Source organism: Eubalaena glacialis, chromosome 6, assembly GCF_028564815.1.
Source record: "Eubalaena glacialis isolate mEubGla1 chromosome 6, mEubGla1.1.hap2.+ XY, whole genome shotgun sequence".
Classification (NCBI taxonomy): Eukaryota; Metazoa; Chordata; class Mammalia; order Artiodactyla; family Balaenidae; genus Eubalaena; species Eubalaena glacialis.
The window spans coordinates 149,871,698-150,132,465 of record NC_083721.1 but is presented as its reverse complement, the minus strand read 5'-3'; the positions used below and the strand labels follow the sequence as shown (position 1 = coordinate 150,132,465).

General features: G+C 42.8%; 4 protein-coding genes and 1 pseudogene across 9 annotated transcripts; 2 read left to right on the top strand and 3 right to left on the bottom strand.

Moving 5' to 3' along the window:
• The first annotated feature begins 26,518 nt into the window (after window positions 1–26,518).
• Window positions 26,519–27,006, top strand: LOC133093742 (S-phase kinase-associated protein 1-like; annotated as a pseudogene).
• A 53,608-nt stretch (window positions 27,007–80,614) lies between these two features.
• On the bottom strand, window positions 80,615–107,679 carry NR1D2 (nuclear receptor subfamily 1 group D member 2). 3 transcript variants are annotated; one of them, XM_061194733.1, is made up of 8 exons: window positions 107,576–107,679; window positions 100,425–100,691; window positions 99,420–99,508; window positions 97,387–97,531; window positions 94,943–95,565; window positions 93,022–93,207; window positions 90,416–90,626; window positions 80,615–83,981 (listed from the first exon to the last, which is right to left on the bottom strand). In XM_061194733.1, exons 2-8 carry the CDS (start codon window positions 100,480–100,482, stop codon window positions 83,785–83,787), a joined length of 1,509 nt encoding a protein of 502 aa, XP_061050716.1. In that variant the 5' UTR covers window positions 100,483–100,691; window positions 107,576–107,679; the 3' UTR covers window positions 80,615–83,784. The 3 variants fall into 3 exon arrangements, with proteins under 3 accessions (XP_061050716.1, XP_061050714.1, XP_061050715.1); XM_061194731.1 differs by lacking the exon at window positions 107,576–107,679 and adding an exon at window positions 106,990–107,284; XM_061194732.1 differs by lacking the exon at window positions 107,576–107,679 and having other exon boundaries at window positions 100,402–100,473.
• Window positions 107,680–144,513: 36,834 nt separating this feature from the next.
• Window positions 144,514–146,974, bottom strand: RPL15 (ribosomal protein L15). The gene is made up of 4 exons (XM_061194725.1): window positions 146,880–146,974; window positions 146,069–146,250; window positions 145,734–145,870; window positions 144,514–144,870 (listed from the first exon to the last, which is right to left on the bottom strand). The coding sequence occupies exons 2-4, from the start codon at window positions 146,238–146,240 to the stop codon at window positions 144,565–144,567; spliced, it is 615 nt and encodes a 204-aa protein (XP_061050708.1). The 5' UTR covers window positions 146,241–146,250; window positions 146,880–146,974; the 3' UTR covers window positions 144,514–144,564.
• Window positions 146,975–147,033: 59 nt separating this feature from the next.
• Window positions 147,034–170,708, top strand: NKIRAS1 (NFKB inhibitor interacting Ras like 1). 4 transcript variants are annotated; one of them, XM_061194727.1, is made up of 5 exons: window positions 147,273–147,407; window positions 154,796–154,846; window positions 155,677–155,787; window positions 163,432–163,673; window positions 170,149–170,708. In XM_061194727.1, exons 3-5 carry the CDS (start codon window positions 155,694–155,696, stop codon window positions 170,389–170,391), a joined length of 579 nt encoding a protein of 192 aa, XP_061050710.1. In that variant the 5' UTR covers window positions 147,273–147,407; window positions 154,796–154,846; window positions 155,677–155,693; the 3' UTR covers window positions 170,392–170,708. The 4 variants fall into 4 exon arrangements, with proteins under 4 accessions (XP_061050709.1, XP_061050713.1, XP_061050710.1 ...); XM_061194726.1 differs by lacking the exons at window positions 147,273–147,407; window positions 154,796–154,846 and adding an exon at window positions 147,034–147,182; XM_061194728.1 differs by lacking the exon at window positions 154,796–154,846 and having other exon boundaries at window positions 147,273–147,393.
• A 2,366-nt stretch (window positions 170,709–173,074) lies between these two features.
• On the bottom strand, window positions 173,075–247,502 carry UBE2E1 (ubiquitin conjugating enzyme E2 E1). Its single transcript, XM_061193718.1, has 6 exons — window positions 247,345–247,502; window positions 246,145–246,329; window positions 241,909–241,959; window positions 175,955–176,087; window positions 174,278–174,425; window positions 173,075–173,243 (listed from the first exon to the last, which is right to left on the bottom strand). Exons 2-6 carry the CDS (start codon window positions 246,294–246,296, stop codon window positions 173,146–173,148), a joined length of 582 nt encoding a protein of 193 aa, XP_061049701.1. The 5' UTR covers window positions 246,297–246,329; window positions 247,345–247,502; the 3' UTR covers window positions 173,075–173,145.
• Window positions 247,503–260,768: the final 13,266 nt, after the last annotated feature.

The following is a 260,768-nucleotide window of genomic DNA, read 5'->3' as shown; positions in this document are numbered from 1 at the left end:
CAGCAGTGCAAGGAGTGAGAAAGTGACCAAATTTTGGATAGATCCTATTTTATTATGAAAATTTTCAAACATTGTAAAAGCAGGGAGAGTGATACAGAAAACCCCCATAAATCCATCACTCAGATTCAGTCATTTTCAAGATTTTGCCACATTTGCTTAATCAGCTTTTTTTTTTTTTTTTGGCTTAAGTATTTTAAAGTAAATTGCATACATTGTTATCAGTTCACTGCTACATATTCTATGCAATACACATATCTTTAAAAATATGAATGTTTCAGGGGTGTGGCGAAGATGGAAGAGTAGAAAGACCCTGAGCTCACCTCTTCCCATGGGCACACCACAATTATAACTACTGACAGTGCAGCTATTGATGAGAAAGCACAGAATACTAGCAGAAAAGATCTTCTAACTAAGGATATAAAGAAGGAACCATAACAAGATGGGAGGAGGGACAGCGTCGTGGTATAGTCAAGACCCATATCCCGGGTGGGTGATTCACAAACAGGAGAATAATTGCGGAGGTTCCTCCCAAGGAGTGAGGGGTCCAGCCCCCACACTGGGCTCCCCAGCTGGGGGTCCTGTTCCAGGAAGACAAGTTCCCAAAACACTTTCCTTTGAAGGCCACTGGGGCTTACTTCTGGGAGAGCCAGAGGGCTGTGGGAAACAGAGACTCCACTCTTAAAGGGCACACACAAAATCTCACACGCTCCAAGACCCAGGGCAGAAGCAGTCATTTGAAAGGAGCCTGGGTCAGACTCACATGCTGATCCTGGAGAGTCTCCTGGAGAGGCAGGAGGTAACTGGAGCTCCCCCTGGGGACACAGACACTGGTGGCAGCCATTCTGGGGAGCTGGTTCTACCACGTGGACACTGATGCTGACTTACCAGGTGAATTCTATCAAACACTGGGAGAAGAGTTAATCCCTATCCTTCTCAAACTATTCCCAAAAAAATGCAGAGGAAGGAATGCTTCCTAACTCATTCTATGAGGCCAGCATCACCCAGATACCAAAACCAGACAAAGATACCACACAAAAAAGAAAATTACAGTCCAATATCACTGATAAACCCAGATGCAAAAATCCTCAACCAAATACTAGCAAACCGAATCCAACAATACATGAAAAGGTTCATACACCATGATCAAGTGGGATTTATCCCAGGGGTTCAAGGATGGCTCAATATCTGCAAATCAATCAAGGTGGTAACACCCATATTAAGAAATTGAAAAATAAATATCATATGATCATCTTAATAGACACAGAAAAAGCTTTTTACAAAATCCAACATCCATTTATGATAAAAAAAAAAAACTCTCCGGAAGGTGGGCATAGAGGAACATACCTCAACATAATAAAGGCCATACATGAAAAGCCCACAGCTTACATCATCAACAGTGAAAAGCTGAAAGCAAGATCAGGAAAAAGACAAGGATGCCCACTCTCACCACTTTATTCAGCAACCCACTCTCACCACTTTTATTCAACATAGTATTGATGTCCGAGCCACAGCAATCAGACAAGAAAAGGAAGTAAAAGGAATCCAAATTGGAAAAGAACTGTTACTGTTTGCAGATGACATAATAGTATATAAAGAAAGTCCAAAATATGTCACCAAAAAAAAACTATTAGGACTCATCAATAAATTCGGTAAGGCTGCAAGATACAAAATTAATATACAGAAATCTGTTGTGTTTTTACACACTAACAATGAACTATCAGAAAGAGAGATAAAGAAAATAATCCTATTCACAATCATATCAAAAAGAACGAAATATCTAGGAATAAATCTAACCAAGAAGTTAAACGATTTGCTCCTCGAAAACTACAAGACACTGATGAAAGAAATTGAAGATGACATGCACCCCAATGTTTATTGCAGCACTATTTACAACTGCCAGGACATGGAAGCAACCTAAATGTCATCAACAGAGGAATGGATAAAGAAGATGTGGTACATATACACAGTGGAATATTAGCCATTAAAAGGAACAAAACTGTGCCATTTGCAGAGACGTGGATAGACCTAGAGACTGTCATACAGAGTGAAGTAAGTCAGAAAGAGAAAAATATTGTATATAAATGCATATATGTGGAATCTAAAAAAATGGTACAGATGAACTTATTCACAAAGCAGAAATAGAGACACAGACATGGAGAACAAACATATGGATAACAAGGGGGGAAGGGGGGAGTAGGATGGATTGGGAGATTGAGAATGACATATATACACTACTATGTATAAAATAGATAACGAATGAGAACATACTATATAGCACAGAAAACTCTGCTCAATGCTCTCTGGTGACCTAAATGGGACGGATATCTAAAAAAGAGTGGATATATGTATGTATAACTGATTCACTTTGTATAACTGATTCAGTTTGTACAGCAGAAAATAACACAACATTGTAAACTAGCTATACTCCAATAAAAAAAAAGAAATTGAAGATGACATAAACAGACGGCAAGATATACTGTCTTCGTGGACTGGAGGAATTAATATTGTTAAAATTACCATACTATCCAAGGCCATCTGCAGATTCAATGCAACCCCTATCAAAATACCAATGGCATTCTTCACAGAATTAGAACAAATAATTCTAAAAATTTGTGTGGAAAACTAAAAGACCCTAAATAGTCAAAACAATTTTGAGAAAGAACAAAGCTGGAGGTATCATGCTCCCTGATTTCAGGCTATATTACAAAGCTAAAGTAATCAAAACAGTACAGTACTGGCACAAAAAGAGACACATAGATCAATGAATAGAGAGCCCAGAAATAAACTCATGTACTTATGGGCAATTAATCTATGACAAAGGAGGAAGAATATACAATGGGAAAAGACAGCCTCTTCAATAAATGGTGTTGGGCAAACTGGACAGCTACATGCAAAAGAACAAAACTGGACTACTCTCTCACACCATACACAAGAATAAATTCAAATGGATTAAAGACTTAAATGTAAGCCCTGAAACTATAAAACTTCTAGAAGAAAACAGGCAGTAAAGCTCTTTGATATCAGTCTCAGTAGTAGTTTTTTGGATCTGTGTCCTCAGCCAAAGAAAACAAAAGCAAAAATAAACAAAGGGGACTACTTCAAGCTTAAAAGCTCTTGCACAGTGAAGGAAACTATCAAAAAACAAAAAGGCCGCCTAATGAATGGGAGAAGATATTTGCAAACAATATATCCAATAAGGGGTTCATATCCAAAATATATAAGAACTCATACAATTCAATATCAAAAAAACAAACAACCCAATTAAAAAATGGGCAGATGATCTGAATGGACATTTTTCCAAAGAAGACATACAAATGGCCAACAAGCACATGAAAAGATGCTCAACATCACTAATCATCAGGGAAATACAAACCAAAACCACAATGGGATATCACCTCACATTTGTCATCAAAAAGAATGGCTGTCATCAAAAAGACAACAAATAACAAGTGTTGGCAAGGATGTGGAGAAAAGGGATCCCTCATGTACTATTGGTAGAAATGTAAACTGGTGCAACCACTATGGAAAACAGTATGGAGATTCCTCAAGAAATTAAAAATAGAACTAATGTATGACCCAGCAATTCCACTTCTGGGTACTTACCCAAAGAAAACAAAAATACTAATTAGAAAAAAAAATTTGCACCCCCTAGATTCATTGCAGCATTATTTACCATAGCCATAACATGGAAGCAACCCAAGTGCCAATCAATAGATTAATATATGAAGAAAATGTGGTATACACATATACAATGGAATATTTATCTATTTATTTATTTTTGGCTGTGTTGGGCCTTCGTTGCCATGCACAGGCTTTCTCTAGTTGCGGCGAGCAGGGACTACTCTTCGTTGTGGTGCGCAGGCTTCTCATTGCGGTGGCTTGTCTTTGCTACGGAGCATGGACTCAAGGCACGTGGCCTTCAGTAATTGTGGCTCACAGGCTCTAGAGCACAGTCTCAGTAGTTGTTGTGCATGGGCTTAGTTGCTCCGTGGCATGTGGGATCTTCCCAGACCAGGGCTCAAACCTGTGTCCCCTGCATTGGCAGGCGGATTCTTAACCACTGTGCCACCAGGGAAGTCCCTACACAATGGAATATTAGCCATGAAAAAGAATGAAATCTTGCCATTTGCAACTATATGGATGGACCTAGAGGGTATTATGCTAAGTGAAATAAGTCACACAGAAAGACAAATAATGTGTGATTTTGCTTATATGTGTAATTTAAAAAATAACTGGACAGCTACATGCAAAAGAACAAAACTGGACTAAAACAAATGAACAACCAAAACAAAACAGAAACAGAGTTATAGACACAGAGAACAAACAAGTGGTTTACAGAGGAGAGGGAGTGGAAGGAAGAAAGAAAGAAATAGGTGGTGAGGGAGATTAAGAGGTCCAAACTTTCAGTTACAAAATAAATGAGTCACAGGTATGAAATGTACAGAGTGGGGAATATAGCCAATAACTAGGTAATATCTTTGTATGGTGACATATTGTAACTACACTTATCATGGTGATCATTTTGAAATCTATAGAAATATCAAATCACTATGTTGCATGACAGGAACTAACCTAGTGTTGTGGTTCAATTATACTTCGAAAACAAACAAACAAACATACAACCAAACTCATAGAAAAAGATATCAGATTTGTGGTTACCAAAGGCAGGGTTTGGGGGAGGGGGAATTGGATGAAGGTGGTCAAAATGTACAAACTGCCAGTTATAAGATAAATAAGTACTAGGATGTAATGTATAATATGATAGATACAACTAACACTGCTACATGTTATATACTAAAGTTGTTAAGAGAGCAAATCCTGAGTTCTCAACACAAAAGGAAAAAATTTTTTTTACTTCATTCATTTTGTATTTATATGGGATGATGGATGTTCACTAAACGTATTGTGGTCATCATTTCATGATGTATATAAGTTGAATCATTACTCTATACACCTTAAACTTATACAGTGCCTTATGTCAAATATGTCTCAATAAAAGTGGAATAAAAATGAACATTTTTGAAATATAATTATCATATCTAATAATATTATCAATAACCCAATAACTCTCAGACCAAAATCCAATTTCCAATTTCTCCCCTTTATTCTGAGCCATGCAGACGACAGGATCTTGGTGCTCCAGCCAGGTGTCAGGGCTGTGCCCCTGAGGTGGGAGAGCCAAGTTCGGGACATTGGTCCACCAGAGACCTCCCAGCTCCACGTAATATCAAATGGCAAAAATCTCCCAGAGATCTCCATCTCAACGCCAAGACCCAGCTCCACTCAACGACCAGCAAGCTCCAGTGCTGGACACCCTATGCCAAACAACTAGCAAGACAGGAACACAGCCCCAGCCATTAGCAGAGAGGCTGCCTAAAATCATAATAAGTTCACAGACACCCCAAAACACACCACCAGATGTGGACCTGCGCACCAGAAAGACAAGATCCAGCCTCATCCACCAGAACACAGGCACTAGTCCCCTCCATCAGGAAGCCTACACAACCCACTGAACCAACCTTACCCACTGGGGGCAGACACCAAAAATAATGGGAACTATGAGCCTGCAGCCTGCGGAAAGGAGACCCCAAACACAGTAAGTTAAACAAAATGAGAAGACACAGAAATATGCAGCAGATGAAGGAGAAAGGTAAAAACCCACCAGAGCAAACAAATGAAGAGGAAATAGGCAGTCTACCTGAAAAAGAATTCAGAGTAATGATAGTAAAGATGATCCAAAATCTTGGAATTAGATGGAGAAAATACAAGAAATGTTTAACAAGGACCTAGAAGAACTAAAGAACAAACAAACAGTGATGAACAACACAACAAATGAAATTAAAAATTCTCTAGAAGGAATCAATAGCAGAATAACTGAGGCAGAAGAACGGATAAGTGACCTGGAAGATAAAATAGTGGAAATAACTACCGCAGAGCAGAATAAAGAAAAAAGGATGAAAAGAATTGAGGACAGTCTCAGAGACCTCTGGGACAACATTAAACACACCAACATTTGAATTACAGGGGTCCCAGAAGAAGAAGAGAAAAAGAAAGGGAGTGAGAAAGTATTTGAAGAGATTATAGTTGAAAACTTCCGTAATATGGGAAAGGAAATAGTTAAACAAGTGCAGGAAGCGCAGAGAGTCCCATACAGGATAAAATCCAAGGAGAAACATGCCAAGACACATATTAATCAAACCATCAAAACTTAAATACAAAGAAAAAATATTAAAAGCAGCAAAGGAAAAACAACAAATAACATACAAGGGAATTCCCATAAGGTTAACAGCTGATCTTTCAGCAGAAACTCTGCAAGCCAGAAGGGAGTGGCAAGACATATTTAAAGTGATGAAAGGGAAAACCTACAACCAAGATTACTCTACCCAGCAAGGATCTCATTCAGATTCGACAGAGAAAGAAAACCTTTACAGAGAAGCAAAAGCTAAGAGAATACAGCATCACCAAACCAGCTTTACAACAAATGCTAAAGGAACTTCTCTAGGCAAGAAACACAAGAGAAGGAAAAGACCTACAATAACAAACCCCAAACAATTAAGAAAATGGTAATAGGAACATACATATTGATAATTACCTTAAATGTAAATGGATTAAATGCTCCAACCAAAAGACATAGACTGGCTGAATGGATACAAAACAAGACCCATACATATGCTGTCTACAAGTGACCCACTTCAGACCTAGGGACACATACAGACTGAAAGTGAGGGGAAGGAAAGAAGATATTCCATGCAAATGGAAATTGAAAGAAAGCTGGAGTAGCAATTCTCATATTACACAAAATAGACTTTAAAATAAAGACTATTACAAGAGACAAAGAAGGACACTACATAATGATCAAGGGATCAATCCAAGAAGAAGATATAACAATTGTAAATATTTTTGCACCCAACATAGGAGCACCTCAATACATAAGGCAAATGCTAACAGCCATAAAAGGAGAAATCGACAGTAACACACTCATAGTAGGGGACTTTAACACCCCACTTTCACCAATGGACAGATCATCCAAAATGAAAATAAATAAGGAAACACGAGCTTTAAATGATACATTAAACAAGATGGACTTAATTGATATTTATAGGATATTCCACCCAAAAACAACAAAATACACTTTCTTCTCAAGTGCTCATGGAACATTCTCCAGGATAGATCATATCTTGGGTCACAAATCAAGCCTTGGTAAATTTAAGAAAATTGAAATCATATCAAGTATCTTTTTGACCACAATGCTACGAGACTAGATATCAATTACAGGAAAAAATCTGTAAAAAAAAACAGACACATGGAGGCTAAACAATACATTACTTAATAACCAAGAGATCACTGAAGAAATCAAAGAGGAAATCAAGAAATACCTAGAAACAAATGACAATGAAAACACGACGACCCAAAACCTATGGGATGCAGCAAAAGCAGTTCTAAGAGGGAAGTTTATAGCAATACAATCCTGCCTTAAAAAACAAGAAACATCTCAAATAAACAACCTAACCTTACATCTAAAGCAATTAGAGAAAGAAGAACAAAAACACCCCAAAGTTAGCAGAAGGAAAGAAATCATAAAGATCAGATCAGAAATAAATGAAAAAGAAATGAAGGAAACAATAGCAAAGATCAATAAACCTAAAAGCTGGTTCTTTGAGAAGATAAACAAAATTGGTAAACCATTAGCCAGACTCATCAAGAAAAAAAGGGAGAAGACTCAAATCAATAGAATTAGAAATGAAAAACAAGAAGTAACACCTGACACTGCAGAAATACAAAGGATCATGAGAGATTACTACAAGCAACCATATGCCAATAAAATGGACAACCAGGAAGAAATGGACAAATTCTTAGAAAAGCACAACCAACGGAGACTGAACCAGGAAGAAATAGAAAATATAAACAGACCAATTACAAGCACTGAAATTGAAACTGTGATTAAAAATCTTCCAAAAAACAAAAGCCCAGGACCAGATGGCTTCACAGGCGAATTCTATCAAACATTTAGAGAAGAGCTAACACCTATCCTTGTCAAACTCTTCCAAAATATAGCAGAGAGAGGAACACTCCCAAACTCATTCTACGAGGCCACCATCATGCTGATACCAACACCAGACAAAGATGTCACAAAAAAAGAAAACTACAGGCCAATATCACTGATGAACATAGAGGCAAAAATCCTCAACAAAATACTAGCAAACAAAATCCAGCAACACATTAAAAGGATCATACACCATGATCAAGTGGGGTTTATCTCAGGAATGCAAGGATTCTTCAATATACGCAAATCAATCAATGTGATACACCATATTAACAAATTGAAAAATAAAAACCATATGATCATCTCAATAGATGCAGAAAAAGCTTTCGACAAAATTCAACACCCATTTATGTTAAAAACCCTCCAGAAAGTAGGCATAGAGGGAACTTTTCTCAACATAATAAAGGCCATATATGACAAACCCACAGCCAACGTCATCCTCAATGGTGAAAAACTGAAACCATTTCCACTAAGATCAGGAACAAGACAAGGTTGTCCACTCTCACCACTATTATTCAACATTGTTTTGGAAGTTTTAGCCACAGCAATCAGAGAAGAAAAAGAAATAAAAGGAATCCAAATCAGAAAAGAAGTAAAGCTGTCACTGTTTACAGATGACATGATAACTATACATAGAGAATCATAAAGATGCTACCAGAAAACTACTAGAGCTAATCAATGAATTTGGTAAAGTAGCAGGATACAAAATTAATGCACAGAAATCTCTTGCATTCCTATACATTGATGAAAAATCTGAAAGAGAAATTAAGGAAGCACTCACATTTACCATTGCAACAAAAAGAATAAAATACCTAGGAATAAACCTACCTAAGGAGACAAAAGACCTGTATGCAGAAAATTATAAGACACTGATGAAAGAAATTAAAGAGGCTACAAACAGATGGAGAGATATACCATGTTCTTGGATTGGAAGAATCAACAATGTGAAAATGACTATACTACCCAAAGCCATCTACAGATTCAATGCAATCCCTATCAAACTATCACTTGCATTTTTCACAGAACTAGAACAAAAAATTTCACAATTTTTATGGAAACACAAAAGACACCAAATAGCCAAAGCAATCTTGAGAAAGAAAAACGGAGCTGGAGGAATCAGGCTCCCTGACTTCAGACTATACTACAAAGCTACAGTAATCAAGACAGTATGGTACTGGCACAAAAACAGAAATATAGATCAATGGAACAGGAGAGAAAGCCCAGAGATAAACCCACCACATACGGTCACCTTATTTTTGATAAAGGAGGCAAGAATATACAATGGAGAAAAGACAGCCTCTTCAATAAGTGGTGCTGGGAAAACTGGACAGCTACATGTAAAAGAATGAAATTATAACACACCCTAATACCATACACAAAAATAAACTCAAAATGGATTAAAGACCTAATGTAAGGCCAGACACTATAAAACTCTTAGAGGAAAACATAGGCAGAACACTCTATGACATAAATCACAGCAAGGTCCTTTTTGACCCACCTCCTAGAGAAATGGAAATAAAAACAAAAATAAACAAATGGGACCTAATGAAACTTAAAAGCTTTTGCACAGCAAAGGAAACCATAAACCAGATGGAAAGACAACCCTCAGAATGGGAGAAAATATTTGCAAATGAAGCAACTGACAAAGGATTAATCTCCAAAATTTACAAGCAGTTCATGCAGCTCAATATCAAAAGAACAAACAACCCAATCCAAAAATGGGCAGAAGACCTAAATAGACATTTCTCCAAAGAAGATATACAGATTGCCAACAGACACATGAAAGGATGCTCAACATCACTAATCGTTAGAGAAATGCAAATCCAAACTACAATGAGGTATCACCTCACACCAGTCAGAGTGGCCATCATCAAAAAACCTACAAGCAATAAATGTTGGAGAGGGTGTGGAGAAAAGGGAACCCTCTTGCACTGTTGGTGGGAATGTAAATTGATACAGCCACTATGGAGAACAGTATGGAGAGGTTCCTTTAAAAACTAAAAATACAACTACCATACGACCCAGCAATCCCACTACTGGGCATATACCCTGAGAAAACCATAATTCAAAAAGAGTCACGTACCACAATGTTCACTGCAGCTCTATTTACAATAGCCAGGACATGGAAGCAAACTAAGTGTCCATCGACAGATGAATGGATAAAGAAGATGTGGCACATTTATACAATGGAATATTACTCAGCCATAAAAAGAAACGAAATTGAGTTATTTGTAGTGAGGTGGATGGATCTAGAGTCTGTCATACAGAGTGAAGTGAGAAAGAGAAAAACAAATACCATATGCTAACACATATATATGGAATCTAAAAAAAAAAAAGAAAAAAAAAGGTTCTTCAGAACCTAGGGGCAGGACAGGAATAAAGACGCAGATGTAGAGAATGGACTTGAGGACACGGGGAGGGGGAAGGGTAAGCTGGGACGAACTGAGAGAGTGGCATGGACATATATACACTACCAAATGTCAAATAGATAGCTAGTGGGAAGCAGCCACATGGCACAGGGAGATCAGCTTGGTGCTTTGTGACCACCTAGATGGTGGGATAGGGAGGGTGAGAGGGAGGAGATATGGGGATATATGTATATGTACAGCTGATTCACTTCGTTATAAAGCAGAAACTAACACACCATTGTAAAGCAATTATACTCCAAAAAAGATGTTAAAAAAAAAAAAAGAAGTTCAAATATCTTGGAGTCAGTATCTTTAGAAAAACACTTAGATGGAAGGCCTGAACTGTGGCTTCTCATAACAGAGTTAAGCTGAGCCAAACAAAAACCCAAGTATCTGACAGTGGATCTAAGTCTACATGTCTTCCTTTATTTCTTTCCCAATTTCTGCCTTATTCAGAAATAAATGAGCAGCTCTAAAATAAATCATAAAAGGAAAATAAAATAAAGGTTTATTTTTCATGGTCCTCAGGATGGAACACAGAAATACGTGGGCTGGTTTTGGCCCGAGTGTAATGGAGAGATGGGTTTACTTATCCCTAAGTCTTACTTTTGTCTGCCCATCTAATTGTTCTTTATTAATAGATGTTGTCCTAGCTTGCATTATCCCAGAGGTAGAATCCAAGCCAAGAATTTAGGTGCAAGTTATTTATTCAGAAAATTCTCCCAGGAGAAACCTGTAAGACAGTGGGGAAAACAAGCTGCCTACAATCTCACAAAACTGGGGGATAAAACCTGGAATTCACAGCTGTTGCGTAAACGTCCCCAGATTTAATTAGTACCACTAAAGGATTACACCCTGAAAGTAAAATAGAGCTTAAATAGACAAGGCCTTTACAAACACCGTAATCCAACCTCAAATCAACTAATGACTGAAAGCAATGTATGACTATATTAACTGCCTGACAAAAACTGGAAAAAAAACAAAGAACAAAACAGAACACCTTTTGACAAAGATAACACCACTCAAGCAGCTATTACTTTTCGTATATAATGTCTGGCAATTAATTGAAAATTTTCATGTATGCCAACACACAGGCCCACGAGAAAAATATAGACAATACAATCAGACCAACAGATGATCCAGATATCAGAGTTATCAGACACAGACTCTCAAATAAAAATAAAAATACATCTGAGTATTACATCAGAGACATCTGTTTCACTCCATCCACCCTTGAATCCTGCATTCCAAAGAAATACTTCACACACTTTCAACTCCTCTAATATTTGCTTCCACTTTCACAAATGACAAGCTCATGTTGCTATCTCTGAATTCACACGTTTCAGTTATTATCTATCGACTTCCTATTGCGGTTGATAAGATTTTAGCTCTCTTGCCACTTTGCTGCCTTGCAAATCTCCCTTATATACCTCATTCCTTCCCCTCCTCTCACAGAACACAGTTACAATGAATATATGGTGAAATCAACATTCAGGGTTTATTTTATTAGGGTTATATGAATACTGATTTCTACTGAGCCATTTATTGTTCAGTAGTTCCTTTCACGTACAACTTATAGTTTTCCAGCAGTTAATAATTGACTCATTTTTCATTTTTACATTCTCTATATTCCTACCATTAATTCTCCCTTAAGCTCCCCAATAAATTTATAAAACGCAGCAACAAAGACCCAACGCAGCCAAAAATAAATAAATAAATAAATAAATAAATAAAATAATTTTCTTTTTTTAAAGGGATCTTGCCCTAGAGGGTGGCTTTCCAGGCCAAAGGGGCCCAGAAATCCGAGGCTGGAGAATGCAGCACAGAGGCAGAAGTCAAGATGGAATCAGCAGCTCCCGATGGAGAAGCACCATTCACATCACAGGCTAACAGAGGGGCCCAGAATGGGTTTTGCAAGAGCCCACAGAGCGCCCACAAGAAAAAGAGCCAAATGTAAACATCTGTCCACCCAGGAAGCGTGAAGCCATCTCACACCAGCGCATGTTCCTTTACTTCTCCGTTCCACCCCCCTCCATTCTGGTGAAGTCAGGAACAGCAGCTGGCAAGTCCAGGAGGAGGGAAGTGAGAAAAGGAGAAGCTGGTCATAACCCCGACTGAACGGCATACGGCCCGCCTAGAGCCGGCCCTCCCGTGCTAATAACTAGATGTTCTCACTTCTGTTATCAAAACTGTGCTTTGTAGCTTAGGGCTTTCTATTACCTAAGAATGAGTAGAAGAGTTATGGACCTCCCTTACCCCGTGGCAGGGGATGGATACCCCTTCAGAAGGGGTTAAAAGAAACGGTAAGTGATAAAAAATAAGTCTTGGGTTTATACGCTACATGTGTGGCCCATTCAACATATGAGTTAACAAAAATTGGGAAGTAAAGACAAGTGGCTGACTTCAGGAGTTTATGGAAGTGAGTTTGCATCTTAGAAGAGAGACTGAGACCAATGCGCAGGGTCATCTGCTCAGAGGCGGAAGCTGGTGCTCAGGAGTCATAGGTCTCGGAGGGAGAAGAGAGAGAGAAGAGGGTCAGGACGAAGTTTCGATTGATAATTACAGAAAATAGAAAAGGCCTGGGAAAGCCACTGGGCGTGATGCACCATGACATCAAGAAGATGCGGATGGTTCAGGCGGCGGGAAGTCAGGACATTGAACAACTCTGGTTCAGTGATTCAGGGCTGAGCTGCAGAGAGGGGTCCTCAGTGCCAGCCTGGGGTTGGACGGACTGGCCTTTGTTTCTGACCTAGTATGGGGGCAGTCACTTCCCTACTTGGCACTCGACTGTGTTAAAGGAGGGTCACGGATGGCAGGCAGGATGCAGCGTGAGCTGAGGAGGTGCATCGTTGGGTGAAAGGCTTTAACTATCCCACGAGGAAGGCAGAGCCCAGCTGCTGCCGCTTCTACTTGGAACGAGGAAGACAGCACACAAGAGACATGGACACCGCCAGCTCAGGAGCCGAGAGCTCCGGCCCACACTTCCCTCACTCTGGCTGTGGTTGGCAACTCTGGACGAGTCAGAGGACTCTCTGCTCTACCCCTGCTTCTCCACCTAGGCAAGTGTGTGTAGCTTTCTCTAAAATAAGTGCTGTACACCCTTGCTGCTCTGAGTGGGCTCCACAGACAATAGCATCAGCCTCGTTGGGAGTCTGTGGGAAATGTAGACTCTCACCCGCCCCCCGACCCCAGACCTCCAGCCCTGGACTCTGCATTTTAACCAGGTGACTGCTGAGCACGCTGGGGTCTGAGATGCTGCTCTATTCTCCCAAGCCTCTGTGACTGCATTAGGCATCTTGAGAAGGATACCCCAAAACACGCCTGAAAAGACCATCTCTAAATGGTCAGAACTTGGGGAGCAGATCAGGATGGGATGTGGGAGAAGACCCTTAAGATATTTCATTTGTTCAGATGTAATAAGTCACTTTAAGGAAAAAAAAAGAAGAAGAGGTTGATGGAAGACTGCTGGACCAGCAGTTTCCCCTGAGCATGGGAATAGTCATTTGTGGGACCACCAACCCATGTGGTCTCATGTCTCTTTCCAGCAAAGCAGTAACAGAGGCAGCCAGGCCTAAGCACTGTGACATCAGTGAAACAGCCGACGTGGTACAGTGGTAGGAAAGGTCATGGGCTAGTAAAGCAGGAAAGAATCAAAGAATTAAAGGTGAAGGAGTCACAGTGAGGATGCAAAGGAAAACCAGCAGAAGTGAGGGTGTGAGAGAAGTGAAAAATAGGCAACTTAAGTTTTAAATCCTGGCGGTAAATCCATTTCAAGTGATGATGAGATTGGCCTGGCGAGTATAGGGACACGGAATATAAAACTGAAGCTTCGTGGGTGAAAAAGAGCCACCAAAACGAATGCCAAAATCGCCAATGTTATGTCAGGAGGTGGGGCAAGGAGAAAGATCATGTTTGGTTCGTAAACTGGCCTCTTGTACACGGAGGGCAGGGGGAGACCGAAGAAAGAGGCAGACACTCCAGATGGGCAGGTGGCAGGTGTAATAAGCAAGGGAACTTACAAAGGGGCTTGTCTTGGGCACCACAAGATGAGTAGATCTCTGCACTCCCCCACCAGAAACTTAAAAGTATATATAGCAACCTATATATATATATGAATGCATATTAACAACCCTGCATTTTTACTCCCCTCCCCCGCGTTTACCGTTTTGACATATTTCACATCTTTTTGTTTTGTGTATCCCTTAACTACTTATTGCGGCTATAGATGATTTTACTTTTATCTTTTAACCTTCTTACTAGCTTTAAACATAGCTGATTTACTACCTTTCCTGTATATTTGCCTTTACCAATGAGATTTTTCCTTTCACAATTTTCACGTTTCTAGTTGTGGCCTTTTCTTTTTCACTTAGAGAAGTCCCTTGAACATTTCTTGTAAAGCTGGTTTGGTGGTGCTGAACTCTTTTGACTTTTGCTTGTCTATAAAACTTTTGATCTCTCCCTCAAATCTGAATGAAAGCCTTGCTGGGTGCAGTACTCTTGGTTGCAGGTTTTTCCCTTTTATCACATTAAACATCTCATGCCATTCCCTTCTGGCTTGCAGAGTTTCTGCTGAAAAGTCAGCTGATTGCCTTTTGGGAGTTCCTTTGCACGTAACTTGCTTTTCCTTTGCTCCCCTTTAATATTCTCTCTTTAATTTTTGCCATTTTAACTACAATGAGTCTTGGTGAGATCCTGTTTGGGACTCTCTGTGCTTCTTGGACCTGGATGTCTGTTTCCTTTCCCAGGTTTACAGCTATTATGTCTCCAAATATGTTCTCTGTCCCTCTCTCACTCTTCTCCTTCTGGGAATGTTATATTGGGAATGTTAACATAATGAGAATGTTAGCGCACTTGATGTGGTCTCTAAAACTGCTCTCGTTTCTTTTTCTTCTGTCCTGCTTCAGTGATCTCTGCTACTCTGTCTTCCGGTTCACTGATCTATTCCTCTGTATCATCTAATCTACTGTTGATTTCTTCTAGTATATTTTTTCTTTCGGTTATTGTATTCTTCATCTCTGTTTGGTTCTTCTATTTTCTAACTCTTTGTTAAAAGCTTTTAACTTTTCACTCTGCTCATCCAGTTGTCACCAGAGTTCTTTGAACATCTTTATGATCATTACCTTGCACTCTTTATTGGGTAGACCGCCTATCTCCACGTCACTTAGTTCTTGTGGGGTTTTATTTTCTTCCTTCATTTGAAACATATTTTTCTGTTGCTTTGCTTTGCCTGATTTGCTGGTTTTATTTCCAGGTATTTAGTAGGTGGGTTACATTGCCCAACCTTGGAGAAGTGGCGTTCTGTAGGAGACATCGCAGCAGCATGCCCCTCTGGTCACAAGAGCTATAAGCTCCAGGGCTGCCCCTGTGTGGACTGCGTGGGTCCTTCTGTTGTGGCAGGCTGACTTCTGTGGGCAGTCCAGTAGGCGTGGCTGGTGCCCGGTCGGGTTGTTTGCCAGGCCCTGCCTTGTGCAGAAGCTGCCAGGTGCTGGTGGGCAGGGCCAGGTCATGAGGCAGCTGGCTGCAGAACCCCGGGCAGTCCCGAGGCTAACACTGACCCACTGGGGGGCAGAGCTGGGTTCTCAGGTGGGTGGCTGTAGCATCTGGGGGGTCCCAAAACTGGTGCTGGCCTGCTGGTGAGTGGAGCTGGATCCTGGGGTGGCTGGCGGAGGGGTCCAAGGTGTCTCAGAGCTAGTGTAGGCCTGCTGGTGGACAAGGTCAGGGCCCAGTGGGTCACAGGGATAGTACAGGCTCACTGGTGGGTGGGGCTGGGGGCTGGGGTCTCTGGCTGCAGGGCCTTGGGCGTTGGCACACTGATGGGTGGGGGCATATCCCAGGGCCGTGGTTAAGGGGCCCAAGGTGTCTTGCAGCTGGTGCTGGCCTGCTGGTGGGCAGGGCCAGGACCCATGGGGTTCTGGGGCTGGTGCCCGCTGGATGGTGGGTGGGCTGGGTCCTGACACAGCAGGCTACAGGGCTGTGGTGGTCCTCGGAGGTCCTGGGACTGATGCTTGCCCACTGGTGGGTGAAGCCAGGTCCTGGGGCTAGCACTGGCCCATTGGTGGGCAGAGCCTGGTCTTGGGTTCTCTGGCTGCAGGGCCCAGCAGTCCCAGAGCTGGTGTCAGCCCACTGGTGGCCAGGGCCAAGGCTCAGCGGGTCCCAGGGCTAGTGCTGGTGCACTGGTGGACAGGGCCAGGTCCTGGGGCAGCTGTGGGCTCAGTGGATCTTAAGGCAGCAGGCCTGCTGGTGGGTGGGTCTGTGTCCCTACCCACCCATGAGGTGTCCCAGTACCAGTGCCAGCAGTTTGGTGATCAGGGCCGGGCCGCAGTGTTAATGAGCTGGAGGGAGGATTCCACAGTGGCAACTGCCAGCACCAGTGTCCACATGGTAGAACAAGCTCCCCCAAATGGCTGCCTCCAGTGTCTGTGTCCCCAGGGGGAGTCCCAGATGCCTCCTGACCCTCCAAGAGGCTCTCCAAGATCAGCATGTGGGTCTGACCCAGGCGCCTTTCAAATTATTGCTTCTGCCCTGGGTCCCGGAGTGTGTGAGATTTTGTGTGTGCCCTTTAAGAGTGGAGTCTCTGTTTCCCACTGTCCTCTGGCTCTCCCAGAAGTAAACCCCACTGGCCTTAAAGCCAAACGTTCTGGGGGCTCATCTTCCTGGTGCAGGACCCTCGGGCTGTGGAGCCCAATGTGGGGCTCAGATCCCTCACTCCTTGGGGAGAACCTCCGCAATTATAATTATCCTCCCGTTTGTGGGTCACCTGCCCGAGGGTGTGGGTCTTGACTCTACCATGTCTCCAGCCCTCCTACCTGTCTTGTTGTGGTTCCTTCTTTGTATCTTTAGTTGGAGAGGATCTTTTCGGCTGCTCTTCCAGTCTTTCTCATCAATAGTTGCTTTGTTGGGCTTCCCTGGTGGCGCAGTGGTTGGGAGTCTGCCTGCCAACGCAGGGGACACGGGTTCGAGCCCTGGTCTGGGAGGATCCCACATGCCACGGAGCAACTAGGCCCCGTGTGCCACAACTACTGAGCCTGCGCGTCTGGAGCCTGTGCTCTGCAACAAGAGAGGCCGCGACAGTGAGAGGCCCGCGCACCGCGATGAAGAGTGGCCCCCGCTCGCCGCAACTGGAGAAAGCCCTCGCACAGAAACGAAGACCCAACACAGCCAAAAGTAGATAAATAAATAAATAAATTTATGAAAAAAAAAAAAGTTGCTTTGTCAATAGTTGTGCGCCCACAGGAGGAAGTGAGCTGCTGTGCTGTCTTGGCCACTCCTCTTAATCCATTTTTCAAAGATCATCTAAACGGACAGATAATCTCAGACAATGTGTGGACAAACCAAAACTCTAAGCATTTTTGGTCATGGCAAATTAAGACCATTGAAAGAATGCACAGTTTTGACCCCCTATGGGTTTCACATTTCAGACAATTCTTAGTGATTTATCACTGTTCATCTCAGAGGCTAAAATGATCATTTATTGGGTTCCTACCATGTGCCAGGCATTGTGGATATAAAGACAAATAAACCTTAAGAAGAAAGGATTGAGCTCCTTGAGTCCGACAGGGACTTGAGTCCAGGCTGAAGTTGTCAGACTCGGCCAATAAAAATAACACGAGGCCCAGTTAAATTTGAACTCAGGTAAACAAAAGAAAAATATTTAGTATAAGTATGTCCCAAATATTGCATGGAACATTTATACTTAAAAGTATTCACTGTCTGTCTGAAATTCAAATTTAACTGGGCCCCCTGTGGGGTTTTTTGTTTTTTTTGGGTTTTTTTGGAAAGCAACCCTAATCCAGGTTTTTCTTCGGTCTGCAAGAAAAGGGCGTTAGCCCAGAGACCATCTTCAAAGCAAGCAGTAAAAGGAACAACCACAAACTGTTATTTTGTCATTCTGCTTATTTTGTCAACTCTTTATTTGTTTCAGTCAGAAAACAGAAACTGCTTATCCTAACTAACCCTTAATCAGGTAGCCTCACGAGCCATTTGGCCATATAGCACACTGCACTTTTTTTTTTAGAGCAGTTTTAGGTTCACAGCAAAACTGAGAAGGTACAGATTTCCCATATAATACCTTCTGCCCCTTCCCACCAAATCACCTCCCTATTATCAACAACCCTCACCAAAGTGACACATTTGTTACAAGTGATGAACGTACACAAACACACCATTATCACCCAAGGTCCAAGTTTACGTTACAGGTCACTCTTGGTGGTGTACGTTCTATGGATTTGGACAGGTGTATAATGACACACATCCATCATTATAGCGTCATACAGAACAGTTCTGCCACCCTGAAAATCCCCTGCGCGCCACCTGTTCATCTCTCCCCACCCCTTCAACCTCTGGCAACCACTGATCCTTTTACTCTCCATAGTTCTGCCTTTTCCAGAGTGTCATATAGTGGGAATCATGTAGCACGTAGCCTTTTCCTATTGACTTCTCTCCCTTAGTAACATGCATTTAAGTTTCTTCCGTGTCTTTTCCTGGCCTGATAACTTGTTTCTTTTCAGCAATGAATAATACTCCATTGTCTAGATGAACCACAGTTCACGTATCCATTCACCCCTGGAAGGGTATCTTGGTTGCTTCCAAGTTTTGGCAACTATAAATAAAGCTGCTATAAACATTCATGTGCAGGTTTATGCGTGGACATTAAGTTTTCAACTCCTTTGTATAAACGCCAAGGAGTGTCATAAGTTTTCAACTCCTTTGTCTAAATGCCAAGGAGTGTGATTGTTGGATCATACGGTAAGAGTATGCTTGATTTTGTTAGAAACCACCAGACTGTCTCCCAAAGTGGCTGCACCATGTTGCATTCCCACCAGCAGTGATGACGGTTCCCGTTGCTTCACATCCTTGCCAGCATTTGGTGGTGTCAGTGTTCTGGATTTTGGCCATTCTAATAGGCGTGTAGCGGTATCTCATTGTTGTTTCACACTATACTTTTTCATACAACTACTGTGGTATTCGTTTAGGGTAAAAGCTAATCTGTCATTATAACAATAGGGGAAAAAAACTGGCAAGACCATCTTCCATGGAAAACTTCCATCTCTAGGTCCAAGGTATCTGCTCAAATTGCTACTATTTACCTGCTAGTGGGAAGGAGCCGGGGAAAGATATAGGGCAACTAGTCTTCATTTTAAGGACAGGACATGGAAGTGACACCCATCACTTTTATTAGCCTGAACCGACTCACATGACCACTCGTAGCTGCATGGGAGGCTGGGAAATTTATCAATAGTTTATAGCCACGTACCCTGCTACTATTCTAGGCGACTCCACTGCTAAAAAGAGGACAGTGGATGGGGAGGGGACAGTTAGAAGTCTCTGTCAGAACGTATCACTTGGTCATCAGGTATTACGTGTGTAATTATTAATCTAATGGCTCTGCTCCTCCACCTAGATTGTAAGCTCCATGAGGGCAAAGATGTCTAACTTGCTCATCACTCTATTTCCAGGGGCCCAGGATGCTATCCACAAATATTTATTAAATATTAGAAGCGAGGAAAAGATTGAGGAAGAAAAGGAGAATTACCGCCCAAGGTCTTTGCCCTCCAGCGAAGACCCACACCCTGGGGCAGGCGACCCACAAACGGGAGGCTAATTATACCTGTGTGCTTCCTGCAGCAGGCGCTCTGTAGGGCCCTCCCCTGGGGTCTTCTCACTGCCCTCCTCTGACTGTCAAGCTCTGTTCTCGTCCCCTCTCAGCCTGGACCTGCCTGTCTCTGGGCCCTTCAGGACAGCCTCTGCTCTCAGCCAGCAGGCCCCCGAACACGCTCTGTGGTTCTATCTGTCCGTCTGTCCACACGGGCACTTGGCATGGCTCACACTGGACAGGCCAATGACCAGCTGACACCCCTGCTGCAGAGTCCTCCCCTATAATTACCACATCTGCTTCACATGCACCCACCCACCTCAGGGAAGCCACTGTAACCTCCCCTCCCCTCCCCCAGTATCACACAAGATCCTACTTTTGTCTTGGGCTACTTGAGTGATACAGGCCAGATTCCATCTCTGGATAAGGGACTGAGCAGCTCTCTACCTCAGGGCAAAGGACCACATCCTCAAATGAATGCTCCTTGCTTCAAACGGACTGACAAGATACCCAAACTGGCACTTCATGTGTTGGCATTCTAGACTGGGTGGAATTATCCAGTTGCCTAGAATAGTTGCAATGATTGAGATCTGAGACAACGTTTGAGCCTTTAACACACTGTGCAACTCAACACAGACAGTAAACGTTTGGAGACAGACAGTTGCAGGTTCATGTACCACTCAACCTCTTACTAGCTGTGCAACCTAGGGCAAATGACTTAACCTCTCTGAACCTCGATTTCCTATCTGTAAAACATGAACAATAATAGCACCTACCTCATAGGGTTTTGTGAGGATTAAGTAAGCTATATATTGGGCTGGCTAAGAAGTTCGTTCGTCTTTTTCCCACAATTTTACAGAAAAACCCAAACGAACTTTTTGGCCAACCCAATATTTTATGTAAGTCTGGTTTTTATGTGAGTGTGGATTTTTTTAAGGGCTACAGATTCCTTCCCACTCCTCCTGTGAAGAGGTGAAGGACATGTCTTCTCCCATTGAGTCTGGGCGTACTTGTGGCCACTTCGGCCAATGGAGTGCCATGGAAGTGCTCTCCGTGGCTAGGTCAGGGGAGGCCATCCAGGCTCTGCCTCCCCTCGTGGGATGCCTGCTCTGGGAGAGGTCGGCTCCCACGCAGGGAGTCTGACTAACCCAGCTCAGCGTGATGGAGAGTCCACACGTAGATGTGCCAGGGAACAACCCGGCGAAGCTCTCAGTGCTCCCAGCGGACAGCCAGCAGTCAGCCACGTAACGGAGCCTGCGTGGACACCTAGCCCAGTAAATCCTGCAGACGACAAGCATCTGACTGCAACCTCCGCAAGAGCCACCCAGCTGAGCCCTTTCCAGATTCCTCACCCACAAAATCATGAGCGAAGTGAAACAGTTTATACCAGTTTATACCAGTTTATGAAGTGTTAGGGCAGGTTATTATATAGCAACAGCACCCAGAACAACGAGTAACAGGAAGTGGCAGCAAATAGTAATACTGACGCAGCTTCTACATCACATAAGCCCTAGAATCGAGCCTCCTGCTTTCCATGGTGTGAATACCCCAGGGTGTCACAGTTCAACCCTTCTGGCTACACCTAGAGCTCCCCCTCTTCAGAGCCTGGTTTCTTTCAGTTCGCTGCTAGGTTTCCTGTCTAACTTCTAGATCAAGACAGTCTGAATAAACTTTAGATAAACACTTAAAATTATTTCCTGGAAGCTCACCAAACCAAACATGTGAATCCTCCCCCGCCTGCACAACTGAAAACAAGTTATATAATTTCTGTTTCCCAGGGTGGAAAGGGCTATGCAAGACAGAACACTGGGACTGCTGCCTGTGGTCTGGAATTGCATTTTAAATAAATAGACGAAGCAAACTGCACAGAAATGATGAATAATGAAATAGTAGGAGTAGAAATTAAAGAGCAATGGGAACTACAGGAGCTATTTCTGTCTCTCACTGAGAATTCCTAAGGGCTTAGGCTAGGTGTTTATTTCTCAGGGAGCGGGTTATTTTTAACGGCTTTGAATATGACGCCTCCACGACACCCATTACTCCCAAACGCCTGCAACGTACTTCTCAGATCTAACCACCACTGCAGGGTCGAGGCTCACATTGAATGCGCGTGTTTTTCCTTCAGCTATTTTAAATGTTCCATCAGCTTTCTCAGTTATTTATGGAATTCCTTCTCTGATGAGGAAGTTATTTTCTGTAGAAACTGGAATTATTTTACATTCCCCCTTTTTCCTCCTTTCTGCTTTCTTCACTGCCAACACTTTCCACTCCATCCATTTAGCAAGGTGTCATCTGGGATGGCATTAGAATCTTCCTGAAGATGGATAATAAACAGAGGTCAAATTTGAACCGTGTGAACATCATATCCGTGGCCATGACTTCTCCTCCTACTCCATGCCCTCAGGATATCTCGTGGCATGTTTAAGAAACATTTTGCAGATGTGTAAGTCTTTTTAAAACATGCAGGATTCTGAGATCGTTGTGGCAATCACTATTCTTTTAAAATGCACACGAATATTTGGAAAATTAAAATTAGACAGTTGGTGCTGTGGTGTCCTGGTGCCCACACTTGACTGATTACCAGAACCACAGAGTGATTTTGTAAAAGTGCAGACTCCTGGATTTTGCCTCAGAAAAATGGAAAAAGAGACTCTGGGAAAGGGGTTCAAGAATTCATGTGTACCCTAAAATCTTCCCAGTGATTTGATGGCCAGCCAGCTTCGAAAGCCTCACCCACTTGCATCCACACCCTCCATAAAACATCAAGAGGAAGGAGCTGTAAGCAAGCAGACAACATGTGAGTCACAGGACTGAGGTTCACCCAGAAAGCTCCCAGGCCTGGATAGGACCAAATAGAGCCTCCTCCTTCCACTTGTGCAACTAAGAAACAAACATCTTTCAAGGATCTAGAATGAATGAATTATAAGACAGCAGGGAACAGAGGAACATGACTTATTCTCTGCCATCAAGAAACTCAGAATCTACTTATTCACTCATTCATTCACCAAGCATTTACTGAGCACCTGCTCTGTGCTGGGTACTGTTCCAGACACTGGTGAAACAATACCTAACAGACATGGTTCCCGTCCTCCCGGGATATGGTACTTAGCACAGGCTACTTTCCTTCTGTAGGAAGGTGAACAGGTAACACATGAGTTCGACTTTGACAATTGCATTAGGCAGCTCATTCGGCAGAAGCAAGACAGCACCTGTACGAGCCTGACAGCGAGTGTCTCCTTAAATTCTGCAGCCCACACACTCACTTGCCTCGCCCTGGTCCCAGTCGTGAGGTTCAGAGGTGTCCCAGGTGGGATCCCAGCATGTGCAAAGGCAAGAAGATGCTGAAGATTATTCAGAAAATGATGAAGAATCTAGCGCGGCTTTAGCACAGAACGCACAGGGTAGCGGAGTGGATGGAGAGTCTGCTGTGGCTGAGGGGAGGGTCCAACTGCGGCCTACGGACAGTTGTGAAATTCTTTTCACGTCGGATGTTTCTTCTCTGTCTGTATGACAATCAGATTATCCATTTGATTTTTTAGAAAGATCACTCTGACAGCAGTTTAAAAATGAGAGAGAGGGGGAAATCCTTGGACCATGAAACAAAGCAGCTACTACAGCAGTGCCAGAAAAAGGTAATAAATGTTTGAATTGAAGCAACGGCCTAAATGGAAAGAAAGCCTTGGTGCTCAAAGCTATAGGGATGCAGACAAGAGAGGAAAATTCTAGGGCCACCCAAGTAAAGAGTCTAACTATACCCTTCAGTGGAAACACACAAAGAGAATAACATAAACTTGCCTGTTTCATCCTTAGCACTGCCTAAAATTTTTTAGTTTTTTAAAAAAAATTCACTACCACAAACCAGCTCTCACATAGGTTTGTGGTCCAAATACACACTAATTATGTGATAAACACACACACACTCACACACACACCTCAAGTACAGAATTTAATTTAAAGTTAGCCCTGGCGGGACTTCTCTGGTGGCGCAGTGGTTAAGAATCTGCCTGCCAATGCAGGGGACACAGGTTCGAGCCCTGGTCCAGGAAGATCCCACACGCCGGGGAGCAACTAAGCCCGTGCACCACAACTACTGAGCCTGTGCTCTAGAGCCCGCGAGCCACAACTACTGAGCCCACGTGCTGCAACTACTGAAGCCTGCACGCCTAGAGCCCATGCTCCACAACAAGAGAATCCACCGCAATGAGAAGCCTGTGCACCACAACAAAGAGTAGCCCCCGCTCACTGCAACTAGAGAAAGCCCGCGCGCAGCAACGAAGACCCAATGCAGCCAAAATAAATAAATAAAAATTAATTAATTAAAAAGTAAATAAATAAAAAAATAAAGTCAGCCCTGGGGTAGCAATACGCCAAGGTAAATGGCAGAAGCAAACACAAACCCTCACTGGAGTAACACCATCATCCCAGGCCTCAAAAAATTCTCATAGATTAAGTTCCAAGGAGAACAAACAGCTCACAGTATAAAAGTACTAAACACGGAGAAACAACACACCACAAGTGAGAGCCAGGAAAAACAACAAACCATATAGTCAATCCCACAAAGACTTCAGATACTGGAACCCTACAATACAAAATGAAAAATAACAATGTTTTACATGTTTAAGGAAAAATGACGACTTTGAAAATGTGCACCAGGATGCACCTCACAGAGACAAAGAGAGAGAAATATAAAATAGAGGTCTGAAGGTATAGAGAACACAAAAGGGTCCAACTTATGTCCACTTGGAGTTTCAGGTGGAAATAATAGAGGCATTGAGTGGAAGCACTATTCAAGGAAACCATGAAGGGAATTTACAGAATTGGTGAAAGACAGCAATCGTCACATAAAGGGGTTTTTTAGAAATTCTCACTGAGACAAAGCAGTGAAGCTTCCGAACACCAAAGAAAAAGAGAAGATCATAAAAAGGGAGGAAAAAATATCATCAACTTAGGAATGGCAATTATAGTTGAACTCAGAGAAGCAAAAATGAAAGCTGAAAGACAGTGAAACAATATTTAATGTGCATAAAGAAAATAAATGTCAGCCTAGATTTTTATATCCAAAGAAACTTCTTTCAAGAACAAGGAAGAATTAAAGTCAGTTTCTTGAAAGAATTTAGGTCAAAAACTGAAGGAGTTTACCACCAACAGTCCTTTGGTAAAGAAAATTCTAAAGGATGTACTTCAGGCCTAAGGAAACATATCCCTGATCAAAGATCTGAGACTCAAGAAAGACAGTGGTCAAAGATGTTAGTAGGGGCTTCCCTGGTGGCGCAGTGGTTGAGAATCTGCCTGCTAATGCAGGGGACATGGGTTCAAGCCCTCGTCTGGGAAGATCCCACATGCCGCGGAGCAACTAGGCCCGTAAGCCACAACTACTGAGCCTGCGCGTCTGGAGCCTGTGCTCCGCAACAAGAGAGGCCGCGATAGTGAGAGGAGGCCCGCGCACCGCGATGAAGAGTGGCCCCCGCTTGCCGCAACTAGAGAAAGCCCTCGCACAGAAACGAAGACCCAACACAGCCAAAAATAAATAAATAAATAAATAAAGTATACCCAGATTTTAAAAAAAAGAAAAAGATGTTAGTAAACATGTGAGGAAATCTAAACAAATATGAACTGTTTAAAACAATAATAATAATGGATAATGAGAGAGAAGGCAGGACAGAACTAGAATGCTGAAAAAGAATAACATATAAACTGAGAGAGGATGATGAGAATTATAATATTCTATGATCAATGTATTGTCAGGAAGAAGGCAAAAATATATACAAACTTTAGACTTTGTTAAATAGGCATGTTAAAATATAAACGGTTACCACCAAAATAATATACATAAAACATAAAACTTCTAAACAGAGGGGAAAAATGGAATGAGATAAAAGGGAACATATATCTTATACATATGTATACATAATATAAAGGTAATGATATATGATTTTTCCACTTTGTTCTATATCCATATAGATCTCTCTATATAAACTGGGAGATTGGGATTGACATATACACACTACTATCTATAAAATAGATAAATAGGTAGATAATAATAAGGACCTACTGTATAGCACAGAGAACTCTACTCAATACTCTGTAATGACCTATATGGGAAAAGAATCTAAAAAAGAGTGGATATATGTATATGTATAACTGATTCACTTTGCTGTACACCTGAAACTAACACAACACTGTAAATCAACTATGCTCTAAAAAATAATAATAAAATAAAATAAGGATATATAAAGAGACAGAATCAACAAAGCAAAAAATCAGTTCTTTGGAAAGATACTAAAATAGACAAATGTCTGTCAACCCTAGCCAAGAAAAAAGCAGGCACAGATAAAAAAGCACCACAGATAAATCATGCCAAGAATAAAACAGAACAGGTGTTGGCCTTGTTCTCCGCCTTTCTGTTTTTCTGTTTGCAGACGCCACCCTGCTCTCATCAGCCTCCAGCCCACAGTCTCCTTGAGACCTAACACCATGCCTTCAATTAAGTTGCAGAGTTCTAATGGAGAGATATTCGCAAGCTGATGTGGAAATTGCCAAACAGTCTGTGACTATCAAGACCATGTTGGAAGATTTGGGAATGGATGATGAAGGAGATGATGACCCAGTCCCTTTGCCAAAGTTAATGCAGCAATATTAAAAAGGTCATTCAGTGGTGCACCCACTACAAGGATGATCCTCCTCCTCCTGAGGATGGTGAGGACAAAGAAAAGTGAACAGATGATATCCCTGCTTGGGATCAAGAATTCCTGAAAGTTGACCAAGGAACACTTTTTGAGCTGATCCTGGCTGCAAACTACTTAGACATCAAAGGTTTGCTTGATGTTATCTGCAAGACAGTTGCCATTATGATCAAGAGGAAAACTCCTGAGGAGATTCGAAAGACATTCAATATCAAAAATGATTTTATGGAAGAAGAGGAAGCCCAGGTACCCAAAGAGAACCAGTGGTGTGAGAAGTGAAATTTTGTGCCTGACGCTGTAACACTGTGAGAATTGTTCCAAATACTAGTTGCAATGCTCTGTTTATAATTGTTAATATTAGGAAAACAGTCGACAAATGCAGCAGCAAATCAATTTTATTAGTGGAATACTGTCCTCACTGCATGTGTAGTTTCAGTACAGATTCCAAACCTATGGCTGAGTTTCTTCTAGTATGATCAAAAGTTTCTTTTTTCTTTGCTCTGAATAAAACTGAACTGTTGAGTCTCTATAGAAAGTGGCATTTTGGGCTTTCCCTCTTTTTGTAAAGCAATTTCTGCCTAGTTTATTGTCCAGTTAACTTTAGTGACTTTTGAAAGTTGACACTGTAAATAAGACAACTTGCAAAAAAAATTAAAAACAAAGGTTATGCCAGTCTCTAAAAATGAGTTGCGGAGAATTCCCTCTTTTTCTTCTTTCTGGAAGATTTTGTGTAAAATTTCAAGGATCTATTCCTTGAAATGTAAAAGAATTTGTCAAAAAAGTTTTGGGGCCTGATATTTCTTCACAAGAAGTTCTTTAAAAAAAAAAAAAAAAGGTTTATAGGGGTTTTAGTTCTTGTTGGATTAGTTTTGGTAAGTTTTATTTTAGTAATGTAATCATTTCAAATTACAAATTTATTGGCATAAAATTATTTATAATACATATGAAGATCCTGAGCACACCTCCTCCCGTGGACACACCAAAACCACAGCTACATGTAGAACAAGTCTCCCCGAGAACGACCTGAAGACTAGCAGGACAGCCCCTATAGGGATATTAAGAATAAACCATATTGAGACAGGAAGGAGGGGCAGAGATATAATCTAGTCAGGACCCACACCCCCAGAGCAGCAACCCACAAACAGGAGGGGATATCACAAACTCAGAGGTTCCCCCTAAGGATGAGGGGTTTGGGCTCCACACTGGGCACCCCAGGCCCAGGGTCCAGCACAGGGAAGACGAACCCCCATAACTGGCTTTGAAAACCAGCAGGGTTTACATCCAGGAGAGCCTGAGGGCTGTAGGAAACCGAGACTCCACTCTTAAAGGGGTTAAAAGGGTCACACACAAGCTCATCGGCACAAAGCAGCAGATTAAAAAGAGCCTGGAGCTTTAGCCATCCTGCCAAGACTGCCTCAGAAGCCCCCAACCCATGCCCAGATCAAGCTCCAGCCCTCCTGACAAGGCAGCAGCCCCCCGCCTGCCTTGGGAAAAACCCCAGCACACACCCAGCTCCAGATCCAGCCCTCCCACCAAAGCTGCAGGCGCACACAGTCTGCATAGGGACATGCCTACTCAAGGCCATGCCTTCAAGACCAGGAGAGGTAACTGTTTCACCTACCTTATAGAAACAAACAGAGAAAACCAGGCAAAATGAGAGGACAAAGTAATTTGTTCCAGAAGTAGAGTCACAGATGTAGACAACAAACATGGTTACCAAGGGATGGGGGGGTGGGAGGGATAAACTGCAAGACTGGGATTGACATATACACACTACTATATATAAAATAGATAACTAATAAGGACCTACTGTATAGCACAGAGAACTCTACTCAACACTCTGTAATGGCCTATATGGGAAAAGAATCTAAAAAAAGTGGACATATGTATAACTGATTCACTTTGGTGTACACCTGAAACTAACACAACGTTGCAAATCAACTATACTCTAATAAAAATTTTAAAAAAAAAGTAATTTGTTCCAAATGAAAGAACAAAATAAAACCCCAGGAGAAAATCCTAATGAAATGGTTGTAAATAATTTACCTGATAAAGAGTTCAAAGCAACAGTAATAAAAATGCTCACCAAACCCAGCAGAAGAATACAGCAACACAGTGAAAACTTCAACAATGTGTCAGAAAATATTAAAAAGAACCAATCAGAGCTGAAAAATACAACAAGTGAAATGAAAAATACACTCTGAATAGCCAAGGCAATCTTGAGAAAGGAGAGAGCTGGAGGTATCATGCCCCCTGACTTCAGACTATACTACAAAGCTACAGTAATCAAAACAGTATGGTACTGGCACAAACACAGACACATAGATCAATGGAATGGAACAGAGAGCCCAGAAATAAACCCACGTTTATTTGGTCAATGAATCTACGACAAAGGAGGCAAGAATATACAATGGGGGAAAGACAGCCTCTTCAATAAATGGTGTTGGGAAAACTGGACAGCTACATGCAAAAGAATGAAACTGGACTACCTGCCAACACCACATACAAAAATAAACTCAAAAGCAATTAAAGACTTAAATGTAAGACCTGAAACAATAAAACTTTTAGATGAAAACATAGGCAGCATGCTCTTTGATTCAGCTTAAGCAATATTTTTTTGGATCTGTCTCCTCAGGCAAGGGAAACAAAAACAAAAATAAACAAATGGGACTACATCAAACTAAAAAGCTTTTGTATAGCAAAGGAAACTATCAACAAAATGAAAAGGCAACCTACTGAATGGGTGAAAATATTTGCAAAATATATATTCAATAAGGGGTTAATATCCAAAATATACAAGAACCCAGACAACTCAACAACAAAAAAACAACAACTCGGGGCTTCCCTGGTGGCGCAGTGGTTAAGAATCCACCTGTCAATGCAGGGGACATGAGTTAGAGCCCTGGTCCAGGAAGATCCCATATGCCACAGAGCAACTAAGCCCGTGCGCCACAACTACTGAGCCTGCGCTCTAGAGCCCGTGAGCCTCAACTACTGTGCCCACGTGCCAAGAGCCTGTGCTCCACAACAAGAGAAGCCACCGCAATGAGAAGCCCACGCACCACGATGAAGAGTAGCCCCTGCTCTCTGCAACTAGAGAAATCCCATGCACAGCAACAAAGACCCAATGCAGCCAAAAATAAATTAAGTAAATAAATTTTTTTAAAAACTCAGTTAAAAAATGGGCAGAGGATCTGAATAGCCATTTTTCCAAAGAAGACATATGAATAGCCAACAGGCACATGAAAGATGCTCAACATCACTAATCATCAGAGAGATGCAAATCAAAACCATAATGAGATATCACCTCACACCTGTTAGAATGGCCATCATCAAAAAGACTGCAAATATAGCACAGGGAGATTAGCTCAGTGCTCTGTGACCACCTAGAGGGGTGGGATAGGGAGAATGGGAGGGAGACGCAAGAGGGAGGAGATATGGGAATATATGTATACGTATAGCTGATTCACTCTGTTATAAAGCAGAAACTAACACACCATTGTAAAGCAATTATACTCCAATAAAGATGTTAAAATAAATAAAACACACACACACACACACACACACACACACAAAGACTGCAAATAACAAGTGCTGGTGAGGATATGGAGTAAAGGGAGCCCTCGTACACTGTTGGTGGGAATGTAAATTGAATGCAGCCACTATGGAAAACAGTATGGAGATTCCTCAAAAAATTAAAAATAGAACCACCATACAATCCAGCATTTCCACTTTTGGGTATTTATAAAGAAAATGAAAACACTAATTTGAAAAGATATATGCACCTTAATGTTTATTGCAGCATTATTTACAATAGTCAAGATATGGAAGTAACCTAAGCGTCCATCAATAGATAAATGGATAAAGAAGATATGATATATACATATATATGAAATCTTGCCATTTGTGACAACATGGATGAACCTAGAGGGTATTATGCTAAGTGAAATAAGTCAGACAGAGAAAGACAAATACTGTATGTTTTCACTTATATGTAGAACCTAAAAAACAAAACAAATATAACAAAACAGAGACATATTCATAGATACAGTGAACTAATAGTTGCCGGGGGAAGGGGTTGGGGGGATGGGTGAAATAGTTGAGGGGATTAAGAGGCACAAACTGCCAGTTATAAAATAAATAAGTCACGAGGATATAACGTACAGCACAGAGAAAATACTCAATAATGTTGTAATAACTTTGTATGGGGCATAATACATAAAAATATCAAATCACTCTGCTGAAACTAATATAATATTGTAAGTCAACTATACTTCAATTAAAAAAAAAAAAAAAAGAACAAATCCTCCCCCTTTATGAAACACATTTTCTGTTCAGAGGCAGAAGTGCCTTCGAGATACCTTCCAGGACCTCTCCCAGCAGCCTCCTCAGGTCCTGCTCAGAGGGACAGTGTCAGAGGCACAGAGAGGAGTGCCCAGGGTGAGCCACTCACCCGAAAGACAACCTCACCCTGTCCACGCTGCCCACCTCCTCTCCCCTAGACACTTGCAGGCAGATCTTTACTCATAAACGTGGCTGCACACACAACACTCCCCCTCCCAGCAGTGACACCACTTGTCCATAAGGGTCGTTCACAGACTCGTAGAAACTGACACTAAAATGAACCTATCTACAAAACAGAAATAGAGTCACAGACATAGGAAACAAACTTATGGTTACCAGGGGCTAAGGGGGGGAGGGATAAATTGGGAGACTGAAATTGACACATACACACTACTATATATAAAATAGATAACTAATAAGGACCTACTGTGTAACACAGGGAACTCTACTCAGTATCCTGTAATGATCTATACGGGAAACGAATCTGAAAAAGAGTGGATAGATGTATATGTATAACTGATTCACTTTGCTGTACACCTGAAACTAACACAACATTGTAAATCAACTATACTTCAATAAAAATTTTTTAAAAAGAAATTGATATTAGATGGGATGTTAGCGATCACCTGAAAATGGAAGGAGCTCGTCCAATTAATTCAACAATTATTCATTCTGTGCTAGCTGTGCACCTAGATTCTGGTCCTTACAGTGTTTGTGCCTTTTAGAGACACTACATTTAAACATTTAAAAAAATTGTAGAGAAATAAGAGATGAAGATAATCCTAACAACTTCTACCATATATTTAGCGCTGACTCTGTGCCTGGCATCATAAGAAAAGCTTGATTTTCACTAATTCTAATCTTTAAAACAAGGCTTCAAGGTTGCCATTATTATCCCTTTATTGCAAATGAGTAAACCAAGCCTCAGAGAGGTTAAGTAAGCCTCTAAGATCACACAGCTAGCAAGTGGCAGAACCAGCATCTGAACCCAAGTGTGTTAATTCCAAAGTCCACACATGGGCCACTGTACTTTGGAGCTCAAAGTACGGCACGAAAGATGTCATCGCAGGCTGGAAACTCTTTGAATGGGTGTACTCAGGGCTGCCCAGATTCCAAAGAGCCAAGACGTACAGCCTGATCTCTGAATGCTGCCTGGCTTGTTCGAAGTTCATTAAGCTCAATATACCTAATGTAAAAGCTACTGGAGATTCTAGCATGGTGGATTCTGAGGTCAATATTAAGATAACAGGTCCAAACTAAAATCTTACACAAAGGAATATTAATGCTAATCCCTCCACCAGTAAAAGGCTTTGCTCTAAGGACAAAACACTTTGCAAATATTCTTCCACCAATCCCCACAGGTATCTTACTCGGTTGTAAAATTGTGCCTCAGACAAAGTTTAAAACAACAAAAACCAGCTTCTTAAGTATCAACTGTCCAAACAATACCCAGTTTACAATTTCTTGATTCATAATACATCATTCAATCCACCCTTCAACTTCTGGGAAATAAAACTTAAGAAAATAATTACTATAAAAACAACATTAAATATTCTAAGCAAACTTACTCCAGGTTCAAAATATGTTTTTTCTATCCCTTGTCTAACTCAAATTGAAATCAGTTTCCTCTCCTCTCCTTTGTCTCCTTTTATTAATTTGTCATAATCACCCCTAAACCAGCAATTAATTCTCTTCCAAGTATATTTCATCAACCTTTTAGAATATCATTCTGGCTTTAAGTAAGAAGCCAGAAATACAATGCATTCCATGGCAGCTTAACCCAGTTGGATGAAATGGTTCAATAATTAAACCCAGATCAGGTGTTTCATCTCATATTAAGCACAGGGCCTAGGACAAAGCAGGCACCAACCAATGACAGCAAAATTAACTTGCAAACCCATTACTATCGGCAGGCGTCTTACTAATTTGGTTTGTGGCAGATGTGCACTTGAGTCTGGGAAGGCGGGGCAGGAGTGGAGGCTGGGGATGGGGAAAGGAGAGGAAAGTATCACCCCACTCCTGGAAACAGAGGAACTCCCTAGCTAGCGTAAATCAGTGGGGGTGGGGAAGGAGGTTGGGAAAAATGGAGAAAGAGAAGGATCTTTCTCCCCATTTTCTGACAGTTGAAGCGGATTATTGCTTTGAATAAGATGGAGAACCTAAGGTATTTATGATTCTTATGATACTAGATAACAGCACAGTACCTGCCACGGTGAGCAAGTAGAAACCGAGTGCTTTCCATTTATCATCTCATTGAACCACCCTGCAAAGTGCGTATCAACATGCCCGTGTCATATCCCCAGAAAGAGGTGTTTCTCACCAGGTGGGGATGCTGCCTGCTAGATAGCAGGTGACATTTTTTGGTGCCATGGCCCCTTTTGGCAGTCTTGTGAAGTCTACCAACACCATCTTAGAATTATGTTTTTAAACGTATAGAACAAAGGAAACCACTGTACTGCATCACAGTTCTAACCACGGACTCCATGGAACACGTAGAGAATTTCTGGGAGAGACTGGACTTGTTCCACACAAAGCATGTGTGAGAACTAGAAAGGCCACGTACTACAGAGCCACGCTGCCCTGCAGGCTTGCGCTGGGGGAGACAGCTGGATGTGTGAGAGAGAGAACTCCATGAGCTGAGTAGCTGGGCGAGGTCAGGCCTGCGGTGCTGATGTGCACTGGATGCCCGAGGGCCAAAGACCAAGGCAGGTAGAATGGCTACTGCTGGTCTTGTCCCGAGGCGGCATTTCTGTTCTCCCTCCCGTGGCTGCTCCACAGGCATGGGCTGGGATCACACCAGGCTCGACGATCAGGCACCAGAAATGGATTGATGGGGTTCACTCCAGATCATCAGGGAGGAACACAGAAGGCAGGCACGAGGCCCATTTCAGCAGCAACACCTGATGGCAGCAACAACCCAAACTGGCCCACTGAGCAATACGATGCAGGACTCCCACCCTGAATTGAGAAAGCATGCCCTGTCGTCCTTAAGGAACTGCAGGGAGAGAGCCTTCTTCAGTTCAGGCTCCCAGCAGGAAACTGACAGCCCTTCAAATGGGATACCTGAGCAGAGTTTAACAGAGGCACTGTTTTCAAAGATGGAGGTGGGCTTAAGGGAAACCAAGAGAGATGAAGTAGCCTAGATTAGCTAGGGATATTTACCTTTACCACACGTAGAGAGGCGAGGGAAAAGCAGCTATCGGAATCCAGAGAGGACAGAAAAAAATATCCTGAGCTCACTTCCCTCCACCCTGCAAATCTCCCTGACACTTCCCATCAGCTGATCCCAACCAAAGCCCGGACTCCTTAAAGTTCATAATGATCAGCCTTGCAGGGCAGAGCAGGGAGAAGAAGAATTTAGAGTTTTTCTAGAAAGGCCAACAGGATACTTTTCACAGGGGTGGGGAGAAGGTGCTCAAAGCCATTTAATTTGTAAAATAATTTTTACCCCATGGTAAAACATGGATCAAGGAGATCAATAGGAGGTACCACTTGTATTCTTTTTTCAGACAGTTGAACTATGTATCTGGGAGGAAAAGTAACTTGGTAAAGATTAATAAAAAAATAATCAACAAAAATAAGATTCAGACCCAAGTCTGCTTGACAACAGGGCCCACACTTTTAGCCACTCTGATTACTGCCTGTAACAGTTATATTTTAAAAGTGGGATTCTCAGACTGCACAAGGACTTGGCTATAACCCATTCTCATCTCACTGCTCAAAATATTTTTTTCTAAAACTACAGCATATGGACATTTTCATGTAAAACCCTCTATGAGAGAATTATAAACCCTTGTATGAGGACAAGCAGTACAGAAAGTGGTCTATGTTTGGAAACAGTCACCCAAAATAAGAAATAAATTAACGTTTGAAAGGGGAGAATCGCTTGTCTCAGCCTGGGCAAAGCTTCCCTTTTCAGAAATCTATGAAGATTAAAATGAGGCCTCAGGAGAAGCCAACATCACTGATTGTGTGAAAGCTTAGAGAGCAAGGCTGATTAGGCAAAATTCCATCCTGCAGACTTTACATCAGTGGGCAAGGGAAGGGTTCTTGTCTTTCCTTAGCAACTTTTTCGAAAAGGAATGCATTTGGTAGCTACTTGACACCAAGGAGAAAGCCTAGTTCAGAAAGCATAACACTCTGTGTGTTTCACTAGATTAACAACAGTTTATTCTGTTCTCAAGTGTTTTCCTGTTCTCATAAACCAGTGAAGGCTAAGTTATGCCTGATTCCTTTTCACACTCATAGCAAGTATCTCCAAGGATTTCTATATTTCTATAGGCGTATATTTCAAGGCAAGCTCGGAGCTTTTTAAATTCTGCCACAGAGAAGATCCTAAGCAGAAAGGTATTTAGCAGGCCACGAGGGCAGGCACTGCAGGCTGACAAAGAAGCATCTCAGCTCAACTGAGTCAAACCTGAAGAATGGGATAACCCCTTTGCTGCCACCTCCGCGTAGACAGATGAGAAGCCAAGCGCAGGTAACCATGCCAGAAATAAGAAAAGGTGGGACAATGTGAGCCCAAAAAGTAAGACCAGAAAACCAAAGTCCCTTGTCACTTATTTGCCTGTTTCTAAGCTCCTGTCTCAAAAAAAAGCAAAGCTTTGCACCATCTAAGAGACACTGTGGTATCATCATAGAACATGTCTTCAAAGCCTGTAGAAACAGGACAGGTTCTAACCAGGCCTTGCCACTTAGCCCTGGCTGTGTGTGACTGAGCAAATTCATCTCTCTGGAGCCTCAGTTTATCCAACTATATTGTGGGGGTCACAATGCCCAGATAACAGGGTGATTGTGAGAGTTACATGAGATTTCCTGCCTTTTTTTTTTTTTTTAACCAACCCAAAAGCTTTACAAATAAGCTCAATTTCCTCTAAGCTCAACTTTGCCTAAGTCAGGTTCTGTAAACACCACTGAAAATGTACTTGAGGGGGTCAAAGAACACCTCCAGAAAAAATTAAGATGGCACCAAAACACAGAACTTCCACTGCATTATGAAGGTTCATTTATAATTGAAGATGGAAACAAAGGTAGTCTCTTTGTTCTACAGGCTTCCAGAATCCCTCTCACCACTTACTCTATCATATCTGTCTGTCTAGTTGCCCCTTAGGCTGTACGTTCTGGAGGGTAAAGATGTTATCTTTTACTTCCATAATCCCAACACAGAGCATGGGAGTTGGGACATCCATAGTGTTCAATAAGTATTTATTGAGAAGATAAACAGATTGCCAACTAAAAATTGGCACTTGCCATCTACCCCTACAAGGATTAAATCATGAGCCACCACAGTCGCTGACCTTCAACACCCGCTGAAAGTAGTTCAGAGTGGAGATCAGGAAGGAGGCCCTCCGTGCTCTGGGAAAACTGGCAGAACAGGCCTTCAGATAGTTAGATATTTTCAGGAGAAGATTTGATGAGCCCAAATTCTTACATCTTCTCATATCTCTGCTCCTCATGACTAGCAGCCAGCCTCTGCCAACGTGTGTGTTCCACTACACATATACCCCCTTCACCAAAATCATATACATACTGACCTCACCCGCTACCTCTTTGGAGCAGTTCCCCAGAGATATGTGAAACACTGTCTCCTGGGCTACAGTCCTCAATTTGCCCCAAACAAAACTTAACTCACAGCTCTCATGTTGTGCTTTTTTTTTTTTTTTTTTTTCAGTTAACAAGATGGATGAACACATGAATTACTGCCTTCCTGCCTCTGTCGTAGGGCTGTTCTGAGGGTCAGAGATAACATGTGAACATGCTTGGGAAATTATATAGTGTTTCAAAAGAGCTCAATGAACTGTCTTAGTTTTCTCAGTCTACAGGAAGAGGATGGCAAGTGCTTTTCAAGGCAGGAAAAGAGACGGCTGATAGCCTGACCTTAAAGGAAAGATGTAAAATTTTAAATGTAACTACAGAACTTACTACTGCCTCAAAGTGTACATTCCTGGCCACAGGTCTTAAGTAACTAACAAAAATAAAGTTACACATTTGTCAGTAATGACTTCATTCAGGAAAACGGAAATCACTCTAGGTATTTTGAACAGGAAGGGATTTAATACTAGAGATTACAAGCTTACAAAAACATTGGAGGGGCTGAGGAAATGAACATAAGAGAAAGTTGCCTTTAGAATTCAGGAAATTAGCAAGTGCAGACATTGCAAAAAAGTACTGTCAATGATCTCAACTACAGGAAAAAAAAAAGTAAGGTTCACAAGCTTCTGCTTCAGAGAGCAAGCCAGAGTGTGTGTGTGTGTATGCGTGCGTGTGTGTGTGTGTATATCCCCCCTTGTACATTTTATCAATTTGTTGCCTCTCTGAGCGTAATTCACTCTTTCCTTCCTGCTCTGTGAAAATGAATCTGGGCCCTTTAAATATTTCCCTTTGGCTGCTGGCTGGAAATTAAGTTTTGTCTGTGGAGGGCACTGGAGAGATGGTAGGAGGAAGGAGTTTTGCTTCCTGGTTCTAGTGAGACTCCTGCTGCAGGGGCAGCGTTTCCCACCTCCAGCTCCTGCAGTACAAATGATTCCCCCAGCACCCAACTCCTACAGTGAATGACAACCTGCAGTACCCAGCAGCCAGATACCCCTGGCACCCCCTAAGTGGTTCTGGAGCTGTGTGTCTTCTGTGAAGCTCCCCTGAGCAACTTCCCCTGGCACCTGGAGGGCGGATTTCCAGCAGGTTCCACCAGGGAGGCCCCACAGCAACCTCTCAACCGGTCAGTGAAACTCAGCCACACCCTTCCCAAAAGGTCTGGAGCTCAGACCTGGGGGAGGGGAAGGGTGGAGCTCTTCCTAGGACCTCAGCCCAACGGGTGGTGGCTGCTCCTTATATCTGCTAATCCTGTATTGTTTAGAGATCTCTTTACTTCTTACTACCCAATCCCTCATTCCACAAGCCTCTGCTGTACTGGTAAGTCTTTATACTACGGTTTCCCTGTTCAAATTGCTGTCCGGTTTCTCTCTCTTGATTGGACGCAGACCAATTCATCCCTCAGTAAGTTTTAGTATATCACTGTGTAAAATAATTCATTATATGGGATTACTGACTTCCCTTAGTCATGTTGCTATATTCATTCATGCATTCATTTATCCACTCATTCAACAAATATTCACTGAACACTTACTATGTAGTAGGTACTGGGCCTACAAGGTCTTGCCCTCCAGGAGCTTACAAACCAAAGCAAGATAGACACAAGTATGAGACCAAGTAGAGTACAGAGATGAATAAAACGGTTTTCTTTTTTCCAAATTCTCTCCCCCACTGCGTTGTGCTACATTACTCTTTTCCATCGCAACGTCTAGGCAGATCGTATAGCTTTCTGGTCATTTCAGCTATTAAAATTCCATTTTAAAACTCCAACATGAACAGTGTCTCTCCTCTCCCTGGCTGGCGGAGTAGAGGGTGGTAAGGTCAGCTTCTGGAGCACCTGCTCTCCCTCCTGCCTACGTGCCAGGACAGGGAGAACAAAGGAAGAAAAGCATCTCCTATTACTGACGCTCCATGTCTCAGGGAGCACACCCTCTTGGATGCGAGGGCCTCTGCTCTGCGGGGCTCCCGATGGGGGTCAGGCCCCGTGTCGCCCTCTCTCAGACCCTCTCTTGGCCCTCCCCCTGAAGGGACCCCCAGAGCCGCTTCCTGGTGGAGTCCCACTGCCCAGCAGGCACTCCTCCTGCCCGGGACACCAGCAAGTGGCTTCAAGCCACACAATCGTCTCTCTCCAGGGCTCCTTTCCCCTGCTTGGGGAGCCCCGGCCTGGACCCAATCCTAACCCGCTGCCTTAGCGGCGTTCCGTCTGGGGAATGGGTGCCAGGCTCCTGTTCCTGCAGATGCCTCCACTCTCTGGGCTGGGATTCCCGGGAGCGGCATCTCTACGAGGGCGGGGAGGGAAGAGAGCGACCACGGGGAAAGATGCGCAGAGCCACAGCACTCCTCACCGGCTCACAACCTGTGAGTCTACAAGTGAGTGTCCGCTGCCCTTGCAGGCCATTCAGTGCCCCAAACACCTGGCTGGTGGTAGCATTTCCAGTCACCAGTCCCTCAGCAAGCCCTGCAGTGGCTATTAGGCGCAGCTGTTGGCAGCTCTCCCAGTGCTGTGAAAGAATGAGCGTCACTTTCAAGCCCAGGTTGGCCCCTGTTGATAGCTCTAGACAGGAAGTCCCTCTGAGTTCCCCTGTTACACAGGGAAACACTAATAGCTCCACAATAGGCCTGTTCTGTGGGGACCTAACCCAGGCACGAGAGGGCTTCCCCAGAGCAGGTGAGATCTGAGTTGAGTCCTAAAGGACACGCAGGTTTACCTAAGCACAGGGTGTAAGGAGAAGGTGCCAAAGACAGAGAAAAAGGTCATGTGGAAGTCTGGAGGATAGAGCGGTTTTTTCCAGGAACTGCAAGTTTTTCCTACAACAAATATTCACCGGCACCTACGATGTGCCAGGCATGGTTCTAAGTCTGGAGGGACAGCAGAAGGCAAGACACCACAAAAACCCTGACCCTCACGACGCTTACTATGTTGGTGGAAGCAGGGAGGCAAGGCAGGGTGCAGAGGAACCTGAAGCTTCAGAGAAAAGGGAGCCAGGGAGGAAGGGCCTTAAGCACAGCCAGGAAAGTACAGCTTATCTTGAGAACATGGGAATTTCACTGAAAGATTTTAAGCAGAGGAGAGGCATGAGACATCTACATCTATCACTCTGTTCCAGAGCATATTTTCTTTTGCTTTTTCCATAAAAATCCTCCCCATTCATTTTTTCAAGGCTCGCACAATCCTCTTAGTATATCTGACAAAGGAGCATACAAACAGGAAGTACCAAAGAACCTCAATAGGAATACAGGCACAAAAACCCTAATGACATTGGAGCAGTTGGTCACCCACTCAGAAAATAATACATATGGAACCTTACATCACACATCAGTGAAAATAAAGTTCATATTGAATATAAGATTTCAATATAGGGCTTCCCTGGTGGCACAGTGGTTGAGAATCTGCCTGCTAATGCAAGGGACACGGGTTCGAGCCCTGGTCTGGGAAGATCCCACATGCCACGGAGCAACTGGGCCCGTGAGCCACAACTACTGAGCCTGCACGTCTGGAGCCTGTGCTCCGCAGCAAGAGAGGCCGCGATAGTGAGAGGCCCGCACACCGCGATTAAGAGTGGCCCCCACTTGCCGCAACTAGAGGAAGCCCTCGCGCAGAAACGAAGACCCAACACAGCCATAAATAAATAAATAAATAAATAAATAAATAAATAAATAAAATTTAAAAAAAAAAACACTGGAAGAAAATATATTTTTTATAATCCTGGAGGGGGAAGATATTTTAAAACATGACACAAAATATTCACATATTTGACTTCTGGTCAAAATTTTAAGCATCCAAGAGGTCAAAGTGACCATACACAATATTTCAGATCACAAAAAGGAAAGCGTATACAATACACGTGACAATAAAGGGGCAATGCGTACAAAATTCTCACAAATCAACATGAAAAAGATTAATGGCGCAATAAAATAAAGGCAAAGGATATGAACAAACGTTTCTCAGTAAAAAACACACAAATCAATGTTATTAAACCTAAAAAAAGATGTTTCATCTTTAAAAATGGAACCTAAAATTGCATCAGCATTTTTATTCATTCTCTTTCTTTCCAGCTTTATTGAGATATACTTAACATATAACACTGTATAAGTTTAAGGTTTACAATGTGATGATTTGATACACATATATATCGCAAATGTTTACCACAATAAGGTTAGTTAGCACATCCTTGACTTCACATAATGACCATTCGTTGTGGTTATTGTTGTTATGGTGAGAAGATTAAAGTTCTACTCTCACAGCACCTTTCAAGTATGCGATATAGTATTGCTAACTACAGTCACCATGCTGTACATTAGATTCCTGGAACTTACCCTATAAGTAAAAGCTTATCCCTCTCACCAACATCCTCCCACTTTCTCCACCCTCAGCCCTTAGCAACCACCACTCTACTCTTTGTTTCTGTGAGTTCAATGTTTTTAGCTTCCACATATAAGTGAGATCATATGGTACTTGTCTTTCTCTGACTTATTTCACTTAGCATAATGCCCTCAAGATAGGATTTCACTCTTTTTTATGGCTGAATAATATTCCTTTTCTTTTTTATATTATATACATATACATCAATCACATTTTTTTATCCATTCATCCACTGGTAGACACTCAGGCTATTTCCATGGCTTGGCTGTTGTGAATAATGCTGCACCATGGGGATGCATGTATTTCTTTGAGGCAGCAATTTCACTTCCTTTGGTTATATACTTACAAGTGGGACTGCTGGATCATATGGTAGTTCTATTTTCAGTTTTTTGAGGAACCTCCATACTGTTTTCCACAGTGGCTGCACCAACTTACATTCCCACCAACAGAGCACTAGGGTTCCCTTTTCTACCCATCCTACCCACCATTTCTCATCTCTGTCTTTTTTTTTTTTTGGCCATGTTGGGTCTTCATTGCTGTGCATGGCCTTTCTCTAGTTGCAGCGAGCAGGGGCTACTCTTTGTTGTGGTGTGCGGGCTTCTCACTGCGGTGGCTTCTCTTGTTGCAGAGCATGGGCTCCAAGCACGCAGGCTTCAGTAGTTGTGGCGCGCGGGCTCAGTAGTTGTGGCATGTGGGCTCAGTAGTTGTGGCTCGCGGTCTCTAGCGCGCAGGCTCAGTAGTTGTGGCGCAGGGGCTTAGTTGCGCCACAGCATGTGGGATCCTCCCAGATCAGGGATTGAACCCGTGTCCCCTGCATTGGCAGGAGGATTCTTAACCACTGCACCACCAGGGAAGACCCTGATCTCTGTCTTTTTGATAACAGCCATGCTAACAGCCATTTCCGTGGCTGCAGGATCACACTATGGGCACACACATGGCACGGAGGCTGGTGACGGGAGTCAGGCTAGCAGGTGCAGGTGCACAGCTAAAGGGGCTAGCCCCACGTGTGCACGCAGCAGTGAGGGTCAGCTGCAGGGTTTAGGCTGGCACCTTGCACTTGTGCCACCACAGAGGCCTGGGGAGGCTGTCAGTGCAGACGCCAGGCTCCAATGGCAGTGGGGAGGTGAAGAAGGGGCAGTGGAAGACATCAGGCGGCTGATGGCAGAAAACTGGTGAAATCTTCAGGGCCCATGGTGGCCGTGCTGGCCACTGGTTTCCTCGGCGTCAAAGTTTCTGGTGTCCTCTGTAGAGGAGGGCACTGGGAACCTCAGTGGCTCCCAAGGTGTGGCTGATTCTGGTGGCCCCTGTTCTTCTTCCTTGTTCCCAGCCATCCGACATGTCTCAGCTTTGCCAGTCTCTGAACAGGATGAAACTAAAGTGCGTCCTTCACATGGTGCCCCAAAAGGCTGGGAAGCTAGTGGCTCACCCCACCTCCCTCTCCAGACAAGGGCAACTCTTTCTGGGTGGGAAGTTATCTCTCAGCACTGAGCAGAGGGGAATGGGATGATGCAGGCAGAATGAGTTGCTCTTCTTTCCCTTTTGGTGCAGTTTTTCTCACGGTTTTTGATCCACTGCATTGCTTAAGTTTCTTCAGTGGACTCCGGATCTCTCCTAGAGCTATTTCTGTGGTGGGGGGTAGCTGTCTAACCTTTGCTGTGGGACACAGCCTGGGGTCCCCACTTCACCATCTTGATGATGCCCTGCACTGCCTCTTTCAGTAATCACAACTTGCAACACTTGCAAGAAACTAAATGCTCTACAATTTTTTTTCATGATTTACTACCAATCTTGGTTTTCTTCATTCTATGCTGGTGTAAATCTCTTGCATTCCTATACATTAACAATGAAAAGTCTGAAAGAGAAATTAAGGAAACACTCCCATGTACCACAGCAACAAAAAAAATAAAATACCTAGGAATAAATCTACCTAAAGAGACAAAAGACCTGTATGCAGAAAATTATAAGACCCTGATGAAAGAAATTAAAGAGGCTACAAACAGATGGAGAGATACACCATGTTCTTGGATTGGAAGAATCAACATTGTGAAAATGACTATACTATCCAAAGCAATCTACAGATTCAATGAAATCCCTATCAAACTACCAATGGCATTTTTCACAGAAATAGAACAAAAAATTTTACAATTTGCATGGAAACACAGAAGACCCCGAATAGCCAAAGCAATCTTGAGAACGAAAAATGGAGCTGGAGGAATCAGGCTCCCTGACTTCAGACTATACTACAAAGCTACAGTAATCAAGACAGTATGGTACTGGCACAAAAACAGAAATACAGATCAGTGGAACAGGATAGAAAGCCCAGATATAAACCCACGCACCTATGGTCAACTTATCTATGACAAAGGAGGCACAAATATACAATGGAAAAAAGACAGTCTCTTCAACAAGTGGTGCTGGGAAAACTGGACAGCTACAATGTAAAAGAATGAAATTATAACACTCCCTCACACCATACACAAAAATAAACTCAAAATGGATTAAAGGCCTAAATGTAAGGCCAGATGCTATAAAACTCTTGGAGGAAAACATAGGCAGAACACTCTATGACATAAATCACAGCAAGATCCTTTTTGACCCAGCTCCTAGAGAAATGGAAATAAAAACAAAAATAAACAAATGGGACCTAATGAAACTTAAAAGCTTTTGCACAGCAAAGGAAATCATAAACAAGAAGAAAAGGCAACCCTCAGAATGGGAGAAAATATTTTCAAACGAAGCAACTGACAAAGGATTAATCTCCAAAATATACAAGGAGCTCATGAAGCTCAATATCAAAAAAACAAACAACCCAATCCAAAAATGGGCAGAAGACCTAAAGACATTTCTCCAAAGAAGATATACAGATTGCCAACAAACACATGAAAGGATGCTCAACATCACTAATTATTAGAGAAATGCAAATCAAAACTACAATGAGGTATCACCTCACACTGGTTAGAATGGGCATCATCAGAAAATCTACAAACAACAAATGCTGGAGAGAGTGTGGAGAAAAGGGAACCCTCTTGCACTGTTGGTGGGAATGTAAATTGATACAGCCACTATGGAGAACAGTATGGAGGTTCCTTAAAAACTAAAATTAGAACTACCATACGACCCAGCAATCCCACTCCTGGGCATATACCCTGAGAAAACCATAATTCAAAAAGAGTCATGTACCACAATGTTCACTGCAGCTCTATTTACAATAGCCAGGAAGCAACCGAAGTGTCCATCGACAGATGAATAGATAAAGAAGATGTGGCACATATATACAATGGAATATTACTCAGCCATAAAAAGAAACGAAATTGAGTTATTTGTAGTGAGGTGGACAGACCTAGAGTCTGTCATACAGAGTGAAGTAAGTCAGAAAGAGAAAAACAAATACCATATGCTAACACATATATATGGAATCTAAAAAAAAAAAAATGGTTCTGAAGAACCTAGGGGCAGGACAGGAATAAAGACACAGACGTAGAGAATGGACTTGAGGACACGGGGAGGGGGAAGGGTAAGCTGGGACGAAGTGAGAGAGTGGCATGGACATATATACACTACCAAATGTAAAATAGATAGCTGGTGGGAAGCAGCCACATAGCACAGGGAGATCAGCTCGGTGCTTTGTGACCACCTAGAGGGGTGGGATAGAGAGGATGGGAGGGAGACGCAAGAGGGAGGGGATATGGGGATATTGTATGCACATAGCTGATTCACTTTGTTATAAAGCAGAAACTAACACAACATTGTAAAGCAATTATACTCCAATAAAGATGTTTAAAAATAAATAAATAAAATAAAATAAAATGGTTGTGAATAGAAAAAAAAAAGAAGCTAAATTCCAGGGCCTACATTTATTTCTATTACACTCAAATTTCAAAATGATCTTAACAGGTCTGAATTCTGGGCTGAAAATAACAATCAAAATTTCCTATCTGTCATGCCAGCTCTCGATTCCACATTATATTTTTATCCCAAGTCATTTTTCTTAATGATGAACATCTCAGGAACAAAGACAGAAAGCAAATACAGTCAGATCAAAGATGGAAACTCCAGCACAATTCATGCATGGGAGAGGGCTTCTGTCAAGGTGGGAGCTGCCACAGGAGAGGCCCAAGCTTGGAGGTGACCAAAAAAAAGGTGAGCAAAGTTGGGGTTTGGAGGGGGCAAATGACCACATGCCTAGTGAGGTTAACAGATAAGGCAGCCAGGTGGTTCATCACACACCACCTGTGCCAAAAGAGTGAAACAGGGATGGACGCTTGGATGAAAGAGACCACATAGTGCCTGGGGTACCTGGAGAGACCCAGAAGTAACACAAACTCTCACCACCAGATAACTGTGTACCAGCATCATATCTTACCTCTCCTTAAAGACAATATGACATAAGACAGGAAATCTCAAATATCTAGATGAGTACAGAAGCAATAATTTTCTAATATTTGAAGGAAGTGAACAACAGGAAAAAGAGGTACTAAATTCAACAGACAGAAGTAATACCTAAGGAAACAGAGTTAATGAAACAAACAGAAACATTGAAAGAAGTACTGGGAAAAGAACCAACTAGAGATCTTGGAAAAACATAAATAGCACAATGGATACAGCTGAGGAGCAATTAATAAATCAAGGAATTCTCTCAGAATGCAGCCCAAATTTTCAAAGAGATCAAAAATATGAAATGAAAGTTACAGTGTTATTTATGCTGCATTCTACTGGTAAGAAATGAATCACAGGTTAGTTACTGAGCCCAGAGTAAAGGGGAGGGGACCACACAAGACTGGGAGGGATGACCCATGGGGGGCATCCTTGTGACATCCACCCTTCCACACTCCCCCATTACTCCGTGTGTACCTCTATTATCACCTCCCATGTGATGTTATCATCTGTTTACTTGTCAGCCTCCCGCCTAGACTCTAAACCTCATGGGGGCAAGAACTATCTCACTCATCGTCCATATCCACAAGGGTTGGCTCAGGGTCCAGCATATAGCAGGTGCTTGCTAAATGTTTATAGAATTAAATTATTCCTGTTGCAATCATCCAGAGTACACGGAATCAGGGAACTTGGCTCTAAAGATAGTTCTGGACTATCTGGGTTGTATCTCTAAAAAAAAATTAAAATTAAATTAATTGTTTTCAATGTAAAGGTAACCTCTAGAAGAACTGAAGTAGTACATATAAGTTCCAAGATGTTAGGAGAAAAGGAGACAAGGAAAACATAATCCAACAGAAACCTTTTACACACTCCACTCAGAAATCTACAAATAAAGTAAACAAAACATAATAACATGGCAGATTTAAACCACATAGCCATCAGACTTGAACTAAAGATGCAAAAAAAGAATTTTGTAGCCAACAATTTGTGTGCAAACACACATGGCACATTTATAAAAACTATGTATCAAGCCACAAAGAAAACCTCAAACACTCCAAAAAGCAAAAATCAGGCAGATCATTATCATAACACAATTTAAAATTCACAAAACAAAAAAAGTGGACAGTGCCTCCCCCCTCCTCCAGCCAAAGAATGGGGATAGCCACAAAAATGCAAACTCTTAAAAAATGCCTAGGTGAAAGAAAAAGTAAAATAGAAATTATAAATCTAAATAGAACACTGGACTTCCCTGGTGGCGCAGTGGTTGAGAGTCTGCCTGCCAGTGCAGGGGACATGGGTTCGATCCCTGGTCTGGGAGGATCCCACATGCCGCGGAGCAACTAAGCCCGTGCGCCACAACTACTGAGCCTGCGCTCTAGAGCCCGCAGCCACAACTACTGAGCCTGTGCTCTAGAGCCCGCAAGCCACAACTACTGAAGCCTGCACGCCTGGAGCCCATGGTCCGCAACAAGAGAAGCCACCGCAATGAGAAGCCCACTCACTGCAACAAAGACCCAACACAGACAAAAATAAATTAATTAATTAAAATAAATAAATAAATAAATAAATAAATAAATAAATAAATAAATAAATAGAACACTAACCACAAAAGATAATCAAATGTCTCCTCCCTGAAACTGCATCAGGTCCATATGATAGGTGGGTTCTGTCAAACCTTGAAGTTTAGCATTTCCATGTTATACAAACAAGTCCAAATCACAGATAAGGGTGAAAGATTTTTCACTGATATTATGAAGTTAGCATAATAGTGACATCAAAACCAGATAAAGAATATACAAGGAAAAAACCACAGGCCAATCTCATGTATGAACCTACATGCAGAATGTATACATACTAGAATATTTAAATAATGAGAAAAATATGACTGATTCCAGGAATGCAGTGTTAGATCACATTTTAAAAATTTATTATACATTGAATTATATTAACAAATCAGAGAAGAAAACGTGTATAAACATTTCAATAGATGACAGGAAAGTACAAGATAAAAGTTAATGCCTATTTCTTAAAAAAAAAAACAAAAACAAAACTCAACAATCTAGAGTGGAAAAAAACATCAAAAACCAAAACAAAGATTGTACTTAATGGTGAAAATTAGAACCTTTCCCACTTAGATCAGGTCCAACTCAAGGATGCCTTCTATCACTGCTACTATTAAAAATCATACTGGAAGACCTAGCCAATTCAATAAATAAAGTAAAAGAAAAAAGCTCTGTAGGTAATATAATTGTGTAGCATGAAGAAACCATGAGAACTAACTGACAGAAAGTCACAACAAGGTAGCTAGTTACAAAATACAAAAATTCATAGCTCTACTATAAACTAATAATTACCAATTGTGGGGGGGAAAAAGAAATATCCCATTTACACTAGCAATTAAAACTATTACCACTATTGGGCTTCCCTGGTGGCGCAGTGGTTAAGAATCCACCTGCCAATGCAGGGGACACGGGTTCAAGCCCTGGTCCAGGAAGATCCCACATGCTGCAGAGCAGCTAAGCCCGTGCACCACAACTACTGAGCCTGCGCTCTAGAGCCTGCAAGCCACAAGTACTGAACCCGCATGCCACAACTGCTGAAGCCCATGCACCTAGAGCCTGTGCTCTGCAACAAGAGAAGCCACTGCAATGAGAAGCCCATGCACCACAATGAAGAGTAGCCCCCGCTCGCCACAACTAGAGAAAGCCCGCACGCAGCAACAAAGAACCAACACAGCCAAAAAAAAAAAAAAAAAACTACTACCACTATAAATAAACAAGAAATATATAATACCTACATAAAGAAATCTAAAAAATTTACTGAATTTATTGTATAAAAGCAGTCCTCAATATATCTCCCCAAAATAATTTACAAATTCAAAGAAATCTCAATTAAAATCCCCAAAAGATTTTCACAGAGAAGGCCATGCTGATTTTAAAATTTATAAGAAAATGTCCAAGAATAGATAATTTTGAAAAACAGCATTGGAAGGGGATTTGCCATACTAATTGTCAAATATATACTTTAAAGATTTCGGTAAATTTTTTTAAATGGGGCATTGGAGCAGAAATAGAAAAAAAGAGAAACCCTAAACATACCTCCATGTGTGACAGGAATTTAGTATATGATTTTTTTAAATGTTGTACATAAAATCATTGGCAAAAAGATGAATTATGCAATAAATAATTCTGAGAACAACTATCAATTTGGAAAAAAATAATTAGGTTTCCTGCCACCCACAAAAATAAATTCCATGTGAATTGAAGATTTAAAGTTTAAAAAAAATGAAAGAGAAAAAATCTAGAATCTGTTTATAACCTTGAGTTCAAAGAGTCTCTTTGGAACATGATTTTTAGATAAATACTAAATCGGAATGCTAAGTAAAATAAGTCAGACAGAGAAAGTCAAATACCATACGAGGTCACTTACATGTGGCATTTTAAAAACAAAACAAACAAAGCAAGAGGAAAACAAAAAACAAAAAAAACAAGCTCACAGATAGAGTGAACAGACTGGTGGTTTCCAGAGCAGAGGCAGAGGGTGAGGGGGTGGGTGAAATGGGTGAAGGGGGTGAAAAGGTACAAACTTCCAGTTATAAAATAAGAAGTCATAGGGATGTAATGTACAGTCAATAATACCGTACTGTGTGTCTGAATGTTGCTAAAAGAGTAGATCTTAAAAGTCTTTATCACGAGAAAAAAAATTTTGAAACTATGTATGGTGACAGATGTTAACTAGACTTATTGTGTTGATCATTTCACAATATATACAAATATCAATTCATTATGTTGTACACATAAAACTATTGATATTATAATGGTATGTGTCAATTATACCTCAATAATAATAATAATCTGGAAAGTAAAATATTAATAAATCTGACAACAAAAATTTTTAATTTCTATACCACAAAGGCACCATAATTGAGTTTAAAAGGAGACAGACTACAGAAACTATAATGTTTATAACAAAAGAGCAATATCCAGAATATACCAAGGACTTCTACAGATAAATAACACAAACAACCTAAATGGAAAATGAAAACGCATCAATGATTCATAGAAGCAGAAAAACAAATGAGCAATAAACACATGAAAAGGCACTGAATTTCACTAGTAATCAGTAAAATACAAATTAAATAACAATGGAAAACCATTTGAGGCCCATCTGATTAGTGAAATTTGAAGTTTTATAACATCAAGTGTCAGAGAAGGCGGGGCAAAACTCACCACTCCCGTGAAATTACGGAATCTTGGTGAGATCACTTTGCAAAATGTGTTCACATTTGAGATGTGCTTATCTTTTGGTCCAGCAATTCCATTACTCAGTATCTACACCAGAGGAGCACTGGCCTGTGTCCACGAGACAACAGGGATGAGGAGAATCCTCAGAGCACTATTGGTGATGCAGGAAACACTGGGCGTTACCCACTCCATTGCCTCCCCTGCTGGGGAAATAGTTCAGTAGTGAAAGAAGGAAGGAAGGAAGGAAGGGAAGGAGGAAGGGAGGGAGGGAGGAGATTCTTTTTTTTTAATATGAGGCTGAGTTAAGAGCAAAAAACAATTTTCAGAACATATAAAGTGTGATACCATGTTTGTAAAAGCAAAAACTATACATTTCTATATGTCCATCTATTATGTAAATGCATCTTTAAAAGAGCTGTAAAAAACACACCATATATAATGGAATATTATTCAGCCATGAGAAAGAAAGAAATCCTGCCATTTTTAACAACATGGATGGACCTTGAGGGCATTAAGCCAGACAGAGAAAGACAAATACTGCATGGTATTGCCAGTATGTGGAATCTAAAAAAAGGTTGCCAGGGGCTAGAGAACGGAGTAAATAGGGAGAGGTTAGTAAAAGGGTACAAACTTTCAGCTATAAGATGAATAAGGGCTGAGAATCTAATGTGGAAAACGGTGGCAATAATTGTTAACTGTATTGAATAATTGAAGTTTACTAAGAACTCAAATGTTCTCACCAAAAAAAAAAAAAAAAAAAAGATTTTTAAAAAAGAGAATAACTATCTCACCCTGATTCAAAGTTATTTTATGTTGGGTTGATGTACCACCTAAAATTATGTCCCACACCACCAGTGGAACATGTCCTTAACTAAAGAAGTTTTAGGTAAAATAGATGATGATAGATGATAGATACATAGATAGATAATAGACAGTAGATAGATAGGTAGCTAGATAGATAGATAATAGACAGATAGACAGATGATAGATAATAGATAGATAGATAGATAAATGAGACTCGAAACCAGTAACAGCCATCACCTCCAAGGAGATTGTCAAGAGTAATTGTAGCTTTATCTGATGGAATACATTATATTGAGAATATATTCTTCTATAGCTTGTGTAATTAAGAAAACAAACTTTTTAAAAAGAAAATTAACAAATAAAAAATGTCCTAAGGGGCTTCCCTGGTGGCGCAGTGGTTGAGAATCTGCCTGCCAATGCAGGGGACACGGGTTCGAGCCCTGGTCTGGGAAGATCCCATATGCCGCGGAGCACCTGGGCCAGTGAGCCACGATTACTGAGCCTGCGCGTCTGGAGCCTGTGCTCTGCAACAAGAGAGGCCGCGACAGTGAGAGGCCCGCGCACCGCGATGAAGAGTGGCCCCCGCTTGCCACAACTAGAGAAAGCCCTCGCACAGAAACGAAGACCCAACACAGCCATAAATAAATTTAAAAAATAAATTAATTAATTAAAAAAAAAAAGTCTCTTTAAAAAAAAGAAAAAGAAAAAAATGTCCTAAGGACAAGGATAGACTCTATGACACACTGTCAGAAACGTTCCTATAAATTGGTCCATAAACACCTTTCATATGATGAGACCTGCTTTGAGCCTGATATGTCACCATGCTTCTAGTCCTCCTACTTTCTCAGGAAGATTCTAGAATCACTGACTGGTAGACGCCCCTCCAGGAGGAAAGAGAGCCTTTTATTATGTGCCAGGCACCGTTCTAGGAACTTTTCATAAGTTATTGACTCTAAGGGCACAACAGGACTGAGAGATGGGCATTATTTTTTACATTTCACACGTGAGAAAGATGAAACCCAGAAAGGTGAAGTAACTTGGTTAAAATCACAGTTTTTAAGTGGCCCATCAGCGTTATTCAGATTTGGCTCTTTGATTTCCAAAGCCTGTTCCACTCCCCCTGTAATAGGCTACTTCCTGCTCTACCACTGAGAACAAAGATCCCGGTTAAACTGCCCCCAGGCCGATGGATGTCATCTGGGTAGGAAGAACCGAATGCAGCTGCATGGACGGGAGGACGTGCCTCCAGGTGCCTCTCAAGGAAGGACTTGCTGCCTGGCCGCCAGGGGGGCCTCGAGCTGCAGCCCTTGAGGGACAGCCGGAGCTGCAGCAGAGGGTCACCAAGCAGGAAGCGCAGGAGCCTGGTTTGCGCCCACAGGAAGCAGAGTCCAAGGTGGAGTCAGAGGGCAGGATGTACACTAGGAGCACCTATGGGATCGACAGCAGTGGAAGGGATGGGCAGAGGGGGATGTCAAGTCCGAGATGCAGGCCTGTCCACCCCAGTGAACTCTGGAGCCAGGATGGCCCACCAGAGCTGCCCCAGGAGGAGCTAAGACGGCCCACGAGAGCCGCCCCAGGGGGAGCCAGCCTCATGTCTCACCTCCATCCTCCATCCATCCCTGGATGTGGGCCACCAGGGAAGGGCATGACCTTGAGCTGAGGCAAGCCGTAAAGGGGATGGAGGCTGAAGGCTGCCTGCTGACAGCAGCTGGGGCAACAAGCCCTCCCTGAAGGGGATCTGGATGGTACATCACCAGGTCCATACAGACTGAAAGAAAGGTTTTGACTGAAAGGCTACACAGGTGACACTAAGATCTCAGGGTCCTACCCTTCCATGACCTGGGCGGGGAGAATGTTCTACCCTCTGGAGAAATGCCCCAGGGAGGCTCAGACGCAGGAAGACCAGAAACAGTGGATGAGCTGGGTGAGGCGCTGGGTTTGCAGTGGAAGATGCAGTGAAATTCTGTGTCCTGAATGATGAGAGCTCCCCCCCAGCTCCCCTTCCCAGACCAGCGCCCAGAACTCTCACAGCCAAGGAGGGGAGCGTCCAAAGCCAGGTTAGAAAGAGCCTTCTCAGGAGAAGCTGAACACCTCTAGAGAAAAGCCATACCGATAGGACAATCTCAGCATCTCCTCGTAGGAAAGCCAGCTCACCCCCATCACCCTACAAAGGAGGCCACCAAGGAACAAGCTTCCCCCGGCACACAGGTCTCCCTACCAGTTTTCAGTGCCTTGCTCTTCCTTCTAACAGATCCCTGGCTCCACAGTGCCTAACATTTAAAGGAAGCCCCGAACATACAATGCAGAGAGCAAAGCAAAGATACAGGAAAAGAAACTGGAAGAAACTGAGCTACGCAGGACATTAGAAAAGCAACTTGTAAAAAAGAAAACGTAAAATGATATACACAGAGTCAGAAGAGACACTGTCACATCCATAAACCAAAGGCAGGCTGCGATTTTTAAAGAGCAACAAAGAACAGGAAAGAGAAAGGGTCCTTGGAAACTGAAACTACAATAGTCAAAACTGAAAATTTGATAGGAGGGTTAGAAAAGTCCACCAGGGAGATTGCCTAGATGATAAACAAAAGGAAAGGAAATAAAATGAGCAAAAAGGAAAGAAAGGAGTAAAAGAATTACAGGCTTAATCTGTGAGGCTCACCACCCAAATATACAGAGTTCCAGAGATGAAGACAAGGGGAAAAATGGGAGAAAGAAATTAAAAAACAAGAAAAAGAAAACTTCCAGAACTGGAACATGTGAATCTTTTGATAGAAAACTGCTATTTATAACCCAGCCCAATAAATGAAAAAAGATACACCCCACAATACATCACTGTGGAATTTGAGAACACCAGGAATAATGAAGAGATTATAAAAGCTTCTAGAGAGAAATGGAAGAAAACAGTCCAGGCAGAGGAAGGCACAGAATCTGGAAAACAGAGGACCTAAGAGAGAAGAGAAGGGGGAAACTTCCAGAACAAAAAGAAGTCCCAGGAGGACAGAGTCCAGGCTCGAGCAGAAAGGTGGAGGGCTCCAGGAGGGAGGGCTGGGATTAGTGGGTTATCTGCTGCAGGGTGTGGGGCAGATTAGCAACAGGTACGGAGAAAACTGAGCAAAATAAACTGATGCAATTAACGACTCTGGAAAAAGTAAAACGAAAGGAAGTGTAATCTTAGTGCAGTACTTGTTGTAGCGGTAAACAATATGTACATGTGAACAGTACTTGCACAGGCATGTAAACACTGATGTTACTATCACCAGAAATGCTGCCTAGACTGTGTCTGGAGAACAGGAAAGCAGAGTAGCTGGACGACAGGATGGGATGGGAGTAATTAGCTCCCCAAGCTAAATGCTCATCTACCCTAAGAGGGAATCAGTAAATCAATAAGTGAATGACCACAACTGACTAATCAAGAGACAAATGAATCAAGAGAGTACTTAGGAACATGAATATCTAGGAATCCCAGAAGCAACCACAGAAAGCGGCTCCCTCCCGGGAACAGGAGCAGGGGGTTGGATAAGACAGGGAATTGTTATTTAAGACTTTGTGTCCTATTTGACTTTCTTAACTTTGGTAATGAAATAAATTTAATTTTTAATAATGAATGGAACAAAGAAAGAGTTCTTTATTTAAAAAAATTAAAAAAAATTTTTTTCAACGCAACAGAGCCTGGAGGGTAGCATCAAGGCAACCCAACTATGAACTGCTCTTCTTCTGGGCCAGCTGGAACATCATTACCTTCCCTTTAAAACAAGCCCAGGCTCCGATCAATGGCTATGCTGGCACACACCTGCATTCACGTCATTCCTCCAGGTTCAATCTCAAGTTAATTAATGACACTGTCACTTGAATTTCACACGTCTCATCTTTCACAATGATTTAGTTTGCCCTCTCTGGACAAAAATTTACTCTTTGCCTCTCAATATACTTGTACACATTTACTTGCATCCTGCAAAGAAGAGGAAAGGAAGCAATGCATCAGCCTACGAGAAGCCTCAAGGTGAGGACCTCGTCCATCTAAATCACACTTTGATTAACGGGAAGCCGCCAGGCTGGAGTGGGCAAGTCAGACGACTATTTTTCTGTGCTCCACTTTCAGAGGACATCTTGGGGCCCATCTCTCACACACAGGACACACCCCGAGGTTAGTGCACGTACAGGCACCTCCAGCGCCCCAGCTCACGCCGCTCAGCCCCCCTTTCATTTCAGACCTTTGTGCGCTTCTCCCCACCTCACACAGACAGTGTCTGCCCTCAAGCAAGCTCTGGGACCCCAACATTCCAAACCCCAGAGGCTTCATCAAGCACTCCCATGGGGCCGTTACCAACCCCCAGGCAAGCCTCAACTAATGGGGACAGGAGCTGACGGAGAAACACTCTTCCAGCCACTCCTCAGGCAGACCCTTCGCAGGGGCATTTGAAACGCTAGTCAGAATGCTCCAGGTAGGACCACGTCCCAGCTGCTCTCACCCCTGACCTCATTAATGCACCTCTTCCCTTCTTCCCTTGCTCACCCCGGCCCGTCACCTCTGCCTCTTGGCAGTATCTCCCAAATAAACTACCTGCATCAAGTCTTTGTCTCAGGCTAAGGTTTAGAAATGACATGAGCTAAGAGCTAGGAAGATCAAACGTTTGCCTGGGACTGAGGGGTTTCCCAGATCATGGAACCTTTAGTGCTAAAACTGGGGAAATCCCTGGCAAACCAGGAAAAACTCACACTGCTAAGACAACAAAAAGGAAGAGATATCAGAGAAGTTGAAAAAAAGAAAGAGGTGAAAAGGGGACAGTATCTCTCCATTGTCTATACTTTAAGCTTCACTACATCAAGAAATACCTGCCATGCTGTAGCTGGCTTCCCTTACCCCCACTATTTTTAAACATTCTGTGGATGGAGGTGGTAGCCAATTTAACAAGACAAGAAATAACACAAAATGTACAAACAATGGAAAGAAAGAGGCAATGACAGAAAATCTAGAAGAAAATACTCCAGAAAGCAACCGAGAAAACATAAACACAGCAACTAAAAAACTATGAAAAAAGAATTCAGTAATTTAGCCAGTTAAATAAAAAACATATAAAAAAAAACAAACATGTTCTTGGAGAAAAGGGAACCCTCCTACACTGTTGGTGGGAATGTAAATTGGTGCAGCCACTATGGAAAACAGTAAGACGGTTCTTCAAAAAACTAAAAATAGAATTGCCATATGATCCAGCAATCCCACTCCTGGGCATATATCTGGACAAAACTTAATTCTAAAAGATACACGCACCCCCGTGTTCACAGCAGCACTATTTACAATAGCCAAGACATGGAAACAACCTAAATGACCAATGACAGATGAATGGATAAAGAAGACGTGGTACATATATACAATGAAATACTACTCAGCCATAAAAAAGAATGAAATAATGCCATTTGCAGCAACATGGTTGGACTTGGAGATTATCAGACTAAGTGAAGTAAGTCAGAAAGAGAAAAACAAATACCATATGATGGCACTTACATGTGGAATCTAAAATATGACACAAATGAACTTATCTACGAAACAGAAACAGACTCAAAGACATAGAGAACAGACTTGTGGTTGCCACAGGGGAGGGCTGGGTAGGGGAGGGATGGATTGGGAGTTCGGTATTAGCAGATGCAAACTAGTACATATAGAATGGATAAACAACAAGGTCCTACTCTATAGCACAGGGAACTATGTTCAATATCCTGTTATAAGCCATGATGGAAAAGAATATGAAAAAGAATATATATATATGTATAACTGAATCATTTTGCTGTACACCAGAAACTAACACAAATTGTAAATCAATTATACTTCAATAAAAAATAAATTTAAACAACACGTTCTTATATACCAGCAATAAGCAATTAGAAACTGTAATTTTTAAAAATTCCATTCACTGTAGAAATTACTAAATGTCTAAGAGTTTACTTGAAAAGAAATATACAAGACTTATATGAATAAAACTATACAAATGTAGTCCAGAATTTAAAAAGTAGCCTGAATAAAGAGAAATACATTCCATGTCCCTGGATGTGAACGCTCATTCTTGTAAAGATGTCATTTCCTTTCCAAATTCATCCAAAAATTCTCAATGCAAATTCACTCAAAGTCCCAATATGATTTTTTTAATGAAATTTGACAAACTGATTATAAATATCCTCTGGATGAGGGAAAAAAGTATTTAAAGTCAATAGAGAAAAGGATTATTCAAGAAATATTTCAGGGACAACTAGGTACTCATTCAGGAAACATTTAAGTTGGACACAAATACTTATTGAAGATCTAGTGATAAGCATCAAAAAAAAAAGAGACATTTCCTGTTCTCATAGAGCTAACAGGTGAGAAAACAGAAATTAAATCAAAGAATCACAGAGATAGAAGTCAAACAGAAAGACAAAAATCATAGGATATCACTTATACGTGGACTATTAAAAAATGGTAAAAATGAACTTATTTACAAAACAGAAATAGAGTCACAGATGTAGAAAACAAACTTATGGTTACCAGGGGGGAAGGGATAAATTGGGAGACTGGGATTGACACACACACATTACTATACATAAAACAGATAACTAATAAGGACCTACTGTATAACACAGGGAACTCAATACTCTGTAATGACCTATATGGGAAAACAATCTAAAAAAAAGAGTGGATAGATGTATATGTATAACTGAATTCACTTTGCTGTACACCTGAAACTAACACAATATTGTAAATCAACTATACCCCAATAAAAATTTTTTTAAAAAAGAATCACACAGATAAATAAAAATTACTACTATGGCAAAAGCTACTAAAAAGTGCTACTCTCTGTTATGAGAACTCAAAGAGTGGGCATTGGTTTAGGAGGAGATGTTGGCTTTGGATAGATCAAGTGTGGCTGCAAGGCAGAAAAATGGATTGGTTAAAAAGCAGTCTTGGGGACTTCCCTGGTGGCACAGTAGTTAAGAATCCGCCTGCCAATGCAGGGGACACGGGTTTGATCCCTGGTCTGGGAAGATCCCACATGCCGCGGAGCAACTAAGCCCGTGCGCCACAACTACTGAGCCTGCACTCTAGAGCCCGCGAGCCACAACTACTGAAGCCCAGGCGCCTAGAGCCCGTGCTCTGCAACAAGAGAAGCCACCGCAATGAGAAGCCCGCGCACCACAACGAAGAGTAGCCCATGCTCACCACAACTAGAGAAAGCCCGCGCGCAGCAACAGAGACCCAATGCAGCCAAAAATAAATTAATTAATTAATTTTTTTTTTAAAAAGCAGTCTTGGGTCAGGGGATAAACAGAATGTGGGCAGTGGCAGTGCAGTCCTCACAAAAGCTGTGAATAGCTTGGTCTAGAGTGGTCGCAATGAAAATAAAGAGGAGGCTGATAAAAGGTGTATGTGGAAGGTAAGATGGACATGAGTTGATAGCGGACTGGATGCTGAGGGTGACAGAAAGGAAGGTGTCAAGAATGGATGGATGTAAATCAACTATGGTCCAATACAAAATAAAAATTGAAGAAAAAAAAAAAAGAATGGATGGATGGTGGATGGTTCTCCCCTTTGCAGAGATGAGGAGCACAGGCCCAGGTCTGTGCTGGGGAAACCACGAGTTCATGCTCGGACAGGTAGGGTCTGGGGCATCCCGAGATGCCCACTGTGGGTATCAAGTGGGCAGTACGGAAGCTGAGGGGAAATACTCACGCCTCACTTCTCCAGTAGACATGAGATGGCGCAATACTAGCTGCTCGCACAAGCGCGCCCCTCGGCTGTGCTGACTTACACCCCCGAAGTGGGTCTGGTCCTCGTGGAGCCTCGAAGGCGGCGGCCGCGAGCAGCTCGGGTCCACGTGCATCCGGGGCCCTCCCGTCCAGGCAGAAGCGGAAGGAGAGGGTGAGGAACACACCCCCGGACGCCGTCGCCGGAAGTGACGCATCACGCTCTGCAGGTCACCAAGTTACACAGGGGCGGAGAGCCCGGGACTGCGGCTGCGCAACCGCCTCCGCCTAGTGTTGCTGTGGATACAGTGCAGGGGGAAGAGGGGAGGTTTGCAGTAAGTTGTTCCTGAGTTTGAGAGACTAGGGAGCCGGAGACTTAGAAATAGAGGATGAGCACGGAGCGCTCTTGGCAAACCTTAAAGTCAGAAAACACAATTCTGTGCAGTTTACCCATTTCGTGAGTATTTATTGAGCACCTGCTGTGTCCTCAGTGCCGTGCCAGACGCGGAAGACCCTGGGGTATTGCGGTCCTCGCCCTAAGAACGTCGCAGTCCAGGGTAGGGATGCGGGTGGGGTAAAAGGAGCATAAATGAGCGTAAATGAGCAGATGCCAGTGTAGCCCAGAACTCAAACTGGTGGAACCCCGAAAGGTTTGACAGGGGAGATGCTGGCTGAGGCTGAGCCTTCGAAGTGGGGCAAGCAGGAATCCACCAAGAGAAGATGCGCAGACTGTTACATCCACCCATGGGTGTAAGCAAGTAGTAAGTGGTCCGCGACGTACCTTCCCACTGTAAGCAACGAGAACACTGGACAAAATATATGAAGCCGTTGACAGCTGGCAGGTCAGGTCTGTAATCTCTGAAAGAAAGTAAATAAACAAGGTGAGGCTTCCCTACAATTGCCCTGGTTTTCTGCCTGGAGGCAATTTCTGGACTTTGGCGCAGGGAAATGAGCCCAGACAGAACCTGGGAGACTCTCGAGAGGAGGAGACAAAGATACACTTGGGGAGCCTGAGGCAGCTGGAATTTATGGGGCAGAGCTGGCATCAGAGGGGAGGGAGCTATGCAGAGAAAGTTTTCCAGAAATCTGTATAGGAGTCTTCTCAAGTCTTTGACTGAATATTTATCTGTAAACACTTAGGTAAAGCTCCACGAAGCCAGAGACAGGATAACTGCCAGGTAGCTAAAAGTTGAACAATTCCCAGAGCCAGTTTAGGGCTGGGGGATATTCTGAGTTCCCCCAGCCGGAGTTGAGAGGGCTCATTGACTACAAGGGCCTTCAGTGCGACCCCGAAATTGTCATGCCTTCGTAGGAGAGTGGACCAGACCTAACAAAGCTTAAAAACAAGCCTAGAAAGCATCAAGGTGATCTTCAGAGTAAGTTTACTGCCTACCAAAACAAATGTCAACATTCTGCTTAGACAACAAAATCCAAGCACACAACAAAATATCATTTATAAGGTCAACATCTAAAAAAATCACTGGACATGCAAAGAAGCAGGAAGATGTGACGCACATCTAGGAGAAAGATCAGTCCAAAAAACCCCAAAAAACTGACTCAGAAATAACAGAGATGATGGAATTACCAAGTGAAGGTGTGTAGGAAGGAGGTGGAATACACAGGGCTTCTGGACAGCTCGCCTGGAGAGTGTCCAGTTTCTTTTGGTTGCTCTGGTGAGAACTGTTCGGGACAGACACCCACTGTCATCAGAGGGGCTGGGTGACATGAGGCACATCTAGTGGGCAACTCCATTAAAAAAATGTCAAAGGCTCGTGTAGGTCTTGTCGACTGACAGAATGGCTGCCTTCCTTCCCGCTAAGGTACCAAGTTCCCTGGGACTCAGCCAGAATCTGAGTGTCTCTCTTCTTGTTACAGCTTCTCACTTATGTCTAAGATGAACTTGGATTAAATACTTGCATTTCTAAGGGAAGAAAAGGGAGTTAAGCTTTAAGGAGCACCTACTATGTGCCAGGCACTATACAGGCACTCTGACATACATTGTTTCACGTAATTCTTCTACTAGCCTGAGAGACAGCTACTTATCTCCTTAGAAATGGAAACACTTACATCCAGAAATTAAGGAGTGTGCTTGTGGTCATACACGTAAGGTCAGTTTGAACTGAAATCTGCGAAAATTCGATAAACTGTGTCGAGTGTTTTGAAGTCCTCTTGTGGTGGGTAGCCTTTGCAGTCAGGCACACCTGGGTCCAAATCCTGTTCAGTCACTTGCCAGCCTTGCCTTTGGAAAGTTCCCCAGCTCTTGAAAACTCAGGTTCTACACACGTTCAGTGGGAAGAGTAGATCATAGGGAAGATTAAGTGAGAAGATGAAGAATGTGAAGAGCCCAGAATAGAGCCAGGCACACAGTAGGTGTTCAATAAATATCTGTTCAGTAAATATCCTCCGCCTCTGGTAGATCTTATGTCATTGGTAGGAGGGTGAATGGCAAAGCCACAGCTAAATCATAGAGAAGGTTTTTCAGCAAACGTATATGTCAGTGGTTCTCAGAGGGAGGTCCCTGGACCAGGAGCATGAGGGTCACCTGGAATTTGTTAGAAATGCACATTTTCTGACCCCACCCGACAGCTCCTGAATCAGAAACTCTGGGAATGAGCCGAGCAATCTATTTTCAGGAGCCCTCGGGTGAGTCTGATGCACGCTACATTTTCAGAACCACGTGTACAATAGTTTTACCTTTGCATTAGTTTAATTAAAGTACTGCATAGACTGTGTTTAGATCCTAATAACCAATCTAACAGTTGTTCATCCTTTTATCTTTTATGGATTGTTTTCAGATTAATGTATTCTGCTGATTGAATCTCTCTATAGGAAAGAGTAAACCAAGTGAAATGATGTTACATGAAAAACCTTATAAAAAGAGATTCGCAAAACTATTGATTTGATGCAAAAAGATAAACGTAGAGAAGTTGTCCTTGAGAAAAGTCATTTTAATGGCCCGGGGGAGGAAGTGACTAAATTGGGAGCATCTTCCCTAACTCCCATAAGAGGTTAGCACACGTGACACTTCAAAACCCCAGCCATTTTCACAGTGAATATGCTTTTCCTTTAATTTAGCTATTCCTGCCCCAATCCTTTTAACTAAAACTTAGTTCCTAATTCAGCTGTTTTGTTTTCCTAACTTGAAAATTTGGAAACCGGTGAAGCAGTTTTGATCCAGAAATCAGGCACTTGTCATTAGGTGCAAAAGTTTATGTGCTGAAGACCTCAAAATATTGAAAGCTGCAAAACAAAACCTGGATGTGGGCTGGGCCGCTGAAACCAATTACGCAGGAAATTTGGCATCTGAAGTAAATGGTACATCTGAATACTTAGAATGATTCTCAATTATATTTCAGTAGTTTTCATTTTTTCAGTTGTAGAATCTTCCTCCGCACCCCCCTCCCAAGGCTGTACTCATACATCCTTGCTTGCAGATGATTTCAGTTGTTTTCTATTTTCTTATTCTTCTCTTTTATCTCTGCTGTTTTTCTTTCCTTCCTCATATCATGATTTTTTTTCCTTACAAGGCACTCACACAGCATCTGATGCCTCTATAAATAAGGGGATTTTTCTTCCTATGTTTTCTTCCTATGAAGTGACAGCTTGTCTTTCTCCTCAAGTGCCTTTGTCGCAATGACTGATAAACTGTTTATTTTTCCTAACAGCTTTCCTTTTTTGTCTGAAAAACAAACATTAACCAAGAAGTCCTTGTTTTGCCAGTGGTACTTTCTATGCCATCCCTGGTGCTAGAGCGCCCCCTGCTGGGTAAATGAGAATTAGCAGGTCTTCCGCCTCTGGTCCAGTGGAGGATGAAATACTTGAACTTGAGTGGCCATGTTCTCATCCTGGGTACAAATTCTTCAGAAACGACCGGTGTACTATTCTTGATATGGTCCCTCCTCTAACTGTCCTGCAGAAGTCACGCGCTCTCCAATAAAATCACACTACTGTATGATAAAACTACATTTTTTTACCACCGTCTACTAGATACTCAGCAATATGCCCCCCATAGAATAGAATGGCCAACAAGGGGGGTGAGGCCCTTCTCTGAACCAGCTAATGATATGGAACGTGTGAGCTCGTATAACAGGGAGCCCAGATGATTCCGAAGTTCTTTCTTATAATAAATTGAACTCAGCTTAATATAGTTTTCATAGCTTTTATCTGTAATTTCCCATTCCTCTTCTGAGATACTACAAGGTTTACTTACTTTTCCACAGGTGAGCCCTTTAAATATTTGAAATGTGCTACCACATCCCCCTAGACATTCAAAATACTGCTCACTCCCCAGTAAATATAAACCTGTGTCTGCAAGCCAGGAAGAGGGCCCTCACCAGAACCCAGCCACGCAGGCACCCTGATCGCAGACCTCCCAGCCTCCGGACGGCGAGAAATAAATGTCTGTTGTTTAAGCCAGTCTGTGGTATTTTGTCATACAGTGATCCTACTCTGCACAGCACTATTATTTCTTGTAATCGTCCATATCATATTCTGTACCCTACAGGTTTTATTTCCTGGTAGTTACATTTTTTTTATTATTAGATGCTCTTAAATTTATTGGAGAACCGGAGTTCAAGTACTGGATACAATCTATGGATCGTCTCCCAAGAAAAAAAAGGCACGTAAGTTGATTCATGCAATGTTGGATACGATGTTTCGTGCATTTCCTGGAGCTCATTTATGGATCATCTAAATTTAGTAGATCTCAGGTTAAGAATCTGTTTTAGATCATAAAGAGTAAACACTAAAGCTCATCTCATTTAATCCTCTTGTTTAACAGATGACAAATGGAGGCATGGAACTTATCAAGGTAGTTACTTTTTCAAGTGAGCTAACTATATGTCCCTATTCTATAGCTGAGATAATGAAGATGGTATCTTTAAGGCAAATGCTCTATTTATTTATAATCTCACCAAGGCACATGCCACAGCAAGTTTTTGCCATAATGGTTTTTGAAAAAGCTCTTCACCAACTGCTGACTTGCCATCTCAACTGAACTCAAAATCCTCATTTTCAGGGCTTCTCTGTTACTCTGACACATTGATATACCTGCTTTCTCAGGAACTTACATTTTCAACAGTAGCCTTGGACATTTTCCTGCTGGTGCCCATACGCAAGTTGGGAAAAACATGCACTGACCAAAATTACAAACCCAGTGTGGTAGACTGAAAAAGTGGCCACACATTCTTTCCTTCCTTATACCTACACCCTAGCAAGGTGACACAGTAGCTCCTTAAATCAGGAAGTAGATTCTTTTTCTCCACCCTGGACTGGTCTTGAGACTTTCTGTGACAGAGTGATATTGTACTAGTTCAGAACCTGAGGCCTCGTGTGCTTTCACTCTCGCTCTTGGAACCTTGGCTGCCAGGTGAGTGAGCCCAAACCAGCATCACATGGATCGCAGGTACCCGAGCCCCCAAGCTGAACCCATCAATAAGCCAGGTAACCCATCCGAACCACCAGCTGACCAGAGATACATGAGTGAACCCAGCCAAGATTAACCAAGCCCAGCCAAGACCAGATCTTCCCAGCGGAGCTCAGCCCAAACTGAAGACTGATTCAGAATCATGGGCTAAATAACTAGCTACGACACTATGTGAAGCTGCAATGTCACCTACAGTGTATTGTAGACATAAATAATTAACTTACATCTAATCAAGTCTTGAGATCTAATTTCCAATTTACAGGAAATATACAGGATAAAGGAACAAGCTAACTTCTGTTTGAGGATGAGGCAGGTATACATACACACACACATATGCATACTCTATACACATCATTTTACACTCTTGCTATAGTGTTTTATGTTAGAGAACTCCCTGAGAACTTTTGGGGGACATTTTCCCAGCACTTCTCCTTTCTTGTGCCTAAAACCTAAATTAGTCTTAAGAAAAAAAAAAAAAAAAAAATCATACCAGTGTCCCAGCAGCACTGTTTACAGGGTTCTGTAGACCGAAGATGTGCAGTTGCATTTCAGGGACCCTGAAGAAAGTTGAAGTCTAGCCACTTTAGAAGCTGTGACAAAAGTTCATCTATATACAGTCTCTGAATTGACCACTTCTCAGTTAAATCTTTTTTAGGACCATTTTAACACCCAGCTTCTGAAGCCCAGCTGTACCGTGTCTGTGACTCACAGAGTGAGGGAAAACCATCAGACTGGCCATTTTTCATCTCAAAATTTTTATTCTCATTGACACAAGGAAGGATTTATTATCAGCTTCTGCAAGATGCAGGTAATAAATCAGCCTTAGGATTTTGAACTAGAAATGGATAAGTATGACCAGAATGTGGGTCCATCTGGTATCAGGAGTGGTTGGGAGTTCTGAAATTTTTTTTAACTAATATTATACATTTTTTTAAAACCCATAACATATTTTCTTAAGGATTTTCTCCTTCATTTCTAAGCCCACATGTCTTACCAAGGAAAATGGAACCCACGTACTGTTGAACATATTTACACCCCGTTCATTATAGGCGTTACATTGTACGACACTGACATTCTCTTCTGTAGGAGTTATTTCAGGGCTCAAATGATTCTGAGGCTAAAATTTTAGAGAACTCTCTTCTCCCAGCCCCTCAAAGAGCCCCAGAATTTGTAGACCATACTCTTGACTCCTCACTGGAACATCACATCCTTTTTTTTTTTTAATTGAAGTACAGTTGATTTACAACGTGTTAGTTACTGCTGCACAGCACAGTGATTCCATTACACACATATATAGACATTCTTTTTTTAATATTCTTTCCCATTATGGTTTATTACAGGATATTGAATATAGTTCCCTGTGCTATACAGTAGGTCCTTGTTGTTTATCCATTGTATATATATATAGTTTGCATCTACTAATCCCAGACTCCCAGGCCACCACTCCCCCATCCACCCTCCCCCTTGGCAACCACAAGGAACATCCGATTCTTAAAAAGGTTTGTCCAAGTTTAATATTCATCTGATGGAAAGATCTCCAGATTAGGGAAACCAATCCTTCCCCCTCTCTCTTTTGTCCTTGATTCTAGCTGCTTTGGATAAAGCGAATGAAACTGTTTCTCTGTGAAGCAGCGGTTGGTACAATCTTGCAACCCTCTCAGCAACCGAATGAAACAGGATGCCATTGGGGAATTCCATAGTAAGGAAAGAAAAGGCACCATATGAGTGCAAGGTGCTACCAGACTCTTCACAAAGCCCAGTTCAAAATATTACCTCCCCGGAAGGCAGATGAGGAACTGCTAACGGTACAGCTGGAAACACCTGCCAGTGTGCACTCAGGGGAGTGTCTCCACCGCCCTTGGCTTCCACGGCCTCTCTGAGAAATGACGGCTGCCCTTGCCCCCAAAGGTGCTATGTGCGCATTACTCCAGTTACTATTATTGTATGACAATGTACTTCAAATGTCAACATGTAAAACAACTATCATTTTATTTTGCTCCCAGATTCCGTGGGTCAGGAATTCAGGCAGAGCTTGACTGGGACAGACGGTCCCACTGGGGGTCATGCAAGAGGCTGCAGTCAGATACTGGCTGAAACCGCAGGTATCTGCAAGTTCAACTGGGCTACACGTGCGAGATGGTTCACTCACACAGCCGGCAGCTGATGCTAGCCGTTGGACGGGAGCTCAGCGGGGGGCTATTGACCAAAGAGCTTCCCCATGGCCCCTCCACTGTGGCAGTCCCAGGGTAGCTGGACTCCTTATACAGATCAAAGCTCCAAATGCAGGCATCCCAGCAGCCAAGGTGGAAGTTGCATGGCTTTCGATGACCTAACCTTGGAAGTGACGGAGATAATAACCGAGCAGGACCCTAGGAGGCCTTCCCAGAATAGACCCTCCCCACCCATGTCCTCCGCCTGCCTTTTTTTTTTTTTTTTAAATTTGCTGTTTATGTTTTTTATTTATTTATTTATTTTTTAATATTTATTTTTGGCTGTGTTGGGTCTTCGCCTCTGTGCGAGGGCTTTCTCTAGTTGCGGCAAGCGGGGGCCACTCTTCATCGCAGTGCGCGGGCCTCTCACTATCGCGGCCTCTCCCGTTGCGGAGCACAGGCTCCAGACGCGCAGGCTCAGCAGTTGTGGCTCACGGGCCTAGCCGCTCCGCGGCATGTGGGATCTTCCCAGACCAGGGCTCAAACCCGTGTCCCCTGCGTTGGCAGGCAGATTCTCAACCACTGCGCCACCAGGGAAGCCCCTCCGCCTGCCTTTTGTCTGTAGAAAAACTTTAGTCAAAGAATAAATTTAATCCGAGAAGTGAGCAAATGCAGACAGAAAGGAAAAACAGTCAAGCAAGACAAAATAATAATAGTTTAGCCATTAAACAAAGTCAAGGACCTTTCGTTCTTCCTCCAGGACTATAGAGAATATTCTGAGCCACATCCTTTGAGCTGTTTTGCAGATACTGAAAACCCCACCAGGTGGAGGAAGTTAACTGTCTGCTGCCCACAGGCATGTAGACCTCAGACCGGTTGGAACCAGAAGGTTGACGATGCCGACTCCCCATTACCTCACCACCAGCCAATCAGAAGAATGTCCTCTGGCTGACCACGCCCTGCTCCTTGAACACGGTAAGACTCCTCACTACCCCCTCCAGGGCGGGGCACACAGTCTTGAGGGCATGAGCCCGCTGTGTTCTCCTTTGCCTGGCAAAGCAATCAAGCTCTTTCTACTTCACCCAAAACTCTGTCTCCGTGTTTCTATTCGGCACCAGTGAACAGAGGCCAAGTTCCGGCAACAGGATCACTTTTCTCCTATTCTATTGGTGAAAGCAGTCACAAGCCTGCCTAGATTCTAGGGAAAGAATCCATAGATCCCCACGTCTCAATGGGAGGTGTGTCAAAAATTTGCAAATGAGACTTTAAAACCACCCCAATAACTACGGATACTCCCACGGAAATCTGTTATGTAACCAAAAGTTACCCCTGAGGCCAGCACTGCTGCTGCCCTGGTCCACGTCTGGGTCCACCTCCAAGTGCAGACAGAGGGCAGTTCTGGGGTTGCTGACCGTGACCCACTGCAGGAGCTCAGGCCGCTCTGTCTCACAGCGTGAGGGCTTTCTCTGGGGTGTGGGAAGGAGCTCAGCCCTAAGGTAACCCCCAACCAAGAAGAGACAGAGTCGGCGGGTAAATACCCAACTTCCTGTCCTTCTGGGGAGACAGTTCCCAGGCACTTTCAGGTGGTCCCCAACACAACGGTGTGGCGGCCAGCTCATGAGCACACCCTGTACGGGCTCCCCTCCTGTCCCTCTCCGGCTCTTCCTGGTCGCTTCTGCTTCCTCGCATCCCTTCCCACTACCCAACTTCCCGTCCTCAGCTTTTAGGAGGATGCAAACTAAAACACTCATTACGTGTGTCCTGGCGAGAGAAAACCCTGAGCATCCTTGCAACAGATGGTCTGAAAGTCCTTCCCCAGCCCAAATTCCTGCTATTGTCATCATCCATTTCATGAACGGGGTCAACTGAGAAGGTCTGAGACTGCCCTGCATTCTCAAAGAAGTCACAGGGTAAAGCCAAAATCACCCCCATGCCGGGGGGGACAACCAAGTTTCCCTTAGCGGATCCCACTTTCCCAATGAAAGAAAGCACTTGTTGCACCAAAAAGCCGGTCCTCCCTGAAAGCAGCCGTAGAAGTCAGCACTGAACAATGGTCTAAAGCCTGAAAAGAAATTAAGCAGGATTGAAAATAAATAGATCCCAGTAAAATCTAACCTTTCATAGCCAGCAAACTGCAGGCAATTACAATTTCTGCCTTGAAGGGTGGGTTTTATGGATGGATTTTATTTTATTCTTTCGCTCCTCATCCTTGCCTCCTGGAAAGCTATGCTCTGGAATTAGCTTATCAGATGAATCAGCCTTCCCTGGTCTCTCAGGATCTCTTATAACTAGCTTTGTAACGTAATGCAGAAGTGGCTGTGTGCAAAGCTCAGAAGAGTGAGAAAATCCATCTAGAGCAGTTGCCAGAAATTCCAGCGTTTTCTCAAGCTTAGTTGGCTAATTCAATTTCTTGGCATAATCAAGAATGGGTCCCCAGATCCGCCAGGCCTTTCTGGCTCCCCTTAGGTTGGAAATGTCTCGAGAATATTCCGTTTCTCTGGAGCCTTCTCTTATGTCCTACCTGAGTGAAAGAAGTGTGGTCACAGAAGTGACAGAAGTTTCTCACATGTCCAGCCTTGGATTGGAGCGGGAGTTTAATACATCCATGCCAGCCACCCCCAAAACTTCTTAACTCCCACAGACTGTTACCAACAGAAGTAACAAAACTGCCTGGGAGACAGCAACCTGGTTGTTTTCCTGAAAGAACTCCAGAGACCAAATTATACAATTTCTAACACTGGGCTATTCAGAGGCCTGGTAAACACAGAAACCACAAGAGGGAAGGGAAGGAAAGAGAGACCAGAGCAGGATGTCTGCCCTAATTCCGCATTCGCTTTGCTCTGCTCTGTTTTATAACAATGTCAGCTCTATGGAATAAAACCAAATGTGGTGTCTGTGTCTTTAAAGCCCAGGCAGTTTGGGCAATAGATAGGTTGCCATGGCAACCTGTAATTCTACTGTCAACTAAATTGAAAAGCAATAATAGAAAATCCCTAGCAAACAAAGTGTGCTACCTCTCAATGACAATTATCTGTTTATTACAGTCTGGCTTTGAGTGCTGAAAAATACAAACACCTAGAATCCTTTGCCATGTGTGAATGAAGCAGACTATTTTTTTTTCTTTTTTCTTTCAAAAGCTCTCAGACAGAAAAGAAGAAAACAAACAAACAAGTTTCTGAGAGAGTTTAGATGTCAAGCCTCTGCTGTGGCCCCAGAAGAATGTTCCCAGTGTACACACACACTGCACAAAAGAAGCAAGCCAGATTAGGCAATTCAGAAATCTATGTCAACAGGAAGGGGTAAGACCTCAGCCAGTAAGTGTGCTACATCAGACTTGCTTGAAAAAAGGCCTAAGACCCTATTAAGCTTCAACATGTGTGCTTTGCACACCAAAAAGAGGTTTTAAGATTATAACCCCAGGGGACTTCCCTGGTGGTGCAGTGGTTAAGAATCCGCCTGCCAATGCAGGGGACACGGGTTCAATCCCTGGTCCAGGAAGATCCCACATGCCGCGGAGCAACTAAGCCCATGTGCCACAGCTATTGAGCCTGTGCTCTAGAGCCGGTGAGCCACAACTACTGAGCCCGCATGCCACAGCTACTGAAGCCTGCGTGCCTAGAGCCTGTGCTCCGCAACAAGACAAGCCACTGCAATGAGAAGCCCGCGCACTGCAACGAAGAGTAGCCCCCACTCGCCGCAACTAGAGAAAGCCCGCGCACAGCAACGAAGACCCAACGCAGCCAAAAATAAATAAATTTATTTATTTAAAAAAAAAATTATAACCCCAATAAAACATCAAGAAGCTCCTCCACCAATAGTCAATCAATTTAAACAACCTTTATTGAAAGCCTACTGGGGTATTTTGTAAGACACTCGAGCTACAAGAACAGGGAAGGACTTCCCTGGTGGTCCAGTGGTTAAGACTCCGCGCTTCCACTGCAGGGGACACGGGTTCAATCCCTGATCAGGGAACTAAGATCCCACATGCCGCATGGTGCGGCCAAAAAATAAAAACCGGGGAAGACCCAATCTCTGACCTCTATAAGTTCACGATCGGGGAATGGGGGGTGGGGGAAACAGATACATAAATTATATGACCGGGTTTCCCAAGTGTTACGGGCTGAATCATGTCCCCCCAAAACTCCATATGTTAAGTCCTAAGCCACAGTACCTCAGAATGTAACCATATTTGAAGATAATGGTCCTTAAAGGAGTAATCATATTAAAACAAGGTAATTAGGGGAGACCCTAACCCAATCTGACTGGCATGTTTATATGAAGAAGAAATGTTGGACACAGACAAGTACGGGAGGAAGATGTTGTGAAGACACAGGGAGGAGACGGCCATCTAGAAGCCCAGGGGCAAGGCCTGGACAGATCCTTCCCTCACGGTCCTCAGAAGGAACCAACCCTGCTGACACTTTGATCTTGGACTTGCAGCTTCCAGAACCGTGAGAAATAAATTTCTGCTGTCACCACCCAGTCTGTGGTACTTTGTTACAACAGCCCTAGCAAACTAATACTCCAGGCTATATTCTAGAGTAGCGGTCCGCAACCGTTTTGGCACCAGGGACCGGTTTCGTGGAAGACAATTTTTCCACAGACGGGACGGGGAGGGGGAATGGTTCAGGCGGTAATGAGAGCGATGCGGAGTGATGGGGCAACGGCAGATGAAGCTTCGCTCACTCACCCGCCACTCACCTCCTGCTGTGCGGCCCAGTGCCTAACAGGCTGTGGACCACTAACGGTCCACGGCCTGGGGGTTAGGGACCCCTGTTCTAGAGTAGTGGTGCGCAATTGTTTTGCTGAATCAGAGTCGCCTGGAGGATTTATTAAAAGAGACTGTTAGGCTCCAGCTACAGAGTTTCTGATCCAGGAGTTCTGGGGGGACTCTAGAACCTGCATTTTTTTTTTTTTTTTTTTTTTGCCACACCACACGGCTTGTGGGATTTTAGTTCCCCAACCAGGGATCGAACCCAGGCTTTCAGCAGTGAGAGGGAGGAGTCCTAACCACTGGACCGCCAGGGAATTCCCTAGAACCTGCATTTCTAACATGTTCTCAGGTGATGCCGGTGCTGCCGGTTTGAGCACTACTCCCTAAGAACCACTGTTTTAGGGGTACAAATTCAAGATAAAGGCTATATCTAATCTGGCAGAATCAAGACAGGAGACCTCTTGCTCCCTCCCCCGCTGAGACTAAAACGGGAAGTTTTCAAACCTGAGCCTCACACCAAGGTGCAGTAACAGGAGGTGAGCTGCCCAGGTATGCTCACCCCACTGGAGGACACAGTCAAAAAGCTGCACCTTGTAGCAATCCCAAACCTTAGGACACAGTAACCCTGTCCACTACTAAAACACGGCCGTGAATGAGTCCTGGGTTCTGATCAATAAGACCGGCAATCCTCCCTGCATTGAGAAGGTCGTCAGGAGGGTAGATGGGGGATGCAGTTCAATCCTCCCTGTGTTACCAAACCCAAGTTCATGTGCCCAACACAGAATGAGGCCAAACAAACTGAAACGTCAGAGTCTGGAGCAGAGAAAGGTTTATCGTAGGGCCAAGCAAGGAGAACGGGTGGCTTGTGCCCAAAAAACCCCAAACTCCCCGAAGGGTTTCAGCAAAGCATTTTTAAAGGCCAAGTGAGGAAGGGGTGTGGTTGGTTGTTGCAGACTTCTTAGCGTCAGAATCCTTTGTTCTTGCAGCTGTCCATGTAGGTCAGGTCACGATGTTCCTGTAAACCTCCAAGACAAATGTTATTCTCTATTCTGCTTTTTATCTCTATATGAATGGAAAAGCATTATACCCTTAAAGGTCAGAGTCTTGAGAATGGGCTCTATATTTCAGGCTCTAGGCAACATTCTTTCATTCTTTCTTTTTTTTTTTTTTTTTTTTTTTGGCTGCGCTGCACGGCATGCGGGATTTTAGTTCCCCGACCAGGGATCGAACCCGTGCTCCCTGCAGTGGAAGCGTGGAGCTCTAACCACTGGACAGCCAGGGAAGTCCCTAGGCAACATTCTTAACTCAAAGTAGAAGCAATAGAATACAACAGTTAAAGTAAAAGAAACAGATCTGATACGGAGTCAGATTTCTTCTTCGCTATTACACCTGCCTTGAGAAGGTCGTCAGGAGAGTAGATGTGGGACAGAAGTGTTCTCTCCCATCCAGCCAGAGGCTGAAGACTGGAGGGAGGGGACAAAAGAATTCCTCTCTTGCCCTCCCTACAACCCAAGCTACTTACTGGGTCCCTGCCCCCGAGTCACACTTTAAAGTCTCAAGCCTATCCCTCCTCTGGCTGTGCCCCTCTCCTCGGCCAAGTATGCCCAGAACCCATCCTAGCTTCTAGATCAGCCCCAGATCTGAACCCCCTGCCCGAATGGCCCTGGTCTGCTTCCCAGGCCTGCACAAGCCTCTTTCCTTGGATGTCACAGCCGAACTACACTGGCAGTATCCAAAGCTCTGGGCCCCAGGGATGGTGAAGGGGGATGAACAGAGCTTGGACCTAGGAGCCAGCGTGTGTGAGAGGCTGAGCAGTGCATTGGTACCTGGGGTGGAAGGAGCCCTAAACTGTAGCATTTACTGATTTCCACAGTATCAACACTCCCACTGGGGACAATTTCAAGATACCAATGTGAAGTCAACAGGCTCACAAAATTCCTAAAAAAATAGCTCTTCTTGCTATGGGACAAAGGCAGGAGTGGGAAAAGGACAGGGACAGGCTAGTGGCCTTCGTTTGTTATTTTTGCCACAGCCCTGCGTATATTAGAGGTAAGCCAAGAGCATCATTTCTGCATCAAGGATGCTGCTCTGGGCATGACTGATTGTAGCTATCAGTGATGAGCTCACAAAGGAGGACCCTTCCTTCCTAACAGGATTCCATGCAGAAGACAATATTGTTGGTTGCCTACCCGACAGCCATTCTCCAACCCCTTGTTCTTTCTGGGAGAGACTGCTGCTCTCTACAGAGGGTGAAAGACACTACATACGAGCTTTCCAGGCTCCTTTGCCACATGAGACCCAACTGGCCAGCGGCAGCTGAGACGTGAAGTCTGCTGGGGCCTCCTAAGAAAGGTTCCCCCCTAATAATCAAGAGGAAGGTCTCTTCTTCTCTGGACACAGTGCTTCTGCTGTGATGCCTGATGGTGGTGCCCTCTTGCAATGTTACAAACATGCACAAGATGACAAAGAAGGATCAGAAGTTCCTGGGTTTTGTTTTGTTTTTATTAATTGTGATAAAACACACATATCATAAAATTAACCATTTTTAAGTGTATAGTTCAGTAGTGTTAAGTACAATCAGTGTTGTGCAACCAATCTCCAGAACTTTTTTCTTATCAATATTTTTTGAAGTATAGTTGATTTACAATGTTGTGTTAATTACTGCTGTACAGCAAAGTAATTCAGTTATATATATATATATACATTATTTTTTAATATTCCTTTCCATCATGGTTTATTACAGGATATTGAATATAGCTCCCTGTGCTATCGAGTAGGGCCTTGTTGTTTATCCATCCTATATATAATAGTTTGCATCTGCTAATCCCAAACTCCCACTCCATCCCTCTCCCACCCCCCACCCCCTTGGCAACCACTAGTCTGTTCTCTATGTCCTTGATTCTGTTTCTTTTTCATAGATAGGTTCATTTGTGTCATATTTTAGATGCCACATATAAGTGATATCATATGATATTTGTCTTTCTCTTTCTGACTTACTTCACTTATCATGATAATCTCTAGGTGCATCCATGTTGCTGCAAATGGCATTCGTTCTTTTTTATGGCTGAGTAATATTCCATTGTATATATGTGCCAAATCTTCTTTATCCATTCCTCTGTCGATGGACATTTAGGTTGCTTCCATGTCTTGCCTATTGTGAATAGTGCTGCTATGAACATAGGGGTACATGTATCTTTTTGAATTATAGTTTTGTCTCCAGAACTTTTTTCATCTTGCAAAACTGAAACTCTGAAATGCCTCTCCATCCTGCCCCTCCTTCATCTCCAGGCAACCACCATTCTACTTTCTATCGCTATGAATGTGGCCACTCTAAAGTACTTCATATAAGTAGAATTATACAGTATTTGTCGTTTTGTGACTGGCTTATTTCACTCAGCGTAAGGTTCATCCTAGTTGTGGCATGTGTCAGAATTTTTCTTTTTTAAGACTGAATAATATTCCCATGGCATGTACATGTGCCACATGTTGTGTATCCATTCAGACGTCAGTGAACACTTGGGTTGCTTCCACCATATTTGGCTACCATGAATAATGCTGCTATAATGTGGATGTACAAATACCTTTTCAAGACGCTGCTTTCAATTCTTTGGGGTATAATCCCAGAAGTGGCATTGTTGGAGCATATGGCAATTCTATTTTTAGTACTGCCATACTGTTTTCACAGCAACTGCACCATTTTACATTCCCACCATCAGTGCACAATGGTTCCAATGCTTCCACATCCTCACCAACACTTATTTTCTTTTTTTGTTTTCCTGTTTGTTTGATGATAGCCAATCTAATGGGTGTGAGGGGTACTCTTGAGTTCTTGATGGCACTTGGAGCCACTGAACCAGCCTGGAATCGCCCTGCCTCCAGAGGTCTTTAGCAGGAAATAAGTAATAAATATCCTTATTGTTTTACTCCCTTTTCGATAGGTCTTAAGCATCTTCTAATTGATGCACTGCTCTTTCTATGAGACCTCAAACAAAAAGGATTAATTCATGATTTAATTCTGTTTCTCATGCTTTCCATTATGTGCTGCTTTCCGCACTCTTGGAACCTAACACTAATTCTACCCCAGGGTCAAGTTGTGCTATAGAGCTACTACAAATACAAAGGAGTGCTCATAAAACCTTTATCCATAATAACCCAAAACTGGAAACAGCCCAGATATTCATCAATAGGAAAAATAAACTGTGGTACATCCATACAAAGGAATACAATTCAGCAATAAAAAGGAACATATCGTTTTAGAACAGGTTAATCTAATCTGTAGTATAAGAAATCAGAGCTTAGTTACTGTCTCCGTAGAGGTGAGGGTTGCCTGGAAAGGGGTATGAAGGGACTTTTTGGGGTGACAGTAATGTTCTATATCTCAGTTGGGTTTGGGGTTGCACAGGGAGACTGCATTTGTCAAACAGAGTGATGAATATACCTAAAGATGTGTGCATTTCATTGTCTATAAGTTTTACATCAAAAGAACAAACTGTAAATTAATATTCAACTCTAGCAAACTACATGCAAGCTGAAAATTTTAGGGGGCAGTTTCCTGATGACTGCAATTTACTTTATTAAAGTATTTTTTAAAAACCCGAGATGGACTGATGGATGGAAGGATGGATAGATATGTAATAAACAAGTACAAAATAGTGGTAAAATACAGGTGGTAGGTGTCTGGGTGTTCCCTGTAAAATTCTTTTGAGTTCACCAGTTAAGGGTGTTGGAAAGTGACAGTAGGTGAAATTTTGGTTTCACATGGTAAAGATTTCCCTGATTTCCTTGAGGTCTGGAGTAAAATTAAAAGGATTTAGGGGAACCCTCATAGACTGTTGGTGGGAATGTGAATGGATACAGCCACTATGGAGAACAGTATGGAGGTTCCTTAAAAAGCTAAAAATAGAGCTACCATATGACCCAGCAATCCCACTACTGGGCATATACCCTGAGAAAACCATAATTCAAAAAGAGTCATGTACCACAATGTTCATTGCAGCTCTATTTACAATAGCCAGAACATGGAAGCAACCTAAGTGGCCATCGACAGATGAATGGATAAAGAAGATGTGGCACATATATACAATGGAATATTACTCAGCCATAAAAAGAAATGAAATTGAGTTATTTGTAGTGAGGTGGATGGACCTAGAGTCTGTCATACAGAGTGAAGTAAGTCAGAAAGAGAAATACAAATACCGTATGCTAACACATATATATGGAATCTTAAAAAAAAAAAAAAGGTCATGAAGAACCTAGGGGCAGGACGGGAATAAAGACGCAGACCTACTAGAGAATAGACTTGAGGACACGGGGAGGGGGAAGGGTAAGCTGGGACGAAGTGAGAGAGTGGCATGGACATATATACACTACCAAATGTAAAATAGCTAGCGGGAAGCAGTCACATAGCACAGGGAGATCAGCTCGGTGCTTTGTGACCAGCTAGAAGGGTGGGATAGGGAGGGTGGGAGGGAGGGAGATGCAAGAGGGAAGAGATATGGGGATATATGTATATGTATAACTGATTCACTTTGTTATAAAGCACAAACTAACACACCATTGTAAAGCAATTATACTCCAGTAAAGATGTTAAAAAAATAAAATAAAAAATAATAAATAAATAAAATAAAATGGAATACCACATTAAAAATAAAGTAGTTTCTAATAATTTTAACTACAGTTATGATTGCCACAAATAATATAAATAAATTACAATGATATAGTATAAATTTTAATGTGTTATTGACTATACTAGATGACACAATGAAAAGCTTATTTGCTTGAAGCCATATGTAGACTCCTAGCAGTTACATCATTGAACTGACACAGGTGTCTTGTACTGTAATTCAAATACCACAGATGTCATTGCCATAATGAATGGTATTCCAAAATGAGGAAATAAATCTTGGTCTGGTTTTGCCATGAAACAAAAAAAAAGGATTTAGGAGAATAGATAAGAGAATCAACTACAAAAAACTTCACACTCTTTTACACTTTTACTACAAAAACCTACATTTCTGTTAGGATCGAAAACTGGAAAGCGCTGCTGTGCAGGAAAGGTCTGGTCTTGAGCATCCCGCGTTCCCCTGGCACTTGACGACCGCCTGGAGCAGACAGGTCAGCCCGGCGCCCCCTGCCGGGCGCTCCTGACATTGCTTCTGCTCTGGGCCCCCCTCCAGCTTCGCAGGAACCCTGGGGGAAGGGAAACTCCTCGACACAACCCCCTCCCCGGCACACTTCTGCCCCTGAGCCTTGAGAGGTGACTCGGAGCTAATGGCGGGCGAGGGAGGACCACGGACAGACGGCCGGCCGGCAGGGCGCAAGCTCACCCCGGGTTAAGGCAGGTGAGGTGTCACCCTTTAGCGGCAGGGTCTCTGCCCACCCCAATCCCCAACACATTCTCCACTCTGGCCCTTCTTTCTCTTTTAACTGTGTTGTTCGCGTACCATCACATCACAGAAGTCGGCCCTGGAAGGGATGCTGGAGGGCGTAGTTCAATCCCCTCACTTCGCAGAGGAGCACTGAACCCAGGACAGGAAAGGGAACCTCTAGAGACCACTGAGGATACGGAAGTTATTTTTACTGTCAAGAAGCATTAAGCCAATGATTCCTGCCCTCTGAGGTGGGAGTTCACCTTGGACGATGCCGGCACCAGTTAGAACACTAAGGATCCTCCCTGTATGTTCTCGTCTGGGGGACTGGTGATGAGACACGGTCTCGGTCATCTTCTGTCCCTTGTTGTAGATTCTCCTGAGGAAGCAGTGTCTGAAAGGCTGAGGTCATCACCGAGTCAGTCTTTACTGACAGGGCAGTTTCTAGCTGAGAAGGCGTAAATCAAGGACCACCCCCTCAGTGACTTCAGCCCAGGGGGCTTGTGAGAGTCCCACCACCCAGGCTGAGCGGGGAGAGGACCCTCCAGGGCGCCTCACTGCCCCGGGGACGACTCCTGCTTTCTCCTCTTTCTACTTAATGGCAGGGACCTAGGGTCTGTATAGGCTTCACTGTCTGCGAGTTTTCAATACACCTCATTTAGTCTTGCAGCCACTTGAGTTTACCCTTTCTACAGATGAGAGAAAATTTTACTTAGGGGTTGGGGGGATAACATTAGACTATGATGTATTGAATCCTTGCCTGAGAGCTTCCCCTTTACCCCTTCCCAAACAACCCACATCTGCAGAGATCAAAGTAGACCTACTAAAAACCACTCTGCCAAGGAGACCCCAAGCCCAGTGCCTCTCTGTTACACATAACAGCTGAGAACAGATTCTAAGGCCCAAATATCTGGGTTTTGCAATCCGACTCTCTACGCAGTAGCTGTGCGACCTTCAATAAGTTACTGAAACTCTGAACGCTGGTTTCAGAATTACCTCTTGGGGTTAAGCCATAGTGGTCTGCTGCTAATGTTTAACAACCAGCTCCCTGGGAAGGAAAAACATATGTATGACTGTGTATGTATGTATTATTCTTACTGAAAGGCTATGCAGCACACAATATATAAACCATACAATACTCTTTACTGTAAATTCCATATAAACAATTAATTCTCACAGAATGCATTCCTTTATTTTTGCCAGAGTTGCAACTGACAAAGAAGTATAGTTCTGGCATGAATGTTGATTGATATTTTAAGTATATTAATACAACAAAACAAACAATAAGAACTATGTTAGAACTTGACTTGTTTATCAGTGATATGAGAAACTTCTTTGCTGAATCAGATAGTAGTTTTCAAGTACTGGACAATTTCTTCACTTCTCTGTGCCATTTGCAATGGTTAACGGCAACAGACTTTTAACCTGTATTATTAACATTTTCTCCATCACTTTCTTAAGTCTAGAAAATCAACAAAACAATATATCAAGCCCTGATTCAGAGCATGTGCAGCTTTTCACGGTATAAATAATCCCTCGGCAGGGAGCTGGGAAGAGATGTGCAGGAACACACCGTCATGAAGTATTCCCACCATACACATAACCCACCATACACATACACATAAAGTATTAACAATAAACTTAAAAGAATTAGGAAGAGGCGAGCTTTGAGTATTCTCTTTCAAATATAACTCAACTGTAAGCTTATATGATTTAACTTTTAATAATGGTTGTGTTTCTACCAACCAGGTCCCTAAATTCCTGAACATGTCACACCAGACCTCAGGAGCCCCCAGAAGCCGGCCCCGGCACAGCACGGCTAGAACAGGAGCTGCTGGCAGCCACCAGTGCAAGTGCTGTGACGGGCAGCCACCTGCTCCAATGGCATACAACTTCACAACAGTGTCCGGATTAGCACCCTGGATTTTCATGGAACCTCACTTTACATTTGGATTAAAAAAAAAAAAAAATCCTGAGACACAGATGTTCAATAAACGTAAGTAATGAAGAACTAAACCATCAGTCTATTCCTCAAAAAATCCTGTCAGATAAAACAGTTTAGAAAAAGAGCAGCAATTGCAGGGGCAGGGGAGGGGCAAAAAGATGATCGAGAGAATGGAAGTGTAGGTGCTTTCCACTTTGGGAAACTACCCTACTTGTGTTTAACTGCAGAATCTCTCAGGAAATGAAATGCCTCTTGTAGGAGGGAAAATTTACAAGCAAAGCAACAAAGTAATGGGGTGGGGGGGGGGGGAAACTGCTGAGGTTAAGGATAAGGAGGGTTCAGAGAAAAATGAAAGGACAGAAGAGAAAACCACTTACCTTAGAGACCTCAGAAGATCATACTCAATTCTATGTACACCAGTAGGAAAATGGAGAAAAAAAATTTAGGAATGCCATATTCACCCCAGGTATTTTGTATTGAGTTTTTTGAAAAACACTGATCTCACCCTCTTCAGTAATTTATGTTAAAATGTAGGGGAAGTGCTGATTTTGAGAGCATGATTACCTTCTGGGGAATGTGCCCCATATAAAGCGTTCTGGAGAGGTTCTGAGCTTCCTCCAAGACTGCCCTTATGGATCCTACACCCGTTCGACGCACTGTTGCTCTAAGTGGATCTACTACTCTGGTGTCTGAAAATCACCCCAAAGCCACCAACTTTCACACTGTGAAGAGCAACTCTGACAAGGTTCCTAGAACACAGGCCATTGTTGTTCCTACACTTTCAGACAGAGTAAGAGTTAAGAAAAGCAAATGTGACAAATTTTAACAGGCCGGAAATGCGTGTAAAAACTAAAACCAGATCCGTGAACTGGCTGTCTTCACTCATTTACTCAGCTGTAGCATTCCCCAAATTTGGAAGGACTTTAATCTCTTTTGTTTTCCATCAACCACACATTTATTTAGAGCTCAATGTTTCTTACCCTGTGCAAAAAAGGGGCAAAATACAATGCAAATTTGTACAATAATCGACAGAATGTGATCAACATCCTGATGAAAACCCGAAATGGGTTAACAGGGATTTTTTCTCCAGAGAGCACACTTTCCAAGGAGCCCTCAGAAGAGCTCAGCACAGAAAAAAAAAAGGGGGGGGGGATGGGTTATTTGGTGGAGAAAGTTTGGGAAAAACTACATCCCACTAAACCCTTCCTTAGGATCCACGATGCACATCTGCTCATTAGAGAACAGGAATGCCACAAAGACATCTCAGTAACCTTGGTTAACCCAGAATTGCCACATTTGTTTAATCAAGAAGCCCGTTTCTCCCACCTAACATCGATTAATATTCACAGAGAAGTTGTGGATACTACTGGTCTTGGAAACAACTGCAGGGAATGCTGATTTCAGTAACTACCTTAACTCTGCCCGCCTGGCTGCAACCACTGGGAAAAGGAAAAGGAGGTCGTGGTCCTGCTCAGGCTCCTTACCCCATCCACAGCCAAGGCTGAGTCTCAGCTACACCAGGTACCCTACCCCTTCCTCTCTCACCATCTCCTTCCCAGAAAGACCACCTTACCAAATACGGCAAACCACTATTCAGCTGGCATTACAGAAGACAGTAACGATCCTTGCTGGAATCTCTAAACAAACTCTACAACAGTCTTCTTTTTAAAACAGCCCTGCATACAGACATGCCCCCTCCCCCCCACTGAATCAGAGATCTGTTCAATGCATAGGAGACCCTGCTCTGCTCCAGGGAAAGTAGTAAGTTAAATTATAGATGATCTTACCAAAAAGTCAGGAGACAAAGAAACCAAAAACCACAGCTGGTTAGAAATAATATTTATTATTCCCTCCCCCCATGTACAGATTACTTTTCAGAAACAGGAAGATATTATCCATGTCTTCATCAATAACAGTTTGTAGAAAATAAATGTAATTCCTATCTTGTCAACAATATAGTTCTATCATTTTTTTTAAAACAATAGCCATTTTATTTTTCCATGTTAGTTCAAGAATAGCTTCAAGTTTTATGTTTCAGATCAAATCAAGACAATCTTTGTTTCTAGGTAATTTCCTGACAGAGCCCCTCCCCCCAGCCCCTAAAAAATTCTATATCCTAAGTGATAAACTCCTCTTGTACATTCAGCAAACTTTATATTGGAAAAGAATAACTGAGATAGGTACTTACTCTCGTGCACAGTAATAAATCTAGCTGAGCTTCTACACCTTGCTTTGCAATGATGTTTACATAAGATAAATCATATCTTATCAAGTTACAATGGTAATTTCTTGAAATGTAGTTACGAAAGCTATACACTTAATCCACTGAAATTTCCTTCTAATTTCTGAATCTGTAATTAAACCATCGCCATAAGGAAAAGCTTCATCCCAAGAAGATGTTCCCCCTTTTCCTCAGCTATTTCTCTCTAAAGGCTTGAACCCTCTCTCAGATCATGTAAAGAGATACATTAAAAGCACAGGAAAAAAATGTTTTAGCTCGCTGACATAATGCCCTTAAGTTTGCTGACATAATGCCCATATTTTAACTTTAAAATGTAAAATCAGAGTTAAAGCATCACTTAATTCATACAGTACATTGTTCATTAATCAACAGTGTCCCACCAACTCAGAAGTTCCCAAACTGGTTGTCTTCTCCGCATTTAGTAGGTTTAGGACCAATGACTCAATCAAAGAATGTGCTTGTAATAGGCTGCTGGTTTAATTCTAGAATTAGAAGTTTCAATCTTGGGCTATTTTCAAATACAGAAATGCTACGAGTGGCATATGAACTATTAATTTTGTTTCCCATTACCTACAGGCAGAATTTGTTCAAATAAAATTTTACACGACAAAATGCAAATCTCTATACCTATATATAGATGTATACATGTATATATTGAACCTAACTAAAGTTTTATAAACAATACTAACATAGTTCTGGTTACACACTCCTAAAGACTCAGTAACTGTTTTAAAGATATATGTTATAAAGAGGTTTATGCAAAAGGCAAAAATTAAGAAACAACATGATCTTTGAAGTTTTCAGTATTACTTCAAAAAAGCTGTTTCTATTCCCCATAGAAGAAAACTGTGCATTTATCTTAGAAAAAAAAATTATAAAAAGATAATGCTATCATGTAAAGAGTTCACAAAAACTATACTGTATATCCCATAAAAGTCATACCTATTTAAGGTAAATCACGATTATGGTTTACATTGTATTACAGACATCACCATCACCTTCCCTCTTTAATAATGAGAGGGTTTAACTCTGTTTTAACTTAACTAGTGCTACAGAAATTCAAGTCCCAGTAGCAACAAGTTAAACAAGGTTACAAAATAAGGCATTCTGCTCACATGTCATTAAAGTAACAGGCTGAGTATAGTAAAATGGGATCTTTTCATTTTTGTAATTTTATACAATCCAAAAATTATATAGAAGGCAATTTTACCCAAAAATCCAATTAATTGCTATCTTCCAGGGCAACAGAAAAACATAACATAAAATCCTCAAGTTTTTGGCAATTTTCTCCAACTGCCATAAAGAGGCTGACCTTATCTATTTAATAAAGCCCAGTATCAGAAATATGGATGAAATGTCTCTGACTATGCCATTTCTAAGCCTGTAGGTCACACACTAAATGATTTTTCAAATCACAGATTAAATCTAATTTGACAAAATCCCTGTAGTGTTATTTAGGGGGAAAAAAACAAGTGGATTCAGAACACATTTGCACACCCACACTCACACACACAGGCACACATCAACATATTGAACAGTTTTCTTAAACATTGGTTGGTTCTCCAGAAAGACTCCAAATATTTATCATCAAGCTACAGCATGTGCATAAGGGGCAGCAATGCAACTTTCTTAGCACAAAGTAAGAATCTGATGAACTTTTAAACAACTAGTACCTGAACCAAAGATTTTGCCAAAGATGAACTCTGAAATACATGTTTTTTGAAATCTGGACTCAACTGCCTGTTGCACTTGTACATTAATTCAGTGTTGCTTAGATAAACAAAAATAGAGCATAAATTCATTACTCTACGATCTAAAGATTTAAAGCAATGGTTATGTCATCAACAGGTAAAATGCACCTAATTTGGGTCTTTTGACACCTCTTGTTTTAAGTTTATTGTATGATAAAGTTCTTCACAGTTTAAAATATTGTGAAGAAATATATTTATATATAACTATATTCACATAGATAATATGTACACATACTATGTATTTAATGTACCCATAAACTTTGAATATGTGTGTGCCAGAAGGATAACCCACACATACGCAGGAACCCTGAATAATAGATTGGTGTGGACTGTGAAATGATTTCTCAGAAATGCATAGAAATAAAGAGTATTATTGTGAATAATTATAATAACAAAACTTTTACCGTATTTACATAGTGCCTATCTCCCAGGAGGTAAATATGCTTTCTAGACATTCGTCAGCATCTCTGTGAGGTGGGGCATTGGGAACACGATCAAGTCTCATTTTCCACAACCAGCGAGCCTGTCCAGGACCACGCACTTTCACGGTGGCAGAGTGGAGCACAGACAAGGAGGTTTCCTAACTTGCAGAGGCTCCAATCACCAGATCAAACAGTCTTGGGGTGAAATCAAGTTTCCATCTTACAAGAGAACTTCCACCACAAAGGATTAATTTTTAAGTCCTCATATACTTGTGATTGTGCATTATATTTGTACCACAGGGAGATCAAAATGGTTTTTGGTTTTGGTAGATGAAAAAGTCTAACATTCAGTGTGACTGTAATTCAGTGTAACTTCTCCAGTTTAAGTGCAACACCGCTGACTGGTCTACCGGGGGATTGCGGTCAATGTCTAAGCATGGCTGAAGAAATCTCAAACAAACAGCTGCTGCCTGGTCACAGAGGCGGCCTGCAGTCTCATGTTGTCTTAGAGGTCTCTCCTACCTCCACGTATGGTACACACGTAAATAAGCATTTCAGCACAAAATATACAGTCAGCATGAATCAGTTCATGTTAAATAAACAAAGGCCTTAGGGGTGAACTTTAAAGGCCAAGAGCTCCTCGGAGTGCATGTTGTTTAAAGATCGAAGATCTGGCAACTTTAGAAGAAGTTTTGTAAAAATAGAGGCCTCGTTTGGATGGTTTTTCATTATTAAGGTCCTTAGGGCGCGGATGAGCGTTTCCTGCAAAGCCTCCACAGAGTTGACGTTTTCTATCCCAGATCGATCTGAGGGAGAGTGAGGAAGAGAGCGAGATGGAGGAGAGGACGTGTTATTAACATTAAATACAAATATAACCTGTGCTCGTCGGTCTCATTAATGAATTCAAAACAAGGTTTTACACATTGGAACAGAGGCAAAAGATAACTGACATAATTTTTTAAATCCCAATGGCAAATTTTTATAGCTATTTATTATAAAAATATATATCACATAGTTCATTTGATAAATCAAAATTCTTTATAGTGATTAGGTATCTGCTCACAAAAATCTAGAGGTTCTGATTTTTAAAATTAGATGCTATCTAATTTCAACTGCTTCTGATTGGCGAAACGAAATGAATCGTGTGGTTTAGCAGTGTATTTTCATCTCATGTGGAACATACCTCACCTGCACGTCACCATAGATGGCAGGCACCTGGGACCCACGAGTGGATCCCTCTTCCCTTGGGCGGGCCAGACTCACTCACTACTAATGAATAAAACATTGTAGAAAAAGCGGTGGCTTCCACCTTAGGCAAGCTCTCACTCGCTTGCCCTGAGGAAAGCCGGATGCCACGTGAGATGCCCTATGAAGTGGCCTGAGCGCGAGGGAATTGAGGGTGGTCCCCAGCCGCCAGCCAACCAGGAACTGAGGTGCTCAGTCTAACGACTGCAGGGAACGACTCCTGCCAACCACCACGTGAATAAGCCTGGAAGCGGATCCTGCCCTAGTGGAGCCTTCATGTGAGACCACAGCCTGCCCACAGCTCGACTGCAACCTCCAAAGAAACCCTGAGCCAGAGGCACCCATATCCTAACCCTCAGAGATAATAAATGTATGCATTTTTAAGCCACTGAGTTTTCGGGTAATTTGTTATGCAATAGTAGATAACTAACATAGTATGCAACTTTATTACCTAGTTATATTAACTTGCATTCACTTTCACTTAGCAAACTGTGTTTATTAAACTCATCATACAAAAATGTTAATAAATTAGTGATTTAGCATAAACCAGCAATAAAGGAAAGTATCCTTAAATGAGCCAAACTTATGTTGTTTGCCATGGACTTCCTTCATCAGCATGGGCTATTTCTTCCCTTTACAATAGGAGACCGTAGTGCACAAGAAATATTCAATGGCTCCAAGTATAGGGGGTTGTAATTAACAAGAAAAGGACTTCTCCAAGGAAGCAAAATTCTCTGGCCATTTACACACTTTTTTCATTTTTTTTACAAGGAAGTCAAGGAGGTCTTACATTATAACTGATAGCTGAAAAACGTTACTTGCAATGCAAACACTCAGAACAAGGACTAAAATTTAATAGTAAAGGGGGGGAAAGTTTCACTAACTTAAATGCAGGAAAAAATGATGAAAATAGTTTTATATTACATTTAATAAAATTTGGATTATGACTACAACTGTGTGCTAATTCTTATAGGAAAAGAAACAAACTGAATGTTGACTACTGGCTGGGGGGCGGAGGGAGTCATGATTTATCACACAAAATTGTGAGATGGACAAAAGATCTCTTTTGACACTTGACTCTGGCCATACAATCATAAGGGTCATCTCTGCAAAACTACTTAAAGCTTTCAATCATGCTTCCAAGACTCTCCTTGCCTTTAATGTTCAAGTAATTGTTTTCTTTAACAGCCTTGCAATTTACTAATTCATTCACCAAACACTTATTCTGTGATGGGTGCTAGGGAATTAGCAGTGAACATAACAAACAAACCTCTCCTTCCTTTAGAGAGCTCATATTTGGACAGAAGAAAGTAATAGGTTTACATTGTATCATCAGTAATTTACAATAACAACTGGGAAAGAATGACCATGTGATCCCCACAAACAAAATAATCTAGATGGCAAAGAAAGAAACAGACAGGAAGTGGGAAAGGACATTTGAGTTGGTATTACACGTGGTTGGTCCTCCAGTGAATATCTTGTGTTTCGGTGACCTATGCTTATGTAGTCAACCCCCTTCGGGGAAACAGATGCCTAAAAATGTTAATCATATTAAATTTTTCTAAAACCATGCTTTCATGAATTTGAAGGCCAGAGGACCTAACTACAAATCTAGCTGGATCATAAAACAACGATCCTCTAGAAACTGCAACACTAGAATGCACAGACTGAAATGGAAATTCACCTTCCAAATGATGCCCTAAGTGCTATACTACTACCTGAATAATTTAATTCATGATACGGCTTTCTACCTCCTTAATTATCTCCCAAGCTTGTCCTCCTCACCAACTGTGCTCCTGATGCATATTCACTTCCTACACGATGCGAGTTAAATCCCTTCAATGAAGACTCCATGTGGACAACTGAAACCCACATCCAGGTGAGCCCTGGTCTCACACCCACAGGCCAGTCTCTAATCTTCAACTGGAAGTGACTGCGGCCATTACACACAACCTGAAAAAGAATTTACCTTCCAGGTATAATTCCTCTTCTCTCCATGGTATCAAGAGGGGTGGGATAGGGAGGGTGGGAGGGAGGGAGACGCAAGAGGGAAGAGATATGGGAACATATGTATATGTATAACTGATTCACTTTGTTATAAAGCAGAAACTAACACACCATTGTAAAGCAATTATACTGCAATAAAGATGTTTTTAAAAAAAAAAAAAGAGTCTTCCAATCTCACAGGCAAATAAATACCATGTTTGAGACTGCTCTCTCCCTTAGCAGCTAGAGCTATTCTGTTAACAAGCGGTAGAGTGGGAAGGCTTCTGAAGCTAGACTAACAGGAGTTCAAATGCCTGATCAGCCCATTATGAAAAATGTGACCTTGGGCAAATTATTCAAGCCCCCTGTTCCTCAAATTCCTTGCCTGTTGTAACTGAGGATAACATGTCCTAGCTCACATCCAAGGTCTGTTGTGAAGACAAAATTATATAATGAGATCATTAACTAGCATTTCTTCGGACAACCACCACCAGAACAGAACAAGAACCAGAAGGCAAGCATAGATTCCAAGAAAAACAAAAGCTATTTTGAATATAAAGCAAACTATAATGTTGCTTAATTCTAAACAGTTAACAGAGAATATAAATAAATAACCCATTTGTTATCTGACCCTGGAACACGCCCTTCAGGAAGGGCAGGTTTAGGGGAGAGTCTGTGTTGCCTTGTTACCCTTTCAGCCCCACCGTGTGAACGCTATGAGCACTATTCACGTGATCATGCTACGACAAATGCTGACGTTTTACTGTTCAATTTTTAAATCAACTGATAAATAAAGCATGGAAAATTGTCACATTTATAGAACAGAACGTAAATATTTTCATTCTTGACAACGTAGAAGACATGTTAGCGCAGAAGAAGCCGGGATGTGGAGAAAGGAGGGCCCTGTGTCCCTGGATGGTGAGAATATTCTATCTAAACTATCTGAGAGGTTATGTAAGAGTGAGTGAGCAAAGACTGCGAGCATGTTAAATTTATAAATAAAACCAATAAAGTAGCAGAAAAAATAAAACATAAAAATTGAGGGGGAAAAGTGAGAGGGACCTTTTTTTTTTTTTTAATTTATTTTTGGCTGCATTGGGTCTTTGTTGCTGCACGCGGGCTTTCTCTAGTTAACGGCGAGCGGGGGCTACTCTGCGTTGCGGTGCACGGGCTTCCCATTGCGGTGGCTTCTCTTGTTGCAGAGCACGGGCTCTAGGCGCACAGGCTTCAATAGTTGCGGCACAGGGGCTCTAGAGCGCAGGCTCAGTAGCTGTGGCACGTGGGCTCAGTAGTTGTGGCTCGTGGGCTCTAGAGCGCAGGCTCCGTAGTTGTGGCGCATGGGCTTAGCTGCTCTGCGTCATGTGAGATCTTCCTGGTCCAGGGCTCGAACCCGTGTCCCCTGCATTGGCAGGCGGATTCTTAACCACTGCGCCACCAGGGAAGCCCCGAGAGGGAACTTTTATTTATCAATTACATCTACTAAATAAAAAGAGGTACAAGCATAGTATTTAGAGTTGGGTCAGCAACCATCAGAACAATTAAAAAGAAAGATGGTTAGAAATCTAGTTCTCTGAAGAACAGGCTAGGAATAGAAGAAGGAAGGCTTTCCATTTTATACTCTTCTATAGTTATGGAATTTTATTTTCCTGCTTGAAAAACAACAATAGTTCTTTTTAAGTGACAAAGCTTTAAATTCGACATGAACACTATCATATATTTAAGTGAAACAACAAATTTTAAAATGCATGCATGCTGTGTTGCCTGTGTATCTTCATATATAAACACAACACAAACAAGAATGCCTTACCATCTTTTACAGTCAGTCTCTCCCCTTTGGTACCACCTATCAATAAGCAGGCAAATGGACAAACGGATGGACGGGTGAATGGAGAGAGGCAGACCCCCTAATGCTAACAGTGGTCTTTCTTGGCAGTGATATTATCATCTTTACTTTCATCTTAATGTTTTCTAATTTCTCAAAGAACCCATATTATTCTTATGATAACAAAAGAAGGCTTTTTCAAAATTAAAATTTGAAACATAAAAATCACGTTCCTGGTGGAAAATACAACTGAAGTAGCACGGTTCCAGCAGAGCGCTCCCCTTTACCCCTTGGCCTTCTTTTCTTCCCCTGAACTACCTCGGGTACATAGTCCCTCCATCCCCCCTCCTCTGCCACAACCTATTTCAGGAGAGTTCACTCCACTGCCTCATACCTGGAGTTATTTCAACGGCCTCTCAACCTGACTCTCCAGCTCTGATGACTCACCTGTCTAATCCACCCAGGACAAAAATGCAGAACTAAGGTTAAAGCATCGCTTTGTTCATGCCAGATCATTCCCCTACTTACGACGTTACACTGACTTATTTCAGTTACAGCTCTTCTGTTTAGCTCGCACAGCTGTCACTCTGTAACCCCCTGCTCCCCTCACCCCAAACCTTCTGCCCCTCCTCCCTGACGTGCACCCCAGGCTTTGGCCCCGCTCCGTGCCCTCCCTCACCTCTGGCTGGGAAAACCTAATACCCCATCCTCCCCACAAAGCCTTCTCAGATGACTTCATCTTCCTTCCTAAACTCCTACCTACCTCAGTCAGAACCAAGCAGTTTAGTAACACAAAGCTTTCTGTGTTGGTTCTGTCTCTCCAAATGGAACACAAAGCTTGTGTCTTAATGCTTGTTCTGTCTCCCCTGAGCACCTAGCGCTTAAGGCATATTCATCAGATAAAGAAGTTAACAAGTATGGATTACCTTTATTTCACAATTACAGATTTAGTAATCAGATGACAACTCAAACCATTACTAATTACTCATGAAGAGACTGCGAAATGGTAGGTAAGTGCAAGAGGCATTACAAGGTTACTGAGAAAACAGGCATCCCTCACTTACACAGTCCATCCAAACTATTCCCATAAGTGCGCATTTTTAGCTACCCAGGTAGAGCTGATCAGAAAAGGTAGCCAAATAATGCTTGCAAATGGCATAAGTTTTTTATACCACTGACGTGCAACAGGCCCTTTAAGATATACAAAGAGCTTCCTCTCCTTAAGGATCGCTGATGTATGAGTTACTTACAGCCACATAACCAGGCGCCACAATTTATACTTTACAACCCTCACAGTGCTCAGGTACAAGGTCTTTTATGCAGTAGGAAGCAAATGGGAAACTTAAAGCAAGTTATATCAAAGTACTGTCTAATTCTCAACAAATGGTTTAAAATAAAGTCAGCGATACCTAAAAATGGCTGGCACTTTCTTACATGTCCCCAAGAAAGTCACTGTCTCAATTTCCAATTTGCTATCGGGAATAATCTCTGCCTTACTAACTACTGTCTGAGTTGAAACACTTTGGTCAGAAATAACTGCAATATAATGCAAGGTGGCAGGGAAATTGGGAAACACCATCAATGACTCATATAAATAAACATTAAATGATAGGACTCAACAATCTTGGAGGCTCCCATGGTACAATCCCTTCCTTTCACAGGATAAGGAAACTGAGACCCAAAGAGAGAAAATTACTTACCAAATCACACAGAAAATTCAGTAGCAAAGGTGGTGAAAGCCTACAACTCATAATTCTCTGATTTTTGTAACAAAACACAGTAATACATCTTGATACTTGTAACATTTTCAAGTAACCCACATAATATTTTAACTAAAACTTAGATTCATATTATAACCACCTACCTAGAAATACCCAATGTTCCAAAAAATAAATCCATGAAATAACGCTTTAGACTCATAGAAAATTATGAACAAAAGCTAAAGACTAAGAGTGGTATATGTGAGGTCCAGATCTAAACATCCTTTTATCCCTATACAGCACTTTTGACTTTTACTGTCATGATAAAAAAAAAATTAATTATGCAAAAATACCAGATTCCTAGTTCAGCATCTTTCCGGAGGCCTTCTCCCCTCTACACAGCTTGCCGGAACCTGGCCACCTGCCACCCTCTCCCCACTGGGTCACCGCACTCCAGGTGCCGCACAGTGGTCAGCAGCTCCCTTACCTGCAGAGACCAGGACGACTGCTGTAAACAGGCTCATCTCTTCCCCACGGAGTCGGAGGGCATTCAGCTTCTCACTAAATTCAAACATAGAGTTCAGCAGATCCCCTGCTCCCATTGAGCGTAAGTCATCCACACTATACTTCTTTCCACTTAAAAAGGTGACAGTACGTTCCTTTGCGTCAAATAATGATGCAAACCGTACCATTAAAACCTGGAAAAAGAAAAAGACTTCAATGTATCTGGGGAAGTTCAATCGTAATACTAAAAAATAACTCAGTATTCAAGTCAGTTAAGAGACATCCTACACATAAAAAAAAGAGTTGTAGAAGAAAAACTGAGTTTAGTTTTACCCAGAACCATTTGCTTAAGACAAAAATCTCCACCAAAGCGATAAATACTCTAGGAAGAGCATCAAAAAAATTCCAGCCACCGGTGGCAAAATACTCAAGTCCTGTCATCCTCTGAAACTATTAGTAAAGATTCTGAAATGTAAATTCAAAATTAAAGCAGGCAAAAAAAAAAAAGCCCAAAAACCGAAATTAAAGCAGGCAATAATGCCAAGAAATTTGAAACTGGGCCTTGGCCAAAGGCATTTAACAAACCCTTTAAGCTACCAAGTGTATCATATGGTCTCTAAGCCCTAAGTAAAAAGAGCAGTATTTCAATGCAACAACACTTGGAAACACCCAAACACCAAATGCAACCAAGGCAAATGCAGCAGACGAACTCTAATTAGTCTATTTTAAGAAAGCATAACCCAAAGAGACAATACACAAAGAAAACTATGATAGTAGGTGCTCCAGACATCAAGTTATAATGGAAATCCAGACCAAACCAGTCAACAACTGCTAACCTGCAGCACTCCCTCCACTATAGTAAACGGTAACATCTAGGTCACATATTTCTCTCATAACCAGAGGAACACTGAACAAACACCTGCCCTTTGCAATGCTCCCAAGCAAAGACTTGTTTTACCCAAGACAACCCAAAAGAGAGTGAGCCTTCTAAGAAGATGGTGCTAGCTCTGCAACACAGCAATCCTCAGACAAATCACAAGGTGAAAAGAACACAAGTCCTGGAGCATGAGATTTGTGTTCTAGTCCTGACTGTGTTATGAATTTACTGGTAACCCAGGAAAGAAGTCTCTTCACCTCTCTGGGCTGTAGTTATCTAACCTCAAAACTGGGTGAATTGAACTCGATCTCTGACATCCCTTCTGACTTTAAACCTTAAGTCTAATGTTTTCCTTTGAACTGAAAACCCTAACCTATAGGTGTTTCTTTGGAATTCTATCACAGCTATTTTATTTACAAAAACATCTTCTCTGTTCTAGCTCAGGTGCCCCAGAGAACAGAACCGAAGGCAAGGGTTTATGTGGGATGTGCACTGGCACATGTGAAAACAACAGGAGTTAAGAAAAAGGAAATGAGATGGAAAGGAAAGAGAGTCAGTATCAGAGGACATACTGCTAAGCTGGACACCACCTGACATCAAGAACAACTGAGAGCCGGATCCTGTGGGACCATCTGGGGAAGAGAAGATCTTCCCCCAGCTCCCTTCCCCTGCTGATCAAAGACTGGGCCCACCCGGCATCAACGTCCCACCCGCCCCCTGCATTTCAGGATAATGCCTACGTGAGCGCTGAGCAAGTGCTGAGGCTGCTCCCACCTCAGCAGCAGCAGGGAAGCCCCGGGGCAGACAGGGGAGAGGTACCTAAGCAAGCACAGCGAGAGGCTCTGTCTGTATCCTACGCAAATTGGCAACAGGGGCTGCCCCAGGCCCAGGCAGAAGGCAGCACAGCAAGAGAAGGTGGAGTAGCAAAAGTAGCCAAGGATCCTGGAGTGAGGCGAGGCCATGAGGATCCACAGTGGTACACAAGAGATGTCTGAAACACCTCCCAAATATCCTACCATCTCCTAGGAGACAAAAACCACGATCTATTTACCCTTCGTGTCCAGTACTGAACATAGTAAACGCTGGGTTAGGCTTTCAGGAGGTGTCTAACTTGGAGAATCCACCAAGTCCACACCTGAAATCGATTCTAGAACTTGGAGTTCATGTGCTGCAAATACAGTCCGTTTGTATCTCAAGTCCTAAGTAACTCGGCGTTTACCTTGTCTTTTCCCACGATCTTGAGATGGTCATTCTTTTGTTGATATTTTCAGCCTCTGGACTATAAATACTGGTTGAGAAAAGAATCAAAGCAAAATACTACCTTTGACTTCCCTGGTGGCACAGTGGTTAAGAACCCGCCTGCCAATGCAGGGGACACGGGTTCGATCCCTGGTCCGGGAAGACCCCATATGCCGCGGGGCAACTAAGCCCGTGCACCACAACTACTGAGCCTGCGCTCTAGAGCCCGCGAGCCACAACTACTGAGCCCGTGTGCCACAACTACTGAAGCCCGCGCACCTAGAGCCTGTGCTCCACAAGAGAAGCCACCACAATGAGAAGCCTGCGCGCCACAACTAGAGAAAGCCCGCATGCAGCAATGAAGACCCAATGCAGCCAAAATAAATAAATAAATTTATTTAAAAATAATAATAATAAAATAAAATAAAATACTACCTTGCCCTGTATCAATATTCAGGATAAATAAAACCTACCTCGAAAGTCCCAGCCTTTAAAAGGTTGACCTGGTCATGTTGAGAGAGATCTCTGAACCCAGGAATACGCTTTGCAAACTCCACCACTTCTTTCACTGCTGGGGTGAAGCTCATCGAAAATTCTTCCCAGATTTCATGCCCTGATTTATGAGGATCCACATACGGAGACTTATTCATTGGACAAACCTAATACACACAAAACAGAAGAACTACTGAATTGTGACAGGTGGTAAAGAAATTTCAAAGGTAGCATGTCAATCAATGGAAACCCCATGAATATACCCTCCGACACGAGTAAAATCTACTAATATTAGCACTTTCTCCATTTGCTACTTGCCTTGTGACAGAGAGCCTCAGAGCAACCTAACTTAAACAGCAGTTAACTTATCATAAAAGAGGTAGCCTAAGAAAAAGTACATCTATCACAAGCTAGTTCAAAAACCTGTTGCACAGGTCTGAGAGTTTATTTTGTAATACTGCTACCATCTTGCACTGGGTTTTATGGTTTTCAAACAAATTCATACATATTCATTCACTTGATTCTCAACCTTACTACTTAGTCATGGCAGACATTATAATTACCATTTCTTAGATAAGGAAATGGGACTTTAAGAGGTTTAGTGATTTATCCAAATACAGCTAGAAGTCACAGGCCTAGAGTCCAACCCCACACTTAGTATTTCAAAACTCACTTTTTTCTAAATAGGCACAATTACACTGTTGTAATTTCAAACAGGAAAAGACAGTGAGATGCCTCACTTTTTAAAAAAAGGTCACTGACCACTTATTTCATATACAATGGTGTGACCACTGGCCTCCACTTGTTCAATGAGGACACAATGACTGGACATACAAGATGGACCTTCTAAACGAGGATTGGGGAGGAAAAAAATAGGAAGCCAAAGAAGGTATTAGGACACTACAAAGACTATGAAACATACACTGTATACTCTATTGGTAAAATCGGCCTTTAAATTTTCATTAAATCCATAGGAGATCGAGGAATGGGATGATTCTATAACCATGGAGAATATCACAGATCAGAACGTAAATGCTTACACGTTTTTTCCCTCCTTAACAGAGCCACTAAGCCTAAAAAATATGAGGCCACCTTCCAGATCCATGGAATCAAATACTTGTAAGTGACCCCCAAAAATCTAACATTAGGATTGGGGTAGAGTCAACTATCTTGAAAATGAAAAAAGAAGATTTTAATTACCTGGCTGTAGGAAATACCAAGCACTATCAAAGGATCTCATTGTGTAAACTGGAAGTGCCGTGGTACTGCTGTTTTGGATGAAATTTGGGCTGAATATAAACAATGTACTTTCATGTAGACTATTGTATTTGATGAAAACACTTAAATGATATGAGTAACATTAACTCATTCCATAGGATGAAGTCTGAGAAAATCCTTAGAAACCAGCGAATTATATTAAAGTATGCCTAAATTTTCAAACAACCAAACATCCATGTTCTATACCCAAAGACCTTTTTGCATTATAATGGTTAAAGAAAACACTTTCCTTCTAAATCAAGGAATTACTGACCATGGCAAGCTAAAAGATCAGCCCTCTGAGAAAATCCCAAAGCTAGTAAGGCAATGATTAACCTGAACGCTTCAAGTTTGAAAAGGATTTCTAAGAACCAAAGGACCAATTCTTCATGATCCATATTTTACATAAAATCCTAATCCCAATCATAGTACCAATCAAATAGCATGCCTGTACCTAGCTCTGTATGAAATCAGCTCATTCAGCAAATGATGTTTATTAAAAATATTTGACCTAAAGTACTGCGCAAAATTGATTCTGTAAATCTCTTAGGTTTTCTGACACCCCCGCCCCTGTCCTCTGAATAGAAGAAAGCCTTCAAAGCTTTCCTTGATACAAAGTGAGCAAAAAAAGTGATTTCACTATACCAGATGCATTCTCCCTCCAGCGTTGCACAGGTAACTATTCTTGTTCTCATTCTGAGAACATCCATCTATGGAAACTCTATCACATGCTCTCTGAGTATAAGCATTGGAGAAGTTCACACAGTGTCCATTTGTAATGCAAATGGCATGCCCGTTGGCGTAATGCATCACGCTCCTCCCTTTGTACTGTCCACCGAGATGCTGCTGGCTCTCACTACGAGGAAAGTGGCTGCTAAGCCCACCGCCACACCGGTCATGATTCAAATTATACTGCTCCATGTTCTTAGGAATCCGTTCTCTCTGCGGCTGCGCGGTCTCTGCCGAGTTTTCTCGCTGCTCCTGGTTATACATAAAGGTATCCTTGTGCGCTCTGGTTACCATGCCGATCACTTCTTCCTTGGCAAAATCCGAAGAGGGAGCAGAGCTTTTGATGTTCTCTTGCTCCAGCTGGGGCTTGGGTCGCAGCTGTTCCTGGGCTGGTAAAGCTGTCTGCTCATGATGTTCTACTAATGGGTCATTCTGCAGATGACCACTGAACTGGCTGTTCATCATGGTCTTCATCGCACTCTGCATCTCAATTAGCATCCTCTGTTTTTCACGCTTAGGAATACGACCAAACCGAACAGCTAATGAAGAAAAAGATATTTAACATCTGCATTCTAAATAAGACCCGTTTATACAAAATAACACAAAACTGGCTCTGATAGCTATGGCTTCTAGTCATCTGAGTAAAGAACATCCATTTGTGTCTGGCCCAAATTATCCTTAACTTGCTGGTTATGTTTTTCTGGTACCACAGGAAGTGGGAGCAGGAAGAGAATGTCTCGTTTTTCTCTCAAAATAAAGCTAAGAAGATCTCTAGGGTATTTTACAAGCAAAGCCTAAGAAAGAAATGTGAAATTAACTAATGAAAATCAGTTTGCAGCAGACGAGCATTACTATACAGCACCTTACTGAGAAAGCTGAAGGCTCTGTTCTCAGAAGGCACATGTGATTCAGCTACCCACATCCACCAATGCTGATGGCACCCATAGGTACAATCACTCCCTGAATGACCTCTGTCCATTCATTTTCGTAACCTTATTCTCAAGACCCAACTATGAAGGGATCTCTGTTTCCAACTTCTTAAAAAAGAATATCTTTAAAAAAAAAAAAAAGAAAAGAAAAATCACAGTCAATAGAAATGTAGTTATTGGAAAATAAACTTGCTGGATTTTAATTAAAATCAATGAAACAAAAATAAAATCATTCATCCTGCACTACCTTAGAGACTAGTCTTAGAATGAGTCCTGTTTCCAACGTTCATATCCCTGAGGGGAAAAAGCTTCTTTCCACCTAACATTTATACAGAGATAATAAAAATTCAATATCCACCCAGCAAGAAGGCCTCACTAATCTAACTGCAGCCTCTGGCGTCGTCACGACCACAGACAGACAACGTTATCATGGTGCACACTCTACCTCTGCTTCCTCCTGTACAACTGATGGCCATTTTTACTCTTTTTGGGGAAATCACAATATCCATCAACTTTGGATTAGTATTTCTAGTGCTATAAAAAAATTTTTCAAGCAACTGGAAATACAAAACATCAATTGCTGAAACCTGTCATTCAAGAACCTCATTACAACACTATATTTCTGCGTCGGTACGATACTAGAGTAATCTAAAGGACTGCTTAAATGACCCTTCCCTAGATAAATACAAGGTTCATTCTTAGCAATTCTTAATTAACACTACGAAGCCAATCCCTATGAAAACCTCACACTCCTCTATTATGTTACTTAGAACACAATGAGACTATCCAAAAATGATTTCCCAAGAACAACGGACAGAAGAGTCACATCTTCCAGGGACATCATCCATAAATAATACTAAAGGTCCTGCAAATTCCCACAACCTTTATTTTCCACGGGAGTGGGTCATGCCAGAAATAAGCAACCACCTCCACTCCAGACCCTGACGTCTCTTTCAATTTTGCATCTCCTTTCAAAGTATTCAGAAACAGTGCCCTAAAAGCACTGTGTCGTATCAGGACTGAGAAGTGATAGAGCTGATTCACGTAGGGAGGAATGGGTTCCTCAGGACTGCTAAGAGATCACGGAAAAAAGCCAAGGACTCCTATATCAAGAAAAAGTAAATCTTTTTTTTTTTTTTTTTTAGGAAAAAGAAAAAGTATTCAAATTGCATAGGGAAAAAATGGGTCTTTTCACAGGCAAGCAACAAAAAAAGAAGAGAGCCAAAAGCTGTTTCTGGGGTGATGATGCTAAAATTTTGACTTGAATGAATTTGGCATCCTACAAGGCATCAAAATGTGTTTTCTAAAATCTGTTTCACCCTGAGCACAAGGGGGCCATTGGTAATCGGCTTACAGCTCCGGTTTATGCTGAGAAATAAGGACCAAGCTCCACGCGCTTTAAGGAGAGCACTCTTTAAACTGGGGACGTACCATCTCTTGACATTCCAACAGACAGACACTTTTTGAAACGACACTGCTGACATCTGTTTCTATTCATTCTCATTATAGAGCAGTTTTCATTCTTCAGGCACTTCTTGTACTGAATGTTTTGCTGAATGCTTCTCCGGAAAAAACCCTAAGAACAAAGGAAGATGTAGCCATCCATTTAAAAACATCCAGATGAACTCCTTGTAAGCGTCCTCCCGCACCTCACCAGCCAGGACACTACTAGCCACCAGGAAGTAACTCTGGCTTAGAGCTGAGGGAAGCAGAATACTGATACACAGAGTTTAACTGGGTTCTTACCGACATCAGCAAGCACCTGTGCCTACTAGCCAAGCAAAGCCCTTCTTCCATGCTTCCCGCTGCAGAATCTCAGTACCGCCGAAGACCCCTGCCCACCCAACCCCCGTCCTACACTTTACCCTGTTACCAGCCCTGCCTACCGCCACGCTCTCCGGCTCATGCTTTAATCACATACAAATTCCAAAACCCTTGAAACATGAATGACATTTTCAACAAGTTGACAGAGAAATGTGTTCCATACCATAACTTCCTCACTAGAACTAAGCATTACGTTGGTAGAACTCGGTCTTTCCTGGATTATTACCTGCTGACACCAGCAAGGCCTACTTATATGTGCCAGATGTTCCTGGCTACTTGTCCGCAACAAGTAAGTGTCACACCACACGCCACAGACCAACTAAGGATCCAGGAAAGACAGTTCCCAGCTAGATGGCTACACAGAACTGCCTTCACTACACAATTTAAGTTGATGCTCTGTGAGTGGTCTTCAAAGATCTCCAGCTTAATGGTTCCCTTGACTTTTTCAGGAAAATCAAAATTACCAAAATTATTTTAAACTGTACTTCCCTTGACTATCATAACTAACCACGTTTTTGATAAATCTATATTAGTAATTATGGGATACAACATTTTTATACTTTGTTACTGCAATACTATACTTGGACACTATAATATATGAGCTAGACACATCTTTAAGAGCAATTATGTGTGGTATTTATCAGGAATACACAACTAGGCTCAGGTGCTTGTGGCTTTTGTTTCCCTAGCTATAAAGTGAGACTAATGCCTGTCCCACATTATTTCATATTTTTGTTAAAAAAAAAAAAAAAAAACTATTAATAGAATTTTAAAACAGTGGAAAAGTGCTACATCTGTACAAAATACTGAGTAGCCCTGTGAAGTGATCGAGCCATTAAGAGCTACAAAATTCACAATTCATTCAGAGCCACCCTAGAAAATATTTTCTCTTTCATCATGTACATTCACTGTTTTGCTCACCCAACACATCCTGCCAAACTGGATTCCTGCTTCAGTCAGAGAAAAGCAAGAGCACATGTCTTGGCCATGTTAATTTTAGATATTCAGGAGAAAGGACTGTGCCAGATTAGAAAAGAGAGAGATTCCCTAGATATAAGGAGGAGGTGCAGACTTCTCACTCGGAATTATCTGACTCAGGAATATTCAACTAAACTCATAAATGAGCTTTCCCAAGGGCTCAACTTATACTCGAGATTCTTTTACTTACTTGGCATCACTTCTGAAGATAGCACATTTTTACAAACATCTAGGAATTATTCCCAACTCCTAGCACCCGACACTGTCAGAATGTCAAAGTATCTGATGAGACCTACTCGACGTCTGGTTTAAACTAAGCCCCAGAAAGGCAGTAGCGCCTCGTCTGCTCTGCTCCCTGCTGTCCGCCACCACCTAGAACAGTGCCTGACACATTAATGAATAAACACTTCACACCATACTTAAGTTTGAGTGAGATAGCAAATTTATTTTGATCAAAATTTTAAAGAAACATTTTCACTGAATTTAAAATATATTTTTCAAAACAAGTTATGTTTATACACTACATAAAATGCTTAAAACTTTAAGAGGAACAGCTGACTTCTCTCCTCCTCCCGGATTATCAATTGTGTAAATTGGCAATCCTAACTGCAATTTCTTTAATCCCAGAATCAGTAGCTTAAAGAAACAAAAGCATGCTTTACCTTACAGCCTTCACAAGCATGAACTCCATAGTGGAATCCTGACGCCACATCCCCACAGACTTTACACAGTAGAACCATGCCACTAAATTCTAAGGCACAAACAGACACAAAAGTGAAATGCTGGAAGAAAGACTAAAATTGTTTTCTTTCCAACTGAATATTTTATTTTGTTCAACTTGTATGTACTTTAAAAATATACAAATCTACTTTTATAACGTAAAAGAAAAATCTTTACACCAAATTGACAAATCAAAAGAAATCATGAATTTCTTTTAAACAGTTTATGGCACTGCCAAAAATATCTGAGAGAGCTGGTTTTTCCTTTCCCGATGATTTTAAACATACACTGAAATTTTATAAATCTAGAGTTACTTTACATCAGACATGCAACCAGAGCTAAGAAAACAATCCTGCTGGATAAGAATTAAGAAGTTAGCCAGAGGTGTCAATCAACAAAAGGTGCAAAGGGGTGTCTCCACAGGCTGCTGTACAAATACTCAATTCAACTCACCTGCAGGTACCAGTCAGGTCCCATCTCTTCCTGATCCTGCCCTGTACCAGCCCATCACCTCCACACTCACTCAGGGATCCAAATTTCTACGACTCATTTGGATATCCCAATCCTCTAAATGTTCCTAGCTCCAACTTCATGAAAGCAAACCCCTTTCCACGAGTAAGTACTCCATTCTAGAAACCAGATTCAGCACTAGGAGTGCAGAAGAGAGATAACTGTGAAATGGGGTAAGAGGCTACCCTCGAAGGAAACATGGTCAGACAGAGTACATAACCACAGATCTTGCTCTGCAGCAAGAACCAATTATGACAGTCCCTAGGCTGCAACTTTTCAGATCATCACTGATTTCTTACCTAACTACTGAACTACGATTACCCAGAAGGGAGTGAAAATTATACCCAAAAATAAAATGGTCCCCCAAATGAACAGCTGATAAAACAAGCCCCACCTGCAATTGGTGGCACCAACCTTTAGAAAACTCAATAACTCACTTGTCACTGCACTGTGACTCTTTGTCATCCCAGGTGCACTCGATTTGCTTGTTTTCATAGAACAATCTATCCGATCATTCTTCAGGATGCCTTCAATATTGGAGAGATCGCCATTTTTGGGATTCCCGTTGTTATCAGAATTAGTGCTAGTTGGAGAAGATGGGACAGAGGAGGAGGAGGACTGGAAACTGTTCTCGGAGCCCTCACTGTGACAAGAGGCAGGGCTAGAGGCTGAGCTGGAAGAACTGATATAGGCAATCACACCTCCTAGAAAAGATGGGGGAAATCAGATAATTAGATACACAATAATACATATTTTCTATTTTTGCAAATCTGAACAGTAAAGTCACTAACTTTAGAAACAGGTTAATGATTAAAATTACCACACAAGGAAAAAGTAACTTATTTTCTTCCTTATTTCCTACTGTTCTTCTTGCTTCCACAAGGTTCAAAGCCAAACAATTCCCACTGATTTAAAAAGTGAGCAGGTTCTCACTGGCTTTGTTATTCTGAGCACATGCAGAGCCAAACCTAAAGCTTTTCATCTTCCAATGTATTCCTAAAAGGAATGAAAAACCTTCCTGAGCTACAACATAGAGTAATCAAGTTGTTTTGGCCGTGCAGAAATCTGGTTCTGGTCCTGTCTGTGCGTCCTTCATTATACCTTTACATGGAACAATCCCAGAACAATGGGTTCATCATTTAGCTCCCCCAGCACTTGGCTAAAACACAGGTCAATCAGGAACAGACGTCACTTGGAACTCTGGATAAAGTAGTTTATCTGGAAATGAAAAACTTTTCATAGCTGTTGCCCCCAGAATCTTTCTGTCGTGATGTTCCCCAAAGATTCTATGACTATCCACTAAACCCCAGTTCCACATACTGCCTTCTCCACCTACTTCTGCCGTTGGACTTGCAGACACCCTTATCGCTAAGCCCAGACTAGAGAAGGCACCCTCAGGAATGAGCATTTTGAACAAGTTCTCCAGGCGATTCTTTGCATATTGAAGTTTAAGAATAGCTACAACTAGTGAACTCAAGCACAAATTGGCCCACAGTTTTCAAGGTTGATTTTTTCACCGACTTAACTGCCTGAATATCTCTAATACACTGTGAATCCAGAGAAAAACTATTTTAACCTGGAAGTCTATCAAATGTCGTGTTACTGGGTAAAACCACTGTGCCCTCTGTTTTCATAAAACTTCAGAGATCTAAAGGTCATATTAGAAATTCCAGGTGGTAGCAAACTGCTACTTTTTTCTCACTTACCTCCACTGGGAATAGGATACGAAGAAAAATATTATCCTTAGTCCTCAATAAATTCCCAAAGGAAGGTCTCACAGCTATTTATCTTTTCTAAAGGACACTTCAGGTAGTAAATTCACTAACATCTCAAGAGGATAAAAGGTGAGGAAGTTAGACCTTCCCAGGGCCAGCATTTGAGTCAGCCATTTACACCCACAAGGTCTTCTAACTATCTCAGCTTAGGAATAAACTTCTAGATATCCGAGCTATCCTGATGGCTTAAGAACTGGATTAAAGCACTGACTGGGCAATAGAAGGTATTAATTACCCAGAACACACCTTCCTTTGCAAAAGCTCCAAAATCAAATCTAAGAAAAATTACTGGGCTATTATCAATCCAGTTAAGATCCAACTCCTGTCTTTAGGGAATCAACAGTCATTTACAGGAAGCGTTTGTGCCAAGAGCCATGGAACCAAAGATGACCCATCAAAAAGCAGCTACATTCTCTTAGCAAGACCTTCAACACTGATTTAGTTGTGTTAGCATCTACCAGACACCAATCTACCCACCTGACAGTTAGCAACCCAAAAACATTAAAATTTAATTTCCTAGAAGGTAAGGAGTACATCTAGCAGTTCCTCAACCCAATGAAGAAGGGGAAGTGAAAAATACAAGACACCAAGAACGCCGAGAATAAAATGACAAAATTTCACACCACATTTCATCCTCACAAGAACCCTATAAAATTAACTTCCATTTTTCCATTCTACAGAAGAGGAACTCAGAGAGGTTAATACAGCTACTAAGTGGCAGGGCCAGGGTTGAAAGTCAAGGCTGTCTAATTCCAGAGTACAGAGTATTACTTCTTACTGAGAAGACCTGGGCAAGCAGGTCACTTTCAATCTCTCTAAACCTGAGTCATCTTCTATAAAATGGCAATATCTGCCAGAGTTATGATAAGATTGAAATGAAATGGTGTTCATAAAAGGGGATTATTAAAATAAGCGATTTTTACAGAGACAGTTTTTAATGGTAACACAAGAAAGGTAAAATCCCTGAACCAGAAAGTCCCAACAGCTCCAGAAACAGGCAGAACCTCAAGCTAAAATTAGCTGAGGCAGTCTTCTCTATTTTTAGTTGAAAAGGACCCTGGAGCTGGGCCAGGTTCCCAGGCTAGGGCTTACCCAGTGGTCAATGTCAGCCAGTATCAAACTCTGTACTGCTGGGAAGCACTTACTGTCCCGGCATATATTGGGGTATTCTTACCCTAATTCTAGGCTTGCCCGTCATCACCCACCCCCACTGCCCATCATCCTGGAAAATATGCTTGAGTTCAACTCATGAGTGTACTTTTCTGCCTAGTGACTTAGAACCAAACATTTTTACCTTTAAGAAGTTTTAGTTTTCTCATTTTAAAAGTAGGTTTTTAATAATTTCTACTCACAAGATGATAGAGTGGACCTAATGAAGCACTAAACTTCCAATTGTGTCCCAGTGTCAGGGCTCCAGAGATCAAGATGGTCCTTTCCCTAAAAGGCTTTAAAGGCCAGCTGGGGAGACAGCCTTGTTAACCAATCATTCCAATGCAACGTGAGCAATGTTTCATACAAACTACTGTGAACTGCTGACAGTACAAGAGCACTATAGAGGGCAGAGATCATGAGCCAAGGTGACAATAAGTGGGGTCTTAAAGAATATGTTAAGTTATTAAATGATGTACTACAGAAGAGATTATCTAAGAAAACAAAAACCACGGTGACAAAAAACAAATAGGTCTTATTTTGTAAAACAGTGTTCTTGTCTCCATGTAAATTGCTGGGAAGGGGTAGGGGGGCAAGTGTAATCTAGTGTCTGGGGAAAAAAAACCCTACTGACTAGCAACAAGATTAAAAAAGAGGAATGATGAAATGGGGAAGCTCTACTGACCCCTGCCTTTTCCACCAGCTATGACCCTGTACCATGGCAAACAACATGGACCCCCAAGGAGACAGGACCACCAAGCTTTGCATATGCCTTCAAATGTTATGTGGGCTTCAACCTAGCACAGCTTGTGCTCCCCAAGTGAATTACGTGCATCTGGCTCTCCCACTTGCCTGGGTAAGTTACTCACTTCAGTTTACTTTGACCCTCATCTTCAAATGGTGACAACAGCACCTTCCTTCATAGAGTTAATGTGAGGCACCAAAGTAGCAACACATGTAAAGGGCCTGGCACATAAATGCTCAACAGATACTGGTGATTATTATTTTACCGTCATTATACTGGAAGAGTTGGATCAGGATAGTTCAAACAAAACTAACCCTCTCTATCCACGCTTCTTTCCTTCAATTCTGAACATGTCGCGTGGACCCAGTGGTTTCCCTGCAGGTTCTTATTTCCAGGCCACCTTCTGACTCCCTCAACTCCAATGACTAGTCAGGCAACTTCCTTCTTCACTTCTGATTCTTCCCATTATCTTACTGTTTCTCTCTCCCAGTGAGAAATAGAGTAAACTACAGATTTGTAAAGATAACGATGGCCTATGTGGGAATGTTTTAATAATTTTTAAAATGTGCATCACAGCCAGTTATGAAGTGTATACAATATGTTATTTACTTTAAAGAACTTGGTATACTCAATCAAAATCTGTGACAAGAATGTATAGAGTCAATTTCTACAGCTTCACTGTTTCCCCTCTGTATTAATCATGGAAAGGGCAGAGACACAGTGAGTCATGATTTACAGCACAGTTACATGAAATGGTCACTGGGTGAATAGGTATTGACTAATAAAATGTTATCAACCCAAAGGAAGGGGTCAGAGGCTGCCACACAGCACTGAATTTGGCCCCACCCCAGCCAACATTTACAACAACGTGAAGGAAGTTCAAGGGAATGCTTATCAACGCTCCTTCAGACAGAGGGATGGCAGAAAGAGTATACTGGATTACAACTTGTGACAGCTTGAACTTGGAGCCAAATGGAAAAAGAGAAAATTTAAGACTGATAATGGCAAGTCCCTACAGTTCAGCTCAAACAATTGTCTGCACAATGGATGAAACCTAGCTTCAAATCAGTTCACATGAAAAGGATCTAGCTGACCGCAAAGCTACTGTGAGTCAGCAAAGCAATATGCTACAAAAGCCAAGCCTGCCAGAGAACTCATTTACAAGCAGCATCCCCAGCTTGGAACTTGGTAACTGACCAACAACTTCCACTTCTGGATGCCACATCCCAAAGGGCAACAAGGATGATGATCAGAAAAAAAACAACATTGACCAAGTACCAAGAGATGTGAATTGGTGATGGGGGGGTGGGTCAGCAATCATCCCAAGGAAATTTTATAATTTGTAGCCACACTTTAAAATCAAAATTAAGGGGCTTCCTTGGTGACACAGTGGTTAAGAATCCGCCTGCCAATGCAGGGGACACGGGTTCGAGCCCTGGTCCGGGAAGATCCCACATGCCGCGGAGCACCTAGCCCCGTGCGCCACAACTACTGAGCCTGCGCCCTACAGCCCACGCTCTGCAACAAGAGAAGCCACTGCAGTGAGAAGCCCGCGCACCGTAGCGAAGAGTAGCCCCCCTCACCGTAACTAGAGAAAACCCGCGCACAGCAACAAAGACCCAGCGCAGACAAAAATAAATTAAATAAATAAATTAAAATCAAAATTAAGTTCACTGATAATGTTCCAGGAAGGCTCAAATCAGACAAAAACTTTATAATCACTTGAGCCGGCCCACCTTATCCGACCACGAAGCTGGAAGAATTCATTCACGCTGGGTTAGACGAGGTTGAACTTTATAATCTCTAAATCCTTACCAAGTAAAAGTTTAATTCCATAATAGAGTTACTTAAATTTTTAAACTATCCTCAAAGCTTAAGTAGGCCCACAGGTAATTAAAACACAGGAAAATGGCTTTTTTTTTTTTTTTAATGTTTGTGGAACGTTCACAACAATTTGTTTTCAAGGCATGGTTTAGAACATATAATAACTTAAAAAATAATCACTGGCTGTTTCTGCAACCTCACTGGCTTTAGGTAAAAGGCCATCCTTCGCTGGGGGAAGGGGGGGCAGCTAAAAGGGCAGAAGCGAGTCTGGTATTGCTCTGTGGCGTTGCAACAGGAACTGTAGCAAGAAAGGGATTGACAGAGTCAAATTCTGTTATCCTGAGACTTCCCTGGCGGTCCAGTGGTTAGGACTGCGGCTTCCACTGCTGGGGGCCCCAGTTCAATCCCTGGTCCCGGAACTAAGATCCCACATGCCACGCAGCACAGACAATTAAAAAAAAAAAAAAAAAAACCTGTTACCAGATTCAGGAAAGACCAGTGACCCATGGGTTTAAAGCAATTAAGCGAATTGACAAGGACCAGCTGTACAGGAGGCCTAGGAGTCACCCGGGGTCACCGCCCACATGAGCCGAGGGCTTCGCTAAGGGTGGAATCCCTCACGGTCCCGACTGGCGCCTCGGGCGTATTCATCACGGAAGGTGTGCAAGGTCGGTCGCGTCCCCGAGCAGATCGTTAAAACTGATTTTCTTTTTCTTTTTTTTTTTTTTTTTGGTAAACACGAGGCAGGGCCACAACCGGGACCTTCCTCCGCCCGTCCGCCGGGCGACCCCAGAGGGCCTCGTGTCGGCGAAGCCCCACGCCGGCCCCGCGGGCCCTCCTCCGGGCCGAGCGCGTCCACGCCCCGCGCTTCTCCCGCCCGCCAGGCCCCGGCTCCGCACGCCGGCGGAGGACACTGCGGCCTCGGCGCCCGCTCGGGGCCGCCGGGCCGCGGGTTCCCGGGGCGCGCACGCGCTGCCCCCTCCGCGGCAAGCAACCCCGCGGGGGAGGAGGGGGATCGCGGCCACGTCACAGCCCGGAGGGCTCCGGGGGCGGGGCCTCCGCGGGCTGCGGCGCTCCCGGCCGGCGCGCGCCCCCGCCCCCACGTGTCCCTGCGGCCCCGGGAATGTGGGTCACGGAGCCGCGCGGCCTCACGTGTCCCCGCCCGCCGCCGCCGCCCCACCGCCCATTATGTAATGCCGCGTCACGCTCCCGCCCAGCCAACCGGCGCCCGCGCGCCGCCGAACGTAAACACAGCGCGCACGTGGCTCGCGCGGCCGGGCCATGTGAGGGGGGGCCGGGCCGGCGCCGTCAGGCCGCGCTGCGGCGTTGCGGTCGGCCAGCAGGGCGGTCGCGGGCCGGGCCGGCGGGCGACGAGCACCGAGCCCGACGCGGGTCCGCGGCGCGCGGCGGCCCTCCCGCCGGCCCCGGGCCCCCGCCGCCGCCCTCGCAGTGCCCGCCGGGCTCCGAGCGCCCCTCGGCCGCGCCCCACCCGCCGCAGTCGGCTCTTACCCGCATTCACCTCCATGGTGCCCTCGGGGAGGGGGCCGGGGCCGCCCGATCCCGCAGAGCGGGCAGCGCCGCCGCCGCCTCAGCGCCGCGCCGCCCCGGGCCGGAGGCAGCGGTGGTCGCGGGGGCCCCTCATGGGCAGGACGGGCGGGGCGCCCGAACCCGGGCCCCGCGGCCGGAGAGCGGGCTGCGGGGAGAGAGGGCGGCGGCGGCGAGCGGCGCTCCTCGCGGGGCCCTGACAACAAAGCGGCGGCGCGGCGGCTTCCTGCAGCCAGCGCACCGCGGCGGCGACGGCGGCTGACGGGGAGGGCAGCCGCGACCATGTGACCCGCGCACACACCCCCTCCCTCCGCCCTCCCCGCGGCCGGCCGCTGCGGCGACTCCGCCCCTCCCGCGCCGGCGCCCCTCCCCCTCCTCCCCCTCCTTCCCGCCGCCGTCGCCCGCTCTCGCTCACCCCGGTTCACTCCTCCTCCCGATTTCCCGCCTCGGGCGGGGAGTCCCCCACCACGCTCCCCTCCCCAACCCTGCTCCCCTCCCCAACCCTGCACCCCCCCATCTAGTGACACCTCGGGGCCCCTCCGATGGTTACCTAGGACCGCCGGGTGGCGCCGAGCAGACCCGCTTTTCAGGCCCCGGGCTGGGCCAGCCCCAGACCGCCCCGCAGGTCCGCTCTCCCCGCGACAGACCTCAGAACGCCGGGCTCCTTGCGGACACTGCCCACATCTCCTCCGTCTACACCTCCTCGGTGACTTCATCCAGTCCAAGAGCTCAGACACACCTGTGTGCTGAATCTGAGCTCCACGCTCCGACATCTAGCAGCCCGTTTGATTACGCCACCTTGACGTCCTTTAGGCAGCTCAAATTTAAGATGCAGACAGGCGTATGCATGTGTCAGAACTCGGCGAATGCACGCTGAAGATTTGCGCATTTCGCCTTGTATGCAAATTTTACATCAAAAGGAAAAAGCTGGAAACAAATGACATGTGTGCTGAGGTATGAAGAGGGAAGTGCGTTGATGTCTGCAATTCAGATGCATTACAAAAGTAAGATGGGCTGAGGGATGGATGGATAGAAGTACAGTAAGATGGTAGTTGAGATGTTGTCTGTGGGTATTCACTGTAAAAGTCTTTCCCAGTTGCTTTTTGAAAAGTTGCGGTATAAAACGTTGAGGGACATGTAATGTGTGAAACTCTTTTACGTGTGCACCATCTCTTCTCCCCCTGCCACCCCTCCCCCCATCACACACGTACACACACTGCCCCAACTCAATCTTTACTTTTTGGTAAATCTGCCAGTTCCTGAAGCCAACAAGTCAGGTTTCTCTACTCTCCTGTCTTTCCCCCTCTGTCTGTCTGTCTGTCTCTCTGCCTTTTATACCCCCGTTCGATCCGTGAACAGATCTGAGCTATTCTCCCTTAAGTCTTTGTGCTTCTCACCATCAGCATTGCTATTACTCTAGATCAAACCATCGTCATCTCTTGCCTGGGCTACTGTAATAGTTCCCTAACAGGGGGATTACTCCTGTATCCACCTATAGGCACTTCTCCCCAGTTAGAGTGTTGTTTTTTACATGTAAATGAGGTCTAATTCCTCTGCTCAAAACCCTCCAATAGCTTCCTATTGCTTTTTTTGAAAAAGCCAGTGCCTTAAGCTGCCCTGCAAAGGCCTGCACAAACTCTGGGCCCTGCTTCTCTCCAGGCCCTCCAGCACCCTCTACACAGCTCTCTGCACAATGTGGTCCTCTTTCCTTCCCTACCTCAGGGCTTTATCACCCTCTGTGATGCTGGAGCGAGGCTTCCCCGGGCTACACTTCGTAGCTTGCTTTTTTATTTTATGTGCCAACCACCGTCTGCTTTTGCATGGGTAAAATGAGGCAAATGTGAACAGTGTAGAAGGCAGAAGTCATAAAGAGGACACCATTCTGAAAAGGCCATGCCGGATGGTTCCCTCAGTGTCCTCGGGGCGTGGGTTCCAGGACGTCTGTGGATACCAAAATCCATGGATGCTCAAGCCCCTCATATAAAATGGTGTAGTATTTGCATATAACCTATGGACATCCTCCCGTATACTTTAAGTCATCTCTAGATTACTTATAATACCTAATACAATGTAAATGCTACGGAAGTAGTTTCCAGCATTCTGGTGGAAACTTTACGGAATTTTCTTTCCGAATACTTTCGATCTGAGGTTGGTTGAATCCGTAGATGTGGAACCTGCGGATCCAGAGGGCCAACCGTATAGCCTTGTGACTTGCTTCCTACAACCTCCTGAGCAAAAGCTCTAACAGCATGCTGTACCGTGCTCTCTTCGCCCTTTGCCATGGGCACCTGGCAGTGTTCCAGGTAGTGGCTATTCCAATAGCCTGGTTTCTGGAGTGAGGACCGTGACCAACCCTCAATGAACATGTAGTACAGAATTTCGATCCGTAGCTGGTTGAATCCACAGATGTGGAACCCATATATACAGAGGGCCAACTATGTATGATATTTTGGAAAAGGCTAAACTATGGTGACAGTAAAGATATCATTGGTTTCCAGAGGTTAGGGTGGAGGGAGGGATGAAAAGGCAGAGCACAGAAGATTTTTAGGGTGGGGAAACTGTTCTGTATGATACTACAATGGGGATACATGTCAAAGGTACAATACCCAGAGCGAACCCTAAGATAAGCTATGGACTTTGGGTGATGACGATGTGTCAATGTAGGTTCGCCAGTGGCAACAAATGTACCGCTGTGGTGAGGGATGTTGATAGTGGGGGGAGGCTCTGTGTGTCTTGGGGGACAGAATGTATATGGGAATTCTGTACTTGCCATTCAGGTTTGCTGTGAACCTAAAACTGCTCTAAAAAGTAAAGTCTATCTTAGAGAGAGAGAGAGAAGATACTGCCATTTAAATTTGAAAAGGAGAAGAGTGGAAGTAAAAATAAGCCATGGCACAGGAAGTAAGCCCCTCTCTTCCACGATAATGCGTATGAAAGAAAATTCGTGTCTGTGGGCCTCACGCCTCTTAAAGGCCGCCTCCGTCCTGTGAGGCTTTGTGGGTAACTATCAGAGACTCCAAAGCTATAGCCCAGGTCAGTCACCAGCCACACCACTGGCCACTGGAAACGCGTGGGTCTCATCCGTGCCAGAGGAGGATGCTGAGCGGCATCCGGGTTGGACGGTCCCCAGAGTGCCCATAGCTGCAGTGGAAATTGCCTTTTGCTGCTGTCATTCTAAGGAGCCTCCATTGTTACCCCTATGGAACCTATGGCTCAGTCCATAGGAAGTCTCAGGCCATCGAGAGCCGGTCTCTACCTACTCCTTCCTCTTTCCTCTGATCAAAATAATAACTCTGTTGAATGAAGTGACCGTGTCCTCAAAAGTCATCTGCTAGAAAATGCAAGTTTCCTGGGAAAGCTACTGACACCAGGGCCCTGGGAAACTGAGCACGGGACATCTCAATCTGGATGCAGATAAAGGAGGGGAGAGCCTAAACATTAGAGTCCTCTAATCCCGAACTCGAGTACAGCAGGCCAAGTGGGGCCCTTCCATATGAGGACCTGGATGAAGGAGAGATATGGGGAGAAAGAGAAAGGAAAAAAGATGGAGTTTCCTTAAAGTTAAGGCCAATTAAAAATGTCTAAGGTTATTCCTCATTCTAAACTGTTCTAATGAACCCTGCTAGTTCCCGGTACCACAGTAACTTTCCACTTCAACTTTGCCTTCTCTGTGCCCTAGACCAGCAGTTCTCAAACATTTCCAACTCAGAACCACTTTACACTCTTAACATTATTGAAGACCACAGAGTGCTTTTTTCATGGACTATATTTATCCATATCCACCTATTAGAAATGAAAATAGAGAAATGTTTAAAACACAAGCACAGGGAATTCCCTAGCGGTCCAGTGGTTAAGACTCTGCACTTTCACTGCCGAGGACCTGGGTTCAATCCCTGGTTGGGGAACTAAGATCCCACAAGCGAAGACGTGCAGTGCGGCCAAATAAATAAATTAATGAAATGAAATGAAAAAAAAAACCACACAAGCACACACATCATATATGTCACAGAGCTGCAACATTATCACATGTCAACAGACAGCTTTGGCGGTTTCCTCTGCCCACAGCAAACAGCAATTGCTGTTCAACCTCATGCTATTTGCGATGTACCGTCTTCCAGGCTCTTTTTTTTCTTTACTGCTCTGGTCATAGTACTAGCTTCTGTATCATCGCCCAATCATGCCTTTATTGTAAGCAAAAATTTTTCTATACTTATTTTTTTAACTAGAAAAATAATTTAATTATATCATACATAAAAAACATTTCAACTTTATCACCAATGATGACTTACGTAGGTATCACTGTGTCAATCACGTCTTCTCATTTAATATCTTCATAAAATATTCAGTTAAACACAGTGAAATATTATATCCGTGCATAGAAAAAAAAAGTCATTCAAACTGAATTAATCCATTGACACCATCAAGATGAGTGATGTGTTTACAAGCAATACTAGAAACGAGGCACACATCTTTTTTTTTTTTGGCTGCTTTGGGTCTTCGTTGCTGTGCGCGATCTTTCTCTAGTTGCGGCGAGCGGGAGCTACTCTTCATTGCAGTGCGCGGGCTTCTCATTGCGGTGGCTTCTCTTGTTGCAGAGCACAGGCTCTAGGCCTGCGGGCTTCAGTAGTTGTGGCACGTGGGCTCAGTAGTTGTGGCTCGCGGGCTCTAGAGCGCAGGCTCAGTAGTTGTGGCACACGGGCTTAGTTGCTCCGCGGCAATGTGGGATCTTCCCGGACCAGGGCTCGAACCCGTGTCCCCTGCATTGGCAGGTGGATTCTTAACCACTGCACCACCAGGGAAGCCCACAAGGCACACATCTTAACACACTCCAAGGCAGTGATAATATCTTATGAGATGCAATAAAGTGAAATATAGTCTACCAAAACAGTCAAATTGTGTTGAACAGAAAAATACTTTATACTGTTCCCGTTCTTAAATTTAAATTAGTTAAAATTAACTAAAATGTAAAATTTAGTCCCTCAATGACACTCACTATGTTTCAGGGGTCAGAGTCACATGTAACTAATGGTAACCATATTCATCATTACAGATTTAGAGACTTTCTTACTCTTCCTGAGTCACTGTGATAAATTATTATTCTAGGAATTTGTCCCTGATGTTTAAGTTTTCAAATTTATTGGAATAAAGTTGTTTAATTCTCTTATCATCTCTTTAATCTCTATCAGTTCTGTAGTTTCTCATTCTTAATTTTGTTTATTTGTGCTTTTTTCCCCCTTAATCAGTCCTACTAGAGGTGTATCTACTTTATGAGCTGTTTCAAAGGCTCGATTTTTGGCTTTATTCATTCACTGTACAGTATATGTCTTCAGTTCTAGTGATTTCTGCTCTTTGTCTCGATTGCCCTCCTTCTGTTCTCTTTTAATCTGATTTTTCTAACTTCTTAACTTGGACTTGTATCTCATTAAGTTTGCTTCGGCTGGCCAGAGCCCATTTTTCCCGTTAGTGACTAAGGACCCCTCACTGATGCTGCTTTAACATCCTCTCCTCTTATAGGGAGTATTCCAGTTACTACTGCAGTGTAACAAAACCCCTGGGAACTCAGTGGCTTTGAATGGAGCAATCATTTTTTTACCTCTGATGGTTTCTGTGGGTCAGGAGTTGCTCCTGTCTGGGCATTTCTAGCTCAGAGTCTCTCATTAATGGCAATCAGATAGTAGGCAGAACCCAAATAGCAGGAGCTGGAGCTCTGAGGGTCAACCCGGCCTTTCTCTCTCTTCAGGTAGTTACAGGGCTTCTGCACACGGTCTACAGGGCAGCACAGGGCTCCAGTGCAAGTGTCCCCGGAAACAAGGCAGAAGCTGCATCACCTTTTCTGACCGAGCCTCCGAAGTCACGCAGCAGCAATTTTGCTGTATTCTTGGTTACAAAGGAAGTCAGATGTGAGGGGAGGGCCCACAGACCCCCCTGTCTTCCTAAGAGGAGCATCAGGGTCCTGTTGTGAATAGCATGTGAGAGGGAAAATATTGTGCAGCTATTGTTGTTGAAACAGGGAACAATTTTAAAGGACACACCTTGACTTGAGGACCACATTACAGCGTCAGTTTTAAGATGTTGTATTTCTCAAAGTGAACATTTTTACCCCCTTGACCTGGCGGCATTTTCTAAGGCTCAGTATAAGGAAAAAGAATGCTCCAGAGAAAGGAATGAATCAGACAAAAAGAGGGCACAGATAGGCTCCCACTCCACATGATGGTTCAGTTTTTGAGGTTCAGCTCTGTGGAGCTGAAGGTCAGTGGGAGGACCTTTCAAATACAGACCAGTCTCTTGCCTATTCTGAGTCCTTTATTGTCCACCATCAATAATGTCTGACGGCACTGGAATGGGACAGCTCCCTCGGAGAAGAATCTAGTAGGGAAAGGGTTATGTCTGCATGTAATGAGTGCAATCTATACAACATTACCGAAAAATCCAAGACCATTCACAACAGAAACCATCTGGCCAAGATGCCTCATTGAATAGAGTGGAAAAATATCTAATGCCGTCAACACCCTAGTTGAATTTTGTTAAGTGCTCCATTGATTTAATAACCTACTAAGCAAATTTGAAAAGAAAATAAGAATGGAAAGAAGAAAAAGTTGCATGGCATTTCAATAAATAAAAAGGCTATTAAGAGGGCTTCCCTGGTGGCACAGTGGTTGAGAATCCGCCTGCCAATGCAGGGGACATGGGTTCGAGCCCTGGTCTGGGAGGATCCCACATGCCGCGGAGCAACTGGGCCCGTGAGCCACAATTGCTGAGCCTGCACGTCTGGAGCCTGTGCTCCACAACAAGAGAGGCCGCGATAGTGAGAGGCCCGTGCACCGCGATGAAGAGTGGCCCCCGCTCGCCACAACTAGAGAAAGCCCACGCACAGAAACGAAGACCCAACACAGCCATAAATAAAAATAAAAATAAAAAAAATTAAAATTAATTCTCTAAAAAAAAAAAAAAAGGCTATAAGAAACGCCTGATCATCTTCAAGGCTCTGTATCATAGTTTGAAAAGAAAAAATCCTACAATAGGGGGGTGGGGGAGGGATGGATTGGGAGTTTGGGATTAGCAGATGCAAACTATTACATATAGAATGGATAAACAACAAGGTCCTACTGTATAGCACAGGGAACTATATTCAATGTCCTGGGATAACGCATAATGGAAAAGAATATAAAAAAGAATGTGTATATGTTTAAAACTGAGTCACTTTGTTGTACAGCAGAAATTAACACAACATTGTAAGTTAACTATACTTCACTAAAAAATAAATTAAAAAATAAAATAACAGAAAAAAACCCTACAATAATTTTTCCTGGGTTTGGGGTGAAGAAAACAAAAACATGAAGTACAAAACCTAGCTCTAACAACAGGGCATGTTATCTCACGAGAGGAACAATACATATTGCTGACCCTCTCACTGATTTTCCCAGCTAATCTTCCTATTTATTCTTTTGAAAACTTCTCTAGCTGAGCATCCCTCCCAGCAGTGGCATCTGCCCTGGTGTGACTCCATTAACTAACCATTCTCCTAAGTTCTCCAACCCAAATTCTCACCAACACTCAGAGGGCCCTTAGAGGCCCAGGTGTCTCCTTTTCCAGCAATCAACTTCTCTCCCCTCAACCTCAGTTTATCAGCAATTCTCCTCAGCTGATGGATTCTTCAGCGCTTCCTTCCCTCCCGAGGAAGTTAATCTGGACCAGTGGTTATCGCAGTGTGGTCCCTGAATCAGTAGCATCAGCATCAATGTTAGATGCTGTTAGAAATGCAACCTCTTGAGTACCACCTCAGACATAGAGAATCAGATACTCTGCAGGTGTTGCCAGCAATTTGTAGTTTAACAAACCCTCCAGGTGATTCTGGTGCATTCGAGTTTGAGAACACTGGCTTGGAAACTGGTAGCATCTACCACCAGAGAATTGATCAGCCCATGTTGATTATAACCCATGTTATAAGTGTATAGGGCTAGAGGCTGCCTCCTTCCAGGTTATCTGCACCATGCCTCCAGTGAGCAGGATCTCTGCCCTGTAATATGTATATGTAATATGACAGGATAAAATTCTAAATGCAAAGAATTCTTCGTATTAATTCATGCAAGAATTCTTTGCATTAATGCAAAGCCCGCAATGACTGGGCTTCTGATTTCAGTTCCTCCTTCAGAGCTGGATGCATTTCTGCCCATAGACTATAGGAGAAACCTGCTATTCTCGTTAATTGGTTATGCTTATCACCAATGAGCCTTTACCAATTATTTATAAATTTATCTACATTCTAAGAAAATGAATTTATCTCTAAGGTTTAGATCCTTCTCCTTTCTGACTGTGTAGGAAAAACAAAATGTTTTAATAGTGGTAAGAATAGTATGATCATTTAAATCTCAGTCAATATCCAGGACCATCTCTTTGCTTCTAAATTCATGTAAAAACTCACTCTTCCTTCTCATGAAACAGTTCTATATTGGAAAGAAAGAAAATTGGAGACGAAATTCCTCACCTCTTAACTCACCGACTGCATACCGGTTCGTTTTGTGTCTGGATTCCATTTTTTTCTATTCTAAATTTTTATTATTTTTTAATTGAAGTATAGTTGATCGAATTCCATTGTTTTAAGGCAATGCAGATAAGTACTGGGAGGTCCAAAGACTTTATAATCTGTGACTAACATATTGGGCTTTTGGACTAGCATTGGTCTTTTATGTATGGGAAGAGAGTCTTAGGAGAGAATTTTAGAAAAGAGGCCAAATGTAATTTCTTCAGGTCGAGCCCGGAGGCACGTTGCTCTTCTGCTACCTCACTATTCGAAGTGTGGGCCTGGATGAGCAGCCCTGGCAACACCTGGGATCCAGTAAGAACTGTAGCATCTCAATCTCCACGGCAGAGTTATTGAATCAGGACCTGCATGCGAACAAGGGCTCCAGGTGACGTACGCACAGTGAAGTTTGAGGAGCCCCGCTCTACTCTGCTGGAAGACAGAGGCTTTGCAGCAGGAGTGCTCTCTGGAGGGACGTGGTAAGCAGCCTTCTGAATGGTCCCCAGCGATCCCCACCTCCTTGTATTTACCCCCTGTGTAATCCCCTCCCCTTGAGTGTGAACTGGATGTAGTAACTTGCTTCTAAAAATAGCATATGGGGGAGGGACAGATTGGGAATTTGGGATTAACATACACACACTACTGTATATAAAATAGATACCCAACAAGGGCCTACTGTATAGCACAGGGAACTCTACTCAATATCTTGTAATAACATATAATGGAAAAGAAAGTAAAAAAAGAATATATATACTTATATATATATATGTATAACTGAATCACTTTGCTGTACACCTGAAACTAATACAACGTTGTAAATCAGCTATAGTCCAATATAAAATAAAAATTAAAAAAATAAAAATAGAATATGGCACAGTGATGGATGCCACTTCTGACTCCCTCTTTCCAGCTCTTCTTACCTGCTCACCCTGATAAAGCAAACAGCGGTGTTAGGAGCTGCCCTGTGGAGAGACTCATGTGGTAACTTGTTGGCCGAAGAACAACAGGCAGCAAGGAACTGCATCCTGCCAACAAGCAGTGCGTGAGGTCAGAGCGGATCTTTCCCGGAGTTGAGCCCTGAGCTAACTTCAGCCACACCCAGCACCTTGATTGCAGCCCGTGGAGATCCTGAAGCAGAGAACCCAGCTAAGCTGCGTGCTGACCCGAGGAAATGCGAGATAATAAAAGTTGATGTCTTAAGCCGGTAAGTTTTAGGGTAATTAGTTACTCAGCAGTTGATGACCATGACTAATAAAGGGGGCAATCAGCAGATCAAGGACACTGAAAATTCAAACATGTCCAGATTCCCCTGAAGTCACAGGGACCTAACAGACCGGTAGATAAAGAAGCACCGCCTACTAGAGCCAACACCTGGGAAGAAGGAGATTTTCTTTGAGTGAGTAGTGAAACTGAAAACAGTGGGATTGGTTGAAAGTCTAAATAAGTGAAGCAGTAGCTCCCGCCTAGGTCCCACCCAACAGTGAAGCTTTATACTATAGTCAGTGCAGCTCCCTAGAGCTGCCCAACACACACACACACACACACACACACACACACACACACACACACAGTGTCCAGTCAGCTTTCTAATGCTTCACTCAAATATAAACAGCAGTGGATCACTAGACTTTTGAGGGAAGATTCTACCATATGGAAAGAAAATAGGAGCTAAGAAACTAATACAAGGAGCAAGAAAAGTACTCTTTATTTTTGGAGAAGTGAGAGAAGATAGAGCATCCATGAAACCAGGATGTTACAAAAAAGGAACACAAAACAAGTAAGAATTCTTGGAAAGTAAAGACAATATACAAAATAAAGATGTATTGGAAAAATTAGAAGGCAAAGAAACCATTAAGCAGAACAGAAAGACAAAAGATGGACATTACAAGCAATTTTTTTTTTTTTTTGGCCGTACCACGTGGCACGCAGGATCTTAGTTCCCTGACCAGGGATCAAACCTGTGCCCCTGCAGTGGAAGCGTGGAATCTAACCACTGGACCACCAGGGAATTCCCACAAGCAATTTTTTAAAAAAAACTTAAAGATTAATCCAAGAGATGTAGTAGGAGTTCTGGAAATAAAATAATCAAAGAAATAATTCAAGAGAATTTTTCCTGAAAGGGTTTCCAGATTAGAATATTCACAGATTATCCGGCACAAGTAATGAAAAAAAAATTATCTTCAAGGCATGTCATGGTGAAATTTTGAAACATCAGGGACCAAGAGAGTATCATAAAAACATCCAGAAAGAAAGATCAGATCACACGCAGTACATAGAAATCAGACTATCATCAGACACCTGATGAATGCCTTCAAATTTTTGAAATAAAAATAATTTACCCTAAATCTCAAAACTCAGCTGAACCATCAGTCAAGTGCAAGGGTAGGATAAAGATATTTTAAGACAGGAAAATTTTCCAAAAATTCCCCTTCTATACACCTTCTCTTAGAAGGTTACTTAGGTGATGTAACGTAGATTAGGAGGATGGAGGGAAGAGAAGTGTATGTGTTGGCGGGCAGGCGGGGGAGGGCGGCAATAGACCCACACATGTCAAGGTATGGGAGGAAGGGATGCTTGTGATAGAGAAATGTTGTTTATTTAAATTCTCATCTTCCATAATAGAAAGTCAATAGATAATGCCTAAAACTTATGAGTAAAAGAAATAGCATTTTAAGGACACCATTTAGAAATACTAAGGAGATACTGAAAGAGTTAAAGCTGGGGACTGAAGGATGGGGAAGGGTAGGTAGGGCAGGGTACCCCTGTTATTCATCATAAGCCTTGTAGTACCATTTGATTTCTTAAAATATGTGAATTCATTGGTTTGATGAAAATAAAAATTGCTTTAAAAACAAAAACTGTTAGTTAGCAGATGTAAGCTATTATATATGGAATGGATAAACAACAAGGTCCTACTGTATATCACAGAGAACTATATTCAGTATCCTGTGATAAACCATAATGGAAAAGGATATAAAAAAAGAATATATACATATATATGTATAACTGAATCACTTCGCTGTACAGCAGAAATTAACACAACATTGTAAATCAACTATACTTAAAACAAACAAAAAACTGTCCAGTTCCCCTTAAACACCACAATCTTCCAAGATAGTAAGTAAAGAATATAGACAGCTGAATTACAGAAGGGCTGTTATTAGGTGTTTGAGTTGCTTTCTCACTGTCCCCATTTCTGGTCAGGGTATCACTGGTGAAAATCAGTCTCTTTCTTCAAAATTAAAAGAATAAAGAATACTTTGAAACTATCATTCCATTTCTGGCACTCAATCCAAGCAAAATAATCCTAATAATAGAAAAATCTTTATGTGAAATGATATATAGCACTGTTTATGTATTACTGTAAAATTGGCAAATCCTTAACTGCCCAAACATAAGAAAACATGAGTAAATTCTCCTCAGCCTTTAAAAAGAATGTTTATGAAGATGAGGTAGTAACGTGAAAATGTCAATAATCTACTGTTAAGTGACAAAATCAGTGTGAACAATTGCATATAAAGTAGTATTACAACTATTTTTAAAATATCTGTGCATAAAGAAAGGTTGGGAGAATATATCAAAAGGTTTACAATGGTTTTGTTTCAACGGTGATTTTATGAATAATTTTTTTCTTTATACTTTGTACATTTTCAAAAACATTTCAAAATTTCTGTTAGTATTATAACAAAAAATACTTGAAAATATGAATTAAAATTAATTTTTATATTTTAAAAACTTTGGAGCTTACCATTTTGATTCTGTCAACTTAACCTTAAAAAAACACATGGGATTTTTTTTTTAATTTTTTATTGGAGTATAGTTGATTTACAATGTTGTGTTAGTTTCAGGTGTACAACAAAGTGAATCAGTTATACATATACATCTATCCATTCTTTTTTAGATTCTTTTCCCATATAGGTCATTACAGAGTATTGAGTAGAGTTTCACTGTGCTATACAGTAGGTCCTTATTAGTTATCTATTTTATATATAGTAATAAAACCCATGGGATTTAAAAAAAATTTTTACTGGAGTATAGTTGATTCACAATACTATGTTAGTTTCATGTGTACAGCAAGGTGAATCAGTTATATATATACATATATACATTCTTTTTTTTTTTTAATATTCTTTTCCCATATAGGCCATAATAGAGTATTGAGTAGAGTTCCCTGTGCTACACAGCAGGTTCCTATTAGTTATCTATTTTATATATAGTAGTGGGTATATGTCAGTCCCAAACTCCCAATTCATCCCTTCCTCCCCACCCCTTCTCCTTTGGTAACCGTAAGTTTGTCTTCCACGTCTGTGAGTCTATCTCTGTTCTGTAAATAAGTTCATCCGTATCATTTAGTTTAGATTCCACATATGAGTGACATCACATGATATTCATCTTTCTCTGTCTGACTCATTTCACCCAACACAATCCCATGGGATTTTTTAATGGCAGTCATTTCAAACCCATAGATAGTTGATTCTTTGACGAGCTTATAAATACAAACATTTTAGTCAAAATCATCCCAACATTGATAAATTTTCAGCAAGAAACTATTAACTAGAGAAATCCATTAGGCCAACTTGAACAATTTATTGCTGAACTAATCAATAATTGATCAATTTTGTGTATGGCAAAGTTAAGCTGTTTCAAGTAGCTCCCATTTTCACTTTGGTTTGCTGGAACTATTTTCATAAAAATCAGCTTTCTCCCTCAAAATCTTATACAAAAGAGTTGATTCATTGATCATTTTATTTTTGACAATCAGAGCTTCAACTATTAAGATTTCTGTCAATGACTTATTTTGTCCAAGTCCTTCTGCCTTATCGAATTTTGCAGATCTTCATTTTGCCAAGATTTAATTCTATTATTTTTGAGTCAACCACAGATCTTACCATATTTAGTTTTAGCCATTGTCAGTTTTATTTTTACCATAATAGTCATCATGAATTTTACTTTTTATGCCTGTTGTTTTCTATTTTTAAAAACTCTAGGGAATTCCTTGGTAGTCCAGTGGTCAGGACGCTGAGCTTCCGCTGCAGGGAGCACAGGTTCAATCCCTGGCCAGGGAACTAAGATCCCACATGCCACGCAGCATGGCCAAAATATTAAAAACAAAAGCAAAAGCAGGTACTTTCCTGGTGGCGCAGTGGATAAGATTCCGTGCTCCCAAAGCAGGGGGCCTGGGTTCGATCCCTGGTCAGGGAACTAGATCCCATGGGCCTGCGAGCCGTAACTAAGGAGGCTACCTGCTGCAACTAAGACCCAGTGCAACCAAATAAATAAATAAATATTAAAAAAACAAAAAACTGTCCTTCTGATCTCCCTGACTTCCTGCTTCACTGGCCTCCTTTCTTACCTCCAACCTCCCAAGCTCATTCCCAACTCAGGGGCTTTACACTTGCTGTTCCTTCTGCCTGGAATACTTTTCCCTGAGATCATCACATGGAGACTCCTTCTATCCTCCACATCTTATCTATGTCCTCTCCTCCTGGGGACCTCCCCAATTCCTATTTAATTCCACCCTTGCTCCACAATTCTTGTCACTATCTGAAATTATTTCATTTATTTACTTGTTTATTGTCTTCACTACTAAAATATGGGATACACGGGAGCAGGAACCTTATCCATCTTGTTCACTGGTATATTTCATTCTCCTGACACATGGTTATTCCTCAATAAATATTTGTGGAAGGGACAAACAAATGAACGATGTGTAGAAAGAGCTGTTACGGAAGAATGAAACAAATGATGTCATGGAAGAGTCAGAAATGCCATCACTAAACAGGCGTCTTGTGATTGAAGGATGAGTAGAAATTCAGATGGTGGGGGACAGGCAGTTGAGAAGGGGGCCAAGCGGAAGAACGGAGATGAAAGAAAGGTACAAGACAATAAAGTCTGTGCAGAGGTGTCTAAACGAGAAAGAAGGAAGAGCTTTACCGAGCATCGAGAGAGCAATGTGGTTGATACTTAAATGGTTTCATTACTGCCTGACAGTCAAAGGCACTGTGACAAGCCGAACAACACCTCCAAAGATGTGCACATTCTGTGACATGATTCCCAGCACCTGAGAGCATCTTACGGTACATGACAGGGGGATTAAGGTTGCAGATGGCATTCAGGTTGTTAATCAGCTGACCTTAAAACAAAGAGATCAGCCTGGATTATCCAGGTGGGCCCAGTGTAATCACAAGGGTTTTTGTTTGTTTGTTTTTTGTTTTTTATTCTCTTTCAAATTCTTTTTCCATTTATTACAGAATGTTGAGGAGAGTCCCCTGTGTGATACAGTAGGTCCTTGCTGGTTACTTATTTTAAATATAGCAGTGTGTACGTGTCAATCCCAAGCTGCCAGTCTATCCCTCCCTCCCCAACCCTTCCCCCCTGGTAACCACAAGTTCATTCTCTAAGTCTGTGAGTCTGTTTCTGTTTTGTAGATAAGTTCATCTGTATTTCTTTTTAGATTCTGCATGTAAGCGTTATCACATGATATTTGTCTTTCTCTGGCTTACTTCACTTAGTATATAATATCCAGGTCCATCCATGTTGTTGCAAATGGCATTATTTCATTCTTTTTAATGGCTGAGTAATATTCCAATGCATATATGTACCCCATCTTCTTTATCCATTCATCTATCAATGGACATTTAGGTTGCTTCCATGTCTTGGCTATTGTAAATAGTGCTGCAATGAACACTGGGGTGCATGTATGCTTTCAAACCAAATTTTTCTCCAGATATATGCCCAGTAGTGGGATTGCAGGGTCATATGGTAGTTCTATTTTTAGCTTTTTAAGGAACCTCCATACTGTTCTCCATAGTGACTGTATCAATTTACATTCCCACCAACAGTGCAAGAGGGTTCCCTTTTCTCCACACCCTCTCCAGCATTTATTGTTTGTAGATTTTTTGATGATGGCTGTTCTGACTGGTGTGAGGTGATATCTCATTGTGGTTTTGATTTGCATTTCTCTAATAATTAACGATGTTGAGCATCTTTTCATGTGCCTCTTGGCCATCTGTATATCTTCTTTGGAGAAATGTCTATTTAGGTCTTCTGCACAAGGGTCCTTTAAATGAGGTATTGGCAGGCTGAGAAAGACCAGACCGGCCACTGCTGGCTTTAAAGATGGAAGGAAGCCACAAACGAGGAATGGGGGCAGCCTCTGGAAGCGGGAAAAGACAAAAAAACAGATCTTCCCCTAGAGCCTCCAGAAAGAAATGCAGTCCTGCCAATACCTGGATTTTGTCCTCGCAAGACCCACTTTGGACTTCTGACCTCCAGAACTGCAAGATCATAAATTTGTGTTGTGTTATGACACTAAATGTGCGGTACCTTGTTACAGAATCAATAGAGAACAAATACAGACACCAAAAAGTCACTGCGGTCAGATGAGGAAAAGGAAAGCAATGTTCATAGAGCGTTTGAGTTTATGTTCTGGTGAATGGAGACGCTTTGGTAGGCATCAGAGAGGCTGAATTCCACTCTCAGACGCTGACTTTACCCAGTTCATCTTTGCTTGCATAACCTGCAAGAACAACCTGAAGGACAAGAAATCTTTAAAATCACCTTCAAGGTACAAAAGAAAACTTGAGCAGATTAGATTGGAGTAGGTCCTTCTGGGCAATCAGCACTGTTTTACTTTAATGTTCTCCCAGGATTTAGAAATCATTTATTACTAAATCCATCCCTTAAGCAATCTTTTATCAATTTTTAGAAAGCCTATTAGATAATAAGTCTTCTGATATTCTGAATTTTTTTTTTTTTTTTTAACAAGAGAGCAAGAATGGATGCTTTCACTGAAAGAAGAGGAATAAAATCTCTGAAGAATGTCCTCTCAGGAAGATGGGCAAGCTGTGAATAATCACCATTTTGGTAAGCACTAATTCTTGCAGAGTTGGCGCTTATAGGTCAACTGGATCCCTTTCTTTTGCTTTGTAAATTGAGCTGAAATCGCTCCTGCTGACCCGAGACTGCTGGCTGCCTGCCCAGAAGTGCCACCCCTGCAGGCACTGTATAATGAGGCAATCCACAGGGCTGATCTCAGCACAAATAAAAGTTCAAGCTGAGACTTAAATTTTTAGCAGTATGAAAGCAAAATAGCCGGAGGAATTGCAACAGAATGACATCATTCTAATAACTGAGTAATCATTTAATCACTCAAAGAACCGATATCGCAAGTGTCATTATGATAGCATGGGCCATAGCTGCCTAAGACACAGGCTTCCTTCTCACTTTATACCTGTGACAAAACATAAGGATAAAATTACACTTGGTGTTTGGTTTTGGTTTGTTGCAGTGGTTTGTTTGGAGGTGAGGAAAGGTAAGAAGATGTTTCCTCTTTCTTTGTGAAAAAAGTTTCTGCACATAAATGATGGAAGGAAGGAAAGAACAAAGGATACACATGTTATTGAGTCCAAGCTCATACTGCCCGCTGCAAAACAGGCCAATAAATTGAGGATGAGTTGTTGGGGGCAAGGAATAGTGACTTTATTTGGAAAGCCAGCAGACCGAGAGGATGGTGGACCATGTCCCAAAGAACCATCTTGCCCGAGTTAGAATTCAGGCTTATTTTCTACTAAAAAAGGAGGGAGTAAAGTCAAACATTTCCTGGTTCCAGTCAGCTTCCAGAGGGGGTGTGTTAATTTCTCCCTTCCTGCCGTCATTCACAGGTGGGCCTGGTCAGGATGTTTCCTGTGAGCTAAACAGAGGTATTTTAGCTTAACGCTCATTATCTGGGGAGCAGGGTTCCCAGAGATGGGCCATTATGTAGAATTTAAGCTTAAAGGCAACATCCCTTTAGTGATTAACTTGTAGCAAAAGCAATAGAATACGAAGGTTAATGTAAAAGAAATGGATCCAATATGGAGTCAGATTTGTTCTCCCCTATTACACACACACAAATACAAACGCTTCGCCGTTTCTTTTGGCCTAATGTAAAGTCCAGGTCATTACTTTGCCTTTTTTTTTTTTTTTGGCCGTGCTGTGCGACATGCGGGATCTTAGTTCCCCAGCCAGGTATTGAGCCTGCGCTTTGCGTGTTGGAAGTGCTGAGTCTTAGCCACTGGACCACCAGGGAAGTCCATATTTTGCCATTTCCTGAGCTAACTTTAGAAACCTCTCTTAACCCCCATCCATTAAACTATTGATGTCGCTGAAAGAAAAAAGAAAAAGAAATCTCTCTTAGGCATTGTTAACATTTATTATAGGTAAATTCTGGAGTATTGCTTAACAGAAAACAAAAGCATTATGTGGTGTGAAACTGAAAATATTCTATTTTAGAATTTCTAGTATTTGTGGTTCTATATTCATTACTGTGGCATTCTACTAGATTTTCCTTCTTCAAATTAATGACTTGTCCTAGAAGGAGAGGTAAAAAACAGGATAAAACATCTTCAATGAGATGTTAACAGTTGAACAGTAAGTTTTTACAGCTTTATGTACATTTTAAAAAATTCATAAGCATGCACATTTAAAAAATTTTACTAGCTTGCAAAAACGTTTATTCGTGAATGTTCTCTGCTACACAACTACTCTAATAGCTTATGGGTAAGTTTCCTGTAAACCTAACCAAAACAGATCAGAAGAAAAGACCATCACTGGAAAGGACTGATGACACACTTTAGTGTAAGACAGTATTTCTCAATTTTTTTTTCATTATCACTCACCTAAGGGGAAAAAAATTAAACATCATTTAAATTCTATGTAAAGGGAGAAATAAGTAGCAAAGAATAAGATTTTGTCAGTTGGGGTTGAGTTTCAGAGGGCCACAGAGTATCGTAATGTCTGTTTTTCTTTTTTTTGCCCTTCAAGAACCAATTTTCACTCCCTTGGGGGCAATACTACCTTAGCCCTTTGAGAATGCATGGGATAAATAAAGCAAGGCAAAAAAAAAAAAAAAAGGCAAGGGGAGGGGAGGAGGAGTGGGGGTTGGATGTAGGCCCTTACCCCCCAGCCCCATATATTCTATGTATAAGCTGATGTATGTGATGAGCAGGGTTTTCGCGGAGTGGTGCTATTGACATTTGGGGCTGGATAATTCTTTGTTGTGGGCAGTGTGGGGTGGTGGGGGGGAGTTGTGCTGTGCATTATAGGATGTTTAGCAGCATCCCTGGCTTCTACCCTCTTGAGATGCCAGTAGCAAACCCCCAACTCCCAAGTGTGACAAAAATATCTGTAGTCATTGCCAAATGTCCCCTGGGGGGGACAAAATTACCCCCATTGAGAACCACTAGCATAGAGTGATTCACAAAGTGGCCACAGTGAGGAGAAGCGTGTGGAGGTGTGGGGTGGGAGACAGAATAGTGACACACGCGGACAGCAGAGAAATACTGTGTGAGCATCCTACCGCTACTGTAACCAGTGACCACAAACTTGGCGCTTAACAAAAGACACACTGACTGTCTTACAGTTCTGTAGGTCCGAAGTCTAACAGGCTCTCCATGAATGGCGCTTGACAAAAGACACACTGACTGTCTTACAGTTCTGTAGGTCCGAAGTCTAACAGGCTCTCCATGAATTAAAAGCAAGGTGTCAATCCATATATACACTATTGATACTATGTATAAAATAGATAACTAATGAGAACCTACTGTATAGCACAGGGAACTCTACTCAATGCAATGTGGTGACCTACGTGGGAAGGAAATCTAAAAGAGAGGGGATGTATGTATATGTATAGCTGATTCATTTTGTTGTACAGTAGAAACTAACACAACATTGTGAAGCAACTGTACTCCAATAAAAATTTTAAAAATAAAGTAAAATCAAGGTGTCAGCAGGGCTGCATTCCTTTCCGGGGCCTCTGGGGGAATCTGTTTTCTGGCCTCTCCCAGCTTCTAGAGGCTACCCACAGTCCTTGGCGTGTTCTCCCCGTCCATCTTCAGAACCAACAATGTCAGGCCAAGTCCTTCTCACCTTGCCATCTCTCTGACACTCATGCTCGTCCGCCTCCCTCTTGTATTGAAAGGACCCTTGTGATCACACTGGGCCCACCCAGGTAATCTCCCCATCACAAGGGCAGCTGATGAGCAACATTATTCCATCTGCAACCTTAATCCCCCTTTGCTTTGTAACTTAACATACTCACAGGGTATTAGGGCGGGACATCTTTGGGAGGGGGCATGATTCTGCCCACCACAAATAAGTGTGGAATGATCCTATGAACAGTGATGTTACTGACACCCAAAGGAGAAGAAACACCCCTTTTTGGAGGAAGGGGTAAAAGTGAAACACACGCTAGTTCCTGCTCTTCCCAATGAGAGGCCCCTGTAATCCTCTCTGCCCCTTTCTTTATAAAACAACAGAAGTTAGTTTTCGGCGGGCGATAATAGGTAGTTCTCATGTGGATTGTTTCATTAAGGTTGTACACTTCAGCTCATGAAATCTCATGTTAAGACAGGGACCTCCAGACAGAGGAGTGGATAAAGAAGATGTGGTATATATATATATACAATGGACTATTACTCAGCCATAAAACAGAACAAAATAATCCTATTGGCAGCGACATGGATGGACCTAGAGATTATCATACTAATAAGCCAGAAAGAGAAAGACAAATACCTAGGGCTTCCCTGGTGGTGCAGTGGTTAAGAATCCGCCTGCCAATGCAGCAGACAGGGGTTCGATCCCTGACCCGGGAAAATCCCACATGCTGTGGAGCAACTAAGCCCGTGTGCCACAACTACTGAACCCGCGTGCCACAGCTACTGAAGCCCGCGCACCTAGAGCCTGTGCTCTGCAACAAGAGAAGCCACCACAATGAGAAGCCTACGCACCACAACGAAGAGCAGCCCCCGCTCGCCGCAACTAGAGAAAGCCCGCGTGCAGCAATGAAGACCCAACACAGCCAATAAATAAATAAATAAATTTATATATAAAAAAAAGACAAATACCATATGATATCACTTATATGCAGAATCTAAAAAAAAAATGATACAAATGAACTTATTTACAAAACAGAAATAGAGTCACAGATGTAGAAAACAAACCTATGGTTACCAAAGGGGAAAGGAGGGGAGGGATAAATTGGGAGATTGGGATTGACACATACACACTACTATATATAAAATAGATAACTAATAAGGACCTACTGTACAGCACAGGGAACTCTACCCAATACTCTATAATGACATGTATGGGAAAAGAATCCAAAAAAAAGTGGATACATGTATATGTATAACTGAGTCAAGAGGGAAGACAGCAGAAGTAAGAAGAACGACAATTCTGTGGCCTGTGGAAAGAAAATCACATTCACAGAAAGATAGACAAAATGAAAAGGCAGAGGACTTTGCACCAGATGAAGGAACAAGATAAAACCCCAGAAAAACAATTAAATGAAGTGGCGATAGGCAACCTTCCAGAAAAAGAATTCAGAATAATGATGGTGAAGATGATCCTGGACCTTGGAAAAAGAATGGAAGCAAAGATCGAGAAGATGCAAGAAATGTTTAACAAAGACCTAGAAGAATTAAAGAACAAACACCTAGAAGAATTAAAGAACAAACAAACAGAGATGAACAATACAATAACTGAAATGAAAAATACACTAGAAGGAATCAATAGCAGAATAACTGAGGCAGAAGAACGGATAAGTGACCTGGAAGACAGAATGGTGGAATTCACTGCCACATAACAGAATAAAGAAAAAAGAATGAAAAGAAATGAAGACAGCCTAAGAGACCTCTGGGACAACATTAAATGCAACAACATTCGTATTATAGGGGTCCCAGAAGGAGAAGAGAGAGAGAAAGGACCTGGGAAAATACTTGAAGAGATTATAGTCAAAAACTTCCCTAACATGGGAAAGGAAATAGCCACCCAAGTCCAGGAAGCGCAGAGAGTCCCATACAGGATAAACCCAAGGAGAAACACACCGAGACACATAGTAATCAAATTGGCAAAAATTAAAGACAAAGAAAAATTATTGAAAGCAGCAAGGGAAAAACGACAAATAACATACAAGGGAACTCCCATAAGGTTAACAGCTGATTTCTCAGCAGAAACTCTACAAGCCAGAAGGGAGTGGCACGATATATTTAAAGAGATGAAAGGAAAGAAACTACAACCAAGATTACTCTACCTGGCAAGGATCTCATTCAGATTCGACAAGGAAATCAAAAGCTTCACAGACAAGCAAAAGCTAAGAGAATTCAGCACCACCAAACCAGTTCTACAACAAATGGTAAAGGAACTTCTCTAAGTGGGAAGCACAAGAGAAGAAAAGGACCTACAAAAACAAACCCATAACAGTTAAGAAAATGGTAATAGGAACATACATATCGATAATTACCTTAAACATGAATGGATTAAATGCTCTAACCAAAAGACACAGGCTCACTGAATGGATACAAAAACAAGACCCATTTATGTGATGTCTACAAGAGACCCACTTCAGACCTAAGGACACATACAGACTGAAAGTGAGGGGATGGAAAAAGATATTCCATGCAAATGGAAATCAAAACAAAGCTGGAGTAGCAATATTCACATCAGATAAAATAGACTTTAAAATAAAGAATGTTACAAGAGACAAGGAAAGACACTACATAATGATCAAGGGATCAAACCAAGAAGAAGATATAACAATTATAAATATATATGCACCCAACATAGGAGCACCTCAATATATCAGGAAACTGCTAACAGCTATAAAAGAGGAAATCAACAGTAACACAATAATAGTGGGCAACTTTAACACCTCACTTACACCAATGGACAGATCATCCAGACAGAAAATTAATAAGGAAACACAAGCTTTAAATAACACAATAGACCAGGTAGATTTAATTAATATTTATAGGACATTCCATCCAAAAACAGCAGATTACACTTTCTTCTCAAGTGCACACGGAACATTCTCCAGGATAGATCACATCTTGGGTCACAAATCAAGCCTCGGTAAATTTAAGAAAATTGAAATCATATCAAGCATCTTTTCCGACCACAACGCTATGAGATTAGATATCAATTACAGGGGGGAAAAAAACGTCAAAAACACAAACACATGGAGGCTAAACAATATGTTACTAACCAAGAGATCACTGAAGAAATCAAAGAGGAAATGAAAAAATACCTAGAGATAAATTACAATGAAAACACAACGATCCAAAACCTATGGGATGCAGCAAAAGCAGTTCTAAGAGGGAAGTCTATAGCAATACAAGCCTACCTCGAGAAACAAGAAAAATCTCAAATAAACAATCTAACCTTACACCTAAAGGAACTAGAGAAAAAAGAACAAACAAAACCCAAAGTTAGTAGACGGAAAGAAATCATAAAGATCAGAGCAGAAATAAATGAAATAGAAACAAAGAAAACAATAGCAAAGATCAATAAAACTAAAAGCTGGTTCTTTGAGAAATAAACAAAATTGATAAACCTTTAGCCAGACTCATCAAGGAAAAGAGGGAGAGGACTCAAATCAATAAAATTAGAAATGAAAAAGGAGAAGTTACAATGGACACTGCAGAAATACAAAGCGTCCTAAGTGACTACTACAAGCAACTCTATGCCAATAAAATGGACAACCTGGAAGAAATGGACAAATTCGTAGAAAGGCATAACCTTCCAAGACTGAACCAGGAAGAAATGGAAAATATGAACAGACCAATCACAAGTAATGAAATTGAAACTGTGATTAAAAATCTTCCAACAAACAAAAGTCCAGGACCAGATGGCCTCACAGGTGAATTCTATCAAACATTTAGAGAAGAGCTAACACCCATCCTTCTCAAACTCTTCCAAAAAATTGCAGAGGGAGGAACACTCCCAAACTCATTCTATGAGGCCACCATCACCCTGATACCAAAACCAGACAAAGATAATACAAAAAAAGAAAATTACAGACCAATATCACTGATGAATATAGATGCAAATATCCTCAACAAAATACTAGCAAACAGAATCCAACAACACATTAAAAGGATCATACACTGTGATCAAGTGGGATTTATCCCAGGGATGCAAGGATTCTTCAATATATGCAAATCAATCAATGTGATATACCATATTAACATATTGAAGAATAAAAACCATATGCTCATCTCAACTGATGCAGAAAAAGCTTTTGACAAAATTCAACACCCGTTTATGATAAAAACTCTCCAGAAAGTGGGCATAGAGGGAACCTACCTCAACATAATAAAGGCCATATACGACAAACCCACAGCAAACATCATTCTCAATGGTGAAAAACTGAAAGCATTTCCTCTAAGATCAGGAACAAGACAAGAATGTCCACTCTCATCATTATAATTCAATATAGTTTTGGAAGTCCTAGCCATGGCAATCAGAGAAGAGAAAGAAATAAAAGGGATACAAACTGGAAAAGAAGAAGTAAAACTGTCACTGTTTGCAGATGGCATGATACTATGCATAGAGAATCCTAAAGATGCCACCAGAAAACTACTAGAGGTAATCAATGAATTTGGTAAAGTTGCAGGATACAAAATTAATGCACAGAAATCTATTGCATTCCTATACACTAACAACAAAAGATCAGAAAGAGAAGTTAAGGAAACAATCCCATTCACCATTGCAACAAAAAGAATAAAATACCTAGAAATAAACCTACCTAAGGAGGTAAAAGACCTGTACTCAGAAAACTATAAGACACTGATGAAAGAAATCAAAGATGACACAAACAGATGGAGAGATATACCATGTTCTTGGATTGGAAAAATCAATATTGTGAAAATGACTGTACTACCCAAAGCCATCTACAGATTCAATGCAATTCCTATCAAATTACCAGTGGCATTTTTTACAGAACTAGAACCAAAATAATCTTAAAATTTGTATGGAGACACAAAAGACCCTGAATAGCCAAAGCAATCTTGAGGGAAAAAAACGGAGCTGGAGGAATCAGACTCCCTGACTTCTGACTATACTACAAAGCTACAGTCATCAAGACAATATGGTACCAGCACAAAAACAGAACTACAGATCAAAGGAACAGGATAGAAAACCCAGAGATAAACCCACGCACCTGTGGTCAACTAATCTATGACAAAGGAGGCAAGAATATACAATGGAGAAAAGACAGCCTCTTCAATAAGTGGTGCTGGGAAAACTGGACAGCTCCATGTAAAAGAATGAAATTAGAACACTCCCTAACACCATACACAAAACTAAATTCAAAATGGATTAGAGACCTAAATGTAAGACTGGACACTATAAAACTCTTAGAGGAAAACATAGGAAGAACACTCTTTCACATAAATCACAGCAAGATCTTTTTTGATCCACCTCCTAGAGTAATGGAAATAAAAACAAAAATAAACAAATGGGACCTAATGAAACTTCAAAGCTTTTGCAAAGCAAAGGAAACTACAAACAAGACAAAAAGACAACCCTCAGAATGGGAGAAAATATTTGCAAATAAATCAACAGACAAAGGATTAATCTCCAAAATATATAAACAGCTCATGCAACTCAATATGAAAAAACAAACAACTCAATCAGAAAATGGGCAGAAGACCTAAATAGACATTTCTCCAAAGAAGAAATACAGATGGCCAAGAGGCACATGAAAAGCTGCTCCACATCACTGATTATTAGAGAAATGCAAATCAAAACTACAATGAGGTATCACCTCACACCAGTCAGAATGGCCATCATCAAAAAGGCTACAAACAATAAATGCTGGAGAGGGTGTGGAGAAAAGGGAACCCTCTTGCACTGTTGGTGGGAATGTAAATTGATAACAGCCACTATGGAGAACAGTATGGAGGTTCCTTAAAAAACAAAATATAGAATTACCATATGACCCTGCAATCCCACTACTGGGCATATACCCTAAGAAAACCATAATTCAAAAAGACACATGCACCCCAATGTTCATTGCAGCACTATTTACAATAGCCAGGACATGGAAGCCACGTAAATGCCCATAGACAGATGAATGGATAAAGAAGATATGGTACATATCTACAATGGAATATTACTCAGCCGTAAAAAGGAACGAAATTGGGTCATTTGTAGAGACGTGGCTGGATCTAGAGACTGTCATACAGAGTGAAGTAAGTCAGCAAGAGAAAGACAAATATCGTATATTAACGCATGTATGTGGAACCTAGAAAAATGGTACAGATGAACTGGTTTGCAGTGCAAAAATATAGAACAGATGTAGAGAACAAACGTATGGACACCAAGGGGGGAAAGTAGCAGGGGGGGATGGTGGTGGGATGAATTGGGAGATTGGGATTGACATGTATACACTAATACATATAAAATAGATAACTAATAAGAACCTGCTGTATAAAATTAAATAAAATTCAAAAAAAAAAAACAAGCAAGCAATAACTGTCACTGATGTACACCTGAAACTAAGACAACATTGTAAAAAACTGTACTCCAAAAAAAAAAAAAAAAAAGACCAGGACCTCCTCCAGGTATCATTTATCTATAGTATAGTATGGAAATGGCTGGAATTTCATTCTTTGATTTCTTTATTTATTGAATACCCTTTTTTGAGCCCAATTTGATAGGCATTCTCACAATAGCTATTATTGGAAGGCTGCCTGCTGTGACTAACTCAAAACATCCCTCAGAAACTCTGCCAGACCTATAATCACTTCTGACACTTCCATTTAGTTGTGAGGTTTGGGGTCCATAGACATCTCACATTACAAGGAGAATTGAGGGCTCTAAGCCAAGCTGATTTCTAACCGTCTGTAGTCAATTGGCTTTGGGGTGATATAACTTACAGAGGTTCTTACCAATCTCTCCCCTCAAAATTAACTTCTCCATTCACAAAAACTTCAAAAACCAGTGGCAGGCCCCGTTGACTAATAATAAACATCACAGTGTCAGGTGAAGACTAGATAGAAAACACCCTGTCTCTGTGCATTTCCCAGTAGGAGGAAAAATGAGACAGTCTTTGGGGCCAGGAACGAATAGCCACTGTGTTACTTTTTTCTTTTTTTAAATTAAATTAGATTAAAATTTTTTATTGAAGTATAGTTGATTTACAATGTTGTGTTAGTTTCAGGCGTACAGCAAAGTGATTCAGTTATACATATACGTATATCAACTCCTTTTTAGATTCTTTTCCCATATAGGCTGTTACAGAGTATTGAGTTCCCTGTGCTATACAGTAGGTTCTTATTAGTTATCTATTTTACATATAGTAGTGTATATATGTTAATCCCAATCTCCCAGTTTATCCCTCCCCCCTTTCCCCCCTGGTAAACATAAGTTTGTTTTCTACATCTGTGACTCTCTTTCTGTTTTGTAGATAAGTTGAAAAATCTGTTTTATTTTATGAGCCTAGAACTTAACTTCATTCCACATATAAACACAAACTGCTTTTTGCACAGTTTGAATATATACTGTGTTTTCTAGGAATGTAACTACCTTGTGAAGGAAGGGAAGCTTGCTGTTGGTTTTGTTTAGAACTTTACCAAGAGTTTTTAAACCATTCAGAAATCAGATCATGGAAGGCAACACTGTTTATGGTATTTGAGAGGCTGATAGAATAAACACGTGCATCAGGTTGTATTCACAGGAATTCTGCATAAAGGTATAAACACCTTCTTACTAGTTTGTAATACTTTCTGATCCAGTTGTATGCAGAAATTTACATATTACAATACATATTGTTTTATTATAGATTACTTTTATTTTTCCTTCATATTACAGTTTGGGCATTATGTTGATTTTTCTGAAATTACATTTGTAGATTAGCTGTGATATATAAATTTCGTATCATGGTAGTCAAGGGGGCATTATAAATTCCTATTATAAAGAAGAGGGTGTTGGGTCCTTTTGACACAAAAACAGGGTTGAGAACGGCTAGTGTAGGAATCTTGTAGTCCTTTTGTTTTCTAAAATTTTTTTTTTTGTTTCTTATTTTTTACTCTGAGACTTAAAGTCACTGGAGAATTTTGAGCAAAAGAGTGCCTGATGTGCTTAGTTCCAGAAACGTCATTCCTGCTGCTCTGTGGAGAACAGATGCGGGGGAATACCAACCCTAGTTGAGAGGGTTTATCAGCACCCTCCTCCTGTACTGCTTGGAACTGGATGCCTTCATCTTTGTCCCCGTAGCCCAGCGAAAATGTCGGAGTGTCACTAAGCTGCTCTGCGTCTCAGCTACCCCTTCCAGAAGCAGCTCTGAATGCTACCCACTCTCTGGATTCCCTGTGTTGTCCTGGATCTGAGTTCTGTGATTCTCCATTGCTTGTTAGCTCATATATATACATACATATAAAGCTTGTACATATGTGTGTATATATATATTTACTTTATTTTATGTACTTATATTTACTTTACATACTTAGGTGTGTATGGAGAGAAAAAGAGAGAGAGAGAGAGAGAGAGAGAGAGAGAGAATGTTATATATATGTAAAATGTATTCTACCTTTCTAGTTGTCCTTGGAGAGAGAGTTGTCCAGATTACCTATTCCACCAATTATTGATTCCACCATTATAAAAGGTGGAAATTCTATAATTTTTTTTTAATTAAAAAAAGAGAAACTGGAATAAAAGAAACCAAAATAACATGTCTCTCTCCGAATAGTGGAATTCAGGTAATTTTATATTTTCTGTATTTTTCAAATTTTCTGTAATTAAGAAAAAAATTCTTGCTTGTTAGCATTATGCTTAAGAAGTCTGAGAGTCCCACACATTGTAAGCATATTTAAAAATAGAAGGCTTCCCTGGTGGCACAGTGGTTAAGAATCTGCCTGCCAATGCAGGGGACACGGGTTTGAGCCCTGGTCCGGGAAGATCCCACACGCTGCAGAGCAACTAAGCCCGTGTGCCACAACTACTGAGCCTGCGCTCTAGAGCCCGCGAGCCACAACTACTGAGCCCACATGCCACAACTACTGAAGCCCGCGTGCCTAGAGCCTGTGCTCCGCAACAAGAGAAGCCACCGCAATGAGAAGCCCACGCACCGCAACGAAGAGTAGCCCCCGCTCGCCCCAACTAGAGACAGCCCACACGCAGCAATGAAGACCCAACGCAGCCAAAAATTAAAAAAACAATTTAAAAAGTAAAGTTGATATTATAAAAAAAAATTATCAAAATAATTTTTTAAAAAGTGATTTAGGATAAGCTTGTTAGGAATGTTCTCATTCATTTTAAGATATGTGAGAGCTTTGTGAATATCCTTGGCCTGGAAATTACAATATTTAGTTGACTATTAGAAAATCATTGTATGGATAACAACAAGGTCCTACTGTATAGCACAGGGAACTATATTCAATATCCTGTAATAAACCATAATGGAAAAAGAATATGAAAAAGAATGTATATGTATATTTATAACTGAATCACTTTGCTGTACACCTGAAACTAACACAACATTGTAAATCAACTGTACTTCAATTAAAAAAATAAATAAATAAAATAGAAAACCATTGTCGATAGGAAAGACTACATGTAATTAAATAATTATGCCCCCACTAGAGGTACCAATGTATTCTGAACCACCACACTGCAACATTTTTTACCTAAAACTGGTTACATTTTAAGAACCGTTCCCAAACATCCAAGGCTAGCTAATGCATGCAAAACTGTTCGCTGATTTTATTATACTTGAAACGTTGGCCAAAGAAATTGTTGATAATGACAGTGGTCTCGTGAAAAAACAAACCAAAAAAACCAGCTAGAGACAGGATAATGAAATCTCTGTGCTTTTGTGAGACAGACGTTGTGGGTACTCAGTCAGACCCCGCTGGATCCTGTTACTGCTTCTAGCTGCGCTTCTCAGCTTCTGGGCGCCTGTGACTCTCACAGGAGGCCGCCCTAGAGCTACAGGGGCCACTTTGTCTACTGGTTTACTCTCCCCCTGGGCAGCCCCAGCCCATGGCCAGTGCAGGAAAAGTGTGAAAGCCCAGCTTCCTGGCCGTGAGCTGAGACAAAACTCCGAGGCAGAACTTCCACTGCAGTGTTCCCGGTGGGCTCAGGCAGAAACCGCTCCCTGTAAGACTGAAATCACCCTGGGACTTGGCTTCTCTTTCCCTGTCGACTTCCCCTGAGAGCACTTCTGTGATAAACCACTGGCACAGGAATCCCTGATTTGGAATCCGTTTCTATCTCAAATTTCAACTTCTTTAGGGAAAAATATTAGTATAAAAATTTTTTTCTGATCCTGTCAATGATGCAGCAGGATGTATTTTTATATACAAGTCAGTTATGACATACATTGGAGTTAAAGACACTTTACGTATTTAGCAACTTAATGTTAGTTCACTGAGGAACTATGAGGGACTGCAGGGTTTGTGGGAACTAACAGTATTCAGGTAAGTACATTTTATATCTGTGATATATAAACTGACAATCTAGATCTATGGTCTGCAGAAAAAGGGCTATTCCTGGAAGATCAAATTATCAATTAAGTGGTGGCTTGGAGAAATGCAGGATTCTGAAGGTCATTGGCTCCGAAGAGGAATTTCACGCAAGCCGTCATGACCGAAGAGACCCCTTTGTTCCTCTACAGAAGTATTTATGTCTACAAAGTCTGATCTAGACATCCAGGCTCTTGGAGTACTCCTTCTCCCCAGGTGGAACTGGAAAAATACTGACAAACCCTGGGTGTACTGTTTGACCTACTTTACAGATGACAGAATTTACATTTAAAGGCTTGAAGCCACTTCCCCGAGACAGTTTGTTCAGGAAATGGGAGTGCAGGGGTCTGAACTCAAGCAACCTCTCTCCAGCACCCTCGCCCTTAACTGCTGCCCCAAATGCACAGCATTGTCTCTTGTGTTTATTGTGAGAGGGACAGGCCCAAGACAGACTAAGGAGCTTGCCTAAGGCATCAGAGTGGGTCCCCAAAAGTATTCCTTATCTTGTAAAACTAGACTCTCTGGTCGGCTGTCTGCCTAGTTCTTTCCTTCCTGTTACCCTCTAGATTCAATAAAATCCTCTTTAAATAATTTCTCCTGGTCCCAGCCACACTGCAGAGTATTAAGGGGAGGTCATGGTGGTGACCACTAAGAGCCCTAGAAAGTCAAAGGAGTCTTGACTAATCCAGGTACCCAACCCCACTTAAAGCCTGTTCCAAATCTACCAGACCTTGAGATGAACGTCTATTTTATTCAAGAAGGCAGTGGCTTTTCTAACACCTGCTGACATTCATGAAGAGTCACGTGATGAGGAGCACCATTGTGAAACAGTGAGAATGCTGTTGGTCAAAGCATTTTCAGAACTTCAGACGTGTTTTACAAATCACATAAAAATAATCCATGATACTGTGGCATAATTAGACATATTAATTTCTACTGTTACATTGTTCCATCAGGAAAGCTTTTCAGTTGGCAGCTAACAGCTTTCGTGGTGGTTTCTATCTTTGGGGTTGGCCCCTCTTGGTCTTGTCCTCGGCTTTGTTCTTGATCTGACTCTGGGGGCCTCCAGTTCTCCACTGACTGACTATAAGAAGAGAAAAGAAAAAGAACAGAATGGGGCATAGAGGGGCAAAATCTATGAGCAGTCATTATACCAAGAATGAACAAATTAGAGAACTACTAAATTGGGAGGAGGGGCTGAGCATTTAAACATTTTTCATTCTAATCACAATATTATACTAGATGTGTTGACAGCAATGAATTCTAACAGGTCCTCCCCACAGAATCCAACTGGGAGCCAATGGGCTGAATTCTTTAATGTGGATGATCATTTTTTGAATTTTCCTTTCTGATAAGTGAAATTTCCTCGCTTAGTTAATAATCGACCTCTGGAACCTAAATAGTATGTTCACGGTCTCATAGAAAGAAGTTCAGTGATTAGATGACTGATAATTACATTACCCATCAATTACTGTTTCCAAATCAACTAGGACTGCCAGATAATGAACCTCTCTCTAAATGACAATGAGAATTGCAAATAAATGAGTTCAGATGTTCATAGCATACCAATTAAATTAAATGATTAATCAGTTTCGGAGGGATGGTGAGTTGCCCTATACCAGGATTTGAGAGCGAGCTGTGAGGTGTGTTTTCTGACTGCTTCATTAAATTTGAGTGCTTTGATGATGAGTTTTAAAGGTACAGGCTAACTATACTACCTTTTCAGCAGATTTTTTTTTTTTTAAGGAAATTGATCAGTGTTTCTTACTAACAGGCTATAGTGTAAGTTTATTTTTCCTATATAAAAATGGTTGAAAACTATATGTATAGGGACTTCCCTGGCAGTGCAGTGGTTAAGAATCCACCTGCCAATGCAGCGGACACGGGTTCAAGCCCTGGTCCGGGAAGATCCCACATGCTGCAGAGCAGCTAAGCCCGTGCGCCACAACTACTGAGCCTGCGCTCTAGAGCCCGCGAGCCACAACTACTGGAGCCCGCGCACCTAGAGCCCGTGCTCCGCAACAAGAGAAGCCTCCGCAATGAGAAGCCCGCGCACCGCAACGAAGAGTAGCCCCCACTCACCGCAACTAGAGAAAGCCCGCGCGCAGCAACGGAGACCCAACGCAGCCAAAAATAAATAAATAAATAAATAAATTTATTTATTAAAAAAAACTATATGTATAATGATGATATTCACTGCAGCATGAATAACAAGAGCTAAAATCTACGAATGCTCTAAATGTCCAGCCAACATTCCCAAGGCTGAACTGGAGGCTGGTGGTGGGCTATGGGGAAAGGGTTCCTGGGTAAAAACTTCCACTTCTGGTGAGTCTCTGTGGGATCATCAAGATGTAGCTGGAGGCTGCATGTCACCTCACTCCTGGTCAGGCAGCTTGTCACTTCCAGGACAAAAACAAAGAATTGTTTTTTCTCGCAATGATGCGTATTTATAAAACTTGAGTATCCGGCAGTGGAAGCCAGTGGGAAATTAGGTCTTTCTAGACCAAAATCTTTATTGCTAGAAAAGATGTTGTAGCGGTTCCTTCTTTTTTTATAGTTAGTACTGTTGGGATACAACTCTTGTTAAAAACTTCTAAAAACCCAATACCAACTGGGCAAAGGAAGTGGTCATTACACCCTTTAAAAATCTGTAGCAACAAATACTATTCTAATATGAAATCTAAACATCACATTGTGTGTGGGAAAACCAGACTTCAGATGCCTCATCTTTATCTACTGAGAAATACCACAAAAAAGGAGAAAGAATGTCAAGGGTTTACAGTAGCACTGTATAATAGAACTTGCTGTGATCGCCGAAATATTTTCTGTGCTGTCCCATATGGTAGTCAAAGCGGCCACTGAGCACTTGAAATGTGGCTAGTGTGACCGAAGAACTGACTTCTAAATTATATTTAATTTAAATCTAAATTTAGTCACAGGTGATTAATGGCTACCGTATGGGATAGTGCAATTCTAATGTATTTTTCAGTAAATATGTCTGTGGTTTATAGGAAAGAAGCTATCACGTAACAAAGTGGCAGGTAAATTGGTTGCAGAGTTGTGTGCAGATAATCGTATTTTGCCAAATGAATCAACTGAACCAGAGGGCTGTCTGTAGAGAATTTAAAAACAACAAAAGCTGATTAAAAGTCTGTTTTTATTATCATCATATGCTGACAGTTCTAAGCAATATCAGTGATAAAGTACCCCTCTCTGCCAGTGTGGAATGTAGTGGTTCCTGCTCCCCTCTTGGTATACAAACTGTTCTCCACAACACCTCAAGTGTGTACAAGGACAAAAGGAAATCAAATGGATTAGCCATTGGGCTGTTCACAAATATTTGGTTCTCCCTCTTACTGGTGAGATTTCACTTCCCCTCACTTTGAACTCAGGTGTAGCCTTGGGACTTGTTTTCAGACAACTTTCTGAGAAAAAGCTCTAAAAGCCAGGGCATGCTGTATGGGCACCTGGCAATGTTCCAGGTAGTGGCTATTTCAGTAGCCTTGTTTCTGGAATGAGGACCATGACCAACCATCTATGAACATGTAGTTTGTTCAAGAAATAAACCTTTATTATTTTAAGCCACCGAGATTTGGGGGTTGTTTGTTACTGTAGCCTAATCTAGTCTACCTGACTGATGCAGTATACCTACTAATTTCCCTTAGGAATTTCAGAATTTAGAGATGGAATGAGAGCTTAGAATTGAAAGGATAAAATGAAGAGTTGAACTTTCAAGAACTTATTCTACATAAAGTCACCTTTAAGAAGCTTAAGAGCAGAGAAATGATGAAGCATGGCAGCAATAAGGTAGCAGCCACCCTCCAATTCATTTCATATGGCATGGTACTTAAAGGTGCATGGATTTTTTGTTTTTATGGTTTGTTTTATTTTTTTTATCATTATTTTTAAAATTTATTTATATTTATTTATTTTTTGGCTGCATTGGGTCTTCGTTGTGGTGTGTGGGCTTCTCATTGTGGTGGCTTCTCTTGCTGTGGAGCATGGGCTATAGGTGCGCAGGCTCCAGTAGTTGTGGCACATGGGCTCAGTAGTTGTGGCTTGCTGGGCTCTAGAGCGCAGGCTCAGTAGTCGTGGCGCACGAGCTTAGTTGCTCCGCGGCATGTGGGATCTTCCCGGACCAGGGCTCGAACCCGTGTCCCCTGTATTGGCAGGCGGATTCTTAACCACTCGCTACCAGGGAAGCCCAGGTGTATGGATTTTGATAGAAAAATGGACAAAGGATTACAATGGAAGGTCACCGTAAGGCAAACATAAGACTCTTAAATATAAAAAGCATGGTCAACTTATTGAATTAGTTAGGGTCAAACTAGGCCATGCTACCATAAGAACAAATGCACCTAACTCAGTAGCTTAACAAAGTTTTCTCACTTGTGCAGGCTGATAGGGGTTGAGCAGCTTTTTCTTCCATCTTATAGCTACAAATCATTGACCTCCATTGGCATACCAACTCTTGATTGCCTTGAAGGAGGTAATATATCACTTCTGCTCCCATTCTGTTAGCAAGAACGTCATTAAGACCCCTACCTAAATGTACAAGGCACCTGGTAAACATAGTTCAGCTGTACGCCTGGGTGGGTGGGGAGGAAGATACGGGGTGTGTGTGTGTGGCTTTGCCTCTGCCACACTCAGAAGTGCAAAAATAAAACTAGACAATACTATTCTATCAGGCTGCAGAGCAGAATCTGTCAATACACAACAATTTTTAACTCTGCCATTCTACTTCTAGGAATTTATCCTACAGATGAACTAAGATATATGTAAAAAACTTTTTGTAAAAGCAAGAGATTGGAAAAAATCTTAAATAATCATCAGAAGGGTCCACATTAAACAACTTATGGTACATCCATATGATGGAATACCATGCAGTCATAAAAAAGATGGTACATCCATATGATGGAATACCATGCAGTCATAAAAAAGAATGAGGAAGCTCTTCATGAACTGAGATAGAATAAGCTCTGAGATACATAACCACATGAAAAAAATCAATGTGTATAATATCCTACCATTTGGGTAAAAACGAAAAAAATACATATGTATTACGTTTGTACATTTATGAAAGTATCTCCTGATGATCAGGAAAAAACAAACTGATCCCATTGCTTGCCTCCAGAAGGGGAACTGGGGGGATGGCGGTGGGCAGGGAGACTTCTATTGTAGTCCCTATTTTATCTTTTGGATTTTTAGCCATGCCAATGTATTACCTAATCAAAATTTTATTTATTTAAAAAAATATATTTATTTGGCTGCACTGGGTCTTAGTTGCGGCATGCATGTGGGATCTAGTTCCCTGACCAGGGATCAAACCCGGGCCCCCTGCATTTGGAGCATGGAGTCTTAAGCACCAGACCAGCTGGGAAGCCCCACCAAATTTTAAAATGTTTATATGGAGGATGTGAATTCACACTGCCACTGTGACCTTGAGCAAATTGCTTCATCTTTATGTCTGTTAATCGACAAAAGGGGGGTTAGAATCAGTGCCTCCATCTTGTGGGGTTGTAAGAAACCAATTGCTCTACCTCTGAAGAAAATTCTAATAGAATCAATCGGGGTATGTTTGAACCACCTGCTGATCTAGAAATATTAAAAAGGTACAGCTTGTGAGGCAGTCAGGGAAAGCCTGGTGAGTTTTCCCGTGATAAAGGCATTAGAGAGTGCTTGGTGTGTCTGAGAAACTGCAAGGGTGTATGAGATGGAACGAGGACAGCACTAGGTACATGAGATTTCAGGGTGGGAGTGGGAAGACCATGAAGAAGCTATTTGTGGCTTTAGTTTCCTGTGATCCCCTAGCTGCTGTGTAGACTACCTGTAGGGCAGCAAGCCCTTCTGGGAGATACGTAACGCTGACCTTCAGCCTGAATCCTCCCTCCCCTCCCTAAGTCGGCATCCTGAATAGCTGGGAAATTAAATGAGTTTTTCTAATTCATGCAAGGACCAAAGAACCGAGAGAAAAACTTGAGACTAAGCACTATACATTTTATTTTCCCTGAAATTCTTGACTGTTGCTGCCATCATGTTTTGTACCTTTTTGCAGGGTATTCGGTTTACTTTAAAGCACATTATTAGTATTAGATCACAAAAGATAACAGAAGGTCCATTTGTTTAATAAGATGTTTATTCTATCATTATATATAGTTGAACCACCTCTACACACAAAGTAATATGGTTTAAGATTTTTTGAGTGGGAAGGAATTTGGGTCTCAAAAGGTTTTGCGAGCCTGCAACATGTTTTCTGGAAATCGTTTAAGTGGGCCTTTTAAAAGACCCTTGAAGAAAATACGAGGAAAATTGGTTTGCAAGAAAACCAGCAATTAGACTTCAAAATTAAACTACCTATTAAGATAGCAAACCAAGAACTGGAAAGAACTGGGGCAACTCCTCTTCCATATTTCCTACACACTCAACTCCACCCTGGGAAACAGAAGCTTAGTCTAGGGGAAGTCATGATGCAAGCAGAATGTGGTGGTACGCCCGACCACAACCGGTGGGTGGCCTGGCACGTCTGTGGAACGGTGAGGCTCTTGGGGGTAGTTCGAGCAGGGATGAGAAAAATAACTGTAGACCACACATAAAATCAGAAACCAACTGAACTTGTATTGACACCAACTACACGACTCTTCTTAGTAGCCCTAGGGGAGTGGATAAAGTGGCTTGGCCCAAGATAACACTGATTAGACTTAGCAATGTTACTTTTAAATAAAACCAACCCTATTTTCCCCAAGGTGGCTTAGACTTCATAATGGGTCACAAACTAATACTACAAATAAAACATTTACAATTTTGATCCAAGCCCCGTCTATCCTCCCACACTTGAAAGGGACCTGATGAACACCAATTTCCCAATCCTAGCATCACTAGCTTACAAACCTTAGGGTTAAAAACTCCCTCCTCATTTACCCAATGTTCAATTTCCATCAGTTTCAATATACACTAGTGTAAATACCATGACTATTTTGCATGAAGTTAAGTATTCTACAGATCAGAGTCACGGGATTGAACCAGGAGCTCCCACCTTTTATGTGAACTTCAGTGGTACCATCGAGGCCAAGGCAATTTAATTTGGGTTAACCAGGATTTGTTTCAATTTTTAAGAGAAACATTTTGCAACAGGTTTATTCAATTCTCTTAAAAAATGGTGGCATTCCTTTACTTTCCGCCTTTTGGAAGCAGCAGTTACATATATGGAATAGCAGATTAAGTCTAAAAACGTGGGCCCTAGTCAACTTTAATTTTCGGCATTATGATCATGATAAAGGATCACGACATCCTTCACATTTCCAAGGAAAACCCAATTGAAAGTTTGTCCTTGCCAAACTCCATAGAACAGCCACTCTAGAGTAAACCAGCAGAGCATCGCATCACCCCAATAAGGCTGTAGGTTTCATCACATGCACCAACAGCTCTACACGGCTAGTTTCTGCGCTCCTCCTTTACAGAATTTTACACCTATTGCTACCAGACAGCATTTTAAACACGGACATATCAACTGCCTAATAAAGCAAAAACAAAGGCATTTCCCTTATTAGAAACAAGATACACCATCACTTAAAATCTTCAAACATTATTGCACTTTAACTTTCAGAATTTGACAATGCATTCAATGAAGCAATCTGCAGACAACTAGTTTTAACAGACAGATTAAAAAACACTTTTAAGCAGACGTGGATGTCCTAAACTGTTTATTAGGTAAGAATTTTACAAACATTACTTATATTAGCGGTAGCGGTGGAGCTGGAGAGTATTGCGCCTTCTCCAGGCTGCGCGGCGAGAACCACCGATCGTGTGGTGGAACTTGTGGCCCTTGCCGAGGCCGCGGCTCTTTCTGCCCGCAGACGTCAGCCCCCGCATCTCCCTGTGCTTGTGGACTGGTTTGGTGATCCACTGGGTGTCAGGGTTTCTTCTGATAGCTTTATGGAAGGGATCGATGAGGATAACCTCAAAAAACTTGTACGTAGAATCTTCACCCACCCAGTAAGAATTCAGGACCCTCAGGGCCCCACAGTGGCGTCCCGCTCGCTCCTAGAACAGGAAACAAAGGCCCAAGGTCAGCCTCCCACACATCCTAGTAGCCAATCAGGCGGCAAGAATTCCCCCCAGAGGCAGGGACCATTATGATAAGGTAGATGTACGTACTACGTAACACACATAAACATCCTTAGATTGATTTGCTCCCCAGACGCTGGGCCCCTAAGTACGATAAGGTAGAGACTTACTATAAAACAAAGGACTCAGACATGCTTAGATCTGAAACCGTTCTCTGTTATTGCCTCCTTGCCAAGTAAAACATGAATGCTAGTATCTGGCTAACCAAATCTAGTACTCTGGAACCATGCATTTTTCTAGCACAATCGAAGGGTTATTATCAAAGTTTTACAGAGAACTGTGAAGGCCACGAGTCTCTTCCGAATGGTCTTCTTTGCCTTGTCTTTGAAACACAAAACCTTTTTAGTTCGTGGAGGGCAACAGGCCCTTGTTTGCCAACCTCTACAACAGAGCACAGCATAACTGACTAGCCGAGAAAGACAGCTTCCTACCGAGCAAAGGACATCAGTGGTACGAACAAACACACCTTCCCTAACACCTGGGGAGATGTGCTCTTCAAGACCACGTTTACTGCCCTTTAAAAGCGTAGGTTCCACGGATGCACGCTGATCATAAAGCACTTTCCTCTACGTGAACAAAGACAGGTTCCCAACAAAAACTGACAAAGTCCGATAGCAACTCCTCGCTGGGATTAGTAAAAAAACAAAAACAAATCCCCCAACCCCATTTTCAACGCAACAGGGCTCACGTGGCTACAAACGAACCACGAGGAAAGGTGCCCAAATCCTCGTCCTCCTCCGGGAGGCGGTCAACGCAAGCGCTCCTCGAAACCCACTTACCTCGGCAACAGACTGCAGGCTCCGGGCAAACTTGAGCTGGTTGACGCCATGGTGGACGGGCTTGCCGTAGGTGGCGCCCTTCGGGACCGGGCGTTTGCGGCCACCGCGGCGCACGCGGACCCGGTATATCACATAACCTATTCAGAGAAAAGGGCCACAGAAGGGCGCGAAGGACTCAGGGCCTTGTCTCTAAGGCGCCGACACCGACTGTTATCTCAGGCCAGCAGCCGGTTTCTGCCGAGGCCCTGGGCGAGCGGGACGGCTCCCCGACAGCGCTTCCCGGCCCTTCCCGGGGGGCACCATCTCCGCCCGGCCTCCGCGCGGGGCCCGCTCACCTTGCTTGGCCTTGTAGCCCAGCCTGCGCGCCTTGTCGGGCCGGGTGGGGCGCGGGGCCCGGTGCAGCGCCGAGAGCTGGCGGTACTGCCAGCAGCGCACCCTGAGCAGAAAGCGCATCACGTCCGACTGCTTCTTCCTCCACAGCTCCTGGATGTACTTGTAAGCGCCCATCTCGGCTCACCTTTGCCGTAAGCCAGGCATTAGAAACACATCATCCTTTTCACGTGTAACGACAAGCCCCCGTCCGCCCGCCCGAGCCGCCACCGACCACAAGGAAAGCCCCGATGATCACGAAACGGCTCTGCACGAACGCGGGGCGCAGCCGGCCCAGCCCGGCGCCCCGCACGCTGCTGCCGGACGAAGGAACCGAGCTGGCCCTGGGCGCCCGGGGGCGGGGGACCGAGGCGGGCGGCGCCCCAGGCCCGGCCTGCAGAGGCCTTGCCGGGACCCCCAAGGGGAAGGTGCCACCGCCACCGCCAAGGGGTACTCCTCGAAGAAAAGCTCTCCCTCCCCCCAGCCCCCCGGCCTCGCTTTCGGACGCCCCAGGCCCGCCCGCCCGTCCCTCAGCCCCCACGCCTCCCTCTCCTCCACGCTCTGGCCCCAGCTCGGATTCGCGCCGCCATCACAGCATTCCCCCCAGCCCGCTCCGGGGGCCGCCTCTCCACGCCCGCGCTGCCCCGCATCCCGACCGAACCCGCGCCGCACAGGAGACAGGAGGAGCTCCGAGGTCGCAGGGTCCCCGAGCCTGGATGGCGAACATGAAAAGAGATCCACGGCGGATAGAATAGCCAATATCCCACCACAGCCTACCTGATGGCTGCCGCCAAACGGAAAGGAAGGACCCTTTCTCCCACAATCCCTTTGGCGCTCCTCCCCCGCCTCTGCGAGCCTCGTTCCGGTGGAAAGCGGCGGCCGCGCAGAGCCTCATGGGACATGTAGTTCCGGCAGAGAGCCCGCTGGGCGGAGTTCGGCCGGGATTGGGCGCAACCTTCCCCCGGGTACCGTCCCCCACTCCCCGGGATTCGAGCCTGAGAGGCAGAGGCGAGCCGACGGCGACCTTCAGCGGCAAGGCCTGGGCTGGAGAGCGTCCAGACATCCCGCCGCCGCCAGGAGGCAAGTTGGGGGCGGGGCTCCCGGGGCCGCAGCCCGCGCGCCGCTCTCCTCTGGGCCTGCGGGGCGTGCGGGTCTGTCGGGGGCATCCGGCGGGGCCGCTTTGCGCTGCTGGCGCCTCACCTGGGGTGGGGGGGGGGCCGCTGCGGGCTCCCCGCTTTCCCCGGACGCGCGCAGAAACTGGGGGCCCCGGCGGCGCTGCCCCAGCCGGCAGGTGGGGCGCTCGAGGTGCGGGGGCTTGGCGGTGGGAGCCGCGTCTGTCCCCCCCGGAGCAATTGGGGCTGCAGGCTCCGCTCTGAGGAATTTTGCACCGAAAGGATTGGGGGGGAGGGGAGGGGAGGGGGAGGGGGGGAGGGGGGGAGGGGAGGGGAGGGGAGGGGGAGGGGAGGGGAGGGGGAGGGGAGGGGAGGGGGAGGGGAGGGGGTGGTGCAGGCGGGTCCTCGCCTTCCCAGGTCCGTGCCTTTCCTGCGTGCAGATCTGGTCCCAGATTTGCTACGTCAGAACCACGGTCTTTTTAGAAAGACGAAATATTTATTTGCCAAAATCTGGTCGTCAGGTGCGAGTGTTTTGGGGGAAAAAAGCCGAGAAAATGCAGGCGTTTTGTGTTGCGTCCTTTATTTACAGTTTATTTACTAGCTTTTTTGCATCTCCAGAATATTTTCATTTTAGATAAATCATGTGGTTTAATTCTCTTACAAATTCTAAGTTTAAATGTGGCGAAGGTTTAAGAGACTCTTATTTTCTAAATTAGCGGGTTTGGTTATTTTTTTTACCCCATTTCCTAATATCCTTTTTTTTTTTTTTTTTTTTTTTAATTGCAGCTTTACCGTTGTAAAAGCCCTCACAGGTGCATTGATTCATTCAACAGATATTTCTGAAGGGCCTCATATGTGCCCAGGTGCTGGGATGGTAGCAGTGGTCGTTGCAGCAATTCTAGCTTCTTGGAAAAGGACAATAAACATAAAATGTATATTATGCTCTGTGATAAGTGTTAAGGACAAACATTAAGGGGAAGGAACGGGTAGGGCGTGTTGGGGCAGGGGTGGAAATTTTGGATGGAATATTCCGGTAAGTGTTGAGAAGTGGCATTTGAGAAAAGACCTTGGAGGTGTGGGGACTGATTTCAGTCAGAGAAAAGAGCGCCAGGGCTGGAGCGTGCCTGCGTTAATACAGGACCAGCAAGGAGGCATAGGGGAAACTGGCCCGTGACATCAAAGAGACGAACGTTCTTATGGACTTTGGGTTTTCACACTTTCTGAGATTGGAAACCATGGCACGATGTTGAGCAGAAGCGTGACTTCATGTGACCTACATTTTAAAAGGATCACTTGGGGAATTCCCTGGTGGTCCAGTGGTTAGGACTCAGAGCTTTCTCTGCCGTGGCCTGGGTTCGATCCCTGGTCGGGGAACTAAGATCCCGCAAGCCTGCGCAGCATGGCCAAAGGGGAAAAAAAAAAAAAAAAAAAAGATTGTTTGAGGCTAAAAGGAAGAAGGGAAAAAGTGTGGACGGTTAGGAGGTTGTATTCATTTTCCTGTTGCTGTTATAACAAATTACAGCAAATTTACTGGCTTAAAAGAGTACAAAGGGACTTCCCTGGCGGTCCAGTGGTTAGGACTCTGCACCTCAAATGCAGGGGGCACGGGTTCGATCTCTGGTTGGGGAACTAGGATCCCACATGCCACGTGGCACGGCCAAAAAATTAAACAATAAAAAAATAAAGAGTACACGTTTATCGTCTTATAGGTCTGTAGGTCAGAAATCTCTCTAGGCTAACATCAAGTTGTCAGTCGAGCTGTGTTCCTTTTAGGGGTGCTAGGGGAGACTCCATTTCCTTGACTTTTCCAGCTTCTGGAGGCCACCTGCATCCCTTGGTTCCTGGCCTCTTCATCTTCAAAGCCAGCATTATAGCATCTTCAAATCTCTCTCTCTCTCACTTCTGCCACTCTTGTCTCTGCCTTATAAAGACACTTGTGATTACATTGAGTCCACTCAGATAATCCAGGATAATCTCCCCATCTCAAGGTTCTTCATTTAGTCACAACCACGAAGTCTTTTTTTTACTATGTAAAGTAGAATACTCATGGATTTGGGGGATTATGATGTGGACATCTTTGAGAGATCAGATGAGAGACTGTAGTGCCTTGGACTACTTCATTAGTGATGGAGGTGCTAAGTGGTCCAGCCTTGGATGTGTTTGAAAGGTAGAGGGTTTATTGATGGATCAGATGTGGGTCGTGAGGAAAATTAGTCAAGAACGATTGACTACAAAGGTGGAATAATCATTTGGAAAGAAGATTCTGGCAATGTGATTAATCACTGCTATTTCTTAATTAGGTTTTGCAGTTTTGTTTGTTGATTTGCAGTTTGCAGTTTCTCAATTAGCAATTTTGCAAGATTTGGATTGGTATTTTCAATTGATTTTGAGATTCCTGAGGGCAGGGATCATTTCTGATTTTGCCTCCTAGTTTGTCCCTAATGCCTGGCATTAGGATAATCCCTCAGTAAATATTTAGTGAATGAGTGAAAGAATGGTTACTGGAATCTGTTTATTGTATTTCATTATGTGCAGTATTGTTTGCAAAACTCATTTAATACGTGTTTATGTATGTAAAGTGTATTCATCTATGGCTAAGTGAAAGTATTGCACACAATCCATGATGTTTACATAAACAAATACACAGTGTAGAGGTTTTCTTCCTGTGATGCTTGCATAATAAGATCTATAACATCTCTTTATGAGGTTAACAGTGTTTTGGTGATAATATTTTTCAGTTTGCATTAAAAAGTTGTGTTTTACTTTAAAACTAGAATGATTTCCTTAGAAGAACAGAAGGAAGAACAGAAGTACTGACAATTCTGGGTAGCGCTTTCTGATGGCTTTTCAAAGAGAATACTGACCAAGCTCAGTGTTTTCAGCAGAATGGATCAGATCATATTTTTATTCTCTAGCCACATTATTGATTAGCCTGGAAAGCAAAGCAATATGTATTTAAGACTGCATTGGATTTTGCCTGTTAAGCACATACTCTTAGTCATTTACATCAGAATGTCAGGGATTAATAGGTCACAAATTGAATTGTATTGTCCAGCAGTTTCTTAGGGTAGGGACTATACAGGTGGCTGTAGCTACTGCTTTTTGTATTAACCTCGTGTTGATGCAGTTTCCGGGTAAGTAGTTTCTGCTCTCATAGTGTTACAGTATTAGAAGTGACCTTAAAGGTCATCCATCTACTCTGGGGCCTTTCAAACTCTTGAAACCTGGGTTTAATAAGAGGCTTGGCCACCCCCAGGATCTATTCATGCGATTCCCTGTCCTTTCAGGGTGCCGCAGATGACCTCCCTTTATATTTGGAAGGAAATGGTGCCTATTTATTGTGTTTGGGAATTATGAAATATTATAATGCTTATAGAACTAAGCTTTTAGTAGGTTTTATTTGTACCTGTTGAATATATATGTGTGAGAACAACTTCCTTATATGTAATGTGAGTCCCTGCCATCATGATCATATATAGAAAATAAAGTGTTTTGTATGTGTATTTTATGTTCTTCATTCAAAATCTTACATTAGATATTAATTTTTTACAGAACACATACTTTTAAAAAATTAATTTTATGGAGATATAGTTGATGTACAGTATTACATGCGTTTCACGTGTACAACTTAGTGATTCAGTTTTAAATTATATTCCATTTATAGTTATTATAAAATATTGGCTATATTCCCTGTGCTGTACAATGTAGCCTTGTAGCTTATTTATTTTATACACAGTAGTTTATACTTCAAGAATTCTTTTTTTTTTTTTAAAGATTTTTTGATGTGGACCATTTTTAAAGTCTTTATTGAATTGGTTACAATATTGCTTCTGTTTTTATGGTTTGGTGTTTTGGTTGAGAGGCATGTGGGATCTTAGCTCCCTGACCAGGGATCGAACCCTCATCCCCTGCATTAGAAGGTGAAGTCTTAACCACTGGACTTCCAGGGAAGTCTCAAGAATTCATATTTTTTAATTGATGGTAAAGCAGGTCACTAATCTTCAGTTTTTACTCTAGTTGTGGCGAGCGGGGGCTACTCTTCATTGCAGTGCACGGGCTTCTCATTACCGTGGCTTCTCGTTGCGGAGCACGGGCTTCAGTAGTTGTGGTGCATGCGCTCAGTAGCTGTGGCGCACGGGCTTAGTTGCCCTGCGTCATGTGGGATCTTCCCGGACCAGGGCTCGACCCTGTGTCCCCTGCATTGGCAGGCGGATTCTTAACCACTGCACCACCAGGGAAGTCCTAATCTTCAGGTTTATGTAGTATTATTGTTTCCCACTTGAAGACAACTAGGAAGCTAGAATGCTTCAGGTGTGCTTTGATTAATCACACTTACCCTCTCATTTTTGTTTTCTTTTTGATGGTATAAAATATTTACCATGATCTGTTTTATTTCTTTCCTTCTCTCACCATCCTAAAAAACCTTAAAATCCTTACCTAGTGTTTGAGTTACCTCTTTTCAGTTGCTTTTACTGTTTGCCCTTGAAGTCTTCTCTGAAATACTGAAACAAATCCCCCAATTTATCTTACACACACACAAATACAAAATAGTGCATATTTTTAACAAACTTTATCTGCTGATCCTAATATTATTTCAGAGGAAGGGAAATAACAATAGAAAAATCAGAATTTAGATTCCAACGGCAACCTTTTCTGACAACAGAATTGTTCTGCGTGCCACCATCACTTTCTTATCCTCTTCTCACGTAGTTACGTGGCAACTTCCTTTAAATTTTAACTATTATTAAAAGCCCTTTGGGCCTTTCTCACCTTCTGAGATGACCCACATCCTGTCTGTGGAGCATGTTTCTCTCTAAATAAATCCACTTCCGGACTTCCCTGGTGGCACAGTGGTTAAGAATCCACCTGCCTATGCAGGGGACATGGGTTCGATCTCTGGTCCAGGAAGATCCCACATGCCGCAGAGCAACTAAGCCCGTGTGCCACAACTACTGAACTTGAGCTCTAGAGCCCGCAAGCCACAACTACTGAGCCCACGTGCCACAACTATTGAAGCCCACGTACCTAGAGCCCTTGCTCCGCATCAAGAGAAGCCACTGCAATGAGAAGTGTGTGCACTGCAACAGAGTAGCCCCCGCTCACCGCAACTAGAGAAAGCCCGCACGCAGCAACAAAGACCCAGCGCAGCCCCCAAATAAATAAATAAATCAGTTTAAATAAATCCGTTTCTTACCTTAAAAAAAAAAAAACCCTTTGAAAGAAAGAGTCAATAGTATAACTTACAGGAGACCACGATATTCAGAGAGAGTAGAATCCTATGATAAAGGAGATGACATTAATCATAAATTCAGAAGTGTGTGTAGAAAACCTTTTAAAATAGGTCATAGTTGCTGACATAGGTGTTACCATACCATAGATAATCAGTGTTACACAAAACTCTGCCCTTATAAATAAAGACTTGAGAATTTTTCTATTGCAATTACTTGGAAATTATAAAGAAAAGAAAGTCCCCTAAGAGAAGTGGTTCTCCAGGAAGCAAAAAAGATTCCAAGAGTGCCACCCAGGAAATAATGGTTATATCACCTAAGGGATGATTATTTATCTACTGGTAAAATGTAGCATAATGCTCTGGAAATGAGTGCTGTGTTATTACTGCAGTACACTAATGGTAGCATTACAATTTTTCACGTCAGGGGCTTCCCTGGTGGCGCAGTGGTTAAGAATCCGCCTGCCAGTGCAGGGGACATGGGTTCGAGCCCTGGTCCGGGAAGATCCCACATGCCGCGGAGCAACTAAGCCCGTACGCCACAACTACTGAGCCCGTGCTCTAGAGCCCGCGTGCCAGAACTACTGAAGCCCGCATGCCTAGAGCCCGTGCTCCGCAACAAGAGAAGCCACCGCAATGAGAAGCCCACGCACCACAATGAAGAGCAGCCCCCGCTGGCCGCAACTAGAGAAAGCCCGTGCGCAGCAACAAAGACCCAACACAGCCAAAAAAAAAAATTTTTTTTCATGTCAGGAGATAAGTGTCATGGCTGATCTGGGTCATAAGAAATTATGGACTTTGACAATTAATCTATGACAGAGGAGGCAAGGATATACAATGGAGAAGAGACAGCCTCTTCAATAAGTGGTGCTGGGAAAACTGGACACCTACATGTAAGAGAATGAAATTAGAACACTCCCTAACACCATACACAAAAATAAACTCAAAATGGATTAAAGACCTAAAGGTAAGATCAAAAACCATAAAACTCCTTGAAGAAAACATAGGCAGAACACTCTTTGACATAAATCTTAGAAATACTTTTTTGAATCTCTTTCCTAAGGCAAAGGAAACAAAAGCAAAAATAAACAAATGGCACCTAATTAAACTTAAAAGGTTTTGCACAGCAAACAAAACCATCAACAAAATGAAGACAACCTACTGAATGGGAGAAAATATTTGCACGTGATATGACTGCTAAGGGCTTAATATCCAAAATACAACGCATACAATTCAATATAAAAAAGACCCCAATTTAAAAATGGGTGGCGGACCTAAATAGACACTTTTTCAAAGAAGACACACTGATGGCCAACAGGCACATGAAAAGATGCTCAACATCGTTCATCATCAGAGAAATGCAAATCAAAAGCACAATGAGATATCACCTCACACCTGTTAGAGTGGCTAGCATCCGAAAGTCTACAAATAACAAACGTAGGCAAGGGTGTGGAGGAAAGGGGACCCTTTTGCACTGTTGGTGGGAATGTAAACTGGTGCAGCCACTGTGGAAAACAGTATGGAGGTTCCTCAAAAACCTAAGCATAGAGCTACCATATGATCCAGCATTTCCACTCTTGGGTATATATCCAAAGAAAACAAACATGCAAATTTGAAAAGATACCTACATCCCAATGTTTGTTGCAACACTATTTACAGCAGCCAAGATATGGGAGCAACCTAAGTGTCCATCAACAGAGGAATGGATAAAGAAGATATCAATATATACAATGGAATACTACTCAGCCATAAAAAAGAATGAAATTTTGCTATTTGCAACAATGTGGATGGACCTGGAGGGTATTAATGCATATTGAAATAAGTCAGAGAAAAGACAAATATTGTATGTTATCACTTACATGTGGAATTAAAATAATACAACAAACTAGTGAATATAACAAAAAAGAAAACAGACTCAGAGATACAGAGAACAAACTAGTGGTTACCAGTGGGGGGAGACAGGGGGGAGGGGCAAGATAGGGGTAGGGGATTATACTCCTATGTATAAAATAAATAAGCTACAAGGATGTATTGTACAGCACAGAGAAGATAGCCAATATTTTATAATAACTATGCATGGAGTATAATCTATACAATTATTGACTCTTTGTTGTACACCTGAAGCTAACATAACACTGGAAATCAGCTATACCTCAATAAAAAAAAATTTACAGACTTTGGGAAAACAGAGTAGAGAAGACTTACAGGAAGTTCATTTGTTAATGTTTTAGGTGTTGGTTAAAAAAAAAAGTGATGTGTGACACACGTGCGCACACACATACAGAAAGATGCCCACCGTCCCTTTTATTTGAATGCTCATTTGGACTTCTTTGTTGTTGTTTTCTGACTTGAAGGCGTCGTGGCATGCTTTTTCGTCAGCGCTGTTGCATGTTCCACACTTCTAGGTAAGAGAACTGGAGGAAAGGAGGCAAAAGACAATGTGGAACTTTAACTTCTCTTCCCAAGTTTTTCTGTTTTATTTAATGAGCCCCCTTTTCCTTTCTGTCTTGTCTGCTGGTACCTTGCCTTCTGGAAAATAAAAAGTTTGAGGAAAATTCAAGAAAGTGTTACCCAGTCTCGCTCTTCCATGCATATGTGAGGAAGCGAGGAGAAATGAGTTTTCCTTTCTTTCAGTTTGAAGTGCATGAAGAACTGTGACGCAAAAAGAAGTACGACTAAGACAGCCCCAAATCCAGTTTCTCACTCTCCTGAGAAAATACTGACGTTCGCATTGATGGTGTTAATACTTCTTTAAAAAATAATGTCTATTCTCTGTCCAAATTTTTATCTTCATGCCTCCTTAAATTTTTACTTAAATGCTTATTTTTCCAGGTAAACATTGACGAGCAGGCAGTTCAAGGATTGCTTCATCTAGGATTCGGTTCGGATTCCTATAGACTTAATTAGTATTGGAATAGTCTTTGTGTAAGATGTGTTTATGCTGTTTGAAAACAAACATATATCTATACATGTATTCTTATGTTTCTCTAGGTCACCTCTGCAGAGATATGTAGGAAACTAGTAACACTGATTAAGGGAGGACGGGAACCAGGAATGGGGTTTGGAAGGATGTACCGTATTCTACATTTCTTTTTATACTTGCAGTTTCCCCCCGTGTATGTATTACTAATTAAATTTAAACACAGAAAGAAAGAAAAAGGAAAGGTTGATTTTTTTCTTTTTTCTTTTTTTTTAAACAGTACTCAGTTTTAAAGATCTTCTCTTTTCTTCACAGTGATATCCTAAGAGAAGATGGGAAAGGGCTGTAAGGTTGTGGTTTGTGGCTTGTTATCTGTGGGGAAAACGGCAATTTTGGAGCAGCTCCTTTATGGGAATCATACTATTGGTAAGATTATTTTTCCCTAGTTTCCCTGCAGGTTCTGGGAACTGGTCAGGGTCTTTTGTTGGTCGTGCTAACTTAAAGATGGGCAGTGGTGCACAAAAGTGAGGTGTCATCGAGAGGGACCGAAAGGGTCATAGAAATCGACAGAGATGAGGGGGGGAAAGTAGGGGCAAGGAAAAAACATCTTTATGTTGTTGAAATTCCAGAGTGCTTGCACTTACTCTGTTAGAACAAGAGTTATAACAGGTAAGAAAAATGTTGTCTCTATGTGGTTTCCAGTGTGTTTACATGATGAAGAGTGGTCTTGGAATGACAGACTCACTGACTTCAGAATACGTTGAATGATCTCTCATTCTCATTTCAAACATAACTTTCCAGTACTGCTGTATAGGTTTTAAGAATGGAAGAGACAGTTGTTTGCTGCAGTATGACCTAATTTTGTGAATCGGATTATCTCATTCATTTATTCATTCATTGAGTTAAATAATTGTTCAGTACTTGCTCTTTGGTACAGGCTGTGATGAGGCCTGTGGGGATTTAGAGGTGGAGAAGCATCTCTGGCTTTAAGGAGGTCACAGTTCGGTAAGGAAGGACAGACATAACACGTTAGAATCAAACAAGGCTTATCTTAGGGAGATACGTAGAATCCCAGATCTTTGAAGTATTTATCGCTGGCAAGTGGCTTCAAGCACATTTCTGTCTTACTTTTATTAACCATTTTGATGAACTCTGATTCTCTTCCACCTTCCCAGAATAATATTTAACAACTTCGGTTAAATCCATATTTGGTTTTTATTAATAACGATCCCTGTGCCAGAAGGTCTGAAAACCTATCACAGTGCTGCACTATTGGTTCTGAATTTTTCACCTTCAGATTCTAATTTATGCCAGTGAAAAAGTAAATTATGCCCAAAGAGGGAAAAAAAGAATCCCTTTCCCCTCTTAAAACCCCAACAGATTTTGTTTCTGTAGGCTGTCTTACGATATTTTTATTGTATTAGAGATTAAACCTGAGGAAATTAAAAAAAAAACTTATCACGTAAAATAATAACAATAAACTTATTGTATGCTAAGGTAACACATTTTAATGAAAAAGTTATATTTTCAAAAAAATCTAGTGAGAAGGTGAGTGTTGATTTACGTTTTTGAAAATCGAATGTCCAGCCTGATAGAAGGCAGCTGGATTATCATATCTGCTTGCCTTTGCATTCAGTCTGTTGTTATATGTTTTTTTAGTTGAAATATGTGAAGAAAAGGTGGCCTCACACAAATATGTGGTTGAAAAAGGTAGGAATATTTTAGTAGCTTTGCAGATGATTGTGGACTTTCTTCTTTGGTATTTCACTAAAACTCAATCGGTGACGGTTACTTAAAGGTTATTGCATTGGGGAGTCTGAAGCCACATCAGCGAACTTCTCCTGTTCTATTACATTAAAATCTCGTTGATTTATCTTGCACTTCAAATGGGTTTTTTACCCATGCATGGTTTCTTAACATTTATGAATTGGTCATTTGGAAGATACTGGTTAACTGAGGTAAGCAGATCTTCCAAATACCATTTATTAATATCATCAACAGTCTCATCGGTATTGGGAAGCTATCAAGTTTCTGCTGATGGATACAATTCTCATTTTTGCTTGAAAGCTCAAATCTGATCATTAACAACAGATACTATCAGTTATTTTCCTTGAAATGATAGGCTCTCGTTATTCATCTTTGAGAAAATGTCTGTCAAATACCCTGAATAACCATGGTTTTTTTCTGTTATTCCTTCTTTAAAAAAAAAAAAAAAAGAAGTGGGACTTCCCTGGTGGTGCATTGGTTAAGAATCCTCATGCCAGTACAGGGGACACGGGTTTGATCCCTGGTCCTGGAGGATCCCACATGCCGCGGAGCAACTAAGCCCGTGCGCCACAACTACTGAGCCTGTGCTCTAGAGCCTGCGAGCCACAACTACTGAGCCCACGCGCTGCAACTACTGAAGCCCACACCTAGAGCCCGTGCTCCACAACAAGAGAAGCCACTGCAATGAGAAGCCCGCACCCTGCAACTAGAGAAAGCCTGTGCGCAGCAGGGAAGACCCAACACAGCCAAAAAAAAAAAAAGTAGCTATTTCAACTTGAAACTCAAACGCAAGAGCTTTTCCTCCAGACAGTTACCATTATTCATTAAGCAGAAATACTTCATGTATACTTCTCATTAATCACGTAGAATTTTTTTTTTTAATATGACAGCTTTTTTTTTTTTTAATTTTATTTATTCATTTATTTATTTATTTTTGGGTATGTTGGGTCTTCGTTTCTGTGCGAGGGCTTTCTCTAGTTGCGGCAAGTGGGGGCCACTCTTCATCGCGGTGCGCGGGGCCTCTCACTATCGCGGCCTCTCTTGTTGCGGAGCACAGGCTCCAGACGCGCAGGCTCAGTAGTTGTGGCTCACGGGCCCAGTTGCTCCGCGGCATGTGGGACCCTCCCAGACCAGGGCTCGAACGCATGTCCCTTGCGTTGGCAGGCAGACTCTCAACCACTGTGCCACCAGGGAAGTCCCACATAGAATATTAAAAAGATGTTAAGATACATACTCAAAGATTAGGATTTAATAAATTTGGTAATTTTTCCTGCGTCATCAAGGACATTCTTAAGTGAAACTGGCTTTTTCTTTTGAAACTGCAAGTATGAGGTGTTGAGGAATTCAACCTCTAATACAGTTGGTGCCACTGCCTTGATTTGTACTAAGGCATCAGCAGTGTTTTTTTTTAGAGAATTTTTTTTTCAATTAATTAATTAATTTTATTTTTGGCTGCGTTGGGTCTTCGTTGCTTCGTGCAGGCTTTCTCTAGTTGCGGCGAGCAGGGGCTACTCTTCTTTGCACAGGCTTCTCATTGCTGTGGCTTCTCTTGTTGTGGAGCACGGGCTTCAGTTGTGGCGCGTGGGCTCGGTAGCTGTGGCTCGTGGGCTCTAGAGCGCAGGCTGAGTAGTTGTGGCGCACGGGCTTAGTCGCTCCGCGGCATGTGGGATCTTCCCGGACGAGGGCTCGAACCCGTGTCCCCTGCATTGGCAGGCGGATTCTTAACCACTGCGCCACCAGGGAAGTCCTGGCACCAGCAGTTTTACCCATCATTACTTTTATATCATCAGTGCAAATGTCAACACCGTGAAAAAGACGAATGTCTTATATTGTTATGAAAATGGTTTTGCCCATATGGGTTCCCTGAAAGGAGACCTCAGGGGATCTCTGTAGCCCACACTTTGACAGCTGCTGGCACATGTAAATATTCTCCGCTGAGCAGTATTATGTACTGTGATCGTTTCTTTTCTTTCTTTTTCTTCTTATGGAGGCTAATATTTGCTCTATCACTTCTTTAGTTTTGTTCATACCTTTTGCTAATTCTTCCACATGTCCAGATGGTTCTCAGTTCTCCATGAGGTCAATCATATCAGATAATCCACCCCGCCCTTTTTTTTTTGAGATATTTTTCCAGCAGCTAGCATTCTCTTATCTGGGCCTATTGTACAGCTGTCACCATAGAACTTCCCTTTACTTTTTCTTTCTTTCTGGGTTTGATTTCCTGTTTTCTAGATCTCCCGTCACCTTCTGTTTACGCCCTTCTTTTGGTGGAGCACATCTTGCAGTACTTTTTTGGGGGTTGAAAAGGTTGCACAATGGGATGAGGCATCGGGTGATGACAGCCCTCAGAATGCCCTCTATGCCTGGTGCACAGTAGTAATCCTGGGGCTTCTGAATAAAGGTATTTACTGTTGTCCCTATGATTCCCTTTACTCTCATGTGAGGTTTTGTTTTCCGAATCTGGTGTCTTCCTCTTTTCTATGATTACATGCTAATTTTGATGGCGGGCCTCCTTCAAAGAGTTTCCTGAGAAAATGTGCACGATACATATTCTGAGGCTTCACATGTTTGAAAATGTCTTTACTTTCATTTACAATTGAGTTATAATTTTGATGGGTATAGAATTCTAGATGGAGAATAATTTCCTTCCAAAATTTTGAAAGCATTGGTCCATTATCATCTTTTCTCCCTCTTTTATTATAAAATGCATCATACATATAGAAAAGTGCATAAAACATGTATGTGGTTTAATGAATAATTATAAAACCTTTGCATAACCTCCACACAGGTCAAAAGGTAGAAGAGTGCAGGTACTCTTGTCAGCTCCCCGTGTTCCTCTCTTCAATCAGAACTCAGCCCTTCCCTTGACTTTTGGTTAATCCCTTCTTTTCTTTATCGTTTTGCCACCTATGTATGTATCACTGGATGACATAGTTTATTTTTGCCTCTTACTGACTTCATATCAACAGAATCATACCGTATAAATTTTTCAGTGTTTGTTTTTTTTCACTCAACATTATATTTGTAAGACTCATCCATATTGTTTTAAGTAGGTGTGGTGTAATTTTCATGATAGGTATATTGTCTCAGTATACCTCCATTTATTTACCTCTTGCATCTTTTTTTTTTTTTTTTTTGCCCGCGCCGTGTGGCATGTGGCATGTGGAATCTTGGTTCCCTGACCAGGGATCAAACCCGTGTCACCTGCGAGCGTGGCGTCTTATCCACTGGACCGCCATGGAAGTCCCTATTTACCTCTTGTATCTTGGTGAACATTTGGGTTGTTTCCAGTCTGGGGCTATTAGAAATAGTGCTGTTGTGAACAGTCTTATACACGTATCCCAGCTATGATTTGGGCAAGGTCTGGGGGATATACCTAGGAATGAAATCACAGGCTCATAGACCATGTGTATCTTCAGTTTACCAGATTCTAATATCTTCTTCCAGTGCTTCTGAGAAGCCAGGAGCCATCGTGATTCTTGATGCTTCGGATGTGGACGCTTTTGTAGGCTCTCTCCCCAGTGCTCTGAAATTCGCAGTGGTGTATCATAGGATCAGTCTGTGTTCATCCACGGTGCTGGGCACCTGGTGGGCCCTTTCAATGTGGAAATGTGTGTCCTTCAGCTCTGAATTATTTCTCTTCTGTGTTCTCTGTTCTCTCTTTCTGGAACTCCCTTTCAATCTGGAAATGTGTGTCCTTCAGCTCTGAATTATTTCTCTTCTGTGTTCTCTGTTCTCTCTTTCTGGAACTCCCTTTCAATATGGAAATGTGTGTCCTTCAGCTCTGAATTATTTCTCTTCTGTGTTCTCTGTTCTCTCTTTCTGGAACTCTCTTTCAATATGGAAATGTGTGTCCTTCAGCTCTGAATTATTTCTCTTCTGTGTTCTCTGTTCTCTCTTTCTGGAACTCCCTTTCAATATGGAAATGTGTGTCCTTCAGCTCTGAATTATTTCTCTTCTGTGTTCTCTGTTCTCTCTTTCTGGAACTCCCTTTCAATATGGAAATGTGTGTCCTTCAGCTCTGAATTATTTCTCTTCTGTGTTCTCTGTTCTCTCTTTCTGGAACTCTCTTTTTGGATGCTGGATCTTCTGGACTCGTCCTCTGATTTTTAAAATTTCTCTTCTCTTGTTTGAAATTTCTCAGCATTTTGTTCCACTCTATGGAAATTTTCCTCATCTTTATTTTTCAGCCCTTCTATTGAGTTTTCATTTCTTAGTATCCTGTTATTTCATGGATGCACTGTCTTATCTCTTTGAGTATAATATTTGGTAGTTTTTTTGTCTGTTTTCTTTTCTTTGCACAGTCTTTTTCTTTTCAGGTGCTCTTTCCTGATTTTTGGTCTCTTTCTCAGGTATCTGGTAATCCTTGGTTGTCTGCTTGTAATTAAGAATGGAGAACTGAAAAGCTAATTTAAAGCTCTAAGCATGTGGATAGGGTTCATGACTTTGCTTCATTATAAGGTGACCTGGGTGGGGCATTTGTTGGTTAACCTCAGAGGTTAGCATATTTAGGATTTCTCCTTTTTCACTGGCCAGATTCCCCAGATTCCCCCGCCTAGAGGATAAAGAGTTGGCCGCCAAAGTTTTGGGAGCAGAGGAAGGGAGCACGTCACTGAGTTGCCCCTTGTTTTCACTGTGGAACTCATACCCTCTGTCCCACATTTCAGCAGCCTCTGTTTTACCCTTTCTAGAAGTGCAGCCTTACTCTCCCGCTGGGACGGAGGTGGCGTGGCGTGGCAGAGGAGATGCAGAGTCGTAACGTCACTTGATGTATAGGGTGACAAAATCTCAAAAGGTCTAAGCTTAATGGGAGGAGGAAGGGAACCAGACTGGCTTTTGGTGGACAGAACATCCACCATGACAAAAGTCTTGGTAGTTTTTGCTTTTAAATTTTTTGTAATCGAAGCCCAATAAGTTTATGTCTTCATAGACTACCTCTTGCACTAGTCATTAACATTCAAAGTGTTCATCTTCTCACCTTAATCCCCTCATCCACAAATGGTTGTTGCATACTTGTTGTGTACACAGAAGGGTTGTTTCTCTTGAGGAAGTTCTAGGTGAGTTGAAGAGACAAAACCCACACAAATGGAGCAAAGCATAATGGATTTTACAAGGCTCATCATTCAGGCGAGCAGGGGAATGAAATTGGGGCACCCGTTATGAGCTCACGCATTCATCATTCATTCAGATGTTTACTAAGGACTCTCTACGTATGTAAGTCAATTCGTTAGTCCTCAGAGCTCCAAAGAGAGATTAGCCACAGTCCTGGCTCCCGAGGAGTTTACACTGCAGCTCCGGAGGGGACAGATACGAAAAGAGTTTAGGGTGAAGTGGTATTACCTGTACAAGGCACAGTAAGAGCAGGATGGGGGGAAGTGGATAATCCGAAGAAAATCTCCAGAGCTGACATTTCAGCAGAGCCTGGAAAGGGTGAGGTGTTGACCAGGTGTCTCCTGAGCTGTTGCAGTCGTTCAGGTGCAGGGAGCAAGCCGGGGGCAGTGGAAGCAGGCGGTGGATCGAGCAGATGTCTCAGGTGTAGAGTGGCTGACTTAGGGCCCCATTCACCCATACTTTCCTTGTTCAAAGAGAACGCTGAAGACTGACCAGGTGGATGGTGATCACGGGACAAAAGCAAGGAGGAGGGACAGCTGGGGGCAGGAAAGATAACAAGTCTTGTTCATTTGAAGGACTTGGAGGACATTCACACAAAAGTGCACAGTAGGTAGTTGGGAATTAAGGCCTGGTGCCTAGACCCAGACTGGACATGTACATCTCCGAGTCCTTGAAACAGACCCTGGAAACAGTGGAAATTGTACAGAGAAAAATCAAACTTACCCAGGCCCTGTCCTTGGCGCTGATGAAAAAGAAAATGGGGCCACTTAGTTGTTGAAGCTACTTTAAAAATCAGCCCTTCATTCTCCAATTGAGATAGTAAGTTCTTTGACTCTTGTAAGTTACTTCTGAAAAATAAGTAAATCTCACTGCCAAATTTTTATTTCTTTTATGTCTATATGGAAGAAATAATCTTAAAAAGCACTTTGTTCATTTACTGTAACAATTACCTTTCATTTTAAAGAAGCTAGTAAATGGAAATATGATTCTTATGTGTAGTAAATAAGGAACCTAGAAAGCCAGCTTCTAAAGGACAAGAAAATACTCAACAATTGGTATTGAGTTATCCAAAAGGAGTGAAAGCTTTTTTTTAAATTGAGGCATAATTGACATAACATTGTATTAGTTTCAGGTGAATAACATAATAATTCGATATTTGTATATGTAAAAGTAATTCCTTTTTAACCCCAGGAATGGAGGACTGTGAAACAATGGAAGATGTGTATATGGCTTCAGTGGAAACAGATCGGGGAGTCAAGGAACAGTTACATCTTTACGACACCAGAGGCCTGCAGGAAGGCGTGGAGCTGCCAAAGCATTATTTTTCATTTGCTGATGGCTTTGTTCTTGTGTACAGTGTGAATAACCTTGAATCCTTTCAAAGAGTGGAGCTGCTGAAGAAAGAAATTGATAAGTTTAAAGACAAAAAAGAGGTAAGTGGGTATGTTAAAAAATGCCAGCTATGAATTATAACACTGTTGAAATTGTAGCATGGGCTTTTGGGCAATTAAAATATTTTAAAAGCATTAAATTGTATTCACAGTATCTGTAATCTTCATGATTTTTTCCCTAGCCCAGGAAATACAGGACTGAGTTCAACCAGGACCAGCATTTGACCTTCTGCCTTTGCTTGCTCCATGTACAACTTGAATTTTAATGACTCCATGTTGCAAATACTACATAGTTCGTTTCACGTAATTTGGGATCACTGTTTCCTAGGGCTTTTTATTGTCTTCTTGGAGAAATAGGATTGTCCTTAGCCTTAAAAAAAAAAAAAAAAAGAAAAGAAAAGGAGTGGAAAAAACTAATAAATAATTAGTGGCTTCTATCCACTTACCATTTGAAAATAAGATTCTTACTATGGTCTGTAAAGTTTTAGATGATCTGGCCCATGTCTGTCCTTTCGCCTTTAGCATTCTGTGCCTCTGTCACTGTACTCCAGTGGTCAACTTTCTGCTTTTCCAGCATGATAATTTTGTTCCCCTGTGAAGTCCTTCTCAGTTGCTCGTTCGCCTGCCTGGAACTCTCTCATCGCAGGTCTTTCTCTGGGTCTTGGCATGGCTGACTCCTCAGGGTTTAGGGAACCATGTCATGAACCCGTTAACAGCACTGGCTACATGTTCTTAACCTAATTTTTAGGTATTTTTTATGTCATACTTTTAATTTTGAGGTAATTGTAGATTCACATGCAATTTTAAGAAATAATAGAGATCCCTAACTCAGTTTCCCCCAATGCTAATAACACTGTGCAAAACTATAGTAAAATAACACAACCGAGGTACTGACGTTTCTACAGTGAGGGGACCTTTCCAGCACTGCAGGGGCCCCTCATGGGACCTTTCACGGCCACACGCATTCCCCTCCCATCCCCTCTCCCTCCTTAACCGTCATCTGTTCTCCATTTCTGTAACCTTGTCATTTCAAGAGTGTTAGCGTAAATGGAATTGCAGTTTGTAACCTTTTGGTATCGACCTTTTTCACTCAGCATAATTCTCTGGTGAGTCATCCAGGTAATTGCGTGTATGAGTCGTTCATTCCTTTTTCTTGCTGGGTGGTTTTCCAGGGTGTGTATGTACCAAAGTTTATTTAACCACTCACCTGTTCAAGGACCTCTGGGTGGTTGATATTTTAATTATTTTTATTATTTTGAATACTAACTTACTTTGTGAATAGATAACAACATTCACAAGGTTCAATCTTCAAAAGATATAAAAAGGTAAGTAATGAAGGCTCCTCTCCACCTGTTTCCCATCTTTCCCACCGAGACAGGTAAGTGCTGTTATTATTTTGGGGAGTATCCCCCAGATTTCCCTCCCTGCCCCCCTAAAGTTAAAAGTATAGTTCGGTGAACACTCATATACATGATACTGGAATCTCGGCTCTGCTTCTCAACTTTTCTGCCTTAGTTTCCTTATCTATAACATAAGGATAATAATAGTACCTTTCTCATATGGTTATTATGGGGATTTCAGAAGCACATTCATTCAGCAAATGCTCATTTTTTAATTTTTTTATTGAAGTATAGTTGATTTACCGTGTGTTAATTACTGCTGTACAGCAAAGTGATTCAGTTATACATGCATATATATTCTTTTTAAAATTCTTTTCCATTTTGGTTTATCACAGGATATTGAATATAGCTCCCTGTGCTATACAGTAGGACCTTGTTGTTTATCCGTCCTGTATGTAATAGTTTGCATCTGCTAATCCCAAACTCCCACTCCTTCCCTCCCCCACCCCCCCCTCCGCCTTGGCAACCACAAGTCTGTTCTCTATGCGAGTCTGTTTCTGTTTCGTAGATAAGTTCATTTGTGTCATATTTTAGATTCCACATATAAGTGATATGATATTTGTCTTGCTCTGTCTGACCTACTTCACTTAGTATGATCTCTAGTTGCATGCATGTTGCTGCAAGTGGCATTATTTTGTTTCTTTTTATGGCTGAGTAATATTCCATTGTGTATATGTACCATGTCTTCGTTATCCATTCATCTGTTGATGGGCATTCAGGTCGTTTCCAGGTCTTGGCTACTGTGAATAGTGCTGCAGTGAACGTTGGGGTGCATGTATTTTCTCGAAATAGAGTTTTCTCCGGATATATACCCAGGAGTGGGATTCTATTTTTAGTTTTTTAAGGAACCTCCATACTGTTCTCCACAGTGGCTGTATCAATTTACGTTCCCACCAACAGTGTAGGAGGGTTCCCTGTTCTCCAGCATTTCTTGTTTGTAGATTTTTTGACGATGGCCATTCTGACCAGTGTGAGGTGCTGCCTCATTGTGGTTTTGATAGCAGGTGCTTACTGGGCTGTGTGCCTGGCACTGTTGTAGGTGAGGCGGAGGGAATACAGTAGACGATAGAACAGAGTCCCTGTTGCCATAAAGCGTCTGTCTGGGGGGTGGGGAGAGAGGGACAGCGAACAAATGTGTATTGTGAGGAGCCATGCAGCGTAGGAAGACAAGTCGGGCGGAGTGGGGAGCGAGGGCACTGCTTTCTGTAGGTGGTGTGGGAAGGCCTGGTGAGGTGAGTTTCAGCAGAGGTTTGAAGCGTGTGAGGGAAGGGCGCAAGCCGATGTCTAGAGGAGGGGGCTCCAGGTGGAGGCCCCAGCCGAGCAGGGGCCGGGGCGGGAGCGTCTTGTGCTCGGGAGCAGCACTGAGGCCAGAGCGGGCGGGGTGTGGGGGAGGCAAAGGGATGGCAGGGTCTAGCTTGGGGGGCACTTACTTGTTTTCATGTCTGTTTTAAAAAATTGAAAGGGTAATGGTTGCACATTGTTCAAAAATAAAAATGAGGTATAGAGAGGACTGTAGTGAACTTGTTCCCACCCCTGGGTTCAGCTGTCTATTTCCTGTACCTCAAGCATGCTGTTTTAATGTTTCACCCCTGTCCTAGTCTGGGGGCGTCCTTCCAGAGTTTCTCTGTGTAAATACAAGCAAATAGAAATGTACATAATTTTTTTCTTATTTTTCTCTCTGTTGTACCAAAGGTAGCATATTGTTGTACACCTTGTATTTTTCATGTAATATATCCTGGAGTCCTTTCCATAGCAGGACTCATTCCTTTTTTTTTTTTTTTTAAACTGATGCATAATAGTCATTGTGTGGCGGTAGATGTACCATACTTACTTAACCAGTCTCAGGTTGATGGGCACTTGGGTTCTCTCCGGTCATTTGCTATCATGGACTATGCTACAGTGACTAATCTTAGACATTTATTATCTCGTACATTTTAACGTAGAGTTGTAAGACCACCAGCAGAAGTTAGGTTCTTGAGTTAAAGGTAAATATGGTGACAAGTTAGTCCATAGGAATGGTATGAAAATGCCTGTTTCTTCAGTCTTGACAACAATGTGTGGTTAAAGTTTTGGATTTTGTGACTCTTCTGGGTGAAATGGTATTTTCGTAGTTTCATTTGTCCTTCATGTGAACGAAGCTGAACCTCTTTTGACTTATTTTTATTATTATTATTTTTTTAATATTTATTTGGTTGCACCAAGTCTTAGTTGCTGCAGGTGGGCTCCTTAGTTACGGCATGCATGTGGGATCTAGTTCCCTGACCAGGGATTGAACCCAGGCCCCCTGCATTGGGAGCACAGAGTCTTATCCACTGCGCCACCAGGGAAATCCCTTCTTTTTAAAAAAAAAAAATCTTTATTGGAGTATAATTGCTTTACAATGGTGTTAGTTTCTGCTTTATAACAAAGTGAATCAGCTATACGTATACGTATATCCCCATATCTCCTCCCTCTTGCGTCTCCCTCCCTCCCACTCTCCCTATCCCACCCCTCTAGGTGGTCACAAAGCACCGAGCTGATCTCCCTGTGCTATGTGGCTGCTTACCGCTTAGCTATCTATTTTACATTTGGTAGTGTGTATATGTCCATGCCACTCTCTCACGAAGTCCCGTCTTTTGACTTGTTTTAAAATGATCACTCTGGGACTTCCCTGGTGGTCCAGTGGTTAAGACTCCACACTTCCACTGTAGGAGGCGTATGTTTGATCCCTGGTTGGGGAACTAAGATCCCGCATGCTGTGCGGCCAAAAAAAAAAAAATCACTCTGTGTTGACTTTCACCTTGAGGGACAAGGTGAGAAGCAGAGTTTAGTTCACATGCTCTCGCTCTAGAGCACTTTGACATTCACCGGCTGGAGAAGTGAGAAGGCAGCAAAGGAGTCTACAAAGTGGCCTTTGAAGTACGAGGAACACCAAGAGATAAGGGTGTCCCAGAAGGCAAGTAAAGTCGGCACTTTAAAAAGTAGGAAGTGACCAAGCTATGTCAGATACTAAAGGCAGATCAAAAAAGCCGAGAAGTGGCCAGACTTTAGTAACTTGGGAGATCTCAGCAACGACAGTTTTGGTGAAACAGTGAGACGAAGTCTGATGGACTGGATGTGAGAGAGTTGAGCACAGCAAACGTAGCTCTTTGAAAGAGTTTTGAGTCAAAGGGTAAATATATTGTCCCCTACAAGGGGAACAGAGAGGAGCTGGAGAAGGATGTGTAAGAAGGTTTTTTCAGATGAGAGAGATGGTTGGTTGTATGCAGTGGGGTGATTCAGCGGAGAGACGCAGGTGAGGGGACCGCCGATGGAGTGACATCCTTGTCCAGGTGGAAGAGGGTGGGGACATGGGCTTAGAGGACGGTGGGGCTGTTAGACGTGGTGGTGGAAGCGCCTGACAGTTGCCTTCTAGTTGCTCCGGTCTTCTTGCCGACGTAGTGTGGACATCAGCTGAGGGTGGGACGGGGAAGGCAGAGGGAACGGTGGAGGTTGGAGGGGGGGACCAAGGTAGGAGATGCCGTCCGTACAGGGAAGTGGCGGGAATGTGATGAACCTGCTGCAGGACAGCACCGCGCTGGAGGTCAGTGGTTACGAACTGGGACCGGCCAGCGGGGCTGTGTTTTTCTCCGGCCACGTTCGGTAAATGGTGTCGGCAAAAGGTACAGTGAAGAGTTCAACTTAACCGAGGTGGCGGCGGGGGGCCTACGGCGTGATAACGACGGCGAGGGAGCGAACGAGGAGGAGCTCGGCTGGGGGAGCGCCGAGGGCAGCAGCGCGCTTGAAGGACTGAGACAGAGGTGGTAGCGCTGGGGCTCGTGGGTGCCGGCGGTGCTGTAGGGTTGCTGCAGAGGGGCGCTGCGATGAACCAGGAAGGCAGCGGTCGGAGCGGGATTCCCGCACTTGAGGTCAGAGAGGGGAGCGGTTACCCTGTTCGTGGGCGTGAGTGGCTGAGGGCAGGAGGACGGTTAGGATCTCTGAAGTCAAGGAGCTGAGGGATGGGGTTACCGGGAGGGTCCCCCCCGGGGCTGGTGAAACCACCACCAGCATGACGGGAGTAGCGTGTGGGGCGACCGGGGCCAGCGCTGGGATGAGCAGCGACAGCCGGGGCGGGGGGCGGGGAGCCGGGGGCGCAGGGCAGCAGCAGCCCTCGGCCTGAGGGCTTTTAGGGAGGGACCGCGTCGGAGGTGGCCCTGAGCCTGGGACACCTCACCCGCTGCGCCCTGCGGGCGGCCGGGTGAGGGCGTGCAGCCAGGCCGGAAGGGGAAGGCAACCTTCACCGCGGAGACGGGGTGGTGAGGAGCAACGGGAGGGCTGCCTCCTGCTGAGAGACGGAGGAGAGCCCGGGCCTGCCGCGCCGGCCTGCGGACGCATCGGAGCGCGCGTCTCGAAGGCGGGGACGCGGCCGTGGCGCAGAGGCCGCCCTCGGAGCTGCGCCTCAGGGGTGCCCTCCACCTCCCGCGCCTCCTGCTTCAGGTACCTTTACAGGCACTCTCTCAGCATCTGGAGGTCACGACTCGTCTCCCCTCCCGCGGACCGCGACTGCCCTTCTGGTCGCCGGAAACCGTGCCTGGGGGTAGCGAGCACTCCACCTGGAGAGAATGATCGATTGCCTTGCGTTTAGGGTAAAACGTTCCTGTTGGGTGGTACGTTCAACACGTATTTAGTGCTTGTGTCAGGCACTTTGCTATGATTAGCAGTAACGTGAACAGAACAATTCCCGTTCTCAAGGAACTCAGGCCCCAGGGCTGCAGACCTCTCACGGCTCCAGAAGTTCCGTGGTTGTATCTTCAAGTACGTATCGCGGGTTTCCCAGACAGCAGGTAGAGCTGAACTGAATGTAGACACACTTCAGCCACACCGTTATCTGTGCCCTCGATAGTGATTTCCCCCGTCTGTCTTCCATCCGTACCGGAGTTGAGTAACTTCAAGTGTTGCGTAGTCAGCAGCCTGTAGGACATCTGCGTTTTTAAGGAGATACACTGAGCGAGGAGGGGTGAGGTAATGCCCTTTACCCTTCAGCTCACGCCTGAGGGTCAGTTTGGACGAAGCACTTTGTGAAATGGGACAGTTTGATTCCTCCATTTTGCCTAGGAACTGATGCCGGCAAAGTGTGATCTTTTACCCGTTTCTTTCAGGTGGCCATTGTCGTGTTAGGAAACAAAACTGACCTTTCTGAGCAGAGACAAGTGGACGCCGAAGTGGCACAGCGGTGGGCCAGGAGCGAGAAGGTGCATCTGTGGGAGGTGACGGTCACAGACCGCAAGACCCTGATCGAGCCCTTCACCCTGCTAGCCCGCAAACTCTCCCAGCCCCAGAGCAAAGCGAGCTTCCCTCTGCCTGGGAGGAGAAGCAAAGGCAACTCCAGCTCTGAGAACTAAACCCTAGGGTGCACAACTGTCCCTTGAATGGTGACTGCCTCGAGGTGTCTGTGAACTCGTGTAAAACAGGCCATTTCTGTCTACCTTTGGTCCTTAGGAAGCCCCTAGGGAAGTAATTTAATGCACTTTGTTATAATTCAGTTACTGTTGCCTGACATGAAGTAATAATATATTTGCATTCTCCTTGTTTCAGACTTGTCCCTGAAATTAGCACCTTTGTTATCTATATTATGTTCCATTTGTCAAAAGAATAAAATAAAATTTGGGTGGTATGCACGTGTACCTGTAGCTCCCCTCACCTTTAACCCGTTTCAGAAGCTGTCATTCTGTGTAACTTTATGCAAACTTATTTGCTCAAACGTTAACTTTGTTTTTGAAAAGTTCACTCATCATCTAATGTCTAGGATTACGAAATGACATTTTGTGTGTGTGTCCAAATTGGATCACAAACAGTAAACAATTTGGGTACTAAGTTAAGCTAAATTTTATCTGGTAGAGATCTTGCTAATCCTATGATGTAGCTGTGTTCAAATTATGTTTAGCATGAATTGAGTAGGTGGTGTAAATATGTTCCAGCTGGTTCGTTCTTCCTTCTGTAGGAAACTGCTGAACACTTAAAGACAGTGAAGCTTCCATTTCCCACAAGGCATACCATACCTTCTGGAGTAGTCTTTAAGTTAGTTAGGTTATCTGAGTCTGTGCTATGGTTCTCTGAAGATTTTGGCAAGATCTGAGTAATGGGGCTGACTGTATTGAGCAAGTTGACAATATTGTAACTAACTGTAAAGTCGGAAGCAAGCTACTTAGTGGTTTTGACCGTGAAAACAGTGAACTATTAGTTTTCAATATAAAGTATGAGATAAGCTGTCCAGCAAAGAAAGGTTAAAACGTCTAGTAAATAGTAGTATCTTGAATACTTTTAAGGCGCAGTTCAGTGAATTCAAACTCACTTGGTGGGACTTCCCTGGTGGTTAAGAATCCGCCTGCCAATGCAGGGGACACGGGTTCGAGCCCTGGTCCGGGAAGATCCCACATGCCGCGGAGCAACTAAGCCCGTGCGCCACAGCTACTGAGCCTGCGCTCTAGAGCCCGTGGGTCACAACTACTGAGCCCACGTTCCACAACTACTGAAGCCCGCGTGCCTAGAGCCCGTGCTCCACAATAAGAGAAGCCGCCGCAATGAGAAGCCCGCGCACCGCAACGTAGAGTAGCCCCCGCTCGGCACAGCTAGATAAAGCCCGCGCACAGCAACGAAGACCCAGTGCAGCCCCCCTCCCACAGAAAAACAATGTAAACTCAATTGGCTCAGTTCAGTGAGTGCAAGCCAAGAACTACTGTATATAAAGATAGAAAACTTACTTATATGGCAGCCGCACTAGCCGATTTAGAATTATTTAAAATTTCTCATCATGTTTTTTTGGGTAAAACAATTGTCACTCAGATATGGTCAGGTCATTTCCTGCCTTCTCTCCCGGTGTTGAGCTTCTAGCTTTTTTTTTTGTTTTTTGGTTTTTTTTTACGTAGATGGATAAATACTTTTACAGTTATTTTAAAAGCTCCTGCAGTTTGCTCGTCTGCTGAATGCAGCTTAGATCCGTTAGTACACAGAGTGACCGTGTTCTTTTTAAGTGCGTCATGAGCGTGCAGGTACCTCCGCCCTGGGCCCTGGACGAGCTTCTCTGGAGCAGGTGTGTGCGCCTAGGTCCTGCCAGACTCCCTCCACTGTGGCGGGGGTGTTTCTCCATGAAAGCCCACTTCTCACGCACGCACTTACCACCACAGCGCCTCCGAGTTGGAAAATGCTTTGACGAAGATACAGCAGAACTCTGCCTTTGGAAGATCATGAGTTAGATTATCTAACCTTCTCTAAGGCACCTATCCTGCAAGGCTGTTGGATAAATCCAGAGTAACGTACCAATCCTAACACACGTGCTGGGTAGACGACACCAGCACGTTCAGTCTGCATTACCTCTAGGCTGTTTGAGTAGCAAAGATCTATCAAGAAGAAAGAAACTACAAAAAAGGCAAAAGGAAGTAAATGAATACAGCAGCGTTAGGTGGTGGTTTTAATATTGTTTATTAGCACAGTAACAAATGCAGACTTCGGTAGTCCACAACATAGAACCAATCCACGGAGCAACTCCTACTCCACGCCTTACAGTTAACAGCTTAAGGTATTTTACTACAGGTGTTCACAAGTCCTGATTCAAACCTCTATCTTTTCACAATAAAGTAGACTGGCATATAAAATAAAATATATAACTACTCATATTTCCTATATGGTGTCTTATAGCCATGTGTCCATTTTATATATATGAGATGACAGTCTCTAAAAGCTGTTAAATATCACTGTTCCCCTCCAAGAAGGGAAAACAAATTCCAATTTTTTAAAACAAAAAACTGTGTAGTCTTGGAAGGACTTTACATAAATGGCCATGTGTGTAACCTGTACAAATTCAGCTGTTTCAGATTTACAGACTACAAGCAGCTGAACCCAAACGTCTGTTCTTCTCTGTACTGCATTTCAGCTCATGCTGCAGAGCTAACGACAGTTTTAAAAGTTGCTATTACCAATTCTGTCTACTGTAGCAAGATACCTTAAGTTACAACAAAATCTTAGGAAATAAGACTGAATAATATCTGTTATAGAAATACCCTACTCTTCACCAACGCCCACCCTCCCCCACCCCTTCAAAATCATAAGCAGCTCTCTCTGTGACAGACAAAGAATGTAGAGAATTGTGACAACCCAATTTATGTAGCGTATCTCTTGGTCCACTGTCTGGCCATTCTGTCATGTTCTGCTCTGTTGGTCATATACTGAGTGGCAATACTTCCCACCAAGGGGTCGGCTGGAAGAAAAGAATGTACGTTACTTCGAAGAAGGCAAAAGAACATTTTTAAGTTTCAGCAAATAAGCTAGTGACAGCTTGCGAGGAAATGGACAGAGTAGCTGTGATCAAACCACTCCACCATTTGGGATACTTTTCCTCCTGGACTTCAAAAAACAGCATGGATGCAGGGGGGGTCCTGATCCAGATAGAACAGTCTGGCCCCGTCTCCTTAGTTCATTCCATCTCTCCCCCAACAACCACCCCCCACTGGAAGGGTCTTGCTCCTGTGTGTCAGGGTACGGAACGCGCAAGGCCCTAGACTGCTGTGAACACCCAGCTGTGTTCACAGGACCTTCTGCTCGATGGCACCAGTTGTGACACTGAGCGCTGTGATGTCCTCAGGGCTACTGCAAGCGAACGCTATTTACCTCTCTACACTGTTGACCCGCAAGACCCAAAGTTGCCAGGTCAAAACCTGTACTTCCGATTAAGTACAGTGTTTCTCTGAAACCTAAATAAAATCTTTAGTAATTAAATTTCTATTTCTTTATCTAGAAAAAAAGTTTTTAATAAGAGGAAATTAAGGCCCAGACGAAACCACAGTCTGGTATCACTAAGTGTACAGCTGGGAAACAGCGCCACGTCAGTAAGCAGTTGTGGGCAGGTGCTGAGCAGACCCGCAGGCAGAGGGCGGGTGACTCAACATTCACAAGCGTGCGTGCCGTTTCTGCATGGGAAACACGCAAAAGGGGAAAGAAAAAAAGGGAAGAGAAGGAAGATGTAAAAACCTAAGACAATCTTTTGTAAGTCTTCAGTTTATAACACCTTGTTGCTAGAACACGTCAAGTAATGGTGAAGTCGCTGCATTTTTCACCTAGTAGATTGAACTCTTGATTAGAACTTTCTTTGAAAAGCAATGAGTTTTTGTCCCTTGAAAGCCCGTACAAAAATAAAATCTGAACGTTTATCTTTAGAAAATCTTAGTTTAAGTGGAAAATAACCATTTTCCAGGCAAGGAGGAATAAAACATGGTAAAGAATTATTAACCTTACCAGGATTACAGTCTGTAAGAAGTGAGCAGATAGAAAGAAGGACTTTAGAAATGGTTAGTGCTGGACTCCAGTTATCTTTCAATATGTCCAAGCAAATAACTCCTTGACTGTTAATATTACAGTGATAGATTCTTGTCCGAAATGTAACCTAAAAAACAAGACAGTGTTAAACGAAATCTGAACAGCAAACGATGAAACTTTTTACTAAATTAGCCTTTTCAATAAAATGGTCCTAATTAAAACTTTTAAAGAAACAGACATTTGGTTTGCTTAAAAAGTGAACTGTTTTTAAAACAGTTTAACTAAGGCTGATAAGAGATAGGGTAAGAGACTATTTCACAAAATTGAGATTAGAAAGTGCTCACTGATACAATCTCAGGGATTTTCAATTTCATTTAAAAAGTAATATGCATCAACAAAAAGCAAGGTAACCTCAATATTTCTTTTTTTTTTTTAATTGAAGTATAGTTGATTTACAATGTTGTGCTAATCTCTGCACAGCAAAGTGACTCAGTTATACATATATACGTTCTTTTTTTAATAGTCTTTTCCATTATGGTTTATCCCAGGAGATCGGATATAGTTCCCTGTATCGTTCTTGAATTCATCTTTAGCAGTTTTAATGTATTAAGTATTTTCCAAACGTTTCCAAGTTTGAACAGCTAGTTGTTTGCTGACCTCTTGTGTTAGCTGGTAGTACTACATGGCCTCAAAGCAAGCTTTAGAATCCAATTCAAACAACACAGTGGGTACATAAAGACAAAGTGCTTAGCAAACAATGATCACACACCTAAAAGGCTGAAAAATATATTTGAAGATGAGGTTTGTTTCTGCTTTTTCTGACCTTTATACCAGATCTTGCAGATAGTCGTGCGTACCTAAATCACAGAATTCACTTTAAACAGGATCTCCACAGGTGAGGAGCCAGAAGTGGGTAAGGACCACAGCAGCAGACGAGTCAACATCAGCCCCACGAACCTGGGTTATTTTGTCTGGTCTCCTACTTTTTATTTGTGAAATACACTGAATCATTCCAAAGTGAAAAAACCCTACAACTTTACCACTTTTTTTTTTTTTTTAAAGTGACAGACTTGCGGTCACCTCTTGGGCTGCAGTTGTACCTTTTTCCCTAGCAGTCCACCCCATCCCCAAGAAGAGGTTTTCCTTCCAACTGGGCGAATGAGAATCACAGTTGAGTGTTACAGGAGACGGTGACTGAGCAACCCCTGCCCATCCTAGATGAGAAAGCCCAAGCTTGGGGTCAGGATCTGAACAAGACCAAAAGATGACAAGGAGCGGAATCCAAGGCTTGGTTTGGTAGGAGATTCTCTAATTGTTTTAGTGCGTGGATATTTTGACACCATTTTTATCTGTTCAGAAACTTTTTCTGTTGAGTGGGAAATAGGGGATTATTTATAGGTTGCTGACTATGTTCCTATAAATATTAGCAGGATTTTAAGCCCCATCAAAACAAAGCACTTACTCTTAGAAATGGTCTTTGCCAAAAGAGGCAAAGTCAACCCAAAGAAGTGTTTTGTGTACGTTCAAGTGTACTTAGAGATTTGTCAAGATATAAGAGAAATCTATTTTTTGTGATTAAAAACTCAATTTTAAAAGCCTGAATAATCTTTCATGGGAGTATGTAAATTTTAGCATAAATCAGGGGGAATTTCTTACCTTTGGAGGCTTGAAGGGATATTCTGGTGTGAAAGTGATATCAAGGAAGAATACACCACCCTCATACACGGACCCTGGAGGCCCTAGGATGGTTGATCTCCATTCATAGATGTTATCGCCTTTGGGACCAGCACTGTGAAATAATACACCAGAAGGTGAGTAGATGGCGGGGCATCCCCATTTTTACAGTGTGTCCCCACAAGGGGGAAAGGTCGCCTCTCCTTCCTTTTTGTTTAGTGTGTGGATTCTCTCCACAAAACACAGGTATCTTGCAGACAGGCCTCTGATGCAGGCCTCCAACAAGCCTTAGGTCACGTATACAGTAAAAAAGGACGCTGAAACCAGTCTATGCCCGCTTAGCTGTGAAGAAGCAAGAAACCCCTCACTTCTCAAACCCTCTCCTTGACACATCATAAGAAAATGTAAACGATACTTTACAAAAAGAGAAACACCTCTCAGCACACCAGAATTAAATTAGTGACAAAGTTTTGCTCACGGCTACATCATCTTTGAGGACCATCTTAAGCACCAAAGCTTCATTTCTGACCCGGTGACTGGGGCTCTTCCTCCTTGTTCTTGTTTCTCCATAATCTTACCCTAAAAGGAGTCCAACAGATTGCAGTTCTCTTTACAGCAGAAACCATGCTGGGTGGGGGAGGCGGAGGAGGACGAAGTACGCGGTTACCAGTCATTCAGTTTTCACTGCTGCACACATCAGATTCCACAATCAGGTCCTCTCTCCACACGTTAAGCCACCCTCACCTGTGAGGTCAGCGCTCCTCCCGCGGAGTGACACCGTAGCGCCCCGCCCCACGGCGCTGTGTCACAGAGTGCTCCGTACTCGAGCACACGAACAAACAAAAATACAAGCAAGACCTCCGCGGGCTAGCTAACACATCTGTCCACACAAGTAAGCGTAAGGCTCCGCCACCAAGAGAGCAGACGGCAAGTCTGGGCGACGGTCTCGGTGCCGATGCAGACAGACCTGCCCGCAGCGCAGGGTAACGGGTAAGGGCGCGGACGGCTCCGCTGACACGGCTTCACTTGAGACGCTCAAGCCTAACTATTAACAGCCGCTTCGAGGACAGCAGTGTGTGTTGGCCGAACCACAAAAGGTCTTCGCTTGGAGAGGCTTGTAGATCCCAGTGGATACACAGAATAACTTCTACAGAGCAGGCAAAGCTCTTTTCAACAAACGTACGGTGTGAACTGGATTCACTCCCCCCCGACACTCATGGGCGGCCCACGCCCGACGCAGATGCTAAATGCCAAGGTTCCCTAACGCACAAGACAAGAACTGCTTGTCTTCAACATGCCCGCTGCTAACTGGTTAGAGATGGGGTTCAAGTCCTTCTAAGAGAAAGAGGAGATGAAGAGGAAGGGAGAGGAAAAAAAAAAAAAAGGAAAAGAGAAAACCTACCTGTGGCCCTATACTTTCCCCAAACCCACCAGAGATTTTTCTCTTTCAACCTGAAATTTGGAGTGGGACAAACGACAGCAACACAGGTTAGGGGCATGAGCTTGTAAAAGAGAACCAGAAGGAAACAAGCTGGGGGGAAACACGGTGTGGCAGAAAAGGAGGGAGAAGACGCGGACAAAGGGTAGGGGCCAACGGGGAGGGTGAGGGCCCAAACTGGTCAAGAGGTAGAGAGCGTTCAGACGCGCACAGAGCACTTACCGGCTGTGCGACCTCGAGCGAGTTACTCAGCTTAGAGCACCCCTCACAGCAATGTTCTGAGAACTAAAATACTGATACTATGTGGGGGGGGGCATGACTATCTCTGCAGAGCAACAGGCCCACAGTCATCTCCTGTTAAATGGCAGCCGTCACCTCCGTTTCCAATTATCTGATTATTCCCACTGGCTCAAATACTGTGGTCCCTGAGTATCTCCTTGTGATGGGTATTCCCAACAACTATTAAAAACCTGTTTTACACTGGACAGATATGGGAAGAGAGCTCGTTTAATTAACACTGTCTCTAATATTAAGTCACATGTATACGCAGACACCAATCTTCGAGTTTGGAGGAAAAAAAAAAAAAAAAAGACGACTTCCGATTCTGCATGACATCTGACCACAGTTCTCACGAGGTGCGAGGTAGGGGGTGCTCCTAACCCGCCCCCTCCCTCTAAAAACATGCAGTAACCCCTCCAAGTGAAAGGATACAACTCTGGTTGCTGCTGCTTCACAGCCTGAGATTAGAACTGGTCCTTGGGCATCTGAAGTTTGCTGACCTGCTTATATGTTTGCATCCAGCATATGTACTTGAACAGAACGTCTACAAACCATGGCTGACGCAGCTATGATACCTGATTACCAGACTGAAGTTAACTGAAAAGTGGACTAAGCAGATGAAGATGACACTGACACAGAGGCTGTGGATAAAAAGACAAACATTCTCTCTTATCCAACTGGATAAGAACTCACGGTATCTAAGACTTAAAGGCAAGAGGCTATCATTTACTGTAAACCCCTCTTCTTACACATGAGGAACCAAGGCCAAAAGCAGAAGCTGGGCCATCCAAAAAACCAGCGCATCAGCAGCCATACTGTTTTCCTCAGTCAGCCTGGTGATGCTAAGAGACCCAGAAAAAAATAACAGTAAAGTCAGTCCAACCCCAGCGGGGACATGTTCGCATAGGCCCAATTCTGCTGGCCCCTTAGTACAGAAAAAAGATAAAAGAAGAACAAAGGTCTAACAAGATGCCACTACAAGCAGATTTTATGACTGTACAGAAATTTCATCATCAAAATTATCTATGGAACTTTAAAAATTACAGATTCCTGACCCTTCAGCCCAGGCCTCCTGAGCTTAGACCTGAGAATCTATGTATTTAAGAAGCTCCTCTGGGGACCTATGAGCAGGTGGTCTGCACTTGGGACCCCCTTGTACAGGTTACTGGGAGTAGGACAACCAGTTGAGAACGCAAGCTTTAACATTTCACGCTTGTCACCTGTGATACAGCTAGAAATCCAAATCAAGATCGCTACTTGTTTGTAATCAGCTTTCAGTTCGGGTGTGAACCTTTCTGAAAGTTCAGAAAAAAGTATGGAGAAAGAGAGTTCAAGAATCAAGTACACAACATAAGCTTCAAAAAAGTGGAGAATGAAGGTGGGTTACAGTAAGAAAAATAATGAGTGAAATAATATCAAATTAGTTGAAATGCTAAAGCTTTGGAAAAGACTCAACAGCATAGATCCCTAACCTGTGGGTCCTCAACCAGGAGGCTTGGGAGTTACTGTGAGGGGTCTGAGAACCCACTGGAAAGACCAAGCAACGCTGCCTGAATAAAAACTTCAGCTATTCATTCTAAGGCTGTTATTGGATGAATTCACATAGCTTTTTGTCTTATGCATTTTCTTAATCACAGAATAAAACAAAAGTTATGATATGGGGCCTGCAAAACTTTTTTGCTTTTTTTTTTTTCCTTCCAATTGTCACTGGAAAAGTTAGGCTCTACTTGTCCAGAAGGTGGGTAGACAGACCCATGGCCAGGGGCGGGGGGCACGGGAGGGGGTGAGGGCAGAAGTCTCCAGCTCTCAGAAGGCCACTGTCAAGGAGAGTCTACGTGAGGCTTTTCGGGGGGAAGTGTGTCCAAGCACCCCACCCCTTTCTCCATAAAGTGACTGACTGGACTCCCTCAGGTCACCATACGCCTCCACCTGCCTTCCGTCCCCCTCCCTGTAACAGAAGATACTTCTGGTTTCACAATAAGAAACGTAACTCCAATTTTAAACCGGTTGAAGTATTCTAATCAGTCTAAGTGATCAGAAGGGATGGAAACTTCTGAATTGGGAGATGGGGGGGGTGTTGAATTTAAGGCATTAAGGAAAGATGGGAACAACAACAAAAAATACGCATCCCTGTTTGGAGACAGTGAAACCCAACTGTGATTAGAATCTCTGCAGGCAGCTGAGACTGAGAAGGGAAAACAAGTCCATGCCTTCGCCTTCCAGATTCTGTTAAACAGGGACGTAACGTTTATCTGCAGCACACTTTTCAAAAGAATTCCCTGCTGGTCCGGTGGTTAGGACCCCGCGCTTTCACTGCCGAGGGTCGGGGTTCAATCCCTGGTCGCGAAACGGCCAAGAAAAAAAAAAAGTGTAATACACAGAACTCTTATACAAGGCAAAAAGAAATAACTGTGCCCTTAATTCTTTTTTTTTCCCTTCTGGTCAAAATAAATACAGCCGCAGTAAACATTTTAAGAAAAATGATAGTAACTTCTACTTTTGACACAGTATTTTCTTATTTCTGTAGTGGTTTCTGATGCCCTACGGACCCAGCAACAGTGGGAGTGGGGGTCGTAGGAAGCCCGCCGGCTGGCAGGCACTCACCGTGCTCCAGGCCTCTCGCCTCCGAGGGCCTCCCCGCATGAGCGCTGGGAAGGGCCGCTACACGCTGCAGCTCTCCTGTCTCCCACATACTCTCTGGGGAGCTACACAAAGCACAGAGCTGCCGACGGGGGTAACTAACGCTTAGCACATATGGTCCTAAATAGAATCTGAACCGTATAAAAAGTAATTAATACAAGTCATTTAAGGTATCATCCAAAGAAAATTAATAAAACCAACTCTTAAAAACTGTCATTAGAGCAGTCTAACTACTGGCATCTAACATGCCCTCTGGACTGACTTCTTCAAGAAAACCGCATAAGCCAACGTTTAAGCTTCATTTTGTTTTGTCTTAAAATCATGCTTTTCTCGGTCCTCTCCCATTCCCATCCTCAATATTAGTTTATTAAAAGACTTTCCTTCCATGTCAACAGTTAGAAACCAAAGTTACACTTCAGTTTTCAAAAGGTATCACCGATTTCTTGTAAAGAATATCCTGAAAGCAAGGCAAAAATTATAATCGATTTTAAAAAATGGTATTTCTACCTGATCAATTTTTAAATTGTTATTGGGAGCGATGACCCTTGCTTACAAACATAGAAAACCCTAACTCAGATGTTCTTTTAGGCATAATCCTGAAAGATGACTTAGTTATCTAGTCTCACACCCCAGAAAAAAGTGAGGGATGAGAGGTCAGGAGACAGAAAGATAAGAAACGTGCCGCAGGCGAGCGTCTGGACGGCAGCAGCAGGCCGTGAAGGTGTGCCGGCGTTCCCCGAGAAAGGGGAGAGGCTCAGAATCAGCTGGTTAGCAGTTCGGTTCTTCCCACCTAAAAATCCCAAGTAATCCCTGCTATTATCCCGCAGTACAATGAGTGACGTTTCATAAAAATAAAGAATTGGCGCTTGGAGTAAACGATCGTCCCCAGGAAACGGGATGCGGCAGAGACTGCGGACTGGCTAGTCCATGTGTCTTTCCTCCTCTTCTTTGTAGGAGCGACAGGATAAGGCAAAACTAGCTGCTTATGTAAAGTGCATGAGTCACGTCACAAAATCCCCCACACTCGCCCATTTCAGCAGCAGCCTTAGGGCAGTGGTTCTCCGTTGGGGGGGACGCTGCCTCCGAGGCAGTTCTGGATGTCACAACTAGGAGGGGGCGCGGGGGCGCTACTGGCACCTGTGCGTAGACGCTACATGCTGCTCAACATCCTACGATGCCCCGGAGAGGCCCCGCAATACAGCATTCTCTTGGCCAAAATGTCAACAGCGCCAAGGCTGAGAATCCTGCCTTAGGGAAGACGTGCCCTAAATCAGACAGGAGAGGAGAGCTTCAGCTTGAATCCCTGCTGTCAGACTCCAGTGCCCACCCTCTGGTCTCTGCCCCACTGCTCAGCGCCTGGTACAGAAAAAACGTTCAATATACACGTCTGTCGTCATTATAACTTAGATTTGCGGGACTTCCCTGGTGGTTAGGATTCGGCGCTTTCACTGCCGTGGCCCGGGTTCCATCCCTGGTTGGGGGAACTGAGATCCCGAAAGGCAAAGGCAGGCACAGCTCGGCCAAAACAAAACCAAACCAAACCAAAAAAAGTTAGATTTGCACGTGTTCTAGTGTTCTATAGACCCTTGCTACTCAAAATGTGGTCCCTGAACAAAGCAACACCAGCATCCCCTGGGTGTTTGTTAGAAATGCAGACTCTCAGACTCCACCCCAGACCTAAGGCATCAGAATTTGCATTTTAACAAAGTCTCCAGATGATGCCTAAGCGCATTAAAGCTTGAGAAGCCAGCTATGGAGAAACTAAGTGGCAATGCATACCAACTCTACTTTCCAATCTTCTAGACTTAGGTGACCACTTATTTGTATTATCTAGCTCTCTCCTTCTCTGTCTGTAATTCTCTGCAGTAAGAAACAAGTATTAACCCTGGTGATGTCTTGCTCTGTTAAGACTGTAAAATCAATACCATACACAGAACTTAGAAAATGCTTATAGGAAGAGATCCACAATCAAATCTACACTCCCTACAACAAAGCATACTATTCAAAATCCATTCTTAATTTACTCTCCTTTTCCTAAGAAATTCAAGAAGAATATGATAAAATAGCATGAATCTATTCTATCAATTTACCAGAGGGAATCCTCATCTCCCAAAACTACCTCCCAACAAACAGACGCCCTAGGGAATGAAAGCCGCCTTCTCCGTGAGATCTGCTTAACACGCCCAGAGGAATTTTATAAACACAAAAACAAAAGCTGTGTTGTCCTGGGCATCCCTTCGTAAAACAGTAGCCACGTAACCTACAAGTGAGTGGCAGAAGGAACGTGAAAGATCAGCAAATCTCGCTAGTGACCACCAGGCTGGTGACGTGGCCTGGTCAGTGCAATGAAAAGCTGGGGCGCTGCCCTGGGCATCCTTCCTGGTAGCTCTGAGAGGCCTCCTCACACAAGCACAAGGCAGGGCTGCTTCGCACACACCGTTCTGGCTACCGCCCCTCATAAAGAACTTTTAGGCCAAGGGCCAACCTCAAGCACTCCCCAGAAAAGCTGGTGTCCACGTAAGAACTCACATCAGTGGTATCCTGCGTGTCTAGGCAGTTACTCTGGAACAGAGTGGGTCCAAATAGGGGATACATTTTCCTACATATGGGAGGGAAACGAACTCAAACTCAGGATCGAAAACAACATGACCCATGTCCACCAGGAAGCCTTCCCACAAAGCCCCCCAAAGTCCTGTTCTCAGAAGAGAACAGATTTGTCTGTGGATTATTTACACAGACTGCTACAGCTATGTGGGTGCACAATCTCTTACATCAGATTGTCAGTCTCTAGAGAGTAGTAATTTCCCACACATACTACAGGTTTGTAGGCCTGATAATGATTAACAGTGTTTAATTAGCTGGTCAAAATATGCACCACTGTTTAGGATTATATGACAACGTTTCCAAATTAGGTGAAATAACAAAACATCACGAAAGCTCAATCCTGCCCAGCTAGCCATTCAATTATAGTTTTATCTTACACAACTGCTTTAGAAAAAAGCAACAAGTCCTTCTGGAAATTCACATTCCAATACTAAAAAAAAATCAGATGCACATAAAGACACAATTTTTAAAAGAAAACTAGTTAAAACTAGTTTCAAGATAATTTGAAAGAGACTCCCTTAGGGATAGTGAAAGAATTGCAGACCTAAAAAACCATGGCCCTCAGGGGTTCCTTACTCCCAACGAGGGACGGCTGAGTAATGAGAGTTTTTAGTTAACTGAGCCAAGAATCGTGCTTTAAAACTTCTGAACTATTGGGTATACAGTGCGGGGTAGGTAGCGAGCAAGTGAAATGACAAACTAGTGCAAACCAAGTCAAGGGACTAAAACATCAGACTGGGGAGGTGGGGAGAACGACACATAGGAAAGATTGCAGAGAATTATAAGATCAGCACGCCCCGTGTCTCAAAAGCCATGTTCCTATACAATGTTAAACAGGTAGCCATTCAGGATTAAGGTGGATCGGCCAATAGCTCTTTTCTGCAGGAGCCACACAAGCCTGACTTAGAACAATTCTAATTTGTTTTTTTTCCCCAGAGAAGTAAGAGAAATGGTCAGAGCGGGTCAAGTTCTAAGGCTATTACTCCTGTATTGCCACTAAAAGAAGCCTTAGAGTCACATGGCTGAGTCCTGAGTTTTCAGGTGCAGTGCTTACATCAGCATATATTCATGTAAAACTGCTAAGTGAGTACCGCTGACCCTTGAACAACACGAGCTTTAACTGTGAGGGTCCACTTATGTGTGTATTTTTTTCAGTCAATATATTTTAAAAATCTGGGGGGATTTGCGACAATTTGAAAAAACTCGCAGCTGAACTGCATAGCCTAGAAATATCGAAAAAATTAAGGAAAAATCAGGTATGTCACGAAGGCATAAAATAAATGTAGATACACATACAACACACAAAATATGTGTTGATGGATGTTGATGTTACTGGTAAGGCTTCCGGTCACCAGCAGGCTATTAGTAGTTGAGTTTTGGGGGGAGTCAAACGTTATACTCAGGCCCCCCAACCACTGCGTTGTTCAAGGGGCAACTGTAAACAGAAATCGGTTATTAGCCTGGCTCTTACAATCATCAGTCCACAGGGTCTACTAAGCACAATCAGCTCACCTGCCGGGGTGGCAACTGTATTGTGGGTAAACGAGAGGCAGCTGGGGGAAAGAGCGCCTCTCGTTTAGACTCTTGGGGGGATAAGGCACACTTGTTAACACCTGTACCTTCCACACTTCAGTGCTGACCCTCAAAAGCAATAGCACCACAAGGAAAAGCTATCTAAAGGACACCAAAATTCTCAACAGAGAACTTCCCAGGTTCTACTCAAGTCCAAGAAAAGCTTCTAGAACACATCAAGGTCTCCCATCCACTCACACTCACCTTCTGTGCAGGCTGCACTCTGCAGCTGCTGGCCACCCCCGACTGCAGGTGGGCAAGCAGGGGACGGCCTCGCAGTGGGACACGTGGGCAGTGACGTAAGTGGAAGTGCTCACGAGACGAGGCTCAGCATCCACCAGAGACAGACTTGCCTGAATATCCTGCTGCAGGGCATTTTTTGGGTCGCTTATTACGTGGTGCGAATTCTATAATTATTTTATTGTCTGATGAAGCTTTCATTTAATAATAATTTTAAATTTTTACTGTCCTTTAAAGTGTTCCACTTTGGACGTTACATGGCTAATCAACGTATGAGGGGGTCTCAGACCACACTCCTGCACTGCCCATCAGTCTGGGGCAGCCTCCCCCGCGGTCTCCTACTTCCAGCAATCCTGCCGCTGGGTCTTCACCCTCAACCTGCACCCTCTTTCCGGGACTTTGAGTAAAACACCCCAAGCAGGTGCCCCCCATCCTAGGTCCAGCCCCTGCCTCTTCCCTCAGCACGGAACCCAGGTGGGTCTGGAGGGTAAAAACGCCCTCAGCTCAAGCTGGCGTTGACATCATCAGGCAAAAGACTAGATCGGCAGTTTCCCCGAGACCCCTTCAACAGGCCCACAGGGCACGACTACTTTCCTAATTCTAACACATGACTGGCCTTTTCTTCCTCTCCATCTCTCCCACTTGCACCGTGAAGTTTTCCTGAGACTACACGAGGGGTGATACGGGGACAGTCTGAATGCAGAAGCAGATAGGGTAATCCAGCTGTTTTCTCAAGTCAGACATTAAGGCAATTTGCAAATATGTAAAACAGCATCACTCTTCTAGGTTTTTTAGATTTGGAAAATAGAGTTATATGTGAACCTGTCTTATGATTTTTTAAATGAACTATTAATATTTTTAATGTTTCAGCTATAATTTTGAACGCAGTAAAAACCTGTAATTATTAACCACATAAACAAGAGCTTTGCTGTTGTTCGTAATAATTTTTAAGAATGTAATGGGGTCCTGAAACTTTTTAAAAAGTTTGAGAACTGCTGGGTAGATTATTTTAAAATAATATTAGCACAATTGGCTAACCACTAAAATAAGTGTTTGACCCTTACTCCCATCAGATATTTAAAAAACAAAACAAAACAGAAAACACACTAAGAGCTTTAAACAGGAACTAGAAAGCAATGTGAGCGAGGCGTCTGCTATGGGGGGCTGGGGACCTCTCAACCTGACGCCCCGCACAGAGGCCACCAGCGTCTCACGCACGGCCTCCTGCCTCGCCGTTCCGGCTCCGGTCCACTCCCAGCTGCCCATCTGTGTCTCGGTGCCTAAAAGCTGCTCGGTCGGGGCCAGCAGGCAGGAAGTGCAGCTAAGTAACAACCTGTGGCACCTGTACAACACAATCCACCCATCCTCTGACACACACTGCTCCCGGCGGCGGAGTCCAATTCCCCTCCCTCTGAATACGGCCGGTCAGAGTGACAGCGAAGGGGCACAGCGAGACTCCCCAAGCTGGGTCCTTCCTTTTGGTGGTGAGACCCCCTCCGCCGCAGCTGTCTGGCACTCTCTCTGTGCACCTAGGAAACCCTAAACCACCGGGCACCTGAACACTGGGGAGGCTGTGGACAAAGCACAGCAAGCGCGGGAGGCCTGGGAAGGCTCGCTGTCCCAGCCCTCAGGCCCCGAGCCGCCGCAGCGCAGCCCCACGGCCCTCAGGAAGCCTGCAGACGCCTCCGAGGTTACGACACATGCTGGTAGCTGTTTCACAGGGTTTAGTTTGCGATGTTCTCGTCAGGCAGGAATAAACTACTGAACACTTCTCAAGAGCAGCCTCCGCCATCGGCTGACTGCTGGCCGGGACAGTTCTCCAGGGTCCCCTTCGGCACCTCGCACGGTGGGAGCTGGCTAAGGAGGCGTCCGTCCTTCACGGGCAGTCTTTCCTTCCGTCTCACTCCCCACCTCTACCTTTGTCCCTTACGCGACAAAACTACTCGTGTTCGAATTCTCATCTCAAGAGTCTCCTTCTGTGGGAACCAAGGCTGAGACGTCAATGAAGTCACACACACACAGGGAAAGATGAACATATGTGACTACACAAAAAACGAAGACCCTTAAGAGAAAGATGTCATCAACAGTTTATCAAAGGCTGGGGGTAGATATCTGCAGTACGTGATCGAGGGTTAATATCCTGACTTTGGAGGAACGTTGAACATACTAACAGCAATGGATGAAAGTACACAGGCATTTCTCAAAAGAAACCCATATGGCCAGTAAACAAATTGTCAATCTTGCTTAGACTCAAAGAAATGCAAATTAAACATGAGACACATTTTACCTATAACGACTGGCAAAAATTTAAAACACTGAAAATCTTCTGTGTTAATTGTATGAGGAAACAAGCACTCTCTTCCACTGTTTGTGGGACAGTAAATTAGTAGTTCTTTTAGACCGTGATTAGGTATAACGTATTCAAATATAAATCCAGTATACCCTTTGACACAGAGATTCTGCTTCTCAGAACTTAACCTAAGGAAATAACTGGACATGTGCACGTGGCTATAGTATTAGCATATTTATAAGAACCTTATGTATGATAAAAAAAAAATTTGGAACGAGCTGAATTATCACTAGGAGATAGGTTAAATAAATCGTGGTACAAGCATATAATGGCACACTCTACAGCTCTTAAATGAGATGAAGTATGCATCCTGAACAGGGTTTAAAGAAATCCATAACGTACATAACTGAAAAAGCAGGTTCCATAACAGTATGTAAAGCAATCTCGTTTTTATAAGACACACCATACAACCAAACTGTTAACAGTGATCACACCTGCAGGATGAGAGACAGGGGATTTATTTTCTCCTTTAGACAGATCTAAATTATTGGGATTTTTAAAAACGATCATCTTTAACCTTCATGATTACAGTGTATGACCGTTCTACAAAGGGTAGAAGAAATGGAATCTAACCCACCTAGTAACAGAGAAAGTAACAGAGAAGGCAAGTAACTGTAGTTGCCCTGGGGTAAACAGGGTTTCCGAGGAGAACGCGAGCCCTTTAAGGGTTCAGGGGATGGGGGTCCTCCGTCTGGGCTACTGAGGCCCAGTATTCAAAGCCTGTGGTTTAGAACAGAGTCGGGGCGAGGAGACTCCAGACAAGTTCACTCCCGCTCTTCAGAGCCCAAGGACATTTTTCACAGGGACCCACTGACTTCCTGCACCTTTGGGGGAAGATGTAAAATAGTCCTTCACAGGAAATGACTGTGAGCGCTCCTGCCTCCAACTTATAACCTATGATAAAGGCTTCCCTGACCTTTAACCTGGAAACCGATGGGCACCATCAGCCTGCCCTCCTCCCTCCTCTCTTCAACTCAGGGGCTCTTTCCTAACCTCTCCTCTGCGCCATGCTCCTAACCAGGAGCTGAGAGACTAGTTCAGGGAGAGATGACAAACCCTCCAACAGTGTAAACCAAAGAAGCTCACATACACACCAACAGCAGGAAGCAAATACTTTTCAAATCAAGGCAGGGGGATCTGACAGACCACTCGGCATACACATTACCACACACCAACTGTTAGCTAAGATGATCTGTTCAATTTACCTAAATATCTATCTAAGTACTCGGTTTATCTAAAGAGTCAAAACATGAAAGACTCTGAAGTGGGTGGATTTAACTGTATGCAAAGTATTCCTCAATAAAGTAGACAGAAATGTATCCAAGTATAATAAGGAAAATAATGTTTGAATTCAATTCTCCAGAATTTATTAGGTATCAGTTTGTTCTAACCTAATATATGCACATTTAAAATTCCATTCCAAGAACCAACATAAATCAAAAGCAGAAAAATACCCAACATTTGCAGAGAAACATATCATTTCCACAATTCTTTCATAAACGTTGACTTTTTCGATCTCTACCCAAACCTTCTGTATCAGGAGAGATAGCATTATCCCCATTTTAAAGATGGGGAAACAGATTCAGGAGGTAAAGTGATGTGCCTGTACAAAGCCCTAAAGCTAGAAAGTCACAGTTCTGGCCAATGCAATCCAGGCTTTCCGACATTGATATTCTTTCCACTACACCCATGGAGCTTCTGATAAAATTATCTGTCTTCAGACTCACCACCAATTTCATTTAATCACATTTACTGGTCTGCCTCTCCTACCTTATTATTTCATTTCTCTTTCGCATTTGGATGGAGGCTGGAATTAAACAGGAACAAGAAAATCTTGTGATCTGCTAAGAGGTGTTATTAAAATTTCTTAAAGCAAAAATTGATTCACTTTATTTGTAGAAATGAATTAACTGAAAATACATACGCACCACACAGTACCTACTTAGTGTGGAGAGAGGGGATTCTGCTGATGATATGACAACTCCAAAAATGATGAGAATCCCCCGCTTAATGAAAACCAAAGATGGTTTTGGGAAACAAACATCAGTTCAATTGAACAACAGTCCAAATGTTATGCTCCTAAATTGCAAAGAGAAAAAAGAAATAAACGCAATTCTTCAGGCGAAGACACAAGCTAAAAAGCAGGTATAGAACATGACACCTACTTCCGCAGCTGAGAAGTTCGTTCGGTCCCAGACACGGCGCCGGAGCTCCGATCCACTCCACTCCAGCTCACACGGCACCAGGAGGGCCGGCCATCACCGAACTGACTTGCACTGAGAGGCAGGTCAACCCCTGCCTGAGGATACAATACCACCCCTGCTCAGTGCTCTGTGAAGCCGGGGCCTCTGCAGCCTCTTTGTTCCCTCCCTCTCCACTGCAACTCAGAACCACCAGGAAATCACAGGGTCAGGATGTGAGCACAGCTGTGTACTGCATTTGGAGAGTCACTGGCTTCTTGCTCAGCCCCAGCTGGCCAGGACAGAAGGGGAAGAAGGCTGTTTATATTTGCAAAGGGCTGAGAGACTGAATGAGCGAGGCTATGCCCTGTATCTCAAAAACACAAGGCTGGACTTGGAGGAGAGGGTCTGGTTTCTTTCTCGCTGCGCAATGTCACAGCCGAATCTGTGTCCTGCTAGCTACACACACCTTCTGGCTGAGCAGCAGAGATCAAAGCTTTCATCGAGTCAGGTACTGCAGCAGCTGCTAGAGACGCCCAGGTGTAGCGTCCCCATGGGACATTTCACGGCTGCGCAAGTCTCACACATCCAGGGCTGGGACTGCTGAGCAGGTGCACAGGACTTGCACCAGGGGCCACCGGCCAGCCACCACTCTGGTCCGTGAATTAACACGTGTAGCGCACGTATACGCCACCTCGTGTTAGCACCAGTCGCCTCCTAAAATGATTCTCATCATTTAATACCAAAGGGCATTCTCCCCAAACAGAAGAGGGTCCTAACAAAAATGTCAGCTAGCGATTTCCACTTTTATACAAGATATACTCTCAGAGAACTAACTGCTGGAGGATATGCCTATCTATTCAGGATGAGTTTTATAGAAAAGGCCAAAAAGCAAGAAAAGTTCTGATTAAGAGAAGAGGCGGCAATTGCTCCAAGCCCAAGGTGAGGCGTTTCGCTCAGGGGGCACATAGTGCGGCTAAGAGCCCACATACGTGACTGGAAAACAAGATTAAAGAATAGACAAATACGAAAAATGAAGTGGGAAATTTTTAATTTCTCATTTTTCCCTTCCTTTATGGAAGAAAAAAAAAAAAAACCAACCCAAACCTAATTTAAGTGCCGGACCAGAGGAGGGAAAAGGCTGTCTCAGAACGTGTGCATCAAGATGGCAGACTGAACACATGTACCAACGTTTATTCCTTCTTCAAGCACCACCCACAGAACCGTAAAGGGATTTTCTAAAAAGGCAAAAACCTACAAAGATGCGGCCAAGAGAAGCCTGGAAGCAAAAAGGCAAATAAATAGACAAGTGGTCAAGGATTCGGCATCCAAGACTGAATCCTACAGCGGCTGTCGGGAGGCTAAGATCAAGCCCAGTGACCCACGTGAAGTCCCCGGAAGACTGGGCGCTGTGGCGGCCGTGCACGTGCAGGGCAGTGCAGGAACGGGCTGTACAGTGAGGACGGGTAAAAGTGCACACAAGCAGCAGCTGCGTCCCAAGACTGGCTGTGAGGCCACTCCCGAGCCAGGCAGCACCGTCCCTCCCCGCAGAGTAAGGCCACGCTGACGGGCACCGCCGCCCGGGTCAGGCCGTGTCTCCAGCCGGCTCCCCTAAGACTGAGGCTCCCCCGCTGGCCTGGAAGGAGCGGTGGCTTCGGTGCCACGGCGGCAGGAGCTGACCTCTCTCCCGGCCACGTGAGCCGGAAGAGGACCCCGGGGGGCCCTCGACCGCGGCCTCCAGAGACCCTGAACCCAGGACCCAGGAGCGCGGCGCCCCGACTCCACACCCACACTCACCGCAGTACTGAATGTGTGCGCTGTTTTGAGCCGCTCAAGCCGCAGTCATTGCTACACAGAGACAGAAAGCCCGCTGGACTGCTGTTTACTTTCTGGAGAGGCTAAAACTGAGGGTCTCTGAAGCAGGGGACCTACCCTGGCTGAGGGCAGAGGTAGATGCTGAGCTGAAGGGAGCTTCCGCACCCGCCGCGGGCCAGACAGTGAGACCCCAGCCCTCCTCCCAGGCGCCAGGGCAGCAGGGACGGCCGGGGGAGGACCTCGGACGGTGACAGAACTGAGGGGCGCGGCTCCTCTCACAGGGCAAACAAAGATCAAGGCAGACTGCAAGTGGCCGGTCAGAGACGACAGAAATGACAAAAGAAATTTCAAAATAAACTTATCATTCATATCCAGAGAGACAGAAGATACTGCATCAATGAAAGAAGAACACGGCTAAAACAAAACAACGTTCAGAAAAAACAAAGGGGTGGGATTAATGGGTGAGGTGGTCAAACAGCACAAACTTCCAATAACAGAATAAGTAAGTCACGGGGATGTCACATACAGCACGGGGACCACAGTCAACAATACTGTACGTTCGAGAGCTGCTAAGAGAGTAGATCCTAAAAGTTCTCATCACAAGAAAAAAAGCTGTCACTGTGTGTGGTGATGGACGTTAACTGAACTCTTTGTAGCAAACATTATGCAATATACACATATATCACATCATCACGCTGTACAGCTTAAACTAACACAACGTTTTATGTCAATTATAGCTCAATAAAACGGGGGGGGGAGAAGAAAAGGAGCTTTTGGAAATTAAAAATAAGCAAACAAAAAATTTCAAAACTGTAATGAAGGGTAAAGTTGAAATCTTCCAAGAAAGTAGAAAAAAGGTAAAAATTAGGAAAGAAAACGTATAAAAATTAAAGGATCTATAAGAGGGTCCAAAATTTGAATAGATTTAACAGTGATCCAAAAGGAGTAAACAGAGAGAAGGGTGAAAGGTAATTTCAGAAAACTTCCCAGGACGTAAGTTTTCAGATTGCAAGGGCACAGTACACTGGGGGAAAACAGACACATCGAGTACTCAGCGAGGAAAAAAGATAACGTACAATGAATCAATCCGCTTGACTTCGGATTTCAACAGCAACACTGGGAGTGAGTGAAGAAGAGAAAGGAAACAAGATTCAATGGAGAGTGGAGAGAAGAGAGAATCCCCCAAAAGACCATGTGAAGAGCCCGGCGCGACAGCTGTGCGTAGATTTAGTGTCGTCTGTCTACACTGGAGCAGGTCAGGAGGCTCCAGGAGAGACTTCTTCCAAAATTATGAAATTCATAAACTACCCAATGCATCTACCTGTCTTTTCAGGAGATGTAGAAGATCATGAAAGCACGTGAAGTGCTAAGTATGGAAAGCTCTGGGGTGGAGAGGGGACGAGAAGACGAGAGAGAGAGAGAAAAACTAACTCCAGAGGAGAGAAAAGGTTATGCAGGGGAAAAAAGTAATCGCAGTTTGCTACAATGGTCCACAGTACCACGAACAGCTATGAATAATGTTCACGTAATATACACAGGGATATAACAACGAAGTATATCAAAACGTAAACAAAAGATATAAACAAAAAGAGTATGGGGGGTAGCTGGGGAGGAAATAACTAAATCTTCACCATTCATTGTTGTGAATCAAGAGTTACTGCCAAAAATTGAAACAGCGAGTCAATTTGGACATACTACCTAAAAATGGGGAGGTAAACAGCAAGATAACCAGCTCAAAGAGGTGCAAGTAGTTGCCTCTGGAAAGCTAAACATAGGGAAAGCTGCTGGGAACAGTCGTTCCTTTGAAACACACCTTAAAGAAATAGTAAACTACGTTGTTAAACAACCAAGAAAAGATGGAAAGGAAAACCAAAAACTTTAAAACCATGTGACACAGCTCCTTTTTACCAATTCAAGGCCCTCCAAGTACAACAGTGTGTGTGTGAGCTATTTTGCCAAAGGATCATCCACTTAACTACGAGAAATTAAGCATAAAATACAGGCCTAACATCATGGATTCACTACATACAGTTTAATGCACCCTGTACCACATATAGTAAAACGCAAACTAAAATGGTAACAAAAATATGAGACAGGAACAGAGATGGTACAGAAGTTCCTTCTAGGGAGACCTGGGAAGGTTCCACAGTGTAGTGGTATCTAAGTTATGCTTAGAGAGCCCAATAGGCTTTTTTCCCAGGGGAGGGGTGACCGAAATGGAGAACTTCTGGTACAGACATGTGCGTGATGTGCGTCTCCTGCAGGAATGCAGTTGAAAATGGAGCTGGAGAGACTAAATGAGAAGAACCAATCACAGAGGACCTTAAATACCTACCAAGCAATTTAGATTTTAATAGCTTTGCATTGCCCACAGGAGTGTAGTGAAAAAATTCACTGTTTTAAGAAGTAGAAAACCCCAAACACTGAAAACATCAACCTATCCAGAAATTGGAAGCTACACATTCAACCTTCAATGAACAAAGCAGAGCGCCTAATTAAGAGGCTATGGGAACCTAAGAACCTGGATTGGAGCAGTGACAGTGAGAACGGAATTGTCTCTGGGGAAATCAGAAGTACTTCACGGTAACAATCCTGAAGGGTTATCAATAAAGCACAGATCCTCTGATCAACGCGCACACACACACAAATACAGAATCCAAACTGTGTCTCCCCGGCCTGCCCAGCTTCTCTCTCCGCAGCACTGTTGACTACAAATCCCCAGCACCTTTCCCAGCACTACCATGTAGTTAGTTAGTTAACTAACTACATGGTAGTGCTGGTAGTTAGGTAGTAATTACCACTTGGCTAAGTCATTATCTTATTTGCTAAAACACAAAATGTTGAGTTCATAACTTTGCACGTTTAATACCTTAACATTTCAGAAAACTACACACCCTGATTTTAGCTCAGAAAAATATCATTAGCTATATGCTTGTTTGATTTGTTTGCAACAGTTAAAAAATATAGTGAACATGCTATTTTGAGCACTGTCTATGTTTAGTTCAAGAAGTTAAAAAATATCATGTTTAGCATTCCTTTAAAAACACTATTTAAATGCGTTTGTGGTTTTATTTAAAGGGGTTTATGCCTTACAGCAAATAAAGCAGATACTGGAAGGAAACACATTTAAGCAAAATGAATACTTTTAATCAGTTTATCTGACAGCTCGACAGGGCTGTGCTTCGATTAAGAACCAGGGCTCACACGTTTAAGGACTCACAAACAGGCACGGTCCACACGGCATAAGCATGAGATAAAAGAACACCCGCCTCAACTTAGCAGGACGCTTAGCCTGCTTTGTTAGTGGGCGCTGACGGGACGGTGCACCCGCACAGGCACGGCTGCAAAGACGAAACAAGACCAGGGCCATCGGCTGGTCACGGGCCCTGGGCGCAGTCCCGACCCCACGGAAACCCGACCTGGGGGCGGGACGTGCGCGCACTCAGGCAGGATGACCGCACCGGAGACGCGGGGAGAGCTGCCGCAGCCACCCTCCTCTTCAGGAGACCCGGCACGTGAGCCCTGAGCACACAGATGTGACACAGAGGACGTGGCTCTGGGGGAGCGGCGGCTCCTCAGCAGGAAGCGGAGGAAGATTCCAGCGGCTCTGGCAGTCAGGGCTGCGGGGCGTGGGGCGGTGAGGGCAGAACGTAAACAATCCTGTCTTACGTACAGCCAGTTTGAACACCTGTTTAGACACGAACAGTCGTTCAATATTACGCGGGATACAAATTCTTACAAGAGTCACGAGAGTGTGAGAGCTGGCGCCTACTCCCGTGGAAGTGGCAGCTAAGAGGGGGCGGACGACAGCGATTACAGGGCCAGGTGAGCCGTCAGAGGAGACGGGCGAAGCAAAGTGCGCGCCCCACACACAGTTCACGCGGCGACCTCCCTCCCCCTCCCCGCGCATGCACGCCAGACTCGCGACCTGGAGAGGGGACAAAGGGAACAAGTCCTGAGAACAAGTTTCCCAAAATGAGCAGCCTCCCTGATACAGGTCAGTGTTCCTTACACGCAAGTCCCAGACAAAGTTTTCACCAAAAGATAACGAATAAAGGGAAAGGGATAAAGTATCGTGCTTGTCATAAATTTTAATTTATTCACTAAAAGCGTTGTCCTTCGTTCTGATGTCAAGTTCTTCCTCTTCTGTGATTTTGTGTTCAAGGTCCTTGCAAGGCGAGTTAAAATCCGCAGCCCTGCATCAGCCCTCTACGTGCTGAAGCTCCAAGTTCACTACTGCAGTGACAGCTTCCGCAGCAGTTTCCGCGGAGGAGAGGCCCGGCCCCAGGCCTGCGGCTCCACTGGCCAGCGCCTCTCACTCGAGACCCAGGCAAGGCCCGTCTCCTCGCACGGTCACTGGCACCTCCACCACCCGGACCCGGTCCTCAAAGGGACCCACACCAGAAGCAGGTCCCAGGTGCACGAGGCGCTTCCAAACCACCAGCCGGCTGACAGGAAGCGGAGCCTCTGTGGCCAGACTCCGTCCTCAACAGTCAGAGTGACTTGGTCTTGGCTGGTGCACATCTCCAGTCTGACGGGCAACCGAAAGGTATAGGTTTGGGGAAAGACATCTTACAGTGCTGAACGTGTTCCTTATCAGGACTTCTCACTTATCTTGGCGTCTCTTGCTCCCTCAGACTCCAGTTCTTCTAAGTGAAAATTTCTTTTCTTTTTTTGGCCACACCCCACGGCTTGTGGGACTTCAGTTCCCTGACCAGGGATTGAACCCAGGCCCTGGGCAGTGACAGCGCGGAGTTCTAACCACTGGACCGCCGGGGAAGTCCTCGAACGTGAGAATTTCTATCTTCACTCCTCTTTCTTCTTTTCCCCTTTCATTTCAGAGTATGTGCTTCTTTCAAAGACCAATGTGTGCTCTATCAAATTTCTCCTTCATACTATATCAATGAATCTAACACTTGGTTACAAAAAGTTCAAACTTTCCAATGCAAAAAGAAAAACACAAGGTCTAGAGAGGCTTTAATGGGCATCAACGGAAGGAGAAAGGGAGAAGGCAAGTCAGAACCTGATACAAATTTAGTGAGAAATCTTAGCGTGCTGTCTCATTAGCAAGTTCGTGGGCCTTGGTAACACACTAGAAATACCTACTACAAAGCAACGACGTTCAAAACTGTACTCCAAATGAAGAGAAGGCTTTAATGTTTTAAATGCTTCACTTCCCTGAATCTGTTTTAAGAAAGGGTTACGCTGCTTTCAAAAAGCTTGAAAAATATACTTAATAGCATGATATAACTAAACACACAGGAAACGTGAAAATCAGAACCGTTTACAAATCCCAGTTTGAGCCTCATCTGGAGAGTGTGGCTCATGGGAGCGTACACACCATGGCACTGCTGGACCCCGAGAAGTAAAGGAAGGACTACATAAAGGGGCTCTGAGCCCTAAAGCACTATTAAACCCACACAATTATTTTAAAAACAGTAAGTGATAAAATTTCCATAGAAATAGTGATTGCTTACTTGAGTATCAGTAACAGCTGTCACAAAAATCTAAAGCTACATTTGGCTTTCCAATAATCAAGTTAATCTTCTCACTTCAAATGTCAAAATTATAGTAAAATTCCACGTAATTAATGAAGTCATTATACTGAAATCAAATACTATCACATGGATTATTAAGATATGTACTAATTCAATAAAATTTTAAATAAAAAACATAAACTAGTAAGAACGTGGAAGTGATTGCTATAGAAGGTTGCATATTCACACCCCTTAGTTGCCCAAATACGGGAGAAGCGATGTTTTAGAGATCTACCTTTCTAAGCCGTAAGACTGCTTTAAGCATGCATTGATTTCACCACCACACAGTGAACTCTCTATTCTTGCATTAGCTACATATCCCAAAATAACTGCTCTGTGATTCTGTAAGTTGAAAAATAGTCCTCATTTTAATTTCAAGCTATAGTCTCACAAAATAACTACTCTAAAGTAATAAAAATTACACTCAAGAATCCTAACCTGTTCAGGGAACAATCTGCCTTCATAAATGTCAAGCCTCGATTATGCATCCAGTTCTCCCATAAAATACCATCAAGAAGTTGGTCAAATGAATAATTAATCCATATATTCATTAAAAGCAAACACTTAAAGATGTACTTCTCAGTTAATTCTCATTTAACCTTAGGACTTAAAATTCAGTCTTCTGCAAAAGCAGTATCACGATCCTAGGTATTTAACAGGCTCTCCTAGCTTTTGTAAAAACCACCAGGAGCTGCCTCGGCCCACAGCACACACACAGAAGTTACTGTTCCTCTACCATCTCTCTATCAATAAAATGGATCCTAACTTACTCGAAATCCCTACACATCAGACATTTATTTGAGAAGATTTAACATCTTACCCGTCAGGACTTTTTCAGTTACAAGCGCAGATACCCGACTTAAATGAGCCTGAGCCTAAAGAAGAATTCGTTGGCCCACATAAGTGAAAAGGCCAAGGGAAGGTCAGGCAAGGGCGGACCCACGTGGACAAACAGGGTCATTAGGAGCGTCTCACCGTGACTTTGGGTGACTTCCTTTTGAGACAGGCTCTCCACACATGATGCCTTGGAAAAGACAGATAACAGAAGCTTAAGACTCACATCCAACTGACAGCTACCTCAGGAAAAGGGACGACCTTTGAAAACAGCCCTCCCCCATACTTCTGCCACAGCTCCAACAAGTTCAGACTGGGTCAAACACCCCGCTCTGAGGCCATCGCTGCAGCTCTGGAGGGCTGGGCTTGGGTCACGCACCAACCACTACTAGGGGAAGGGGAGACTCTTGACGGAACAGAAAAGATTATTATAAAATGAGAGGTGCTGGTACCCCAAGGGGATGTTAGGTGTACAAATGACATATGGCCATCAGAGACGGTCATGGATAGTATTCCTCAACGAACACCACCAGGGTTTTTTGAGGAGCACTGGCAGACTATCAAATGCAAAAATTATACAAAGCAGGCCTACAGGTTTACATGTAGTTAGTTGTTCTCACCAATTTACTCATTACCAAAAAATAAGTAATCAGCGACGGGTACTTCCCTTCCCCTGCCAACTCTCCTTTATGCACTTTATCTTAAAGACTGATTTATGAACAGAAATGAATAGACTGAAATTTAAGAGTTAAAACTACAAAACTTCTAGAGGAAAGCATATGAGAAATCTTTATAATCCTGGAGTAGATAAAGAATTCCTAGGATACGAAAAACATGAGCCACATAAGAAAAAACTAACTAGACTTCATCAAAATTTAAAAATTTGGCTCTTTAAAAGACACTATTCACTTATATGCGGAGAACTATAAAACACTCATAAAGGAAACTGAAGATGATTCAAAGAAATGGAAAGATACCCCATGCTCCTGGATTGGAAGAATTAATATAGTTAAAATGGCCAGATTTAATGTGATCCCTATCAAATTACCCATGACACTTTTCACAGAACTAGAACAAATAATCCTACAATTTATATGTAACCATGAAAGACCCCAAATTACCAAAGCAGCCCTGAGGAAGAAGAACAAAGCTGGAGGCATAACCCTCCCAGACTTCAGACAATACTACAAAGCTACAGTAATCAAAACAGCATGGTATTAGCACAAAAACAGACATATGGATCAATGGAACAGAACAGAGAGCCCAAAAATAAACCCACACACCTATGGTCAATTAATCTTTAACAAAGGAGGCACAAATATACAACAGAGAAAAAGTCTCTTCAATAAGTGGTGCTCGGAAAAATGGACAGCTACATGTAAAAGAATGAAATCAGAACATTATCTAACACTATATACAAAAATAAACTCAAAATGGACTAAAGGTCTAAATGTAAGACCAGATACTATGAAACTCCTAGAGGAAAACATAGGCAGAACATTATGCAATATTTTTTTGGATCCATCTCCTAGAATAATGGAAATAAAAACAAAAATAAACAAATGGGACCTAGTTAAACTTAAAAGCTTTTGCACAGCAAAGAAAACCATAAACAAAATGAAAAGGCAACCTAGGGAATAAGAGAAAACATTTGCAAATGATGTAACCGCCAAGGGATTAATTTCTAAAATATACAAACAGCTCATACGGTTCAATATCAAAAAATCAAACAACCCAATCAAAAAATGGGCAAAAGACCTAAATCGACATTTCTCCAAAGACATACAAATGGCCAAAAAGCACATGGGAAGATGCTCAACATCATTAGCTACTAGAAAAATGCAGATCAATAATCTGTAGAATGACTGAATCACTACGCTGTACACCTCAAATTAATATAATATTGTAAATCAGCTATACTTCAATAAAAAAACTCAAATCAAAGCCACACTGAATGTATACCACTTCACACCCACTAGGTTGGCTATAATGAAACACAGATAACAAGTATTGGCTAGATGAGAATGTAAAATAGCGCAGCCACTTTGGAAAATAGTTTTGCAATTCCTCAAAATGTTAAGCAGAGTTACCATTTGACCCACCAACTCCACTCCTAGATATATACCCAAGAGAAATCAAGCATGAACACACAAAAACTTGCACATGAATGTTCATAGCAACATTATTCATAATAACCACGGGTAGAAATAACCTGAACATCCATCAAATGATGAATGGATAAAATGTGGCATAACCTTACAGGGGGAATATTATTCACCCATAAAAAGGAATAAAGAACTGATACCTGCTAAAACATGGATGAACTTTGACAGCCTTGTGCTAAGGGAAGGACCAGTCACAAATGACCACACAGCATTGATGGCACCCCACTGCTTACCAGCACCTCCCACTCTGGCTCCAGTTAGGGCTTTCTTGCTAATGCTGCTCTCTCTTCCCTTCTAATGTGTCCTCCCGCTTTGGCCTTCTGTGTAAATCCTTCCCCCATCTCACTACATTCATCTAAATATTTTCCCTGACTATTCTCTGACTTCTCCCATGTCGGATCTGCCAGGCCAGTGTCTGATTATATCACATATTTGGGCATTTAACTAGTAGTCTGATTGTTTTTCCTCAAGTTGTACTGTGATTATCTTCCTCCCAGCTCCCTAAGGATAAGGACATACTTGGGCAAAGGAACATGATGGGACCTAACATTCATTAAATACCTGCTTAATATTTAATATTAAAGGGGGCGGAGTCAAGATGGCGGACTAGGAGGACGCAGGATTCGTGTCTCTGCACAACTAGGGCACCTACCAGGCAGCGGTGGGGGACCGTGGACACATAAGGGGACGGGAGGACCCCCAGCGACTGGGTAGGACATGGGGCGTGGGGGCAGTGAACGGGGAGGAGGAGTGGAGGTGGGACGGAACCAGCGCCCCTGAGGGGAGGCTGGGGGAGGGGAAAGGATTCCCACACCCAGAGGGGGATGCGGGGGACCGCTGGGAGAGCAGAGGATCAAAAGGGAGCGTGGCCAGATTTCCCCTGCCCACTTGGGCCCCAGGGAACCTGCTGAGATCCCAGGCCTGATTCTCTGCCCACCCAGGCCCCCTCCAGCCACGCAGGTCCTGAGGGAGTGGGAGGGAGGGAAGGGGGAGCAAAAGTAAAGGCTGGACCTATGGGACCAGCACTCCTGGGGGGCAGCTGGAGGAAGGGAAGACTTCCTACACTCAGCAGGACCGACCCATGGTTAGGGGTCCAGCGGCAACGGGAGAGACCCTCGGGAGAGCAGAGGAAAGGAGGGGAGGGTGGCCAGCGCTTTCCCTGCCCATCTGGGCACCAGGGAGCATTGTGAGGCTCCCAGGCCTAATCCTCTGCCCTCGGAGCCTCCCTCCTGCCACGCAGAGCCCAAGGCCTGCCCCTACACCTCCACCCAGGGCCCTACCTCTACACTCGGAGACCCCCCTCCCTCCAACTGTGCTGGGCCTAAGCCCACACACACACCCTCACCCAGGCCTTACCTCCAAAGTCCGGAACTCCACACTCAGGACCCCTCTGGACGTGCTGCCTCTCCCCTGCCTCGCAGGTCCTAAGCCTAGGCCCCGCCCCAGGCTTGAACATCGCCCCGCCTAGGCCCTGCCCCACCCTAAACCCCACGTCTGCCTAAGTTCCACCCCCTGCCTAAGCTCCGCCCCCCAAAGCCAAGGCCTTTTCCGGCCTTTTTTTCTTTTTCCTTATTTTCTTTTTCTATTTTTTTTTCTCTTTTAGGTTGTGGTTATGTTTTACCTTGTTGATTCATTTGTATTTTTATTTTTTCTAATCAACCTTTTATTTTTCTAATCTTATTCTTTACACTTTGTTATTGTTCTCCTTTTGGCTTGTTCCCTTTTTTTTTTTTCCTTTCTTTTTTTCTGTTGTGGTTTTGTTTTACCTTGTTGGAGATGTTTCAATTATATTTTTATTTTTCCTAATACATTTTTTACCTTTCTAATTTTATTTTATTTTTTATTCTTTGTTACTGTACTGCTCCTTTTTTTCCTTTTCTTTTGTCACGTCATGTGGCTTGTGGGATCTTGGTTCCCAGGCCAGGGGTCAGGTCTGAGCTCCAGTGGTGGGAGCGCTGAGTCCAAACTGCTGGATTGAGAACCTCAGACCCCAGGGAATATTTATCGGAGTGAGGCCTACCGGAGGTCCTCATCTCAGCACCAAGACCCGGCTCTACCCAACTGCCTGCCAACTCCAGTGCGGGACGCCTCAGGCCAAACAACCAGTAAGACAAGAATACAGCCCCACCCATCAAAAAAAAACAGAACAACACAAAACGACAAAAAACGGTTACAGACGAAGGAACAAGGTAAAAACCTACAAGACCAAATAAACGAAGATGAAATCGGCAACCTACCTGAAAAAGAATTCAGAGTAATGATAGTAAAGATGATCCAAAATCTCGGAAACAGAATGAAGAAAATATGAGAAAAGTTTAACAAGAACCTAGAACTAAAGAGCAAACAAACAATGATGAACAACACAATAAATGAAATTAAAAATTCTCTAGAAGGAATCAACAGCAGAATAACTGAGGCAGAAGAACAGATAAGTGACCTGGAAGATAAAATGATGGAAATAACTGCAGCAGAGCAGAATAAAGAAAAAAGAATGAAAGGAATTCAAGACAATCTCAGAGACCTCTGGGACAACATTAAACACACCAACATTTGAATTATAGGGGTCCCAGAAGAAGAAGAGAAAGAGAAATGGTCTGAGTAAATTATCTGAAAAGATTATAGTTGAAAACTTCCCTAACATGGGAAAGGAAGTAGTCAATCAAGTCCAGGAAGCACAGAGAGTCCCATACAGGATAAACCCTAGGAGAAATAACATCAAGACACCTATTAATCAAACTAACAAAAATTAAACTCAAAAAAAAAATATTAAAAGCAGCAAAGGAAAAGCAAAAATAACATACAAGGGAATCCCCATAAGGTTATCAGCTGACTTCTCAGCAGAAACTCTACAGGACAAAAGGGAGTGGCAGGATATATTCAAAGTGGTGAAAGGGAAAAGCCTACAACCAAGATTACTCTACCCAGCAAGGATCTCATTCAGATTCGAGGGAGAAATCAAAAGCTTTACAGACAAGCAAAATCTACAAGAATTCAGCACCACCAAACCAGCTTTGCAACAAACGTTAAAGGAACTTGTCTAAGCAGGGAACACAAGAGAAGAAAAAGACCCACAGGGCTTCCCTGGTGGCGCAGTGGTTAAGAATCCACCTGCCAATGCAGGGGACATGGGTTCAAGCCCTGGTCCGGGAAGATCCCACATGCCACAGAGCAACTAAGCCCGTGTGCCACAACTACTAAGCCTGTGCTCTAGAGCCCGCAAGCCACAACTATTGAGCCCACGCGCCACAACTACTGAAGCCCATGCGCCTAGAGCCCGTGCTACACAACAAGAGAAGCCACCGCGATGAGAAGCCCCTGCTCGCCGTAACTAGAGAAAGCCCGCGTGCAGCAAAGAAGACCCAATGCAGCCATAAATAAATAAATTATATAAAAAAAGAAAACCCACAAAAACAAACCCAAATCAATTAAGCAAACGGTAATAGGAGATAACAGGAATATACGTAGCGATAATCACCTTGAACATAAATGGATTAAATGCTCCAACCAAAAGACACAGACTGGCTGAATGGATACAAAAACAAGACCCTTATATATGCTGTCTGCAAGAAACCCACTTCAGACCTAGGGACACACACAGACTGAAAGTGAGAGAATGGAAAAAGATATTCCATGCAAATAGAAATCACAAAGCTGGAGTAACAATACTCGTATCAGATAAAATAGACTTTAAAATAAAGACTGTTACAAGAGATAAGAAAGGACGCTACATAATGATCAAGGGATCAACCCAAGAAGGAAACATAACAATTATAAACATTTATGCACCCAACATAGGAGCACCTCAATATATAAGGCAAATGCTAACAGCCATAAAAGGGGAAATGGACAGTAACACAATAATAGTGGGGGACTTTAACACCCCATTTACACCAATAGGTCACCCAGACAAAAAATAAATAAGGAAACACAAGCTTTAAATGACACAATAAACCAGGCAGACTTAATTAATATTTTTAGGACATTCCACCCAAAAGCAAAAGAATACACTGTCTTCTCAAGTGCATATGGAACACTCTCCAGGATAGTTCACATCTTGGGTCACAAATCAAGCCTTGGAAAACTTAAGAAAACTGAAATCGTATCAAGCATCTTTCCTGACCACAACACTATGAGATCAGAAATCAATTACAGGAAGAAAACTGTAAAAAACACGAACACATTGAGGCTAAACAGTGCACTGCTAAATAATCAAGAGATCACTGAAGAAATCAAAGAAGAAATTTAAAAAGTACCTAGAAACAAAAAAGACAATGAAAACACAATGATCCAAAACCTATGGGACGCAGCAAAAGCAGTTATAAGAAGGAAGTTTATAGCAATTCAAGCTCACCTCAAGAAACAAGAAAAATCTCAAATAAACAATCTAATCTTACACCTAAAGGAACTAGAGAAAGAAGAACAAACAAAACCCGAAGTTAGTAGAAGCAAAGAAATCATAAAGATCAGAGCAGAAATAAATGAGATAGAAACAAAGAAAACAATAGCAAAGATCAATAAAACTAAAAGCTGGGTCTTTGAGAAGATAAACAAAATTGATAAACCTTTAGCCAGACTCATCAAGAAAAAGAGGGAGAGAACTCAAATCAATAAAATTAGAAACGAAAAAGAAGTTACAACAAACACCGCAGAAATACAAAGCATCATAAGAGACTACTATAAGCAACTCTATGCCAATAAAATGGACAACCTGGAAGAAATGAACAGGTTCTTAGAAAGGTATAACCTTCCTAGACTGAACCAGGAAGAAACAGAAAATATGAACAGACCAATCACAAGAAATGAAATTGAAACTGTGATTAAAAATCTTCCAACAAACAAAAGTGCAGGACCAGATGGCTTCACAGGTGAATTCTATCAAACATTTAGAGAAGAGCTAACACCCATCCTTCTCAAACTCTTCCAAAAAATTGTAGAGGAAGGAACACTCTCAACATTCTACAAGGCCACCATCACCCTGATAATAAAACCAGACAAAGATAGTACAAAAAAAGAAAACTACCAACCAATATCACTGATGAATATAGACACAAAAATCCTCAACAAAATACTAGCAAACAGAATCCAACAACACATTAAAAGGATCACACACCATGATCAAGTGGGATTTATCCCAGGGATGCAAGGATTCTTCAATATACACAAATCAATCAATGTGATACACCGTATTAACAAAATGAAGAATAAAAACCATATGATCATCTCAACAGATGCAGAAAAAGCTTTTGACAAAATTCAACACCCATTTGTGATAAAAACTCTCCAGAAAGTGGGCACAGAAGGAACCTACCTCAACATAATAAAGGCCATACACGACAAACCCACACAGAAAACAATGGTGAAAAACTGAAAGCATTTCCTCTAAGGTCAGGAACAAGACAAGAATGTTCACTCTCGCCACTCTTATTCAACATAGTTTTGGAAGTCCTAACCACAGCAATCAGAGAAGAGAAAGAAATAAAAGGAATACAAATTGGAAAAGAAGTAAAACTGTCACTGTTTGCAGATGACACGATACTATACATAGAAAATCCTAAAGATGCCACCAGAAAACTACTACAGCTAATCAATGAATTTGGTAAAGTTGTAGGATACAAAATTAATGCACAGAAATCTCTTGCATTCCTATACACTAACAACAAAAGATCAGAAAGAGAAATTAAGGAAACCCATTTACCATCACAACAAAAAGAATAAAGTACCTAGGAATAAACCTACCTAAGGAGGCAAAAGACCTGTACTCAGAAAACTATAAGACACTGATGAAAGAAATTAAAGATGATACAAATAGATGGAGAGATATACCATGTTCTTGGATTGGAAAAATCAACAGTGTGAAAATGACTATACTACCCAAAGCAATCTACAGGTTTAATGCAATCCCTCACAAATTACCAGTGGCATTTTGACAGAATTAGAACAAAAAATTATACAATTTGTATAGAAACACAAAAGACCTCGAATAGCCAAAGCAACCTTGAGAAAGAAAAACGGAGCTGGAGGAATCAGGCTCCCTGACTTCTGACAATACTACAAAGCTACAGTAATCAAGACAGTATGGTACTGGCACAAAAACAGAAATATAGATCAATGCTACAGGACAGAAAGCCCAGAGATAAACCCACGCACCTATGGTCAACTAATCTATGACAAACAAGGCAAGAACATACAATGGAGACAAGACAGCCTCTTCAATAAATGGTGCTGGGAAAACTGCACACCTACATGTAAAAGAATGAAATTAGAACACTCCCTAACACCATAGAGAAAAATAAACTCAAAATGGATTAAAGACCTAAATGTAAGACCACACACTATAGAACTCTTAGAGGATAACCTAGGAAAAACACTCTTTGACATAAATCACAGCAAGATCTTTTATGACCCAGAGTAATGAAAATAAAGACAAAAATAAGCAAATGGAACCTAATTAAACTTAAAGGCTTTTACACAGCAGAGGAAACCATAAACAAGACGAAAAGACAACCCACAGAATGGGAGAAAACGTGTGCAAACGAAGCACAAAGGATTAATCTCCAAAATATACAAACAACTCATGCAGCTCAATATCAAAAAAACAAACACGATCAAAAAATGGGCGAAAGACCTAAACAGACATTTCAGCAAAGAAGAAATATAGATGGCTAAGAGGCACATGAAAAGATGCTCAACAGCACTAATTATTAGAGAAATGCAAATCAAAACTACAATGAGGTATCAACCTCACAACAGTCAGAATGGTCATCATCAAAAAATCTACAAACAACAAATGCTGGAGAGGGTGCAGAGAAAAGGGAACCCTCTTGCACTGTTGGTGGGAATGTAAATTGATACAGCCACTATGGGGAACAGTATGGAGGTTCCTCAAAAAACTAAAAATAGAACTACATATGACCCAGGAATCCCACTACTGGGCATATACCCTGAGAAAACCGTAATTCAAATGGACACATGTACCCCAATGTTCATTGCAGCACTATTTACAATAGCCATGACATGGAAGCAACCTTAGTGTCCACTGACAGATGAATGGATAAAGAAAATGTGGCACATATATACAATAGAATATTACTCAGCCATAAAAAGAAACAAAGTTGAGTTATTTGTAGTGAGGTGGATGGACCTAGAGTCTGTCATACAGAGTGAAGTAAGTCAGAAAGAGAAAAACAAATATCGTATATTAACACATATATGTGAAATCTAGAAAAATGGTACAGATGAACCTACTTGCAGGGCAGGAATAGAAAAGCAGACGTAGAGAATACAGGTGTGCACACAGTGGGGTAAGGGGAGGGTGGGATGAATTGGGAGATTAGGTTTGACATAAATATACTACCATGTGGAAAATAGATAGCTCGTGGGAACCTGCTGTATAGCACAGGGAGCTCAGCTCAGTGCTCTGTGACGACCTAGATGGGTGGGATGGGCGGGGAGGGAGGTCCAAAAGGGAGGAGATGTGTGAATGCGTATGGCTGATTCACTTCACTGTGTGGCAGAAACTAACACAGCATCGTAAAGCAATTATACTCCAAAAAAAAAAAAAAAAAACCTGCTTAGTTAAATACTTAATATATAATACTTCCCCCTCAGAGGTCCTGGAAGTTCTTGTTATAATGAAATAAGACATTTCCCCCAACAATATAGGCAGTAACAATTATATCAGGTAATATACAGCACCAGTTTTCAAACTTCAGTTGCCTACGGACCACTCTGGAGCAGGGTTGACAAACTATGACACACACACGGGGCAAATCGGGCCTACTGCCTGTTTTTGTTCCATCCGCAAGCTAAGAATGGAGAATTTTACAATTTTTAAATAATTGAAAAAAATTTTTAAACAACATTTTGTGACACTAATATTTTATCAGTGTCTATAAATTTTTCTTGGAACACCACCATGCTCTTTCATTTATGTATTATTTTCTACGGCTGCTTTTATACTATGGTTAAAGTTGAATAGTTTTAATAGAGACCACACGGCCTGCAAAGCCTAAAATATTTACCATTTGGACCTTTACTTTGCAAGTTTGCCATCTCCTGCTCTAGAGGCTTTCAGGGAAAGGCAGATCCTCTCCACTCCACTTACTGAAACAACAGGGGAGGGAGAGATGGAGAAAAGAGGCCTTTTCATCTTAAACAGCCACCGCGGGTAATTCTGTTGTAGACCTTGTATTATTCAGAAAACACTGCTCTGCACTATTCCTCTACAGATGCCCAGGAGAAGGGGGACGTGTCACGTGGAGACTTCTAACTTCATAGCTGAGCAAGACGGGAGAACTTAGTGCAGAGGCTTCCTGCCCTTTGCCAACAGTACATACATGCACAGCCAACCCGGCCCCTCCCCGAAAGAACATGCCATGCACGCTGCCAGGCACTTACAGAGTCTGAGGGAGAGAGAAGTCTCTCTTTAAAATTAAAACGTCTTAAAAGCAGGACGTTTTAATTTCACGTGATCAATTAATTTCATTCCACCTTAAGGTCTGGGCTTAAAAGGTCCTTCCTAGCCCATGGGTCACATTTTCTTCTTTAACTTTACAGTTTACATCTCCAAGGTAGGCCTTTAATCCATCTTGCTCTCTCCCCATATGTGGTATTAGGTAGGAATCCAGTTTTATTTGCCTCCATAGGGTGAGTTAGTTTCCCCTGCACCATCTACTAAGCAATCCATCCTTTCCCCCACTGGTTTTCCAGTGTCCCTGTAATCACGTATGAAAATCCTACACGTACATGTGTCTGTCTGTAAGCACTCTAAACCTACCACAGTGCTCTGCCTAACCACAAGGCCAGGGCAGTACAACAGTGTAGTACTGGGGCACGTCTTCACGGCTGGTAAAGCAACAATTCCTGCCCTCCACCCAACTGCTTCTTTTTTTTTTTCTAAGACTGACCTAGTTGTCTGGATATGTTCTCCACATATAAATTTAGAGTAAGTTTATAGAGTTGCCTCAAAAAACAGAAAAAAAATTCCAACTGGAATTTAAATTGGCATTGAATTAAATTTATAAGGGGGAGAATTAACGTCTCTATATTATAAAGTTAAACAATGGTCAGAGAGAAGATATTTACAAAGCGTGGAACAAAGGTTTATTATCTGAGGCATCAGACAGCACTTCAATAGAAAAGTGGACAAATGGTGATTAGGCAATATACAGACTAGGATACATAAGAATGTGACAAGTATAGGACAAGAGGCTAACAAGTGGCATAATCCAAGAAATACATATCAAACTACAAGATACCACCTTATACTTGCAGACTGGCAAAAATTAGAAAATCAGAGCCCTCCAAGGAGATACGGGGCTACGAGAACTGCCGCGCCCTGCTACTGCTGGGCATGGAGATGGGGACAGACATTCTGCAGGGCTACCTGGCACAACTTAAATTAAATTTAAGCCAACCCTACGATCCCCTGCATCCTGGCTGAACTCTTACGGAGGCCCATGAAAGGATGCATACTGAACGCTTGCTGTGGCCCTGCCGGTGGGGACGGAGCTGCCCAGGCAAGCTGGGCTTGTGGGGACAGAATGGATACACCCTACGGAGTGCCACGCAGCAGACCAAAGCAATGACTCAGACCTGTGCACAGCAACAGCGAGAGAGCCTAAAGCATTGTGCTTAGGAAAGAAAATGACATCGTCACTTACGTAAGTTAAAAACACAAACTCACTGAATACACTGGCAAGAGCACTTACCCCTGATATATTGTAACACATCAGAATGGGTGCTCTGGGGGTTAACACGGGTGGAAAATGAGGATAAAATGGAATAAAACAAGCAAGAAGGGACGAGGAGAAAAAGGAACCTAGCTTATACGAACCCTCGACTCTGGGGTGGGAGAGCGCCAACACCCACCACGCTAGCTACTGTAGCCTGCACCCTGCAGACGCCACCCAACCACAGCACCGCAGGCACACACCACAGCTCTACCGCTGGGTATTTTTACATACTCCAGTTTCACGTCTAACAGACCTTTATTAAAGGAGCCCTAAGCGTAAGAAATTATAAATGGTAAAAAGAAATATCATAAAGACATCTTAAACTAGTACTGGTATAACCAGAATGCAGGATAAAGACGGCAATATCTGTTAACTTGGGTAAACAATATGATACTGGTTAAGAGATAAAGGAACAACAGAATGGTATTTGGGTGAAAGAAGAATTAGGTAATTTTAGACATGTTTTGCTTTTAAGTTCCAATGTTTGCTTGAAAGCACCGACTCCAGAGGACAGTCAAGGATGGCTGGACATGCATTTGAGAGTCATCTGGATTGCCCGTTGTTCTACCTGCCACAGAGTTATTAAAGATGACAGTGGTGTGGAAGACGTACAGGCTGCTAATGATACGGATGCTCGGGGAGGCGTGGAAAGGTGCTGGTTTCAAACAAAACAAACCACTAGGAGGCAGAGCGGGAAATGACTGTGGAACGTGAGAGTGGAGAAGGCAGGGAGTAAATTATTGCAGCTCTCATTTACTCAAAGTTGACCATGTGTAATAAAGACTAAATACATAACTCTGTGTTCACATGCCATTATATTCTACTTTAACAGCAGTAGGCGCCAAAGATTTAAGACAGATTTCTGCAAGAAAAGAACTGAGAAAATCTAGAGTGTTATTATGTGAATGGTGCTCGAGTTGTGCGATGCAGAGGCCCTGACTCACGCTTATTGACAGCAAATACTGTGCACAGTTCAGAATGTCAGTCAATAAATATTTAACATCTACTATGTGCTAGACAGTATGTTAGGAATTGCACAGCCTGTGGTTAACAAGACTGGCATGAACCTCACAATTACACAGACTAAGTCAAGGTGTTATGGACACCCCTCTGCCCCTCTATCCACCCCCAACGAAACCTACTCTGGGGAGACAGAAAGTCAATTGTAATCTTAGAAATCTGAAGGAAGCTGTCCTCAAACCGCGCTCTTGCCAGAAAAACAGCTTTATACCATACTTTATATTGCTATAATACATACTTTTAAATATATATTTACATATAATATATATACTATGCTGTATTATAGTAATTAGTATTGTGTACAGTAGTGTATAGTATTGTATTTATATATTTACACATATTTATATATAGAATATATACTATGTTATAATAGTACACGGTATACTTTATGGTAGTTTTACCATAACTATAGTACGATAAGGTTCTTTACTTAAATAAAATAAGCCACTGCTTTCCTCAGAGGTCGTAAATCAAGTAAAGAAAAACAAAGCTTTTGAGCAGCTATTCCAGGAAAGTCTAAGCTGTAAGCATCTATTCCATTTAGTCCTCTACAATAGGAATCTTCCTTTCCTCAAAAAGTACAAAATCTTATGTATGACTTTAAGAATCAAATTTTAATAATCTAAAAATATACTTAAACTTGTGCAACATCATGCCATAAAAATTGCTATTCACCCCAAACCAAAAAAATCCCCAATGAGCTACGAAATAGTTCAAATCTACCTTCTTACCTAATCCCAACATAAAGCCTATTAAATCTGAGATTTACCACCCATTACAGTCAAACTAAAAGTTATATAACCATATTTACTTTTATCTGGTTACAATAAATGTTTTAGGGTAAATTAACTGTCTGGTCCAGTGTAACAGTTGCTAGAATAATCACAGTACTAAACTGTGTGCCTCAAGTCTTCTTTGCCCCCCGACAGCAGTTCCCCCCAGAAGGGCCCTCAGCCCTCTCCCACCGGAACCTCAAACCACCACCACCACCCAAACACACTTCCACAAAACAAGAAGATCTAGGACAACGATATAAAACTGGGACTCTAAGCTGCATGTGGCTCTTTCACTCACCAACCGACAGGATTTCAAATTTGTGTCAGAACAGCACAGTACAACACTGTGCTCAAAGTAGTAGTCGTGTGGGCTTTTTGGCTAATGGTGACTACAAACGTAGCTCCAGAATCCCACAACTGAATGGCACTAGTTTAGAAAAGGCAGTTTTTAAAAATGAAAGAAGTGCAAGAGATGAATATATGGCATTTACGTTTTCTCCCTATCAGATTCAGAATATTTCATCTGCAAATCCAACAGAAATTTGCGGAAAACAGAAGTGTAATCTGTAACAATGTAGCCATTTAAGTCCTATTATAATCAACACATAATATTTTTCTGATGTGGCCTGACCTATAATCATGTTAGAATTAGTATGTACTCAAAGCACACTTAACCCTAATAAGAGTAGAGGAATAAAAAATAAACCAACAGTCTAAAACAACTAAAAACTCTAATTGCAAAGTGCAGTTGATAAGGCTAGAAATAGTACCAGTCTCCAAATGTCAAGACAAATTTTAAATAAAATCTCTTATTCATTTATAGCAAATAAAATTTGAAACACAAGCCATTTAAGATGAACTTAATTTCCACCCCCCCAATCATTATGACAAGAATCCAGTAACTTTATATCTTTCCAACCTTCAAACAGTTCACCCACATTTCTAAAAGTATTACTATAATAAATGTATAAAGACTGGAATAACATAAATGTACTGCTTTCTAATGACTAACTTTTATTTACAAAAAAATGTCCTCGCCTTTTTTTAAGTCACTTCAGCTTCTGGCCAAGATGGATAACAGGGACCAAATCTACCCTACCACTTTAAACAACTCGGAAAGAAAAAAAAAAAAAAGAACAGAATACATGAAACAACAGTTTCTAAACACTGGACGTCAGGCATCTCAGGGCAGTTGATTCCTGAGAAAGAAACACACACACACACACACACACACGGAGGGCTACAGGTGTCCCTGTGGTACAGAGACAGAACCCAGGTGGCCAGAGCACACAACTGCTGGAAAAGAAGAGGTGCCCGGGAAGAGAGCTCCAGAGGTCCAACTGAGTACTTATCGGCACACGCAATTGCAGGGGAAGAACAGCCACAAGGGAAAGAGGGGACAGCCCCGGGGCTCCCTCACGGTTAAGAGTCTGTGTTCCCACTTGCTAGAGAAGACGGGGCACTGGGTAAAATACTCAGAATGGTACTGCCTCAGCAAAGGGGAAAAGTAAGCTTCACAGCTGTTCTGGTCACTCTAAACAAAACTTAAAAGCAAGTCTCAAAAGGATCAGACTAATTCCAAGTAACTTAACTTAGCATCTCAACCATGAAGCTCAAGAATGTATTATTTAAGAACACAAAAATACCCAGCACCCAAAAAGGTAAAATTCACAACGTCTGGTATTCAATAAAAAATTACCAGATGTGGAAAAGTTTGAAAATGCAAGGAGAAAAACTAATCAACAGAAACAAACCCAGAAATGACACACATAATAAAATTAATTGACAAAGACAATAAACGTTATGACTATTCTTTAAGTTCTAAATGACTGACAAATACCTGAGTGTTAGGTAATATATAATTATAAATTATAATATTATTATAAATATATATATATTATAAATATATAATTATAATTTAGGAAATTATAAAAAGACCTAAGTCAAACTTCCAGATATAAAAATACAGTATCTGAGACGAAAAATACACTGGGTGGGATTAACAGCATGTTAAACACTGCAAAAGAAAAGATGAATACACTTGAAAACACAGCAATAGAAATTATTCAAAATGAAACAGACAAAAATAAAAAAATAAAAGACTTTGAAGAGAGCATCAGTGAGCTACGGAACAACTTCAAATAGCCTAATATACAAAGGGGAAAAGGGCAGAAAAAATATTTGAAGAAAATTAACAGCCAAAAAAATTTCCAAATCTGATGAAAACTATAAACGCATAGATCCAAAAAGCTCAACAACCCACAAGCACAAGAAACATGAAGACAACTACACAAGGCAGATCATAATTAAACTGCATAAAACCAATAATAAAGAGTAAATCCTAAAAGCAGTCACAGGGAAAAAAAATAATACATGGAAGAACAAAGATAAGTCTTTCCTATAAGACTTCTCGTAGGAAACAATGCAAGCCAGAAGACAGATGAGCAAGATCCTTAATACGTGAAGAAAAAAAACTGTTACCACAGAATTCTATACTCAGCAAAAATGTTTCAAAAACAAAGCCAAAATAAAGATTTTTTTTCCAGATATTCAAAAACTGAAAGAATTCATCACCAGCAAACCTGATTGTAACAAATGTTAAAAGGCAATCTCTCAGGTGGAAGGAAATGATAATAGGTGTGTATCTGGAATTACACAAGGGAATAAAGAACACCAGAAATTGTAACATATTTGGAAAATATAAATTTTTATTTCTTAAATCACTTTAAAAGATAATTAAGTATTTAAAGCAAAAATAGTAACAAAGTATTACGGGGTTTATAACCTGTAGAAATGAAATTTGATACCAATAGCACATCTGCTAGGAAGAATAAATGTTGAAGGATCCTGTACTATATAAGGAAGGGGCATAACATCACTTGAAGGCACACTGTAGTATGCTAAAGACATATTTTATAAACTCTAAAGCAACCACTAAAAAAAACAAAACAAAGAGTTACAGCCAGTAACCCAACAAAGCATATGTGATCATTAAAAGATAAACTCAACCCAAAAGAAGGCATGAAAAAAAGAAACAGGGAATAAAGAACAGATGGGATAAACTGAAAACCGATAAATAGTAAGACAGCAGATTTCAACCCAATCACATCAACAGTAACATTAAGTGTAAATGGTCTGAACATTCCGATTTAAATACAAAGAGTGTCAAATTAGAAAAGAAGTCCCAACTACGTGCTGCTTAAAAGAAATATTTAAATATTAAAAACTCATGTACCAGCTATCACTTATTAGACATGTACTAATCAATATGAAAAACTTCTCCTGCAGGGACTTAAAAGTATCAACGTGTAGTATAAAGCAACACAGATTAATGGGTAGGTGGAAAGAAAGGGAAATTTATACGAGAATGATAAAGATTTATAATATTCAATTCTCCATATTACCAGAGTCTGTCTTCTACTGAAAGTACATACTACTACATACAATCTAATCCTCTTTATGTCAAAAGTTCCTCCAAAAAAAAAAAGCTATTTTAAACCATTCTCACTCAAATCAGATGTAGGCTACTACTATTAAAAAAACAAAACAAAAGCCAAAACCAAAACCAACCAACCAAATACTATGTCCAATGCTTTAGAAAATCCAACAAGACACGATTTTTAACACACTAGAAATCCTCTGAATTTCAAGTTGGGATAAACCAACGGCTAAAAATAAAATACATGGCAAGTTGGACTTGGGTGAAGCAGGCAATATTCCCCAAATATAGTCCCTCCTCTCTTCAGAAGAAAGCAAATGTATCACTAAACACTTCACAGTTAACACATTACTGTCTTTTTGTGACACCAATATCCTGGATGCTTAGAATTCTGAGAGCTTTTCTAGCGTCAGTAGTAAGTCTGGAACACACTCCGGCTCAGCCCCCTACATCTACACAGGGCACTTGGTTAGACTCCCTGTTTTTAAATCCTGGCTCCCAAAATTTCTAGCTGTGTGATCACGGGCAAGTTACCTAACTTTATGCTTCAACCTCCTCTTCTGTAAAACGGAGCACAACCGGAAGAGTGTAACTTTTTAAAGAGAATGCTTTTATTAGTTACCTATTTAAGGACCTGCTGTAGACCACAGGGAACTCTACTCAATACACTGTAATGACCTACACGGGAATAGAATCTAAAAAACAGTGGACAGACGTGTATGTATAACTGATTCACTTTGCTGTACACCTGAAACTAATACAACATTATAAATCAACTCTACTCCAATAAAAATTTTTAAAAAATAGATAATAGCTATTGTGTATTGAGTGCTCACCAGGAGCACAGCACCGTTCCAAGTGTTTTGCATACAACATGTTTTTTTTTTTAATTTATTTATTTTTGGCTGTGTTGGGTCTTCGTTTCTGTGCGAGGGCTTTCTCCAGTTGCGGCAAGCGGGGGCCACTCTTCATCGCAGTGCGCGGGCCTCTCACTATCACGGCCTCTCTTGTTGTGGAGCACAGGCTCCAGACGCGCAGGCTCAGTAGTTGTGGCTCACGGGCCCAGTTGCTCCATGGCATGTGGGATCCTTCCAGACCAGGGCTCGAACCCGTGTCCCCTGCATTAGCAGGCAGATTCTCAACCACTGCGCCACCAGGGAAGCCCTCACAATATGTATTTAAATACTAAAAACCTACAAGGTATTGGGTTGGCCAAAAAGTGCCTTCAGTTTTTAAGGAAAAAATAAAAGACACGTTTTTCATTTTCACCAAGAACTTTAATGAACAACGTACTCACCCTTTTGTTCCACTACCTTCTGCCATTTTTCAGGCAACTTCATAATTCCATCTTCCCAAAACTTTTTATCTTTTTGAGCAAAGCACTGTTCCAGGTGCCTTTTACAGTCTTCCAGGGAACTGAAATTTTTTCCATTAGGAGAATTTTCTAAAGACCGAAATAAAGGGAAATCCGAAGGTGCCATGCCTGGTGAATACGGTGGATGAATCAGAACTTCCCTGCCAAGCTGTAACGGTTTTTGCCTGGGCATCAAAGAAACATGCGGCCTTGTGTTATCCTGATGGAAGATGATGTGTTTTCTGTTAGTTCTGGATGCTTTTCGTTGAGTGCTGCTTTCAATTGGTCTAACTGGGAGCAGTACTTGTTGGAATTAATCGTTTGGTTTTCTGCAAGGAGCTCATAAAAGAGGACTCCCTTCCAATCCCACCACATATACAACATGACCTTCTTTGGATGAAGACCGGCCTTTGGTGTGGTTGGTGGTGGTTCATTTCACTTGCCCCACAATCTCTTCTGTTCCACAGTATTGTACAGTATCCATTTATCATCGCCCATCACAACTTGCTTTAAAAACAGAACGTTTTCATTACGTTTAAGTAGAGAATCGCATGCAGAAATACAGTCAAGAAGGTTTTTTTCCCTTAACTTATGTGGAACCCAAACATCAAAGCGATTTAACATAACCAAGCTGGTGCAAATGATTTTCAATGCTGGATTTGGATGTTTTGAGTATGTCGGCTATCTCCTGCGTGGTACGACATTGATTGTTCTCAATTACTGTCTCGATTTGATCGCTAGGAACTTCAGCTGGTCTACCTGACCATGGAGCAGCATCCAGCGAGAAATCTCCAGCACGAAACTTCACAAACCACTTTCGACACATTCGATCAGTCACAGCACCTTCTCCATGCACTGCACAAATCTTTTTCTGTGTTTCAGTTGCATTTTTACCTTTCTTGAAATAATAAAGCATAATATGCCGAAAATGTTGCTTTCTTCCATCTTCTATATTAAAATGGCTACACAAAAATTCACCAATTGTGGTAAGTCTTTAAATGCACGCTGATATGACAGCTGTCACATGCAATCTAACAAAATTGTTTCGAATAAAGTTAAAGACAACTAAGTGCTACTAGAGCCATCTTACGGAAAAAACCGAACGAACCTTTTGGCGAACCCAGTAATAAGCATTTTTATCTCCAATTTACAGATAAGGAAACTGAGGTGCAGAGATTTATGTTTCTCCCAAATTTACATATCTATTAAGGGGGGAGCTACGATTTTAACTCAGTCTAATTTCAGAACCTGTCATCTTAATCCATATGCTAAACGAGTAACTCCTTTATAAACTTTTTTCCAAAGCTGCCTGTCTTTCACTCTAGACTGTGAACTATTTAACGACAAGAGCTCTATCTCCTTCATTTTGAGTAACCCCAGCAGCCAGCACAAAGAGAGTATAAAGCAGGTCCACGGAAGGTGCTGGATGGACTCCGGGTGCGCGTGGTCCTGCTTCACACATCGCTTACTTGTGCTCGGGCAGGAATCAGAAGGCTGGTGTTCTCTCCCAACCACACCAGTCCTCAGCTCTGCTGCTATAGGAAAGTCTCATCACCTCCCTAGACCTGAGTGTTCCCATCTGTAAAATGAAGAACTGGACTAGACCTAAGTTCCCTTTCAGCTCTAAAATTTCCAAGAAAAGCCAATATCGCTCTTCAGAAAAAAGAACAAAAGGAGTTGCCTCTGACCAGGAGAATCGAAGCACCTTGTAGTTTTCAGAGCAACATTTAGAGCCCTTTTATTTCTTGTTTAAAATCCCTTGCTCCCCCAGAATAAGAGCTCCTACTGGGCCTGGGCCTGGGCCTAGCCTGTCTTGTTTACATGTGCTCCCCCAACAATGTACCTGACTTGTGGAAGATATCTGATGTTTAATGAGTGAATGCACTACAGGTGAAAACTTGTGAACAATAAGTGAAATGAGGAAATATTTTTATGTAGCACTCTAAATTAGCTGTTTCCTAAATCCTATGAATGGATGGCTAATTTTATTAGCTGGATGTTCATTTTAGATATATCTATTTACTTTAGTTACAAAAACTGTGCTTTAAAGACTCGTTCACAGGACTTTAAAATGCTTTAGTTCTTGCTGTTTCAATATTTTTCACCTACATCTAAGCAGCTTTTGTTCCAGAAGGCCCATTGAGCATAAAAAGTCATCGTAACATCAACAGTAAACACTCAAGACTTTTTTCTGAAATACATATACCTTGTCTATGCTACAACTAGATCATAAAAGCAGCAGCTGAATAAGTCATCAGACACAGCTCAAAACTCAGAGGAACACGTACTGAACCCCGCCCCCCGCCCGCCAACCTTTTTCCTAATGCCTTTAAGTATAAAGCTATTACAATGTTGAAATAAACCATTTACTTTGAGGTTTATTTCTGTAGATTATGCATAGAACCACACACTGAAATTTAACGCAGTCTCAATTAAACAGGGTTCTTGAAACAATTATTTATGAATTGATAAAGCTATATACATCTTTACACCCTGAGGTTTTCCTTCTAAAAGCCTGAAAAATGAAATAAGTTTCTAAAACTGAATGACTATCTTTTTACTGTGTTTTAATAACTTATGATTACATTATAAAAACAGAAATTAGGACCAGAAGTATACTATATGCAAAATACATACTATATGCCTTCTTACCCCTGGCTTGTGCATTTTGTCTTAATGCAGACGTCCGAGCCTCCCCTGGAGATGGATGATGCTTCACTGGGATGGGCTCTGGCCTCTGAATATTTTTTTAAATGTTACATGTAACTGAGACAGCAACGAAGTTGAGAACCACTGCACTAAACTACAACACTTAACGCTAGGTTGCTTTAAGCAATTACTTTGAGCAAGTAATTAACTCAGTGTCTTTTTCTAAATTTAAGCATTATCAATTGGAGTAGTGACCCTTCACACTGATTTGTATGCATTCCAGGGAATACCACAAGTCTTAAAACAAAATTCAGTACAAATTTAATTTTAAAAAGAAATTCCTTAATTTAAAAGAAGGGAAAGGGAATACCCACTAAAACTGAGTTTCTGAAACATGTCCTCCTCATCCATGACAAAGTCAGAAAAGCAATAGGTTCGAGCCCTGGCCTGTCTTTCTGCTTACATATTAGATAAAGACACAGTGACTCACAACTGAAAAGCTGTGAGCATTGCATGCAGTCAGCACCCAGAGTGTCCTACTTGAAGAACTGTCCCCAAAGTGCACTCTCCCATCATAAAAACAGTTTAAGTTAAAACATGTAAAACATGAAAGTGTAAGAAAAAAAAATTATCCAATTCCTCATCTCAAAGGGAACAGAAGACTAGAGGAAGGGACGTCAGCAGTGACCTCAGAAGAGCTGCGGGGTGGAGACCTGCTCCAGGTTCCTGAAGGGGAGAGGAAGGACCTTAAGTGCGAAAGTAAAACAACTTGACATGTTTTAGAAAAACCACCCTAAATGGTGACAAAGATTTGCCCTCTGAAGGAGAATTTGATAGGGGTTGTTATCTCCAATTTATGGATGAAAAACAAAGTTGTGAGGGGTTAAGTGATCTGCCCCAGGTTACAGTGCTACCAAGAAGCAGAGCTAAGACTTGAATGAACATTTTGTGAGACTCAAAACCAAGCTCTTATTACAGCAAAGGTAACTGCACGGCTATGTAACAATGAAGCAGTGTGGGCCTTGCCCAAAGATCTTTCAAAAAATGTCCACACACGGACCAAGAGTTAAGCTGTTAAGTCATAAATATCAAAAGTTGACATTTTCTGATATAAAACCTTTGGTTATCTTGAGTCAGCCTCTTTCTTCACAGTCATGCCTGTAATTTTCTTGACATCGGCAACAAAATTTGCTGTTAACTGCAGAAGCTCACCCTCCCTCCAGTTTTGCTAACACTGCCACTGCTTTCCAGCATCCTTTTCTACCCCATGACCTTTAATACTTTAACAACTGCTGCAGGACAGCTTTCAGACCACATGGCATGCGGCTTTCTGAATCACTACCAATAATCTCAAAATGGGGAAAACAAATGATTGTCGAAAAGAATAAACCATCATTAAATTAATTCACGTATTACATGTAAATTAATTAACTAATGTAGCTGCTTCCAAAGGTGTCTAGGAATCAAATCCTCCTTGCTGGGATAGTCTATTACATTCTTACTTTTTAGTATCTGACTATCAAATGGTTCATTTTCAAGGGAGGCACACCCACTACTCTTTTTTTAGGTTAGAAACCGGCAGCACAAAACTTCTATTTAAGAAATACAAAACGGAAAACGAATATCTCCACTGTATACTACGGCAGTGCTGAGAGGTGAACATGCGGAGACTGAGCAAAAAGCAGAGGAAGAGGAAAGAAACGGGAGCGGTGGTGCTCTGGAGTAAAAGACGCCTTAACACTTCACAGCCGGGAAAAACAGCCCCTTCTCCCTTGCTGAAAGTCTTCCAACAGACTATCTGCATCTATGCCACGCCGCGGGCAACCATCAGAAAGCCGAATGCTGTCTTTAGAAGTGTTCCTTTTTCAGGACAACCATTCACTTCTTCCTTCCTTCATTCAGTAAACACTTGGGCAGCTACCATTTCCCAAGCGCTCTGCGCCTAGGGGCCTGACACTGAGCGTTCAGTACTGAGGAACCTCAACGGCCGGTTAGGAAGAGCCAAGGGAACAGGTTTCTTCCATTTTGTTAAATTAACCATCAACACTGGTGTCATCTGGACCAGTTACCAAACTAGCTGGTTGGTCCAGAAGTCAATCAAACTGCACTAACCGGCCCCTCACCCAGAAGTTTCAGCATTGGCCAAAAAAAAAAAAAAGTCAGCTCCTCTCTGAGTGCCCGTGGTCCTGTTCCTCCAGGCAGGTGAGAAAGAACAAGGCGCATGTGCAGAGAGCAGCAGAGCCGAGAAGCCAAAAGAATCCCTGCTTCTGCTGTCTGCTCCCCAGGACAGCTCAGGCCTTGAGCTAGCAGACCGATAAAGTCACACACTTGCACGTCCTTATAATAATCTCCTCTTTTTATTTAAACCAGTTGAAACTGGACTTTGCTACCTGCAACATAAAGAGTCTTAACCAATAACAAAAGTGGTATCAGACAGGACTCCCTGACTCCCCCCGCAAAGTGAAGGGGCTGAGAACACGGGCCCTGAGCCAGACTGCCTGGGCGCCTCTCCTGGCCCCTCCACGCACTAGCTACACAGAGCCTGGGCCTTCAACATCTGTAAAATGGGCCTAACAGTACCCACCAACAGGAATGGTTTAAATTTTAAATGAGTTTCTACACTCAAAGCAAACAAAGCTTGCCCCATAGTAACTGCCTGACAGGAGTTACCGCTTTTGTTGTTCCATTAGCACAACTCCACAGAGGGGCTAATGCTCCACCTGAGACCCCTCACCTGGCTCCACATGTCCCTACAGCATGGGGGGGGGGTGACAGGGCCACCCTCACGCAGGGGCTGCGGCAGGTTCCGCAACTGCCGAGCGGGGAAGAGCAGTACAGGAGGGAGAAAAGCAGTACTGGGTGACCCACAGCCCCAGGCACCACCCAGCCAGAACCCCCCACGGCCCTGCCTTCTGTTCCGCTCATCTTCTAAACCTAAAGGTTCCTGCATGCTTTCAGATTCAGCAGATGATTTCTGCTTGCCAAAAAAATCACCCCGACTGGTATAAACTTTACAATTCTTCATTACTTGTGATTTTTATCTTCGCATGTAATGGGGATTGGGCAATTAGGCTACCGACATCTGTGAAACTTATATCTGTTTATAATAGGTAACAACTGAGACACTAAACCCATCCGTGGTCCTGTCAAGGGGCTATTAGAAGACTCGATGTAAAGAGTTTGGAATAAATTTAAACCATCCCGAAGGGCTCACTGAACTAGGACTAAGCATGGCCCAAGCGCAGCCCAGAGATCAAGCACCTGCCTTTAAGAAATAGAGGGTTCTAATATATAAACAGCCAATGCGGTTCAATATTGAACAAAACCTCACTAAAAAACGGGCAGAAGACCTGAACAGATATCTTTCCAAAGACATACTGATGGCCAACAGGTACATGAAAAGATGCTCAACATCGCTAATCATCAGAGAAATGCAAATCAAAACCACAATGAGATATCACCTCACACCTGTCAGAACGGCCATCACCAGAAAGTCTACAAATAACAAATGCTGGCGAGGGTGTGGAGAAAAGGGAACCCTCCTACACTGTTGGTGGGAATGTAAATGGGTGCAGCCACTATGGAGAACAGTATGGAGGTTTCTTAAAAAACTAAAAATAGAACTACCATGTGATCCAGCATTTCTACTCCTGGGTATTCACCCAAAGAAAACAAAAACACCAATTCAAAAATATACATGCACCCCAGTGTTCACTGCAGCAGTATTTACAATAGCCAAGATGTGGAAGCAACTGAAGTGTCCATCAACAGATGAATAAATAAAGAAGATATGGTATATATATATATATATACATGGAATATGACTCAGCCATAAAAAAGAATGAAATTTTGCCATTTGCAACAACGTGGATGGACCAGAAGGTATTATGCTAAGTGAAGTAAGTCAGACAGGGAAAGACAAATATTCTACATTACCACTTACACGTGGAATCTAAAAATACAACAAACGAATTAACAAAACAGGAACAGACTCGCAGACACAGAGAACAAACTAGTGGTTACCAGAGGGGAGGGGGGATGGGGGAGAGCAAATTAGGGTGTGGGATTAAGAGATACAAACTACTATGTATAAAACAGATAAGCAACAGGATATACTGGACAGCACAGGGAACATAGCATTATTTTGTAATAACTTTAAATGAAGTATAATTTATTAAAATATTGAATTATTATGTTGTATACTTGGAACTAATACAATATCGTGAATCAACTATACTTCAATTTTTAAAAAAAGAAAGAAATCGAGGGTTCCACCTTGTGCACTGCTGGTGGGAATGAAAACAGTTGGTGAGGGTGGTGGTTCCTCCAAAAACTAAAAATAGAACTATCACATGATCTGGGAATTCCACTTTTGGGTATTATCCAAAGAAAATGAAAACACCAATTTGAAAAGATATCTACACCTCCACATCCACTGCAGCATTATTCACAACAGCCAAGATACAGAGACAACCCAAGTGCCCACTGACAGATGAATGAATAAAGATGTGGGGGGTGTGTGTGTACACACACACACACACACACACACACACACACAGAGTGGACTATTACTCTGCCATAAAAAAGAATGAAACCTTCCATTTGCAATAATGTGAATGGACCCTGAGGGCAGTATGCTGAGTGAAATAAGTCAGACAGAGAAAGACAAATACCATATGATCTCACTTATATGTGGAATCAAAACCCCCAAAACCAAGCTCATAGCTGCAAAGAACAGATTGGTGATTGGGGGATAGGGGGAGATGGGTGAAGCAATACACAGCATGGCGACTACAGTTAACACTACTGCATACTGAAAGTTGCTAATAGAGTATATCTCAAAAGTTCTCATTACAAGAAAAAAATTCCGTAACTATGTACGGTGACAAATGCTAACTGGACTTATTGTGGTGATCATTTCAAAACATATACAAATATCCAATCATCACGCTGTATGCCTGAAGCTAATATAATGTTTTGTGTTTTTTTATTTTTTGGCCGTGTGGCATGCAGGATCTTAGTTCCCTGACCAGGGATCGAACCTGTGCCCCCAGCATTGGGAGCTTGGAGTCTTAACCACTGGACCACCAGGGAAGTCCCATGAAGCTAATGTAATGTTGTATGTCAATTATACCTCAGAAAGACATACGGGAGGGGAAGGAGAGAGAGAAAGAAAGGAAGGAAGGAGGGAGGGAGGGAGGGAGGAAGAAAGGCAAAGGGGAAAAAACAAAGGGTTCTGAAGGGCCAGGAAGTACTTTAAAAAAAAAAAAACTCATACATACATGATTTTTTCCAAAGATATTTTCTTGGCAAAAATGTTTTTTAAATTATTCTAGAGCCAAAATTCCAGGTGTGTAGCCATCGAGGTAGTAAAAAGGAGAGGGGAGACGGGAAGCGTGTAGCATGTCCACAATCTTACAGCGCTGGGGCTTCTCTAGAAATTCTGAAATAATGGCAAACTCTAGGGCTCCTCTTCCCAGGAACCCAGGTCCAGCAGAGCCAATCAATCCACAGTTTCTCCTTTGCTTTTTTCTGCTCTTTCAGATGTATCTTATTTGTACAAAATAGCAAATGTGGGGATGTAAATGTAGCCTGTGGGGAAAAACAAGCGAGACCCCATTTCTGACCTCGAGAGAAACAGGTCACCTCTCTTTAGACCCCTTTCCCTTCTCAGTTCAGAGCCTCCCAAGGACTACCTTTCCCTTCGACTCCCTCAGTCTGTAAACTCTCCAGTTCATACTGCCTTCGCCTGGTTCACCCCGAGAAGAGAAGGGGGAGGGGCTGCCTCTCAGGCCACCGCCCTCCCTCTCCAAGGCCCCTCAGGACCGCTGCAGGGCTTCTACCTCCCAGCCCCCAGCAAACTGCTCTTCTCTCTTCCCCTCCACGCAGCACTGAAAGCAAGGCCGTTATGGGCGGGCGAGTCCCTCTCCCGCAGGTGTGCTGGGATAGGGGCCCAACTGGGAATCACTGCCATCACCGGACAGAAGGTTTAGATGAAAGGGAACTATGATTAAAAAAAAAATTCGAACAGTTATATCTTAGGTCACTAATGAACCTTAATATACAGTGTCTTGTTCACTACCTGTTTAATGTCGTTTTATGTTGAGAGCATCTATCGGCACACAATCTAATTCAGTGCTATACACACAGAGAGAGACACATAAATAAATGCTCAGCTTATCATTTTAGTCAAATAAAACTTTTCAAATCTTTTTTTCTGATGGTCGCCGTTACTCTAATATTTTATTGCAAAAGTAACTTTACATCTATCTGTAACGCAGCAGCTTCAATGCCTTTACCAGCAGGTGCTTCACCTAACACTGGTAAATATCCAAAGCATGATCCCATCTTCTCATTTTGATCTAAATTTTAAATCACTAGGTATAGTGCACAGTTTCTTAAAAATTACACCTATATTTAAAATCTTAAGGACAAACATTACATTTACACAAAGTAGCAGAAATAGCTTTGTTTTGTTTCTACCAATGAAAGATTAAAACTGACTGGTTTCATCACTTCCACTTGACTATAATTTCTTAGTGACTGATGTTAACATCTAAAGAAACATTTATACAACTACTGCTAATCAAATAATTTGTTTCAGTAATCAGTCAAACTTTTTAGGCATCTCCTGGTGTTAGGCTCAAGAAATAAAACAGTCGCATTTTAAAGAAAACACAAATGATGGTAACTGAGTGTGATAAATGCTGTAAAGAGATAAGTATAAAGTGTCATGAGGGACAGATGAGAGAGCTGTGTGGGGTGAAGCCCCTTCGTCTGTGCTTCGAAAAATAATAAGGATAGAAATTGGGAGAGAGAACGCTCCAGGGAGTAGGCTGAATATAGTTAAGTTACCGGGGTGGGGTGGGGGGGGCGGTGAGGGTGGAGAAATAACAAGATGAGGATCAAGAGGACTGGAGTCGGGCTGTGAAGGCTTTCTACATCACATGAAGAATCGGGGTACTTAATTCTAGGGGCAGTTGGAGTCCTTCGATTTTTGAAAGAGGAATGCCATGATGATGAAACCTACATTGGAGAACATATAGAGGGGTAAATGGCCAGCCTGATGCAACAATGTCAGTGGCTAAGTTGTGAAATAAGCTGTGTTTTAATCTAAACACAGTTCTGCAGAGTAAAAACTGAACAGGCGATATCGTGACATAAGGTTCAATTCGGGGCTACTGTATGAGCAGGACCGTTAGGCATGCAGGCTTTGAAGGGCTGGGGCCTAAACACAGCTCCCCCAGTTAAGTGACCTTGGGCAAGCTGGGTAACCACTTCGAGCCTCTCCTTCCTCATCTGTAAAAGGGGAGTAACAATCGTAATGACATAAGTGTTAGCTGCTATAATCACTAAGTTTTATTCTATTTTTAAAGTCTGCACAGCATAGAACATGAAGCAGAAAGAAGCTAAACTAAGATTTGTACGGTAAGTCTAAAGAGTTGTCCAGAATATCATACATCAGGCTTCCCACTATTCCTTCATTATTTTGCATAAAGTGAATACCCAGAATATTGGACACATTCATATCATCTTACAGTATAATTACCAAAATTCGTTTCAAAGTCAAACATAAATTACTTAAGTTTTTGTGTATTTTGATTTCTTCGTATTATTGGTTTAGTTTCCTTTTAAGAGAATACCCACGTTATATCTGCCCTGAAACTCTGTCCCCTTAAGAATTTGAATGACACGTATAAATTTTGAATGACACGTGTAATTTTTTCTATAATGGTGAATAAGTGAAACAAAAATTTCCTAGAGACCTCTTTCTTAGCTGTTTCTTATTAGCTCAGTTGAAAAAAATCATGAGAACTACTCCTTCAGTAAGAAAACGTACCCTTCCGTATGAATTGATGTAATTTCTTATCAGTGCAACTCCAAACCTCATTTATTAGGATATGCTGGAATTACATTTCATTTTACAGGTCATTTCTATAACATAAAAAACAAATCAAAACAAGAGTTTTAGGAACTGAAGTTTCAAATACACACCTAAGAATGATTATATCACTAATCTGTTTATTAGCCTTATTACCTGTGTTTGGCCTACAGGTCCCCTTTTAGTCCAAATATTTCAGCTATCATAACTAAAAAGTATGGCAAAACTATTACTCCACAAAAGGGTCTACCGAATCAAGGAAACTAGAAAGCATGCTACGTAGTCCTATCACACAGATGTGGAGCTTCATGCTGCAGAGATCAATCTTTTAAATATCACAGGTAACAAAGCGGGGACTGGGGGGGAGATCCAGCAAGCTGCCCCCCAACCACCGAGGGTCCCACACTGCTTCCCCGAGCTCTCGTTTGCTGTTCCTGTTCTGCAGAAGTAGAAGCCAAACTCCTGATGGCTTCCGCACCAGCAGACCCAGGCCATCTGCACTTCAGCTGGAAGCCAGGCAAGCAGGCGACAGAGACAACTAAGGAGTTGTTTTTGTTGGCTACGGAGGCATTACAAAGTATTGACACTTTCACCCGACCAATATGTCAGGACAAGCAAGCCGAGCAGTTATACTTCCCCTCACAGGTTCAGACACAAATTGTGGTAGCATGTCTTTAATTTTTATAAAATTTCTAGATATAATAGATATAAGACATATAGATGTAATAGGTATGACAGATCTATTACATCCAGATGAAACAGAACTGCTATATAAAGAAACATCAGTGAATCTGTTCATAAGGCCAAAAAACCCCAAACAAACAGAAAAAACAAAAACCAAGGATATTTACAAAGAGTATCTCCGTAAGCTCCCTTTTTATGAGTTGGAAATTTTGTCTGAGTACAGGTCAGGCACGGTGGTAGATCACTCCTCTACTTAAAACTCTCAATGGCCTTCTACCGAAATCAGTAAGATCGGACCCCTGCCTACCTCATCTCCTACTACTCTTCACCCTCACTCATAATGTCCAGTCTTCTACTTGTTGTCTTCGGGCCTAAAAATGCCATTCTCATGGCTGGGTCCTTGTCATCACTCAGGGCCATCTCCCCCCAGTGGCATCACCAAGGCTCCCACCTGCCCTGTCACTCACTATGCCATTACTCTGTTTTAATTTCTTAGTATTAGTACCTGAAATCCCTTTTTTGTACATTTTTCCTTCCAGTTCCTTTGATATATAATTGGCATACAGCGCTGTGTAAGTTTAAGATGTACAGCATAATGATCTGACTTACACACATCATGAAATAACTATCACACAAGCTGAGTGAGCATCCACCATCTCATACGGACACAAAATTAAGGAAACAGAAAAAAGTTTCTTTCTTGTGATGAGAACTGTTTTGTACACTTTTAAAACTGTCCCTCCCTCCATATGAATGTAACCTCCACGAGAGCTTTTGCACTGCTCTATCTTGGGTACCTGGCACGACAGGAAATGCCCAATAAATGTGAGGACGAGCGACTGAATATGGCGAGGAGCAGCTGATTACGGCTGTGTCTTAAGTCAGAGGGCCACACAATGGAACACGCCAGGGCAGACACAGACCAAGGTACTGGCGGTGTTGTCAACGATCTGCATTGCTCAGCCTGGGTCACAGGGAGACAGGCAGGCGGCGAACACAGGTGGGGCAGGCAGGAGACGCCTCGCCCACCCCAGCTGAGTCACTGATAACCAAGCCAGGCCTCATACGCTTGCAAAACTAGTAATAAGACTGAACTGGAGCAAACAAAGATCTGTTATTATTACAGACAATTCTCATGATGCAAATCATGTGCTTTCAGTATGTTACATTATTTTAAAAACTCATTCAAGGAACATAATTACTAATCTACTGGGCCTGGTAAATACCTGTTGGGGAATGAATCATACTTTCAAAGTTTAGGCCAATAGCAATTCACATATATAGTCTGGATACACACAATCGTATCTCTTCCTCAATAAGTCAAGTGTCACAAACTATCTGTTTTCTGGCTCGAGTGAGTTATGTTCAGAATTAACCGAGAACACTTCGCCCAACTGGCTAACTGTTTTGTTCTGAAGGGACAGGGAGAGGAGGCAGCACAGCGGGGCACAAGGAGCCAGAGACGCCAGAGCGAACCGACAAAGACTGCAAGCAGAAAGGAGATGGCAAATTAAGCCTGCAGTAATGTCATTAGTATCGGAGAGTTGACTTAGCCCTTTCAACAACAAGACAGCATCTCTTCTCCTGCACTTCCAGGTCAAATGACAAGGAGTAAATGTTACCATCAGCAAACCTCACACTTCTCTAAGGGCCTGTCGGATCTCAGAGAAGCTTCAGAACTGGAGGGCCTTACTACCGGGCTGGGAAGTTTAATAAACCTTTGGAAAGCAATGAGAATTGGACTGCAACAAACCTCTAAATGTAGAAAGGTTTCAAGAACGGCCCTGGAAAAAGAAACAGACAAACACAGCACCAGTCATCTGTGGATGAAAATTCACTCAACTCATAGCAAACAGGACACAGAAACAGAGAGAGGGGGCATCCAATCCTCCAAGCTACAAAATTTCCATCATAACAATTAATTTGGGCTCCAAGACTTTAATAGCTTTTTAGGTTTTTTCTCATAGTCATGTGTTTTAACTTGCAGGTACTACAGTACAGAATTTCCTCCCAATATATCTAAATGCAAATAGTTACAGTAAAATACAGTAGAAGAAATCCTTACATCTACACAGAATCCAGCAGCATGGCCAGACAGAATGAAAGCCAATTTCAAATTTTGGTTCTAACAAGAATTGCGTCCTTAACATGTGGTTTACTTTAGTGATATGTGGTCCATATCACTTGGCAATGTCTACTATGTAATAAATACATTTTGGATGTGGAAACATCTCAGTATTCTGAGCTACAAAGAAGCAGCACTTTCTGGGGGGGCTGCCAATCTGAAGAATAAAGCTATGCATTGAGGACTTTCCTAAAGTTATTCAGAAAAAGGACCAAGACCAAAGCAGTATCATACACTATTAAGTAACAGAAGGCACTGCTATCTTTACTCCCAGTCTCTGCTCACACATCACTATAAATGCTTAACATACATTTACTGAACTATTTACTTAGGTTAGAGGAAAATTATCTTTCATGTTTATACAAAAAATCCTCCTGGGTGCTTGTTATAAAACAAATGTTTTCTTTCAGAGTCTTTGATGTACACCAATTCAACGATCTCCTTTTCTTTAGGATAAATGTGTTCTAGCAAAGTCTGCTAAGAGATAAAATTTTACAAAGCCAATCCCAATAAATTTCCTTAAAAAACTGAGATGTATTCCCATAAAGGAGGAAGGGTTATGAGTGGTGGTAGGAGAAATTTAAGTTATTTGGGGAGCAAAGCGCCATGTAGCCAAAAACACTTGCAGCTCCACAAGGTACCATTTGCTTTTCTCTGGCAGTACCTAATGCTTTTGTGATTCCAACGAATACTCTGAACTAGGAGAATGTCTCCCAATCCTGAAAATTTCTAAATTCTACGGTCAACACTCCCAGACCTCTGCTCTCACTTCTCCAGACAGCCTGAGTCACCCACTCACCCAAATGACACCATTTACTGGCTGCCCGCATCTCACCAGGTGGACCCAGCAACAGGACTCAAGTCTGAAGCTTCACGTCATACAAATAAAAACGGATTTCTCTGCGTCGTCAATTTTAACTCATAAATTTGTCAAAGTTGTTTGAATAGGAGAGATCATGAATAATTTCTCCTCCAAACACTTATTTGCTATAACGGCATACTAGAAAATAACCTCTAATTGTCTTAAGATGTGAAAGGTATCATTCATAACCCAAAGGACCCACCTTTGAACACAGCTAATGTCAATGAAGTGTAACGTATTTGTGACGCTAAAATGTAGTGCTTCGACTGACAACTTCTGTGATGTGACTAAAAAGACAGCAAGCAGGTCACTCAGGGTGCTGGTGCAGCGCTTCCCCCAACCTCACCCCCAAACCTGAACGGGAATCTGGCGTCCGGATTGTTCTACACAGCTGCTATTTAAACACACTGCTCTGATGGGAAGAACTAAGATAAACATTTGCACTGTGGGACACTCTCTCATATGAAACTATTAACCACATTCGGCAATAACTCTAGGTGTCTTGACGTCCCCTGGCTGACTGTGTGTAATTTACAATTACGTGCCTTGAGAACCAGTCTCTGAAAAGGGGATATCAATTATCAAGTTACACAGGACCGAGAGTGCCTGGGATAATCAGAAACAAATTAATAAAACGTGACGGGTAGATGATTGGAAAGATGATGCTTACATGATGCTTTAAGAGTTCCAGGTACAGTCAATGTACCTGGAATTATCCTATTTTGGTTAATGTACCAAAACATTAACATAACAGTCAATCTGAAAAGGATGAAAAAATACTGACTATGATGAATAACTCATGCTGTGTTAAAAGTAAACACGTAGGGCTTCCCTGGTGGCGCAGTGGTTAAGAATCCGCATGCCAATGCAGGGGACACAAGTTCGAGCCCTGGTCCGGGAAGATACCACATGCCGCGGAGCAACTAAGCCCGTGCGCCACAACTACTGAGTCTGCGCTCTAGAGCCCGTGAGCCACAACTGCTGAGCCCGTGTGCCACAACTACTGAAGCCCACGCACCTGGAGCCCGTGCTCCACAACAAGAAAAGCCACCCAATGAGAAGCCCGTGCACCGCAACGAAGAGTAGCCCCCGCTCGCCACAGCTAGAGAAAGCCCACGCACAGCAAGAGACCCAATGCAGCCAAAAATAAATACATAAATAATTAATTTTTTAAAAAAGTAAACACATATACGCACTCATTCTAGTGCATTCACAAGTGTGAAGAGCACAAAATATTGATGCAAATCAAAGCATGTAAAAAAGCTTAAGGATGGCACCAGCAATTTACTGATTTCCCAATTTATCCACTGCCTAGTATTTTCAAATGAGGTCCAGCAAAAGGGATTCATCAAGATATAATATATGAATCCTGCACTATTTACACATGGTATCCATACCACAATGTTAGCCGTAAAGATCACAAAGGCCTTGAATCCAGTAAAGCAGAACTTTTTCTGGTGGAGGGAGACAAAAGGAACCCCCCTCCAATCCTTTGAGAATTCACTGAAAATGACAGACCCCCCGCCTCAAAGAGAAATAATATACACAATGTTAAGAAATTCTACACTAGTGTAAAAACCTGGTAATACTGACTCACTTCCCTGATAAACACAATGAAATCTTCTACTTGGGAACAGGAACACAAACATCTTTTCCTTCTCAAATATCAGCCCCTCTGTTGGATCTGTCTTGTGAAGGTCACCAACCAATGTGAAGTCATAAAATCCAATGGGTACTTGCCGGTCTTCATGTTCTTCCACCTCAAGCAGGATTCCTTCAGAGTTGATCATCACTCTACCTCAAAACCCTTTCCACTCGCTGCTTTCTGGCCCCATGTTCTCTTGATTTTCCTCCTTTCTCTCAGCCTCCTTTGCTGGCTTCTCCTTCAGATTCTACAACCTCTAACTAAAGATCTCCAAGTCTTTATCCTGAGCCCTCTTCTCACTACACCTTTCCCCTCCAGGTGAGCTAGAGGTGTTCCCCAAACATTCAAGAGCCTCTATATACTGACGTCCCCCAAGTGTATACCTATCTCAAGTTTTAATGTGTCTTGAGTTCACGATATTCCTCTCAACTCCAATTACTTACAGCTAACGTCTACTTGACAACTTCATCTGGATGTGTCACTGGCATCTATCTCAAACCTAACATATCCAAGAAAACCTCATTTTCCTTTCCTGCTTCATCCCAACACACACACACACACACACACACACACACACACACACGCTTTATTCCAGTAAAACATCACTATCATCTATCTAGTTTCTAAAACCACAGAAACCTGGAGCCATTCTCAGTCCTCTCTCACCTGCCAAATGCAACCCATCAACAGGTCCAGGGGTTCTAAGCCCACCTCCACTGCCACTACCCTAGTCCCAACTACCATCACCAGCTGCCTGGAATAAAGCCACATCTTCTTTTCTGGTCACCTTTTCTCCAACTCGTGCCTTCCTCCCAGCTATTTTCCACATAGCAAGGAGGGTGGGGAAAGACTTTTAAATCGTTACTGAAATAACGTCACTTCCTTGCTTCCAAACCTTGAATGGCTTCCCACTGTTCTTAGAATGAAATGGTTTACAAGATCCCGCATCACGTGATTCCCGCAGCCCACAGCCTGTGTGTGTGCTTCCCTCTGGGATGTTCTTCCCAAGGATGTGTTCTGATTTTCACAAGGATATCTCCTTTCTTCTCATCTTTCAGGTCTTTGCCTAAATGTCTTTCTAAGCCTTCTCTAAGTAACCCCCTCCGCAATTTTTCTCTACCACCGCACTGTTAATTTCTCTCCTACCAGCCAATACAACCTGTACTTACTAACCCTCTAACTTGGTTAATGTCTGTACTGCCTACTAAAACTCAAGCTGCACAAGCCAGAAGCCAGGTCTGTGTAGTCACCCACAGAGCCTAGCACACAGAAGACACACCTTGGAGATACTGCAGGTTCAGATCCAGACCACCGCCATAAAGCAGATATCGCAACACAACGAGTCACACACACTGTCTGGCTTCCTAGAGCATATATAAGTTACGTTTACACTACACTGCAGTCTACGTGTGTAACAGCATCATGTCTAAAAAAGCCACGTACACACCCTAAACAATACTTTATTGCTAAAAAGTGCTATCATCACTTGACAATGCGGGGTTGTCACAATCTTCAATCTGTAAAAGCCGTGGTCTCCGTGAAGCGCAATAAAACGAGGTCTGCCTGCATTTGAAATGGATCCGGTCTCATTCACTCACACTACTGTCACGCTTCCACAGCACTGCTTCCTGATTATAACGCTGACTCCTCGAGCCGTACTCTCTCTAAAGCTTTCCTTTACGTCATTCCAAGCTGCTCCATCCATTGCTATCTGAAAATGTGCTTCAATGTCTTTTTCTATAGAACTTATTTTGGGTCCATCCCACATCAATTCTCCATCTATCAAGTTAAACTGATACAAACACCCAATTTCCTGGTCTTACACATAACGGTCATCATTTCAACGGTGGTCGACCCTACTGGGACCTCTCATTGACTATTACTATTTAAAATTTAGTACTGACACAGGTCACTATAGACAATCAGAGGTGACACCTGCAACAAATGCAATGCTGATGCTATGTAAGAGCTGGATAACACAGTCTCTTTATTCTGGCCTGGTCATGTTCCAGTTCACTTTGTCATGTTCAGGATCTTCAGAGAGCAGACAGAGGTCAGTTTTTGACTACTTTGTTAATTCAAGTATTAGGGAAGTGCTCCTTCAAGTGGCAAAACCCGGTGATAGCTTTCAGTTATGTCTAGCATATGAAAACTGTTGGCTTTGTAGGGCTTTCCTGACTGAGTGAGACATCACTCTGGCCTTCCACAAGTCTGTCATCTACGTAGTGTGGCGTGGACTCTACAAGCAATTCACTGTCACTCGCATATGTGTTTCAAGAAAGGAGCCGTTAGCACACAGCAGTTCCTGGATTACACTTCTCCAGCAAGGAGCCCTGATGAGTTTCTTAGCCTTTAGAGTAGGAAGTTTCCCAGAGGATTAGAAGCATATTCTGACACCAGTTACCAGGCCCTTTGTTTCACGTTACAGCATGACTGCATCAGAGAGGCTGGATAAGAATGGCCCCATTATGAAGCCCTGTCTCACTCCACTGATGATAGGGAATGTGTCAGATGTCTCAGGCGGTGCCAGCATCTCCGACATAACCCCCTCTGGAACAGCTCTGGGATGTGGGGAACGTCTCCGGGAAGCCCAATGTACTTAGCACCCCTAAACCCATGCTCATTTGTTGGCAAACAATAATCCTAAAAAGTCAAAACATGCAAATCCCGGGTACTGGCATTTTCTGTGTACATCTTCCCAATCTAGCCCGCAGCACCATCTTTCGTATCACACTGCAGTCCAGAGCTCCTCTGTGATTCCGGGAAGGTGAAAATTGCCAAAAGCGCTTGGGTGCCAACTTGGAAAGACTGCCAGCGACGGACAGCAGTAAAATGCAACAGCAATTTCCCCAGCTCTTGCCATTATCTTCTGAAGAGGGTAATGAGGACGTTCCATTAAATCATCAGACCCAAATTAGGTTTTTGTGTTTGTATTTTAATTTAACAAATATGTATTGTTGTTTATCCACTCTCTCGGACAATGTCGGGATGCAAAGACATAACCCCTGCTCTCAAGGAACTTCAAGTCTCCCGGGAAAGAACAAACCAAAGAACACTGGGGACAGATGTTGCTTTTCAAGTAGCTGGAGTGTTAGTCAAGGACCACGAAGGCTTCCAGTCCTCTAGAAACTGTCCCTCCATCATCAAGTTCAGGCCACCAGCCTTCCAAAATACACGCTCTCCACTTACAGCCTCAATTCTATTCTATCACCTTCTCTACAATCGTGTTCAAAAATCACTGCATTTCCCTCTCTCGCCTTTTCACTTTTTTCCTCTCAGTCTACACAGCATAACTTTAACCTTGACCTCCCCTAGGGCTCACAGCTCTCCTCCTACTTTACATCTTTTTTCTCCAGGTCCTCTCTGCTTTCCCATCCCTCGTCTGCAGCATCCTTCAGAGCACAAGTCTCAATTCTCCTCTTCCCTGGGCGACAGGGTGTACTTTATCACCCACTTTCAAATCTAATGTAGACACTCAAGGCCGGTTCCAGCCTCAACCCCCAGCCAGCCCACCTCAGACTCAACGCATGGAAACCTAAACACACGAGCGTCACGATGCCTGCATCTCACTTTCAAATGGTTCCGCGAAAATAAATATATGGAGATGGGATCGAGGCAAAGCAAACAAGGCGAAACGTTAATGGCTGATGTATCAGGGTGAAGGCTGCTGTTCCCTGCAGTATTCTTTCAACTCTTCTGTGGTTTGGAATTGTTCAAATTTAAAAAGTTGGGGGAAAAAAACAGGTAGGATCAGAATCAAAGACAGAAATCATGGTTCATGCCTTTTAGGGAGTTTATTTAATTTGTCTAATCTAAAAGTAAGCTAGGTAGACCTGCGAGTTCAATGACGGGATTCATAATAAGCTCAAATGTATAATCGAAACGCAAATATTTACCGAGGGCCTACTGAGGGGCTAAGCGTTGTACGTGGTCAACAAAGCACATCATTACACCTCGTCTACGTCTGCTAATGGCACCACCATCTTCCCCGACACCCAAAGACCCGACTCCTTTCAAGTCCTCCACATCTCAATCTAATTCTACTGCCGTCCACCTCTCTCCCCTCTCCACTTTGCTGGCCACCACCTGTCCCCAGCCCGGGCCCACCTGGCCTCCCACCTGGACTACTGCAGCAGGAGCTCCACGCAGCCCTTGCTCTGTCTCTGTCCAGATGCTCAGCTCTAACTGGATTACACTTCCAGCTCAAAAGGGTGTCGGCTATTCTCCAGTATCAGTAAAACACATTCAAGGCCCCCCGGTGACACTGAGGACGCACGTTTTATCCGTTGGTTCCCCCGCTCTTTCCCGTCCCTGGCCGCAGGTTGATTCCCTGTCGCCCAGCAGCACCCTCGTGCCTTTCCTCTGCGATGCCTTTGCTTGCGCTGGTCTCCCCCCACAGGTGTCCCTCCCTCTTCCCACCCACCTCTCGTCTCCTCCCCTGCTCCAGACACACCCCCCGCACCCGGGTCAGAGTAATACGTCACTCCTCTGAACCTTTAAAATATGTTATATGCATTTACTAATACTTTCCAAGTAACTTTCGCGTTTCCAAGTACAATCCAAAATCTGTACGGGCATTTCTCACCATGCTTACTAGACAATGAACTCCTTGAAGGCAGTGACTTTTCACATGTGACAGGCACTCATGGTCTGTGACAGGAACCTGACATTAGTATCTTGTACACGAATCCCGAAAAACTGAAGTGTTGCCTCCTAAACTATAAGCAATTTTCCCTCAAAATACCAGTAACATTTTAACAGCAGTATAGTCTTATTTTTTTTTTTTATTTTGGGAGTGGTAAAATATATAATATAAAATTTGCCATTTTTAACCATTTGAAAGTGTAAAATTCAGTGCCATTAATTACACTGACAACGTTGTGCAACGATCACCACTATCTGTTTGCAAAATTTCCATCACCCCAAACAGAAACTCTGTCCCCATTAAGAAATAACTACCCATTCTCCCCTCCCCCCCGCCCCCCGCCTCTGGAAACCTCTCATCTTTCTGTCTCTATGAATTTGCCTATTCTAGGTATTTCATGTAAGTGGAGTCATACAATATTTGTCCTTTTGTCTAGCTTATTTTCCCCAGTGTAGTATTTTCAAGTTCATTCATGGTATAGCATGTATCAGAACTTCATTCCATGGGACTTCCCCTGGTGGTCCCGTGGTTAAGACTCCGCGCTTCCGCTGCAGGGAGTGTGGGTCCAATCCCTGGTCAGGGAACCAAGATCCCCTGCATGCTGCGCGGCCAAAAAAAAAAAAAAAAAAATCATTCTTTTTAATGGCTGAATAATGTTGCAACGTGTGTACAGACCACATTTTGTTTATCCACTCATCTGTCGACAGACACTTGGTTGACTTGGCTGTTTCCACTTTTGGGCTACTATGAGCAGCTAGGAACACTGACTCAACATTTGTCTGAGTCCCTGTTTTCAATCCTTTTGGGACTACACCTAGGAGTAGAATGCTGGGTCATACAGTAATTTTTTTTTTTTTTTGGCCGCGCCTCTCGGCATGCGGGACCTTAGCTCCCCGACCAGGGATGGAACCCAGTCCCCTGCGGTGGAAGCGCGGAGTCCGAACCACTGGACCGCCAAGGAAGTCCCCCTACGGTAATTCTTTTCCACTTCATGGGAAGCAGCAGCAGTACAGTTTTACAATCCACACACGTGGTCATTCGGTAAAGCACAACCGCCACAAGAGTTCCTAGTCATCTAGGAAGCAATTCACTTTTAGGCAGATTTCCTTCCTTCCTACCCACTCGGGCCCCAGGTGATGATCTAATTTCAGGAACCTGACCCTGGTTTGGGTGCCACTTTGATTTGTTGACACTCCAGTCTCCCAGTTCTCACTATTCTTCCACACTACCTTTTTTGCACACAAAGGGAAGCACACTGTAGTAGTAACTCTCCAAATGACAATTATGATGATACTAACCATCATTCAGATGTTGGAAGCCACACTGATATCCTTAAGGCATTAGCAGATGAACGAAAGATACATAAAAGGAAGGATATTTTTCAGCAGGTAAGATGATACAGGGTTTTGTACAGGATGACTTCTGTTCAACCCACTTCTTAAACCCAAACAAGCATACAAAACATGCTAAACTTGGACAAGATGTATAAGCCTTTACTGTTGTGAGAAAAGGATCATCTCTTTTCACTCCAAGGTTAGCAGCCTGGGATTTCTAAATTGACATCTCATGATTATTACCACCAATGCCAGGAGATTTTATAAAACCACAAAATACGACAATGTAAATTCACAGAAACGACCTGTGCTAACGTGGAGCATCTCTGTGCAAGGGGCAGGATCAGAAGAGGTCATGAGGGGGATCCTTCCACTTTTTACTCCACAACTTCTGCATTTCAGCTTTTCAAAAACACACATTCTTATACCATAATTGTGTAATGGCCTAAAATTTTATTTAAAATACAAGCAATAAAAGGCAATGTTAGGAAAAAAGATGAGCTATTAAAAGGAGCTAAATGGGCAGTTCCAACAATGTCACCATCTAACACAATCAGAAAACTCTAATCTCATTTGAACTTTACAATGCTATGAGGTAGGCCAGCCAGGTAGTCGGCCCTTTTAATAAATGAGGAAAAGAAGATTGAGAAAAAGCTTCTTAGACAACTGCTTGACATTTTTTTTTAATGCTCTTCATGTGAGCCTTCCTTTACATCATCTTCAACAATGGGCGATTTAGCTGTAAAACTTTAAAACCAACTATATCTGATTACATTCTAGTTCTCCCCCCAAAATAAAAAGCATTGACTTAGTTAGGTTTATATATTTAGGAAACAGAAAAATAATGGTCAAAATGTAATCAAGTCATATAAAAGGAAATCTTACTTTTACTATTCTCCACCATGCTTGAAGTGTTTAATGACTTCTCGAAGACACTTTGTCCTAAATAGAACCCCCTCCCAATCTTAATTTTTAGGTTTCGAGGCACTAAGTGAGCATTTACTCATAATTCCAATATATCTATTAAGTGAAATCTGAAGTTTAAAGGACTTGGGCAAAATGTGTCATTTATTATGTGCAGACATACTGCCTACAGACATTTATGGCTACAGGTTAGTTACACAGCTACAACTAGTCAATTAAGCAAGCTTCAGCCCCAGGCTATAAATAATAGCTACAAAACTGACTGTAGTGGCCCAGAGTTCACCAGCTATCTAAACGGCATAATTTTACAATCCAATGCTGTAGGAAATCATTACAGTAATTAAGACAGCATTTTTTCCTAAATGATTAAGAGCCAAAATGCAGGGAAAAAAGCCTAACAACCAAAAACATGGTACATGAGTTGAGAGACTATTACATCTGTACATATAAATATAACCAAACAGTCCAGAGATACCAAGGAATGTGACTTAAATGGCAATATACAGCAACTTTTAAAATTCACTTAAAATACTTCTGACCTCGTCATTGAATATGTTCTACATTTTGTTCTAAAAAAATCTACTCGACATAATATAAAACACTGAGGATTTAACTTGATGTGCTCATACATTATAACTTTTTTAGAAATTGCGTTTCACACAAGTTTTAAAGTTCAGTAACTTCGAATTCAAATATTTTTGCCAAGTGCTAAAATTACTGAACACATCCAGTACACCTTCAGGAGAAGGCACTCTCCCATTGATTTGCAACAATCAATGGTTTATTGAGAAGTTCCTATGTGTCCACTGCTGTATTTTAATAAAGTAATGTGTTTAAATTTAAAACCACACACTGAATACTGACTGAAGAAAGGCGGTTCTACAAAAGCTTAGTGTATAAAACACGTTAATTGAAAGCTAATTATTTAACTCATTCAAAATATAATTTACAACTGGTGAAATTACAACTTCATAAGAACCAAGCTTTCATGTGGAATAACATTAAGTATAAAAAAAAATGCATACATTCAATAGATCACTTAATTCACACATTTTAATCGGAAGCTAACTTCAAAAAGTATCCGCAAATTATCCATTTCCATCTGAAACAATGTACATTAAAACAGTAAATAATTCCATCCTATAAGGTACCAACACAAAACCAAACTCATCTAAGTCAGCTGAATATCAGGGTTACTGCATAACATTCTGTCAGTAACACTAACTAGTAAGCCAACCAAAAGTAGAAATTGCAGTTCATATTACTTAAGCAGCCCTACTGAAGGATGTCTTCAGAAAATAAAGCAGTTTTTACTTTTAAAGGTCTACATAACACACGTTTCTCTCGCAAAATAAAAATGCCTGGTGTTCTCTCTGAAATCAGAGATATTTTTTCAAAATGTTTTAAGTATGTCGAAGTTTGTCTCTCCCCCCGACCCAATATCCATCCAGTTTGGTGCTTCGCCTGACCCACAGGTGATGTGCAGAGGTTTCACCTTGAAGGCGTAATTAGGAGGGTTTTCCAAGGATAAGAAGTTCTACATGTTCAGCAGCACAAATCTCTCACATGTGAACTCAGCTAAAATGGTATGAAATAAAAGTGTATTTACCCGATTTTTTAAAAAGTGATTAATTCCATGAAAACCTTCAAATTGTTTACAATTTTAAATTTCATTGCACTTACGAGAAAGCCATTTATGCCTTGATACGTGTTACAAGTTTTGAAACCATGCTTTAAAACCTTGATAACTTGACAGCTAAAGCTGTCTGAACTCACAAGAGACACATGGAAGAGACGTCATACCAGACAGGGGCAATAAGTACACAGCACAGATCTACCACGGGGAAAGCCCATGGATTCAACACAACCAACCAAGGGAAGCTCCAGGCCTCCATCGGAACAACGATGCCACTAAAATGAAAAACGAAACCATCCCAGCCCTAAGCCTGACCCATTTCTCCACTGTTCAGGACAACAGTCTGAAAAGATTCTTAACAGCCATGAGAGAAATCCTCCAGAACGATTAACTGGTTACAAACTATAGTTTAAGAGCATTTCAAACTCAAAATGACTTACTTTCCTTACAATACAGGGACAAAATTTTACTAAAGAACATCCCACACCTGACCAACATTAAGAACATGTTACCAAAATGGCAGTATTAAAGCTTCCATTTACTCCATTAACCATAGTTTAGAAAGTACAGTGTTCATAAGCAAAATATTCCATTTCGCTTTTCAATATTCCTGATTATTTCCACAGGCTCCCTTTAAATTCTATGTAAAGACACTGAATATTTTCTTGTGGGTAACAAATTGTTCCTCTACCTCTACAAGTTTAGGACACTTCTGAAATCTCACATCCCATTCCAATAACAATCCTGAGAACTGAGAATTAGATTAACTGTTATACTTAATTTTTAAACTATAAGAGTAATAGAATGGAACAATTAATCTCTCTCAAATGGCTCTGTTGTAATATAAGTCCCTCCTCACTTCACTGTTGATTTAGTAAAATCATCCAGTCTTCCACCTTGACTCAACAGTAACCAAATGGCTATTTTAAATAAAATCAAGTCATCACCAAATCCTTCAAAAGCTGGTATCAAATTGTTTTGAAACCGAAACACACATTATGTATACAGTCTGAGTAAAGCAATTTCGAGGAAAAATATCCCCATGGAAGAGTTTAAATCTATATAACAATTTAAAGCAAAACCTTTTTATCAAGCCACAAATTATGTCCTGAATAGGTCTACCCAAAGTCCAACAAAATTTATAGAAGTTTGAGGATCCAGTGCTTGATTTAACTCTATGCTCTATCAGCTTAGTAGAGAGCATGAATAACAGACTAAGACAGCAAAGCAATTTTCTAAACTAAAATGTACCTAAGCATCTAAAAGGTTTTACATCATCCTTAACGACCTATCAAAGATCCCCGACCAGGCGATCATACATCTTTGAATTCACTTTACACATACGTACAAGGGTCCACTCCAAATAAATCCACCACCTCTCTTCGACATGAGACTGCATGGTCAGACGCTCATCAAAACGTTATACTCAGGTTATTCAATTTCAGCTGTTAACTTGATGTCAGCACCCAAACAAGCATTAACCAAAGAACAGAAGCAGAAGTTTATAATGACAAGAAGAAAAAACCTAAAAGTTTAAACAGAAAAAAAGAAAAAAAATGTAAAGGGAGCTCACCTGCAGTTGGGTGGAGGATCTAAAGTGATGTCCGCCAGCTCCTTCTGAATCCTGGAGACAGGAAGCGAGGGGGGGAGAGAGAATCAGGAGTGGGCGGCCGCCCGCAGGGCAGACAACCCCCCCACCCCACCCCGCGCCGCGGCCCGAGCTGCCGGGGAGCAGGACCTGCACCCCGCGAGGAAAGAACGGGCCCCACCCGGGCGGGAGCCCCGGCCTCCGTCCCCTCCACCGCCCTGGGTTCGAATCCCGCCTCACGCACTACGGCAGGGCTATTTCTCACCAATTTCCACTTAGGAAATCGTTTTGAAGCTCCTCACTCGCAGCTAATTTCCGGAATTGTATCACAATATGTTTGGCGAGGGGGGGGGGAGAGAGCTCGTCCCCACCACCACCCCGGAGCCCGCGGTCGCCCCCCAACCCAGCACCTCGGGTTCCCTCCCCCCACAGAGCGACACCCCGACCCGGGCCGCCGGGCACCTCGGGTGCTCCCAGCCCGCAGAGCGCCCCGTCCAGGCCGTCCGGCACCTCGGGTGGTTCCGCCCCCCCTACAGAGCGGCCCCCCCAAGCCGTCCGGCACCTCGGGTGCTCCCTCCACCCGCAGAGCGCACCCCCCCGGCCGTCCGGCACCTCGGGTGCTTCCCCCTCCCCCCAGAGCGCCCCCCCAGGCCGCCGGGATCTCGGGTGCTTCCCCCTCCCCCCAGAACGCCCCCCCCAGGCCGCCGGGCACCTCGGGTGCTCCCCCTCCCCCCAGAGCGCCCCCGCACCTCGGGTTCCCTCCCCCCACAGAGCGCCCCCCCAGGCCGCCCGCGTCCCCGGGGACGAAGCCAACATGGCCGCTCCCGGCGAGGCCCCGCGGGCGCTGGCTGACCAGCCGCCGCCGTCGGGCTGGGGGCGGCGCGGGCCGCACGGCGGACCCCGGTGGGCCGCCCCGCCCCCGCCGGCGGCCCCGCCCCCCTGCCCGAGCGCTCGCCGGCCGCGGACGAAGCCTCGGGCCAGGTTGGGGATCCCCAGCTAGCCCGCCGCCTCCCGCCCGGACACCCCGGCCCGCGGCCCGCACAGGTGCGCCGGCCGCCCGCACCGCCCGCCCTCTCGGCTCACCTGCCCGGCCCTGCTCTAGCCCGGACACCCTCTCACTTCTCTGGGGCCTGCACCCCACACCGGCTCAGAACCCGGGACCCCCACCCAGTTTCCCTTCTCCGCAGCGGCCCGCGACTCCACAAACAGCCCATCCCCCACCCCTAGGCCGACGCCACCCGGCAGTTCACACCGAGCCATGGCCTTTGTCTTCAGCTTACCTAGGCGCTTCGAGCATCAATTCCTACGACAAAGTTTGAGGCCTTTAAGCCTTCTCCACCTTCTAAACGGAGCCTTCTATTTTTATAACCTTTCCTGCTCCTATCATATAAAGCCCTAAAGAGCTACGTTACAACTTAAAAATCTCACTGAGGCAGCACAGTAGTAAAAAACTAACACACACACACACACACACACATACATACATACAATCGCAATGGATGCTTTTCTCTTCCCAGAGGTTTTCTGAAGGTAGAAAGACAGGCTGGCTAGGTGCAATGGGGAATATCGGTTTTAGAAGACACTGTTCTGTCCATTTATAAGTAAAGAGAAATTTACTTCTGATTGGGGTGCTGATTAGGGAAGTTCTTTCAACTTTCCTATTGAAGGATATTTCCTGTCCCCTACAAATTCTGGTGAACTTTACAAAGGGCTTTGCTCACTATCTCTGATACCTACTTAGCTGTGTCCTGCTCAATTCTATTGCTATCAATTATCATTTCAGTTCGGAGACCTTGGCATCCCCGCTGTTTGACTCATTATTGGATGTCAGACTAAAAGTTTGGAACCCTGGCTTCCTGATTCTTTACCTGCATCTACTAGAATGACTGGATATGTTAAGACCTATGTACACGGGCCAAAATAACCTCCCCCTGAGCACAACTTTTATAAAAACACACACTGACTTCACTTCTCCTTGTCAACAACCTCTCCTATAAAATATTCACTGAAAAGGTAGCTGCTTCTTTAATACCTAAAAAGTATAATGCCAGACAGCTTTGTCCACTTCATCTCTACAACCAACACCCGCACCATTTCTAGAGTACTGGTAAAAGATTCGTAAGAGTAAGCCACACATATGCTCCAGAGTCATTCTTGTCCAGACCACCCTTGATGGGGGCTTTTCCTTTACGCGTGGACTCAAAACCAACATGCCGTTTCCAACATGCAGTTAAGTAACCTTCCGTCTGCCAATTCAGGTTTCTCTTTCATTCTATCTCCTGGTGTATGTGCCTTTTCCAATTCTATGGGCAACACCTACCTTCCAAATCAACCCATTTCCCACAGCAGCATCTGTAGGGTCCCACTACCATCACTTTTCCCCTTATTCTTTCCTGGATACACTGTCCCTCTCCACTTTTTTACCTTTACCATTAACCATAGCCCTGCTCTGCACTAACAGCCACTCTCTCAGCAAGATTCCCACGGAGCTAAAGCTGATGTTAACTTTATAGATAAAACTACCGTTGGTAGCTTCCCACCTTTCATTTGTTTTACACCCACCATCTCTTTCTCAAGCATTTCCAAATGAGTTTTTAACCTCCTTAGCGTGTATGGACGAATTGTGTCTAATGAAAAAAATCCCCTCTGTAATTTGCTGACACAAAGCAGACTATTTTATATTTGATGCCTGTGCCTTTATCCCCAAATATATTTATGTACACCAGGGATATGCAACAAAATATGAAAATACTAATGACCTAAAGCACATATTCTACCTTTATTTTAGGTCAGGCCAAAAGCTGCCCCAGCTTGGACAAGGGAGCCCAGAAGCTGGGGCGAGGTGGGGGGGGAGGTGACTAAGGAAAGCCCCATCCAAAGTGGGCAGGGTAGAAGCCAAAATTCTGGGGGAACACCAGCACAGGGCTAATCAAGGAGAGCCAGTCAGGACTCCTGGGAAGCTGAGACGCAATCAAACTAACCCTCTGAAAATGAGAACAATCTTGCCAAGACATCTTGCCACTTAACTCTACACCTCTACGCTGTTTACAATAAGCTGAAGGCATTCCTTCTTCCTCCTATGGTCAGGTCACCAAAGCACTTTACCAACTTTCCAAATTTCAAGTCAGGGAGAATGACAGGACAAACTTTCAAACTCTGAGAGTTTTGGCCCACTACTCAGTGGAGAGATCTAAAGCCTCATGTTCCATTTTATTTTACATTCTTTAAGACAGATATCTCTCTCTAACCTACCATTTGGATTCCTTACTATCTTTCTGGTTTGCCACTTTAAAGTTTAATGACTGTACACCTGACAGCAGAAGGATTTATGAAAAGGTATGAGAGTTCCCAGGAATCTGCTAGAGATTACTTTAAGGGTCATGGGATCAGAGGATACTGCTACTGAAAAAACATGAAGGTAAAAAGCTTCTTCCAGAGACGTAAGAGGAAGAGAGGAAAGATAAAGAGCCTCTGCTTGAATTCATCTTGAAAACAAAAACCAAAAAACAACTGTACAGCCAAAGAGAAGAGAAAATAGCACGAAAAAAATTTGAGTTCCCCTGAAATTCGGTAAACTGAAGTTCTGAACGAGAACAACGAAAAATCCCCAAAATAGCCTAAATAACCATTTTACATCATTTATTGATTCATCCACTTGCCTCAACTCTCTAAATCAGAAACATCTCTTTAAATTCCATCCGAAAACATCTATCTCCACCTATTACATGTTTCACTCTGCTAACGTGAGTTATTCCTTATGCAATTTGTGATGAAAGCTCTATTCAAAACAGATCATATGTGCAACAGGTGAGAAGGAAGTAAGATGGTAACAGAATTGGCTGTGATAGAGCTGTACAGGCAGGTATTAGTAATTAAGTGGGATGCCAGCCTTGGGGAGGGTCACAGATTAGTGATTATAATAAGACAAGTCATCAGATTTGGGGGTCACTAATAATACTAACAAGGATTCTTACAAACTGCAGCAAGATGTGGGAAAGGCAAGCCACAACAGCTGCATGTGGACCATGATTAAAAGAGAAAACAGAAGAAGCAACAGAGAAAAACCATCAGGGCTTCCAAGGCCCTCTTTTTCCTTTTTAAAAACACATAACCCATAGGGAGCGTTTAAGCTACCCTCCTTGGAGGCAGACCAAATGCAGCAAGAGGCAGTCCGTTCGGGAAATAGGAAGCCTGCTGGGGTTGGGGGGTGGGGTACGGTACCTCTTGGCGCTGGTGGAGAGGAGTTTGGAGTTTTTGCTCATGCTGACTTTACTCTCCTTCTTCTTGGGGGTGTTTGTTTCTTTCTCGGTTTGCTGGTTGGAGGACGAAGATGAGGAGGAGCTGGTGCTGGCCCTCGAATCGTCATCCGACATAGCGAACCCCCCACCCCACCCCGAAAACAGCCCCTGCAGGGGGAGGGAAACAAAACAGAAAAACACAAACCATGCAGCCAGTGTACAGAAGGAACTCGGGCGCTGTCAGGAGGGCTGTGGTCCGGGGTGCACCCGGCCGCCCACCACCCTCCACTCGCTTTCCAAAGTCTTCAGGCCCTTCACGGCTTTTGCAAATCGGACGCTGCTTGTTTATCTCTGGCCCCAAGTGGGGGACGCGGTGGGAAAACGGTCGGGGGCGCAGCGAGCAGCCCCTCCCTCGCCCCCCGGGGCTCCCCTCGGGGCAGGGAGGGGAGCAGCCGGCCGGGCGGGGGCGCGGGGCGCCCGGCCGAAGCGGGCAGGGAAGGTCCCGGCGGCCGGGCGGCCGGCCGGCCTCGGGCTGTTTTTTCGGCGGCTTTCCGGGGGTCGCGGGGGACCGGGGGGCCGGGAGCGGAGTTTGGCGAGGTCGGGAAGAGAGGAGGGCGGAGAGGAAGCCGAAAGGGGGGGGGGACGGAGACGGGGAGCGGGTGCCCGGGTGGGGGAAGGGAGAGGCCAGCGGGGGGGCCGAGGCGGCGAGGCCCGAGGCCCCCGCCGCGCCCCGACGCCCCTCCGCCGTCCGGCTCGGGGCTGCGCGGCCGGGGCGGGGGTCCCGAGTACACGCCCGATGGGCACCCCCGGTGGGGGGGCGGGGGGACTCGGCCTCCTCGGCGGAGGAATAACAATGAGCCCGTCCGCCCCGGAGGGGTTAATCCCCGCGGGCCCCCGCCCCGGGGGAAAACGGGGCTCCCCCGCCTCCCCTCCCCCGCTCCCGGCCCCCTCGGCGGCCAGCGGGGGGCTCCCGGGGCAGCGCTGACAGTTCGAGCCTCGGCGCCCCCCCGCCCCCGACGCGGGCTGCCCCCGCACCCCACGCGGCCCGGGGGTCCCTGCCCATCCCCCGCGGGCGGGCCCGGCCCCTCTCCGGCCCCCCGGCCCCGTGCCCGGCGGCGAGGGGTGTCCCCGAGGCCCGGCGGCGCGGCCGGGGGGCGGCGGGCGGCGGGGGGGATCCCCGTACCTCTCTTTGTGTCTGGCTGCTCCGTGCCGCCTCGGCGGCTGCTGCTGCGGCTGCGGCTGGGCCTGGCCACTCGTGTCTCTCTCTCGCTGGGAGAGAAGCGGAAGTGCAGCAACAGCAACTATTAAACAGGCAATGGCTTCCCCCAGCCACACACGCTCGCACTCCTCCTCCTCCTCCTCCTCCTCCCGCCCCTCCCCCACCGGCCCGGTCCCACCCACCCGCGCTCCCCGCCCCCTGGACACCTCCGGGGGGTCGCGAGCCGCGCTCGGGGGGCCCCGGGGCAGCCCGGCGCCCTCACCACCCGGGACGCCGAGCCAGGGGGCGAGGGCTGTGAATTTCCTCTCAAGTGGTCTGGGGACCCCCGGCTCCTGGGCTGGAGCGGGGGCGCCGGGAACTGTATGGAATAGGGCAATCACGAGAGGCAGTTCTTCCCAAAAGGGCTTCTGGAAGGGGCGGGGATGGCAAATTGGTTAAAAAAAAAAAAAGATGGTAATCTGGTGGCCAGAACTTTGGACTAGGGAATGCCCGGGAACTCCTCTAAAAAAGTGATCAGCTTGAGGGGGAAATTAGAAATCCTGCAACAGGGTTTCCTGTGGGCTGAGCCTGGCTTCTCCCTCTGGCGATTTACCTTCCAGGAGCAGAGGTCGGTTTAGGCACGCCTGTGAGAAAATCCCAAGACAGGAGTTTTCTGCTCAGACACGTGCAATTTTACGATTGTGGATTCTTCCAGTCACTTTTTATAGAAAGAGGTGGTGTTTTATAAAAGGGATACAAAGGATTTCGTGACAGGTAAAACCAACCGACGTGTGACAGCTTCACAAATGCGAGAAATCAATGGGAATAAACCCTATACTACTGAAGGAGACTGGATTTAGAATTTTTGGTGTCGGAAATTGGATTAAAGTTTGGGGGCCTGCTGTACCTTATGCAGCGGCGATATAAATGCTATTCAAATAATCATAATATTTCTATAATAGTCCTCCTAATTCTTCTGAATTGTTCCTTATTTAGTATTTTTACAGAGATTGATTTTTTTTAAGATTAAGCCATCAAATTACAATTTAGTTTCTCACTTATCGGTCATTTCAGTTGAAGGAAATTGAAGAGATAGGTGCGGTGTCACACATACTAGGTCTGGTGCTTTCAGCAACTGTCCAGTCAGATTTCCATGGGCCACTCTAAATTGTCTCATTCAAATTGCCATCCTTTTCCATGGCAACAGTGTGGCTTCAGTTACCACAGGACAACACAAGCTATAAAGCCCGTGGCATATCCACTAAGCAGGAAAAACGAGCGTTCTTACTACCACCCACCTCAACCCCTTCTAGCCCTCAACAGGAAACTCCAACTTTATTAAGACTCAAAGTAATTGTGCAGACTTCTTGCTCAATCCTTACCAGGAAAGATGTATCTACCAAGAACTGTCGTAGAATCAAGGGGTCCAAAAGCTGAGAAAAACCCGTATAGGTCATCGTTTCAGCCTCCTACCTCGGAGCAGTTCCTCGGTCACTCAAATGCCTAGAAATTTTGAAAAGATCCCAGGCGTGTGTTTGGTTTCAGGAGTCTTGGTAGAGGATATAAAAATAATAACATTCTCTGCTGTATGTTATTTGAAAACAACGCCCCCAAATCTCCTTAAAACCAGGTTGTATACTTTTTGTACTTCTGATGAAAAAAAACATATAAATTCGAGAGAAAACAATGAGCAAACATGAAACAAACTCAGTTGGGATGAAAAAAATAATCTGAAGACAGTTATTAAAACTGAGACTTCCTCTTACGAAAATTTTGGGTTCCTGATACTTTAAAATACATGTCCACACTGTGAGTACAACCAGTAAAAACTCATATATGTATCAAGACGAGAGCTGGCAGAGAATACAGGAGAAGAAGAAGTTTGATTTGCTGATGTGGCTGGGACGGTGGGTGAATTTTTTCTTTAATTTCGGTTGGCATAAATCGTATATTTGGATACTAACTATAATAATATTTTTTTAAAAAACTGAACGTAGTATTTTGTGTTGCATTGTTGATGCTTGGATGAGACTGGTCCCTGGGGAAATAAATCATGTAATGGAAGGGCCCCTCCTCTATAGGGAAGCGCTTTCCCAAGCTAGTCTGGAGGGACACTAGCTCTCTTTTGTGTACTAGTCTTTCTTATCTCTAACCCTGGTTAGTGCTTTATGGTTCGGGAATGACCTGCCGAGGGGGAATGACAACCTCAAAATGTTTAGAAAAGAATCCGCTGCTCTCGAAAGACTATTCTTTATATTCAGATTATTTTACATATACAGTTGTCTCCGTCATAAAAAAATAATAATTCATTTGTAATCTTCTAACTCTCTACTTATTAGCTGCAAGGCCTAAGGAGATAAATTGACCTCTCTAAGCCTCCCTTTCCTCAGCTATGAAGGGCAATACCTGCGCTGTACTCACTGGTTGGTTGTAAGAAGGATCAAATGTGTATCTATAGTAAAAGTGGTTTATTAACTTTTACTCAGAGTATTAATAATCCCACCCTTATTTTACTTCTCAGGAATTTTGTTAGGACACGGGGTCTTTATGACTTAGAATTGATGACAATATAGGAAACTTTCTAAGAGAAAGATGGGGTCGAGGAATCACAGGATTTTATTTCCAGGAAGGGGCCTAAGATAGCTTTGTTCAAACTCCTCATGTTGCAGATGAAGAAATTAAGGCAAAGGAAGCCACCGTGTCTTGTCCAAGGTCAAGCAGTAAGTCAGTGGCGGAATTGTGACTGTGGCCCATGATGATTTTGCCAGTCCTGGCAATGTTGGGGGGTGGGGGGTGGGGGTGGAAAGAGTCTCAATTACACTGAAGAACAATATATTAAATATAAAAGAATTCTGATAATATTTTAAAGAACATATTAACAATCAAGACAGGTGGGAAAGTGGAAAAAAATGGAAGCGAGTGATGGGAATCACTGAATTTATAACATTGACTTGAATCAATTAATGACCCCTATTGAAGTTCCCTACTCCCCATTCTGAGAATAATCCTTATTATTTCTTTATTTCATATTGACGGGTATATTTTAAGTAGGTAATACATTCTCATGCTATATTATCCTAAAGAAACCAAAGGGTATACCACGACAATATCCCTCGGCCCCTGCCCCCAACGCTGGGGAAGTCAAGTGCGGGCTAATGTGCCCATATACAGTGGCTGCTTTGATAGGAAGGCTCAATCTACATTTAAAAGACGCATTCAGCCACAGAGGCCTTGTGGTGTAACACTATGACGTCCCTGGGCTTTGAAAAAGTGGGCTCCAGTTTTTATTAATGCCTATTCCTGATTCTCAGAATGATCCAATCCTCTTCTTCAAGCCATCTTTAGAGTATCAAGTACGTTTAAGTAGAAGCCCTTGAAGATCAAGGTATTGACTGATCCCTAGGAGGTGAAATGACACGGTTGATTCAAAAGAAAGAGACCCTGTCTAACTTTCGAGCACACCTATTTCTGGCTTGTTGCTTACACGGAACTTCAAATATTTCATAAAGGTGACCGTTCTCTTTGACCAATTTCACATCCAAAGAATTGCCAAGCAAATTTGTTAATAATATATTAACATTTGTTAATATACATATATATATTTTTAAGTTACCCTATGGCTGGATAGAAAGGATTTCCTTTTTTTTTTTTTTGTCAAAAGAAAGAAACTTATGTTTGGCATGTAAAAAGAATTTCTATAAAGCTTTTCTGAAAAGGTGGATTCACTGTGAATTTCAGTCCACTTGTTTTATTTTATGATGCTCCTTTGCTGAAAAAGCCATTCCTTATACAGAAGGATAAGGAAGGTTTGCAAAGAAGGGTCAATTCATGAAGCCTAATGAGATCTGGGGCTTTTATCTTCAATTCGGGTCGTTTTTCCACAGGCCTTTTTATCAAAAAACACTGATCCCTTTGAAGGACCCTAAGCATTGTGCGACTGTATTGGTCCTGAACGTTGCTATCACAGGAAGCTAGAACAGCTAAATTATTTTTTCTACCACATGGAGGCATTGAACAGCCATGTGATTTTCAAAATTTACCAAGACTTGATAAGAGTCTAAAGCTTTCTTGGGCAAGGGCAAAAATGTTGGTTTGATGTCGACAAATGGATAGTGCTTAGTATGAAACCATTCTTCTCCGTTTATGATTTAGCATCTCCTCTGAGGGGCCTATTCTCTGAACACACTAGCCTTCAACCTCCTATACGTTTTTGATAATGTAAGGACAGACTGTATTCGAATATACTGGATTGCAGCTTGAGCTGTTTGGTTCATTAGTCTCTGAAACCTTTTCTTGAACTGAACACTATTTCAGTTTCCTGAAATTTGGAGGAATAAAATAGTATGGAAAGTTACTTTTATTTCACGCTCTTAATTATCTATTGTGAAACTTTAAAAAAAAAAGATCAACTTCCCCACAGTTCCATGGTGTGGCAAATCTAGAATCAAGGATCCAGTTTTGAATCCAAAAGTTACCTCAATAATTGCAAGGCCCAGAAGCAACTGGCAGCAAAGATACCCATCTTGACTTGCTAAGCCTGCTTGATGCGTTCTGTCTTTGCAGCAGACGGTACTCATGTCTCAGCCCCAAATCAATTAATCAACAAATATGTATTAACGGCCCTGTGTATGCTAAGCACAGTGCCAGTGTGTGGCAGACGTAAAGTCTATGGGGTATTCTCTGGCCTCCAGCAAAGGCCAGGGAAGAAGGGATTATAACTGAACCTAGAACAAGTAGGATTTGAAAAGATGGAGAGGCATCACCAGGGACTGAAATGACATTTTAAAAGATATGGAAAACATCAGGCAGATTCAAAACATTTTATTTTCAAAATATAAATATATACAAATGATCAAATACAAAATATTTTATTATTGGAAATTAAAAGAAAGAAACTGGCCTTTATTCTTCAAAAGTGTCCCTGGCATGAAAGACAAACACAAATTGAGGTTCCAGATGAAAGGAGACTAAAGAAACATGAGAACTAAATGTAATATATGATCCTGGAACAGATCCTGTACTGGATGGAAAATGGAAAAGACAATTATAAAGGACATAATTGGGTCCACTGAAAAAATTGGAGTATGGAAGTTAGATTTGATAAAGGTATTGTATCAATGTGAAATTTCCTGAGGTTGACAACTATACTGAGGATATTCTTGTTTTTAGGAGATACACAGTGAAACATCAAGGGGTAAAGAGGCAGGATGTCTGAAAACTATTGTAATAGCTCAGAAAAATAGATGACAATATGTGTGTTAAAAAGAGAGAAAGAGAGAGAGAGAGAGGAAGAAAACAAATGTGCCAAAATGTTACAAATCGGTGAATCTGGGTAAAGGATATGTGGAAGAATGTTCTCTGTATCAGTTATTCTTGTGACTTTCCTGTAAATTTGGAGGGAAAAACTGTGGTTACCTCAGAGGGATGAAATGGGGGAAAATGGAGGTGAGACTGCCAACTCATTACATATCCCTGTACTGTTTCACTTTTTAACAGAAGTGTGCCTTCTTTTAGTACATTTTAAAAATCGAACCACTAGGGACTTCCCTGGTGGTCCAGTGGTTACAACTTCGCTTTCCAGTGCAGGGGGTGCAGGTTCGATCCCTGGTCAGGGAGTTGAGATCCCACATGCCTGGAGGCCAAAAAACCGAAACATAAAACAGAAGCAGTATTGTAACGAATTCAATAAAGACTTTAAAAATGGTCCACATCAAAAAAAAAAAAATCTAAAACATAAATCTTTAAAGAAGAAAAATATATGGAAGCAGAAAAACTCAGGAAGTGATTGGGGAGGCCATGAGTAGGCGAATTTGTTTGAAGGACTTAGAAAAGTGAGCGGTGGCTGGAAGGGTGAAACATAGTCACCTCGAATTTGCAGAGGGCTCCACGGTGAGCTGAGAAGCCTGGATTTCATTACAGGATAAAAGTACAAGAGAAAGACATTAGAGGTATTTTAGCCTAAGGGCTGTTTTAAGAAGATTAGTTCGATAGAAAAGCCAGGAAGGAGAGGAAGAAGTCAGGAAACCAGGAAGAAGCCCTTGGAGGAGTCTGGGCTCAGGGAAGCAGCTCCTAATTCTTAATTCTCTGTGCTCATTAATCACTGTTTAATGCTGAAGCTCTGAGAATTTAAATCCCTTGATAGCCGGGAACATGTCTGCTTAGAACTATTCTAGAACAGTGCCTGGCACTTAGTAGGCATGCAATACGCAACCAAAGAAGGCAGGAAATGAACACCATCCTTGGCTTTAATAGTGTTGTTCTCCCCTATCCCACCTTCTCCAATGTTCCATCACTCACAGGTGTGTGATTACACCATCAAGCCCTCGATAAGGGACGTGTGGGGTCTGTGTTGCTAATCCCGGGGAAGCACGAGTGGCCCCAAGATGAGGCCTGAAGCGACTCCTAGCCCCCCAGCATGGAAAGGAATCCCAGCCTTGCCATCAGGGTTATACAGAACGCCAGACTGGCAGAGCTCTGGAGAGCATCACCCAGTGTGCCCTGTTGTATTAACAGGGGAGGAAGCGGAGGTCCAGAAATGCTAGGTGAGTTTTCTAAGGTCAGGCAACTAGTTAGCAGCAGAACCAAGGCGTCTCCCTTGGAGGAATGCAAGTGGACTCTGGGGCCTTGCGGAAGCCACACCTCCACACCTCAAACATGGGGCGCCCGCGGGGACCCCAGCAACCAGAGGTAAACTCCAAAGAGGCGAGCGCACTCTCATTCTGTCCACCCGGCACTGCTCTCCGTGGACCTGGTCTGAGTCAGCGTCTGCCACGTCCCCTCAGCCGTGGACATCAGGCCGGGCACAGAATCACTAATCCAGCACATGTGTGCGGGCGCACACACACACACACACACACACACACACCCCTTGCTTCCTGAATTACACTCACTGAACTGAAGGCCATCCTTAACCTTACCGTGAAGTGGGGACAGACATTTGCCCCACATGACTGTGAGGCTGGAAGCAAAGATTCCTACATGCCCTTCCTCATCCCTGACTTTAAGAAGTCTCTTTACGAACAGACTGGTGGTTGTCAAGGGGGAGGGCGTTGGGAGAGGGATGGAGTGGGAGGTTGGTATTAGCAGACATATAAGGTCGTGTATATATAGGATGGATAAACAATGGGGTCCTACTGTATAGCACGGGGAACTATAGTCAATATCCTCTGATAAACCATAATGGAAAAGAATGCATGTCTATGAATAACTGAGTCACTTTGCTGTACAGCAGAGATGAACACAGCGCTGTAACTCAGCTACGCCCAGTTTCCCCCTGCCTCACCCTTCCCCACTCCACCACCTCAGGGAGGAGCGCAGGGCAGGGCAGCTAGGGACGGAGCAGACCTCTTTCCAGATCCACACTCCCTCTGACTAGCAGTGAACTCTGGAAAGTTCTCCAACCTGCCGAACAAACTGGGATAATAAAACCCATTTCATAAGGTTTTTTTTTTCATTTTTTAAATTGAAGTGTATTTGATTTACAGTGTTGTGTTAATTTCTGCTGTACAGCGAAGTGACTCAGTTATACACATATATACATTCTCATTTTTCATATTCTTTTCCATTATGGCTTATCATAGGCTATTGAATACAGTTCTCTGTGCTATACAGTAGGACCTTGTTGTTTATCCACATAAGATTTTTCGGGGGACTTCCCTGACGGTCCAGTGGTTAAGACTCTGCCCTTCCAATGCAGGGGGCACGGGTTAGATCCCTGACTAAGATCCCACATGCCGCTTGGCATGGCCAAAAGAAAAAAAAAAAATTTTCCAGAGGGTTAAATGAGAAATGTCTGTAAACTGCTTAGTCCAGGGCCTGGCATGGCCTAAGCTATCATCGGTTGAATCTAACACGTTGTCCTGGTCTAATTAGTATTTTTCAGGACTTAATCCAGTGAGCTCAGACTTTCTTTGGCTGTTCCAGAGTTAATAAATTGGAAGTACACGCAGCCAACCTGTATACTATTTTGTGCTGTTTCCTGTCGCTTGGGAAATTGCAAGGGGGGGACCCCCTGCCCTATTCCAGCTCCAGCCTGAGGCCACGCCCTGGGAGCTGAGTGGCCACCTGCTGATTGGTGGTCACGGTGGCATGAGCCTCTGAAAGCCTGAACAAACAGGTAAGTCAGAAAACATCTGGATTTGACCAGAAATGTTCCTCTTTCCATGAGTGAGTCAGAATGGCCCAAGTACGTGATGCTCCCGCTTAAATTGTTTGGAGACCTGTCAGGTGAAGGATCATTCCAGAGGATTTGTGTCTATTACACGGAATTCATTCTCTTTCTCTTTAGATGGCAGGTTAGTCCGGCCTCTTCAAAGCGTTAAATCAAGAGTCCTGAAAGGAAACCGACGGTATGCAAGCTGGGATTTTCAAATAAGTTTATAACGCAAGGAACTTCTCTAGGAAGTTTGTCAATCACAGTATGGACAAGTATGGAAAATGTTGGTGAAAATGTTTAGGTTCCTTACGTGCTTCTTCTCTCCTGTAAGAGTCACACACTGGATTCCCAGAAGCAATAACACCATCATAATCGGCATTTTTGGTTTGAAGAGGTCATTTTGTTGCAACATCTATGAGCTATTCAGGTTCTGTCCAGTCTAGGAGAGAGATTTAGAACTGGGTAATTGCGGTAATATTTGTCCTCTTCTTAGAGTTCTAAATTTTTACTATATTCAGGGGTTGAAAGCCATACCTTTCCTTTGAAAACAGATTTTTTTCATATAATTACATAAAGTAGAGATTTATATTCAGAAACCCTCCAACAGTGGAAAAGCTAGTTACTCACAACTCTGGGTCACTCCTTGGCACTGCTGTGTCCTTGAGTGATAGAGGTGGGAAAATTAGAAGGATCCTTTCTAAGACTGAGATTTATGCTCCGATAATTAGAGTTTATTTAGTTCCAGTTTTGTCTTGGCTTAAAATAAATCCTTGGGATGGTGGGTTGGTCTGAGAGGTATATATCTAAGATGTTATCTTTGGAAACTGCTAGAGAATGAAATGATAACTTGTGATTTTCCTTGAACTTGGCTTGAGAGTAAAATCAAGATTTTATGCACTTGGAGGTGAATACATTTACTTTGCTCAAACTTTCTCACTTGTAAATGAGTGGCTTAGAGCAGAGACCAGAATCGGGAGTTCAAATTCTATAGATTTTTCTTAGTTCTGTCCCCACTTATGGATCCATCTTTACCAAAATCATCAACCACCCTCTTAATTAAAAAAAAAAAAAGAAAATTGCTTGGTGCTCCAATACGTTTACATAAAACACACGTATTATTATTGATACCATCCCACTGTTTATTTATTGCACATCTAAATACTACACAGACAGTTTAGGTTTGGCCCTTTATAGGAATGGCTAGAGAGGCTTTCCTTAGGAGTATAGGGTGTTTTAGTTTCGTTTTGTTTTTTAAATGGGACTTTTGTGTCCTTGCCTTATGAAATATACATGATGTGTAAGATGTGGCAGGCAGAGCTGTCCTGTGTGTCACCGTCACTGCGTGGACATCTGGACGTGTGCTGTGATAGGCCATCTCTGCAACAACTTTAACTCACAGCTGCTGCTTTCTAAAAAGGTCCATTTTTGTCTATTTCATTTGTTTCCTTTTTATTATGAATCTTTCAAACATTCATAAAAGTAGAAAGAATAGTACAAGTATCCCCGTATACTCACCTCACTACCTACATTCAAGAATTGATCATATTTTTCATATTTGTTTTTTGTTTGTTTGTTTGGCTGTGCTGCACGGCTTGTGGGATCTTAGTTCCCCGGCCAGGGATTGAACCCCGGGCTCTTGGCAGGGAAAGAGTGGAGTCCTAACCACTGGACCTCCAGGGAATTGCCCTGTTACGTATTTTTATTTGCTAAAACATTTTAAAGTAAACTGATATCAGGACAATTTACCCCTAAATTCTTCAACCTGCTTCTTCAAAAAATAACCACATAACCATTATCACACCTGACAAAACTAGCAATAATTCTGTAGTATTGTCTAAATATTCTGTACACAAGCAAGTCTCTTTTTTCCCTTTAGGTTCAAATCAGAATCCTATTCAACACCATGCACCTTGGGTTTGTTTTGTCTCTTTTAACCCAGAACCATCCCCAGCCGTGCCACCTCTCCTGCCTTTCTTTAATTGCAGCATTGGCTTGTTGAAAAGACACAACGAATTTGTATTGCAGAATGTTCCCACGTCCTGGATTTGCTTGTTTTTTCTTGTGGTACCGTTTACGCGACCCCTTGATCCCTTCTGTATCCTGTAAATTTGAGGTTTCATAGCAAGGTGTGATTCATTGCAGTTAAACATTTGGGGCAAGACATTCCAGTCGTAGTTGACCCTGTATACTTCCCGTTGCATCACATCAAGAGGCAATGACTTCTCCCTTAAAAGGCATCTCTTGAGCAGCAGAAACTTGTACCATTTCTCATGTGTCTTTTTTTTTTTAATAAATTTATTTTATTTTTGGCTGCGTTGGGTCTTTGTCGCTGTGCGTGGGCTTTTCTCTAGTTGCGGTGCGCGGGCTTCTCATTGCGGTGGCTTCTCTTGTTGCGGAGCACGGGCTCTAGACACGTGGGCTTCAGTAGCTGTGGCTCGCGGGCTCTAGAGCGCAGGCTCAGTAGTTGTGGCGTACGGGCTTAGTTGCTCCGCGGCATGTGGGATCTTCCCGGACCAGGGCTCGAACCCGTGTCCCCCGCACTGGCAGGCGGATCCTTAACCACTGCACCACCAGGGAAGTCCTCTCATGGGTCTTAAAAAATACCACTGGACCTGAATTCAGAACCTGTGAAGGTCATTTAGCCTCTTTGAGCTTCAATTTTCTTGCTAGAGACAAAACCCATACAGTCGGTAGGAATTGGTTCCAGGATCCCCATAGATACCAAAATCAAGGATGCTCAAGTCCCTTATGTAAAATGGTGTAGTATATGCATACAACCTCCCCATCCTCCCATATACTTGAAATCATCTCTAGGTTACTTATAATACCTAATGCCATGTAAATACTATGGAAATAGTTGTAAATGCATTGTAAATGCTATGTAGATAATTGCCAGGACGCGGCAAATTCAAGTTTTGCTTTTTGGAATTTTCTGGAATTTTTTCCCCCAAATATTTCTGTTCTGCGATTGGTTGGATCCCTGGATTCGAAACCTGGGAGGTACTATTCCTATCATCTCCGTTGTACAGGTGAGAAACTGAGGCACAACAAGTTGAAGCAATTTGGCTGAGGTCAAAGAGCTGGTGAGAAGAGGAGGTGAGATGTAAACTCAACCAGCCTGACTGCAGAGCCCACGTGGGAAGTCACGTAAGTACCATATAAAAGCGAAGTAGTGACACAGTAATACCAGGTGTTGCATTAGCGAATGGAGAGGATGTTTTTCTGTTTTCTTTCAGACTCTCATTGACGTTATCCCATTACTTGAATAGCCACAACATGAACAGGTATTTACAGAGGAAGACATACAGCATGGATATAAAATAACAATCAGAATCATTTATTACTTACCTGCCCTCGTGGTTCTGACAACAGAATAAAAGGAATCACATCAACAATAATAAAAACTTTGCCTAGCGGAAAAGACATATTAAGTGATGCCATAAACAGGTACTCTGTATTTTCTTCTTCATGGCTCTACTCCTTTTGTCCTGTTTCATTTGACATATGGCTCACTTCATAAAAATGTTTAAATATTGATTTCCAAATGGCTTCACTTGGTCCTAAAACAATATTAACAGACCCTGTGGTTTCTGGAAGGATCTGTTCTGCTGTTTCTGTAAAAGATGTTTTGGGGGTTTTTTCCCCAGGATTTTTGAATCAAGAGAATTAGTTGGTCAATCATACCCAAACATGATGACCACGTGATTTCTTTTTTAAAGGCTGTGTTTAAGGCAATCTAAAAAGGCATGGCCATCAGTGGGTCCTCTGGGTTAAACCTCTCAGGTGACCATCTGTCCTCTCCAAGGGGTGAAATCATACTTGGCAAATGACATCTAAGCCCCCAGAACCCTCAGCCAGAGCCATCACATTTTATGTCCACACACAGTAAAGATAGCTGTGAAAACTGTGTGCATTCTTCAAAAGATTTTTGCCACTGAAGTCACTAGGAGGTTTTTTCCCCCGGCCTTTTCATTCTACTTCAAATATCAGAATTACAATATGTTTAATTTGGTAACTGTAATAATCCCAATCCTGGAAATATTTACAATAACATATAAAAGCCAATAAGATCTTTGAAATAGATTTAAAATATATATACATCAACCTAATACAGGAGAGAGACACCAAGATCACAGCGAAGATCTCAGCAAGCTGTGGTAAGGTAACTGTATCACAAAGTTGAAAAAATATCATTTATCATGCCCGGATGGTTATAAAAAGAAACACATGTTTTCTTGAAAATTTCACATAGCCTATTTCCACTCTAAAGCTACTAAAAATGATCTTTGGGGGGGCTGTACAGTGTTATTAATACCAGCTGGGATGTATTGATTGCTTACTATGTCCTAAGCACTTTATCTACATTATTTCACTTAGCCTTTACAACAACCCTTTAAGGCAGCTGCATTTATTACCCCCAGTTTACAGATGAGACCACTGAGGCTTAGGGAGATTAAGTAACTCAAACAGAGTCACCCAGCTATTGGGAGGCAGAGCCGGAATTCAAACTCAGGGCTGACTCCAGGGCCCAACTTCCCCGGCTGTCTGTGGATGAGAATAGTGACTACCACTTCCATCAACTGAATTTTAACCCCTAGGAACCTGCAAAGTCCTAACGCAGCAGGGTGCCTTGTGCTGAACCTAGAACAACTCCACGCAAGGAATTGAGTTGCAAAACGGAGCTTCTAGAAGCTGGACTTAGACTCACATTTCCTGTGAAGAGGATTCTCAGCACTGTCGAGGGCCCCCCTGCGCCCCGCCCTCCGGAGCCCCTGTGGGCATCCTCCCTGAGGAGTCAGCACTACCCGGGTGTCCGCAGCTGCTGGGCATCCCTCCCTTTTCCTCTCCCTCCCTCCAAGCTCTGGCAGGCAGTGCGTCTTCCTTTCCCATCCTCTCGCGTTTCACCCAGCAGCCTATCAATAACTACTTGTTCAATGAATAAACGAATGAATGAATGAGTGAATGGACAAACAACTATCAAACCAGTCACAAATGGAAAAGTACACAGAGGTCCATAAATAGTAAGCTGTTGGCCTAAAACCGCCTCAGCCTGGCCAGAGTATAAATTTCACCAAACTTCATATGAAATTGGGGAATGTTTATTTTTTTTCTGTATTAGATATCATATGATTTATTCACATTTCATTCTTGGAGGCCTCAATATTATTCCACACTATACTTTCTGTGTGATTGGGTCCAGACACATTTCATCCTTGTTTTCTGTTATAAGACGATGCTATTAAGGTATCCCTCC

Excerpts from the sequence above, each read along its gene's own strand:
- RPL15 (XM_061194725.1), bottom strand. The coding sequence starts at position 146,240 with ATGGGCGCTTACAAGTACATCCAGGAGCTGTGGAGGAAGAAGCAGTCG. Across the intron at positions 145,871-146,068 it reads GGGCTACAAGGCCAAGCAAG|GTTATGTGATATACCGGGTC; the intron begins GTGAGCGGGCCC and ends TTCTCTGAATAG. Across the intron at positions 144,871-145,733 it reads GCCTGCAGTCTGTTGCCGAG|GAGCGAGCGGGACGCCACTG; the intron begins GTAAGTGGGTTT and ends TTCCTGTTCTAG.
- UBE2E1 (XM_061193718.1), bottom strand. The coding sequence starts at position 246,296 with ATGTCGGATGACGATTCGAGGGCCAGCACCAGCTCCTCCTCATCTTCG. Across the intron at positions 241,960-246,144 it reads CTCTCCACCAGCGCCAAGAG|GATTCAGAAGGAGCTGGCGG; the intron begins GTACCGTACCCC and ends TCCTGTCTCCAG. Across the intron at positions 173,244-174,277 it reads TCTTACAGACTGTAATCCTG|CCGACCCCTTGGTGGGAAGT; the intron begins GTAAGGTTAATA and ends CTTTTCTTCCAG.
- NKIRAS1 (XM_061194726.1), top strand. The coding sequence starts at position 155,694 with ATGGGAAAGGGCTGTAAGGTTGTGGTTTGTGGCTTGTTATCTGTGGGG. Across the intron at positions 155,788-163,431 it reads TTATGGGAATCATACTATTG|GAATGGAGGACTGTGAAACA; the intron begins GTAAGATTATTT and ends TTTTAACCCCAG. Across the intron at positions 163,674-170,148 it reads AGTTTAAAGACAAAAAAGAG|GTGGCCATTGTCGTGTTAGG; the intron begins GTAAGTGGGTAT and ends CGTTTCTTTCAG.
- NR1D2 (XM_061194731.1), bottom strand. Across the intron at positions 95,566-97,386 it reads TGTTGGAATGTCAAGAGATG|CTGTTCGGTTTGGTCGTATT; the intron begins GTACGTCCCCAG and ends TTTCTTCATTAG. Across the intron at positions 93,208-94,942 it reads CTGGAGGGAGAATGCATCTG|GTTTGTCCAATGAATAAGTC; the intron begins GTATAGTGAAAT and ends TGTGTGTATTAG.